Source organism: Colias philodice, chromosome 1 (genome assembly GCF_061535455.1).
Source record: "Colias philodice isolate Cphi_HAF_F1 chromosome 1, ilColPhil1 Martin Lab GWU primary, whole genome shotgun sequence".
NCBI classification, from domain to species: domain Eukaryota; kingdom Metazoa; phylum Arthropoda; class Insecta; order Lepidoptera; family Pieridae; genus Colias; species Colias philodice.
The window spans coordinates 8,620,744-8,909,101 of record NC_143086.1 but is presented as its reverse complement, the minus strand read 5'-3'; the positions used below and the strand labels follow the sequence as shown (position 1 = coordinate 8,909,101).

Sequence of the window (288,358 nt, the reverse complement as noted above, 5' to 3'; positions counted from 1 at the left end):
ATCAAGAAATCATTTTTTAGCCTTAAAAGCTCCCCCCCCTCACACCTATCGAACTCGGATTGACTGTAATTTATTTTTCCTTTAATTTTTATCATATTCCCCTCCTTTTCTAACGGGTTTCATCCTACTGTGATTTTTTTTAGGTTTTTATCATTTTGGATTGGCCCTGGGTCTATCAGGAAATTTAAATTTACTGAACTATTGGGACAATTTAATATGATAAGAAAATAAAAAAGTTTTTGTATTCCTAGTTCAATACCAAGATATTACATTTAGATGTACGTTTTAATAAAACTTTAGTATTAGTTTTAACATAAGACGATCATAAAAACTGTTTTAAAGCAGGTTCGTAAAATTTATTCCCGAACGTAAACTTCTTGGAGAATATGAAATCAGCCGAAGTAAGGTAGAAGTAAATACGGATTTCCTATTTAAATATTTCCTGTGACAATGTATTTTCGCATTAAACTTGAGAGCAGCGAAGTTCTTTATATTATCAATTATGCCTTCATAGTAAACGTTAAACAAGGCATGATACTATGAAATTGAGGAGCTAATTCATGAATACCTATTGGCAGTTATTTGAACATTTTTGTGATCTATTAACATATACAGCGTTTTCTCATAAATATGATTTCTAGGTGGAATATACTATAATCCAGAGTCCACACTATACGCAGACCATATTTAATTAATTGGGTATGCTATCTTATCACGTGTTGCCAGAGTAGACAAATGCCAAGGCTATAATTGATATGACTGCTTCAAATACCCGGTTTCATATTCTAATTGAAAAATACTGATGTAAGTATAAACTATTCAAATTCCCCTTTTACAATATTACGTTTATAGTTTTTGTTTGACATTGAGCTAAACAAGAACTAAGGATACGAGACATTTTATTTAAGGCTAGTTATATTTAATTCAATTGATCAACTCTCAAGCATCGAAAGAAAAAAAAGCGCGAAATTTTGGAAAATCGAACACAATAAGAGTGCCCTTGTCAATTGTCAACTTGGCAGCTTTGCAAGTGACACTTGTTTGCAACAAACAAACATTGGATGTTTTGTTACCTATGATTCGCATCAAATGTCACGGTGCCTCCCAATTGGTCAAGGTTGATCGGTCATGGTGTGGGGAGGGCAGTTAACAAGGCGCGTCGCTTTACGCAATATCACGGCTTGACAAACGATTTTCAACGCGCACTCGCTTCGGGACACAGGAGACGGGAATGCTGATATGCGTTATTCGCTCGGGTGCTATTTATGACGCAGTGCGCATTTAAATGGTTAAACTGCCGAACTATATTTTCATGGCAATAGTTTCTAATATAGTTTAATTTATAATAATAATATTAAACATGCAGTCTTGATATAAATTGTAAACGATTAATTGAAACATCAACATAAATATAATAAATGGTCTTGAATATACGCATTCTCGTATCTATAAATCGCGAATAGTAGTGTCTCCTTCACTACCTCTACAAATAAGACAAGTTATGCAAAAAATAACTATAAAACGTTGTAAGTACCGCCTCCTTAATAAGGTCCTTTGAATCAACGAGAAAGGTGAAGAAATTGTTACTTCTATTTTTACTTTTTTAATTAAGAAATTATTTTAATATTGCAAAGACTAAATACAATAACAATGTTAATAGTTATAGCCTTGTGCCTTAGGAATCTGTGGCACTACAATCTGTGGCACTACAAGAGGCGACAGGTGGATGGTAATAGGGTGACAAGAAATTCATGAGATTGTTTCATATTTTTGAAAGGCAATTTAGAATACATAGACAAATGAGTATATGAAATTTGTTTTCTTATGGATTAAGAATTTGTTTTTCGTGTAAAATATTAAGACTGTCCCACAGCAGTTTTCATATTATTAATATTACATCACAATGCTATCTTGGCTTAAACTCAAACTCAAACATTTATTTATTCAATTAGACTTCTTCTTAAAAGCACTTTTGAAACGTCATTACATATTTTTAACATTTACCACCGATTCGGAAAGCAGTATCTACGGAGAAGAACCGACAAGAAACTCCTAAGTTGCTCTTTTAAATCATGTCAGTTTTACAATTTAATTTTACAAAATACATATTATGTAACATCATATATTATTATAATAATATGCCAAAGAACTGTCCTGTGGTTTTTACGCGACAACCCTCCAGTATATACAACAACCCTACAGTAGGCTCTCTGAACTAGGACATTTTTTATATAAGTTTTAAATTTAGAACTACTAAACTCTTCAATATTATGAGGAATTCTGTTGTAAAAGCGTATACCTTGACCCATAAATGAATTTTTAACTTTAGCTAACCGGAAAAATGGCATTTCAATTTTATTTTTATTCTTATAAATACATATTACATAATACGAAAATAAACTTGCAACAAGTAAAAACTAAGTTGTATTTCCCGTTTTATCTAATAGACAAGCTTTTGTCCGCGACATCGTACATGTCGAGGGTAAAACGTGTACTATGTGCCCAGTGGAGCCTACTATACTATACTACTATTTTACCTAAAATCTCTAGCAGACACTATTAGCTCTTGTGTGAAGTACAAACATAGCGATGAACATAAAACATAATTAAGTTTGCTGGTTACTAACAAAATTTTCTGCCTAGTTATACTTCGAGTCTCGTTTATTCAGAATTTATATTGATTTATACAAACCAAGTTGTCCCACAAAATGAGTGAAGTGTGGCAACCCACAGCACACGTGTATTCCCCTCCAGACGTATAAATTACGACTAGGTATTGTCCTCTGATGCGACGTCCCTCGGCAACATATTGCTGGCAATGCGTACCAACTTTGTGGGGATACCTAAAACAGAAGAATCTCGAAAATGGTTCTTACGGCACACGTTTTTACGGGCTACATTCGAGAGTTTGTCATAATCATAAGATTTGTAACTGAAAAGTTTGAGTGTTTGATGTGATTTGACAGAATATGATCAACTCGCTTTGTACCACAGCTACAGCACCACAAAATAGAGGACTTAACTCTTACTGATATTGAATAGAAATTTAAATAGAAAACTATGGAAAATTCTCATAGATTTGTAATATTTTTTTATTATGTGCCTGAAAACTGCCCTTTCATTTGTTAACATATTCTTCTTTCATTTCATAATACCTGCCATATCCGGAATACCGTACATCCTATAATATTCAAATGCATATGAATATTGTTACATAAAGGAGCAAGTATATTATAATAATTTTGTTAAATATAATCTTATTAATGTATTTTCTAATAAAGTGAAATGCGATGTCCCTCTGTAGGGTAGGAAACAGATGCATTTCACATCTGTTTCCCTGTTCGATTGACGCACAAGTAGGTGAATGGTGATCAGCCTCGCTCTGCCAAAAACCATACTTTTTTCTTAGTATTCATAGATGGGTCCCATGTCTTAGGCCCAAGTCATTGGAATGTGACTGTGCAATATTCACCATATTATCACCAATATTCATCATATTACCAAGGAGGAGACTTTAAAGAGAACATTATAAAAAATAAATAACAAGTGTTATTAATTATATAGACTTTAATTAGCTATTGCTTTTTTGTAAAGTCAAAATAATGTTATTCACTTTGTTTTATTTTATAATTCATATAAGTAGTTATTCATAGAGTAGCAAAAATTCATAAGAAAATGTATAAATTTTCTTTACCTGGAAATTTCTTTCAAACTTTCATTCAAGTTATAGACAAGTTGTCTTAACAGTAACGATATTAAATCGCGAATATTGCATATGAAATTTCAAAGGTATAGCACCAGGTATTAAATTCTAAGAATATATCTACCAAGACAGAGGCCTTAATAAAGATATAGAGAAGCAATATAAATCGTTGAAGTGGTGTACCGCAATATATTGCTGGCCTTTGTATGACGGAGTGCACGCTGCGTTTTCCAATAAGCAAACATTTACCATGTTCATGATATCTACTACAAATTGCAAATAAACCTTTGACGTGGGTACTCTAATACAGTTTCAAATGTCCCCTTTCAGTCTGTATTTGAGTTTCACGCTCGAACAGAACTTATTAATAACAGACCTAACTTGTCCGTGTACACCTATGGTGTACACTGTACACTAATCGTCTAGACCTCCCTTTACTTTTATAAAAAGATATACCCATAACTTTCTACACCGACATTTTTAATTAACCACAGATAAGCAATAGTTTTCTGATGATATAAACTGAACAACGAAATCCCTATTTATTCGGCTTTATCATTGAAGGCTTGGTGACACATAAAGCGCATATCTCATTTAATTTATAGCAAAACCGGCCTTATTCTAATGAAATAAAAATAAGTTTAGCGTGTAGTTATTGCTTGCGTAAGTACAATTGAATGTATGGAAGCTTCGGTATCAACGAGTAGATAGCGCAATTTATCATAGCCATATCATAGCTATCAGCACTCGAGAAATAATCGCGATAAAATCGGTCCAATTGATTTTTTCCGACATTTCTATTTTTTCTCATTGTATTGAACTACGCATTATAATATTCTGCTTAAGTCATTTTAATTACTATATTTTATGTGCCCATACTTTAACTGATTTAAATAATTGGTTAAGAAAATGAATAAGTATTAATTATATAATATACTAGCGGTCCGCCCCGGCTTCGTCCGTGGTACATATTTACGTTTTCTCTACATAAGAACCATCCTCGTACTTCAAGGAATATAATAAAAAAAGAATTATCGAAATCGGTCCACCCGTTCTCGAGTTATGCGCTTACCAACACATTTTGCGATTCATTTTTATATATAAAGAAGATAAGTTCGTCAAAAGAAACAGAAGTAATGTTAACTTCACGCAATATATTTAATATTAAATTATATGAGCATTGAGCTAACGTCTAATTTTCCAAATTTTATTTTACGAATACTTATTTATAAGTGACTTTAAGAACTTTTGTCGTTCGCAATCTTTTAAACTAAATACTTTTATAGCCATTTAACAAACAAATGTTATTAGTTACACACAGGTAAGTCATTTATCTTTTAAAATAAACAACCAGTTTAACTAACACCGTAAAAGTATCGCCATGGGACGTGCGACAAACGATCTAAACGACAGCATTACCGCTGTCCAATAACCCTCTCTGATCTGAACAAATATTCGACGACATGAAAACTAATTAAACTGTCGTCCTGTCAACGTATATTTCGCTAACGTATCAATTTTCAACAGAAATATATGCCTCATGTACCTAACTGTATTAATTGGGTAAACAATGCAAAAAGTCTATTTTAAGGTTATATTATTCCACGTTTTTTGATGCCACTTCTTATATAACCTATATAATGTGATCGTAAGCTCTACCACGAATGTAAATGACTACACAGATTTTAAAAACTGCAGAAAGAAAAATCTTTAAAAGTAAGATCATATACATATTTAAATGGAGTAAAAAATGTAGTTTTGGAACAAGCAATCTCAACTACATATAATTACTATGATACAATGATACCAGAAGTGAAACTTTTTCGGTTCCAAGTTCCTCGATTCCAAGATACCAAAATCGTGCTTTACTTCATGACGTGACGGTATTGCCACGAGACCTTGAAATTTTAACGCGTCTAAAGAAATTTCACTTCAAAATATGAGAAAATATACTCAGTATATTGTATTCTATAAATGTAGTTATTTATTCGTTATGTATTATATGAATGTCGACCAAACTGAAATAAGTTTAAAGATAACACAAAATAGACTGCTATTTTGAATCATTACTCGATCTCATAAAAAAATAACCGCCTGTTGCGTTCAGATTTAAGAAGAACGATAAAAAATCACATTATCATAATGGTAAAGCAATCGATACAAAGTATTCTTCAAAATAACATTAAACGAATTTCAATAGACAAAGACACTTAAACAAAAAGGGGTGTGAAGAAAAACAACAAGAGAAATATAGGTAATGTTTGTGACGAGCTTTTGAGCGCTTTTTGGGGAAATGCTCGACAAGTTTTAGAGAGCTTTATAAATGCTGACGATTTAGCATATCTAAACATTAAGTTGATTATTTTATACTATATTCTCAAGTTGTTTTCTCAACATACATCCAAAAAAAAATTTGGTATGTAAATAAAAACTCATACTTTACTACGATTTTCAATTATATTATTTTTATTGCTCTAACCATTTATGTGGCCATTTATAATCGACCTACACTGTATGAATTAATAAACGAGTTTCAATAAAATCTATATCGATAAACGATAGTAAAATGTCGTTCAGTAAACAGAAAAGATCGGTAATAAATAGTAAGAAAGACGAAACCTCACAGCAATAAAGTCGTAGCCGGGAGCGATAAATAGTGTATCGTTTGCAGAGCGCACGCCCGCCTGTACCGCGCCACCTCTCTTTATTTCTGTACGCAATTTGGTGCCCAATCACGTTTCATCAAGCTTCAGATTAGCTTGTATTAATATTGGCGTGCGCGAGAAACTTTCCGATGTTTGTTCGCAGCTCGCGGCGTTCATGCGGCGGATAAAATTCATCGTCTGTACTCCGTAGTCCGTATGAAAAGTAATATTGTACATACTACGTAGTATTGCATGTTTGTTCCCTCCGTTTAAGTCAACTGAAAGTTATCAAACAATACGCAACACTGAGCTCAATTGCTTAATACTTACTTGTTTAAATAGGAATCGGATAGGTTTCTATTTTAATGTTGATTAATTTTGTTGATTGTCTCCACGTGCAGACATTTTGTTTTATAAAGATACATGAGATTTCTTAAATTTTATATACAAAACGTATAATATATTAATTAAAAGCCTCACGAGACTTTTAAACTATTTACGTAATTTTATGTGAACATTATTTACGCCTACGTAGCTTAGGTACTACGAGCGTAGCAGAACGTGAGCAGAACATTATGTAGAGGGATGACTGTTGATATAATATCTAATATTATAGTAGTCAAAGGTAATAATGAGTTGTTACGGTATAATTTTGGTTGTAAGGTACCTATATATGCGATAGATAAATGATTAAATTTTAATTCTACATAATACACACACCGGCACAATTAGCGGAACACAAACCGATGTGCGAGAATATCGTCTGGGATTTGAACGAATGGCAGCAGGTTCTCTTTACTGATGAGTGCAGAGTTCTTTTAAAACAGATCGATGGGAGACAGCGAATATGGAGACGCAAAGGAGAACGCCACATACAGTCTAATTTTGAACACACAGTGGCTTATGGTGGCGGCTCGATTATGGTTTGGGGAGGGATATGTTTGGGAGCTCGCACGGAGTTAGTGATAGTCACAGGAGGGACCATGACAGCAGATCGATACATCAGAGACATTTTAGAAGAACATGTTGTACCATTTGCCCCATTTATTGGTGACGACTTTATTCTAATGCAAGATAATGCTCGTACTCATAGAGCACAATCGATACAGGCATATCTGAGCCACGTAGGTATACCGGTGATGCAGTGGCCAGCAAATTCCCCCAATATGAATCCAATAGAGCATGTCTGGGACTTGCTAAAAAGAAGGGTTAAATCCAGAATGCCAGCCCCCAACAATCTGAATGAACTTGAAAACGCATTACTTGAGAAGTGGGAGCGGTTGCCTCAAGAAATCATCGATAACATAATCTGTAGCATGCCCAGACGAATGAAAACCGTAATCAGAGCAAGAGGGGGAAACACTCGATATTAATTTTGCTTTAATTTTATTGTTAAATCATTTAATGCATAGGTACTTTTTTTATTTTTTGTGATGGTTCATAATTATATAAAAAATTCACTTATTTCAAATTTCTTTATTTTTTCAATAAAAAATAACGAAGACTTTTCTAAAAGATGTTAATCAATTTGTTAGTTTGTGTCTAATTACATTTTCGTCAAAAATATGCGTTATTATCTCATAGTCTCACTTTTTTTTCTGTTCCGCTAATTGTGCCGGTGTGTATATATTATTAAAGAAAAACACCTTTTCTAAATTTCTTTCTGTTTCTTTCAATCATGTGCAACCTTTTTTATATTTAGCTAAATTCAAAAAATAATGACATAAAAAACTAAGCATGGTGTCATTACCAGAATTTTATCGGTCCGTCAGTTAAAAATTAAAAATGTAAATATGACCAAAAGATTTTTAAAAATACACTAAAAAATGATATTACTTTAGAGTGTTTAAATTTTTTTCATAGAAAAAAAAAGACACTACAAAAATGGCCAGGTAAGAAATCTTAAATTATATTAAAGCATCCCACTCTTAGCTTAAAGAAAAAAGCATAAAAAAGGTGGAAAAAAATGTAGGAAATATGTACCAATTCACACTGACGTAGCAGTTAGCTTCATAGGGCGGATACAGATAACTTGTAAATACCGGTGATAATATCAAATCAATCTTGCTAAATAAACCAATCATTTTAACCAATTTAATAATTTTAACATTTAATTTATCTCCACCCAACAGCGCATAGTACGTCTACTTCTTGTAGTGAACAACTGGACAAGAAGGCGTACAATCCCTCCCAATAATAATAAATCTATAGTATGACAACTATAAACTTTTCAATTTATTGTGTTCGTTTATTTGGTTAAAACCGCTCATCTCAGGAGCTACTGGTTCGAATTTATCGCGGAAGGCTATAAAAGCTACTTATATGTATAAATATCACGCTACGATCACTAGGAGCGTTAATAAAAAACGTTGCAAAAGCGGAAAAAAATCCTTTTAAAAGCTTCCGTTGCATGTGCTGCGTAAACGTTTACGTACTAAATACCTACTAGTTTTTTTCCTGAAAAAAGATTCCCTATTTCTCTTGGTCATAACATCACGCGTGAATAGCTGGACCTGGGGCCTTAGACAAAGTAACAATTAAAAAACGATAACGAAGTTAGAAAAGGCAAAAATGTATGGGATTGACATACGCCGCGTTAGATCACGTGGTCTATCTAATGTCAATCCCATACATTTTTCCTTTTCTAACTTCGTTATCGTTTTTTAATTGTTACTTTGTCTACGGGCCCTGTTTCGATATCTTTATTGTTGTGTTCGTTATAATATTATTATCAACTTCAAGGGTTTGACAGTTTGCGCGAAGACAGGACGACGTCTGTCGAGTCAGCTAGTGTTATACTAAAGGTCCCCATTCCCCAGTTGTTGCGCGTGCACTGGCGCTGCCGGGAGCAGCGCGGCCAAGTCCGGCCTGCCTCTGATCTGCTTGGTGCCACGCGACGACTCGCGCCCCGAGAGCTCGACGAGACCCCGCCCAGCCACCGCGCCCGATTCGGGCTTCCAGCTTCTAGATGAAGACTATATTAAGAAACATTTCAAGCTGCCACAACGGGCCCTGTATCTAGATCCATTCAGGTAAAAGTCATAATAAATAAAGCCTCGTATTCACGGCATCTATAAATTTGTGTAATAGCAAACTTATCAATGTGTAGCTGGTAAGTAACACTGCATGTTGCAGAGTTGATAACATATTTAAAGTTCCCAGAAACATTATCGCCCATTACAAAGTCGATCTATTGTTGTAAACCAAATGTTTACCATAGATCATCAAAATGGAACAGAATTTAATCAAATTGACTTAAACAGGGTAAAAATCGCGAATATGGAATTAAACGACAAATCATTGTATAGGTCTTTAAAAATGAAATAAAGGTTTCTAAATTGGGATATGAAGGATGCTTTGAGTGCATTTAATTCCATTCAATTGCGCTTTGGCAATAATATTTCTTCGATATATCGAGTATTATACTAATAAATTATGCTCATAGCTTACATATTATTTGCCCGCGGCTTGCTCTCGTGGTTTTCGCGTAATAAACGTTTGACAAAACAAAATGCTGACCGTCTAATCTCAATAATAGATATTATGATATAATGGACCTTTCTATTCCCATTTTATTTTCGCTGCAAAAGTTAAGCTGATATCCTAAAATTTTGATAAAGACTTTTAATTAGAGCAAGAAAGTCAAACATGCATTTTTATGAGTTGTGACAATTATTTTATAGTTTATACTATTTTCTTATAAGATTTTCTTGCAAATTATTTCACTAAGTAGGTACCTTATTTTGTTGAAAATTATTTGGAATCATTCAATTTCATTGTTGCTTCGCAGGCGACCTCTGATCACCTTTCCTATGACTCAAGAAGATGTGAAACACTTCAACTTGGCCAGGAAGTACAAAATCAACCAGCAGATACTTGACGGATTTCTGGATCCCGGCGAGGCTATTTCTGCGCCTAGTGTCTTTGTAAGTTTTAAAATTATCTGCTAGTTTCACGCCACGGTTCCGCTTAGGAATTCCTTTTTGACAGCATGAAATCTATTATCTATAATAATTTATCTAAGTAAGTATCTATAATACTAATATAAACGCGAAAATTTGTGAGGATGGATGGATGGATATTATTGTTATTCTTTCACGTAAAAACTACTGAACCGATTACAAGGAAATTTGGTCTTCGGAAATCCCTCAAACGCAACCCGCAAAGTTCATGCGGGTTTTCGCGGGCGAAGCCGCGGGCGGAAATCTAGTTTTCAAATAATTAGGTATTATTGTATAAATGTAAGCGAACAAACTAAAGTCATCAAAAATCATTCAACCATTATTGAGTTATAAGTGGTTTAACAAACACGACTTTTATTTTTATTACGGAGTGGTATTTCTTAAAAATGAAATTGAATTTAACCCCACATATACCTATCTATCGTCCATCTTGCAGTAGATAGATAAAGGTTGATTGGACTAGTCCATATTAGATATATTTTTTATATAGGTAGGTAACAATCAGTCATGTACCGATCTACAAATTTGAAGGATTTTACTATAAGCTTTTCTTTATTTATATATACCTTTATTACATAGTTAGCTTAGCTTTTATGCGCCCACAGTACCTATCTCGTTTCAGTGACTTACACTGTTGTATACTAACGATATATCCTCATTTGTCATTGTTTTAATAGTTCGATTAATAATTATTTAATATTTTTAAATCTTTTAGGGTTCTATCTTGAAGGGTTTATTGGAAAACATATAATTTAAACAACGCTGATCAAAAAGTTGATATACTTTTTGTATTTTAATGATTGGTTATAAATATTAATGGATTGTGTGTTGTAGCCATATGCGAAAACGGAATCAGATAAGAAGAAAGATTCTGAGGAGGAGGAGGAAATCATCTACATTCTACAACTACCAGATTGGGAGTTCAAATGTCCAGTCCATAATCAGACCATAAAGACGCCTAGGTAAATTTATTTTTTAACTAGCCGCTCGGCGCTCCGCGCAGTTTCACCCCCGTGGCTCCTCTCCTGTTGGTCGTAGCGTGAAGATTTATCGCCTATAGCCTTCCTCGATAAATAAGCTATCTAACACCGAAAGAATTTTTCAAATCGGACCAGTAGTTCTCGAGATTAGCGCGTTCAAACAAACAAACAAACAAACAAACAAACTCTTCAGCTTTATAATATTAGTATAGATATATCCCGTAAAAAGTGGCTCATATAATACAACCTCTATTTAGTAATATTGGTCCATGGTAATAAGTAGTAAATTAAAAAAAATACAAATCTAAAATACACGTGAAATAAAAAATAATTCATTATTTAATAAAAAAGTGCCGTACATAAATAGTACCATAGACTGTGCCATAGATAAACTTTTGAAGACTAAAGAAATGTGGAAGCATTTGTGGAAGAAATGATTTGACTTTGATTACAAAATATATAATAGGTATATTCATAATCAATTAAGCAATTTTTGTTAATTAATTATTATTATTGGTTAGTGCTTTTGGCTTTTCATGTAGCAGATCAAGTCAACTTTTCGACCTTTGGCTGTATAAAACGTCCAAAATATATATATGTCGTGGTCATATCGTAGATTTGATCATTTCATGATATGAGTGGCCATTTCACGAAATGGTCGCATATCGTGAAATGGCCAACATAGTTTGATCAGATCGTTAAATCGTCAACGTTTCACGATTTGGTCATCCACATTTGGCCAGATCGTATAAAATATAAAGAGTCCATGAAATATTAAAAAAATTCAGAATAACTATATTCTAAAAACTTGTTTAATGTCATTAAAGTGAATGCCAGAAGCGAATCGTTTTTGCAATAGAAAACAGTTAGGTTAGGTTAGGTTAGACTTTGATAAACAACGCACGAGCCGAGCGAGCAAAGCGAGCGTGCCGCGGCAGCGGCCGGCGAGTGCCAGAAGCGGATCGCTTTTTAAAAAACAAACAATTATAATAATATAGTAGTAGTTTCTTTAATTATTTTATTTAAGTCGCATTTTTTCTTAAATACATATAAGATATCCACATTTTCCATAGTACTCGTACCTCTTCGTCGTAAATTCTTTGCTATGACTTTCTTCATAATATTGTTATTAAACGAATTATGAAGTTTTTAACTGCGAATTATTTAATTTTCGCCAGCCGCCGCCATCTTATCACATAAACACAGAGCTTGCAGCGCCTCTACCAACGATTAATGTAACTATTTTACGATATGATCAAATAATTTTGATCATTTCATGAAAAAACCGTGCGTTAATTGGCCATATCGTGAAACGATTTCTTATCATTGATCTGCCCAAACCACATCATGATGTGGCCAAACTAAATTGGCCATTTCACGATATGCGACCATTTCGTGAAATGGCCACTCATATCATGAAATGATCAAATCTACGATATGACCACGACATATATATCAATTGATCAATGCTACGACAGACGAGTGGCGCCATCTTTTCACAGTAATATCATTCAAGTACCGAATAGTAATGTTACATCATGAATCCGCTAGGAAGCGCTGTAATAAATCATTTTTCATCAATCATCCGTCCGTAGTTTCAACACTGAGCGACAGATGGCACTGTATTAAATTTAAAAACGACGCTGCATATAAACGCTGGCCGTAAAAAATACATAAATAAAAATAATATAAGCTTGCAATATAATAATTGTTTTGTTTTCAGGTTTATTTGGCATTCATGTAAGAAGACACCAAAGGGTAAATCAGCAGAACTGAAACGGGGAGGCGGACCACTCAACAAACCAAAGCCGTGGCTTCTTAGTAGACACACTGACTTCGATCTTTTATCTCAGTGGTAAATTATATGGAAATCAAATTGAACTGTGCATGGAAAGATGTAATAAATTTGTTGATCGAAGCTTATCTAATGTTTTATTCAAATGAGATTATTGCACGTTGGTGTATAGTTACCTACTCAAGTGATAACAATACATTTTCGTAGGAATAATCTGTTTAATAGATGAATTGTTGTAAGTTTAGAAATCTCTAAAATACCTACCACAGAAACTAGATTTAAAACAAATATACATACATAGTTACCTACCTATTTGGGTCTTGGGAACCTTTAAAATATATACTATCAGTAGGTAGGAACCTAACTAACAACAAATGAAAGTTTCATTTATAAAGCTTTCATGTAACTATGTTTATTTATATTCATTAATTATTAAAAACTAATTGTTTATTTTTGCTCCAATACGCAAAAATTCGGCTTTTCTACAACAGAGGTTGTCAACTTTCAATAGATATAACTTTGAACATAAACATAGAAATAAGGTTGATATTAATTGTGTTAGACCGTAGACGTGATAATAAGAATGTTTCGACTGTGTCATTCATTGTTATTTCGATTACTATGGTGACACTCGTAATACTTGTAAATATTCTACGACTTCTTTTGCCTTGTTATTTAGATTTCTATGGGTACTCCATACTTACATTGTTTATTTCATTATTCGACACTATGAACAATTTATTATATTACTAGATTTCCGCCCGCGGCTTCGCCCGCGTTTGCAAAGGAAAACCCGCATAGTTCCCGTTCCCGTGGGATTTCCGGGATAAAACCTATCCTATGTGTTAATCCAAGTTACCCTCTATATGTGTGCTAAATTTCATTGTAATCGGTTCAGTAGTTTTTACGTGAAAGAGTAACAAACATCCATACATCCATACATCCATACCATATTAGATATTAGATGATAGGAGATGATAGGCTAACTAACGAGTAAGGTGTTGTGGTATGGAACATGTTACATGATTCTAATTGGGTAGGTATAATTGCAAAGTTGAAATGAAAAATATAATATGTGTTTTTTTTGAAGTAGGCAAGATCGTTTAAACGAAGGATAAAAAAAATAATATATATTACGGACAATACACCACCGACCATATTCGTAGATTCCTGATGGTGGGACACCGAATATATTCGAGCCTGCCTTGTTCAGTTTGCTCATAGTAACGATGACTCATCGATCAAGACGTCCATGGGGTCCATTTATAAAGATAAATTATTTATTTAAATACACTAGGTACCTCCGACATACGGTCCCTACACAGTCCTTCCCATGTCCTTACCTATATAAACTTAAAAAAATCTCAATTTTGAAAATAAACATTGGTGGCATCTAAAGAAAAAAATTGCTGTCACTACGACATTGTAAAAGTTTGTAAGTACAAAATTCTAAGTTTCTGTATATTTATTTCAAAAACCTATAAAAAAACCTACAATAATGGGTAATGATAAAAATATTTTGTCAAAAGTTGCTAACATGTAAGTTTAATTAATAAGTAGGTAATTATCTATAAATAAATATTTCACGAAACGTACATTGAGCTGATTGAGCTTGTTGAATTGTCATTTTCCAGACCTCTAAAGCAACCAGGATTTGACGCTTTAGATGTTTCTGCACCAGTGTTAGTACAGATGAATCCAAATGGCAAATGGGAAAATTGTAAGCCAGGGGACCTCGATGAAGAGCGGCTCAAGACTATTGTTCAACATTTAGTGAAATCCAAAGCGATTTCCGCAGCACAGAGCTACTGCTGCCAGTGTGCCTCAGAAAACCAAGTAAGATAGCATCCTCTCCTACGTACCTAAATGAAATAGCATAGCAACATAGTGGTAGAAATGATTGTTCCTTCTTGCAGAGAGATTCCGGTGGTAAATCCAATTACGTACCTGTTATTATGATGCCTATATATTCCGCAGACGAATGTCCATTTGATTTGGACTGTGAGATAAAAAAAATGAAAGAAGCGGAAAGTGGTACGAAACCAACAAAGAAAGAAACAGTTCAACAATTAGAAAAAGAATCCGAAAAGGATAAAGATAAGAAAAAAACTAAAAAGCGGGGATTTGTTTTACAACGGTTAACGGACTTCGATTTACTTTCTCAATGGTAGTATAAAAAGTTTTTGAAGACTCGTGATCACTGAAAACCTATTACTGCTGCTCGTAATTGTATAGAGTAAAACTAATGTCAAAAACAACAACTGTAGCATTAAAGTGATGTTGATGAGTAATAAAATAGTGTTGTGGAAGCGTTAAAAATATTAAACAAAATGGTTTTATTAGAAACTAGCTTCCGCCCGCGACTTTGTACGTGCATCCCCGTTTTTCCCCGTTCCCGCAAGAATTTCGAGAAATCCTTTCTTAGCTGATGCCTACGTCCTAACATCTACCTGCATGCCAAATTTCAGCCCGATACGTCCAGTGGTTTGGGCTGTGCGTTGATAGATCACTATATCAGTCACCTTGGAATTTTATATACATATATATACAGGATGGAAGGTTAAGATGGGGCATGAAGGGCAGGTACCTTAACCGTTGTAGCTACATGAAAACGTTCTTAGGAGACTATCCTTAAATCCTTGAGAAATTTTAATCTGCATTCAAAAAATGTACGGTCAGCAAGGAAATCGGCAGTTTTAAAAAAAATTTTTTTTGATGCCAATCGATAAAGTTTCTCATGGGGATCAAAACACTCTAAAAGACCAACTGAGGTATGAGTACTAGAAAAGTCAGAAATCGCGAAAAACTATTTCCACACATTCACTAAGAAAATAAGTGATTCAACAAATGCGCTAATAGAAAACTCCAAAGAGATTTGCAGGCTTCAATATTTTTTGTTTCTGATTATTAAAACACATACTGATAATACCTAAGAAGAAACATTAATTTAATTAAACGGTTGTCAAAGAAAATAAAAAATAACAAAATAATAACAAAAAACAACATTTAAAGTGGTGATAATTCCAGAATTTCTGAAATAATTTACATAAAACTTATGATATGAGATGCTCAAAGTTGTCACCGTTTTGACGTAAACATAGGTTTGTTCGTTTTACTACTGAGCGCGTAGCAGCCGACAACTTATTTGGGTGAATTCCGTAAAGTATTGCAGAAAGTGAATCTTTTAGTTCTTGAGCATTGTTGTATGATCTTTTATAAATTTCATTCTTTACATAACCCCAGATGAAAAAATCTAGAGGTGTCAAGTCGGGGCTACGGGGCGGCCACTCTATGGGACCATGTGTGCCAATCCATTGTGCCCCAAATTGTTCATTTAGGTATGAGCGCGTTTGAAGACTGTTGTGAGGTGGAGCACCATCTTGCTGAAAATAAATTTTTCGCAATTCTGACAGTGGTAAATCGTCTAATACATCCTCAAGATTTGGCAAAATGGTGTTGTTGTAGATTTCGGAGTTCAGGGTGCCTTCGTAAATCTGTACCAATACCACTTGATTGGACCTTACACCACACCAACAATTAAATGAGAATCGGATTTGGTTATGTGTTTCCCTGAATCTCAGGGGATTTTCAGTGGACCAGTAATGATGGTTTCTTCGGACTTGTACATACCGTTATTTGAGAAATTGGATTCATCCGTCCATAAAATGTTATTCATAAAATCACTATCTCTACTAAATTTACCCCGTACCTAACCATCTGCAAAATGCAACTCTGCGTGCATAGTCCCCAGATTGCAATGCTTGGACTAATCGCCCATGGCGGTAGCATTTGTAGCCGTATTTCTTCCATGTTTTTAAAACTATCCAGTGCGAACAACCAACTTCGACGGCAACTTGTCTTGAAGAAATTTCGAGATATGCTTCCACAAGTGCTAAAATTGCTATCACCGTATTCTCATTCAATACGCGTGAACGACGCGGACGTGTCAAGCTTTTCTTAAATGAGCCACTTTCTGCTAGATTTTTACAAGATTCGCAATTACTTTTCACGTCGGTACATGTCGCATTGGGTATTTATTCCTGTACCATTCCAATGCAACTGTTGGGTTTTTATTATTTAAAAAGTAAGCCTCTAAGGCGCGGGTCAAACACAAGCGGCGCGGGCGCGGGCGTGCCATAAGCGCACCTCTTGAATCTGTTTTGCACCACGTCCTTCTTATACATTTTGTATGAAAGAATTTTGGACAGGCGTCGAGACGGCACGCCACGGTTGTGCCACGGTTGCGCCGCCTTTCCAAAATTATTTCATACAAAATGCCAATAGTGCACCCGATGCACGCCCGCAGTGCGCCCGATGCGCGCCGCGCCGCTTGTATAATATGTCCCGCGCCTAACAGATCTAAACGTTCCAAATTATTTAGGCCCTTCGCTCATGGAGCTACTCAAAAATGACTGAACTAATCAGTAATTACGATTACAAACCAGTTACAAATTGTATCTCGCATACAACGCTACTCAAGTTATAAGATTTCAGTCACTTGTCAATGTTTGCTCGTTCATTTTTATCATAAAAAACAAAGAAACTCGGGAAACCAGTAGCGTGGAGACCGACACGACGCGTCGCGCGTGATTTGTTGCTAACGCGTTACTCACCAGTTAGTAACTAGTCGCGTCGTGTGCGAATCTCCATAGAACATGTATGGGCTGTGACGCTCAGGCAACTCGTTAGTAATTTGAGTTTGTGACTAGTTCTTTTTGAGTAGCTCCATGAGCGAAGGGCCTTAAGGACATTTTTAGTGAAGACAGAGTGACTTTTGGTAACTTTTGTTTTCTATGGCCCTTCGCTCATGGAGCTACTCAAAAAGAACTAGTCACAAACTCAAATTACTAACGAGTTGCCTGAGCGTCGCAGCCCATACATGTTCTATGGAGATTCGCACACGACGCGACTAGTTACTAACTGGTAAGTAACGCGTTAGCAACCAATCACGCGCGACGCGTCGTGCCGGTCTCCACGCTACTGGTTTCCCGAGTTTCTTTGTTTTTTATGATAAAAATGAACGAGCAAACATTGACAAGTGACTGAAACCTTATAACTTGAGTAGCGTTGTATGCGAGATACAATTTGTAACTGGTTTGTTATCGTAATTACTGATTAGTTCAATCATTTTTGAGTAGCTCCATGAGCGAAGGGCCTAAGTGTTATTGTTAGGGAATGCAATCCCGATCCCGCGGGATCCCGATCTCGCGAGATCTCGTGTAATTTTTCGGGATCAATCCTGACGCATCATATGACGAGATCCCGTTCGAGATTGACGGGATTGGGTGGCAGTGGTCAGCGACGCACCACACAACCACTCGGGGCGCAATCTTTTCAATTTTTCCTAATTTTTTCTAATTCCCTTGAAATAAGCTTATTGTTTTGATTACCTAATTTACCTACGTTAATTTCCTTACAACCTGATTATTATTTAGTTTGTAAGATTAAAGAATAAAGGTTTTTATTTTCTCTCGAGTAATATGTTATTTTAGTTAACCTCACAAGGAAAATATTATGCAATCCAATCAATACCTTAGGTATATAGCGCAGACATAATATAAAATGCAGATTGCAGAACGACCCAGTTTGCATCAAATATAAAGTCGTTGTTCGCTCTAAAATCAATGACACACTTGGGTGGGTTAAAAAGTGTAAAAAAATAACTATCTATCATAATAAAAATGTTTTTTACGCCCGAAACATTATTTTATCTTCATTTATTCCTGTCCCTTCATCAAAAATTACTTACAAAAACCCTAAGCAAAAACCTAAGGCCCTTCGCTCATGGAGCTACTCAAAAAGAACTAGTCACAAACTCAAATTACTAACGAGTTGCCTGAGCGTCACAGCCCATACATGTTCTATGGAGATTCGCACACGACGCGACTAGTTACTAACTGGTGAGTAACGCGTTAGCAACTAATCACGCGCGACGCGTCGTGCCGGTCTCCACGCTACTGGTTTCCCGAGTTTCTTTGGTTTTTATGATAAAAATGAACGAGCAAACATTGACAAGTGACTGAAACCTTATAACTTGAGTAGCGTTGTATGCGAGATACAATTTGTAACTGGTTTGTAATCGTAATTACTGATTAGTTCAGTCATTTTTGAGTAGCTCCATGAGCGACGGGCCTTATGTAAAAATCGTTAAACTAGTCCTCTATGATCTATCTAAGATATTACAAATTGAAATTACGGCACTATATGACGATAAAGCTGGTACCTACTCCATTATCACATCCTACGCAACATCACATTATAATGAAATATATAAAGCACTTCCATTATTTATTATTTAACTTGAATAAAATGTTAACACCTACCTTACATATTACATTTATTGAAATTTCAAACTTTGCGCACTCCACTTAGTAAACGGTTAACAACGCTGCTACATTCATTTTGGCAAATAAATAAATTTGAATTTATGAATTTGAAAAACTTGGCTTCTCTAACTCTTTCTGGAAGGGATCTTGTTATTCCTATATTAATAAATTAAATAAAAGCCAAATGGAAATGGCAAGGCAAGGCGAGATACTTCATACTACACTATAAAAAAAATAATAATTTAACCAAGCGTTTCATGGTATGGGGCGCCAAAATGCACAATACTGAAGATATTATATCCATGTTTATTGAACTATAACTAAACTTAGCTATGGTCAACACTGAATTAAGCTGAAGGTCATAAAATTAATTAAAAAACTAATAATAATAATATTTTTTTTGTAAGTAAAGAATATTACCTATGAAGACCTATGAATGTGATAAGACGTGATAACGGTATGGACCTAAAAAAAAGAATTCTTTTTTTAGGTCCATGGTCATTATACATATACAGGGTGTCCCACTATTGGTATACTAAGCGCGAAGGAACTTGTAGTTTTGCATACACTGATCACGTAAAAAATACTTTTAAAAAAAATTACGTCCAAAATTTTTTGCTAAATTTTTCCTGAAAATCCATGTTTTCTTCTCTAGCTTCGCGCAGCCGGTATATACCGCTTCTCTAATATGAGCATTTTATCTATGAAAACATAATCTTAAACGATAGATCACGTGCTGGTGGCAATGTTGGGCGGCTCGCTTGTTATGGGTGTACACATAAAGTTTTAAGAATTCATCTATTTGAAAAAAAAATGCGTCTGGAATTTTTTAATTATTTTTTACGTACTCAGCGTATGCAAAACTATAACCTCCTTTGAGCTTAGTATACCAACAGTGGGACACCCTGTATAGTACACTGGAGATTTCAGTATGAACATTAACTTGTAACAAGAAAATATGACCTTGAATTACGCCTGTATGTTTTTTTATCCCTTTCACACCTAACTTGGCAAGTAGGTGTGAAAGGAATAAAAAAACATACAGGCGTCATTCCATGTCATATTTTCTTGTTACAAGTTAATGTTCATACTGAAATCTCCAGTGTATTCGATATAAGCAAGATAATATAAGCTTCTTGCTGCCGTAGATCTGTGGTGCCATGCATATTCGAACACGTCACTGGACATTGTGGGCTCACCAAACCCTGGCCCCCGCAATTTTTTTTTTTTAGTTTTAAATTATTATTATGTTTCTCTGTTCCATAATACTCGGGTACCACCAGAAGGACGGTACCCGGATCTTTGGAAGGCTTACGTGGGGACACGGATCCAACACGCAGAGGCCCTTTCGAGAATTTTAATGTGTTGTGGGACACCAGCCGCAGCCTGCCCATGACTGCACTATAGAGATACAGCCCTAGGCAGTCCGCGGCCGATGTAGGACTATTGCAAGATAAGGGAATAAAATAAACTGGGCTATGGAATGGGATGTTAATGGACCGGAATTAAGGACTATGGAAGACTATGGCACCTGCCTTTCTACTAAGATATAGCAAAAAATTGTTGGCAGGTGGTGACTCGCCCTCTCACTGTATGGGCCCCCGAAATAAGTCGCTGCAATAGTGCGACAAGGGGGCAACATATTGTGAGCAGCTAAGGGTGGAGAGGCGTCCCTGGACTTTAAACTACGATCACGCGCTCCCTGAGGGTCCAGCATCACGTGCCCACTCGCCACTTACGCTTCGCATCCACCCTTCGAGCTAAAAGCTCTCGCGACTCCACTCTGGCCGGCCGGTAAAGGCAAGCCAGAGGCGGGGGTCCTGTCCTCGTCAGGCTTCACTCCGACCGGCCGGTGAAGGCAAGCCGGAGATGAAGACAGGGGCCTCCCCCGGGAGCACTCGGTTCCCGCGGGGTCGCTACTCCCCGACACCCCGCCACAAGGTGTCCTGCGGGTTGACTGATTGCACGGGTGGAATATCTATTGTCACGTAGACAATAGATATTCCAACCGTGGGCGATGGGGTCGTCACATCCCTACGCCCTTATTATTATTATTATTAGTTTATGGTTGGTTCTTAATTGTTTGCTATAAACAATTGTTTGTTCGTAAATTGTTTATTAACATTAAGAGCCGATTTTTCAATGCTTGGATAAGACTTATCCGTCCAATAAAGTATTACACGATAATATCAAAATGTCACGTAAACTGTCAAATACGGGCAATTAGAATACGTTTTTAAAATGGTAGTTTTATACATTATTCGACGAATAAGTTTTATCCAAGCATTGAAAAATCGGCCCTAAATAAAATAAAAATATACTGTTTGGTTGGCCCCCCATTCAAAATTATTAATATTTTTTCCAATATTGAGTAGTTTATTAACATTTAGTATCGTTTGTTCTTCAATAAATAACGTTTGTTCGAACATTTAATTGCGTTTTATTGTTTAATTTGCAATTTTTAAATAATGTGAATGTAGAATTTATATTTTTGGTTTTATGGCATTCAAATGCTAAAAATAAATTTATAAAGAATAGAATAAATTCGATTGCTCTGGCGGGTCACGAGTGGCTGAGTTGGTCAGGCATCCGCCCCGGAATGGCTATGGAATTTATAAATTTATAATTTATAAATTTATAATGTGAATGTACATTTCAAAAAGGGTGTAAAAAATTTGCGGGGGCCAAGTTTGGTGAGCTGTCATTGTGCTGGTTGTGTTATTATAGTATTATGTATATTATCTGTGTCGCCGGTATAGGGCGTATTCAGAAAGAAAGCTTGAAACTTATAAGCGCTTATCGGCGCTTGTCATGTTCATATACAGGGTGTACCAAAAAGTAGTGATGAACGGAAGCTGAGAGGTAGAGGACCTAGAGGGCTATCCGAATCACCCCCATGTATGTCATGCGATTTTTCGTATTTTCGGAGTTATGACGTTTTTTTCAATTTTTCACCTATCGCCGAGTACGATGATATTGTCACTCATGCACACAAATTGTGGCATTCTCTCAAGTAGCCGAGGTCTTTTTAGTATTCCCATTGAAACAAATCAATGGGGTTTAGGTCGAGGGACCGTGGAGGCCAGGCTTTAAGGCAGGCGACAGGCGTCACCGGCGCATGCGCAGGCTGCAACGACCAATCCATCTTTCAGGGTATCTTTGCCCTTTAGCCTGGCCTGCACGGTCCCCGGACATAAAACCCTATTGATTTTTTTCCGTGGGGATACTACAAAGACGAGAGACTGCCACAATTTGGACGAAATAACCCGGAAATTCATAGTAGCAGAAGAAACCATTAAAAATGATAAAAGGGCATTCAGACATTTAAAAGACAACTTTTTACGGTGATGTCGCACTTGCATTGAGCAACAGCGGGGTTATTTTAAAAATTTCTGGTAATTAAATACCTATTTATTGGTTTTAATGATCATCATGTTAATTCAATTTTTGAACTTACCTGTCGGCGCAACGACGATAAACGACTACCCTCAAACTACTAAATAATTATAACTAGCTAAAGTTTACTTTGATCTTTTTAAATAAGTGGTTGATTCATTAATAAACCACTAATGAAATAATTAAATTAACGAAATAATTAATCTTTGTTAAAAATGATAAAAATTCATTGTAAAAATTCAAGTGGCAACACTCAAACTAATTCTTGTGAGTCATAGTTTGCTTTAAATGCGATCGTCCGACGGCACAGAGCCATAGCACAGAGCACATTCACTCGCCGGCCGTTGGAGCGTTCGGAGCTCTCTCTATAATTTAGACGTAGATTAAAAAGGCAGTAAAAATACCCACAGGCGTTTTTCTTCGAGTATGAGCGCCTGCTCTGATGATGGTGACGTCAGAATTGCTGACGTCACTCTGTTTAAAAATAGCCTTTGGGCCCTTCTTCCGTCATACCACATTTAGATTTAAATTTTTCGATTGAGCCTCAGGAAGCCTTCTGAATAATAAAATTAAATTTTCAGGGTAGCTATCTGGTAGATAGAGCAAATTTTTAAAAGTCAAACGGAAAACTTTTTTTATGTGATTTTATTTTTTACGGGCAAAATATTACCCAAAATTACCCAGTATGTTCACCACTTCAAGAGTGGTGAACATACTGGGTAATTTTATCTTTCTTGCCATTTAATTCTTTTTTTTATTCCATTAAAAGATCTAACGATAGTAAATGTTACCATATTGAATTGGCCTATCTTTCAGCTTAGCACACAAAAAAAATCAAGCATCTTCCGCAATTATTGACGTCAGCATGTGTGAAAATATCATCGTACTCGGCGATAGGTGAAAAATTGAAAAAAACGTCATAACTCCGAAAATACGAAAAATCGCATAACATACATGGGGGTGATTCGGATAACCCTCTAGGTCCTCTATAGGTCTACCAGAATCTGATGGCATATTTATATTTATAAAATAAAAGAATTTCATGTGGCAACTTTGACAACTATCAAATTGGTTGTCAAATTATTTGTCTTCTTCGCAGTTGATGAATAATTTTTAGGATTTTGTCTAAAAAATCTTCGAACATGTCGAAAAAGCGGCTGCGATCACAAGCAAGAGGTGTTGTTTACAATGTGTATAGAAAAATATTCGATGAAGAAGGGTCAGAAGTCAGAAATATAACAATTTTCAATTTTGAAGATTTTATTGGTAAATTTGACTTACCCGTTTTGATACTTTTAATTAAAAATATTATAAGTAGGTAACTATAATATTTTTTGTTGATTACAATATAATTTTATGAAAACTTATTACATGAGTTTCCAATACGGCTATTCGTCAAGTCTAAGCTGTCCAAGTCAACTTTATAATGTGTGTATCTGTTAATACTTACGAAAATAAACATAGTTTTATTTTATTTTTGTTTTATTTTAAAAAAAATTATAAGCAATCTAGATTTGATCTGCATTATCATTATATCCATGTCGTGGCCATATCGTAGATTTGCTCATTTCATGAAATGATTGATCATTTCACGAAATGGTCGCATTTCATGAAATGGCCAACATAGTTTGATCAGATCGTTAAATCGTCAATGTTTCACGATTTGGTCATCCACATTTGGCCAGATCGTATAAAATATAGAGAGTCCATAAAATATTTAAAAAATTCAGAATCTTTTAAGAACTTGTTTATTGTCATTTAAGTTAGTGCCGCGGCAGCGGCCGGTGAATGCCAGAAGCGAATGGTTTTTGCAATAGAAAACAGTTAGGTTAGGTTAGGTTAGACTTTAATAAACAACGCACGAGCCGAGCGAGCAAAGCGAGCGTGCCGCGGCAGCAGCCGCGGGCGAGTGCCAGTAGCGAATCGCTTTTTAAAAAAGAAACAATGATAATAATATAGTAGGATATTACGTAAATATAGTTATGTGTAGGATTTTAGACGCATTTTTTCTTCAATATAAGATATCCGCATTTTCCATAGTACTCGAACCTCTTCGTCTAAATTCTTTGCTATGACTTTCTTCATATTGTAATTAAACGAATTATGAAGTTTTTAACTGCAAATAATTAAATTTTCGCCAGCGGCCGCCATCTTATCACATAAACACAGCGCTTGCAGCGCGTCTACCAATAATTAATGTAACTATTTTACGATATGATCAAATAATTTTGATAATTTCATGAAAAAACCTCACGTTTAGTTGGCCATATCGAGAAACGATTTCTTATCATTGATCTGCTCAAACCACATCATGATGTGGCCAATAGACATTCAACCATTTCATGAAATGCGACCATTTCACGAAATGATCGATTATATCATGAAATGATCAAATCTACGATATGGCCACGACATCCATATTTTGACATGGCATAATGATAATGATTTAAACAAATATAGGTATGTGTAAATAATAATATGTCTAAAATACATATAAAACTAATATGTATAATTATTATACATGTAATTATGTAAATGTACCTACATAATATTAGTGGATATCTCATTATTAAGTACAGCATTGTCCACTTATGTAATGTGACTAATGATATTGAGGACAAAATAAAAAATAAGAAGTATCAAGATCGTTCAGTCCATTTTCCCTAGGGTTGCACACTCAAAATTTTGATTTCCCTAATTGCCATCAGATTCTGGTTTACCTATACCTCTCAGCTTCCGTTCATCACTACTTTTTGGTACACCCTGTATTTTCCTGCGCGGGTTACCAGCGCTGACAAGCGCCGATAAGCGCTTATAAGCGCTTATAAGTTTCAAGCTTTCTTTCTGAATACGCCCATACAATCTACTTTTTTAGAGAATTTTTTAGTTTTTTTCCCTTCTATAAAAATTGTTTATGTGGAATCGGTCTTCATTCAATAAAATTTTTGGCATCGTCAGACAAACAATGTGTTTATCTGTGGTGTTTATGGTAAAAAGGTTGCCCTCTCAGAAAATAATAGACAATATCGCAACCGGGCAATTTTAGGTTATGGCAATTAATTCACATGCTTCTATTTATTATGGCTGATGGCCGACCACGGGTGTTTGTCGTAAAAGTAGCTGATAGGTATACTACCTATAATGCTGCACACTGCACCTATTTTATAGGTTTTATTTAACAAGAAAAATGTTGCAATAACAAACACGGTATCCTCCAAATGAAGTAAACTTTGGTCTAAGTTGAGAACAGGTGAGTGATAAGGAAGTATTTGTAGCGGACGTGGTGTTAGTTTCTCATTACACTTTTTATGTTTTTACAATATATTCTTTAATATCCTTGTTATGAGCTTCTAGGGTGGAAATGCTTCTCTGCGCATGCAATGAACCCTAGATTATATAGGCTCAATCGAACGGCTGCACATAAAGGCATAACTTATAACATTTCGCCACGGACTGTTTGTCTATACGACCATACGTTTTTTTTTTGTTAGCACGGATGCATGTGAATTTTGTGTTCAGTTAAAAAAAATATTCTCACGGTCGGAGTCCTTTATCTCGCACTCATTTTTTTTCTCAAATAAGGACACATGGTTAGACTTCCTGTATTGGCGATGGGCAAAATACGCTTTTAAGAAATTGTAGAATGGAACGAAGCTGTTTATGCATTGTTTTAGTTATAAGTGCTTTATTATAAAATAAGTTTGTGTTATAAACAGGGCAGGAATAGTGAACATATGATTAAATTGGCCTTGATTGTGACAGTGGTAGACTATATGCATTGAGTGGTGGCCTTGTGGGACTCTGATTGCGAAGCAATTACGTCGTCGTGATGATTTGTTGTTTATAGTGGTACCCATTTGCACCTTGCTAATAATCATTTAACTTTTGGCTTTTCATAACTATCTTGTAGGTTATTCCTACAAATTAATTACAAATATTATCATTTTATATGTTCTATCACATAATGATATACCTATACTCATTCATTGTATGATGTGATTGATAGCATGAAATAATATTTTTTGCTTAAAATATAAATTATCATCTACAAGACTGATTCTCTGAGTAAAAGTAATTAAAAAGTGTGAATATGATCTAAATACTTTTTGTAATTGTTTGGCTCTAGTTAGTATCTACTTGTTGACTTTCCATATTCCTTTCATAGAAAATGTTTCAAGATAAGGTTTTACTTGCTTCATAAAAATTATATTGTAACTAGCGGCCCGCCCCGGCTTCGCCCGTGGTACATATGAAAAATAGATGTTGGCCGATTCTCAGACTTACCCGATATGCACAGAAAATTTCATGAGAATCGGTCCACCCGTTTCGGAGGAGTATGCAGACTAACATTGTGACACGAGAATTTTATATATAAGATTATTATATTTTTAGCAGTGATTTACGTTAAAGTCAATTCAAAAAGAATAATTAAAGAAATTATTGCTTTAATGATATTATGTTTATATATCTCTTTGATTTATATGTAAAGAGTATTAAAAATTATTTATATAATGTGATAAATTAGTATATTATAGCACTTGGTAATTGATAATTTAACTATTAAGTTCTTGTTCGAGAATGATTTGATGATGAATTATTATAAATTGTGCAGAAAGCATGCTACATAGGCTTGCTTTTATCATTTTTATGTATTGTATACTGCTTAATTTTGGCTTATTTATATCAAAATATAAAATACCAGATGATTCAGTTTCAAAATACTATTTATGTTACATATTTATATTTAACTCTATATCATTATATTTCTTTTGTTTGAATAGGTGGACAAAATAATATAACAACACACATGATTCAGAAGTTACTGTAGTCTCAAATTTTGTAAAAGTTGGACCAATTTGTACTTCATAGGTAACTTTTTTAATCTTTATTAAATTACTTCATGCTTAAAATAATGCCTCATGGCATAAATTTTCATATTATCATTCATTTCCTACATTTAAATTAATAACATAAAACAAGTAAACTTGTGCACATGAGTATTATTAAAGTGTGAGGTTTTGTCTATCATTCAAATAGCAAAGTATTTCGAGCGACTTGTTTTAATTATCTATGCCTCATACAATATGCTGATATTCCTGTTTGATTGTCTTTAGGTGTCATCTTATACATGCAGGGCTAATTGCAGAATCAGCAAATGTAAGTAAACTCAAATATCTGTCAAGTATTTATAATACCATTTTTAGGTACTGATAAATGAATTCTTTACAGAAAACCTCTAGAATGGAACCATCATGTTCGCATTCCAAATGTGACATCTTCGAGAAAAGTTCTTTTGGAAATAATGTAGAGAATAAGACTGATACTGAAGCCAGCGTTGTAGAAAAGTCAAACAACTGTAATGGAAGACAAAAAATTGATGACATAGAGAGAGAAGATTTTGAAGAAGAAAATAGACTATTAAAGCACTGCTCTAGCATGATAGTGGATGAAGAAATGGCAGCCACAGCCCACTATTCTGGGACCCTATCTAGTGCAAACTCAAGCCTAGCGTCTAGTTCTGAAACAATTTCAACTCTCTCAAATCTTATGGCAAATGACTTCAGCTTACCTGGATGTAGTAAAGATGATTGTGAGGGTAGTAATGCAACAATAAAAAATATGATTCATTCTAGGACAACATTATATACTGCAACAAAAGAGACATCGCCAAAAGAAGACTTTATGCAAAAGTTATTGAATAGCGGGACACAAGAAAAGAAAGAATTCCCAAAAGGGAAACTGTATAAAGGTGATTTAGATGGTAATAGTACTGAAACTACAATGGAAATTGATGCCATAAGTGGTCCATCTGGAAGAACTAATTCGAACGCCTCAAGTATTGCAAGTACTAGCCCAGACAGTAAAGAGTTCACAGTGCCTTCAACGTCAAATGCTGAAAAACTATTAGGACTGGATGATAGTAGTAAAAACGGAGAACGGAGTTCCAAATCCTCAGTAAGTTAATCAATTATTTTTTAAATTGACAATTTCCACATTCCACATCAAATGATTACAGCGATTGAACATACAGCTATGCAAAGTATTTATGCCTTACGTGTTAATTTTTACAATTAAAGGTTAAATATCACATTTTGCATACATATCACCCATTATTCTAAAGTTATGATTCACTAGCAAACCGGGCGAACTCCGTTTCGCCTTTTCTTTGCTATAAACCTCACGGAGCCCGAGACCTTTCCAACGAATGCAAAACCGTGGAAATCGTTTCGTGTATTCTGAAGTTATAACGTCAGCATGGAAAACCCGACTTATTTTTATATAGTAGATTTCCAACGAATGCAAAACCGTGGAAATCGGTTCGTGTATTCTGGAGTTATAGCGTCAGGATGGAAAACCCGACTAATTTTTATATAGGAGATATAAAATAAGCTAAGATTTTATCTAGTTGTATTATTATATTATGATTCTTTAAATTATCTGATTAATCATATTGTGAAGGTCTATAACTTAATTAAATATTGTTAATATACAATTCATATATATAACTATCATTTGCTGAACTTGTGTTGCAGATAACATTTTATTTATATAATAATGTGTATTGTCAATTGTTTATCATACATATTCAGAGATTAATGTACACAACTATTTTTCTAAATAATACTACAAAATGGTACGATATAATATGTTGTGATGTGGTTCAATTGCTTCAATAATGAAGAGTTAATAAAACATTGAATTGATATGATCGATCATACATTGCCTTCATGGGTTAATTTTTCGAGATAAAATGTACTCGTTCACGTTTAATTTTTATGAAATTGTTTATGTAATATATATGTTACATGCAAGGTAAAGAGGGAATTGTTTTCATATGAATGAATACTATTTTACTGTGTTAATTTTAGAGCTATCAGTACTGCGATCCAGATGATGATTCTGAAGAGGAAATCAATGAGGAGTCGTGGTGCACTTGCCTGAGCTCCCATGAGGTAACCGCCTTCTATACAAACAACTGTTTATTTCCAAACCTTCAATAGTATCATCATTACTGTGTAACCCTTCTGTACAAAATTATACTTCTCACATGTTTTATTTGCAAGTTTTGTGTATTATATTTTTTTTATTTAAATTAACTTCGCTTTTCATTTACTCATCATTTAGTGTCTTTTGTGAATGTTCTAATATGGATTATTTTTAGGATGATGAGGATGATGATGAACCGGAGCCCGATGACAGACTATGGGTAAGTGAAACATACAATAAATTGCATCTCATATTATAATGTTTTCGTTAGCTTCGTGTTCTATGTGTAAACCGAATCTGTGTCGTATTAGTGATCTTATGACTAGGCTATTTGGAATTATATTCAAGTACCAAGGTGGGCTTTAGTATGTTTATTATTATTTTCTTTAGCAAATTCAGTGTGGCCGTTTCAACTCTATAGCTCCCGTCAATTGTATTCCACACTGTTCTGAGTGCAACGTAATTAAACGACTGTAAATTATATTCATGCATTCATCGAGTTTAGTACTGATAATATATGTAAAGATTTGTATTGAAATCGCCTTAATAGAATTGATAACATGTCGCTTCCTTTTCGCGATACTACACCGATGAGACGGGTTCAAACCAGATTCGATGTATGTGTATCTATTAAAATTGCCATGGCGTTCGATGTAATGATGTATCAATGGTGTGCATTAATTGTATTTGTTTTTGCAGAGGAAAAGACGTCTCGAGCCTCCGCCGCCGCAGTCAGCTAAGAAGTTCTGTCCCGACGGCAGCATGCTGCCCTGTACGGGGGAGTGGAGCCCGGGCCTGCAGGGTCTGCAGCAGAACAGTATGCTCCAAGGACCGCCGGAACTTAAACAGTGGCTCAGTCGGTAAGAAACCGCATTATAGGTACAGACATACAGACATTTTACCAAGATAGAGCGAGTGATAAATTACACATTTTTATATAAATATTAAATATCTATTACGTTTCAATCTACTTAGATTGTTCTTTTCAGCGCGTATGCAAATGTTTTCTGTGAAAATGTATACATAGTGATAAGCGTAGGTCGTTTTCCCGTCATAATATGCGAATCTAGATTCATTCGTTTTATTCACGTAGGTATATGTTTATACATAGTAGTTGCGGGTCCAGACTTCACTCCAGGTAGTTTGCCAAATTTGCTTAAGTATTTATTAGGGTTTATTTTAATCGGTTGAAAGCATTTTTTCTTAATTGAGAACCAATTAATTTCAATACATTTCAATTAATTTCTATGAGCAGTACATTACAATGATGGAAATAATCGATCATGTATCACGCTCCTTGCAATTTTCTTGTTACGAATAGTTGGAATTCCAATAAAAGTTGGCAGAGACGGAGACATAGTCGCGGGGGGTCGCAAATCGAGTTACAAAACGTAAATGTCAGGTGTGCAAATTGTTTAATGTTTGCATATTTAAGACCGCATTAAGACGCCTCCGAGCTTTGTTTATTTTTAGTTAATACTCGTGTTTACTAATTGTGTAAAGTGAGATACTAATTAATCCCTTGAAATTGTATTTCGCTAAAGAAGATAAAAATACTCTTAATACCTACAGCTTGTAATACTCCTACATGTACAGTAACAATGTTTTTGTTTCGAATTCTGATAAGTTAAAATAGCTTTTTTGTTTTATGAAAGACGTATTTCAATTATATAACACTTGGGCAGCAAACATGGAAAAGTTTGTGGCAAATCCCTGTTACGATATGTTTATTATACATTAAAATGGAACGCCAACTTCCCAGAAGTATTTGTTATTTAAATCGATCTGTTTAAATTCGCATTTGGTATTCGAATACATTTGACACGCCGTGCAAATATATGACTCGTCACAAATGAATTGCAAATAATTTTTCTGGTATGGGATCGGACGTATCAATATCTCACAACAATCTCGTATAGGAGCTACCAACGTTGACAAGAGAGGATTTTAGTATAGTTGGTTCTTTGATATACTGTTTCTCTTCCTATTTCGGTTAGAGTCCGGGCTGTCTGGCTGGCCGCAGTGGTTGCGTTTATTAGTGCGCATCTTATCTGCACAGGAAAATATCCGTAATTTAAAGTCATTTATTAACGCGTAATTTTTAATCTTTTGCCTTTAGATAGATCCATCAGAAATAAATTTTTTATTGCAAGACGTTTTTTTCGTTGTTAAATAGGTGCCAGACGCAATTTTTTATTTCAAAATCATTAAAATGTCATCGAAATAAGTGAAATTCCATCAACTTGAGTCCCCGTGAAGGATATACTATGTAAGTATAATATTCATTTTACTATTTACAATTTTTTAGCAACAATCTACCATGGTGCCTCCTTTTCCCAACGAACCTCAAATAGGACGTTAATGTAAACTTGATAAAAACCAAATATCATCAAATTTATATTAATACCCAAAAGTGTAATAAATATGAAACCATCTATTAAAAATATTAGTTTACTAATTATTCAATATAAGTATTAAAAAAGGATAATATAATATAAGTAATAAAGTTATTACTTACCTTTTAAGCGGACTCATGTTGATATAATTTCACTTATTTCGATGACATTTTAATTATTTTGAAATAAAAAATTGCGTATGGCACCTATTTAACAACGAAAAAAACGTCTTGCAATAAAAAATTATGTCTGACGGATCTATCTAAAGGCAATGATTAAAAATTACGCGTTAATAAATGACTTTAAATTACGGATATTTTCCTGTGCGCACTAATAAACGCAACCACGACCGCCAGCCAGACAGCCCGGACTCTAACCGAAATAGCAAGAGAAACAGTATATCAAAAACCCAACTATACTAAAATGACTTTTTTTAAAACGTTAATAGCTCCCGTACCATATACGTATAAACATTATATTGAACACGACTGAAAAACGTATCTATTATTTTGAATTTACCCAAGACATTGTGTTTCTTGCAGTTGTATTCTATCGGGCCACCTTTGGACGTATATAATTGTATAATTTATTGCGCCTCCATTCAAAATCTTGAACGTTCAGCAGTTAAATGTACGGACACAATGGCTTTGGATCTCTTTGTATCATACATAAAAGAGGACCGTTTTCCACATTTCGACTATAGAATGGAATTTAGGTTTAAATAATGGTTTTAAGGCCGTGATTTTTATTTTTATTGCTTAAAAGTGTGCATATTCTTCACATGAATTATGATACGACTTCACGTATTTAACCTTCATTAATTTGAAATAAATTCTGCATTTAAGATGAAACATATGTTATTTGTGCTCATTATTTTTCTATGCAGTCATCTTATATAAAATGACCTTCTGTGACATGCTATTAAAGCATTGCAACATTTTTTTTATTATATTCGTCATTACGAAGTGGTCACCATGTCCTTAAATTAAATAAGAAACTTACTTAGTCTGATCGTATGTTCTTATGATCGTTATTACGCATGATTCGCTGAAGGAATACATTTAAAAAGGATGAATGGACTTTTTATATGATTTTTGTGTGCGTAGAATGAAGCTGTGATATCATAAAATACATATAGACATTTATTCGTATTCGGATCTATATCATTCCAAAACGTAAAATTAGCATAGCAACAGACAATCTAACTATATTGTTGACTATAGGTACTCCAGTTGTTGTATTGTTATACTATCCATGTCCATATAAAGCGTACTATGACACCATGTGTAATTTTGCAACTAATAATAACGCTTAATGTCCCTAAGATTCTATTACCTCCTATTACTGAGCACAGCTAAAAGTCGTTGGTATGATATGCGCAGTAATCATCTAATCTCGTGTTACATTTCTGCTAATATGATAGCTTATATTGAAAACTAGCTGTGCCCTGCGGTGTTACCCGCAGTGCTCCGCTCCTGTTGGTCTTAGCGTGATGATACATAGCCTATAGCCTTCCTCGATAAATGGGCTATCTAACACCTAAAGACTTTTTCAAATCGGACCAGTAGTTCCTGAGATATGCGCGTTCAAACAAACAAACATACAAACAAACAAACTCTTCAGCTTTATAATATTAGTATAGATAAGAGCCGAGCGAATAGTGCGCGGTATATTACGCAGAATAGAGAATAGACAATAATGTAAATCCCGATTGAAAAACGGCCATCTTTATATCTACATATTGTTTGCATCTTATCAACATTGTTTTTATCCTCAATAGTTTGTGTGGATGAGCTATCTTAGAATGAAGTTTTAGGTTAGTTTCAGGAATAGGATATATTAGGGCCTTTTTTCATTTCTAAACCCCGTATTTTCTTAGATTCCAGTCGTGGTCGAACAGCGAAAAGATCCAAGCGATAGACGCTTTGATAAGCCGCTGCGCAGCTGGCCACGTGCGTCACATGATGAAGGCGATCGAGCCGCTGTTCCAAAGGGACTTTATATCGCTGCTGCCCAAGGAGCTGGCCCTCACGGTGCTAGGGTACTTGTCTCCGAAGGACCTTCTGAGGGCCGCGCAGACTTGCCGGTATTGGAGGTAAGTCATGTCGGTGAAATGGTATTGGACTTTGGACGATATGAATGGGGAATCCCGTTGTGATTAGAATATGCAATAAAAAAAATCTTGCTATATGCGTTGTTATTAAAGTTGTTGTGATAAGACCATTTTAGATATCAGCTACTATGCTGAAAAGTAAACACATAATAAATAAATGTATTATATAATATTTGAGTAGCATTCAAAAGTAGAATTACGCGAGATTACATTTTTATTCCAGGAAGAAATATGGATTTTAGTTGGTGAAAAATGAGTATATACTAGACAATGCGTATTTTAGTATTTTCTTTAAATACTCTTAAAACAAATGTATACGGTTCTTTAGCAGTCGTTAATTATGTATTTCTATAAACGTGTTGAATTATTTTATTTAAATAAGTCTAAAGTAAATATCATGAGAGACAATACGTGACTTTGAAATTTGTACTAATTGTACTTTCCACAATATGTATTTATTTACTTGTTACCTACTTTCCACTATCTGTGTGAAACAACAAGCAGAATGATGTCTTATTTTTTCTTATTTAAAAGTTTCGCTTGCTTTACAATTATATGTATTAATGTGATTGTAACAATGTGACCATATCTATTTCCATTTTTAACCAACCCAACCAAAATCCTTTGTTGTGCAAATAACAGAATTCACAAAGAACACCGATTGTGTATCTCAACAGACAAAAGTACCATTACAAAACAAGTATACACTTTAACCTTAAATTTGTTTATCGCAAATTGTGTTCATTCATCGATGAGTCACCATTAAAATCAATGATATTTTATGTATAGATACGTTATATACTCACAATATACCCAAATAAAATGCTCCACATGCAGCGGCAGGCACACACAAATACAAGTTTCATTTTACTTAATTTATTACATTGACAGACTGTATAAGAGAGATGGCTACAATAAAATGATATAAACAAAAAAGACAGAAGATAGTTTGTCTCTCCCGCACAGGTGTAAGCAAGCGTCATAAGAATTCACCAATGAAATAAAAATAAGTAAATAGTTGCCATGGCAATTGGCATAGACTAATGACACAGAAGGTTCATGTATACATGTTTACGTTTCCTGCACTCGTAAACAAATATGTGACAATTTCATTTACTAAATTTAATTATTATTATGAATTTATATTAAAATGATAAAAACTTTTTTGGGGATATAACTATTAAGTATTTATAACTGCTGTGGTGTTCGTTTTTGGTCAGGGAGTAGATGTGATAATCATCATCAAAATTTCACCCGATATGTCTATCACCCACTGCTGAACATAGTCCTCCTTATAGAACTCCATAAGGACCGATCTTACGCTATACGTCTCAAGGCAGTTCCCGGAACCCGTACGAGGTCATCACTCCACCTTGTAGGATATAATAATAGTGGTGCCTAGATGAAAAAAGGAATGAGAAGTCTTTTTTTATCGAAAACACACACAACACAAATAAAATTTATGTTCAATAGAAATTTATGTACAGAAAACATTTACAGAAAAGCAAATAGCATTTTTCGTCAGTAGCGTTAATCTTTTCTTTTTAATGTATATTCATCTTCATTTTTAAAATGGTTACTGCATATCCTACTACTACTTGAAGTTTAAAGGCATCCATGTTCGTCGCAAGTCATGTTCGCACCTTTGTTGACGCACAACTGAGATAAAATATTGTAGATTCACATAAATTGATTCATATCTATGTACTTATTCTTCTCAAGATCTATGAACAGCAGTTTATAGACGGGAACAGACTGATTATAATGATGTTGTAGGATGTGTCTGTATTTATTTAAATGGATTTGTGTTAATTTATCAAAATCTGTATTTTCCTCATGTGTGTCCAAACAGGCTGGAAGACAAACAAACTAACAAATGTTATAAAAATGATTTAAACATGTTCAGGTAACCATAATGAGTCGCCAGGGTTGTTTTATCTTCAATGTACAAACATTTTTGCCTTCAAGATTTCATTGTATATAATAAATAGATATATTTGTTAATTACATGCACTGTGTGGAATTTAAATATAAAAATAGTCGAGTATTTACCCAAATCGATATTAATAAAATAACCGTTCTATTTTCAACAAAGGTATCTACATGAACATAATCTTTGAACACAGTATACGCTAGCTTTGTCACACTAGTGGTTGAAATAATGTTTTATCCCTTTCATCATTTCAATGCAAGTGTCATTCATAAAGAATTGCAAAATGTTATTTTTTCATTTAAACTGTGATTATTTAATATATTTTCCTGTGATATGATATTCCTTTATCCTTTATTTTTTTGCACTCCCTGAAGACACAGGAAGGCATATTCGACAACTTTTATGTTCCTACTATCGACACGTGCGCTCGCTGGGACTGGTTACAATCTGACTGATTGCATTGGTCCCAATCAGGACCAATTCACGGAATCCGTTTTGGTGCGTTGGTGGCGTATCTACCTCTTGTTTGTATATATAATATGATTGATTAAAATGGTCAAATTACAGATTCCTCGCTGACGATAACCTACTATGGAAGGAGCAGTGTCGGCGCATAGGTCTCACGACCCTCAAGAAGATGCCGCGATCTTTGCCCAGATGTGCCAGCCCTTGGAAGGCGGCGTACATGCGACAGTCACTGATACAAGACAATTGGCTCCACAAACCCGTGAACAGTCCCATAGTGATGAGAGGGCACGATGACCACGTGATCACATGCTTGCAGTTCTATGGAAATCGCATATTAAGCGGCAGTGACGATACCACGCTGAAGGTGTGGTCGGCTATTACGGGGAAGGTTAGTATTAAAGGCATTGTATGAAAAAACAAAACAAAAGTTGGTTTTATGCCTTGAAAACATATTGTTTTATGCGTAGTTACATACAGATGAAATTAAACAATATATTTTAATAATTGTTTATTGTTATTAAATGTGTAAAAAATTTTATGACTTTCAAAACTTTCTCGCTAACAAAACATCTCTATTATCATTTCTTATATTTTCGTTATTCATCATTACCTATATAAGTATTTCTGTCTGACGTACACCAAAACCGTTTAGACCATATTATATGAAATGAAATGATTTATTTGTATGAATTGTGGTTACAAAGCAAAGTTATAATAAATTTCACGTCCGCACAGTTCGCCAACAATTGGCATACAAATATTTAAATTTTATAATTTAAACTAATTCACGTAAGTTATTATTTAAGCAATATATTATTTACATTAGTTCATTTTACATTATAAATTATAATATAGCAATATGACAATTTGATTATCACATTCTATTACATTATAATTATACACCTCGATTTTATTCTATTTTTTATGACCACATATCACACACACTCGAATTTATTATATTTTTTTTTTATTTCTAGTGCCTCCGCACGCTGGTCGGTCACTCTGGCGGCGTGTGGTCGTCCCAAATGATCGGCGACCTCGTGATCAGTGGGTCGACAGACCGCACCCTGCGCGTTTGGAACGCGAAGACCGGCCAGTGCCTGAAGGTGCTAGCCGGGCACACGTCCACCGTGCGGTGTATGCACTTGCACCAGAATAGGTATGAATTGATGAATGAGTGAAAATATATTATTTGCACCAGTAACTAAATAATACCAACGTACAATACAAATGGCTTATCGCTAATACAGCGATGTAGGAATGTTATACCAAAGGCATCAGCGAAATGTACCCTATGAAGGTTTCCAGAATAGGGAGGTTTGGTTTAGAAATATTCCAGAATAGGGAGGTATTGTTTGGTGGAGGTCAGCTTCAAATATAGGTAAAATTTGGTTGACGTAGTGGAGTTCTTGCAGAGAAGTTTCGCCAGAATAAATAAACTTTTAGAATATTATGGATACTCCAGACTAGACTAGAATGGGAATAAAGGAGCTTTAATGTGATCTGTGGATTGTATGTATAATATTGCTAAGCGGTTTATTTTATTGAAATAAACCGCTTGAAACTTGTTATTTATTGCATAAAGGCGAGATTATTAGAAAATATAAATGTTATAATTTAGAATATAGAATATATTTGATCATAGAATGTATATTTTTAAACTGCTGTGCGATGTTAATATGCGATTTTGTATATTTAGCTCTGCTGTTTTCAATGTAGCATTGCCAATTTAAAAAATTATGTAAATTTTACATTTTATTAACTTGTCAATAATTCTACGCTATTTTGCTGTGTATTTTTATTATTTTTTTATTATTTAATATAAGAATATATGCAATATCTGCAATTTTCTCCGGATGCAATATCACGCAAACTGATAACCTTTTCTATGAACCAAACATTCTGATTATAACATCACATCATTGAGACATATCAAGGTTCTTTAGTTGTGCATTATTTCTGTTGTATATTTTATGTGTCGTTAGGTCATAATAATATCAAATCAGCTGTTTTTTGTTAAGTATTTTATTGTTATCCCCTTTGTTATGTCTCTTTTAGTAATTTAAATAAACGGGATAGCATCAAAACGGTTATTCTGAAAAAACATCATAAAAATAATGAAGATCCTTTATTGTATTATGCAAAAATAAATACATAAATAATCAATTGCTTTTCGTTTGTCTCGCTAAATTAAATTTTGATTTTGAAATGTTTGTGGTAGTCCAGGGAAGGCTTAAGCGGCGAAAAACATAAAAAGTAACGGGTGATACAAAGTTCACCCGGACCTCTAGTAATTAATAGATGTTATCTGTTTTCTATTGTATAGTTTTAGAACCGAGGGGTTCTGAGTTTGAACACCGGTGGTGACAAACATAAATGAATATCGCAGTCTGGCAGGAGACCTATCAGTGAAATGGATGCACAATGCATCTGCCCCACATCAAAACTGGGACACTTTATATTTTTTGATCGTATATATTGAATAAAGTACTATAGTAGAGCCATTTTAATAGGCAACATTTGACAGTTCAACAAAATTCAACAACGTAACCTAGTAACGACGTCATTGAATAACATGATATTTCGTTTTGTTAGAACTGCACATTTGCTTAACTTTTTTCAATTACGATTACATATTTATAATAATAATGACCGATACAAGTAATTTTAGGATTTGATTTTACTGATAAACCATTCTAAACATAATAAACAATTTATGATTTAAAGAACTGACGTCGCTACAATTTTGTGTCAATAAACCTTTTTTCTTTTTAAATACCAGAGACGTTACTCTAAAAATCGAAATCTGACATCTAGAATCGAATGCATTGATTACTTGGGAATAAAAATCGAAAAAATGATCATAAATTATTGACATGTGTTTCAAGTTCGATTGACAAATGTTTCAAGTCCGTATCGATTGATTCACTTTAATCGATGTTTTTAAGCAGGTTACCACCCTATGAAGATAAAATTGATAGACGTCAAATGTTGCCTATTAAATTGGCTCGACAATAGGACATGTAGGAGTATAGTAAAACTAATATCGGGAGAAATACATATATAAAATTTTAAATCGTACCCTTGGATGCCTTCACTTAAACATTTTAAGTCCTATAATTTATTCTACACTTGATTCAGTTTGAAAACATTGCTTAAAGAATATAGTTTGCTAGACGTCCTTTTAAATAAGACAATGAAAACATTAAGTATTTCCACATGTTTATTGTGTTCTGTGTGTGTTTTTAATTTAAACATAATATATAAACATATATTAGGCGAATGTGTGTTTCACTTTTGCAAACGTTCCGTTTGTAAATAATTGCTGGCGACTTTAGTTTTAGGTATTTTATATAGTTTGTAATAGGTCTAATCTACCTGAATGAAAGATGTACAATTCTGTTGCATTGTTGTATTCAGCAAAATTTTCACAAAATCGAAGCAGTTACAACTGAGTAGCTAGTTCTAAGTTTCAGTAGTTGCCAGTTTCCTCTACATAATATAATGTTTTGTCACCAGGGTGGTATCTGGTTCACGGGACGCTACACTCCGCGTCTGGTCCATACCCGATGGGCGCTGTTTACGCGTGCTCGTCGGCCACTTGGCGGCAGTACGGTGCGTGCAGTACGACGGCAAGGTCGTGGTCTCCGGCGCGTACGATTACTTCGTGAAAGTGTGGAATCCCGAGACCGGGGAGTGCCTGCACACCCTAGCCGGACACACGAATAGGGTGTACAGCTTGCAGGTGAGATTTGGGACTGTTTTCCCGTCCGACTAGGGCCCTTCCGGCCTGCTCCACTCAAGCGACAGCCCAAGCCGAGGTTCGAGATCCCCGTCAAGGGGGGATGCCCTTGTGCATGTCGCTACTAGAGTGAAACTTCAGTACACCCATGCGTCCGCGTTAAGATGTAGAAGCCCTTCTGGCTAACATCGAGAGACAACACACACAAAAAGGGACTATTTAATACGATTTTGCGGGTGTTATCTACTATATAAAAATAAGTCGGGTTTTCCTTCCTGACGCTATAAGGCTGCGTTTCCATCTGCAAGAAAACTTCCGCAAGAAATGTCCGAGAGTCTGTCTGACAGCAGCTTTCAAGTCTACTTGCAGGTGGAAACGGCGGCCTTAGACTTGCAAGCTGCTGTCAGACAGACTGTCGGACATTTCGGCCTAACTCCAGAACGCACGAACCGATTTCCACGGTTTTGCATTCGTTGGAAAGGTCTCTGGCTCCGTGAGGTTTGTAGCAAAGAAAATTCAGGAAACATTTCAACGGAACAGCAGGAAAACCGGGAAAATCATTTTTCACATACAGCGCCTTATGTAACATTTCGTTTGGTATTTAAACTGTTGGGTACTTTTAAAGATATAATCATACATGCATACAGACACGAGACGCGACTTTTTATACTATGTACAGTGATAACTATACATAAATGCTCTAAATTCCAGTTCGACGGTATCCACGTGGTCAGCGGTTCGCTGGACACCTCGATACGCGTGTGGGACGTAGAGTCTGGCCAGCTGAAGCACACGCTCACGGGCCACCAGTCGCTCACGTCGGGCATGGAGCTGCACTCCAACATACTCGTCTCCGGGAACGCTGATTCGACGGTCAAGGTCTGGGATATCACCACGGGCCACTGCTTGCATACTCTGTCTGGTAAGTAATAAATGCAAGCCTACACATTTAGAGCGGCCGTACACGGGCGGCTCGAGCAGTTAACGGCTGAGCGACGTACACAGACTGCTCCAGCGGTCGGTCATTGACTGCTCGAGTTATCGCTACAAACCGCGCAGTTGACGGCTTGAAGCGGTCGCGACTGCTCGAGCAGTCCGTGTACGGCAGTGAATGTCCATAGTTCACCGCGCGGTCGCGGCTTCAAGCCGTCGGTCTCAACTGCGTGAAGCGGGCCGTGTACGGCCGCCCTTATATTGCTAGTTACTTATAGCTAGTTTTAATACTAGATATCAATCCAAAAACTGCAGATTTAGGATTGATAATTTGTTGTACATAGCTTTATTACTTAAATGTGTTAGGACAAGAAAGCAATCATAAGTTCAACGCATTCGAAAAAATCTTCATCTTCATTGCACGTCATTACGGGTAAGACTGATATTGTAACCTAGCTAATTAATTACTTAGTATAGTACTGATTCAGTGTCTATATCAATATATTTAAAATTACTATCTATTTCATTGCTTCTTAGAGCACTTATTGTGTTTGTATATTTGTTTTAATGAATAAGACTATGTATCACAAGATCAGAAATCGTAAAATACACAGGGTGTCTAAAAATATCAAGCTCATAAAGAATATTGAACCGACTTCAAAATAGTAGCAGGTTCTCAATTTGGTGTATTTTTGTAACTTCATAACTTTTTATGAGGTAAATAAGTTTTGATGATGCGTTTTGGTTTCGATTTTATTTGAATTGCCGTTCTCATGATTGTAGTCCTAAAGATCGATCTTGATATAGCATATTGAATTCACTTGTGCGCTTGGGAAGCGCTTGACCACAATCTCACCTGATGGAAAGCTAAGATGTGGTCTAAGATGGTATGCGCTTCCCTAGTAGGTACCGGTTCACTCAAAATATAAATTTGGATATGTTTAGTTAGTGATGTTTTACAATCCCGTAGGTCCAAACAAGCACCAGTCGGCGGTGACGTGCCTGCAGTCGAGCAACCGGTTCGTGATCACGTCGTCGGACGACGGCACGGTGAAGCTGTGGGACGTGCGCACGGGCGAGTTCATCCGCAACCTCGTGGAGCTGAGCTCGGGCGGGTCGGGCGGCGTCGTGTGGCGCATCCGGGCCTCCGCCACCAAGCTCATCTGCGCCGTCGGCTCGCGTAACGGCACCGAGGAGACCAAGCTGCTCGTGCTCGACTTCGACGTGCCCGGCGCCTGCCGCAAGTGCGACGAATAGCATAGACTCAACCGGCGCCTCTTGCGCCGATACGCCAACCTGTACGCGCCCTGGCACTGCTAGTAGCCGACCCGCGCGGGAGTGGACGCGCCTCTACGGTCCCGCGGAATACCCTGAATACTCAGGGTTTTGTATCGTACCCTATATACGCGACTATAGTTTACATTCGTCCACTCCCGTCTTCCAAGGAAACGTACTGACAAAACTGCTATTGTCGATAAAAACGCATCGATTGAGTGATTAATTAGGCCACTATATGAAATTATCAAACGGGCGAAATGACATATTTAAAATTTTAATCGAATAATGTATCAATCTGACCACACAATTAATTTATTTTTGTAATCTATTATTATTATCATGTTTAATTTTAACTGTAACATTTGATATATTGTTCTAAGTAATCACTAGGTCCATATCAAAGCTAGATGTAGTCGGCGAAGTGCCTCCCGGGCCGTGCAGGGCTCGACGTGCTCTGCACGATAATTCTATCTGATTACCTGCATACATTCAATACCAATATGATACCATTACATATTATACTTAGTCCTAAGAATTGAATTTCAGTTGGTTTAAAATGATGGCTGCCATCGTGCATTACCAAATTTAGGTTCTGAGTGGTATGCTTCATTGTTCCAAAGAGTACGAGGATATCGGATTTTAGCTTTAGTTTAGAATAATGAAGTTCGCACTGGTCAGTGTAGCTGATCGATATTTTATTTTACATTGGTTTTTCATTCCGTATGCTTATAGCATTATTCATATCACGTGAACTTTAACGATCGGAGATATAGAAATTTCAATGTGTGCGTTTATTTAAGATTTTAATTTAATTTTTGAATTTTAAAAGTTTCGTTTTAATTTTGTATACATTTTTGTTCATCTGGAAATTTGTCCAGTGAATAATATCATTGTGTCATTTAATTGTAAAATTTTTTACGAAATTTAATTTTAAATTTTGTATGACCCGTTATATATTATAATTGTGAGTGTTATTTATATGCATAATAATTTACCTTGACATGTCAATTAATTTGTTTAAGCAATATGTAAACGTATTTACCAGTGAATATATTATATATAATATTAGTAAGTCCAATGTAATGCGACATTTATGATGTGTTAGAGCGTATACGCACTATGCGGGTAGCCGCATTGCGGGTAGCCGTCCGGCTGACCGCAAGCACAATTATGTACGTAATATTCATTTCTATGCGCACTGTGCGGTCTGCGGTAGCCGCATCGCAGTGCGCATAGAAATGAATATTACGTACATAATTGTGATTGCGGTCAGCCGGACGGCTACCCGCAATGCGGCTACCCGCATAGTGCGTATACGCTCTTAGCGAGTTATTGCAATACTGTCTCACTGGCCATGTGGTTGAATTTTAGGTTAGAATTAGTTTAAACGAATTTGTTAACATTTAATGATTTAGTCTCATTAGTTTAGTTTTTCCATTGTGTATTGTTATTTTTTATGTTTTTTGTTTCCGTGCAATTACTTAATTGATCAATAATCTTAATAGCTGCATAATAATTCAATTGCAATATAATATTATTATATGTTATATATAGCTGCATAATAATTCGATTGCAATGTATGATTATATTCGATAATATTCGACATTTTAATTATTTTCTACTGATCAATTGATTTTTTATTCCTTGAGATCTCTCCAAATGCAAAATATTTATTGTAGTTTTATCGCTTTTAATTTGTCTGACATTATATTTTTTTTATGTTAATACCTTATTTAATCTAATTTGAATCAATTTTAATTCTTGGTTACGATTTTAATTAATTATATGAATGAATGTGTAATTTATTAAAAATCCACATTGTGATGTCCCTTTATATTATGTAGTAATCGATATCGTTCAAAGGCCAGCAAGTTATCTATAATATTCACTATAGTGTAAGTTTTCATTAATGCCTAATCAATATGTTATAAATATTTCAGACTTTTAATAATGAATAACCGAATTAAATTTAACGTATTTGGTGTTTAGCGTAAACCGAATGTAACGAATAACTGTAGTGTAAGTATCTTATATATCGCTTATATATCGAGACGTGCACATAGCAATATAGCTAATAATTTCTAATAATTATGTATATAACAATATGATAACGTAAAGTTAGGGATTCAGTACAGAGATGTGAGCCGAGGCGCGTCATCTGTTATGATATTTTGGCTGCAAGTCAAGCGACGCGGCCGATAGTGTTACTCATTTCTATGGCTGAATATTTTAAACGAAGACTGAGGTATAGGTATAGTGTAATAATTATAGTATTTAGTAATGTCGGCTGTTAAAATGTATCCAACGAGTATTTTTGGCGATCGACACGTTGTAACAGTCGGCCTCGTTCACTCCACGCTACCCACCACCACTCCTGTCTTTGTTTAATTGTAACCATTTCTTTCTTGACTTTTAAATGGTTTGCAACGCGATTGTCGTTAAGTTTCGTTGTAAGTAATGTTTAGGTGGTAAGAGTGGCCCATTGTGGCCCAGTGTGGCCACGGCGAATAATTGGATTATCTTATCGTGTTCATTAGGTGCGTATCTACGACGACGGCGAGTCCCGCATGTGACTGCCGTATAAACTGAAGTGTCATTATATGTAATTCGTGTAATTTTATTCGTCACGGGGTTTAGTTTATGTTTGGATGATTATGTAAATATCGACGCGCGGCGATACTTCCTGTTGAAACTTTTCCTAAACTGTATTTCTTTTGCGCTTTTTATGTAATAATTACCTTTGAATAAAATCAGTTGTTTTTAAGGTTTTGTTTTATTACATCAATAAATGGATCCTAAGTAGATACCTGAATTGATGCATTTCTATTCAGGACATGTATAAGAACAGTTTAAAAATAATTTACTTTGGCCACAGAATACATAATAGCTATAGTAGAGCCATTTTATAGGCAACATTTGACAGTTCAACAAAATTCAAAAACGTAACCTAGTAACGACGACATAGAATAACATGATATTTCGTTTTGTTAGAACTGCACATTTGCTAAACTTTTTTCAATTACGATTATATATTTATAATAATAATGACCGATACAAGTAATTTTAAGATTTCATTTTACTGATAAACCATTCTAAACATAATAAACAGTTTCTGAATTGAAGAACTGACGTCGCTACAATTTTGTGTCAATAAACCTTTTTTCTTTTTAAATACCAGAGACGTTACTCTAAAAATCGAAATCTGAAATCTAGAATCGAATGCATTGATTACTTGTGAATAAAAATCACCATAAATTAATAAATTCGATTGACAAATGTTTGAAACATTTGTCAATCCGTATCGATTAATTCACTTTAATCGATATTTTTAAGCAGGTTACCTCTCCGAAGATAAAATTGATAGACGTCAAATGTTGCCTATTAAATTGGCTCGACTATAAACGCCCAACAACAAGGCTGAAACCTCATACTTATCTAAAAAAATACCAAGTTATGTTCTGTATGAAAATCAGGTGTATTATGATTAACAGTTTCTGTAGTAAAAGTTCTAAGACTAGTATGTTATCTGTGCTAAATATATAGAAAAACAAAGATCTATAGTTTACTCTTAGAAGTTTACATTACGATTTTCCTGTAAAACACGACTTTGGAAATCAGAATATTTACTGTTAGAAAAATACACCTTTACTTACATATACTATAATATTTATTAGATGGATTTTTCATCTATATTATCCTACAATATTTGCTATATACTTTTAAGAAGCATGAAAACTATAGTCAAATTATTATCATATCGTCTCCGAGAGCATTTCTATGGGAATTTGGAAAGCGCTCCCTGCCGTGAGCAATTTGAACTAATTAGTGGATACGATACAACTTTGACGATAGTTTTCACTGTTCGTGCTTGCGCTGCGCTAGCTTAAATTTTTGCAAGAGTAGGTACACAGTAGGTACTTATTGGTTACAAAACGTAGCAATAGATGGCGCTTATAAAAAATAATATAAGCTTGAGATATTCTAATAAAATAAATCTAAAAGAGCAGAACCAGAACAAAAGACCACCACAGCTAGAAAAATCTCATCTCATTTTAATTCGCCATTTATTTATTAACCGCTATCTTTTTTTTTATTATTAATTACTTATTGCTGCTTTGAGCTTTCGGAATTAATTTTTAAACATTGTCCATGTTTAACTATCGTATTAGCTTAACAACTACCGATAAATAAAATCACTTCCCTTTGCTTTCTTAACTAAACATAAATCACAGACATAAATAATAATAACCTAAAAAAGAGCTCAAAAATTCAGTCACTTATAATTTTAAAATAGCACCATCTATGATTAAAGAATACTTTAACGAACTCATGAAACTTACAGGTTAGTAGATTGTTCTGTGGTTTCACAACAGATCGACATGATTCTTTTGAAGTGTCTGATTTCTTGCGACTTTTTTGTGGATAATTATCATAATAAACTTACCTACAATAATATTATCTCAGAGAAGAGAGAGAAAAGCATATCCATGTAATTAGTTTTTTTAGGATGAATATAATTTATAAAAAAGTTTTCCAGTAGTGAGGCTTATATGCATCGACACCTTTTGTGTTTTAATTTTTAACAATAGGTAATATTATTTTAGTGACGTTATAAATAAAAAAGTCTCAAAATGTAAGTTTTAACTATTCCTTTAGTTTGTAAGAAATAAATAGCAACTAATTTAGACTAAATTTAGCTTCCGACGTGCATACAAAAAGTATCTCATGTCGCTTCAGCGTATTTCCAAACTATACATAGCCAGAACGCAACCATAGGAAACTGCTCGTGTATACTTTGTAATGCTGTTTTTAAGTTTGTTACTACAATATATACACGAATTTTGCGTACTGATCGTGTATACTTTGTAACGCGGATGCTTGCTTCTTCGTTCCAAACTATACACGATCAGTACGCAAAATATGTATAACTAAATATAGCTAACACCACTTACGCTTGAGCGAAATAATAAATATAAAGGCAATCAAAGACTTGTACTATCTACTTTTATTCTTCTTGATTGATTCAGTAAAATATGGAATAAAAATATTATTAGGTAAGCTTAGAAAAATAAATAGGTAACAGATATAAGGGTTACCTATGGGTTAGGTTAGGTTCGTGTTTTTTTTAACTACACAAAAATAGGAGCCCCGCGAAGCGGGGCTCCGTCGCCTCGCAACCGTCTTCTTCTGGACTTATTAGATTCTTACATTTTAGCACTATTGTCAGTTATAAGTCGTGCAGTATAGTCGGGAACGAAGACACAAGCATCCTCGATACAAAAAATATACGATCAGTACGCAACATTATATACACAATACACATGCATTTTAATAATAGATTTCAAAACAGCAATACAATAATATAAACGCGAGCAAAGGAAAGACGCCGCGCTTACTCCGAAACATACACGATTAGTCCGCATGCGTACTGGCGCTGTATGTTTTGGAGCGCTATTCTTACTTACTTCACTACAAAGTATACGCGAGTATTTGCAAGTATTTGCGTACTGCTGTTGTATAGATTGGAAGAACTTTGTAAAAAAGTTATTTCCAAACTATACGTGATTAGTTTCACACCGTTGCGTACTGGCCTTGTATAGTTTGGAAAGACGCGTCGCTTCAGCTTCTTCCCCCGTAAGCCGCACTGTTATATCTTTGCTTCCCTCTTATTATTCATTCCATATTACACTTGTATAAACATTATTATTTTATTTACTCTTCTGTCCTTCTTGTGACTGTTAAAACTTTTATATACAGGCATGGACGTATAAAAAAAGACGGACGGTATATCGCCTAAACATTGAGTGAAGCCTAGTAATGGCGGCGAAACATCCATGTGTGTGTGCCATGTTGCCATGGCAACAGCTGTCCTGTTGACAATGGCGGCTGTATTTTTTTTCTATAAATTTTGCCGTAATAATTTTGTCATTAAAACATAAAAGAAATAACTTGCTTCCCTGTGGAATGTAATCCCTTGTGTTTTGTTATTTAAAATTGTACTGTTGCGACACCATTTAACCACGCAAGACGGCATTTCAAATATTTTTTTGTGAAACAGTGACGCAGTTAATCAGTCGGTAGTTCACGACGTAATGGCGGCCTACTAGCTTACTATGGTGAGAGTGTGTGCGTGTTTATTGTCTTCACACGATCGCTAGCTTACTATGGTGGCTTCACGTTGTTTGTTCGTAATACGGCGTCCGTCTTTTTTTATACGTCCATGTATACAGGGTGTCCCACAATTGGTATACTAAGCGCGAAGGGATTTGTAGTTTTGCATACACTGATCACGTAAAAAAAACTTTAACAACAAAATTACGTCAAAAATTTTTTGCTAAATTTTTCCTGAAAATCCATGTTTTCTTCTCTAGCTTCGCGCAACCGGCATATACCGCTTCTCTAATGTGAGCATTTTGTCTAAGCAAACATAATCTTAAACGATAGCTCACGTGCTGGTGGCAAAGTTGAGCGGGTTGCTTGTTAGGGGTGTGCACATAGAGTTTTAAGAATTCATCTATTTGAAAAAAAAATTCTTCTGGAATTTTATAAGTATTTTTTACGTACTCAGCGTATGCAAAATTATAACCTCCTTTGAGCTCAGTATACCAACAGTGGGACACCCTGTATAATATATATGTATATTGTATATGTATGTGTGTTTATATATAAGTACCAACTTTCTTTCATCCTTGCATTTAAATCGTTGTAAATGATAGGTACTATATTAATTAATATTATATTATATCTATTTACATTGCCTATTTAATTATTTTTTATTTATTTCTGGTTAGTGTTTCTTTTTTCCTTTTTTTTTTGGTTCCATCTACCTTCTGGGTTCTGGCAGAATCAACAGCGTCATGAGTCAGCCGACTCATGACAATTGATATATGCTGAGCCAGGACCCTTTCACAGCCATAACACTTATTATAGTCCTTTCCACCTAAGATGATTTCTGTGACACATGGATTTTTGACACGTGTAGAGATGTCTTTACTGAAATCATATCAATTGTTTTCGATAATCGATAATATTTTATATGGAAATTAAATCGATTTGAATAAAGTACCAAAATTAGTTTTTTCGGCATTTCGCCAACAATTAACTAAGGAAACTTAGCAAACAACAGCTACAAAAAGTCAACAATAACAATTAGTAACAATAACAGAATACCACGTAAAGTATCATTATAAAAATGCAACTTATATACAAGGCTGACGCACTCGTACAGACGATTGACTCGATTGACAAACGATCACAAGATGGGCGCCGATTATATGATTTTCCAACTCTATGATTTTTCAACGATCCATTTCATGTACACAAATTGCGTAGGTATTATATTTTTGTGTTATTTTATATTATTTTTCATTATATTAAACCAAACAATACTGTTTTCGATTTATAAGTTTAAGATGTTTTATTTTTATATTTTTGGCAATAATTCCGCCATAAAATAAAAATATTATGCACTAAAATTATTTTGGCGTTTTAAACATAAAATACATATTAGTCAGTTCAATAAAGAAACGAATCTTCAATGGCGGCCAAAGCTGACTTTGACAGATGGTAGGATCAGCAAAAAAGAAAATAAAAATAACGTAAATTGATAATTATTTTATTAATTATTTCAAATTGTTTGTTGACAAACTTTTTTGTTATTGTATTTGTGTATTTATATGAATTATCATATTTACGTATACAGAATGTAATAAAATCCCCATAATACTTGTAATAAGCCCATAAAACTGAACAACTTTTCCCAAAGAACATATTTTGTCAAATTCCAATAAAACATTATTTACTTTCGCAAATGCATAATTGTCATTGTAAATTTATGATAAAAACTATTATAGGGAAAATCAAATACATTTTAGTGATTTTATTTTTCCATTTTTTTTTGCATACCGTACGGCCGTGTGTGAGCGAGAGGGAATGATAAGCGCCGCCATTGAAGATTCGTTTCTTTAAAGAACTAACTAATAATTCGGAACACGATGAAGTGTCACAGGAATCATCATAGGTGAAAAGGACTATAGTTATTAGCAACCTATTTACTTATTTATTTATTATACGTATTAAATTGTCATAACTATGTGTTTAGTGTTTTTTTATTTGTATTTTTTCTATGTTTAGTTATTGTTGATTGTTGTAATCTTGGTTGTAATAATGTGTTATTTTTGTGAATAAATGTTTGTCTATTGTCTATTGTCATAATTTAAAAAATATATAAGGCTGTATAAAATAATATCGTGTAGCTTTTTTAGTTCTTTCTCTCTTAGTCTAGTACCTATAGATATGCTTCCTTAGTTCGTAGTATATTGGCTTCTTAGTGGAGCTTTCAATTAATCGCAACTCTTTTAGCCAAGTTATAGAAATGAAATGCAAAACAGCATCAATATTAAAGTAACTCTACCCATTCGTATCATTTCGTTATATAATTATAAAAAAATATCAGCATCAGAGTTTATCGCTCTTTTTGAAGTTATGCTAATTGCTACAGAAGAAGACTCTAGCATTGTAAGATCGTATTCAGCAGCTAAATTATTGTTTATTTTAGTGATATATTATATACTCAATTTGCTCTATATGATAAAGGTAACTATTATTGTGTAAATCAGTAGGTAATTTTACTTCATATGCAAGTAGAGGATCCAGTGTGATTCAATGTTTAATAAAAAAACATATAATTAGGTACAACTCATCTATAATAAAGGGAATGGACTGAAGGACTCAAATAAAACGACATTATGCTCTATTTTATATATTTATTCAGACAACGGTACACTGTGACAATAACGAACTTAAATTTACTGAACCGTTATACAATACTACATAATAATAATAATTTATCAGGTGAACTGTTTCTAAACGAAATATTTATTTGGGTAGGTACTGTCAACTACTGGTGTCACATTAAAATTAAAAACATTCAAGAATTACATCAAATTTCAAATTGTACTTGATGACAGACGAATGTATAGCAATTTATAAGTTAATACAATATTATTGTCCGAAAAGAAACTGATTAATTATAATAATTATGGATGTAAAAATATTAAAATTAATATAAAGTTACACAATTATAATAAATCATAAATATATTGTGACTGAAGTTGTAGATTATTATTATATGGAAGTAAAGAATATATTTAATTTTATTCGGACATTGATTACAACATCTAAACATCCATATATCAGCGTACCTACATATAGTAACTTAATATCTTTGATCTCGAAAATGTGTCACATTTAGTTAGATTTAGACAAGTATGCACATTAAAATAAAAAAATAATAACAACAATAGTTGAATAAGTATAACATAATTGTTATGACTAATACGCTACACGATGATTTTAACGTATAACTAGTTACATTTATATTATATCTGATTGATGTCTTTGCCTCCTGTTCTGTTGCGTCTCCTAAAAGCACACGTACGCGAATGTAATGCAATATCAACAGTGATAAACGTCATAAACATGCATTATGACTACGAAAATTATAATAAAATAACCACACTTAGTTGAAAATGAAGAACATTAATAGCTTCCTTAAAACATGCATATCAAATGGACACAACAAACAGGAGCGACACATTAAATAATATTGACATTTAAAGAATATGATAAGGAAACAAAAAATAATATATAATTACATATCGTTAGTTGACATCGATTGACACATTGCGCATCACTACTTACAACTAAACAGTCACATTAAATAGGTACAATACAATACATCGACTGAAATAATATTAAAGATTTTTTGGTGAAACTATATGTAAGGTCAATCAATAAAATACTTTGAGCCCATAACGGCGGTAGGAATAATCTTTTAACTAAAAATAAATAACATCATTAAACAGGTATAGCAGTAGGTACAATAAATTGTGTAAGATTTTGTTCTTTACAATTCATCTATTTTTAATAGTAAGTATCACAAAATAATGAAATAATATTTTTAATAAGAATGTTGTCATGCTACAAGCACACCGTTCGTGTGTCAAACATTATTATCTACTTTAAACTCATAAATAAGATGCAGATACGAGTTCTCGGTACCGGTGGCCACAGGGCCTCAGTACACACAAATACAAGTAATCTTTCACTTAACTATCACGAAAGTTAACACATTTCACTTAGGTATATCGTATGCAATCGAATCGTATTTTTCACCCAGAACAATAAATAAGTTTAATTTTTATTAAATATAACTACAAAACACCGAATGTGATGTTAAACGAACAATTCAAGTTCAAACGAATGGCACTTTGCATGTCTGCATTGTAAGACTGATTTAAAATAAATATAGAATTAATTTTGATGCCGAATAGTGATCTAACGCTTGCCAGTCAGGGTATAACCACATCGGCCAAATATATAATTTTTTGTATATTTTTTACTATATAATAGTCATATGTATTTAATTTTATATAATAATTTTGAATTTTCATTATTCTAAAATTTTATAGTAACGTTCAGTACGGTCGAATGGCAGTGAGACGAGCCGCATCTACGAGATTCTTATAAAATCTTCATTTGGATCGTTGCAGATGCGCAGATGGAGGTGATTACCGCAGCGCACTCTGAGCGCACGCACTGCGCGCTCGGCAAGGCGAGTGCGTCCGTTGGCCACCGCGATCCGCGCTCCGCGCACCGGAGACCCGCGGCCCGGCCCACTGCCACGGGCCGCTCCCTTCCGATCATCGCCGCACCCGTTCCAACACTAACTGTGGTCAAAAAATTTGGAAGGCACTTTCTACTTTTTTCAAAAATTTTAATTTAGTTTTTGAACACATTAGCCTAGACTTATACAATAGAAAATATGCGTAGTAACATTTACCAAAATTTACGCAATACACCTGAAACGTATAGGCCATTTATATATAACATTTTTTAATTTAATTTTTTCCCTAGGTTAACCATTTCCAAAAGATAGCCAAAAGTTTCAACACTAAATTTGATTGTGAATGAATTCTTTTCATAACTTGGTCTTTTTTATACCTACAAAATTTTCAAACTTAAACCGAATGAGTTACTCCAAATTCCAAACAATAGTGAGATATCAAGGCCACTTAGAGACTTACTTATACACCGTTTCGAACATTCTGCGACGAGACTCGCGCGGCCGAAGCGCCGAAGCCCGTGAGCGCCGGCGCTTCGCCCCCCCTCCTTTCATTATATATATTGTGTAAACGCCAACGAATACCCGCCAACAATATCTAAATCATGGTATACCCTTGCGGCAAGAAGGTCCGTATACTAATATTTTTTTCCCGCCGAAACTATTAATAAAAATAAATTTGTATCTGTGTATGAAAGGTGCTGATAAAATAAATTTGTACATATACACCTTATTATATGTTTTTAATTTATTTTCACGCTAGCAACACTGAAGGGAATGTGGGAGCCCCGAGCGGTGGACGCAAGCGCCGCGGAGGGCGCGCAGTGTCGCCGGCGCGATGCTACACCTAGTTACACAGCTATTCTAAGGAAATTGAAAATGTATATTCTAGCTACGAGATAGATTAACAGCCGTTCTAGAGATGACATTCAAACGCTCGGCGAGTGTTTAGTGCTTCTAAACCTAACGTGGGCAAGCCGATTTTCCTCCTTACATTAACGAATTATACAACGAATACAATTTTTTTTTGTATTTTTTGTAATATAATATTTTGTGATCTTTCGACATAATGTTATACGTGTAGATACAAATCCGCAGAGTCTTCTAATACGGACAAACTGGAATGGCAATTTTATTGAATAGGGAACATGCAAAGCTGTACGACACACCGAGCTAAAGTTAATGCAGAGAGGTCGGTCGAGCCCCACACATCTAATTTAGCCTAACATTTGGAACAATCACTACTGGCTAAAGATACATCTATAATACATTTGGCAATCACTAATTCTACAAATATGTATGGGTGATTGGCTGCACGACGAGTGACGAGAAGTTGGCTCGGGGGAAGCCGCAAGCAACACTCACTACTACTATAGACATCGACATCCACCTGACGGGCGACGACTGACGACGACATGCAAGTGATATACATTTAATTACGGGTTATATCTAGAGCTAATTTATAATTTTGTCTTAGACATATGGATGCATTCTGCTGAAATATAGGTAATGATTAGGTATACCAAACAGTCTTTTGAATCGGGCCAAATGTTTTAAATTTTGATATCCTTACGTTTATAGATGGATCTAGGTTATATTCTTAAGCTTACACGTACACGATAGATATATTCAATAAGGGCGACGGGCGGGTCGCGAGCGGGCCGCCCGTCGCCCGCGTTGTCTAACAAATAATAATAATATGATCATCCCATTGGGACACTTACATAAATGTCTATGTAAAGTGAAATAATAATTATATATTATAATTAAACTAAAAATAAAGTTCCGTAGTTATACAAAATTTGTAACTAAACAACGAGCAATTTATTGCACAGTGAGTCCACTTTAAACAATTAAATATGAAAGTAATGCTGACAAATTAACGTTAAACATGGAGATAGCGTTCGTACGCTCTAGCGGTACGAGAAGCCATTTAGAAGAAACCGATGGAGTTGCGGTTCGGAACGAAATAAGGGTAAGCGGGCATCGGTGGGGGCAGGCCGACCGGCGTCTGCGACACCACCGGGCCCGCGGCCTGGCTTCAGATGTTCTCCGCGCGAGCCTCCGCTTGCGCCGCCTCCATCTTCACGGGCAGCGGCGACGACATGTCCTTGCCGTTCTTGCCGAGCGACACCGGCGTCTTGGGCGGGCCCATCTCGGTGATCTCGGCGACCACGTCGCGCTCGCCATAGCGGCTGTCCGGGCGCGGCGAGACGAAGGGGCGGAACGGGTCGGTGGGCTTCGGCGGCTCCAGGGCGTGGCCGGGCGGCGGCGGCGAGCACAGTGGCGACTCCAGGCCGGTGGACAGAGGCGACGGCAGGCGCGGCGACTGCAGCTGCAGCGGCGGCAGGCCCAGGTGCGGCGGGTGGTCGGGCGGCCGCTGTGCGGCCACAACCATGTTGCACATCTGGCGGCGCAGGCCGTGCGCCACGGCGGCCACGGCGGCGGCGGCGGCCGCGTTGGGCGACACGCCGCCCTCACGCCCGTTGCCGCAGGGGACCGGATATGGACTTTGCCCCACCGTCATAACGTCCTGAAAACGCACACGCCGACCGTATTATACACTTTTATGTACAAGATGCATTACAAAAAAGCAATTCCTTACCGAAACCCTCGTATAATACAGTAAGAAACTACTCGACATTCATCCGTTGGGCTTATCGACATTTACATTCAGTCGGTGTAGGTACAAAGTATTATTATATTAAACAATAAAAAACAATAACATAATAAAATTATTTCATGCAAACGGTCGAGAGCCGAACGGAATTCCAAGAAATCTTAATTAAATCTAACGCGATGGTAATCGCCAGCCAATTATAATAATTGAAGTTCGCAAAGGCATATTCGCATTAGCAGAGCAAAGGGAGGGTCATTGTGAGCAATGAATCAAACGCATGAACAATAAAAGGTGCAATTCCGTTTCTTTCGGACGTGTGGGTTTTATCGATGAAGAGAAATTGCCCTCATTAGTGGAGTGTGTATACTGACCGTGATCTGTGGATAGACCGGGAGCACCTCCTCCTTGATGTGGTGGGCGGTGTGCGAGGCCTGCGAGTCCCGGAACACGACCGCGCGGATCACGCCACGGATGTGGTCGTCCGGCCACACTCCTAGCAAGATGCGCTGTGGCCGGCCACGACCTTTCGGTCTCAAATCTGCAACGACACACAACAGTAAAGCGTGAACAGGCAACGCACAATTACTGTTTCCCTGGATGGCGGACGATACAACAAATGATATTATGGAAATATCTTTTGTTGATTCGGTCGAAGTTTTCTTGAAAACGTCTGTGCGCTTTTCCATGAGCGACCGCGAACATCTGTCGCGGGAGTGAGATGTGGACCGCCTCTGTCATCGAGGCGATTAGACTTTATAGCAACATTTGCCCGACACATTGAGTAGCATTCGATCACAATTTTCTCTATATACATTGTGCAACATTTAGCGACCCATACCTCAACATGTTGCGGAACAAATGTTGCGGCCACATCCACATAAATTACGGTGAGATTCGCTCTTGGGTGCAAGTGCAGAGAAAGTTTCCAGAAGAAAACTTACATACACCTTAAAATAATACGTAACTAATATATCATGCTTTCAATGAATAAAAAATATTACAGTCGCATTGGTTCGCTCACATTGATCATTTAAATAAATAGTATTTACTGTCTCTCTGAGTCTTACACAACTAGACAATAAAATTGACATGAGAAAAATTCGCAACAAAACAATTCGCAACGCATAACAAATATAGTGTATACGTAATATTGTGTAACTTACAACATCTCATTAGAGCATATTGCGGTTTTATAGCGTATAAATAATACTTGGAAAACTAAAAAACGACATCCACTATGGTAGTAATAAATAATAAAGTAGATAGTAGTGGCAAATAAAAAGTATTCTTCGTTTAAAGCAAAGGTGCCTTTCATAACTATTAAACTTTTATTTTAAAAATATTTTATATGAAGTCCCCTGTCCAGTAGTGGGGCATTATGCATACATCTTTTTGTGACCGTATTTTAAAAACGAAGAACCATTATGAATTTTGCTAATAGTATCTACGTATTTATATACAGAATAAACAGTTTTCTATTGGTCATTATAGTGTGTTCCGTCCACGTATCGCGTTGGTACATAATTTACTGATGCGATATAATATGTAGGTATAGTACATAATATTATGTCACTACATACTACGTGTGATAGAACTCAAATGAGATTCGCTAGATGGGAAGGTCGATGTTTGTCTGTATTGTATTTTTATAATACAAGTAATGATTCAACTACGATAAGTCAATTTCAACCGCGAAGTTGTAAGACACAATAGTAGTAACTTTTGATTTGCCACTCTCATGGAAGTAACATTAGCGGAGGTTCGTCACATACCTGTACCACCGTCGGCGCTGGGCCCTAGCATGTTGTGGACCCGGTTGGCATAGAGAACAAACGTCGGGTATGGTATGTCGTATTTCCGTGCAGCTTGCGACAGAGACAGGCCCTCCTTGAGCACGGAGAATATAGCCTCTGCCATGGTCTCTGGGCGCCAGGACTTGAGCGGTCCACGCTCGCGGAACCGCAGATTGTGCACCAGGCTCTGGTTGGTGTTCCAGCATTTCTGCCACATGGATTGCAGCTGGTACTGGTAGCTATCTACTGAAATTGAATAATTGTTGTATTAATGCATTGGCTTATTCGGTTGCGTTGAAGAAATGAAAAAGGTAAATTATCTAAAGATTGTATTTTATTAATATATCAATAAACTAATATTTAAAAAAGCTATGTATAAATATTGTTGGAAATCATACATTCCAGAACAGTTTGTGATATATTAGATTAAACAATAAAGTATTCTCTTCTAATAATTTTGTTACAAAACATTGGCAATATCCATTAATAAACAGACAGGTGGCAACAGAAGCTTTATTGTTCCAATAGTTATAGCTAATTATTTGTTTTAGAGTCAATGTCAGGATGGCGGAATGCCATTATATTAAAGAAAACCATTAATCTTTTTAATGTGTTTTTCTAGTCTAGACGTTCTAAATACATGCATGTTTTATCAGAATTCTTATTTTTCTTATGTATGGGTCTCAAATCAAAATTTTAGAATACATAGCAGTATAAAATTCATTTTAAAAGCATCGACTGACCTGCCAAAGATGATGTGGATGCTCCAAGCCAGGCGTGGGAGTTTTCAAGTATCTTGGCCTGTGAACAATAGAGCAGAGTTAGTTGCGACGTTTTTAATGTTTACAAGAACTTCATGTCTATTCTATAACAACAAAATGTAATCATAAATAATTGTAATATGGCTCAATATGTTAAAGTCGTTGGTCAAATTACGTCGCGCAATTGCGCTTGCACATGTTTTCAATAATGCGCAGGTACTACTTAAATAACCACAAATTACATTTATTTGTAAAGGTAACTTTTAACTTTTACCGGAAGCTCTTATTATTTCAAATATTACATTTTTACCATGTCAACGATACATACTTTACGGTTATCTATAGAGGTTAATCAAATATTCATACAGGAAATATAATTACAATATTTATAATTTATGCAAATTGTATGGGTGCTGAACGAAATTGTAGTCTCAAGTTAACAACAAAATTGTTTTAAATTACAATAAGTTATAGCAGTATGTTTATAATATTTACTTCTGAGATTTAGTCCAATAAAAGTGCATTCAGCAAACGACGAAACAAAAACGATTCACAAGCATGGCAATAATCCAGAACAATAATCCCATGAGCGGTAAACGGAAAATAAGTTATTTTATTCACATAGGTGAGGATAAAAAATGATGTAACCACTTTTAAAATACGTAATAAACAATAGCAAACGCTCCGAGCGTTCCGCGTCAGACACGTCCACAACAAAACCCGTGGACTTTTTTGAATCAAAGTATTTCACCGTGATTTTCAACGTGTAAAATACCGCAATGTTTTTTTTTTTGACATATTCGGCATGACGTGGGGTGGGTCTATAAACAGTTGTGCTCTAGGCATCGCATTTATTGCAGATGCATGTCACTTCTCCATGTGACTTCGGCTATCTCTTTGTGATTTCAATATGTGTCTTAATTGAATATGTACAAAATGGAGCAACCTCTTTTGATATAAAATTAGACGAATAAAGTAGCCAGCACTGCATGATATATTTTTTATAGTTATCTATCTTGCTTAATTAAAAGTACCTATCGATACTTGCTTTATTTATGAAAGGAGTACGGGTATTGAGGTGTAAAGCGTTGATCATGAAAAAATTTATAAACAAAGATAACACTTTGTTTTTAGGCAATCAATAATTTAGGTACCAGGCTGCTGGTTGCAGTTTGAATGGAAGCATTTTTCAATAAAACAAACCGAGCATTGAAACACGAACAAACACGTGTTCTACGTATACATATGTATAAATTGTTTTTCCGAGTGTACCTAATAATATTATGGGCAAGTCGCTCGCGCGGCGCATTCATAAATCTATTTTATCGTACGCGAGCAATAAATTTTATTTCGGGATCTTTAATTCTTTGTTATTGAATTGGATTTTAGTGTTTTATTTGGGTAAACAAACAATACATCGGAACGTTTGAAACGGTACTTAGGGCACGTGCGCGCAACGTAAATACGACTAGTGAAGCGGTGCGGCGTCGCGCGCTTCATAAAATTTTTATTTGTAAAAACCTTTCTTACTAATTTACAGCTGAACATTACACGGCGCTTTTGTCTGCGTTCACAATTAAAAGTTCGATAAAGTTTTGTAGTTCGCTACAAAGAATGCCGCTCTTTGCCCGAGCGATTACTGGCCCAATGTAAATAAAGTGCAGTGTACGCGCACGGGGCGACTCCGTAGCGACCGGTCGTAAACTTCCTGCTCGAGATCGGTAGGTGTAAATTAAAACATGAATCGATTTTTTTTCATCTGACCGTTACAATTGCTATCGTGAATTAAAATGAAAAACAGTAGGAGCTACAACAAAAGCGAAGAGATTCCTTTGAACTGGACTAACTGTTAAATGTAACAATATATTTTGGACGTTCGGATACGTCAGCCGGATGTGAGAACCTACTAGAAGTAAACTGAATGTAAAAATGAAGGTTCGATCGCGTGGAAAGTTTAGAAGAACGGCTTAATCCGTGTGGTTGTTAGCGGCGATATGAATAGATTGCAGGACATTGACGCGCGCAGTGAAATAAAAGCTATTGAGTAAGGTTAGTGCCGAAGGTTCCGGAGCTTGAAAACTGAACGGTCTTGAACTGCTTTCAACGATCTCTTGCTTGGTGGAGCGCGATCTATTGCTTCGCTTGTCTCTGTCAGCCTCACTGGTACATTTACCTATTAGGTATTATAAAACGAGGAACATGATTATGTAATTAGTTACAAAAGAAAGCTCAGGAATATCGTGCAAGATTTTATAGAAAATAGCCTTAGGCGATGTAGAGCGCGATAGTTTTATTTTATACGAGAATTACATTTTGAATGTCGGAGTTTACAAGTCGGTTACTTAATACAAATATAATAAGATGGAATCGCATAGTTTCTTGTTAATTTTCAGAATAAAAACATTTATTAAAATTATTTTTTATTTAATTTATAATAAAATACAACATTAACATAGCATAGATATATGCAGAGCCTGGAAGATCGGTCTCTTTATACTTTTTATTAGGGTCAAGGGTGAGACGAGTTAGTTCAATTGATCTCAATTAGAATTATTAATATACCTTGATTACCATTAAATTGTGTGTACACTCGACCGACATTTAAATGTTCAATGACTCCTTTTGTATTTTAGGTTGTTCAAATAAATATAACTACTTACCAAGGTTATTATAATTATTTTTGTGAACTCTTACAATCAATTAGAATATTTAATAACGTTAAGCTCCAAAACTTTCTATAGTTATTTATCATTTAGATATCATTGAAATATTGAAATGAAACTAAAACGTTTTCATAAAATAATCATTCTCTATCAAAGTTTGTAATTTTGTTATAAACTTTTTCACTGTCAATCTATAAATGAATATTATATCAATGTTAATGATACAATTTTTAAAAAGATTTTTCTGTATGAATGCACTTACAATTATTTCCATAAAAGTTTTTTTGGTTAACTCCAGGATCCGATCCTGCAGTGGTGAAATGCTTCAAAATGAACTTCAATAACTTCAAAATAAGTCATTATTTCATCGTAATTCTGTCATTGTGGTTTATAGCTCAAGAACACTATAATAAGCTTCCGTATTACGCAATTACGCTGCACATCATGGAGAATGTGCATAATAAGTTACGCCAGCTAAATTACGCTTACATTATTCTATTAAAATAATATTCATATACGAATGGGTACAATACTCTTTCCCACATTCGCGATTGTATGAGAAAAACTCAGCTGCTCCGTAGCGCATAAAATTGTATAACAAGAATTTAATACAATTTCATTATTTTTTCAAATGTATTTTAATATGGAAACATCGCGTATCTACGTGTAGGTATTGTAATGAAAAAATCAGACCTGCTCGTTACGAACATACGACGTGTTTTAAAACTTTGTTCGACATTAAGATATAATTTCCATAAACGCCGGTAACAAAGCCGGTCTGTGTAAAAAAATGTCGCATTTAAAATTCTTATTTTATACTATAACACTCGAAAGCCACACGTTGGTATAATAAGGAGCCATGAATTTGCTTTTATGAATTCAGAACTTTGTTACGTAGTTTTAATACATTGCATTTTTCTATTTAACTTTAAAAGCGAGTTTACGCTCAACTCAAAATTATATGTTTCGAAACTACGAGATGTAAAAAATTAATTAAAACTTTCCTACAATTTGTTAATGAGCGAGTACAAAATGGATCGAAAAAGTTTTCCGAATTGTATAATATCGGTTAGCGGGAAGTGGTTATGTGATAAAATTAAGGAGCTGTTAATGGAGGTCGGATCGTTTGAATCTGAGTGAATTTGTGCGGCTATTGAGCTTTGACGGATAATGCTTGGGATCGAGACAGGGCAAGCGAGGCTCGTCGCGATTGAAGAGGCGCGCACGTGTGCGTCTCGTTACGACAATAATATTGGTTCCTGCTCCATACCGCCTGTCAGATGGATGGGCTGCACATCCGCCATCCGCCGGTCACGCCTGTATGGAATCTTGATAACGTCATTCAGTGGCGTCAGAAACAACGGCCGCCCAATGGCGACGGTTACATGCTTTCACAGGTTTGTCATGTCAATCTAGCCGTGACGATAGCTTCGGCGTTTAAGATAGGTATGCTTTGTTTGGTTTACTACAATATCGCAATATTGTACACGATTACACGATCCTCGTCTTGCTTAATTGAACACAGTGACATAATTTTTATAATTAAAAGAATCCTGCCTAATACATAAGCTTAATTTTCTTTAAATTTTAATGAAATATAATATTTCAATAGCACCTTAACGTATTTATATCCAGCTCTATCAAAATATCTCACACTTAACCTGAACGAAGTCCTCCACTGAAAAGAAAAAGGCTTCTTAAAAATATTCTGCTCGAACGCCCTACTACAGTCGCGAGATTCCCGTGTGTGAGTTAGGTTTCAGTAAATACGTATGATTCATTTGTGATAGGAGAGTTAGCGAAGAATGGGGATGGAATCCGCCGAGAGGCGAAGGATAACTAATCACACATCCTCTCCACGGCGGTACGGGTGCGGTTACATTACTAACAATAATATATATTAACAAAAAAAACCTTCACAAAATTCTATTTTGAATCGCTCATTACAAAGCAATGATACTGTGTTTCTATTTAATATCTCGTATGAATACAGTCGATACACGCGACTAGAAAAGAATAGGAAGAAAACTTGTCAATTTAATTAATAAATATGTAGGCTGCGACATAGATGATAGTGGCATTGTCTCTGTAAGCATTGTTCGCGAGGCAGCGAGGCCCTGACCAGGCGGGCAGCGCCGACGAACGCTCGCCCGCTGCCGCGCCGTGCGCGCTTCTCTCAGGCCGAACCATTATCCATTTTCACATTACTGTCTTTTTGTTCCCCGTTTGATTGTTTAAGCGTGCGTCGATGTGGTATCCAATGGTTATTTTTTTCTATAGAGCTTTCACTTGAAATGGCTTCAGTCAATTGTGGAATATGTTGGTCTTATTGTTTCAGAAGAACAATAACCTTCATTTTATATGTTTACAGCGTCTGAAGGCTTAATAGGCACTTTGCGTCTATTGCACGCATCTGCCGTTGTTGTTATTGTGTCTAGATCTATTCGTGTATTCGAGTTTGTCTCTATTCCATTTTTTATTGTTCTATTTTCTATTGCGGACTAGTCGAGTGATTAGACAACGGGGATTGATCATCCCATGGGAATAGTATACTACTTCACCATACAATGCAGTAATTTAACAGCTCCGCGATATTAAAATATCATGTCGGCAACCGAGTTGCAATGTGGCGATTAATTGTGATTTGCTTCGTATTATTCGTCTTGTTATTGCTTTCAAGCATCCAATGAAATGTAACAGTAAATTAATAAGTTCGTTTCAGTTTGATGATCGGTAATTAAATTGTTACCTATACTTACGTTATTCAGTGTAGCTGGTTTTATTGAATAAATATTTATTGTAGAAATAATCAAAGTAAAGATTTAAGCTGTCTGTGTCAGAATCCTTTAAAGTTCCAACCACAATTAAACGACAAATTGGAAGTATCATAAAAGCTTCTTAATAATGTATAACATCTTTCCCCTTTGACCGCAGTGCAAATTAAAATAAAATGTAATACACAAACGCATCTGACGATGATGGCAAAGCGAAAGAGAATTTAAATGAAATACAAGCGGAACTGTTTAAGTCGGAAGATCACACTCGATTCACAACGTACCGTTTATGACGTTAGTACCGTTTAAAAGCTTTTATTCGTTGTTACTTCAATTACACTGTCTCATTTGTGTATACAATTTTCTGCCATTCGTATTGTCCGAGACCTATTATTTCATGGATATATTATTAAATAATTTCGACACAGCGTGTGTGTTTTCGAAGTTTACGTTTAAATACGTTGTTTTACCCATTCTGAGGTATAGTAAATAACGTGGCAGTAATGATATGGTGAACTAGTGTACTGTATAGAATCATGTTGTTCCTACATTATAATATTGTTAGAACCCTAATAATGTCTTCGTTAGAACAGCAGTGGGTTTACCCAAATATTGTTACCTAATACAAAATATTTATTTATAAATTCTGAAAAAGTTGTCAGAAATTTCTGACTGTTTTAAATTTATCATCCTAAAGCGATTTTAATATTGAGTTAAAATTATTAACGTGGCATGAGTCCTCATTTTAGAGTTACGTATTTAAAGCCGACCGAATGAAAGCTGTCAGGTCGTGAAAATGTTGCAGAATATATTAATTTTCTTCTGTTTACTCTCTTTTTTACTTTTCTTCAATTTACAGACACTTCAAATATTAAAGCGGCAGTAAAGTCGCACACGATTCATGTGAATTAAGAAGTATGCAAACGTCCTCATAACTGTAGTTCAACGCACACATTCGGAAGTTTTAATACATCGCATTAATTACAGGCACTGTCGTATCTGTAAAGTTAAATATTAGTGAGTCGGCACTTATGCAAAACGAGTAAGATTTTATTTGACTTCGGCGTAGTTTCGGCGCTGGCGACGATGTAAGCAAGACAAACATGTTAATTATCACCCCACCCCCACCCCCGGCACCTCTCGCGCCCGCCTCACCCCTCTGTCTCCCAATTACGACGGCGAGCGGGAAGGCGCGATGCCTGAATTATTTAGGGCGAACTTTGACGAACATTTGTTTTTAATTTAAAACGACCTATACATCCGCTGGAATTATAACACTTATATATAATTCAGCGCCGGACGAAACAGGTAACTGGTGTAGATGGTCCTCAGTGAATAAAATACGAGTATAGTTTCGTATTACGAATCGGTTAAAATATTTAATGCGTCCGTGCTTATTTCATCGCGCTTACGAACAAACTCCGCTTAATTTATTATTTACGTCGAGAACCTTCAGTTTCGTGTTTAATTTATTTATATTTATTCATAGTGTAACAAGAAGTTTTCCACGATTCCTGCGTACTTCGTCCTGTGAATATATACAAACTAAATTATAATAACGCTTCCACTAAACTTGGAAACTTAGTAAATCCATTGTTATTTAGACAATAAAAGTTAAATTCGGTATGTGCTTAGTTGTGAATTTTTTGTTTATATGTTTATAGTTAAATTATATAATATAATTATTTATATTAAATAATATGGACAAATTATATCACCAACTTCCTAAAAATAGCTATAAAGGGAATTTATATATGTTTATATACTATGCTATAGAATTGTGAATTTTACTACTCGTACCACATAAACCTATTATTCACAGAAAAATATTTAAGGCAGCTCATTAAAGCACAACTTTATGGAATTTAAACTTAGCAGGAAATCTAACAGATTATTCTTATTCGAGCTTTACGAGGAAAAGTCGAGCCGATAAAAATAAAGCTTTTTTTAAATATTTTAATTCGTGGAAAATTATTATATTTTCATTGATTAAAATGAACCGTGTATAGAATTAGTATAAATCATATTCATAATTTAACTTGTCAAATGTTTTCTTAACGTTTCTTTTTGTGTTCTTGAAAACATCGCGAATGCTAAACTAATTGAAATCAATAACTAATGCATTTCATTCTACTCAATACCCATAACATTATCTTATACATACTATATTTATTTATATTTACTTCAGTATTTAAACAAATCTATACACTCCCAAAACAAGCTTCATAACCAACCCGTGCGTAACATTATCAAACGTACCTACTAAAGAGTAAATCTATACTTACTGTAAAATTTCTTCTCCATAGTGCAGTATTGCAGTGCGTACGGCAACATTAACTCATAATGCATTAGATAGGGTTGTACCAAATCGCACCACCGGTTATACACGATCCCCCTGGGACCTCGGCATTAGTGATTTATGAAAACGGTCAAGTGGATTTATCTCTCTGTATGAGTTTATATATAATTCATAGGGAGAATTGATATTTTTATGACATTAGTCAAAAGTTGTGAGCTTTGACTAAACTTATACCGGTATAGATATTTATTACAGTTTAATGTATTACGTCTTTGTATTATTAAATGAGGCAAATAATTTATTAAAAATATGATAATAAATATAATTGACTGGGCACAAAGTATCAAAAAAGGTCAGTGTTAAAGGAAGTTATGAAGTTGATTTTGTGTTAAACATTTTAGTTTGTGGAAGCTTCCTCGTACCCTAATACTAAAATAAAAAAAGAACGACAATACTTCAATTAGGTAATAAACTCAATACAATACGTTATGTGTTAAATCGAAACCAATAAAGGCATTTCAAGACAATTTATAAATATTATGAATATTATTTGTTTATTCTAAGAGTTAATTTAATAGAATATAACATTAGGGCCCCGGGCCTCACCATTGCTCATGATGTATCTGGTCTCCATTCACACAGACAAGGAAATTTTCGCCCGCATCTGTTTATAATTAATTTAGAACATTAATTCTGTATTGTACAAATGGATGTCTATTGTTATGTTTTCATACAAAGCGCTCGCGTCTCGCTGTGTTATGTTGTTTTAATCTAAAATCGGCGTACATCTCTTGTTTTTCTTAAGAAATGATGATGAAGTGAATATAACACAAACCTAATTAAATATTTAAGTACAATCATAGAATGTATTATGTACAATATTGCCAAATATTATTTTATTTGTTTAACGTAATTGTTTTTAATTAGCATGGTGGGAAATGTTTTTAAAATTTATTTAAATAGGTCTCGAATTATAAGTCAAATAAAACCCCCGTACCTATATTCCAATAAAAAGAAAAATATAAATTCACTCTAGAATAAAATCGTTAAAACTTTTAATGCAGTTAACACTTAATTGAATTTTCAATTGCAGTTCAAAATGTGAGCACCTGGAATGTTTTAAAAACATTTTACAAATAGTAAAATATATTTTTTATAGCAAGCTCACTCGAGGCTTATCGGAAAAGTTCGGGAATACTTCTCAAAGTTTTCGAATGCGGATACGGCACGGATTATTTCGATGCAGTGCACGTAACATGTTCGTTTTTATATTTATATTTTAAAAGTTCACAACGGGATAGAATATTTAATTAAACACTTATCAAATTGTTTTCTAACTTCTCGTCATCAGTGTATAACGCGAGCTGTCCTTCAGAACGTAATTGAAAGGGGTTAAAAATAAAAATAGGATTTAAAAGTGAACAACGGAACGCGAAAAAGTTTAAGCGGCAACTAATTAAAAACAAAATGAAAAAAAGAGGCTCACTTGAGCGCGCGGAAACTGGCTTTCCCGAATTAACTCGTTCTTTTTCGCGCGCTTTCCCTTTCGTCCAGCTAATGAGGGTTAAGGACCTTCGTGTGTACCCGCTGACGCCATATTGTTCTATTTACAAATTTGTCCCCGTAATGTCGCTTTTAAAGGACGTTAAGTCGACGCGAAAAATAATAACACGACACTTGCTCTTTGTAAATTTTTTATTTATATTTTAATGTAATTTGAATTTGCTACGTCTATACGATATGTTATTGTATTCTGATGGCCAGAGTGAGAGAATAGATTCAGATTATTATATCATAAGTTATGAAATTTTGAATTTAAGATCTGAGGTAGAATTGTACATTTACATGTAAAACTATATTTTGTGAAAGCTTCGAATATTTTGTCAGCAGGTGGATAATGTTAAATATATCACAATTTTCTATAATAAACAGTACCTCTTAAGGTCTCGAGATCGGAACGTCTTTATATTCTCAGAAGACTACCATTTCTTAGCGCGCTTTAAATTAATGTTTTAGTTGTAAAAAATGTAGAATGCACATTTGCTTTTTGTCCGTTACTTTATTTTCAAAGTACACAATCGCGCCTCTCGCGTCTCAGCCGACCTAAGGGCTCATTCTCATGGACGCTATTAAAATTCTTAAGACCGCGCTTAATTAATATAAAATTGAAATAATTGAAATTTCTTTGAGAAATAACAAAGTAAATATAACAAATAAAAAGTTTGCAATTAAAACAATAGAAGTAAAATAACATTGTAATAATTTTTTTCATCGATACCCGTTCATTGATTATAATTTGAGCAGCTGGCAGTTTTTATGAGCATATCTTGAGTTATGTGAATCCATTAATTATTATTCCTTTTATTTTTTTTATTTTTCTACTATTCATGTGCAAGTTTAAGAGTAACGACTAAATACACCTATGATAAAATATAATAATCATTATTCATGAGCATTAATTGAGCAAAAATGTGCTCTGTATGTCTCAAATAGGTATAAATAAAATTATAGAGGGTTAAATGAGATGAGAATGATATTTTACTCCGGGTCAAAATGAAAATTATTCTTTAAAATGAAATATTCCAAACAACTCTCAATTGTATTTTAGTTATTCAATAAACAATTAACCTCAGCCAAACATAATTTAAAATTAAATTAGATGCCCTTGTAGAAAAAGCATGAGCTTTGAGAGAGTTTTCCTTAAGTATAGCTCGCAATCGACATTCCTTTACCGTAGATCAAAAGAGCTGATTTAATTGAATAAATAAAATAAATAGATAGCAAGAGGAAAGCAGAGTCCCGTATGAAAGCAGCCGTAGTGTCGGCACAGCACTGCGACCGTCTCGACAATACCCTCTTGTTTATAGTCCGGCCTACTTCCTTTGAACGCGCATGTGGGCCCGAGGAAACGTGCAGTAAACAGAACTTTCTCGTAATGTTTAATTAAATTAATCAGTTGGTTGATTAGTCGATGGTCCACGAGCGATAAACACGTCTCGCTTTGATCTCGCACTCTCGATTGTACCCGCGGCGCCGGCGCGCAACGCCGGACTTGTCAATTGTATTATCTTTTTATTGTTTACATTTAAACTTATTTCATTACCGTTTGAGCGTGGAATGTAGACGTTTAGAGATATTTACTTAAACATTTCGCTTCTACGCTGGAAATGTATGTTGAGTAAAATACAGGTATAGTTGTGAATAATTTTGATTAGATTGATGTACTATGATAAAAGCTCTCCCAATGATGGTTCAATGTCAGTTTGGACGTATGGTATAAAGTTAATTTTAAATATAAACATTCCTTAGCGTGGTTTTATTTAAAGATTCAATTTTTACTGTATCGTGCGAGTATATAATGCAGCAATGTAATCGCATCAGAAGGAGACCGTTACGATTACCTATATTTAGATTTTAGGAGCTTACACCGCAAGAATGTGTAATGAACAGGCCTGACCTGACATAAACATATTGTGCAGCTGAAATTAAAGCAATTATATTTAAAACAACGTTCGAGATAAATCTGAAACATCAACTGAGTGCTGAATAAAATATAATCAGAAGTTATTGGTCAGAAAGAACTTTTTACTGTGAACTTTTTTGTGTGACACATATGAATATTTTTTTTGTTATTACTTTTATTAATTTTCAATTATATTCAGAAGAAAGTAAGACCACATCAATGACAATCATTTAAGTAATTATTAGGTATAATTGAAAAATACATAAACCTATGAAAGCTTCTTGTAACAAAATTATTTTAGCTCTAAAAGATCTAAGCGATCAGGTAATTTAAAACACACGTGAAACTCACAACAACGTAACGAGATAGTCCCATTTATTCCTGTTTGCTACATTTTTGCCAATCTGACAAAGGCGTAAGCGGCTTAAAGCTTATGAACTACTTTGGATGCTCACTTCATTTGCCCTCTGCTTTTAAAATGGACATCGAACAAATTCTCTCAATTTTTGTAAATAACGTTGCAATGATGCAGATAAAGGAATTCCTGACGTATTTTTCCTAGTAAATAAGGTAATTCTTAATTAATGACGCTTTCGACAGCCTAAATAAACTCGACTGTAATTCCTTTCATCGTAACATTGCAACCTTATTAACGAAAATTCAGTTAGTTTACACTTTGACGTGAAATTTCACAACTTTACTTTTAAACTAAACTTTTAAACAGATATACATATAAGGATTTCATTTCGTTTCATATGAAAAAGCTACAGCTAACCAAGTTGGTCAAACAACGTGGGAGGTTTATCCTTGAATGGTCAGTTTTTAAAGAGACAACAGTGTAAAGTGTTACTTAATGTCCACGGGAGCACTCACAAAGTGCAATCCATTTTCTAAGAAAATCCTTTGAAATACGTTGTCACTGGGACTTTTATGCCGTTGTGTGTTGCCACAGCGAACAATAGAATAATGTAATATACGTATAGCGTGATGCGTCGGCGGCCGTCAGACGTGGCGCCTCGGATCTTTAATGTCCGCTAATAATAAATTTTGTTTAACATATTACTGTTAGGCGGCGCAATGAAAATGTGAACACACGGGAAAATTAATTTGAGAACGTCCCACTTGGACGAATCCTTTTAACGTCATATAAACAAGATTTTATTTTTATATTGCTTTCTAATTATAATATAGAATGTTCAGCTTGTAAAATTCTAATCACATTTTGATGAATCAGTTGATTAGTGCGGTCGTTGTTGCGAAGCTCATGTGGCAAGTTTTATTGGAAATTTTAAACATGAAAATATGTTATGGAGGATTTAAAGTTCGGAAACCGTTTTGAACGCAAGCGATGAAAATAATATAATTAACCTTGACCCATTTTATAAAATACATTATTATTTATTCCGTACGCTGTAGAAACATCATGGTAATTATATTGTAGGCATAACCATGTTTGTAACATGTTTACTTTTTTACTTTTCCGTGTAAACAATATCGAAGGTTTAACTACTTAGCATAATAGATGATTACGTTCACTTATTCGTTGTATTAGCCTGTCAATTTGTCTATGAAATTGAAAAATCGATGTGTAATATCAAGAATATTCACCGCCTGTAATCGTAGCGGTGTTCTTTATGTACGATTCGTTTAACCGAACATAAACTAATTTAAATAAATGCATATCTTATTGTCGGCGGGTAGATATAATTCTATGATAAAATACTTGGATCTATTGAAAAGGGAACACTAAACGACTTATGATAACATAGCAACATTAGCATTAGGTTATTACTTTTTTATTAAAAAATGTTGAAACAAAGGCAGGAAGCGCAGAATGAGAACACCAGTTGTTTCCATAGTTTGAAATTCCGCAACGCTCGTATGGGACTGTTGAATGTTAGTTATTGCAGCTGACTTGATTCGCAATATAAGATTTGTAAAAGTATCAAGTACTGGACTTTTTATGCACGAAGTTATTATTGCGGACCATTTGCGGACGTTGTTTTTTGAAAACTACGGATAAAAATGTAAACATATCTATGTAACATTATATCTTTTGTTTAATGGAACATTATTAACTAATAGATTTTATGAATGATGATTTAATAGATGAATTGTTGATAAAAAGACAATTTTAAATTCTAAAAAGTACCGTAGCGTATTTTATATCGTTTCGATACCTACACGTGGCCACGCAAATAAAACAATAGAACATCGTTAGAATCAAAGGCCGGAGTTAGATGCGTATGAAAATAAAATTGCAGTTAGAAAAGCACTTACCTACACCCTTAATACTCAAGCTACTAGAGTCTACCGTACCGTCTAACAACTGCAAAATCCTCATAAATCCCCAATTAAAACAAATATAGACGAGATAACATAAAATATCGACATCGGAATCTATTGTCATAACCACGCTGAAGCTTTCGAGCATGGCCTTTAGAGAGAGAGATACCTCTCTCTCTCTCTCTAAAGGCCAAAAAATTTCTCGTAAGGCTAAAAAAATTTCGTTTATTCAAACCGTTTGAATGGAGCTACCATCCGTGATACACCATTATATCGTGTCTGTTAGTCTGCGTGTGAAATTGCCGTGAACGATCTTATTCAGGGATTATGCATTTCCCTACAGGCTATCGAAAATTATACCATTTCATAATATGAACGTACCTACAGTCATTTCTGAAACAAAAGGTTCAAAGAAAAATGCGTTTGTTACGGTTAGAAAATATTTAAAAGTATTGTTTACTTCTTCCCTTTTTTAATTTATTACATACACAAATGCACTTTTATAATAATATTGTTGTTTTTGATGTATAATGGTATAATATACATATTATAGGCTACATTTTTATCTTGTACTTATCTTGTATTTTTACTATTTTCTATTAAAATCTTATGCACGTAATATTACCTACATGTTACGTTACACACAACACACATTTTATACGTTACACAACACACACGTTATACACAACATTTTAATCAATTTTGTTAAATATAAACCTATAGTCATATTATACATTTTTGTACATATGGGTAGTGTATTCCAACAATATTTGAAGTTTCAAAAGCCTACTACACTATAATAGAGGATAATTACCACCAACTCTAATCCTTCTTAGTCTCCCTAAGCGTGCACATGAATTACCCCTTCACACTTTTCGCGCCGCAATTAGCGCAATATAACAGTATAAAGGCACAGTAATAAAGTAAATGTAGCATAGCCCTTAGAGGCAGAAGTCCCACTTGAGCGTCTTTAGCGGACCTCGTCAAAGGCGGGCGCCGCCGGTCCAATCCTCTCCGGTCGAGCCCGCGAGCTAGACGCATCGAGCATTCTCCACAACAATGACGAGCTTGTAAAATACAGATTAGCTTTTCACTTATAATAATACTTCAGTGTGGCGCCTAACGACGCGCATGTTTGGATCCACTGCTTTACATCTCGAGTTAAAAGAAACTATGTTCTATTTTTATATCGTCGCCGCTTAGATGCGATAGTTTCTTTGTCTTTGGCTATTTTTATATGCTTTACGTTTTACCGGCAAGTCAATTGTTTGTTCCATTTGCATGTTAAGGTGATAGTGAAATAAAATTACTTAATCAATAATAGTAAGTTAAAAAAATGGGACAAGTATAATTTATGCGTAAAATATGCATAAATAAGAAATCATGTACCTATGCACTCAGTAAATATTGTGTTTAAGTAAATAATATTATTCGAAGTAAATATATTTTATGTTGTAAATCATAATAAAGTGTGACGAATTTTCCAATTGAGCATACTACGTAAAAGCCTACGTACTTTTCACAATCTGATCAATCACAAACTTTGTAATTCGACTGGACATTAATGCACTTCAGAAAGTTTTCGGGCCATTGCAATGAGTGTTTTATTTAGATTCCAGAGTTTTTATTCCTACCTTCAATTGACTATAGAGCGTTTGATTTTTATCTTTTAGTTTTACCGTCGCTGCCATCAACTTCGCACGCGCATATTTTTGCTTTTATTCAAGAATAGCATTCTAAATTCACAGAAAATGTGAGCTATAGTTTTAAAAGTTCTGAATAAGTATTTGTATGTCTATCGTTAAGGGGATAAAGACAATATAATCCTCAAATACGGAGTGTTATTTTCAATTTAATCGTTTTTCTCCATCGTATAATCTGATTCGGCACTCATAAATGTACCTATGTTTGCAAACCTAGGGCAATAACGGAACAGTTTTACGAACTTTCATTTGTCGAGGGTAGTTACACAATTGTTAATAAAAATAATGTCAGAGTTCGGCTTGTATTCACTTCGGCGTGGCGTTAGATAGAAACAGTAGTTTTGTAAACAGATTGAATGTTTTACAATTTATTCCAATTCTATTCGTGATGTTTGTGTTTGTTTATTGACACCAGTTTAACTTTATTTGTTAAAACAATTCTCTATGTGAATATAGAGTAAATTTATACATTTTACTGTTAAAATGTTATGTAAATAAGAACATTAGTGTATTGCAGTCATTAAATAGCATTTAAATTTGAACCTCGTCGGCGTGACTAGTAGTACAATAATGGGGAACTATGAGCTAAGAAGGCAAGACAGTGACTCAAAATATTGTAATTGTAGTGGCTCCTGCAAAAGCTTACCTACAGGCTACACGACATGAAACTGCTATTTACGAGTAGGTATTATCTTTACTTTTTTTATGGATACTTTTCTTCAACAGAACTACAAGGATGAATGAAAAATTTTATTTACTTTTTAAAACATATATTTAACCACTTAAAATAGGTCGTCTTTGAAAAATCTCGTATCCAAATAATTTTGTATCGAAAATGATACAGAATATATTATTATATTAAAATTAGTCTAGAAGACTTATAATATTACTAATACTATTAAAATGTGTACAATCAATTTAATTGAAATTGATTAAACATCTTGAAGATTTATCAATTCTGAAGAAAAATATTAAATTAGTTAAGTCTTGAAGCTGATCGAAATAATTTTCCGCTAATAAAATGTGATTGCTTTTAAAATCAATCAGAGCCATGGAAATTCTGTACTTTTTAATAACGTCCTAGCAACAAAAAGATACATAATACAACGCATATTGCAAAATTAATTACTTCAAGAAAAATATCTCTACAATTCTGGAGTATTTTTAAGAGCAATCATCGAAGCCACATAGCATCGATTCCCTATAACAATAGACTCATAACGACCTCCTAATTCGTACCAAATAAACCACATATTAAAATATCGTCCAAAACACGAACGTGGAATCACGTCTACCATGTTACGTACACCGACCACAGACTGTATGAATAAAATAATACAGGCTATAGTGGCCCCTATTTCCTGCAAGTAGATAGCAGATTCGTGTACACGAAGACAGCCCGTTGATACGTACGGATCATTGTACTAATACATCATGAGGAGACGTGAGGAAAACCTGCATTGACCGCACGGAGGTTGTTGTAAACAATTTCAATCCAATGAATGCTACTGAACAATGAACGGCCCGATCACGAAAAAATCATCTACAAGCTGATCGTGCTCCGCTCCTTCACGAATACGGTAGTCGTGTCGCTATCAGGGATGTCAAGGGCTTTCTTTATATTTTAACTGCCTTAATGCTTGTTAATTTCTTTATATTTTATGTGGCTTCCATGATATGGGGCTAATGTACAAAGCACCATTCGTATTTTTTTTAAATGTCTCATTTTGTTTGTTTTTGATAGACGGAATGCTATTGACTCAAATGAGCCAATTTCTTAGTTATCCAAATTGTAATTAGATCGAATAAGGAATACCCCTCGTTTTATATATTAGTCCCAAATACCACGTGATCGGATAATGAAGATGAAGTGCATACAGCATAATTACACGTCTAGGCAGATACTCTTCTAGTAGACTATTCATTACAGCCCTATCGTGTCACTAATTGTTCAAGTGATTGTAGATATTTGTAATTAGGTTTCAGTTAAGGATGCTTATTGGTTACACACGAGAATGTACGTGATTCAGTCGTGTTGGTTAATTATCGGTATCTAAACTAATTCATTGAAAATTAAGTTAAGTTTACGCATCGAAAATTGAAAAAAATACATTAGTGGCAACCTTACAAAGACGGCTGAAAGTTGAAACTCGTTAGTTATACCCGCCCATATCAGCAATAGGTTCTATCTGGGTGCACTAAATCGTTATATAGCTATCATTGGCCGACCAATCATTTAGCGCGAAACTTCCATCACGGGACGGGAGGCTGTCCGTAGAATCAACAGGTAGTTTAATGATTCGCTATTTTTCCCAAAAATTTCCGGTTATATAACTCTAGTGACGCGCGGCAACCAATTGATAGCCGAGCTTCAAACGCTTATTAATTCGCAGTTGACAATATCTGTGAGTGCGATCAGATCATTAAAACTTTATACCACCTCTGGTTCGCATAATGCAACCATTATAAACGACCAATAAAATTAATTGTTCATTTATATATTAATTGGAAATAGTTTGAACTATTAAAAACTCATGTTGTAATTCCCTTTGTTGAAATAAAAATTCTTTCAAATGTAACAATTAAAAGTGTAAAATATTGTATTGTAAGATTAGAATATCTATCTTATTCTTTATCGCAATTCGCAATACATGTAGGTAGCCCTTAAAATGCATTTGTCACAATATTTCATTGTTGTAGCTGCAATAAAACTTTCATATAAGAATAAAATCATTCGCTCGTAATAAGGCAGGCTAAACGTAGCTTTGCGAACGGCATACAACGAAACAAATTATATGGTTGCGTTACATTTCGTACCAAACACAAGGGCTGTAATGTTTTATAAAATATACTACAGTTTAAATGATAATTTATACTCCATTGTTATTCATTGATGTTATTATATGTATATTTTCCCATTGTTTCAAATCAGAGCATATTTTATGCATTTAATGTTTAAGGAACGAACCCAGTGCGAGCGCGGTGCTATGAGCGGGCGCAGTATCTCAGCGGTTGGGACTTTGGAGAACAACGAATATCGCACGCAGCTGGGCACGAGATCGGTCACCACAAGCTCGTCTGCTCCACTTTACACCAATATAATAGTATCGATCTACAGCCATTTCCGCCAGCGTATAATCGATCGAATGTATAAACTATATGATGTAGAATTTACTCTCTGGAATATATTTATATCTAGACATTATTGAAATTTATTGCATTAATTTGAAATTAAAATCGGGACACATCATGCATGGAACGGATGCAGTGACGTTCTGGTTGCAGTGTTTAACATTTCAAATATATTCGATGTATGGGGAAACTGACAGCACTCTCTTTGATAACTGATAGATCAAATAAATAATAGATCACACTTCGCTTTACACGATGCGCCATTGCATCGAGCCATTAGTATGTGTCACACAATAAAGCGTTAAATATTCCTTTGAAAATATATTCGTACCTTGCATTTGCAAAAATTGAAACGGTACGCTTAAATTTAATTTTACGTTATACAGTTTAGATTTCTGAGAAAATATAAATTAAAGCGAAATGTGTTTGCAAAAAATGAATGTGAATAGCGTTTAGGTATTTAATGAATTAATATTTTCTCGATTGATTATATTAGTTCTTTGATGAACGTTTTTATGAAAGGTAATAGGTAGCCGCAAAGCAATTTAAAAACTAATCTGCTGCAAGTCTTTGTGAGCGCAGCAGCAGAATGCCAAAGACACTTTATATATTATTAAATTTAAATATTGAGAATTTCTCGGGCTTCCGATGTCTGCTTGAGACTCCATTGTAGTAAATAGTAATAAGCTTATTTGAAAATGTAAAATTATAGTACGAAACTGCACGGAGTTTTATTACAATATAGTACATTTAAAAATAGTTAAAGGTTCGCTTACAGTGAATGCCCAGATTAATATGTCCGTATTGTTCCTTAGTAGTGTTAGTGCGATTCTTTCATTGTAAACACACAAATCGGACACGCACACACTCACATCACCGTTATTTATATTTAAGACTCAGAGGTCGACCCGTGTCGTCGGCATAATATGAGGACAAATACAAAAAATACTTAACATTCAATAATTAAGTCACTGCACCAACTAAATAATGCTACTAATAACTAGGCCATCTGGCCTGGCTTTGTCCAAAGAAAAGTAGAAACAATACAAATTTGTTTAAAACTTTTGTATCTTCAGTATTTTTCTAATTGAAGGTACTCAATAAAATTACAATCGTAAAAAATGAACTCAAACAAATGAAACGAATGATATCAATTCCATATTTATAAAAATGTTATAACCAGTTATCGAAACTTCGTATGATATCGAATCAAACAGAAAATATAAAAAAGACATTACGATAGATAATTATATAGAAGAAAGTCCACAACCCTAAATGACGTTATTGTAACTGTGGCTATAAATTATTACTGTTTTCATCGAATTTAATAATATATTAAAAAGAATAATGTAAGTTATGAAAGGAATATCTCAATTACATTAAAATCGAATGAATGAAATAATGATTAGTTGAAGACGGCAGGTGGTCGTATGTTCTTTATTAGCTAAAATTAAACTTTTTCGATGGTACTCGCTATAATTATGGTCGGTTCTTTATTTGGAACAAGGAAGTACGAATTGAATAAAATTTTTTATGTAAAAAAAAGAATATACATTTTCATCGGTAAGCAAATATTATAGTATACTAGCTTTCCGCCCGCGGCTTCGCCCGCGTTTTCAAAGAAAAACCCGCATAGTTCCCGTTCCCGAGGGATTTCCGGGATAAAACCTATCCTATCTCTCAAGTTGGATCGAACTGCACATGGTGTGCGAATTTTATTATAATCGGTTAAGTGGTTTAGGAGTCCATTGAGGACAAACATTGTGACACAAGATTTATATTATATACATATTTAGATTGCAAAATGTATTTCAAGAAAGTTTCCTCAGATGCTTTCTTGATACAAAGAGAACTGAGTTATACAGGTAAAGAAATATCTATTAAAAAAAACACTATACTCCGCATAGTGCAGGCATTTATCAATATGTTTGGTTGTACCAAACATTGTAAACATTGTACCCCTGATGCTATAGACATAAAAAGCATTAGGACGATGGAACTTAAAAAGATAATGAGTATTGCTTCTCAAATAATACCCAGATTTTTTTACTACCCACAAGAAAAACAGCACAGGAAACTAACAAGCGAACAAAAGGGAATCTTAACCGTTATAAATTAATACTACTTACAGCAGTAATCGGATCGCGTATTAGCTCACGACTTACAACGAATCAGAGCAGATTGAATTACAGCGAACGATAAATAAAGACTCTAAAATAATGTTTTATATGTAAATACGAGGTATTGTTGCAATAACGAGGCTTGCTAAATCACAATATGAGGTTGATTTATATCTCAACGGTCCGCTTACCGCCTTCATGGGAGGGCCATAAAAATTCAACCAAAAAGCAGCCGGTGTACGAAACTTTACTTCGCATATAATTTATGCGAAATAAGCAAAAACAGCCGTATTTATATCGAAATTGGGAGGAGAATTACGCGAGCGCGGTGCAGCGTCTACGTGGCGGGGTGTCCATTCCTTAATTGGTCACTTACCGGCGTAAAAGAACGCGTAATTCAAGAGATTTCACTGCGTAACGCCGCAACGCGTAATCTGAGACGGAAGAAGGCCGTAAAGCTAAAAACGATTTTGACTCATTACGCATAATCGGTATTAAATCAGTTATTATTCGCGATTTTATTGCTCAGTTAAATTGAGTACGATTTATAAGAACGTGCTGGTATATGCATCGTGTTTTAAATTTATAATGTGTTATTTTTATGATCGACCTCTTTTGTTAGTCGTTCAAATATTGCTTATTTATCCACATTAAAAGTAAATTAAACTGTAATGCACATTCAATATATTTTGTTTCATTCGGGAAAGTTTATAAAGTACGTAGGTAGGTACTCAGTTTGGTTGACGTTAACGATTTGTAAACGCTATTTTACTTTATATTTAAGTTACATTCGGTTTTAAACACCTTTTTAAAATAAGTATGTAATAAACAGTTTTATCATAATGTTATAGGTATATGAATTGATGAGTGATCTTAATGCTGCATATCATATGTGAAACAGAAGATACATAAATTATACATTTTTATCAATTAGAAATTGTTAAGAAACGTGGATGCTTACGTAAGAAAAATAATAAATGAGAATGAATGTGTGCCCATTAGCATGTACGTGCCTCATTAATAACAATATAATATACATGGAAATATATTATGAGTGTGCGCGATACACATTAATTAAATAATTAATAACCGTCTTCAGATTTACGTGCACAATAAGCACATTTTAAGCTGGCCGTTGTCTATCTCAAGCGCAATACTAATTAGTCGCACCCCGTGAGCGCGAAACTAACAAGCTTGTGACAAAATAAGCGAACAAGTTCCATCGCCGCGCGCGCATTACGCAACAATAACGCTTTAGGTTCCGGAGCAGCAAGCTAATCATATTAACGAACTAATCCCGCGCCACTACGCCGAGGAAATTCATTAATATCCTGCCTAGTGGCAAACAGATGAAAAAGTAGTGTGGGGCGGAGCAGGTCAGATAGGCCGGATGGTACGCGCTTTTTATTTCGTGGATCCATAGATTCCTAGAGGAATTCTAAAGGCTATGAAATTTTTGTGTTGCATATCAGTATGCGCTCAAAACGCGAAACGAGAAAATTTCGAGAAATAGAACGGTATTTTAACATCCTACAAGCAACATTCCAGGCGTAAAAGTACTAGAACTATTAAGCCAAAGCCGAAAAGCCTTTAAAGGTCTCACCATCTAAACGTAGGTAATGTCGCGTACAAATCGTAGATATTTGATTGTATTACAATATAATCTTCGTTGTATCCGTAATTCAATAACGGAATGCGATACGAACAATACAATTTATGATATCTATAACACGGACTGCGAATTAAATTCCACTGCACTTAATTTTATTACGTGGTAACACGGACGCCTGTCAAATAACAGACAGCAGATACATCACTCGAATGTAATTATTATACAGTTTCGACGATTGTACACATACAAAAAATTGTAGGTATGTTAAACAATCCGAGGGAACGGATCGTTGAAAATATTTTTACATATTTATGGCACAGTTTTGCATACTTCACTCACTTAATTAGGTTTAATTACATACGAATGGTCTAGATAATATACCAAGATTAGGATAATTGAAATAAAACGAAAGTTGATTGCTATTAGCGGTAACATTACTCGTGACTTATTTTATATATGAGCTAAATATTACTGAACATAATATTTTTAAAAGCACCAAACATTTTGTAAGACGTGAACAAAAAACTGAAGAATAAGAAAAAACAAGTCGTACAATAAAGTATATCGACGTTTAACTTGACCTACATAATTATAGGCGTAATAGATTTATTGCACAATAATTAATTTTAAATTTTCAATATTAACACGTTTTTCGGTATACTTATTAAAGTTAAAATCGAGCACTAGAATTTTATTACCAACATGATTGCATTTTTCGAATGAAACCTAAAATTGTCAGATTCTTATCGTATTTAAATATCATGTCCTAGAATAAACTACAAGACTAGTATAAAATAAAAAATAACAACTATCGCCTAATAAATAATGACATTTCACCTTTGATAAAGAATTTAGAATACCGTAAACAAGTAAATTTTTAAATACTGCACGCGTTGTCAGCTTATTAGTAAAATGCAAGCAAATCGAGTTTGCAGTCGGAATCGGTTGGGGATCGGACGTTCACCAAATCAGGGAAATTACGTTCATTCACATATTTTAAATATCCAACATGTTACGCGTGTATTTGTTAATAATTGTTTTAAATTTGTCAGGTTATTTATGTTATTTCTGTATAGAAATAAAATATGGTCTCACACCACACACCACTACACTAAATACTAAAAATTATTAATGAAATGAATTGTAGAATTATGAAATTTAATACGGAACTATCTACATTGTAAAAAATATCTATACTAAACATCTTTACATTACTAAAGATAAGGACAGTCTAGTTCATGCGATTACGAATGCACACCACGTATCACATTTAATATTCTCCGAATAATTCTCTAATCACTTATATTACTATCAATTAGCCGAAGTCGGTATTGGCTATACATCCTGTAATGAATAATTAGTAAATACAATATATCCATCAGCCGCATACATTAGGGAGTGAATAGTGATTAAACGCCGGAATCCACAACGTTTACATTTGTTGATATTTAACTGATACTCTATTGCGTATTGTTACTTTTTACATGCACTATTTTCTTATGAAACTATATAACTACTTTTTTACTAATTTACTAATAAATTTTTTGTCTAATAACCGCTTACTTGCGCATTAGACCACTAAAAAGTATCATAAGGAAAAAATTCCAACCTAAAGCACGATACGCATTACCTTGAAAAAGTATATTAAAAAAACTGATAATTCAATTATGTACCCATTTTGTTGTAGTTACGAAGCAAATCTTAAAAAAAGGTATAAGCAGTCGTGTGTTCGTACAATAATTGTAAATAATTTTTATTCCATCGCTTATTCCATACGCCATCGACGGCGCCGTTTGCAACATACCTAGCCTCGTTAGATATTCAGGAATTACAAGATATTTAACAACGTATACGCGATAAAACATCGATCGCATTATGTTGCTAATTCCTGGGGTTTTTATGGAGTGTTTGTTTAGCGAATTCTTAGTAGGAATATCGTAATAGTTGGAACACGTTAATCGCAAGTGGTTACATTCTCCAAGTTTGTTTGCCATATATGTAGGGCTGTCTAAAGCTCGGGAATTATCCAGGCTAGAATCAAATACATGCCGGGGGAAACAAAGTATTGCATGACATGTGTAATAAGTTTGGACGGTTGTAAGAATTGATAGGAACGATGTATTTACGTTTGATAGTGGAACACAATGTTTGATGACCACCGGGTTGTTTAAGTGTAGGGATGAATACTTATTATCTTTTATGAAAAAACAGACTAGCGAAATATTCTGTTACAAACACATAAAATAAGAGGTATTTCTATTGACATCATAAGCTACCCTAATTCAACTTCATTCCTCAAATCTTTTGCCGAGAATATTTTTCCTTTCAAGATTCTATATTTAGATGATGATTATCTCAAAGTATTATGCATTAATCGTCTCTTTAAATAAACCGCATAATCTATTTATAACTCGAAATATATATTTTCTGTTTTGTTAATCCCGATGATAAGACACGAGTCTTTAAGTGAAGAAAAGAAATAGAAAAAGTTAAATTGGTTTTATCTCGGAATGAGATGAAAGTCGGCTGGAGGTTCGGGTAACATCAAGATTGGTCGAAATTCGAATAGTGGATACCTACTTTTATTTACATTACCGACGCTTCAACGATATTTATATAATCGCAATAAAATCTTTCTAATGGTATTATGAATAAAATATAAAAACTGTAACCGTGGAAATTTTATCTAAATCATTAATCCAAATACAGAGAATCTCAGTTAATAAATCAATCAATCTGGCTTGCTAATAAATAATAAAGAAGAAAATGAAACAATTACATTTTAATTCATTTCAATATCCAGATCTTAATTAATAGCGTAAAAACAGCGAGTAATGCAAGGACGTATTTTAATCTTCATCTAATCCTCATTATCTGCATTGGAATCGTAAAGAAAAGTATTTTATTTTATTACTATAATATAACCAATGAGTAATCATTCCGACACGCAACTAGATAAAAAGTTTTAAAATAATTAAACCAGATTAAGGTCGCTGCAATATAATTATATTAAAATATTTTATTTTATTGTTGTCTACTAAGATACGTCGTTCCAAATATAATAAATATTATACATAGATATGAATATTAATCACTTCTAATTCGTATAATAATATACGACGCAATTGTGTTAATCATAAAATATAACAAATTTTAATTACGAGAATTTTGTACACGAGCAATTAAGTTGTAATAGCGCTAATCGCGTTGTGTTTATACCAAAATTTATCGTAAAAAACCTTGTACCTCGCTATCGTAAAATATTTATATGATTAATGACCGTTTAAAACGGAACTGGAGGAGCGATTTTTATACAAATAAATTTGATTGTGTAAGCGAAAACGGGCAGCCCTGTGGAGGGGAATAAAAGCCGCTATCGCATACTAGAAGATATTATCATAATGATTATTAACATGTGAGGCCCGTGCCAGGTACGGGCGCGCGCCCTAGATATGTTTGACATCAGTCAGTTATTTTAATACAGGCAATTAAAGGTTCCTACTGGATCGCGTACCATCGCAAACTTTTCGATTAGTCTGTGGTTGTCTTTAAGTGGATTTTAAATTGGTAGCGAATCGAAGCGTAGGGCGGTGGATTCTGAATATGCTGCGGAATGCGCTAGGGTGAGCCGTGAGCGTGTGCACCGGCCGGCTGTTGCTCCATTTTTGTTGGTTAATTGCTTACGTGCTCCCGGCACAGCTTTGTCATGCAGATCTTATCAAAAAATAAGAAGGTCGTCAGCGCTAAATGAACCGGGAACTTCGAATATTTGAAGGATGCTGTTAAATCCAACGGTTTTATCGTTTACTCGCAATGGGATGACATCGAATGAACAGTATTGATTTATTATTCATCCTCTATAATACCGTTAACTATATTTAGAAAATGCAAGTGACGAAGGAAGTAGATGGTACAGTCAATTACGGCGTCCGCGTCCGACCGGCCGCGGCGCTGCGAGATATAGGTAGAATCCTGTTTACATAAAAATGTTATTCAGATTTAATAGAGATTACTTAACTTTAAATCAATGATAGCTAAAAATAATAAAAACTTTATTTACCAAAAAAGCAGAGCATTACAGTAATAGGAGATCCAAACTAGCCTGTTGCCTGTGTCTTGGATCTAAGAAACGATATACAGGTCTCTAAAAAGTCTTCAGTTTAGTTACATAGGAACACTAGACATTAGAATAGAAATTATATTTATTTAACAAAAAGTGTGATTGTGTTATTAGCTATTTTTCAATTTTCAATTTTGGTTTATATTGTTGGTTGTTGAATATTATAAGTGTTTGGTTCATCACACTCATCTTAGCAATTACTTAATCGTCTTTGAAATTCGTTTTCCCCTACACAACTACCTACATATTAATTTATTCTTGATTGACATATATATTTTGTTTTCTCGGCAGATCAGGCGGATAAGCTACGACAGTATATTATTACAATGACGATGAAATAACATTGTAGAAGGTCGCCTGTCTGGTTCGATTTAGTGTAGTATTTATGATGTGAGTAAAGCGAGTCCCGCGGGGTTCCTCGTGTAGAATGAAAGCGTTGTCGACTTGCTTTCTCATATTTTACATTTTTTGCATTTAACAGGCGAATAGTGTTTTAAATAACCGTATCGGAATTTTTATTGTCATTACTGTGGTTCGTGTGCTTTGAATGAATTCTTTAATGTACCTACTACTTCAAATGAATACACAACTGAAAAGGCTTTTTGTTTCCTATTGGTTCGCGGATATCTCGGTTTGTTGTATAAAAGGAGTTTAAACTACTAATATATTTACCTTCTCAAATCTGTATCTCTAAATAATAATATTAGCATTGTTTTCATGTAATAGGTAGGTATATTTATCTTTATCATAATTAGTATTTCACTTTAACTTTCTTTTAATAAAATGGATTTATTCATTGAATTATAATAAACTCGACGATAATTAAAGCTATCGAGAAACGGGCGCGGTGTTATTAACTGTGTCTGCATTGTATTGTATTTCTATTACGTTTTTAAATTAATTCTATAACAAGATAAACTTTGTAATTAATTATTATTATTTAAACGGTATTAGAGCACAATTAATCTGACTTAATGCAAGGTTAAACGTTTTTACACTATTATTTATGACAATATTAAATAAATCTCCTTAATGTTGATGGAAATTATATGAAGGTTTCCAATCAGTTACGGATAATTTTTAATTACTTATTTATGTAGAGGACTTTACTTATGCAAAATAATGAAAAATATTTGTTAGGCGAAATATTTTTACTGCACTAAATAAGAAAAAGAATAATCTTGAGACTAAATAGATATCGATCCGATGGTGGTTCTATTATTAGACGATAGTACATACCTCTGTGCCCTGTGGCGTCACATTACATTGTCCACCCTCATGATATAAAAACACAATCAACAGGGTTATGATCAAACCCACATTCTTCTAAAAATATGAATGCACCTTGAGCCAACAACGCCTAACCAGGGAACTGGCACATTTGCAAAATAATGTTGCCTGACAACCTGGATCATGGAGTATCCATTACCCACTAAGGTGATAACAGCAAAAAACGAAACTGTTAACTTTGACTTGTTTACTTTACATTTTTTTAATCATCGTAATTAATACGGCAATCAAGCAATTATTCCAAAGTTGCACATTTCATTGAAAGTTGTTAAAGAGCGTTGACATATGAATATGTTAATTAAAAAAACTATGATGTACATATTATGAGCCGTGACGAATGTTTAATGCCTTCTCAAACGCGAATTAATGCTTTTGAGAAAGGATGTTTCAATTAAACGTATTTTTTTGCTATCGATCCAGAGTAATTAATGCCTATGAGGCAATTCTAATAGCATTAATTGCTAAATATTCTCATATCTATAATTAATTTGTTTAATTTAAATATTGAACGGGGGCTGCGATGAATATTTCAAATGTTAATGTGCACACAAGACACAAAGGTGTAACCTAAAAGCAGCTGCAACATTGGTGGTTTTTAAGCAGTCGATGTTACACATAGAAGACTAACAGTGGAGCTCTGTGCCGCGCTGCCGATCATGTTTGTGCAGCGTTCTGCCGGTAAGTCACTAACGCTGGGTAAGCATAAGCATGCATTTTTAAATGTCAAAGTCGCCAGCGTGTGTCGCGGGTGTGAATTTAGCTGACGTCACGGCGTTAATATTCATATAGAAAATATTAGGCGGGTGGTTGTGGAGGCGGGGGATATCGGCCCTTCGCGCCGGTGGCCACTCCAACACGCTCACCCGCCTTTAATGAACTTTACGTCGCCGTCCCGAACAGGAGTACACTTCTTTGCCGGCTCTGCTATCGTTAGTCCGAACAAAGCCATGTGTGAAGTCGCTCGGAAAGGGTGAACGCGACTTGCCACTTTGCTTATACTTATTGTTTTCGCTTTTTGCAAAGTCAAATGGGCCGGGTTAATGTTTGACGCGTGAACGCATTTTCTTAGCACTTTTGTAGTGCAATGCTGAAATGGCATACGTAGGTGTATTACACTTTTAGTACCTCCTGCGACTTGCCAGTCTAAATAAAAGTAGTGCGCGTGCCTTTGTGGAGGCTTTATATTTCGATTGAATGCTTGCTTTAGTTTTAGGGCTCGCATATACGTGACACTAATTAAGTAACGTTTATGTGAAATTTAAAAATTCCAAGCAGAAATAACGCCAGTCGAACGAAATTTTTAAAAGAAAACATTGTCAACATTAAGTTTATCCAATAGATACGTGCAAAATTTGTTTCAAACTTTCCATAACAAATAATAGACTAAAAACGGACCACGTATAACCTAGTAATATTATACAGTTTCGTCTTTATGTGTAGGTATTCGAGCTTGAAGCTGCACGAAAAACTAACAAACTAACAGTTTCAAATTTAAAAATTTTTGTTAAAATTTTTAATGGACACAAATTTTTAGACAAAAAGTCTTGTTCGAAGTTGCTGACAGAGGCTACCTTTGTTAACGAAATATCGAGGAGAGGAAAGGTAGGTATAAATGTGAATAAATGAACGGAGAATTTTTAAGTTCACTTCAATAATAGAGGCTGTTACTTACAAAAATGTACGTCACTAAATATAGGGGACATAAATTCGTATAAGGGAGGTCGAGGGAGTCGTTTTGGTTGCAGCACTAAGGCCCCTAATGGAAGTCGCACGGTGTGAGCGTAATTTTTGACCCAAAGGTTTTAATTACTCCAGCCGTGCGCCGTCGCAAATTTTGTTACTCATCGAAGCTTTTCGTAGCTTAGCTAATACAAATTATCGCCATTAATTCAGCACAGGATCAGGTGACCAATGCTCTTTGGAAACACGTGTTCATGCATTATCTTATATTTTCAGTTAAATATGTCGTCCTCTCAATGTATCTCGTCAGCCCGACTCAAGTTAACATAATGTAAGTAACCGAATCAATTACGGTGGTACGTATGTAGTCATCCACGTAATTCGATAATTCGATTAGGTTGTAACAACAGATGCCGGAGCGACGATTATAAGCATACAACTATCAAGCAGCTAACCACATCCTAATCGTGCTGAATTCGAATTTCCGTTTCATAATGAGTTTACTTCGCATATTATTATACTTTGACTAATCCCGGTTGAAGAAGCTTAATGCGAAGATAACAGTGCTAAACTAGTGCCCGAGGTATTAAAAACTTGAAGCGACACTATAACTGCAGCACCCCAGACATCTATTTGTATTCTAAGTGTGAATCATTCCGCGTACAGCGACAATACACGCGCTCACACACACACCGGGGCCAACGCGGGATACCGAAAATCAGTTATGGCGCAGTTGCAAAATGATGAATCAACAATTTTGTTCGCCGTTGCCTTGCACTGCGCCCGCTCGGGGTGGGGGCGCTTGTTAGATCGATTCCTACCACTAATATTATTCTCTAGTAATTAGAAATCCACGTTTGGTTCGACTTATAATTTAATGAATTTCGGCCGTGATTCCTACTCTAGAACGGAATTGTACGCTATTTAGCAATTATATTTAAAGCGAGCGAATGAAAACGATAAGTAATCCTATTTGTCCGTGAAAGATAAACGAAATAGATTGTCAACTAAGCTCTGCAAACAGACAACTATGCAAATATACTCAATTGAATTAAAAAGGATAAATATTTAATGTCCTGTTATCGTCGGGTTTTTCTTAATAGATATTATACAATGAATTAAGTATAATAACATTTTGTGTACAGATGGAACGTCCACGATTTTAACCAAAGTATTGGTTATGATTTTTGGCAAAGAGACTGTCTCTAGGATTACTACATTGGACTGGACTTTTGTATTGAATGAATAAGAAATTATATTTGTAACGCGACCTCAATTTTCTATAGCAAATGCGTTTGTTCGAGCCAGCAGACACTTCGTCAGAAGACTTGGCATTTGTCATCTTCTGTTTTTGACCATTCATGTCGTGGGATGTTCCAATGAATAATAAGCCACTTAACGTAATATGAATGATCAGGTAGTTGGTGCTCTAATACGGGTGTTAAATTAAATTTTGACGCGCGGACGCCGCGACACCAGGTTACACATAAAATTAACCGATATCGTTTAAAAGGGATTGAAAAGCTTAACAACCTGTCGCGCGTGTCAACAGTTTAAACGACTATTTAACATCAAAGCCTTTGAAACTTTATATTATTAATATAAACGGTCAGTTGATTTGATTTTATCATAGCTCATTCGAGAAATGGACGTTACGTGTATTTAGGTAGGAATGTTTGGGATATTATAAAATGATTTTGAATACGCATTGATTGATAATTGATTGAAATATTTTTTCACATATTTCGTTATTTATATGTGTTTACTTATGTAGTTTAATATGGCTTTAAGTGATAATTTATCTGAAAGACAAATATTCTCTACCTCATAGCGTTTTTTTAAATTACATATTATTAAATATTACAGGAACAATATTTTTTCTTAAAATAAAAAAATAAATTAAAGGCAAGACTTCATAGCTATCAATAGAATATCTATTGAATGGCTGTTAATTAAAATAAATTATTATAAAACCATCGTTGAATTTTGTTTCTTTTACTTGTTTATAATTACTAGTTTTTATTCTATAATCGCGTGCTTACATAACATTTTGTTAAATATAAATGTAACGGCTTCATGGTTATTTGATTCTCTAGAATAATATCGAACGAAATATTAAAGTATAATTTTTTACTGTATTGAATTCTAATACAATAAATCAAATGGTTTTAGCAATGGAATACTTACAATTTATTTAAAATTGCTAATTATGAAAATTATAAAAACGCCCGATTAAAGATAATACTGGTTTGCGATGAAATCTTCTTATATATAAAATTCTCGTGTCACAATGTTAGTCTGCATACTCCCCGAAACGGGTGGACCGATAATTCTCATGAAATTTTCTGTGCATATCGGATAAGTCTGAGAATCGGCCAATATCTATTTTTCATATGTACCACGGGCGAAGCCGGGGCGGACCGCTAGTAATATATATAAATCTCGTGTCACAATGTTTGTCTTTAATGGACTCCTAAACCACATTTAACCGATTATAATAAAATTCGCACACCATGTGCAGTTCGATCCAACTTGAGAGATAGGATAGTTTAAACATATAGGTGCCACGGGCGAAGCCGGGGCAGACCGCTAGTATATTATAAAAACGTGTTGAAGTAACGTTATGCGTTTAATTATTATTCTTTCATATGATTTTTTATAAGCCTAATGTATCTCATGAAATGTATGCTTCACAGTATAGAATGGGATAGTGGTATAAAATGGATTTTTTAATTAAATGTCAACAGTGCTAAACTTATGTAAGATTTCAATTGTTTCATGAGAGGTCGAATGATGAAATATCTATGCAAAGATATCTAAATTTTTAGCGATCAAAACTATTCGACATTTTGATTTGAAATTCCGAACCTTCTATGACATCCACTCAAAATTGAGGCTTTTAAGGGATTACCACAGAAAGACAAAGAGATTAGGATATTGCTTCAGTCCTGTCACGTGTGAAACGCGATAGGCCATCATTTAAGGATGATCTCTGTTGAGGACCAGCTAATTAACGCGGGCCAGGTGCAAAATTCAACCAATCAGTCGTACATTGTTTCATTACCTTTAGAGCGGCCGTACACGGGCGGCTCGAGCAGTTAACGGCTGAGCGACGTACACGGACTGCTCGAGCGGTCGGTCGTTGTCTGCTCGAGATGTCGCTACAAACCGCGCAGTTGACGGCTTGAAGCGGTCGCGACTGCTCGAGTAATCCGCGTACGGCAGTGAATGAATATCTATAGATCACGCCTCGGTCGCGGCTTCAAGCCGTCCGTCTCAACTGCTTGAAGCGGTCCGTGTACGGCCGCCCTTAAATTACAAGTGAAGTCTATTGTCTGTACAAGGTGCACAATACCTGACTCTGACGGATTTCAGTTCTATATTGAGGGCAGCATATAGGGCTGTATAATGCTCTTTTTATCAATGAAACTTCCTGAAGCGCTTGTAAATTCATTATATTTATTTTTAATGTAATTTTTATTTGATTAAGATACTAATATATTATCTCAAGTTGATGAATAGTAGGTATGATATAAAATAAAATATATCCATTAATAAAAAAAAATAAAACTGATTGAAATAATTCTTATGTTAAAGATGGAATTTTGAAAACCATATAAATCGGAGAATTTTGGCATACAATATTTTTAATATAATATATATAAATAAACATTACAGTATACATTTGTAAAAAAATATATATATATTACTAGGTTTCCGCCCGCGGCTTCGCCCGCGCAGTCAAAGATTAACCCGCATAGTTCCCGTTCCCGTGGGATTTCCGGAATTTCGTCATTTTCCCGGGATAAAAAGTAGCCTATGTCCTTTCTCAAAATATCTCCATACCAAATTTCATGAAAATTGGTTCAGTAGTTTAGGCGTGATTGAGTAACAGACAGACAGACAGAGTTACTTTCGCATTTATAATATTAGTATGGATTAGATTAAAATATAACGTAACATCACTATAGAAATAAACGATCGCGGCTTACTTTTGAAACAACGCTATTAATTGAAAAAACAGACGGAGAAAATTTTTGTTTCTGCGAACTGGTGTAATCATTAGCACATTGAATAGTTAATTCATTCTTTTTTTACTTTAATTACAGTCATGCAATATTAGAAACTTATAACCCGCACCCGTAATATTATTCGTAACTGTTCATTGTTAATTTGTATTAAAAACTAATACAATTATAATTATGCGTTTGTGGGATATGTTTCCAGTTGGTAAACGTACGAGGAGAATAATATGACTTCTGAAGAATATAAATAAAAGTGATTTGTTAAATTTAATACCTACATAATATTATCAAATGCTTTTTTTGAAGTTCTTGGAATTTTGAAGTTCATATGTTTATATTGGCCTACGATAACGACGAAAGGGTCCGATTGTGGAACATGAGAACTGAAAAATATGCCAATGGTTCATCAATACAATTCGTAAGAGTTCAAATTAGAACAAACGTGATACATTAGGGTGCGTACACAGGGCAATGATTGCGCTACGCTGTGGTCGCGTTAACGCAGTATCACGTTTTGTATAAATTAGTTTACCGTATTAGTTTGCCAATGCAGCTTTAACGCTCATGTACAACCCTTAGTTTCCCAATTTTAACCTCATAATACGAGAACGGTATCGGAAAAAAATTAATATATCGCTGCTTTAGAAAAGTAATACGCTGATCAAAGCGTATGACGTGATACTCGTGACAAACAAGGCAGTAAGCCCGCTTCGCTCTTTCGTGACAAGGAGCCACTTTTGTCTAGGTTAATAATCCACACAAAGAGCGTCCACAAATCCTCGGCAAGACATTTTCCGTGCTGCACCAACTGGTCTCTTTGTACGCGCAATCAGCCGCCGGCGTGCTCGGCAATTATTCAAAATACATCAGGCAATATTAGATAGGTAGGCCGGCCGATGCGTTTTGCATTGTGAATTAGTCGGACTTTGTAGAGCAGCGGCTAGGGAGCCGTGTTTATACGCCCTCACCGGCAGATTGTGCCGGCCTTTTGCTCAACTCTCTGCACTTGGGAATTGCAATGGCCATAACGTTGTAGACACTTCTCTATCTATTCTTTTAAAACTGGGCCATCTCCCGCTGATAATAAGATTCAACTTTAAAGTTGGCTAGATATTCAATTAAGCGTACTCTTCGTATTCTTTCCGGAAAAAACTTCTTAAAAAATCATATCTTTCTGTGGAGCGAGTCTATTCATACAATCCTTTGTGGACGCCTTGAGTAATTATTTTCAGATGTCTGTACCGTATGTAGATTAGAGATAGCGAGGTCTCCGCGAATGCCGAGATAATTAAAGGTTTTTATTTGTTCCCAGTATTGAATAATGGAGCGATAGTGACGAAGAATATCGGTGGAAGTCACGTGAATTATTAGCGCAATAAAACGTAACCGCTAAAATGGAGGGCGTCAAAACGGTCATTACAATACGAACGATTATTGGGCGAATGTTTAAGTTGAGGCCTCTGTTCGCTCGCATTAGTATTCCCTTTGCGCAGTTTGTAGCGGTGCCGTACATTATTTGTATACACTAAGCATGAAATGTTGCCAAGCAAACGTGTACTATTTGCGTGGAGGTTTAGAAAGCAGACGCGGGGGCGCAGGGGAGCGCCCGTGGAGGCTCGCCCCTTTGTGCCTGCCCGCCCCCAATGCGTGAACGGATGAGGAAAACTCACCCACTCTGAGGTTTCAATATTCCATACCGAATTGCATTCAATTGCAACATTTTTAGACAAATGGAAAAGGAACTCGGTCCCCGCTCGTCCCTTTGACAAAAACTTAAAACAGTTCGATTTGTTTCATATTTACCTTTGTGACTGTTTAATTTTCCGTTGAAGAGTGGACCCTGTCCAATATTTCTTCTCGTGATTTTCGAACTAGCGTAGCGCAGAGAAAGTCTAATAAATTGCTCGTCCGCCTACGAAAATATTACTGTCACTTGGATAGGTTTCCCTTCCACGAAACAGCCAATAACTATAACGTTGACCGAGAGCTTTGCAATCATATCTTAAATTCTGTAATCATAAAATGCGAATTTCTTCGAAAATAGTATTCTTCCGATATTTTATTCATTTCGTATTTACATGCCACGGTCTCTCTGGTAAACTTTGACAAGGTAAACTTTTCACGTTAAATAAAAGAAGATGAGTATTTATTTTATAAAAACAGAAGTAAATTTATTAACAGTGTGCATGTTGCCTTACTTTACGTTAATTATTTTTATCTTTCGTATTTGATTAGAAAATTAATAGCAAGCCATTAGTTTATTAATTATTGGGGTGAAAGAATCGGTCTATCGTTAACAATTGTGAATTCAAGCGTATCAATAGAGCACCATCAATAGGACTAGCTCTTTATATTTATGGAAAGAATACTCTAAAGGTAAGTGCGTCTATTTGACGAAGTCCGATGAAATAGGGAGCTGATTGAATACACCGACCAAATATAAGCTGAAAAGAAAGGACCGTTAAGAAAATATCTATCCTGCAATATGATTTTGATTCTTATTTTTAGTGAACAACATGTCTCGATAATAACAAACACATGTTAATTCTCCATATTTTAACTTCTGATATATGTATAATCGATTCGAAATTGTAAGAAAACAGCACTAATTACCTATCATGCGAAGTGTAATTAATCATTTATTTATTAGCAAAAAATTTACCAAGTGTGTACGAAATATTCAAGAAATTTTCGTGCATATGTGTGTATTGGATATATTACATTATCGATTATAGTAATTCTTACATTTTAGGTAATTTTTTAGTAACAGAATTTTTACTTGCGAAATTTTTTTTAAATGTCCACCTATAATTACATAATACTGTTTTCTCAGTTACATATTAATTTCTATAATAAAATAAAAATATTAAAAAAGTAAATTGCAGTTTATTCATCCCTAGGAATATTGTAGTGCATCCAGTGCAATTGTGTACACGCGTTTTTCAAAGCATGGATGACGCGCGCTCAAATCAACCGTGTGATCTCTGCCGTTTGATGCTCATAAAAATCGAATTTACCAGTTCAGTTATAAATTAATACTCGTATCAGTAACTACGTTGTTTGTATGGTGAGAATAATGAATGGTAAATAATTGATTGACGATGTTGTGACTTGTGAGGCATGCGGTCAGTTTGATTGACAGGATCGTCTTTAAGGGGAAGGGTATAACTGGTATCGTGTTTGGCAGAGAGTGGTCGTAGCTTATCCTAACCCTTCCTGTTCCTATCCTGCAATCTTGTACACAATTTCCTTATGGTAGACGACACATCCGCAACTAATTGTGGCGGATTACAGTGGGCGGCGTTTGACGCCAGGTGAGCTCTGTGCGTCTGCCTCCTCCGGCCACCAGATAATAATACAATTATTATCAAAATACCTATGGCTACATTCAAAATTTACACAGCATAATCTCGATACAACAGTTGTGTTCGTAGCATTTGTAGTTGTGGAAATATGTGCTATCACGTATTATTTTCTGAAGTTTAATAGAGCTGAAGGAATTCGTAGAATATTCGTGGTATATTTAGATACGATTATTCGCAACTCCTCGAACGATTAGTTCCGTGAGCTTAGAAAGCTAGTTTCGTTATATTTCGTTATATATTTCGTTAGGTATGTAAATATTGTATTAGATAAGTCAATGCGAGGTTTTACTTCTCTAATGTAACACAAGGCAGATGAATTTCACATTTCTTTCACTGAATATTTTGATTCGGAAGTGATTATCATCATCATTCTTCTCATCACTTTGATAGTCCACTGCTGGACGAAGGCCTGTACTACTACTATACTACTTCTACTTATTTTATTAATTATATGATGACAAATTTTTTAATTTACAAAAACAAAACTAAATCCGCGTGTAATAACTACTAGGTCAGAAGTCAATATAAAACGCATAAATTTCTAAAATCTTCACAGGCTCAACGTTGCTGCGGAATGTTTTCGAAGTGTTTTCAATTTTTGAGGCGCACCGGCTACGCTGACACGCCAGGTAATTGACTGAAAGGCTAAATGTAAAAGCTTCGACTGTCAGCCAATTGTTAGCAATTATTTTGTTTCAGTGTATCTCTTCTTTTGTACATTGCACTAATATCATCGTGTTTGTCGTACAATTATATATTATAGATGGGAAATGGCAGGCGAAATTGAATATAGAAAGAGAATGGCACATTTCAAAGAATTCAGCTTAATATACCCTAGTTATGAACTCATAAGTGTAAAAATACAAGTCAAAAGTAATTACATTACAATTTAAAGCTATATCTTGCCGTAAGCAAATTATTGTTGAATATTCAACGAGAGACAAGTCGCGGATAAGCGCGTATGCATCAAATATTATATTATTAACGCCCCTATTTAAATAGCAATACGGTTTGTTCTCGTCGGAAACAGCCTCATAAAATATGAAACATTCCTCTTAAATAAAACGTATAGAGCGCTACGGATACTCAAAATTAAAAGTGTAATACGTGCAGAGTTACCGACGACAGCCGGCTAAAATTTTAACGAGAAAATGGTCAAAAGTTAATATAAGTTGATATTAAAAGACTAGTTCACGCTCAGTGGCCTGTCAAACGGTAACATCTACGATTTTAATTTGCCGGTTGCTAGTTAAAAATTCATATCTTTTTTTAATATGGCGACCCTAAGTATTTCGGACGAATTATAAAATATTTTATTTTAAGTAAAATATGCAGGTAAGCTTTTGAGCTGTACGAATTCCATTCATTCTGAGTGAAGGGAAAATGGAATTATTAATGATATCAACTTTATTTTGAGAAATATAATACATATGAGTGAGTAGGCCCATGTGGGGATATTTTACGTTTTAGTCGTGCCGGACGTTGTGTATGTTTTATAATGCGGTAGCAATGTATTCCTTCCTTTAAATTGTTGATAATATGGTAATTATAACATAATCATATGCATTACGATTGCCAATTATCAGCAATTAATCTTTATTATGGAAAATATTTTCACAGATTTTTTTAATTTAACATTGGTAATTTTAATGTAAGGTCTGCTGGCTCTTTATAATGCCATAACAAAATTACTCTCTTTCCATATTATACGTTTCAGGAAGGGTGATGAAAATTTTGAATTTCCCGCGTCAAGTGTTTACGCGACCGGTCGTTGACATTTGAATTTTATAATAGAACAAAAGGAACAAACAATGCCTGCCGAGACAGGCAGAGTCGCAAAATAACATAAGCGAGCTTATGTTTGATTGAACGCATAAGAATGTGGGGTTCGGCTGGTAACACCACGCGTTAGAAAGAGAGCCAAGATACGCAAAAGCGAGACGCCAATATCGCAATTACCTCGTGAGATTGTTGAATAAATTTACATTCAGTTGATTGAAATAATAATGAAATTGCTACGGCACACTCCGTAGCTTCGTACGCGATATTTAAATTAATAATAAAATCATAATGTTACACAAATCATGCATGTGATACGCGCCGCCATCTCTATGATAATAAGGTTTTTCTCGAGCCGCATTTTGTTTTGAATAATTTAAAAATGATTCGGAATTTTCTTCATAAATATATTAAAGAGCACATATCTAATGCAATCGTTAAAATGGAATCGTTTTTTCTCAGATCTCAGGACGGAGAGAACGTAGTAGGGCGCGTAAAAGTGTTCGCGGAAAATTGCAAAGTTGTTTGCCGGTTGCCTGGTTTCTTTTATTGGACAGCTGTCGATTAATTACGAAGAAATATTATCAACTAACTGAACTAATTCCACTATTATTTTTCCGCGAATAAGGTATTACATTTCTAGATGCAGTGTCTCATAATGGAAAAAATGATTGAATGTAAAATTATAAATAGAATAAATTAATTAATTATAATTATTATAAATTATATATTATAAACTTTAAATTAGTGGTATTTGTAAATGTGTACATTTCAGTATATTCCGAAGTAGAACACAATTAAATTAAAACAAAATATGTACTTATTATCCAATTGATTAGACCATACAATATATAAGCATGTTTGCTACAATCTTAATGCGACTTAACGTAAACAATTATTTTCCACAAGAAAGTTTAGCTACGACTATATGAAATGTAAAGCAAGTAGCTGTATTGGATTTCTTATGATCTTCGTACACATCTTTGTACGCTATTTTTTGCGATTCGTTCACTTTTACAACTAATCACACAGATCGGTGGCTCGGTATTAAATGCAACAATAGCAATGCTCGATAAAATGCTTGGAAAGGCAGTTTTTTTGTTGTTCTCGCTTTAAACGAACGGAAGAGTGGCTCGGATGCTATTTATTTTGTCTTTGAAATTTTTGAAAACAATTGCGTTGGAAAGAAATGAGGGAAATATTCAGAGATATTTTAATTTTCCACGATGTTGAGGTCAGCCTGTGGTAATCATTTAAAACCTGGGGCGGCCGGGATGAAGTTTTAGTTTTTTTTTTATAATTGAGTTGGATGATTTTGTAGCAATTTATTGACAAATGTCGCTTCATTTGTTAATTATAATTATTGTCTGCATGAAATACATGGAAATAAGACTGACTAAAGAGAAAAATAAAAAACTCAAACAAATAAATTTTACACTTGAAATACTGTATACATAAACTTGCTTTACACATAAAGCTAGTATGTGCAAATCCCGTGTGTGTAAAATAAATAAATAAAGAGACAATTTCGCAAAGGAAACGGAGCTCTCAAAAGCGATGACGGTGCATGTATCACAGATAAAATATGCATGCAATGCACGGCAATTCTCCTTAAATATTTGTCAAGTGTCAAATCTCTCGCAAATAGACCTTGACCTCGTTAAAGGATCAGTAGTAGGCGGACAGATCGGTTACTAGTCGAACGGAAAAATCGCTTGACGTAAGGTTAAATCCGCCCAATAAGTATGGCCCTTGAATTACATTAGACAAATAGATGGGAGAGTTCTTCGTAAGGTGGCATGGAAGCTTCGACCCTGACCTAACCCAAGTGCTGGGCGGGTCACGCGGGGGGAGGCATGCTCAGGGCATTCACCTTGAGACGTACGATAGTATAGCGTTGGATTTGTAGGGTTAACCCGTCCCTCGCAATGTTTTGGGTCTGTCACATTAATAGGCGTCAATACAAACACTTGCTGTTTATATTTTACGTTTCTCTTATGGTCTCGCGGAAACGAAAATGGCTTCTCGTTAAGCTACTTGATGAATTAAATATTCTGTTTAACAATATTTCTTTGTACTTCAATTGTAGTAAAACACATAAATTTTATTTTGTATTTTATTAATCTACCCATTTTAAAGATCTTTCACGGAAAAGTGAGATTCATAAAAGTGTAATCAATTGACATTGCTAGATAGAGTTTATCAATACGCTACGTCATCCGCAAACCACCAAATACTTAACAAATTAGCAACCTCCTTAACCGAATAAAATGAGTTCCTATTTTTCGAGGCAATTGCGAAATTCGTTCATTCTGGCGTAGGTGTTAAATGACCATTTACAAGTTCCAAATGGTACATCAAAGTGGTGACCGGCGCGTATGGATTAAGGCCGGGAAGTTGACAAGTAGGACGTCCTATCTAACATGATAATATCTGCATCCGTCCTTTAAATCGACCTGACGAGTTTGCCTGATCCTTATAATGTATTGCTTATAATAATGTGTGCGAGTCTTAAGAGGTCCTGTTCTTAATAGGAGTTAATAGACTGACTTTTGGATGTTGGTACTCAATGTATTTCTTGATTCTGAGTTTTTTAAACATCGCATTTATTTAGGTTTTTAAACGTATTGTGTTATTACTGGTTACATAATGCTATCATTCACAAACAAGCACAATTTTTATGACACTATTTAGATGTCATACGATTGATAAATGTCTGATCATTATCTTTGATACTAAAAAGTAAATAAATAAGTAAGTATCATTTATTGAATCTTTATGTAAAATACGTGTACAACATATTTTTTTTTAAATCAACAATTGAACCATCGCAAACATGGTTGACTGCGACTTTGTCTTTAATGGGCATTTGCTTTCAACGCCTGAGTAATCGCTACGGTACAAATAGCAACGGCACTCTTTCCTTATCGAGAACATAATGATTGATAAGGAATTTATCTCATGAAAACGTTAACTTGTTATCGATAAAGTTATTTCGGTATTACACGTCCCACGGGGTCTTAAGTCTTCAGGGGCGAATGGAAAATCTGAGGAAAAATTCGGAATAAATTAATTGGCCGCCCAATGTATACCGCGTTCTTTATACCTACCACGTTGTTTTGATTTTCTCTCGCGTCTATTATCTGCTTTGCACGTGGGTTTTCTGTAACGATGATAGCTCGTTATGAAAATAACATAAGCTCTTGAGCTTAATCGCTTTTATGTGGTTTGATGTCTTTCTTTATAATAACTACCTACGAATCGCGCAAATAAATGAATGCTTTGAATCTAAGAAACAATATTGTCCGTTTAAGTTAATGAGAAAATCAAATCTGTGTACTGAGAGCTTAAGCTGAAGACAAAGCGAGGTCGCAATTTACTGAAAAAGCTTGTCTTTAATAGTAGTGTATAAAAACGTTTCATTTTAACTTTTATTTGAACTTTAGACTTTTCAGATAATAATCTTGTCTGTACTAAATAATCACCCGCATCGCTAAACTAATGTTCTCGTTAATATATCCTAATTGTCATGTGATATTCCCTTGGAATTATGTAAAGTATCTGAAATCGTTTAAAAATCGTCCAATTCGTTGCTACTTGCTATCCTCTTGTGGAATATATTGATATTTTTTTTATGCTGTAGTTAAAAAGATTTGTTGTTAGCAACTAATTAATTATAAATGAAATCATGAGTTTTATTAATGTGTTTACTTTGAAAAACATTATTTACGGTCTATTACACGATTTAATGCAACTATAAACAATACGATAAAATATCGTATCGCATGAATGATCGTCCAATTAGTTTTCTAACTCCTTCTTTCGTGGCTTTGATGAGTGAGAGGTCCGAAGCAAAAACATATAGTATGGTGCGTGACTTGATTTTCGCACATATAATAATATGAATGGCCGCTATCGCAACTATTATACGTAAATTTTATTAAAGTAACACACGCGACTGTGATGCTAACAATTTACACTTTAGAGTATAAAATATCATACGAACTCTAAACTATGTAGGCACCGCGTGAGAAATATTTACTATATTGTTTTATGTTAGTAATATGTGAAAGTATGTGAGCAAACTTTGAAAACAAAGAGTTTATTGTTTCGATAATGATTAGATTTATCTTGGCGAATTATGGTGGAAATTAAGCATTCATAAATCTAATTTAATTGTCGTTTTCAAGCGTCATCTGACGCATACATCTAATGTAGCTACGATATAAAGTAGAAAACATTTTTAAATATTTAACATCATCAAGGTAATAAAACTTCGACCAAAATGTTGCGGAATTATAGCTGGTTAAGTTAAAAATGGAAATTGTATTAACTGATGATATTCCAAGCTGGGGTTATGTCACACACGCCCGCAGGACTTATAGACGGTTCGTTCTGGTTAATCCCACCCTCTGAAACTGGCTTTTTAAATCACAACTTTGCATTTTCCTTTATCATACCTATCACGTTGGGAATAGGATGCAATCAATCTTTCAAAGCGTCGTTTTGGATGATGATAATAGTTATTGTTGAAATTTGTATCAAAACAGATTGTTCTGTAGTGGATCGGGAAATAATTGCTTGCGATAAGTGCGAGGTATGAATACAGCGAGTGTCGGCGTGCGAATCTGTGTCTATTCAGCAAACGTAGCGTATAGAATAAGATTAGCGTCTGCCATCTCAATTGCGTTAAACGTTCTGCTCTCAAAGCTAATTCTCGTGGGGTAGGTACATCGTCGTTGACGCTTTCCGTCACCCACCCAAAAAGCACTTTCAGGCGCGTCAAGCGCGCCTCTAGCACGGAAAGGGGAGGGGTTGCCACCCCGACCGAGTTCGAAAAAAGGCGATGCACTTCGAATTGTTCCTTTTATGTCCACGATCGATCGTTTCGGTGAAGGAGCGAGTTTTATCTGTCCGGCGTGAGCGGGCACTGTTACTTCACACGTGGTAGGCTAATTGGGCACCCCCAGCATTTCGATTAGAAAATAGAAAAGAAAACCGAGATTTGCGGAATTGCACGTGAAGAAGAGCCGCCCGTGTATCCGGGACGGGCGCTCATATCGAGATTAGTGTTTGTGAACATCGACAAATGTGAGCGAAATGAAATCGAATAAAAAAAGTATTTGAAAACGTTCCGATGGCTAACACGTCGTGTGATTTATTTTAATTTATTTTTATTCGCCAAGTAGGTACATCATTTTTATTTGTTTTTAATGTCGCCATTTTACTAAACTTTGAGTACAACCACCACTTACTTGAGAATACTTCTTCGCCTGACAGAAACTTTTTCCCAAACAATTCATCTGTAACTGCCAACTTACCTGTAACAAATTGAAATCACAATTAATAGTTGAAAATATAACACAAATACCAATAAGTACTTATAAAATAAGGAGCACGACAAACCCATGCAAGTATGGAACCATGTAGACTGGTCGACACTACAAACTTCCACTAAACTCATCCAACTTATAATTGAAGTGGATCAACGTGTACGCATATTTTACCCATTAGATATAAAGTGACACGAGCAGAAGGAAGTGAGTACTTCCCGGCCGATGAACAGCTTAAATAATCCTCCTTTTATAAATATACAGATTGAAATACATCCCAAATTTCGCCCAATCTCAATTTCATCTCCGCGCAAACATCTGCAGTGGGTGATGGGACTCCGCCAAAAGAATCAAAAACAAAAAATACCCATATTGATATTGGATCTAAACGAATAGTAGTTTGCATCTGAGAATAAAAATCATTTACTTTTACAATTCTTGCCACAACATTCCTCAATCTGTTATAAAGCGATCGGTTCGATGTTTGTTTTGTCATTTGTGGTTTTATACTTGCATTTCAATTATACTTCTGTTTCTTCTATTTTTTATTTTGATTCTAACTCCGAATTTAAACCAAAATTATTTTATAGCGTACTTTGGTCGTCCTTTAGTGCGCTCTATGCTTATTAATTTATTATTGATCGTTACATGTTTGTGATTCAACTGAAATTCCTCTTAACCATTCAAATATACTAATCGAGCACCAATAGAGTGCGTGATTAATATGTTTCAAATTTAATGTTACGTCATGAATTTCCTAGATATTAAATCTAAATTTCTTCTAATACACATAATTTCGAATTATTCATAGAGCGATGCTCCAGTTCAATGCGCAGTGTAAAATTTAATATTGGCTAATACGATCGTTCTATTTGAATAAATATTAATATTGAACGCACATTTTGTAGTCAGGACATTTAATATTTTCTAAGCGACTGGAGAACATAATAAAGACGAGGTGTAAATTTTATATTGATTTTTATGGTTCAATAGAATTTCATTAAAAAATAACTTTTAAAAATTCCTATTTTTATAAACGAACGTAGTCCATGTAAGGCGGTAAAGTGTAAAAAATAATTGGTAATAAAATGTCCCCACAAGAGCTTCCTGTATGAACCCTTAATTACGGACTAGTACAAAAAAGCGAGAATTTCGACGCTGCAAAAACAATGCACGCGTGTTTAATCAGTTAGATCTTTGTAACCATTCAGTCGAAAGTTTGTGCCGAGTCTTGCCTACCGGGAGATTCTGTATTGTAATACATTTCCACAAGCATTGTTTAATACCATCTCGCAACTAATTATAGTAAAACCGTATAACATTATGGAATAGTGAATTTATCTTCGGTATTGTTCTGGCGCATTGGCGGGGAAATCATTTTTAATGTAACCTCTGTGTGGGTTCACATTTCGATCTGTGAATACTTTTTAACTTGAGTGTAATGCGCGAGTCGCTGTTTATAGTTTGTATGAAAGGTTGAAGAAGTCTATACAAAATATACTAAGATTAGCGTTGAATTAAATCAGTTTTATAAAACATACTTATATGCTTCTAATCGTCGCTGCCTTTAGAATTATTTACTTGAATTTGACTTTATTTATTCTGTACTGCTTCGTAAATGCTTCATTATAATTATTCGTAGGAATTGAGGACGTTGGCACGATTTCTTACCAAAGAGAGCAATGTTAAGCAATTTCTTCATGTGTTATTCATTTTCCAAATATCAGCTCATGGCCGAGAAATACGAGGTTGATGTAGTGTTTTGGAATTTTATTATTTCCTATATTATTCAGTAAATTTTATTTATAGTTTGAAATATACTCGTGTTTTAATGAAATTGCCATATTTTGGCATAGGTACTTGTATGAAATTTAAAGTCAAGAAAAGTTTAAATAAACTAGATTGACCCATAAAATATCTTTAAATGTATATAAACATACATTATTTAGTTTATAACCTAAGTTCTTTGTAATAATTATCATTATTCTTAGAAATATACACATATAATTAATATCGGCCAGAACTGCTATATAATTCTTGGAGAAGGCAAGCAGTGATGGACGTAAATAGCCATCCGTGCCATTATTCACTTATGTGTGAGCCAAAGCTCTATTAAATATGAAACCGAACCGCAATTCGGCATGCTGGTCAATATCGGACCGTGTAAAATATAAGTTGGGAGGTATCAAAGTGATAGTTGATGCTCCATTTACGGCTGCTCGCCAACGCCCCGGCCGCGGTTAATTGCCAAAACAATTAAAGCATTTATCAACAATACGAATTTTAAGTGTCCGATTTTATTCGACGCTCGCCGCGTCCACACCCCTAATTATTTTTAGACTGGGGTAGAAGCCTTTGAAAATAATGAAAAGATAAAAAAAATCGCAGTCGGATGAAACCCATTAGAAAAGGAGGGGAATATGATAAAAATGTAAGGAAAAATAAATTACGGTCAATCCGAGTTCGGGAAGCGGGAGGGGGGAGCTTTTAAGAGAAAAAAATGGTTTCTCTCGATTTCCGACAAAACTACAAGTCCTATAGAAAAAAGTTCAATCGCAAAGTTGTAGGTAATTAAAAGTTCTACAACTTTTGTATTCACAATTTTTTCACATAACCTAAAAATTTAGGTGAAAAATTCAAAAAACCAAGTTTTTGGTCTTTTATTTCTATCTACTTCAAAATTTATTTTTTTTCTACGAAATTTGGTGGAAACTTACTTTATTATGTCCCAAATACACTGTAATTTATTTGATTGAAAATATTTATTTTTTCGCCTTATTTTGAATTAATACCAAAAAAACAACCTAATTTTCAATCGAAAAGTCACCCGTCAAAATATCAGCTTTTTTCAAAAACTTGGGGTGCCTTTTATTCATTGAAATCTCTACTTTCATATGGTGTAAAAAAAAATAAACACCACCATAGTAAATGTTCTCAGGAAATGCATACAAACAGTGTGATAATGAGCTTTTACTAAATCAGGCACACTTCTTGAACTCTATATCTTCTCTTGTATGGGCTTTTCGGTAATATTTCAAAAGAAAAATAATTATCTGTTCTAAGTTTAATATTTTACAGCATATTCAAAAGCAAAATGATGTCCATAAAAACATTTCAGGTAGTTCGAGAAGTGTGCCTGATTTAGTAAAAGCTAATTTTCAGACTGTTTGTATGCATTTCCTGAGAACATTTACTATGGTGGTGTTTATTTTTTTTACACCATATGAAAGTAGAGATTTCAATGAATAAAAGGCACCCCAAGTTTTTGAAAAAAGCTGATATTTTGACGGGTGACTTTTCGATTGAAAATTAGGTTGTTTTTTTTGGTATTCATTCAAAATAAGGCGAAAAAATAAATATTTTCAATCAAATAAATTACAGTGTATTTGGGACATAATAAAGTAAGTTTCCACCAAATTTCGTAGAAAAAAAATAAATTTTGAAGTAGATAGAAATAAAAGACCAAAAACTTGGTTTTTTGAATTTTTCACCTAAATTTTTAGGTTATGTGAAAAAATTGTGAATACAAAAGTTGTAGAACTTTTAATTACCTACAACTTTGCCATTGAACTTTTTTCTATAGGACTTGTTGTTTTGTCGGAAATCGAGAGAAACCATTTTTTTCTCTTAAAAGCTCCCCCCTCCCGCTTCCCGAACTCGGATTGACCGTAATTTATTTTTCCTTACATTTTTATCATATTCCCCTCCTTTTCTAATGGGTTTCATCCGACTGCGATTTTTTTTTGTTTCAAAAATTATCTACTCTAGTCTATTTAGCGAGGCACAATTTTCCATTTGTTTTCATCTTCAAATATGCGTTAACATGCCGTGATGAGTGATGGGGCGATAGTTTGGAAGTAATTTGCTAATTTAATGACTACATTCATGGCATAGTAGACGGGGCTAATTTGTTTCATGTTTTCGCGCGAGTGTAGCTATCTACGCGCGTAGCGATGCGCTACGGAGCGGCTGATGCGTGCGAGTGCGACTTGTCATGTAAGTGGACTTTTTATTTCATTAAACACGATATGGATACTTTATTGTTTATGTTTTTCCTTTTTTTTTCTATAGGGAACAAATCTAAGATAATTGCATTGCAAGTTAAGATGTTACGCATATTAATAATGTGAACATTATTGTTTAATTTATAATACACATCTTAAGACTTCGGTACTGCGTATTTAATTTGTTTTGCAGTTTTAAAGCGATCCTTCGAATGGGCCGTCCGCTAGTCAAATATAAGCAAGTTATATTTGATCGATATGAATATGGCAAAAAGGACAAGTTTGGGAGCTGACACGTATCCCGCGATCGTACAATTGTGGCTAAAAACTGGGTTCGGATTAAAGCGACTCACCAGGCACGCGTTAATTGCTCGGAGCAATTATTACGCCAGCATCACTGTTAGTTTACAATGAACCGTGTGCCTTTTTTGGTTCGACCGATATCTGTCCAATGTTTGCCCTTCGATCTATCTATCCAGTTATTAAAACGAAATTCTGAGCGTTTACGTCCGGACCGGCGCGTCCAGAAATATTGGATTTTCAATTGCGGTGTATAAAGAGTTTACGGAAAAAAGAAGTGCCTCAGAAAAGATCTCGGGTGAAATTGAGTGCTTCCAGATGCTCCGTTCCGGCTCTTGAGCGGTATTGTGCTCGCTTAATTCTTTTAAAAGCTTAAACAGTCTGCAATGAAATTCCTTGTAATATTATTATTGTAGACGACGATAATGGGGTTTATTTTGCGTGTCTCAGCGCCGGCCATTGACAGACGTTCTTTATCTTTTAGCTGTGAGTTACAACTAGTTATTATACCGGTCGTGTAGAAGTAATGCCAAGACAACTACATTATATATATTCGTCACTGGTTTAAATAAAAAAAGACGTGTGGCACTCGGGGACTGCCGCGGTAAAAATATTGCATAGCATGCCTTCAAGCCACACCTCCGTGTCCGTCGGAGTGGGGAGCGTGAGGTTTTTTCGTTACGGAATTTCTCGATTCGGTCCCCGCGCTCAAGGCCCGCGATAGAAGCTGTGCTTAAAAAAACAAACAAGATAAAATCTACCCCCTTTAACTATAACGAATATAATGTTGCGATAAACTACTATTATCATTTTAAACGCCAACAACGAAATTAATATTTACGTATAAAAATATAATTCAAAGTTATATATCTCCGAGATCCTTTACGTGAAAACTAAATAAGTTATGACTCTCTTAGCATTTATTTCCATTCCAGCAGTAATAAAACTGAGCTCATAAATATATTTTTTCTTATATTTTTATAACTCACTTCACATTAAAAAGGCAAGTAAAACAGGGCACTTCGTATGTATTTAATAGCAAACAATACGCATAAAAATTCTTGTAATGGCGCTATTTTTGGCAATATCGGCATTGCCGAAAACTTGAACATAAAATATTCAGTCCTTTTATTTGCGATGTTAAGAAATTATGTAACGTATATTTGGAATTATAGATTTATAATGAACTAGCGGTCCGCCCCGGCTTCGCCCGTGGTACATAATATTTACGTTTTCTCTACATAAGAACCATCCTCGTACTTCAAGGAATATAATAAAAAAAGAATTATCGAAATCGGTTCAGCCGTTCTCGAGTTATGCGCTTACCAACACATTTTGCAATTCATTTTTATATATAAACTAGCGGTCCGCCCCGGCTTCGCCCGTGGTACATAATATTTACGTTTTCTCTACATAAGAACCATCCTCGTACTTCAAGGAATATAATAAAAAAAGAATTATCGAAATCGGTTCAGCCGTTCTCGAGTTATGCGCTTACCAACACATTTTGCAATTCATTTTTATATATAAAAGATATACGAAGAATAACAGTAAAGCGATCGTTCAAGTGAATCATCAACGAATTCAATCAAATCAAATCTTAAATCATTAGGTTTTGTAGTCACTGGAAAATTGTAAGTATATTAATACATATTACCTTGAAGACATTTCATTCTGTAAAGTACATATTATTCTGTGCTATGTGTGCGGACCCACAACGGACCTACAACTGAGAGCGCCGTGAATTATATGTCACTTATCTTAAAGAAGCGCCAACGTAGCCACTTCTAAAAGGCAAGCGCAGTTTGACCGCACAATTAACACATTGTTCAAGCGTTCAACAGACGTAACGATCGAGCGATTGAATAAATAGCTTTTATATCACAACTATCGTTCTGTTAACTTTTCGACATTTAAATGATATAATAAATTTACATTATCACCGCCTGCCGACAAAATTGTTTTCGGCCACGCGCGGCTTATTTCATTAACTCGTTGGATATAATATAGGTGTTTTGTATTGCTGTGAATACCGTCTGCTCGCATTTTACGTCAATTTGTTACTGATGCTGTTTCTTTTTTTATGTTTGAAAAATTGTAACTTTCGAGTACGATCTAAATTATCTATAGTGTACAGTTAAGAGTAGGTATATTAATATAAACCATTTAACATCGCCATTACAATTTATTATTATAAAGAAACATGCTAGAACTCGTGATAATATGTGATATTCCACGAATAATACAATAAATACTTGCGTGCTATTGTCTTAATTGGAAGATCCCGTTCGGCGTATTGCATTTGTCTATAAGTCATTAAGCTAATAGGATATGAAGTTTATTTAATACACTACTAATGTTTGAATAGGTTTTTTGTGAACATTCGTGATTAATTTTAACTCTGCGTGTTTTTTACAAATGATCTATTAACGCTCGAGTGTCTTTCTCAAGAAAACAAATGTTTTAAAAATGATAATGTTTGGAACACGGTGCACACTGCACAGTAAGTGACAAAATCAAATTGAAACAATGGTTGGAGAGCGGGCCGGAGTCAAGGCAACATCGGCACCAAATATTGACCGGCGTTCAACACGTTGAATTTCACCGCGAAAAACATTCACAAACAAAATAATTACGCTCCGGTCGAACCGGGACCGAAGCGCAGACAATATAGTTCACAAATTAGTTTGGCAGCGCAAAAATTTCATTGAATGATTCCGATGCCAAGCGCCGTGATGTATTAATATTTATTGCCTTACAAATTAAAGATAACACTGACATCGCCCGCGGCGTTATTTTGCACCGCGAATTTTTTACCCGAACAATATTCGCATTATTAAAACGGCCGCTAATCGGTAGCGAAACTTTTATTAATGGCCGTAGCCTTTTTTAATTTGTAATAAAAACGGTGCGTTTGCGTCCGGTACGCAGCTTGATCGATACGAAATTATTCTCGATAAATTATGCAGCGTCGAGACTTTAATTTATTGTACTTTATTTTCAGCGTATATTTGTTTCAATAAAATAAAGTGGGAATTGTCGAAGATTAACGGCTTTTACGCTTGATATGATTCCAGATATTTTCCAGAGGACGCCGTTTTTGTTACTCGATAATAATTAATTAGGAAAATGAATTGAGTTTCCTTTATAGTGCTTTTATACGAATAATGTTAATTAATGTATTTTTGGAAATATTCGGAAGGTACACTTATCTTTATTGAGTTAACTGTTACTTACTTACATTTGAGTTATCGGTATTTAACCAATAATAAGTGTAGAAAAAAGTTATTTAACTTAAATGGAAATGCTTTTTGTTTAAGATTGACGAAGGCATATAATTATATAATAAAGTTACGTTCTTATTAGCTTTTATCTTATAAGATAATGATCATGCTTATTTTATAATTATAATAATTCATAAGATGCACTTCTTTAGATATCATATACTCGAGGACCATGTTAGCAAATTAATGATGCTACAGTACATCCGAATGAGCCTTTATTAAAAAAAAACAACATACATACATCATTAATGTTAATTACAATGCACACATTGTATATAATTGGACTCATAATTACATTACAATTTAAGGTCGGCTGTACAAACGAAGCAAAGCGATTCGCACGATCTGATAACAAAATATACATGGCACGTGTATTTAACACGGATATTGTGGATAATAATATAATTGTAGTCGTAATTAAATGAGGCGTTTAAAGGACGCTTTAGCTGTCTAATCCTAGATAACCGACAAATGCGATTGCGTGTTCCGCGCTCCTGACCGCACACGTGGCTCCCTTTCCAGCATATTTCCTATTCACATTTGTTAAGCTTGTTTTCGTTTTTAAATTTTTTTTGATGATTTTCTTGTAAGGTTATTGGCGTGATATTTTTCTTATTGTGGAATGTGTGATTTCTTTGATCGTTAACTTTTTAGAGTATAGATACTTCTATACAGCCCAATATATAGTGTATCAAGCCCAAACGATACACGGATCGTAAAACGAAATTTAAATGAGATATATAGCAATTAAAATATATGACAAAGTTTCCACATTCTAATTAGTTTAAATAAACTTGTAGTTCCACACCAACCCGAGCTCAGAACTTACAGCAGACGTGAATCGTAGTTAATTACTATAATATATACTTGAAAACAAACAAATGCCTCTTATATCATAAACATTCGATATATCCCTCATACGATGTAAACAAATTTAAAATAAATTCCAAATCAACACATCCGACATTACTTACGATGATTAATATTCCCAACATGATTATGGAAAGCGTGAACCAATCGTACAATTTACAAACGTTATAAATTACACTTCATAAACATCGATCGGCTACTTGTATGACATCTCAATCTAGAGTCCAGTGAATAGGCGTTTGGCCTGAATTTATGCACGTCAAGTTGAAAAAAAGGCAGTTACCCCCCGATGGAGCCTCGTGTATTTTTTACGTTTGCAACGACGTAACTTTGCTATTGTACGACTTTTGCATTTTTCACAGTTTTGTACTGCAAGCACTACATGTTATGTAATTTATATGTATTCGATGTGCGTTTGAATCGAGCACTATTGTAACGTGACAAATTTTCCGAAGTACTTACCGTTTGGGAGCGCCGTGCTGTGCCGATTGGAGTATACCTATCTACGCTCTGTACCATTTTTTTATATCATAGGTATGAAACAAACTTGTATATGTATAGTATAAAACGTTTTAGCTATTTATTGCTAAGCAATTAGTGGTTGAATACCGTTAGGTTGTAGAAAAGTAAAAAAAAAGTTCAATAATACGTATTCAAACATGTCGTGATATTAATTAGATATGAGAAGCGTCTACTTTATTAGGTAAGTCTATAAATAATTCCGAATAATTCAATTATAGGTGACATATTTTAGATTTATGAATATTAAGGAACACCCTGGATACCTTTAGTAATATATATAATTAAATAATAATTTCCACAAAGTAGGTACGGTCACAATTATATAAGTAACACAAGAGAAAACCACCTTAACAGCCCTCGAATTAAAGACTAAAATTTAGTGAAGTTGATAATTGCGAATTTTACAATAGCACCGAATAGTGAGCACTGAGCACCGTTATTGCAAAATCCATATACCATTGAGCGGGAAAACCGAAACGCAATATAAGGACTGGCTTAAAATCGTCCGCTAGGAAAAAATCTCTGTGTCAAAAGTGAATAACAGCTCTTGTAATAACGAATTTGAAATCCAACTATCGAGTGGTTCGCCTTCCTTTGATAGACATTGGATAATCGGCTTATTTCGATGCCCGTATAGGCCAAACGATATGCCTTCGATACTAAATTTCTGTAAATAATAAACGTTACGCTTACTTGTTAAGAGGATTGTGCGTTTATACTGAAATGTATAGATACATGCTTTAATTACGTCGACATATGTTAGGAATGTTATTTGTTTGGTGAATATTGTAGCTCAAATATATCTGGGTCATTTGACCGATTTTTATTTAAAAGCTCTGCATTTTAATTGTATGTTTGTCTCTCTGGCCATATTTTATCAAGATCTAACTTCAACTATCAAATCTAGTAGTAGTGTAGGATATCTCACTAATTAATTTATATCTGACAGTCAATCATGCATCATGCAAAGTTGAATTTCAAATAACGATAACACAGTACTTTCATACGGCGCTTTGTAGAACGAGTTATATAATGTAGGAAGGAGATGTATCCGGAATCCAGGAGTAAATGTCGTAGATCAATTAAAACAGGTCGGACGCGTACGGGACACGAAATTAAAAGCTAAAGTTCGTTACCGCCGAGTTATCGTTTCAATTGAAAGAAACTTGTTACGTCTATGTCGCTATGATTCCAATTTCGGAGCGGAACCGTCGCCTTGATTGCCTCACAGTGCACCACTTGATAGATACGTGATTCATTTCTTTTGCCGTCTATTATTATCTTTGCGCAAATATTCGAATGCATTTTCACAATACAATTACCTTTATTTATAGAAATGAAATCGCACTCGAGCTGCTGTTGTATCATGTTCCAAATTGGGTTATACAACTTTTCTTGGGTTGAGTGTGACTGTAGCGCATTCGGGGAATTTCGGATGTGGGGTGATTTCGGAAAATTGTGAATACCACTTCAGAGCATCGTTTTATTGGGAGTGTCGTGAAGGTATCGCATGAAAATAAACGGGTTAAATCAATCACTAGTTATTGACCCCGTCATTCGGAATTACCCTAATGCACCTAATTATTTTTTCTGTCCATTCTATGGCGAGCCTGACCGATTTTTGAATACAATGACTGAAAAAATAATATTTATAGTTAGTTACGAAATATGTTCATCTATAATGAATAGCGCTTACAGTTTATAAGCACATTCACAGTAATATCACGTAATATAGGTAAGCCTGGATGTATTTGCTATAGCTGCAGCAGGCTTAAAGCCCATCAAAGTATTATTTACTGGGCTAGTTGTAAGACGAGCTGATCCTATGAAACCGGAAGGTTGCAAATCTAAATCAAGTCTTATGGTTTTTGTTTTAAGGTTTATTATAATTTATATACTTAATTATGTATGTATAATGTATATACTTAATTACTGTGTATGACTTAAATATTTAAAAAATTGTTCTTCAAAATAAAATAGTGATAATTGTATAACCTAAATGTTAAAAACTGTAGTTCGAAAAAAAATATTAATAATTAAAATTTTTGGTGTGTGATAAATAAAATTTTAAAGTCAGGATAAACTGAATAAATAGCAGAGAACATATTAATCCGTGTGAAACTACGAATGAAAACTAGCAAGTTCATTAAAATTTCACAATTTTCATAATATTTTATCCAATGTCCGTTACATGCTCTTCTATTCCGCATTCAGTTGGTATGATATACAAAAACACACACAGTTAAAACATATTGTTTAAAACTGTAATTAATTATTATTAAACAGGTTGCATTTTGAGAAATTTTGTCTTAAAAAGATTCCCTTTTCTAATAACTCATTTAAGAGCATTTATTTATATTTAAACTTTAAATTAGTTCTAGACTATTTATCTTGTTAAAAAGCGTTTTCTTTGCTGAATTGAAATGGTACGTATTTGAATTATTGATCGTGCCAAAGCGATACTATTTAGTAAAGTTTAAAAAAAATATAATATTATCTACATTGCTACATTTGTGTTACATGGCTTGGTAGAACAGCATTGTATTGCGAATATTTCTTATCATAGTTTTCTTAATGTGAAAATGAAAGTTTTTATTTCTACGATTGACGAAGTTATTATTATCTATTATTTTGTAAATTTTTAGACTAGTAAAGGGATTATTGTAATCTCTTTGTTGTTTTCATCAATATTATTTATATTACCGTTTATTAAAAATATATTAGTAGGTACCTAGTAGTTGCTAGAACTATTTGCTTTTATTACATTGCTTTGAAAGAATAATAATCTATGTTATAAAAATTAATTAACAAAACTCGCTAATTCTTTTTTTATGACATTCCTTGAAGTACGAGGATGGTTCTTATGAACGTAAACGTGTACCTCGGACGAAGCCGGGGTGGACCGCTAGTATAATAAAGTGGCAGAAGATTAGTCGGATGTACATAGGACACCTTGAAGCGATTAGATTCAATGGCGGATGTGTCAGCGACCCCAAATGAGATTGCGTTTCTGGATTCAGGGTTTGGCGGTAAGTGAGAGCCCAATATTCTTCGTTCATAAACTATTGTTCAATTATTTTTAAAAGTAGGGTCAGTTCATATAGATCCCCTAAAACATCTTCGTAATATATATCTATAGGTTCCCTCTCTTCCTTAACATAATTATTATGCACTTCAAAATATATCTTACTAATATTTAAACGCGAAAGTTTGTTCGTTTGTTACTCCTTCACGCAAAAACTGCTGAACCGATTTTCATGAAATTTGGCACACACATAGAGGGTAACTTGGATTAACACTTAGGATATTAAAATAACAATAAAACACTGTAACAGGAACAATGCGGGTTTTCTTTTGACTACGGCCTACGCGGGCGAAGCTGCGGGCGAAAAGCTAGTGTTAAAAAAGTTATAATGCATAAGGTTCGTTATTATATCTGAGTTATGCTGATAAACATTGATAAATCCTTACTGTTAATACATTTAGGACCTATGAAACCGCGAAGTGAGGTATAGCGTAAGTGAGGTTCCTGATTCCTATCGTTAAAGGTAAATAGGTAGGTTCTGCCATGACTTCATCAATAAAATTTCTTACTAAGAAATATAGGGGTATATTAACTAAAGTATAATATGAACAATTTATTAAAGTTTTTTGTTTGTTCTTCAATTTTATTGAAAAGATATTAACGGAAATTCTTAATACAAAATTGTTAACGAGAACATTATTAAATTTTACTTTGAACTTTATATTTAAAAGTTATAGCTATATTAAAGTCTGTTCCTGTAAAAAGAAATTGCGGTATTCAACAAGAAAAGGGGAACTTAATAATATGAAACTTTATTAAAAATGCATGTTTTAATTTGCGAAAATATAATATATTGAATTGATATTACACATTTTAAACGTATATTGTAGAGACAATTTCTTATCGTAGGGGAAATTTTTAACAAGGTTGAATAATGAAGAAGAATTATCTAGTTTATTAGGTTTTTTGCTGCTCAAACGACATTTAAATATAGGTTATTCATTTTATGACAGGTATTACGTATGTAGGTATATATCGAGCAATTTTTATTGTTCATTGGAAGTAAACAAGTATAGGTCTACCAGAATCTGATGGCATATTTATATTTACGAAATAAAAGATTTTCATATGGCAATTTTATTTGACAACTATCAAATTGGTTGTCAAATTATTTGTCTTCTTTGCAATTGATGAATAATTTTTAGGATTTTGTCTAAAAAGTCTTCGAAAATGTCGAAAAAGCCGCTGCGATCACAAGCAAGAGGTGTTGTTTATAATGTGTATAGAAAAACATTCGATGAAGAAGGGTCAAACACATCACAATTTTCAATTTTGAATATTTTATTGGTAAATTGGACTTACCCGTTTTGATACTTAAAATAAAAAATATTATAATAAGTAGGTAACTATAATATTGTTTGTTGATTACAATATAATTTTATGAAAATTTATTACAGGAGTTTCCAATACGGCTATTCGTCAAGTCCAAGCTGTCCAAGTCAATTTTATAATGTGTGTATCTTTAATACTTACGAAAATAAACATAGTTTTATTTTATTTTTATTTTATTTTATAAAAAATTATTAGCAATCTAGTTTTGATCTGCATTATCATTACATCCATATTTTTATATGGCATAATGATAATGAATATACAAATATAGGTATGTGTAAATAATAATATGTATTATAGTATAGTAATTTATGTATTATGTATATTATACATATAAGTATGTACCTACATAATATTAAGTGGATATCTCATTATTAAGTACAGTATTGTTCACTTATGTAATGTGACTAATGATGTTGAGGACAAAATAAAAAATAAGCAGTATCAAGATCGTTCAGTCCATTTTCCCGAGGGTTGCACACTCAAAATTTTGATTTCCCAATTTGCCATCAGATTCTGGTTTACCTATAATTCAAAACAAGGTGGATACTTGACATTCATAGTTTTTGTAGGCGTGCATGTAATAATCGTTATTTCAATGTTATATTTTATTTTATGATAAATATAATTGTTATTGAAGGTTACAAAGGGTGAAGATTCTACGTGGGTTTTAAGCCCAATTAAAATGGACTGAAATGGAATAATTAATGGATGAATCTATTATTTTGTAAATGTTTAGACTAGCGAAGGGATTATTGTAATATTTTTGTTGTTGTCTACCTACGCTGTATCCAACACCCGAACATCACTTATGAATGTAAATTTCTTCTATTTTGTTGAAAACGCCTTTTCAATTAAATTTATTTTGATGTTAGAACGATGAGCACCTTTATTAGATGCTTATTAGATGTTCGTTACCTTATCACGCTACAGAACTAAAGATTTCCATGAAACGTTACCTCCCATATAGTCTTACTCTTGATTATACATCCGTATATACGAAGACGGGGCGAGCGGTAATATATAAAATATAGTTAGTTTAGTCGGCGGACGCCTAGAGGTGGGCAAGTTACATAAAACCTATGCATATTTTAGTTTACGCGCCATGTCTAATGATTTATTCAGATTTACATTGCGAAGTCTCGGCTAGAGGTATTGAGTGTACATAATGTATATAAGGCCATGTAGGTAGCACTATGGTATTCATATACCTAAAGCTGGAATTTTGGTTAATATTTTCGACCCATTTTGAGGTGAGAATGACATGTATACTTTATAGACAAAAGTGATTTTGACTGGCTTTGAGTTTTGACTATAACGTACAGTTATCTACTTAAAAGTGCTATTCCATTTCTATGATAAAATTAAAGGAAAAATAGAATCAAAATGTTTAGATCAAAGTTTAAAAATCGAATACCAGTGAGCAAATTTGTTAATTTGCTCACTGGTATTCGATTTTTAACTTGTTACTGTTGTAACAGATTTACCATATCAATATAGCAATGAATAAAAATAAATAAATTTCAATAAAAATCACAATTCTTCCACATGGCACTTAATTAAATATTTCATTCACATGTCACATTGTTATTACAATTTTAATTAACATTTAACCTTTATGGATTTCTTTATAATGAAATATGAATTCAATTTAAAATCAAATACTTGTAGGTACTCTGTTATCGCTTTGATATTTACAATGCAGCTTGCGGTAATAATATTATTGATAAAAATAAACAGGTGTCAATGAACAAAGAAAAGACGTTTATTGAAGTGGAGCAAATTACACTGGTGCACATTTAATATCAATTTAAAGTTTAAATAATTTTATGTTTATAAATTATTTTATGAATAGTTACTTTACAAAAGTCATCTGTGTGAATTTTTACAACATTTTTTTTTAGATTTCCAATGACAATATTTAGTGCCTTAGCCAAGTCTAAATTTGATTAACTAAACTCAATCGCTTTTTAGTTATTTTTCCCTTCAGATAACATCAAAATTGAAGAGATTACATACGCAATACACAAACCATTCAAAATTATTTTAAAAAGAAGACCTACCTACAAACATCAGTTTTATCTTTATATAATTAACTTTTTAAAAATTTGTTGAGAGTTCAAAACTATGCAATGCTCTCCCGATCCAATTTATTACTTTGCACATTTAACTCAAGTAAATGACATTTTTATACAGGCATGATTATTATAGACTTCGTCCTAAATAATATTAATTGGCATTTATAATATTAATGTAAGTTTTTAAATCCAGTACGGAACACGTTCTGCGTACATTGTACGGAATGACCTTTACGTTATCGTATAATTTATTGATGCGAGCAACTTCCTTCGTAATAAATATTGAACGAAATGTACAAATTGTATTTCAATATATCTACCAACTTGAATTTTTAAGGTCTTTATTGTGTTTTTGTGATAAAAATAATACTTAACTAAATGCATATATATATATACCTATATGAGCAAAACATACAGTTAAACGTTACCGTTATAATGGATTCATTACACGATGTAACAATGGCGCTGATAAAAACAATTAATTACATGTTATGATAAACAATTAAAACTATACATTATAAAAACTAAAAAGTTGTACAACATTCGCGTTAACCTCTCGCAGTAACCTCGTTCCATTTTAAATTCATAAAACACACCTAAGGCATTTCAGATTAGCGTTCTACGTAAAAAGTGGTCACCCATATAATATTTTCACATAGTTCAAAGGCGAGGAGGACAGAAAGGAGGCCGTTTAGAGATCGCTCCATAATGCAAGCGCTGCGTCAAAGAGACAGAAATTAGTTCTGGAGGCTCCTCTCAGGGCTCAATCCGGGCGGGCTCGATCGCAGATTCGGCGGATCTGCGGCCGATACGTCCGATAACGACAAGGGTATTATCTTGAGAGTGAAGGAGTGTTAGTCGTGATGGCGTGCATTTTGTATGAGCCCACGCCGGTGAGCGAGAGAGAGCGCCCGAGAGGGACGCCTTGTGGATCTACATTTAAAGCGCATTGTAAGCAAGCGCATTATTAATGTATCTATTTTAGTTGTTGGGGAGTACCGGCGCGCCGGGCTGCCAGGAGCGAACCGACTTATTCATGCTTCATGCATACACCATTCATATTTGATTCCTTTTAATTCCAGCCGTCTTTCGTCTGGGTACTCGTTGGTGACGTTTCATTTAGCGAACACGTGTAGGGCACGTCGCTCTTATGAATACGTTAATGCTCCAAACTCTTTGACTTTTATGTAGTTTAAATTTCGACTACCTTTCGCTCTTTGTCTATTAGCTATTGCTTTATTCATTCGTGACGTGCCGTGAATTAAGGCCTTTAATTTTTTACAATTTTCATTCTCTATTGTGATTATATAAGCTTAACAATTCTTTTATATACGTTAAAATGTATTTTAAGGCTGATCTAATTTTTTTTCATATTTCCATTTTACCAGAGTTAACGATTTTCTTTTTGTCACAAACATTACTCATAGCTTAAAGTATTTAGCTGAAATTCGACTCATGAACTCGTCATGAATATTTATTGACAACTTCTCTAAAAGCGCCAGTCCGATGATACGCGCTAAACAGATACAGAAGCGATATGAAAGCAAAACATTTAACAAACGCACAAGTCAAGGCGGCAAAGTCCTCGTTCACAAAGGCTCGTACTACACATTTCTCTAAAAAAAACCGCGCGCGAGCGCAAACTGCACCCCGAGAGCAATTCAAATGGCTCGACCCGCACCTACGTACATAAGTTATTAAAAAAAGTGTGCCTTTGCCGTAGGTTTTAATAAAAATAGTCGTCTCGCGCAACCCTTTGTCAGAACATCAGAGGAGCTTGTATCATACCTCTATTAATATGAGGCCTGCCTCCAAGACGTGCAGGGACGTACTCACGCCTATTATTAACTAGCTTTCCTCCAGTGCAATTCATTATCATAAATATTCCTGATCTGTGCGGAGGTAACAGTTTAATTGGCGCGCATATTGAGCCAGATCACTTATTGTGTTTGATATGCTGCTGGTAGCCAGGAATGGGCACTGTTCCTATATTTTGCGGATACATATAAATTGGGGGTGCTGCAAGTTTTTGTTTTATTTTATTTCATATTTATAAAGGTTTTGTTTGAAATAAAATGTACCTAAATATTTTTGTTTACAAGTCCAGTATACAGTATAATAAAAGTGTAAAACAAAAATCAAACAATAAAAAAAAAACTAATATCCTAAATCCTGTAAAGTTGCAACTTCAATTGACCGAACATTTGCACAATTGGCAACAAACTCAAGCGTAACAGAAAGTTAAAACCTAAGCAATAAAAAAGGAACTGCAAAAAGTTTTTATTTAAAATTTCGGCTCTGTGCGAACGCGTCGAGCGCACCTCGTCACTATTTCTGTGTGACACGAATGAATGGACCCAACACACACCTAAGATCCTTTCGTGGAGCCAAAGCATCGCGAATATTGCGACATTTGCACTCTCGCCTTGCGAATATTATACTCAGCCTCCAACTATTATGACAAAAATTTTCTAGATAAACAATTTTTTTTGTATCGTGTTAATTTTTGGATTGATGGCGGAAAGATTTTTTTGTTAATTCGGTCATTATAATTTAAAAAGGTTCCCTGTTTTTTCTCCCATTTTTTTGGCTACTAAACAACACATAATCATCACATAATAAATAATCTATCAAATTTTTAAGTAAGTACCTACGTATAAACTACGCAGATTTTTATAAACTTCTTAGCAAACATATTTCTTGAATGAAAACCAACAGAATTTTCTTTCATTCATACGCACTAGAATTAATACGGTGTCATTGGCAAAGACATTTTTTTATCTCACAGAGTTCATTCATGTAACTACGACTTGTTTTATACAAATTTACCGCGCCATTTTTATGAATAGATTGTTTTTAAGGTCAAATCGTTTTTTATAGTAATATGTCACCGTTTTTTTAGCAGGTCTAGGAAAGAAATAACTAGGTATGCAAAATATTACGAAATATTTACAGTTTTTTTATCAATATTAGCACGAAATTGTAAAGCAATTTAGAATGAAGAAAAAATACTTAACACGAAAAATAAATATGTTTGATTATTTATCGATTCGCTGGTAACAATTAAAATTCCTTGTGTTACAAGTGAATGTAAATGATTTCTCCCGAACAATAATTAATTAAAAATTTCTTTGCAATTAACACGTTCTATATTCAAATAGATTCATTTCGTTTTTCTATTAACGTTGAGAACAATTATTATTATTTATGAGAGCACTTTCCTAGACGGAATAGCGTGTAACAAAACTAGTCGTTAATTGCGTAGTATCTGAGGGCTGGAGCGAAGCGTCCTCAAGATTTACATGCAAAACGATATCACGGATATGTAACGATAATGTTTTTTCATGGAAGGGTCATACAATTTGCAGCATTTTTCATCTACCATCTTAACCTGCGCTTTGTGAGGGAGCTCGCCACTAACGCCCCTAATGTAAACGGCGTAAAGTAGAAAATCGCGGAGTTCGTCACTACACACATCACTTAAGATATTAATGAGTGCATCCGTAATAGGCGAAACATTGATATGAAATTCAAATTTGTATCGCGGGTCGGAGCCAGCTCTTCTCCATATTTTAGTAGGCAGCAGAGTGTGAATTAGAGTCTTTTGTTAGCATTTAGAGCGTCAGTGTTGGAAAACAATGTTAAATCAGATCTTAATGTATGTTATTGTCTATGTGCGTATTTGTCCTATTGTCTCACATATTATGAGTGAAATAGACGAAATCTGACGAAATGTTCACACTGATAAATCGATGTCAGCTGTTGTGTCGGGATACAATGAAAGTTGTACTTTAACTTAGATTTAGAACTGTTTCCTGTAAAGTCTCATTTGAATATAACTGCGTGTGGAGATAGTGATACATTTTAATTGCAAAGGAATACAGGGCTTGATTCATAATAAAACGAAGGAGATAGTTTGTAGTTTTGGTTTGTAAATTTGAGTTTGTAAATATGGTATTTGACATGTTAATTTTAATACTTCACCAACTTTTATTTGCATATAATAATATGTAAGTAATAATTGTGTCGCGTGGCTCATATGTCTAGATATTTTAAATATGTTATGTTATGCATTATAATATGTATATTCAAAATCAAGATATATCTAGAATATCAATATCAAGACCTATAAGTAGGCTATCCAAATATATATAGGTAATATGTAATGAATCTAAAAATCAAATCATTATTATTAATATACAAATTGATGAAGGATTTATTACTGTCTTATGTAATTGTTCCCAGACATAGGGGATGGAAATAGGATCACAGTAGATATGAGCTTAACGCCTTGTCTAATTTTAGCACTACTAAGTTTCGGAGCCTAACCACCTTGTGTCAACTATACCTACAGTTTTGGATGCCTGAACTTCGACAATACCTATATTGTAGGTGCATTGTTAATAACTTTCTATGCAAAATTAAGCCGGTTAATTTATAGCAGGGACCTATACTAAAAGATGATGTGTGATTTTAATGAACTTCTTTTATTCAATATTACAACAGGTAAATTTAATAAGATCTGACGCTAGAAGACGATTATTGAACCACATAGTAGAAAAGAGCTTTAATTAAAATGAACCTAACACATTTGTAGTCATAACATCTTCTATAATTACCTGTAAGTGCAAAGTTCTAATCAGAATCATTTAATTAACAAATCGATAAGTTTTAGCCCGAAAAGATTTATAGTTAGTTGGTAGAGAAAGTAATTAGCGAAAGCGAAAGAAAGCCGGGCGTCGGAAAAGTCATTGGACATAATTCATAACAAACAGAAATAACGGGAAGTTGGTTCGGCGCGGGTAGGCAATGAATAATTCTCTAACTGCTAACACCCTGCGCCCCCTAACGCCCCAGTTGGGGCACCGCGAAAAAAGTACACGACCCGCTCGAGTTTTATAGTCCGGGGAAAAATAGGAGGTAGCCAAAAATATCTATATACGGCGTATGCAAAAAGTATAAAAAACTACAATCCCGCTCGCATGAATAAGTGAGTGGACCTTCATATAGAAAAATAAGGCAACAAAAATAAAAACGGGGCGTGTGGGGATGCAAGGGGCCGGCGGGATGCACCTCAGCCGCCCGAGCCAAATCCTGCGGTGCCTCTCTAATAACTAGCGCAAATCTATTCCATGCGACGATCTTATCCACGCTCGCACATTTTTAACTAGACGCCCGCCGCCACGGCATTCATTCACATTCAACCACCGAAACTATAACTGCTCGCAAGTTCCTACTTGTATTCACTAAATAGTTTTCAGTTTAATCAAATGCATCTTCCAAATTAAAATAAGATTCAAATTTCAACTAAGAATAAATATTCATTTGCACACTATTCGACTACAACATGTTTCAAAGTTTTGCCAATATTGGAAAGAATGAAAAAGTTATACACCATCGTAAAGAAACGCCATAGTCAATTTCCATTGTCATTTTGGCAGCGTTTCATAAATGACGTCTACTGAGAAAAAACACAACTCGACGGCGGCCGTTTTTCAACGCCCGACTGTATATAAATCAAACTTCAACCAATACAAGTGGAACAAAGTAAACGCAAACACTAGCGCTCACTACATATGCATATGCATGCCTCTAAAATTTCGTAACATCGAAATACCAATCAACTTCAGAAATCTGAAAGACTAGCGTGTTTTGGTCAAAAAATAGTCAAAATCAGTGTGTCTGTTCTAAACAATACCTCTTTGATTTGTGCGGCCGCTTCTATGAATAAACTAACTAAAGCTTAATTACACGAATTCATTCCCACAAATAGAAGGAAAGCACAGATCAAAATAACAATACACAAAAAACGGCGCTGGCGTAATTCAAATGCAGATAAATAAAGCGATAAAATTGATAGGGAAACTGCGGACAGGATGGAAAACATTAAAAAAGTGTTAACGTGGCTTAGGTATACTAAACAAGTCTATTAAGGTTGTTAGGTTTAAAAAAGGCTGTCGGCGACGCTAATGCACTTAATGTTGTCCTACACGGATCGCGTGAGGCAGGCGCGAAGAGGGAAGTATACTGTGACCTAAGGGTTCGGCTCGGCTGAGAGGCGGGGCGGGGCGCGCTGGCGTGGACGGACGACGTGCTCAGACAATTACGCTCATAATATTAGCAACTGCAGTCAAAGCTGAATCAATAAGTAATATCGATTTATTTACATGTGTAATTTTCAAGACAATTATCGATGGAAACCATCACAATACGTTACAAGAATGAAGGAACACCTAAACTAAAAAGTATGAATAAAACCAATAATCAAATTTAATCTAAAAATAAAATTATATAATTATTATCATACTGAACTTCCCCCTTGTACGAATGTTATTAAGTTCTCAAGGAGAAACGATATCAAAGCGTAATATCCTTAAGCGCATTAGGTTCCTACGCTCGCGCTGCCACAACAAACGCGTTGTTAAGGCGCGAAGGAGCAAGCGTGGGTATACTTTGGATAATTTTCCGCTCCCGCTGCGGCCCACAATGTAGGCGACTCCTACACTTGTTGGCTCGAGCATTTCACGGTCTCACCGACGCCCTTTAATACTCCTCACCGGTTGTGTAATTTCCATGAAGATTACCTTTTCTCTTTAACAGACTTATACGTAAGAAAAAGCTCAACAGAAAATTGTGTGAAAAGGTAATCTGGCTCCGGAAACAATGGCTGATTAAACACTATTTTGTATAGAGTTTCTTCGTTCAATTTATAATAGATATACTCAAAATTTTGCCGAATTTTATTCCTGATCGAAACGTTTATAGAATGAAACGAAAAAGCTTTTATCTGTTATTTTTAAACACAAGAATACTATCCGTGAAATTATTGCAGAGCTGTTCAGTCTATTATATTTCTGAATGTTTTCTATTTTTTAAAGTTTAGTAAGAATCTAAGTGTAATTCCATTTTTTTAAACTGTATTTTTTGAATTCCTTTTCTTCGATTAATAAGTGAAATATTATCATATTTATCTCATATAATATCATATTTACCTTTAAATTCTTCAATATTCACATCGTAAATGATAAACACATGTATCATTAATTCAAAAGCCATCCTTCCAAAAAATAACGCTTAAAATAATGCAGAAATCTAAAAGTAAATACGGAATATTAATCCGATAGGCGCTGTTTGAATAAATCCGACAATATGGGACAGTCATATATTGCAAGCTTCAATTTTCAACAGCGAGTAATATCGCTTAAATCTATGTACGTTCATCAAAGGACATCAAAAGAATTGCAATTCTAATATTCAACAAGGGTACGGGTACTGAATGAGACGACGCGAGATAAAAATACAGCTTTAGTTTTTTCTTTACTACATACTCGCTGCAGTTTGTCGTGGGCGAAATTTATTTGGTTCTGCTAGCTCCAAAGACCAAGCGATAGCTCGTTACGCAATAGATGGTCTTTGAAACAACAACGTTTCGTACAAAACAAATAAAGTTATTATTTTAGTGCAGAGCGCAATTGTTGAGCGAACTCTTTTACGTATTTTTAATTAAACGAAAAATATTTCTGTGCAGCGAATACAAATATCAATCATTTTTTTTCCAATAAGACTTACTTTTCAGCGATAGATATAAATCTGTACGAAAATAGAAAATATTTTCGATGTGAATACATCCACGCAAACTCGTGGATTGAAGCAAACATTAATTTCGTAAGTGCAACTAAGGACTTATTTAATACAAAAATGAATCCGAACACGTTAATGTTCACATAGCCTTCGCTAAACTTCAATAAAAGTTTTAATTAAGTATTGTGCTTTGGTGTGTCGGAATCAGTCGTCTCTTCGCATTAATTGTATCAGGGATAAGATTTGTTTTCCTTCAATCGCATGTGGCCCATTGTTCTGGTCGGTATGGGTTGCCCGCTTTATGGGTTTAATAAAGTGATTAAATATCATGGCGTAACGCCAGCGGGTCGCAGCCTGAGTTAATTCCGAAATAGTCGCGTTCCTTTTTGGTATCGCGTAAGGCAATTTATGACTGGTTCGATGACTTCTATCGTATTAGCCATGAAGGAAAAAAACTGTTACGTCGGATCAATTTTGCGCAAAATTACTAGAGTCTGGTGAAAATATTCCTCGATATTTTCAGTATGTAAAATGTCGGTACAAATTTCTAAGAAACAGGATTTTAGAAGTTGATATACCTGTAAATACATTAAAAATACGTTTTTATGGTAACAGATACATAAAGTTAAAACTTAGTTCACGTTTCCGCCGTGCCTGTTTTGTTTTCATATTGAATAAAATAAGTAGTACATTTGTATGTTCGTTAATATTTGCCAAGCAACGTTGCGTGTTTCGGGATTCCCTAAAACCTTCAACAAACTCCGACCCTTTTAATTTTTCTATTGAAAGGCCTTGATAGTTTATATTACAATTTGACAGAACACGATTTGTATAGCAAACTTTTAGACGGCCAAACTTGTCTATTGTAAAAGGTGAAAACATACATTTGGTTGCACTTTTATTCATATTAGTATATTATTTTCTTAAAATGTATTGCGATTTACTATAATACTTAAGTACCTACGTACTAACATAAAAAATGTGTTACTTACAACTAAAAGTTTCACAAGTTTCTCTAATACAATTTCTTTCATTAAGTCAAAATATAATATCAAATGATAAAATATATTTTTTTATCTTGAAGTAATTTTAATGATTATAATATATTCGTTGAATGGGTGCCGAGAAAGTTGGACAAAACATGATGTATAAGTAATTAAAATTAGCGTGCTAAGACGTGATGGTTTTTTAATATACCTCTTAAGTAATCATTTCTTGCAGAATAATATTAACGGTCACACAATTATAATATTCATTAAGAACGTTATAGATAATTACATATAATCTTATTTGCATTTAAGAATAGCATGCCTTTTTCTTATCATGCATTTTAATAAATAACTTGTGTTATTACTTCAAGATAACAATGGTATCGTTACTTTTGACTCAAATCTATTTATTGATTTATTATCTATTGTGAATATAGAAATGGATTTTTTTTATTAAGTTCTTATGAATTTATGAGACAGTTTGTATAAATTCATCTAAGATAAAAAAAATTGTATTTTACGATATTATTTTAAAAACATGTTAATAGCAGAAACGAGCAAGCGTATCAGCCGCAGCCGATAATACACAAACATCGTTAGTCGTTACATCACTTTTTACCGGGCATGTAGCGGACCAAGGATATTAGATTACGATTAGGGGGTGTAGCAATAATCCCTGAAATACACGTTAAAATACACGAACATAGTTCTCAACATCACACCAACACATTTTGTGAATCTACCCCGCTGCAAACAAAATCAACGGCCAGCCACGGCCCACGTGACATACATTACTCGCTTAGCTCAAATTGCTTACAGGGACGAGTGTAGGTAATCTTATTCCCAGCTTATTGGACTGTCATAAAATAACCAGTGTCACTGGATGCTGCACAACTTTGAATTACTTTTCAAGATATTGAATGCGAACAACAGATAACATTTTAATCCAACTTTCGCAATGTTATTTTCAGCGAGTTTGTAAATAAATAAGACTTGTGATATTTTATTTAAAGCTCAATAAATGAAAAGTTTGTGTGAATAGCTCTTGTTAATGTTTTTATATGCATTTATTTTATATAGTGATGTGTAAATTTCATCTCTTATTAAATTTACAATTTATCTTCATAAATTTTTCGAAAAAATTAAAAAAAAGCTTTTATATTTTGAAATATTCATAGGTATGATTCTTACAGAAAATTGTTATATGCAACTTTCTGTTAAATAATATTTATATTGTAATTTACGATATTTAACAGTTCAATAATAAATACCTAATAAAGAAAAATAAAAATAAAATACCTAAACAAATAAGCCATGAAACTGAATTACAGCAGACCCCTTGTAAAACGCAAGCTTGCGCCTTGCAAGAAAGCAATAATGAATGATCGAACGTATCGTTGTACCGGAAAGTATGCCATTGAGTGCGGAACGAAATCGAAAAGTAACAACGCCCCACGTCATTAAATCCGCCGCGACGGCAGACACCTCTAAAGAATGCGCTCTTAATAAGTCATCAGCTAAGTAAAAACCCCCGCTAGGTGCAGGGAGGCTAGGGTGGAGACAAAAATGACACAAAGTATAATCTGCATACACTAATGGGGGTAGTAGCCTCTCAGAGGCTTGCGGCGTGTAGGGATCAAAGGTGCTGGCGCGTTTTACACGCTCGCAACTTTGCTACTGTAATCTTTCGTTTGATATTGTAACGTGTCTGTTTGTTTTAATCTCTAAATAACGTTTCTGTGCGTTGTTTTAATGCACTTTTGTGATTAGGCTATTTATAATTACATGATTTTTATTGAAGTGAAACTTCTTTATCGGGGTTGGAAACAAATTTAGTGTAACATTTTTTCGTTACGCGCCATCTTTTTCTTATCCCTACCACGCGTGATTCGACGTATTTCTGTAAAGTAAGGTCATAAAGAAGTTTCACTTCTTACGTGTGTACACTAGTACACGCACACATTTTTTTTATATATATTGGATAGTTATCAAATTCTAATTTTATTGATCGTGTTGAATTAGATATGTTTTTTTTTTGCAGCAATATTCATTCTACAGAAAAGTTGAACTTATTTGACATTTTTAGATACTTCTATTTTTCAGACACCTTTGCAAGGAATGAAGGATACAATTTATCCTTTAGCAAGTTAAATTGAATTGAAAAGGATGAATTTGATTTGCAAAAGGGTGAATGTAATTTACCAATATTGTATATTGAAGAAAAATTATGCTCTTTTAATAAAATAACTATGTAAATTATATTTTAGAATATAGGAAGCAAAATGTTGCATTTTTCCGTAATGGTGATTAGAAAATATAACTTCACTAGATTTCCGCCCGCGGCTTCGCCCGCGTTTTCAAAGGAAAACCCGCATAGTTCCCGTTCCCGTGGGATTTCCGGGATAAAACCTATCCTATGTGTTAATCCAAGTTACCCTCTATATGTGTGCTAAATTTTATTGTAATCGGTTCAGTAGTTTTTACGTGAAAGAGTAACAAACATCAATACATCCATACATCCATACATCCATACAAACTTTCGCCTTTATAATAGTATTAAGATTTATTATGATAATTGTATTCTTATGCTTTGCTAAATAACTTATATCACAATTATTAACTATATTTATTTCAACTGATTTAGTCCCTAGACTATGCAATTAAAACCAACGCTACACGCTTACTCAAATCAAACTTTACAGGTAGTTAAAACAGAGCACACAGAGCATGCTTGAATGGAACGTTTATAACCTTTTTATATATTCGTAGACTGGCGCGTGCTTTCACCCCCGATTCTATATACATCAGTACCTTAGTTGTGATAAGGTATTGTTCACGTTACACGGAATTATGTTCCCCTCCCATACTGAGCTCCCTGCCACTTGGAGACAAAACCCGTGCCTGAGTCGCACTCATCACATCATGATACGAAATCAAGCATTTAATATGGGAAATGATTTTCTGTTTATGCTGGCTATGCGTTCTGTTGGATAGAATTTGTTGTTGTAATTATGTATCTTAACAATATCGAACTCTCTTCGGTTTTACGATTGGTCCATTGGAGAGGACCAAGTGTGATCTAAACACGCAACATTTAATTCTGATATGGACGACATTCGCAAATCTCCGTTATATGAAGTAAAAGGCTAAACATGAACATTGAACAACCTGCTTTTCTATCTCTTTCTTGCTTCTTTTTCTAGTAATCTACTCTTAGAAAACTAGTAATTTACTAAAAGTTCTCTTTAGTTTCTATGTATATTGCACTAGCTGCTCCGCGCGGTTTCACCCCCGTGGCTCCACTCCTGCAGTTGGTCGTAGCGTGATGAAATATACCCTATAGCCTTCCTCGATAAATGAGCTATCTAAAACCGAATAATATTTCAAATCGGACCAGTAGTTCCTGAGATTAGCGCGTTCAAACAAACAAACTTTTCAGCTTTATAATAGATATATAATATATATTATATAGTAATATAGTATAGATGTATACAATAAAGATCATTCAATGATTCGTTCAGGAGTTGTTTCGGATTATACCAAAAAAAAATCCAAACTATGATCTAAAAATAATATACACGAATACGAGGCTGGGGTAATTAGGAGCGAATCCACAAATCATTTTCCAATTGCCCCTAGTTCCCACTCGAGACAAGATCGCGATAATTAACTTTAGCTCATTGACTATTTCGTTTGAAGCACTTATTAAGCCCGGTAAAGGAGATAAATATATGCGCTGTCGATTTGCGACTGAGAGGCCTTGTTGGGTCAATTTGGATTATAAAAAAAAAATATTTTTGGATGATACTGCAATATGCTTTCTGAGATCTTCTTGATAAATGAGTGATAAATTTAATAATATAGTCGTATTTTTAGTTTTTCAATACATATTGCTGATTTTAGGTAAGACAATGTCACCGTCTTATCGTCACAAAAAAACGCGACTTTCCCATTGTTTTTCCCATTATTACAATTATTAGATATTCGATCAAACGTTTTTTTTAATCATTGCATACATGCAGATTTTACTCACAAAATACATCCAAATCAAATTGTCATACACTTTGCGCATTGGCAAGCGTATTTGTATCGACCGAATCACGGCGTCTAAACTAGTTTAAAATCCGTAACAAACTTGAGATTGCATCTCTAACAGCACGTCCCGCTAATTGCTAGCAGACGGTTAAAGCAAATAAATTAATTGGCTAAGCCGATAGTATGATTCTTTGACGTCAATTGATTACCAATTCTGAATCGAGGAAGCGATTGAGTCGGGACTCATTAGAAAAAAACTCATTGATCCTGGTTTTGAGATTAAGCACTACACTTGTAGTCCATTCATTTTTGACTTGTGACGTGTAAACTATTTTGTATTCATATATACCAAATGATAGTCTCAGTGGATCTATTTATCAACTGTAGTGCGGTATCGAGTGGGTTTTTATGAGGGAACTTCAAGATTTGTTCCTTGTTATTGCTTTGCGCCTGAATAAATTGAATCTGGAAGTACGTACGAGCTTGCAATACAAAAACCTTTAGATAAAATACAAAGAGATTAAACTGAATACATTATCATACGTTATACTTTAATAACAATGAAATTATATTGAATTATAAATCACTAGAGGTCCGCCCCGGCTTCGCCCGTGGAACATATTTCGCAATAAAAGGTAGCCTATGTCCTTTCTCGGGTATCAAAATAACCTCAATACCAAATTTCATGCAAATTGGTTCAGTAGTTTAGGCGTAATTGAGTAACAGACAGACATAGTTACTTTCGCATTTATAATATTAGTATGGATTACAATTTCCGATAATTAACGCATCATTTATTTGTGGTCCTAATATGGTATAGACGTAATTATTATTTTTTAATTTATAATCTACTTTTACAATACATACCTACTTATTAAAAACACTGTCTATCAAATCTTTCAGGTTCTCAACTGTAAGGCAAACAGTGATTTGAAATTATTAAAAATAAAAGATTATAACGTGTAGGTATATAATAAGGTGGAGAGATCTCAATGGACGAGAGGGTGAGTGTGACCGTATCCATTGCGCCTGTTATGGGAATGTGGGTAATCGTGGCAACGAACATTTTCGGAGATAATTTGAAGAACAAACAATTTTAAAATATCAAACACTAATCGGACTAAGGCTACCGTTTTAATTGGTCACGTTCAAGTATCGATTTTGTGAAATCACCCCTCTGTAGCTCTCGCCCTGGCCGGCCATAAAAAAAATAAACGACTTTATATTTTGGACGTTCGGCAGTGAAGCGTTTGTCGCTCCCTCTCGCTTAACTTTCTTCGTCCTTTTCTTTTTAATTCGGCGTATTTTTATTTGCTATGATAAATTGTAGCTGAGGTGGGTGGTGGGGCCCGCCCGGTCCCCTTTTGTTTCGGTAATTTTTTATGTCTGCTGTTTCGCTTAATTGCGTGGTGGTTTGCGGAAACTTATTGTGGCTATATGGGTCAGACGCCTAGACGACAGGCGTGACCCGCTTACCTTGCAACCTGCAGCTCATCATAGTCACTAACAGACAGTTACAATTAATGAATGTGGAAATACTGACCCATTTCGTAATAAGGTTAACGTCGCGGAAATTGCTATATGATAGATTCTATGCTTCATTTGTCAACACGAAGTTAGTGCGCCGCTTCGTTAACGTCAGGTACCTAGTTAATGTATGAACGTCTTCATCTCGACTCGGGTGCGACTAGTGCCTGCTGCAAGCTACCGAGACTTGCCCTTTCACTATCCCATCTAACGTGTGTAAGACAAATGTACCTAGCTCAAAGCGTAATGATGATTGAGAATGTAGATATCGGACATTTAACGTTCAACGTTTAACGTTTATAACTATTAGGGTGCACTCACACACATCAGTCACCGTCAAGTCACCGATGACTGATCGGTGACGGTTTGTGTACGTATCCACAAACACCAGTCACCGTCATGTTGTCCGTCAGTCACGTCGCCGGTTTGACTGAATCATTGAACACATACATCAGGTTAGTGAGTGATTAGACGTGTGTCACGCTAGAGAACATGTAGCAATTGACGGTAGCACGACGCTGACTGAACTGAGACGTGACGGCACCGGGTGAGTGGGGATAAAAGTATGATACATGTATGGAAAGATTATTTGACGTGCCTGACCGGGGACGTCACTGATAGATTTCGTGCCGGCGACTGTCGTGTGGGAACAGAGTCATACTAGAACTATTGATACATATTTTTTTTTAATCCTGTCCGGTGACGTGCCGTGACGGTGACTGATGTGTGTGAGTGCACCCTTAGGCCGAGACGAACGTCAAAACGCCAAGGAATAGAATACGCTATCGACAGAAATTGACATAAGCGTATGATGTTTTGCCTAAGGATTCGGTCACCCTACCAACGACAAAGACGACCACGAAAAAAATTTTCATCCATTCGCAATTAAATAAAATTGTGCAAGACACAATTAAAAATGAAATTTAAGAATTTCCTGTCGTATTGGTGTTTTGTAAAAAAATTTTTGAGATCAATGGATAAACAAACAGGTTTTTCATAGAAACGGTGGCTCCTAGAAAAAAATGTATTTAACCTTTTTTATAGATAATTAGATGATCTACAATTTTGGTTCAGGTGATTGTATGATAAACTTACCGTCTCGGCGAAAATCGCAAAAAACCTATTTTTTTTTATTAATTGACCTCGAAATTTTTTATTTCCGAGTACTAGAATGACGGGAGATTTTAATTTTGATTTTGAACAAATTTCGGCAAGATTGGAATTTTGGTCGTGGTCGTTGTCGTCTTTGGTAGTGTGACCGAACCATTACCAAAATCTCATGAGCTTATGTCAATAATTAGCGTTAGCAGTTTCTATTCCATGGCGTTAGGTACGTTTGTCTAAAGGCCCTAATCGATGTTTATCTTAAAAATTGGAAGAATGAAGGTAATTGATCTGTCAACCAAAGCGCATCCACAACGCTACGTTACATACCCAGTACCCAATATGCCAATAAAGAACCAACGAAGCCCGAACAAACTTTTTACTTACTAATATGTAGTTCAAAATAAATCACATAAATATTAAACAACACTCCAAGCACCGCTCAAGTTACGGTTAATATACACAAAATCGAGAACACCTATTTAAAGATCGAAACTGATCAATATTATTATGAAATTAGATGTTTATTAGCTATTATTACAGAAATGTTTACATTATGCCACAGCTCAACTGTACCCGATGTTATTGTAAGTGCAACCTAACCCTGAATCGCATACAAATTGACGGAACAAGTAGCATTATGTTGTGTTTTCACTTAAAAGAAAACATAATACCAGGATATTGCGATCGCGTATCAAAACTATTTGCAGTGAATGGGACAGGCAATGTGAGACCAATAGATTGCTCGAGCTGTCTTCGTTCCGAGCAATCGCGATCGCGACAATCATATTGTTATTTTAATTTTAACGAACTTCCAATGAATGGAAGCCAAGCACTAAGCCTTTAGTATCATCAAACCTATTTAGTAAATAGCACATCTAAATAATATGTAGTAATTAATAATATCAAATCTTTTTTATTTCTTACTTTTTCGTTTTTGAAGTCGGTTGTTTTTAACGTAGTTATTTTTATTTTAATTGATTCCCCTTACTCAAATCAATATGCACATAAAATGATAACAATATTTCTAAACGTAAATACGCAATTAAAACGCCACCCCATTTATATTAAACAATGCACATTTTATTATAACGTTAATAAGAAACTCGTCTTCATTAATCTACTGCCATTTTTGGAGTTCGTGTGTGCGTGTGCGTGTTCCTTGAAGTACGAGGATGGTTCTTATGTAGAGAAAACATAAATATGTACCAAGGGCGAAGCCGGGGCGGACCGCTAGTTATGTATAAATAATGTAATATATTTTAAATAATTAACACGTTTTTAACCGTATTAATGAACAGCGAACGTACGCACATATTGTTATTTTATAGTAAAACGACATATCGAACGGGTTGGTAAAATCCGCTGCTAGTTTAGCAGTTTTTATGTTTTGCTTTGATGTCGCTATTACAGAGTGACGTCAAAGGAGCATGGAACGCTACCTGGGCTTCCGAACCTGGCTGAACTATTTTAAGTTTAACAAAGCGATGGTACAAGAACTTGACCTTTCACGGTTCACCGATCTTTTTTTATGCGCAAACCATGTTGTTTTGAGTTACATTCTACAATGTTGCAAAGCGTGGTTTGATACAATACAATTTGAATAAATAAATTATGCTTATGCGTTCATTGTATGAAACACATAAATATGTATGTATCATAAGCCGATACAGATATTTTTAATGTCTTGTTGTGCAGAATTAATATAATTCAATATATGTTTTGTGATGAACATAGGTAGGTAGATGTAGCAGAACAATATTCATCTAATAGGTTTATTATTCTTACAAATAGGTTCTATGATAATAACTATTCGACTTCCATAAATTAACTTATTGTTTAGTAACATTGTTGGAGTTTTGAGATCATCAATAGAAGTGACGTATGAATTTATGTTTATTTAGCGTAAAAAATGTAAATAAATTACTGTAAAGCAGCGTCATACCGCGCCTTACGCAAACCGGAGCGGTCATGCTTTGTGACATGTGTTGCGCTGTCATGCGTGCATGATCGTCTAACTCTAACTAAGTAGGTACATAATATATAAATTGACGTAAATAGCATACAAATTCCATGCTTATTATTATGTTATTATTATGGTGATTGTGATGAAAATTTATTCACAAAATGCACGTCCGTTTTGGGCCTGTTTAATAGACCCGGCAGTGGAAGTTTCAATTAATTAATTTATTATTATTTATTAGGTAAAGATAGTTTGAATAGAAAATATTGAAAAGGATTATTATGGTTGAATGAGGCTAAAAGCTTTATAAAATTATATTGTCTGAAATAACCAAAGTTAACATGTAAATACAATACACTTGTTGCTCAGTAAACAAAGATTTTAACTAAACTAAACTACCTACTAACATTTATTTATTTATTTATTTATTTATTTACTTATATATTTTTTATTTATATATTACAGTATAACCTAAAACGTCCTTAAAAAAAACAAAGGTAATCAATTTCATAAGAACAGTTTTATTGATTTTCGTTTCAAATATAATACTATTGACAAGCTTAAAACATTATCTACCTACAATCATCTGTATCATGAATCAACGTACTTGTCCCCTATGACGTAGCCTATTTTTCTTTAGGTTTCAAGCCTTTCAAGTTTCAATAAGGTTACGTTTTTGCGTATTTGATTAACATAGATACACAAATACAAACAAAAGCTTTAATAGTCTCAGTAAAAAGGTAGAGAACATGTAAGAAAACAAAGAAACTCAATTAATGGTCCATTTATCTACTGGATGAATATATCAAAGACAGACTTGTCACGGTTTAACGCATTACCTATAATACATATCTAATGAGTTTTTTGATAGTATAATGAATAAACTTTATCCGTAGTACAGATAATATATTGCCTGAAATATTGTACGTTTACGGGGAATAGTCCTGTGAAGTTTGTAACTACACTTCAATATCATCTGCTGCTCCAACTTGACATAAACAAATCCCTTGTTATATCTCTAATAGAGATCGAGATCGAGTTAGAATATTAATTAATTAGTACATAATGCACGCCTGAATCTTCTGGACGTTTACAATCTTTAAATTACATTTAATAAGATTAATATTTGCATGTTTCAACTTAATTACGTGAGCGATTTCAAATGAATTAATAAAATTTAATTATATGTACTTTATTAACTGTAGTAAAATATAATGTTTGCTATTTTTCATTCTAGTTTAGGTAATTGTGGTGTTTAATCTAAATTTATATCATGACCTGAAATGTAAAACTGCGAGTTGATATGTATTTTACTGTATTAGGAATAGGAATCAGAAACTGTGTTTTTGTAAAATACGATGCATAATAGACACTAGACAGCCATGTATTTGCTACTAACAAATTGAGTTTTAAGAAATTTTATATTTATTTGAGAAGGTTCCGCATCAAAGTACCTACCTGCCACGCATAATATCCTAACTTTTTGCAAGAAATCGCATAGACGTTAACATTAATTATATTGATACACGTTTTTTTTTCCAATATAATAAAGTTTTTATATCCCCAAGTTTGACGAATGGTCTTCTCGCATTGCTAAGTATAACTTCCTATTGCAGAACGGTGTTCTCGAAAAACATACACAGGTATAAAAAGCGTTGATTAAAAAAGTTGAAACGACTTATTGAAGTCTGAATTTTCATTTCAATTTCAAGTCGTGAGTTTTTAGCAATTAAAATGTTCAACCTATAATGGTTCTGAATCGAAATTGTAATATTTAGTCGTACAAATGTTTTGTTTACTTCTGCAACTGGGTCATTCATTTAAACACTTATGTTTCATAAGGTTAACCGTCGAAATATACGGGCAAGTAATATTGTGCCAAATACAGTTAAAATGTACAATTCAATAAAAAAAACAACGAGAAGCAAGCTAAATAACAGTTATTAATTAATACTAGGTATTTATATTTTCATTTCATAATAAAAATAGTCTTAGGAATATTTTAAAGTACATAAATAAAAATAAGTTATTAATATGAATACATAATTGAAATTTAACGTAGTTAAATAACCGACCGTGGTTAAACGTGACACCAAACCTAAATAAAATATTTAATTCAACACGCTTTTCGAATTCACAACATTTATAAATCAACAGATATTGGTACAACTAAAAAGCCTCAATACGAAGTTATTATAACATGAATATCGAACCCGAGTACAAGTATCGCGTGGCGTGTCAATGTGATTAAAGTTTTTCCATAGAAATATATTCAATCAAGTCAAGTAGTGTGCTATATCAGACGTCTGTTCCGATGAACATAAAAGGATGAAAATAAGCATGAGACTGATAAGCGGAGCGAGAGCGGGCGCGGGCGCGGAAGCGGGCGCGGGCGCGGAAGCGGGCGCGGGCGCAGGAGCGTGTGACGGAATAGAACGTCGTAACCCCATTAAAGCAGCTTCGGGCCCACCGCCCATCCCTCTTCATGAAATATTAAAAATTCAATTGCGCTTCTCTTTATTTTAACTCCCTCGCCTCCTCCGCGACACCCGCCAACCCCGTACAATATAAAATGAAAAATGTATTCGAAAAATAACGTTCGCCTATTATTTATAATTTGTGCTGAAACCCCTCCCTTCCTCGGCCCGTCCCCCGACCTTCTGTCAAAGTTATTTTACAAAGCGCAGGTTTGAAACATTCAAACAATATATTCGTTTGTACGTAGCTCAAGCCGGGAAAGTTAGTGAAAAATTCACACAACTATGGCAAATTGTCTCGCGCTTTAAAAATACAATCCCCATTTTTATAAAGTTTTGGAGGAAGTGCTAACACAAAAATGTTTATGTGTCAACGAATCACACGTTCAAAAATGCGCGAAGCTAATCTTCAAAATACAGCTGAAATGGAATAAAACCAACTTGTTTGTAACGCTATGGCGATCGCTATCAACTTTTGATGTTTTTCTACGAGCGAGATTTAACCTTCTGTCTAATCGAAACGAAAAAAAAAGGATTTTGAAATATTTCATGAACGTGTTGAACATACAGGGTGATGCAATATTTATTTATTTTGTAATTATTAAATTAAATATTTCTGTACTGAAATCTTTCAGTAAGCTTATCTTTCAAATATAAAGCTAAGAATATGACATTCGATAAAATGTTCTCAACTCCGCAAAATAAAAAAAACGCTTGCATGTAAGGATCTTCCGTGCTAACAATTAATCTGATACCGATTGGCAGCGGCATCGTTTCCTTTCGCTTCACACCGTCTAAGGACTCCCGGTATAAATAATAAAACATCTCCCCGCGCTAATACTCAACATATTAATTTTCCATTCGCATAATTTCGAAATGCAAAACCAATGCAAGAGTACCATTTCCAGCATTGGATATTGTAAGGCTTATCTCGTTAATTAATTGCGGCTCTCAGATATCTTTTCTAAGTAATTTTCTCCACACTTTTTCTTGTTTTATTCTGTTCAACTGAACGCCTGATCGTACAAATCGGTCTCAATACGTTCGCTTAATCCGATCCGCTGGTTCCGTACGACAGCCATTTTAACGTATTTTAAGGTACTGTAAATAATAGTTCTTAACTATTTTATTATTGTGTTTGTAACGTAGGTAATGTAATTTATTGAGCCATATTTAGTACTAGCTGTGCTTCGCGGTTTCACCCGCATTACTCCGCTCCTGTTGGTCTTAGCGTGATGATATATAGCCTAAGTCTTCATCGATAAATGGCCTATCTAACACTGAAATAATTTTTCTTATCGGACCAGTAGTTCCTGAGATTAGCGCGTTCAAACAATGAAACTCTTAAGCTTTATAATATTAGTATAGATCTTAATTAATAAACAGTTTATTCAACTAATTTATCACACCGCTGAAGCTTCAAGTTTTTACTAAGAAGACACTAAGACAATATTATGTACCTACAATATCAACAACAACGGATTTCGTCTCGACTCATTGCGCGCGCTCTTTCCTACAAAACAACCACTAGCTGTGCAGTGTGAAAAGCAATTGCCACGAATTTTATGTAGAAACATTTCCAATTACAGAACTGTAGATGACAGAGGGTTAGACGTGAGAATCATTTATCCCGCACGTTGCCACTCGGAGCGACAAAGGCCCGCTTCCCTCGCTACTCGCAAGGCAGAGCCCTCTCTCGTCTCATGTACATTAGCGCCTTTCGCGCCTAAATAATAACTGCCAACTTTTTAACTGATTTAATGAGAACTAAATTATGCTAAACTTTTTGAAGCTAGTTAGAATTACTCTTTTAAAGCATTGTTTTATTCTAGACTTCCTGATTATCATACTTTTGTTCGTTAAATCAAATCTAATCTAATATTGTTTGCATTATTAACAAAAATTTCGTAAATCCCTAAGTTTTAATTAAATTAATCCACCACTTCAACAAATGTACCATATAATTAAAAATAAATTATCGGCATAAAAATAGAACTTTATTGTAGAATTTAGTGCTAAATCATTAAGGTCTATTTTTTCTTTGACAATGTGTTTAATTGTAAGCCTTTGTGATATAATTAAAATGTGAGAACTATTTGGAAGAAAGCAGCTGCTGCAATCATTTAATGCAATTTACTCATTACTTTTTGATTATAAATGTAGTTGCAAATAATTTATACCTTTAATATATATCAGTTGAAACAAATGTTTGTTGACATGCTAAATGTAAGTAGAATAAATTGCATTTCTACAATGCCTTGAAAAAAGGCACAAAACCTACCTTTTTATGGGCGCGTACAGCAACGTGTTATAACTTACCTGTAACCTGTAGTCCAGCGTACCTCCAAATTAATTTAATGTAAACTTACCTGAAACAATAAAGAAATCATTAATAATAATCAGACGAAAAATTAAAACAAGCATCGCTAACATCTCGTGAGTAAATGTTGCATAAACTACTTGTTGTACTTACGGAAAGCAAAATCAATGAAGCTCTTAATTAAAGTAATAAATCTCCATGAGATCTTCCGTGTTTATATTTTCACGAAAGTTAAAGTAATTAAGAATTAAAGTGGATGCAACATGAAAAGATATCTTTCCCGCGCTCAAAAGCGAGGAATGTCATCGGGCAACGCACGACGCTTAGGGGAGTCGCACGGATCCATTTTGCTAAATACCTTATCGCATATTCCGATTCTCGTGCGATCTGTGGCGGAATTTTCGAGATTTTACAGCTCTCGACAGCCCGAGGTCTTGTTAAGAATCCCACTGGCCAATATGAATTTGAATTTCCGTCGGTTATCTCCGAGCGCGAGGTATGCGAGCATCGGCGATCATTTGTGATACTTCATTAACTGTACCTATTCGTTTGTAGAGCGCTTTCAACTTGTCCGTTATCAATTTAGTTGGATACGGTTTCACGGCGCATACTTAATCTAACCGTCTGAATCCGATAGGTGTGGGCGGTGTTCGCAAAATGTATATGTGCGAAATGTTCAGAAATAACAATTTGACATTCCGTTGCAAACGGCGTCGATAAAAGTGCGCTCGAAATCAAAGTATGGATTAATACCGCACGCGCGAATAAAAACAGCGGACAAAAAAACTCGCATTCTTCCCTATATTCCATAACAAAAGTGGTTCGCTTTTATATCTGTACAATGGGGCGGCGGTAACTTCAGTGTGCTGATGATGTAGACCTGTTGTACGGAAATAACGTGTCTGTCACGATCTTCAGTCACAGAGAAAGCAGACGAAATGGATCGTTTTGATGCGCTCAATTCATGAATTTGCTTTCAGTTGACGGACTCATCCTATAAAGGACAAACGTAAGTACGTCTCACACAGTGCTTCGAATACACTTCAAAAACCCTTAAATGATATTTGAAAATAGCTTGGCCATATCGTGTATGATTTTTGTATAAAATGTTTTACTTTAAACTTGTACAGCGCTAACCTCAATGCAGACGATTAAAATTTATTAAATCGACTTGCATTTCAATAGCCAATAGAAGTATGTGGGTAATATTTTTGAGTCCAGCCAAATGCCATAAACAAGGTGCGGTAACAGAGGCCGTTCATGCGATATGACCCCCGTGCATTATTTTGCAATATGTGATACTAAAATTGTCTAAGCACGGCACCCCTACCTAAACTAATGCACACATTGACTGAGCTCACGCACACTAAAACACAATACTTGCACCCCATATCGCTTGTAAACACAGCGTGTTCTTCTTTTCCAGTTTTATTATATTTTTTTTAATTTAAAATAAGAATATGTAAAAGATGAAATGGCATAATTAATTGTTTTCGTTGACATGTTTAGGATTTTGTATTTGTGGTATGTTTTTTATTTGATAGTAATTTCTTATTCCCGAATGCAACGCGCATCTATTCAATATCCCATAGCGCTGTGGTAAAGCTAGTATAACACCCAAGATTTACGTTTAGTACCCGAGCTTGAGCACAGTTGTGGTTGCAATTTAATTGCACATAGGTTCGATTTGTGTGCTATTATGGTGCCAATTGAAAAGCATATTTCATCAGGACTTAGTTTTAAGGACGCAAAAATAACCATCCATAATGTAACAACTATATTTTGCTTTGTCAGCAATATAAGATAAGTACCATATAAAAAAGATGCATAATATGACCGCAATAAATGGTTATACTGTGTTGAACAAGGAAAGAGACATAGAAAATTTTCGAAGAACCGCTTGAAATTTTCGAAGCACTCGTAAATTAGCAATTCGTAAACACACTATATATCGGGGAGGCGCGGCATGCATCTATTTGTTTAGCCATAGCTTTGTCGAGCGAGGGACATGGAGGTCATTAATTGTTGTAAACGCCAGCTCCTAATCGATAGCGCAACGTTCGATTCTAGTTTATATTAATGCTATTTGTGCTAACCGTGGGCACTATCACTCTATGCTCCTCACGTTCATGCCCCGTTTTCCTTTTTCGTTCGACTTTAATTATTGTCCTATTTTCGACTGGGTTTGCGTTGATTCATTGAACAGGTAATGCGTTTTTGAACGGTCGATCTTTTAAAGGACTTTTCAGGCGTTCTAGATTATTTACTCTTATATAAAAACCTTTTTGAATATCACCTATAAAAAAATTCAACGATATGTACATTTAGTATTATTTATAAACGTTTACAATAATTACGTACTAATTTAAATGACAATGATAAGCCGCAAATGTCACAAAGTTATGTTAATTAACGCTAATATAAGTAAATAACTAGCACGTACCCATATCATAAATGGCGTTAATTTCGTGTGCATTACGTTCCGCTCTTAATATCGCAAATATATTAATGAGAGCTGTAACGTTCGATGTCTAATTGACAATATAATTCGCGCATTTTGAACTTGGCAGAAATTCGCGTTTAAATTCTGCATGCCATTCGACTCGTGTATGGAGGTGTTGGACCGTTTTAGTTTATAGACAATGGAGGCACGCCAGTATGAATGGAACATTTCGCGTACCGTCGGTTTTTTTCACACTATCCCGCGAGAGAAGCCCTCCAGCCAATCAACCGATACGGTGCTCCAGTGATACTATTTATTGTATTTTAGATAACGTTTTGCTATAAGGCAACGCGTTCAAGTGGGGCGTTTGATTGCGTGTTGACTAACGCCGATGTAGTCATTGATTTGATGTGTGATGTTATTGTAACTTTTCTTATTTGATATTAAATAAGTCTTTTTTTTAAGTTATTTTGTAAATTTATGAACGGCTAAAAGAATACATAATACGCCTAAGATCTAAATTAGTGCGAGATTCAATCAACATAAAGCAATGCAAGCAGCTGTAAACAGCGTTCGCAAAACCACAGCTGTTTAACAGTTTTACGGTTCATTTGAAGTGATCAACTCAAGGGCCAGAATAACGAAATGAAGAGCCCAACCGCGAGCTCCAATTACTCCAATCAGACGTGAAGGCTCAATATTTCCTCACGGCTCGACATAAAACGATCCGTGAGCAATTACGCATAAAAACTGAATCCATCCGTCCGAGGTGTGAAACGGTGCAGGATTAAAACTAATGCATTTACACGCGCACGTTTGTCCTGTAACTGTGTCGTGAGAAAACCTTTCAGGTTCTCTTTCAATATTGGACAAAGCTCGTATATTGATGCATATTCATATTACAAATGCATTTTACGACACCCAGATTTTTTTACATCCACGATACGATAGGCCGCTGCCTATCGTATCGTGGATGTAAAATATCGTGGATGTAATCGTATAGCATACGAATTCATACAAAATAGCCGTGGATATGTTGTCAATCAAAGAATTAGGGTGCGATATGGTTAAGTCGGCACCCTCGCTCGCTGCATAAAAACCGATAACACATCGTTTAAACTAGCAATCCTCAATGACTTCCTTCCAATGCTTGACTTCTGTTCTATGTTATTAGCATGAATTATTATGAGCTAGATAATGGCTATAACATCGGCGTCGGTCATATCGCATAAATGTCCTCACGACGCACGAATTATTTATGATTTAATTTGTGTAAATACGTTTCAATGAAATGGTAATAAGTGATTAATATATTCAAACAATAATATTGGTGAATACGGCCCACAAATGTGACTGTTTAATGTTTATTTTGCAAACGTTTTCTCTGTAGCAAGTTATTAACAACTTTTACAGCGATTTACGTAGAAACAAGTGAGTGCTACAAAACAATTGTGTTCGCGTTACAGAAAATCAACAACAGAGAACAAAGAGAGTTTATACGTTTTATCAGAAAATGTCATTACATATACAACTTCGAAATCTTACAACAAACAATTTGATTTTAAAAACAACAGAGTCGCAAGTTATGTTCTCTAAATAACATTGCGTTATATTGCAAACAATCCACAGAAATTACTAGAATTCTTATATAAAATATTTTTAGATTACTTATAATACCTGAGCAATAAACGAATGTAGTACACGGGTAATCATAAATAGAATATATTTTTAAAACAAGCTTGTAGCTACAACCAAATTTAATTAACATTTCTCATACTTCTTAATTAAAAACTGCGTTAGAAATATAAAAATGTAAAGTCAGGGCATATTTACGTTAAACAGTGTAAAATTCAATTTCTTTCCGTAGTACGGTAAAAGTTTAATAATCTACACGGAACTCGTATTTATCGAACAGTTGGTTGAAAATATATAAATAAATACTTTACTATATTAAATATTTTTGAATAAATCATAGTTTAAAATATTAAAAGATTTATACGCTTGTTGATGTGTTAAGTTAATAGGTACTATTTTCCTTAAAATTTATATATAAAGGTACTATTATCTTCTTGATTCTCAGTTTTTATTTGACCATTTGGTAATTTGGTTTATGAAGGAAGGTTAGGAATATTTCCTCACTTCAGTTTTTTGTCAGGTTTTATACATACAACGGTAGTTAGAATCAATTAGGTACCTATACCTATACCACTATATAGATGAATAAACAGAATAGTGTTAATGTTCAAAAACAATAAACTCCCGCCAGTTTTAAGGTGCTTGTACCACAATGCTATTAAATTTTCGTGCAGACACGCATCGTTTAGTATGTCTGTCATGATATCAGTCAACGCGGATCGTGATTATATTATACCGAATACATGAAGCCCTCAGGAACTTTATATACAGACTGTGTAAAATGCCACATACAAAGTTTTATATATCTATGACACGAATATGTTTGAAATATAAATGCGGATGAGTGCATATCGATTTATGATTATATTAGAGGTTAAGGTTAAGTTTTCAAGAATTGTTAACGTTTTAAATAAAATTTTGTATATAGTACTTACTGTTCATTATAGTATAGTCGTATATTTAAGGATGCGGGAGGAATTATAATTTATGGTCGTAAGTAATAGTAAATATTTAATTAATTTTTCCAATTTTTAAGAAAGCAAAATGCTCAATACAATACTTTACTTGTATTATTTACCAAATATATGAACTGTAGAAATGTCAATGAACTCTCAATCCGCGTTTATTTAAGGGTTGCAGCCCTTCGTATAAAGTAAAATTCTAACTTATGATCTAGCCCAGAGTATAAGCTTTCTTTCTTAAGCATAAAATATTTGTATCGTGTAATAAAATCATATAAATATATAGAAACTATTATTAGCTTAAAACATCTTATTAATTTTGTGTTATACAGTAATGTTGTAACCGAGGATTACAGTTACTCGGTGCGCTCTATACATAGACAAGACAGATGATAGACATATGGACATATCCCTTTCATTGTTCCTCACCCGTGTACAGTATCGGTGTGTATTACAGAATATCGACACATGTTACAATACGTGCAGGTGGAGTACGACGGCGATCCAAGTATTCGTACTTAGGAATAATATCTCTTAAGCCGTGACCCTCGCTCCGAGCGCGTATTTGGACCACAAATAAACGCGATTCAATTTTCGTCCCGACCACTATCGGGCGGAAATTGTTGAAAGCTCTTGGGCCTGAGGATAGGCCCATGAGTTGCATACATTGTGCTGACACGTTGGATACACTTTATTCATCTGTCACAAAATCGACACGCTTTGAATGCGAATGTTTAAATGGTCTTCATTATGACGTGTTTATCGTTATTTCATTTAATCATAGTTGTACAACTTTTGTTATTCACGCTCGAATCTGTTTGTGAAAGTTGAAAACTATTGAGATTACAGTTCGAGAAAGAAGTTCTCAAATCTCAATAGTACTAAAAAATATTTTATAGATACTATTGCTAATAATGAAATGAAATGCGACTGTAACTATAACTTATAATCCAATAATCCTAACATTGGAAATTTAGTAAAACCCTCAATGCGATACAGTTAATATTATTGGTGATTAATATCGTGAAATAAATTACGAAACCATTTAGATTTTGGTGTTACAGTTATTGGCAGGCAATCATGAATAAATACCTTAACAGCATTCACGGATGTGAAGCTAATACTAGGGATATTATGTAGGAAGTCTGTTATTAACCTGGGCCTACGTAACACGAGTTTAAGCCGTAAATTGCTGGTGAATTTGTTAATTATTCACATCTCCAGCTAAAATAACCGTTCACCCAATTAATATAATATGTACTTTCAATAGCGAAACAATAATTATTCTAATCACTGGGAATTAACGTCGTTATGAATTGATTTCAAACGGTGCGCTGTAATATCACCGATTTCAATATGGGAATTTTTTATAATAGCTCTAAACGATAAGTAACTAACTATCCAATTTGTAAATACGTTTTATTGTAAGAAAAGGAAATTCTGTAGAATTGTACAAGTCGACTGATGTATTAATTCAGTTGCTCGGACGTTCATTCAATGATTCAAGGTTTCTTTTTCAATTATCAGCCCTATTCAGATGGAAAGATGACAATTGGAGATAAGCTGTGCTTCAATAAGACTACACTGCAATATTTTAAAAACTATAGATACTATTCTGTCTAAAAATTATTAAATGAGTATATCGAACTCCAGATTTATTTCTTTTTAATATCTGTTTATTTAAATTTAGGTGGTTAAAATCATTCTATTTTTTTTAAATAAGTTTATAACAATGTTCAAAGAATCACCGTTAATTCTCTCAACGGCTTGTCTACGCGTACCTCTACGGAATTGTCACCCGTCTCCGGCGTAGCATGCAGCTACGACTCTCTTTTAAGTTCAAATCAGTGTACTATAAGCATGTTCTAATAAACCGTAAATAGTATAGACAAAGTTTCATAACACTTAGTTGTTATTTTGCTATAAACCTAATCCGTTTACAATGATTAAATGCTATGACGAAATATAGTTGATATAATTCAAAATTTGATCAAAATTTATTAACAACGCATTATAGCTTTGCCACCATTCTAATAATGGTTCAATGATATTCATTACTCACTGTTGTTTGCAAGAATCATTGTATAATGTTCAAAGGTAAGCGCAAAGCTTTGAATCCTGAATTATCATTTCCAGAATCCGTGTAAATGTTTTAAGCGAATCATATTAACGTCCACTAACGTCGATGTACAATAGCTCCTATATCATTGGAAATGGTGCTTCAACCCTTTGTCTAAAATACAAGTGTCTTTATTTAGTACATTTCGAGATTCGAATATGCGACACGGTTATTATTGTTTTTCTATGTTGAAATCTTTGTTGCTTTTCGTGGAAAGAAACTGAGCCAGTGGTTTCATACAATTATTTTCTCTGCCAATTATAATGAACGAGCAAAAGGCTAATTTATGTCATAAATGTCAGCAGCTAATAACCTCTCGCACTAGTGAACTTTGATCTTCACTATAGGTAAATATGTTGTACAAAAAAGTGTGAACTTTTTGTTTTCCATAAAATCTGATGGACATTTATATTAAGCGTACTTATTGCAAAATAAATTACTTACTAGCTATCAGCTGTGTATCTACTTTTAAGAGTAAAATATTACTTGACTGTCAGCTTATTTAATTTAAATATAGGATGATATAATATTTAAATTTAGGATGATCGTTGGTACCTAAAATTTTTATTACGAAACCGTTAAAATAATCCTTCGTACCTATTTAAGTGAGGTATAATTCTGTTAAACCCAGAACATTAGACTAGTTTATATGTTATGTAAATTCTGCGAAATTCACTTAATTAATTATAAGTTAATTGTTGCTATATGAAATAGGGCTCTGTCGACACCTGATAGTGACAGGTCGACGATACAATTATACCCTCACTATGGTGTTATATGTGGTGATATATAACAAAAACTACAATACAATAGTCACAGACGGGTGGCTCGTTTATAAAGGAATAGGTGATTGAAATGGAGACGTTTTTAATTTAATAAAAGGGTATATTGTTTGCATACAATTGTGGGAGCGAATTATATTCAAATTGTGTTTAATACTAAGTATATTATATAATATATTGGGTTCAATAATTTCATTCAATGTTATTATTATATTAGTTGTAATTACCGTTATTGCATACAAATATAAATCACGTTAACATAAATTATAAACGAATATTTTACAGCTCGAATTCGTGATTAATTTAATTCTAACTTTCCACGCGTCGGAAACGTCGGTAATTTCTCTACTTTATGAATATATAAGCTACAATACATTAAGAATTAAAACATTGTATTCGAACTCTATTAGAAAGAGCGTGAAACATCAACAATTTTAAAACTAGATTATGATTCTAGGGTTTAAACCACTTATTCATTTATTATTTAAACTGACTTCACCATGAGGGTAAATGATAATTGCAGGTGTGAAAGAAGTAAGTAATAAGTACTTTGCCTAGATCTAGAACCCTATGCTGGCATATTTGTATGTAAATTTTACAACCATATGTGAAATGTTAGTTCATCAAATAATTTCTTAACTAACTATTAATGTGGCTGCCTCAATTCAAAGCATTCATACTAAATGTGAAACCATAACATATTGGTTGGATGTAAACGTCCGTCAAATTAGTGCTCATGCCGTAATTGTGTAATAATCTAAATAACAATATTATATTAGATACACATTAATTTATCTGCCTGTTTATACAAAATTATTCGTTTGTTTGCTCATAGCAATATATCCTGTGTAATTAATAAGCGTTTATTTATACTGTATATCGAATACCAAGTGATAGCAAAAGAAAAAAAGGGTGTGTGTGCCGACACACGTGTCAGAAGTGAAACTTATTTGGCAAGATTCAAAGACACCAAAATCGTCGCCTTACTCCATAAGGTGACGATATTGCCATGACGCGGCCTTGAAATTATAAATTTATTAAAAAATTGAAATTATAAATTAGAATTAATTCTCAAAGCGCTTCAGGAAATTACAAATCAATAACAGCTGTAAGCATTGGGCTCAATTCTTTTAACAACGGTCAATGTCAATCGATTGTATGATGTATATAAGCCTCCACTTAAGCTTCTTTTGATATAAAAGAATGGAAAATGCAATACGCAAATTGAAAGCAATTATGTTCACCGATATACTATTTGTATAGCACTTAAAGTTTATTAAATGTCTTGCATGTAATAGTGGAGCATCGTTCATGTGATTGAAATTAGTGCTACTGTCCCCTAAATGGTTATTCAATATAGACTACTAGTGTTAATTAAACATTGATCAACTCGACCGGCTATTGCTCGACGCGATGGACCATATGTCTTGCTAGAATTTTCAAGGCGCTTCCGATGTATGTCGAAATTAAACATGCTCTTCTATATAAAGTGATTTAATTAACTTTTTAAAATAAAGATGTTTTATTTAAAAAAAACGTTTATGAATCATTTTGTAAAGGTGTTAATTTCAAAGAAATTATTAAATGCAAATTTATCTTCAATATTTATATAAAAGTATCATCATAACCTACTCTGCAACAATACATAAACAATTGCTACAATTTGACATTTCACACGCACAATTCAACATTGAATCATATTATAATTTGCCGCACAAATGAATTGTTTATTATATAGATAAGTTTTCTCAAATATTACTTTAGCGGTTTTATTAAAAAAATTAATGAAATCAATCAATGTTTTAGAAATTATAATTTATTCATGAAAAGTTCAAAATTCATCGTTCAAAAATCATAAACATCTACGTCGCTCCACCTAAAGCTACCTATAGTTACTAAGATATTACGTTCGAATGATACTATTGAAACCCTTTAGTATTCAAACATTCAAATAAAACTCCGCTATAGTCTATAGCGGTGATTGGTAAAATTTCCCGCGCTTTCCAATTAACGGTCACCGAGTCTAAGCACAGACGAAATATCGCAAACAAACAGTGATGTGAACGTTATCGTGAACTCATCGATATCGATGCCCACATGCGATTGCGTTGTATGGCCGACTAAAAGTGAATTAGGAGCAAGTCAGGTGGCCTGCCCGCACCTGCTGGGGAACAATGGCGCCGCATCCGATAGCAATGATGCAGCGGTTTTGTATAGCTCGCCTTTGGTTTCGTCTGACTTAATGTGCGATTTATTTAATGGCGACCTTGCTTTTCATGTGCATTGGACTCGACCGAACTTTAGATAATACTGTGTACCTAATAATGAATTGCTATCAAGGTTTAAATTCATAGATATAGAGGTTGTACGAGCCCTGTCTTCACTTTTATATTTGTTTACTTGCTTCTTAATATCACTATCTTAGTTCATGTTACACTAGAACACATTTAACTACCAATTCATACAGACATCCGATACTAAGGTAAGTCAACTTCAAATCGAATCGATACACCTTCACAAAAGCAACAATACAATTTCTTTATAGAGCAAAGATCTAGAAATTGGTATCGATAGGGCTAAGGCAGTTTCACAAAGCAAGGCTAATCAGCTGCATTTGTTCGACAAACGCGCTCCTCCCACCCGCCTCCCTGACGTCCCGTTGATGCGGATAATTAACAGATACCGCTGTGGCCTCTTGCTAAAGGCTATACTAACTTTAAAGTCTTCTTATTTTGTCCAATATTCGCCCTTTGAAAGCTTTCAAGTCGTACTGCAGGTCGACTCGTCAACGCCTATTAAAAATGTTTTTAATTTCTACACTAACAGTCGCAAATGAGCATCTATAAGGCATATTTGCATTGTTCCTAAACGTTATACTTTTTAAACTCACGTTCACGATTCTCCATCTTAATATCCGAGAAAATAAGAGTGGTGGGAAGTTTTCTAAGAAATCTAAGGCATTACTTGTTTAAGGAGAGCTCGAGAGACGTAACATAAAATCCGCATAAATAATTGAGCGGCACCATTACGCATCTCGTCCGGATCGGGTGAGAAACAAGGTGCGCTCCGACACATGCGAGCTCCTCATCTCTTGTTTGATTAATACTAAGACTATTTACTTACCTAATCCTCGTATTCCGAATTAACGTTGAATGGAATTCCAGCGATAAACCCGTAGCTTTGTAATGCTTATTAGGTCTGCACAGGTCTGACACTATAGCGTCAGCATTACCGAATGCCCCGGCCGACGGAACCCGTGTTGTTGATTTATTACAAAAGGCACTTTGAGTTCCAGAAAGCGTGCAAGCATGTTGGCAGTCAGACGCCATATCCTTTGAGATTACACGGATGCATTTCGTGAGACGAAATTGGACCTGTATTTGCTCGGATGTTAGCAATGGCCGCGACGTGGTAAATGATTTCGCAATCACTTGAGTCTAAATTAATATTGCGTTTGCGGGGATCCCAACCTGGCCGTAAATATTTGATCGTGGGCGTTATATGTATTGTAATTTTCATTAATGATTAACGAATTCAGGTTCGGACAAACTTTCATACATAAGTTACGTCACCGGAGCCTCTACGGCTAATCTGGGGGGATGGGGGTTGTCGGTACGTATTGTACACGGCGGGCAGACGTTTATTGGCCTTTTACATTATGTATGATCTTCAAGGATAATACAATAGCAATTTCGCTACAATAAGAAATAAGAAATGTACCATATATCAAGCGTTCTTCCGAGCTGTTCCGATATACGTTTACACATATATTTTTGAGGAGCTTACGAGATATGCTGCCAATGCAAATTGCATTTACTTTCATAAGATCGAACGCTCAACTTATAGTTGAAGGGAGGGTGAATTTAATTCTATATTCAATGAAAAAATAAATAACAAAGCGTCTATTTATACACACATTCACATATGTATCACATAACAAACAGAGTTTTCATTGAATTAGAAAAGTCATAGAACAAAGCGATGGGTCAGACGCTCATTAAAACAAAAGCCTTGTGGTTCCGCACAATATCATTATCCATCAACGGCCATTCAAAGGTAGCGTTTTGAGGCACACATCAGATAGATGCCTTTTTACAATAGCCTCAACGAGCATTGTAGTCATTTAAGCGAAGTTCGCCATTGTGGTTTGTAAAGTTGGAGGTATCGACAGGTTGATAAAGGCAGGTTTGTTCAAAGGACCTCTATGACGATTGTATTTAATAGACGGGCCGAGTCTCGAAACGGTTGACCACGTGATAGATTGCCGTGCTACCTGTCTACACGCACAAGCTTTACTTTAGCTTGCAAATCTATACCTATTCAACATAGCTATTCGTCAGTTGAACGTTTTGCGAAATTATAAATTTTACCTTTATTTCCTACACAATCTCTCACATCCGACAGTTTTATCTATTTGCTACATAAATAAAACATTAACGTGATCGAAACGCGAGGCACGCGTGTTATGACGTCATCATAAATTCTCCAGGACCATAAAGTGAGAAGGAATTTGTGTTCAATCGTAACATTAATTTGTACCGAATATTTGTATCTAATCGAGAGTAGGATCTTCATGAAGTGCAGGACAATGCGCTACATTCGGTCGACGGTCGGATGGGGCACGCGTGGTATCACACCACCGTGACTCAAAGCCCCGGGGGGATACCCCACCTCCGAATACCACCACACTCATTTACAAAATCAAATCGACTAAATGTAAAAACGCGGCAATAAAATTGAATTTAGTTTACGTGAACCAAAGCACGCTTTAAACTGCAAATGCAAAACGCTTCTTAGAAAATTGACCGGGCGAAATTAATATAAATTGGTGATTATGATAGTTCAATATGACCTTTAATGTTTTTTTTATTAGTGCTATTCGTAGCTTTTACCTACAAACAAATCGATACGATACACGTAAGGTTTTTACCTACCTTTTAACTGGATTGTTTCTTTTAAAGACAATATAATATGTTATACTAATACATTTAAAACAAATTATATATGATATAGGTATCTTATAACTTATTACTATTTAATTTCGCGAAAAATAAGATGTGTGTTCGGTCGATTATTTTTTGTTTTTTTTTTTATTCGCTTTTCACCCTCAATTATCTTCTATCAAGACCAAGACTAATGCGATACAAATACAAAGCGTTTGAATTAAATCAATCCTTGTTACGTTTTCATTAACCAATTTCAAATTAGGACCGTATACACACTGGCGCACGTACGGCATCACACTCATAGAGAAGTGGACGAAAATCGGGCCGTAACTAATGTGTACTTTCGTCGGCGTACAATATCTCGCACGGGATTTCTAATCCACGCATACGTCGATCAATGGTGATGGGCGCATTGCACATCAGGGGGACCTTCATTCGTGAATCCGTGGTACATGACACCGCTTCACCATCTTGGTATACCTATCGGTGTCATACATTCCGCTATGGACATACAATTTGTCTTGTTTACTTTAATACACGTGTAATAACTAATTGATTCCGCTTATTGTTATTGTAAAAAAATATAGATTTGCTATTAAAATAAATAACTAATGACGTGTATAGTTGTTGAAATGACGCGAGCTAAGATAATTATCTTGCTACCGTTATAGCACGTGGTGTCTTTAGTGAGGTACAAAAAATAAGTACAGCTTGCATTGACTGTGGTTTTGAGTTACAAAAGGGTAAGTTAAGAACAAAGTTCGCGAGCATCCATTCAATGCGACACCGGCCCAGCGCACTCTAAACAACGGACATAGGAAGTATTATGTATATGGACACGTAAACAAAGCGGGGTGCGTTTTGCAATTCTGATCCATTATGTAGCTGCGGGCGCGGCGCACGTTGCATCTTCTGCATTTCGATTATCTCCTTATTATCGACTATTGTGATGTTTTAACTCGATTAATGAGGCGTGTTTGGTGTCGTGTTTCGGTAATGCGTTTGCTTCGGCGAATCTTTGGTGTATACTATCTACGTATTAGTTTCATATTAATGGAATATAATGGTTGAGTTGACTTAAATGTAAAAAATATGTTAATATTTAAACTATTGCATAGCTTCTATCGCAGGCCTTGAGCGCGGGGACCGAATCCAGAAATTGAGTAACGAAAAACCTCACGCTCCCCACTCCGACGGGCGCGTGGCAGGCCGGCTGAGAGATGGCTAGACGAAATTCTGAAACTAGCTGGAGAAAATTGGATGAAAAAAGCAAATGACAGACTAGAATGGAGAAAACAGGAGGAGGCCTTTACTCTTAAGAGGTCCTTAATAAAGATTAATTAGTTAAGCATTTCAATAAGAATTTAATAATAATATAAAAAAACTATGTATTTACTGTTTAACTTAGAATAATTTACTTGAACACTATAAATGTAAAACTATGTAAAACTGTATATTTATTTAAGGAAATAAAAAGGCTTTTTTATTTTATTTATTTTATGAATACATACTTAGAAAATAACCTACAATTGAACAATTCCCTTCTAGAATCCATTCTCAGATATTTTATAATCCAGTAACTCTTTTGACAGCAACTATGAAATAATAAAAACAAAGCATAGCAACATTGTTGCTAAACATCTCATCTTGATATTTCTAACATACAAAAGCGCATATAGGTGCAAGACTTACATATAAGTAACATATAAGTAATATCATTCCACGTGAAATAAAAAATGTACCAATATATCATGTGCAATATTGTGCGTAAACTATCTTCATACTAAAGCAGCGTACACAAGCCTGTGTCACGTCATAACGCTATAATCTAAATACTTCATATTACCTACTAATTCCAGCGTAGATTTTGATGTTCAGGCTTGACAACGCGTAATCAAATTTCGATGTAAGCTTGCCTGATCGTGTACTGAATTTCACGAATACCCCATACCTATTTAGAGTACACACTCCCAATTAAGAATCTGTTGTACCTCCGCTTTGCACTTAATCATGACATGATTGGAAGCATATTTACAGCTTTTGTGTCAGATTGCACGGAATCAATACCGGCGATTTGATTAGCAATGGAGAATGTATGGAACACAAAATTAAGAAGTGTTTTGGAATGTTTTCTGTAAATTTTGATCGAATTTTGAATTTAATGTCGAGGTTGTTTAAACATTGTATTGTGACGTCTTTTTATTAAGAATTATGTTTTTTTTTTCTTTCAAGAAGAGCGCGGTGTAATAAATTCGTCTGTTATACATATATTTCCTTGGATTTAAAAGACAAACACGGCACATGGGAAGGCACATGAAATAGGATATTAATCGGCAGCTCTTCACGGACTGTGATCACTTTTTACAGACGTAATATTACAAGCTAAAGCAAAGCTGCACCAGGTTTGTTTATTGGAGGGTTAATATCGTCATTGCAAGCACAGTTGAATATGTGTTTTAATTACAATATTGCTGGCTGCGTAACATCAAACTCACAGATCAAATAAACAGAAACATGATTGCATATCGTATTTGAATGTTCCAAAATTTTCTCTAAACTTGTGTGCATCGGACTTTAATAAAGTGTATCAGGAATTCATAATCCTGCTATAAAATTTATTTTCTAGTTATTATGATTATTTTTTTTTAAATTTATTCATCATCGCAATCTATCACTTTTCAGATATTCAGCGATATTTTAAGAATTTAAAGGTTGTTTTGTACGGAAGTCGTCCAGTGACTACTCCGTTTATTGGTATTACATATTATACAGGGTGTCTCAGCGCCGATTTTAAACTTTGAAAATTTGTATAAAAAAAACAAATTGTATTCATAATATTTTTACTGTAGTAAATTAAAGTATGATTGCCATCACAAAGGACACATTTGACACTGTCTGATCTTGTTTTCCTTAGACAATCGCTGGATAGGTGGTCACCAGCGCATTTAATACATTTAGGGCTACGGCGACAGTAGGTTTTGCTGTGTCCGTATTGTTGGCATTTTGCGCATTGAGGAAGCTCACGTTTCGACCGGGGAGGTTCAAAAGATACGATGCAGTTCATTAGGGTTTTTACTTCATAGATGTGCTTGTTGTTTGGTTTAGTCTTTAGTTCAATTATGAACAGTGGTAATTGTTTCTTTGTCCCTTTTTGCTTGATTTTATTTTATTCCATATGTTTGTGCTGGTGTGCCCTATGTCTTCGAGAGCCTCTTTAATATCCTCTGGGTCTGCTGAAGGATGCATCTTCTTAAGTACCACTTTAAAACCCCATTCGTTCTTAGGTTTGTATGTAAAAAAACTCTGTATTTCTAAGTTCTAATTGGTGAACAATAGTTCTATAAGTCTCAGAGTCTTTGGGTTGTATTTTAACTTGATTGTTAGTGAGAACTTTTAGGGTGAACATATCGTGCACATGTTCATTAAGGGTCTTTAAAAGGGGTTGAATATTTTCAACTTTGTCAACAAATATTGGTGGTGGTTTATTGGTCTTATTAGTAGTAGTATTATTATTTTCTGCCTGCTCGTTATCAACTTCTAAGCTAGAGAATCTGTTTGTTGTAGGTGTTTGATAGCTATGAGATAGCCAAAATGAGTCTGATTTGGTTTGCTTTTGGACTCCCTTGTTTTCGGGACTTGAGTTTGGCCTCTTTTTTCTTGTAACTTCTTTCCAGTTGTCATGTTCACTTCCATCACTTGGTTCAGTAAGTATATGATTTGCGAACTTTGATTAGGATCCGTGTTTGGATAGTCTCCAAGAGATAATGTTCTGGATCTAGTTTCAAACATACCTTTGTGGAATATTGGGTTGGCTTTAGTTAACTGCCGCACGAATTTGTTGGAAATATTTATATTTTTAGTTAGCTAGGTAATGTAAGATTGTAATTCCAAAATATTATCGTTAGGAAACTTGTAGTTTTTTAGTTATTAATTTTTAAAGTTAATAATTTTTTGTGCGAGAAAAGTGCATTTATCCGTTTTGTTGTGCAAAAAAAAGCGGACCAAGACGTTCCATTTCACTGTACTGTGACTTTACGCTGCGGCCGGCGAGTGCCAAAAGCGACTTTAGGGCGATTCCTACTCAAACAAAAAAAAAATCTACGTAGGTAGGTTAAAAAACTATTCAACTTTTATTTTTAATATCCGATTAGGTAGCGAGGAGCGAAGCGACGAGCGTGTTAGGTTAACATTTGAACTGCCGCACGAGCCAGAAGCGACTTTAGGGCGATTCCCACTCAAATAAAAAAAAACTACGTAGGTTTTCACAACTTGTTTGTATTTTATTTATGTATCGTAAAATTTTTGTTACTATCGTCTAATGCTTAGTTAAAATGATTTTACATCAATTCCATACATTTTGAGGTTAGAATAGGAAAATTGATTTTTCTCCTAAACTATTGGTTTCCTAACTTTCCCCTTTTGGTGGGAGGGTCCCCCCCTCCTCCCCCCCATCCCCCCCACAAAGAACCTATAATACGTGCGGCAGTTCTCTAAAGAAACCCCGGAATATTTGTTGTGTTAGGGTCTTACTGTTAGTATCGTTCATCATATCTTTTTGGTTAGCAACTATGCATGGTCTCTGAATAAAAAGGCTCGGATGGAAAGCCTGCTGCACGAGTTTCTTGTTACCAGTAGCATTTGCTGTCGCAGGAACTAGTTATTATTAGTGTTATTAATTTAGAATCCTAAATCCTTAAGAAAAAGATGTTCAAAATATATCTACTAGCTTTCATGTTATTTACTTATGTATATTAATATATTTAACACAATGTTATACAAAATGAAGCGACCAATCTACACCACAAACAAACGGCTTCACTTTGCTCAGAGTTTTGTTCAACTTCCATATTATTGTATAGAAGTTTAACACAACTCTAGTTTATAGTTACTGAATACACTTTAGATTTTTGTTGAATATCATATGAAAATAAACGCCTAATTATTAAAACTTTTATTGAATAGTAAGTAGCTTAGTAGTCGGTCTTGACACAAATACTTTTGAAACCGAAATCTACGCAACAAGGCTAAATATGCAAAATCGTGTCAGTAGCGTTAGCTACTATTAGGTATTGTGGTGTAAGTGTATTTATAAAGTACGTTTTCTTACTGGAGAAACTAAAGAAGTGAAGAGATTCGTTTATTTTCCGATCGCTTTGGGGGTGCGTTGCTCATCTGCTTCCCTGATCGATTTTGTTTACAAGCAAATAAGATATTCTTTACTTTAATAAATTAAATAAATGCAATAGTCTCCAAGGTAGGTTTAAAACCACAGTTTAAACAGTATTTTCGATGTTACACTATTTTCTAATTTAAAACAAATATGTTTAGAAATAATCTCAAGAGAGAAAGAAGAAAAAAATAGCTCTTTCCAATAGCAATATTGGAAGTAATAAAGTATATTAAATGGCTTTTCATTTTATTCGTAATACACGTGTAACGTAAAGCAATGTATCTAAATTATAATTATTAATCTTAATAAATAATACGGTTGAGATCGAAGGCCAGGACATATTTATGTTGAGGGTAATCACAATTAAGTATAATAATAATACAATAAGAATTCTTATTATAATTCTAGTTTATAAGCAACATTGTAATACTCGTATTGCAATTGCATTCATACATTATTATATATACAAGTATTTATATTATTGTATAAAATGTAATGTATTAAACTTATAAATATGTATTTATTTAATAGTCGTGTGCATTAGATATCTATATTAAATCAATTTCAATTATATAATTATCATTGGACTTCGAAAGGAATGAACAGTTTTATAAATCGATTTTGTTTGCCTTTAGAACATTACCTATGCCTTAAAGATTACACAGAAAGAAGATTCTCGAATAATTAATATTTTAATACATAAACGATAAAACAAATAACTAACGACAAGAATATACAAAAAACCTATTTCTCAAACAGACAATCATCATCATCATCATCATCAATACATATAATAAAATTGTAGAAAAGTAGTGTCTGTACAATTGAAATATGTAAAAAAAAATTAGCAGGTGTTATTATTTAATCGTGTCCGAATCCAAAACTGTTGTTAAAAAAATTTTTGTCTGTTTGTCTGTATGTTTGAACACGCTAATCTCAGAAACGGCTTATCCGATTTAGATGCGGTTTTCACAAATATATTGTGGTAAGCTTCATTTAACATTTAGTGTTTATTTGGTGGTTTAATAGGGTTAAAAGTGGGAATTTAAAAAAACGAATGTTGTCAAATATACCCAAGTGCCATATCAAATGAAAGTGCATAACGTGTGAAAGTACAATTAGTCATATTTTTATCCAATTCGGTTTATCCATTTATTGGATTATAGCAGTAAAATTAGTGGGAATGAATAATCGAATGTGGTCAAATAATACACTCAAGCGGCATATCAAATGAAAGGGCAGGACGTGTGAATTACAATTGGTCTGGTTTTATCAAAATCGGTTCATCCGTTTATTACATATAGTGCACCTAAGGGGTGATAGTGGAAATAAATAATCCAAATGAAGCATCAAAGGATATGACGTGTACATAATATAGGTACAATTAGACATGGTTTACATCAAAATCAGTTCTGCCATTTACTAGGGGTGAAAGGGAAAAGTTGAAAGTCTGTGAAAGTAGAAGGATATGGGAGCGGGAGGATAGCCATACCCTGGAAATTTTGAACTCTTTTGTACCTAAGTTTTTTGCTCAGTTTAGAAATAAATTTTACTAACAGTTCTTTTGTGTTATTATTTATTTTATTTCTTAACTGTAAAATAATCTGCAAGTGCTTATTATTTAATTGTTTATGGTAGTACGTGTTTACTCAATAATTGTGTGTTAAGTAGTTTACTATGCAGTCACTATTCCACGCGGACGAAGTCGCGGGCACAGCTAGTTATTAATAAAAAACCCTCCAAATTGTTTATTTGTCAAGTATATAAGGCAAAGAATAATAGATTTATAAGTCAGTGTAATTACCGACAAATTATTGGAATGTGCCGTGGGCGGGAATATCAAATTACTTGCTTGCATATTACTTAATTAATTATATTATTAACGAAGAATGTTCAGCATATTGATTATTATACAACTTCAGGAAATTAGTTTGACCTAGACAGATAGTTGAGTTCAAGGAGCGTTAGTTTCTCGATATTATTTTATTATTTAGTTAGTTTTGAGTTTGTTTCAGTGTAAGTAATTATTGATAGAATTTAAGAATAATTAAAGTCGGCCATTAAAATTGATGTTTAAAAACTGGATAGTCGAGAATATGAATTAGGAATATTTATTGGTTAGTAGAATACTTAGTAGTAAAAATATCAAGATCTTATATGAAATTACTGTTTACGAAAGTAATAAACCTCAATGAAAGCAATAACAATACTAGCTTTAACCTGGACATTAGAACCAATAAGGGCAAAGTTGTAATATTAAAACTTTCCGACTACTGTATTGTCTTACAAGTCGGAGCTCGCTTCGATTGTTCCACATAGATTTAATCAATTACCAATAATAGTGTTTACTGCAGGGCGAGAGACAATTTAGACGGAATACCTTTGTGGGACAAGTTGAACACAATCAACAGGAAGGCCGGTTCCTGAACGTTTCTATATATTAGTGTCTCTCTGAGGTCACCGTTGCTCTATTGAAGTTGGCTTTACGTCGACTCTACGTAAATCGAAATCGAGTTCTATGTGGTATGTAATCGATTAGTCAGTCGCCAGTTGAAATGTAATGCTACAGCGATATATCGTGTAGGGAATTACTGAGTGGCTAGGCTGAAATAGAGAAATGGTTTTCGAATTCGTCCCTGCGTGCGGGATACCCTAAGATACTGATACAAAATCTGGCAACGATTTCATCAATGCGAGACTAGTATTGCCATAATGGAATTGGACGGAGACTGAAGCTTGAATCGTACATGATGTAATTCATTTTAAACGGTGAAGTCGGGATGAGAACATTTATTTTTATTTAATTAAGGATTTTTTTAACTTAAAAAGTTTATCGGTAACAAATGGTCGACAAGAGTCACTAAGATTGTCTTTTGTTCATAAGGACACACTATTGTGAGGGCCACACTACAAAAATTATATTCAAAATTTTATTGAAGTTGCTCTTAATGAATACAATTAATTTATAGAAAACCATGCGGAAGAGATACAAAAACTTATGCAAACACATCCCTCATCAGTTCAACGTACTGTACACCGTAAATAACGTACACCTCCCCACATCTACATCGCGAAAGTCTTCTGCAAAGCCATTACACCCTCATATCCGATATTTTGATTTTATTAACTAGCCGACGCGATTTCCGATAGCAATAAATAGGGAATTATTAGAATGGAACCACCATAGACGGATATAGTAATATGTGTCTCGTTCGCAGGCGGTGCGCTTGCGTGAGCAAATCAAGTTTACTGCGGTGCATCCCTTGATAATTTGTTCTAATTGAAATTCGAGTCATTGACATGGTCAACCGACTTAATCGAATATTCTGCGACAGGCTTTGTAGACAAGCGACCCGTGTTCTTATGATATGTAGGTGCGTGATGTGTTTTCTATATTTCATAATCATAAATCAATTTTAGATATTAAAAAAAAAGGTAAAGAGTAGGTACGTTTTTACATAGGAACATGATTTTAAAATATATTGAAATGTAATTAAACACTAAACATAACAATATTGCAACGTATAAATACACTAATACATATAAAAGTTTTTTCAATCCACCTGATCAATAAAAGATAAGAACGTGATTAGGAATCCCAATCGCAGTGCTAACCGAGCAATAATAGCGCGAAATTTTCCCAAAGCAATCCATCATTTCTGATTAATTAATGAAAGTTAAAAACTAAAAAGTGGGACCGCGCAAACCGCGCCGCGTGAACGCATTATGCCATTCAGATGTGCGGCCGCGTAAAAACCGTTTAATTGCCTCACCACGGATCATCGCAATCACTGACGCTCGACAGCTAGTGTTGTGACGCTTCCACGATGACTCCGATGACGTATTACATTTTAAAATGTATGCTCTTATACTATATGCGTACCTGATGAGCTTCCGATGAGCGTGTCAATCAGAGATAATGGCTCACTGAGTAAATACGTTAACGTCAATGTCAGGGTCATCGATGTTATTGAGGTTATTATTGGGATAATCAACAAATACAGGCGAAGGTTTTCCAAATAGTGAAAATTTAAAGTACTTAGTAGACCGTATCTGACAACTTGACAAGTGACATTCATATTATACATCTTCTGTTTACTTGGATCTTACTCCAAAATTGCCCGTCACGTCGTGGACCATATAGGACAACACTACAATGCAATGGATCAAAAGGCTTTTTTTTAATTCGACAAACAACAGGTGTTCTATCACATCACTGCTTTGGATCGCGCGGGACACGTAAAAATAGTGCAGCATTTGGCAACCTGTTAGTGCGAGCCGATGACGGGCCGGCCACGGCCGCAACTTTAGCGGACAAACTTTATTCCTACCTCACACTGAATTGTTAACACCGATCCGACTTTGCGCGCCCCATCAAAGGGTGATCCGCGTCAATATTACCCCTATTTTGCACTAGCCCGCTATTGTATGTTTCTGTCAAATTTTTCCATGCGATAGCGGCTGATTGATCTTTAGTGTAACATTTGCGTTCGCGGCATTTTGTTGCGATTTATTTAAATCAATGTAGGGATAACAGAGGGGTTACTTTTTTTAATTAACGGTATTGATATTTTTTTATCATTTAAAATATTGTACTGTTATAAATGACAGTGGTATGAGAAGAAATCAAGAGAAGCGATGTTCTTTGGTATAAACTTGAGCATTAGCAATGTAGCTATTCATATATACAGGTAAGGTAATAACCACGTCGTCGTGCACCGCTCTAAACATTCTGAACACCGGAGCAGGCGACACCTCTGGAACACCGTCAATCAAAATTAAGTTAGGCAATTGGAATTTCATTAAGTCGGAAATCATGTCCGGCTGACACTTGACGTCATACGCCCACGTTACTGGATTGTCCACCAAGGAGCCATGTTACATGATCGGAACTTCAAAATGTGGATCGTATTCGATATTCCGATTGATTTTCAACTAAGGGGTATTTACAATTTTCTGTATAACCGCTTTCGATGTATTCTCTGTTTAAAGTACAAACTGTTTTTATTTAAAGATTTAGTTAGTTGAGTACGTAATTTATTTGTTTTACATATTGATTGCTGAAAGCTTGATTAGTTGTGTGTTTTGATCTTTTTTTATTTGTATGTTATATTATACTTCACTGACAGACGATAAGGATCAGGCGAAACAAACATGTCCAATAATTCTGCGTACTTATCTTGATAGAGTGATTTGTCAACAAGGACAAAAAGAGAAAGAAGCTTCATATAAAATTGAGTGTTAAACGAAGGCGGAGTAACAATTATAATATCAGCTGTTGATCGCAAGTGATCGAACGAGGCACGCAACCCCAGGCCGGCGTCGCAAGGCGACAGGCTTATAGCGAATTCACATTTCACAGCACATTCAATATAAATGCTTTCAAGTGCTTAATAATACCATACAATGATACCAATTGTTACAGTTTCATAGCTTCAGAAAGCTTTATTAAATTATTTCTAACAAATTGTATGGAACTTTTTCGATAGTTTTTAGTTTCAGGTTGGATATTAAATAAATTACGTACAACCCTGCCATGTGTCGTAAGTAAAACATATTTACAAAGCGAACAGTTCAAAACCGAAAGTTAATTCAAAAACAGTCATTAATAGCACGCAAAGCCAACACGGAGGGGTAAATCGTCGTGCTATGTAATTCCACGGACGTAATCCCAAAAAATAATCGATCGAGCGCCCTACTGCATTAGCTCGACCTGCATGAGGGATTCATCGACCAAATTTTGATTATGCATATTTTTAATTCTATTTTGTCGAACCCCCGCGCGTGGCGACTGTATGCCTGTATTAAATCAATACCGGCGAGCTGTTCCGTTTCTCTCTTTGGGAGCATGGGGCGAGCGGCTTCACCTTAGTACCACAGTACGTATGACTCTAATGGAAGCCGCGTTATGCAATCAGCTCGTTGCGCTCCACGTCGTCATTTTGCACTCATTTTTTAACTCGCGTTAGGTGTCTGGATTATGACACTAGACTTTTAAGGTATTAATAATCCGCTTTGAGCGTTGCTTTGACAACAGAGGTCCGAAGCTTTTTAAAAGTCGCGGCGCTCAAAAATTCGCGCTCCATTCATTCAATTACAGTATTAATTTTGGAGGCTAGCTTCGCTAGAAAAACCTTTTACTCTGCGATTCATCCGAAAATGTCATATGAAAGATTTTTAAACCGGCAATTTTATTACTCGAAATTGATTTCTATCGACGAAAGCAACAAAATAGAATAGAAGGTTTGGATATCCACATGTCAGGGTATCGTTGCGGTCACAGTGAACTTTCCGATAAAAGCTCGGCTCTAATACGTTAAATGCCTTCTCAATTAGTAAATGTTGCTTGCGAAATCTAGCAATTGTGAAGTGAGGTAATGATCGCGAGTTCCGCACCTATATATTCAAGAATTAAGTAAGTGCCGTCAATGGTTACATCCTCTTTCCCGTCACGAATGTGTTTATAAACCTTTGTTCCCATTACAATAATCAAGGTTATCATTAAATAATACGACATCATTAGATTATTTAAAACGATAATTATTTTAATACCTATTCCCCCATTCATTTCGCTTGATCCATTACTGAGGCGTTTATAACGCTCAACATACACAAGTGCTGTATTAGAAAACAACACACTTCAATGAGATGTGAAGCAGAATTAAAGTACTTATACACCGAATTTTACTTCTGTGTTCTTATTTAGTCGGATCCATATTTTTTTGTTAATAATTTGTATTTATACAAACAATTCATACGAACAAATCAATGTAAATAGGTACTTCCATTAAACTCAAATTCTATAACAGCACAAGCTACCCTTACTATTAAAGTACCTATTGTTACACAAAATCCACTTAAATACATATATTAATACTTCATTTAAAAGCATAACTATTTTACCGATAGTTTTAAAATATCGCAGTGGCATGTTATTTACGGCTCATCATAAATAAATTCTTATTAGTGTAATGTCCGATGAAGTGAAATAAATAAGAGCATCAGATAAGCCGCCAATGTTATAAAACAAGTAATATCGCAAGCTTATTATTTATTAATGAGCACTTTAGTAATAAACAGATGGAACAAGGCGAAATGTTTACGCGAAATATCATTTTATAGTAAATTATGAAATCGACGAGCGAGATTCATTTCATTTCTGTAATGCGATCCGATTGATTCGTTTAAATTAATCCCATGGGAATGTCAAGAATTTCACAAAATATGTTTACGAACGGGAAGTTTTTTCGAATTAGCTTCGTTTGTGCTCTTATAAGAATTTAAATGAGGCGAGAATTTTAATAGATCGTTTGCATTTGTGTCTGGGGTTCCAATAATTTGTTGTTGTCGTTTCGTAGTAATCGTTTAAAAAAATGGAATGGAGTATTTAAAAATCAATACGGCTCGTTGCGATTGGCTGTTTTATTTGCTAAACTAGGAAATATCACTATTATTGCAACAATACGATTACGGTATAAATAACGAAAACGGACTAGTATTCATAAATCACCGATATCGACGCTTCCCACGTCCGTGCCTAAGGTAAACTTGGCGGGCTATTAAGGGCAATTTTATAAAGATAATCACGTATGCGACTTCAAAGTCCGCTCGGTTATAAATCAATGGTGATCGTATAATGTAAATAGCGTTGCAATAATCGAAATTGCCACATGCGTTTGTTTTAGGTCCGTGAAACAAAGTTTGTTGAAACTGGGTAAAATGTCTAAACGTGGTACAAAATAAGTGAACATGGAAGATGAATTTAATATTCTAACTAGCGACCCGCCCCGGCTTTGCAGTTCGCACCGGTTCAATGGCGGCCGGCCGGTACCGCTAAACGCTACGTCCCGCAATTTTTAAATCTGTAATATCTTCGAAAATATTCACTTAAATCATACGGTGTAAAGGGCCATATAGATCTATATTAAATGAACAATGTATTCAAGGTATTAAATTGGTTAAGGATTAATGCTGTATTGGTTAAAATCGCTTCGAAAATTAGCCATTATTTGTCGTAAAAAGTAAATGATAAAAAAAAGTTATTGTGGGTTATCCATAAGAGATAGACATATACCATCACGGACTTTTCTGTAGACCTTTTCAATGTGTACAATACTTAGTACATTATTTTGATAAAACTCGTAGGGTTCAGCCTGCGTTTGCAATGTAAGCGGAAAAAAATGTAATTACATATTTACGACATCACATTAAAAACCTCAAAAATAACAGTACTTCTCCACTATTTAATGGATGTTATTATACATATAAACCTTCCTCTTGAATCACTCTATCTATTTAAAAAAAACCGCATCAATATCCGTTGCGTAGTTTCAAAGATTTAAGCGTACAAAGGGACATAGGGACATAGGGACATAGGGGACAGAGAAAGCGACTTTGTTTTATATGTACTATGTAGTGATAACTATCTACTTATACATCAACAACATGCGAGTTTTAAACGTATTATACATATATTTTTACTCTTAAGCAAAACTAAAAATGGCGAGGAACATTAAGAAACATAATTAATAACTTTTAAACGCAATTCAACGTACAAAAATGTGCCATTATGTTGCCTCTGTTAGTTAACTAGTAACAATTTACGACATCATAAGCCCCCACCTTTGAGTTCTAAATTGCATTTTACTCAGCTTCATTAAATAACATTATTATACTTTTCACATAATGTTAAAGCAATTTCGCAACAATCTCTCGACTACGTAGACGCTATGTTGTTACACTCTGCAGAGAGTGGTCAAGCCACGATTCAATTTTCTATAGTAATAGAATGGCTCAAATTTTAATGCTTCGCTACATCCGACCTAAACTCTACTGAAATATACTAAAGCCCCTAGACCGACGCGGACGCCCGGAAAATACATTAAATTACACCTTGAACCCTTCAAAAATATAGTCATACCTAAATATACTGTTCGCATTAATAACTATATGGAAAACAAAATATGGAGCTTTATTTTCATCGCTGCGATGCACTTGTTCGTGAAACTAGGTTTCATACAAGGAAATAAATAAAATTTACTATGAAAGGAAACGGTTACTTGCCAAAATTTCCACAACAGAGATCCCGATATAACATCAAAGGATTAAGTCGACGTAAATTTTGAAATATCACTGCTTTGTCCGTTTGCGTCGTATTTTTAAGTTTTTGTTTTAAACTACAAATGCGAATGAAAAAAACATAAAGCTGTAGCGTCGGAATTGTTAATCTATTAAAAGTCAGTCAATAATCGGTGTCTCTGTAGCGACGCTTCTATATTTTTATTGCTACAGTTCTAAAATATGCTAATTTTTACTATTTGCGTGTTTAGGCGGGGACATCTATTTATAACTGCACGATCGCTTATCACGTTCCGCCCTCTTCGCGATAAACTACGATAGAAAAATATGAATATAATTACATATAACATGATCCTGTTTTTATTATTGTACATTTACTTATGTATACAGTCCAGACTTTAACCTACAAGCCATAATTCTTACTGCTCATTCATAATTACATGTTTAATGTCTCATGCTGTGCTATGAATGGGTAGGAATTATCAAATGGGAATACGTGTAAAGAACATGACAAGGTTACATTTCAAAGAATAAGCAAAGCCATTAATTATGAATGTAGCTGGTTCATACATTATACATTTCCAAATAAAGTTGAAACTTTATGGTATATTTAAATGTCGCGAAATAAAAAATATCTCGTATTAAATATCTTTCTGTCTTGAATTGAATTGAATTTTGGCAACTGAGAAAGTACTATCGATTGTGGTGGTTACAAAATATGTATTATCATGAGACCATAGAAATCTAAATAACAAGACACATAGAAGTGCTATAATGTCATAATTCGTATGAAAACCGCTGTCGCCAAAATCAACACATTCAAACCGAAAGCTAAACAGTACACACAAGTAAACTATGCCTTTTATTGGCCAGCTTGATTTTAGTGAAAACTAACTTAACTATTAAATTAAGCTTTTGAATATGTATCCTAACGCACGAATTTACGGTTTATTTTAGAATAACATCCCTAAGTATATGAGACTTTTTGCTCCAATACGAACAAACGTGATAATAAGAATGGTCGACTGTGTCATTCATTGTTATTTCGATTACTATGGTGACACGAGCAACTTTGTCTCCGCAACTATTTTGTCTCTCCCATCAATTTGTATGGGGAGTTGTGTCGCTACGTGCGCGCACTTTCATACTAGCCCATGGGTGGGAGAGACAAAATAGTTGCGGAGACAAAAAAGTTGCGGAGACAAAGTTGCTCGTGCGCGCTGGCTCCACTCGTAATACTTGTAAATATTCTATAAATTTAAGGAAAAACGGCATTATTTCTAAAAAAAATATTTACCGATGAAATATGTAATTATACCTTTATAAGTATAATTACAACTTGTGGAAGAATTTCCGCAATGGGAATTGCTGAAACACACCATGTATACACTCATACGTCTCCAGAGCAACTGAACAGTGACGAATGCACTGGTGATGTGAAAATCACCTGAGTGGCGACAAGGTCACGCACGCTTACGACTTCTAGTGTCTTGTTATTTAGATTTCTATGCATGAGACATATTCCTATTGGGCTACTCTACTATTGGCATAAGTACTTTTTTTTCTTAATAATACCAATATATTTTCAACATTTATCTGTCCATATTCTGCCGCAAAATACTTCTTCAAGCAATAAATAAGTTGCTTCTAACGACAACAATTTTATATTTAATGCAGTTCTCTTTAACTGTCTAAAAAGTACTGGATTGGATTCGGGACACCGACAGCCATAAATAAAATATTAGGTTTTAAAGTGTGAAGTAAAAATAGTCTGACTTCTCACTCCTGACTGCATTTTGTTCAACTCAGTTTCACGATATAAATTGTGTGTGTATTTTCTTTTCCGCCAGTGAAAACTTCGATTAAGTACGATTACGATTACGATTACTACGATTTAAGTATAATTGATTCAAGAATTTTTATTCTAAAGCTATAATTATGGTACCGAAGACGTTCAACATGATTACCGATTATTACATAAAATATTCACGTAAATATCGCAAATCAAACCAATTACAAAACAGCATTTCCACTTGTCATCGCCGCGTCTAAAAAATAACCGGGGTTTGAAATGACGACTTACTTAACTGGCCGAGTATAATGACAAAGTAGATTAAAAAACTCGATTAGTCAGCAATCGATACCGAAGCTTTGATGCCGTGCTTGTTATGGTAAGATAATTTATTCACAACGACAATTTATATAATAGTTTACAATCGATGTTTTCTGCAAAGTGTGTGTCAAAGCGCTGTAAGGTTAACGTAATTATCTGTACCTATATATTTTTAAAAATACATTGCATTCGAACGAGCGAAGCGTACCCTATTCTTAATTCTATTCCGCAGATCAAATAGCAAGGTCAGTCGATGTATTGTTGAGTTAAATTACTTCTCACATTGAACCGTCCTTTGCCACGCGAAGCCACTCAATCGATACTTAAAAAAATAACCCCAAAATTGTCAGCTGTGAGTTGCAGATCGGCAGAAGTCGAGGCTTGCGCAGTGCCACAAAACCTACACTCTGCGCACCCGGGTCTCTTTTAACCAAGGGACCCCCTAAAACTATATTTCACATTCCACACCCCATTGTTCATTCGCACCCATTATTATAATTTGGAACGCGATAAAAACAAGTGATATGCAGATGCACCCAATATGTTTATAAGTACAGCTATATTTGAATTTACCATTCGCTGCATTTTGATTTACAAAAATAAAATGTTACCGTACTACGGGAGGTATTTTTGTTTCAAACATAATTTGATCAGAATAATATTGAATAAACTATGTCGGTGCACAGGTTACGTAGCTGGAGTGCCGTTAATAACTTATTTAAGCGTCGCATGAAAATGGCATAGTTTTCCGACCGGTGTTAAATATTAAGGCGTTCTTAACTGCACTGTGTCAATTTGTTAGAGTTATAAACATTAATTAACAACTAAGTTCATATCAGAAAGCTATCGACTCATAAATTATATTAAAGTGCATAGATGAAGCTAATTCGCAATTTATATTTGCAGTGCACATTAAACGACGTTTATTTTTTGGAATAATAAAAACAGTTTGAATTGAGCGTTGTAGTTGAATTTCAGGATATTATATAAATATTTATTAATTTAATGACATTATGCTGGTCTACCTCCTGTAGAAACAGGTTTAATTCACTTTGGTCAGTAAGTTTCCGCAAAGAGTTTATTTAGCTTTCCGCCCGCGGCTTCGCCCGCGTTTTCTAAGAAAAACCTGTTCCCGTAGGATTTCCGGGATAAAACCTATCCTATGTTCCTTCTCGGGTATCAAAATATCTCTATACCAAATTTCATGCAAATTGGTTCAGTAGTTAAGGCGTGATTGAGTAACAGACAGACAGACAGAGTTACTTTCGCATTTATAATATTAGTATGGATTATTGTGAAGTTGTTTTGCTTTTCCAAGAAAACCACTGCATGGATTTGGCTGAAATTCTATTTTGAAGCAGAAAGTATCAGAAAAAAATTACATTTATTCGTTATTTTCGCGAACGAATCCCTGTAAACTAAACCTATTTAAACAATAAACAAACATGATATACTGGAGACTAGATCTTCTCATCTATACATCTACACGAAGTTGTTTACCAATATCATATGAGTACTACATAAGTTTAAAAATGAATTTATAGCGTTAAAAGTAAAATTAGGTTTTTAACCGTGAAAATATTAGCACTCTTAGCATTTCTTTTATAGACGCATTATTAATCTATGACCCCACTTTTGAACTTTAACGCACGTGTGCCAGCAGAAAGCGGCAAAAATTAGCCACTGTAAAAAATACTAACAGTCTTCATTACCCCCATAGAAAGTATTCAGGTAGTGTTTCGCTAATTCATAGAAGGGGTTGAGAGCGCGAGTTTCACACTTACGTGAATCAGTGCGTGAACTAAGTAAATTCATAGTGCTCCAACCGCCGGACTAATTTAATGAGAGGGCCTTTTCACCGGGCCGCGCCTCGAGAGCACCATACACTGCATTAAAATGAGATTTAACACTGAAATGTCATAATTAAGGCACTACACCCTGCCGCCATCGTTGCCGATGAAAAGCCGTTGTGAACACCGCCTAATTATTGTCACCTTTTTAAACTGCGATGTAATGAGGGAATTTAGTAAATTACGAACCTTTTTCACTTCATCATTTGTTTTAACGTTGGAAATACTGTACTATGACTACATGCCAGATTAATTTATTATACTTCTCAATTTCTAGTTTTTGTTCATTTTCGCGACATCGTGTAGCTTCAGCTTGCAGCGTTGGTGATTTTAAAAGCGTTTCACGTCGCACATAATTGTATGCAAATGTAAAAATCGGTTTGGAGCACACATCTTTGTGGATGTATCATAGCGCGTCGTTAAAGCAACATTTCCGAACAAATTATCAACATCTACCGCGACACGTCTGCGTCACATCTTCAAAGGGCCATTATCCGTTAAAAATTGAAACGCAAAGCTTTGCCGCCCTCAATCATCCACTAACATGCGACTGACGCTGCAATAGTGAAAACACGAATTAACGGACAATTCACACTGCTTCGTGAGCGTGTAATTTTTACGCTCGCGTACCGGAGTGTACATTGTCGCGCGGTGAAAGGGTTGACGCCGCCTCTATTAAACATACTGCGAATATAAAAAAGTATCGTAGAAGCTGCTGGATAAAATAAAAGCCTTCTCACACGATGTAAATGAAAGGGGTAATTGCGGCTGCGGACACAAAAAAGCCAGTGCTGTAAACTAAAAGAAGCTGTTAGGTTTAAGTCGTGAAACAATTTGAGAGGCTTCGAGCGAAGGGAGGGATGTATTTATTCAAAGAGGGAACTGTCCACGGTGTGCGGAGGAAATTTCTCGTTCATATTTTAAAGTCTGTGTTTGCATTTTCAAAACGGTTGTCTATATATTTACAGCAGTGAGAAACAACGTAGTGTTGATTTTAGCTGCCTTATAGAATAGCCAAAAATTTTGAAGCTGGAGATTTTTTTATGCTTGATCACTCGAATACCTGATCCTTATCCATAGCCATATCACAAATCACCATCCATCCACCTTTAATTAAATAAAAACGGTGTATGGTACCTACCAGGAAATTTCAGTCATTACTTTTAAAACAAGTTACTTACCTTTGCTGTGTCGCGCTGGCCCGGCTTGCTCAAAAGCATTTAAAACTACTTACCTGAAAAGAAAACAAAATTTATTAAAAACTTGAATCAAAGTTTATAAATCAAACACTAAATTCATAACATATCATACACGTGCAGGGAATGCTTAATTTAAATAGATTCCTATTCACGGTTAAACGTTTTGTTTGTCACTCAGTATTCTATTAGATTTTCTCCAAAATAAAGAAAACCTAAACCATAAAAAGCATTTTAATCCGCACGAGCTTCAAATTTTAATCAACGTTTGTATATTTGGCCGCGATGATCACCGCGATACAATCTCGCTGGCATCATTTTATTAGAATGACATAAATAAACCGCAATTATTATAAATCATGCGTGATAATAATGGGCTGCCAGTCACTGACCTTTTTCGTAATTTTATAAATATTATAACTCACTAAATTAAAAATATATCGTATTACTTTGTATATTCAAAGACTCGCCTGCTGGAAGATGGGCCGGGCTCTATGTAATTAGACCAATTTAAATCTTAATTAATATTAATTGTCCGACGTCGGAACGAATCTGTAAAAAGACAATCGCGTAAAAAAGTACTAATGGACTCGCAACATTATATTAAGTTAACAGAATTAAACGGCTGGCGAAAATTCGTGAACGTTGAATTTGGAACGGTTGACTCTCGACGAGCGGCGCCTTTGCGAACCCGAAGCGTTCTCGAGTGCACACACAACGCTCGAGCGAAAAAAACTTTTCTTCTCAAGACTTTTTCACGCGAGTGTACGGTGATATAATACGTGCCTCTGTACTTGCCGGGCCCATTGTTGTCGCTACAATATAAAATGATGCCCCGTAAGTTCTCTTAATACGGATGTTATCATTTATTATTCTATTACATTACTTAGTCATTTTAATGTACCGCTTATCCTTATACCACCGCCAGTATTTGTCTGTAATATAATATAATATATGAGACGTATATTGAGTGCTTCGACGAAATGAAATCTTCCGCACTCGTTTAATAAAATTGGCCTACTTTTCTAGTAGCTATTACTCGATATCTCACTTTGGGCGAATGGAAAAAGCTCTAATATTGATACGGCTAGTAATTAAATAAATATTCTAAATATGAAATCATCGATAGTTCATTTACCTACTTGCAATATTGAATAAGGACACCTGCATATTATTGATCTTTATATAAAAACAAGAGGTTTATGTATGCAACAAAGCATATACTACGAAAATTCATAAGACAAATTAGAAGATGCGATTATAATACCAACCGTGATAAAAATAAAGATTTTTTTTGTTTGAAAGTTAAGCAGGTGTCGTTCACTTGCACGACGGACGGTATACACGAGGATAATTTATTTTTATTTCGTCATAAATATTAATGAGATTATTCCGCATAATGTAAATGTCCGCAGTGTCGGCAAACGAATATTATTTATTGTAAACTTTTCGATACTATTTTATTTTTCATAAAAAGTTAACTAATTTTTTTGTTAAATACGGATAAATGCTGATCCATAAGTATGTCAATATTGCGAAGTGAGTCCGTTCGATGTACTCAAGTTTTTATTCTTATGGTTATATTTATTGATGGCAATGTGAATTTTAGAATATTTTGCATTATTTATTATTTGCTCATTGATAATTTATGTGCATGAAATTATAGTCTATTGTATCGATTAGAATTTATTTACGGGTTAGTTACTTTTAGTAAAATTTGTGATATATGACAAAATAGGTCACGACGTGTGTTATGAATATGATTTGAATATTCATTAATTTGGCGTTAAATCGCAAACATACCTACAATACAGTTTACGTCTCTCGATAAATTTCCGCTAAGAATAATACAATAATAAACCTCAATACGGATCCCTAAAATCGAAAGAATAAAAATGCTATTGAGTTTATTTTTACAGTAATAAATGAACGAAGTAATACCGCCATACAATGTATTAAAATAGTATCCTCTTAATTGCTTTGTTATTGTGGACAGCATTCTTTGTAGGCCAACGGGTGTGTTATTATGTTCATAAATGTTATTCAAAACCCATCAACTATTTATATAATAATTTTCACCATATTTTTATGGCGTATTAAATGAGCTGATCGGCCGATCCCATCAACCTGCATCAGTTGTCAACTCATTGTAAATTCAGGCCGTATTGTATTACAATTATTGTAATATGTAGGTACTAAGTTTCAAATCTTTAAACTTATACGCCGTAGTAGGGTAGTAGTATTGCTCGCTTATTGTGGATATAGCCGATATAGGTTAATATCACACGGTCAAACTGGGTGGATTGAATCCCCTAATGTCTATCTACTATACATTGCTAAACCTATGGGTTATATGGGTCACTCTATGAAACTCAAAATACTTTGTTCGTCGTTTTTTTTTATATTGTATTCAAAATGCTTCAAATAAATAAATAACGTTATCGTAAAAAAGTGTCACGCCAGCACAAAAAATATCAATATTTTTTATTGTAGCCTAAGAATACGTTCCTTATTTATAGAATTGTAAATAAAAGTGGATAAGTATACAGATATGAAAGCCCAGATAAAAGTTAAACGAAAACAAAATTTAAAATTTAAATCTAAGCTGTATTAAAAAAAAATTGTCGGACCTAGGACACAAAGAGCTTTTTCGTAAATCGCAACCAACGCTAACACACAGAAAAAATACTAAGACCAATCTGTTGTAAGCAAGGTTTTACGTAAAAAATTAAGTCAGTTTAAACCCGAACCCCGGATTAACAGAATATACGTGTGCAATATGTAAAAATTGAAATATCTACACGTTTTCATCTGTATTTGTAGTTCTTCATAAAACTAGAGAGATTATCCTCCACCCTCTATCTAGGCTCCATCACAAAGTTCCTATATTGAAAATAAAATCCGTAGATACTGCAACAATGCTTTGATCCACGGTCCCACGGAGCTAGTAAATGTTTTTGAAGAATGAAGTGTATTTAAAATTGTGTTCACATGCGAATACGATGAAATTAATGTGACATTTTTCATATTCCATTTTAATTTTATTTCTCGTGCCGTAAATTATTGCATTTAACTTAATTATGAACAAATTGTTTAAAGAATACGCCTCCAAATTTAGTATAAAGTAAAATTGTGCAAATTCTTAAAAATATTTACGCACATGTCATCGTAAATTAGTTACAAGCAACATTTTGCAACAGAAATGGACATAAACGTCGAAATGTAAAATTCTCTACGAAGCAGGTGTTATAAATAGTATTGAAATATATAAAAAAATCTAGGTAGATTATGTATGGAGCTTAATTAGTCCAAGTAAAGACTAACAGCGTTCGTAAAAACTTGTTGTAAACGTCTTGTCGTAGGATGACCATAAAGATTATACCAGCGAAAGTGTATTACCTTAAACTGCCTTTTTAAGGAATAACATTGGAATAAATACATAGATACTTATTGATTTAATTTTGGCTATTAAATTATGCAGTCTCTAGCTCAACAATATGTTTGCAATGTTTTACTTATTTCTCTTAAATCACTGTACAGTTTAGTAATAGTAAATGATATAATAGAAAAATATGCCGTCAAGATATTAGAAAAACATGTTACAAATTATTTCCAGATAATAGTAGCATAACCATGTAATTTAAAAGTAGCTGTATTAATACATTTATTTATATAAAAAGTTCCTCAATAGATGACAGATGTCGTTTTCATCACAACAGCACAACATAAGCAACGAGGACAATGCACGCACACATACCCACACACACGGCGGCTCAATTAAGGGTATCCGACTCGTGTTTAAGTAAAAATATAGAAACAGCGCTCACACCAGCCACCGACACGCGAGCTTTTACAAAAAAAACTTTTATTATACCTACTTAATTATTAGAAATAGTTATTTCAATTACTTTTTACATCAATACCGAGTATTAACAGCCCCAGCTTTTCAGCGACAATTAAATGTAACGTTTTGGTCCTACAAAAAGTAAAAAAATGCTATAACTATTTGCGCTTTAATTGTATAAGAGCCCTAACGGCGCGGCATTCACACGGCACACAGGGAAAGCTTTAATTATAATAATTAAAAAAGTAGTCGAGAATAAAATGTTGCAGTTAAATACGAAAGACGGGCGAAGTGGCACGCGTTCGATACGCCGTAACGAGCCGAGAAAATAGTCCGGCAGGGGAAATCAGAGAAACAGACATTATAATATTATACCGGCCTGCATCCTGACAAATATTTACACATCTCGTCGTGGCTGTTCAGTAAATTGGCCATTCTGCCAACAATCCGGTTAAGACATCCAAAGTAATTAGTGATTACTAACCCACACTGATATTGTAAATGCTTAGTATACTCGTTTGTTTGCGTCAACCAATGTCAGATTTAAAGGAATTTTCTTATTGCACATGCACCTTGTAGTGCTAAACTTCCATTTGAATTCTTACTTTATTAGAAAATAATATCATTTTGTAGTAACGTATGTTTTAAATAAAAAGTAGTCGATTATATATTCCTGAATTACTCAAACGAAGGGACAACTAAAAACCTATCCATGTACAGGAGTTTGATTCGTATCTTTAATCGTAAAAAGCTCAAGTTCGCACAGCACGTACAGTCCCCGAACATCAATCATACGTTTAAAAACTGACATCTTAAAATTGCCTGCAATAGAAGCCTAAGGGCGTTTGTCCACTACAAGGAATTTTACGGTCCGGCATTCCGATTTTTTACGGTCCGGTATGGCACGCCATTAATCTATATACTAGCTTGTGCACTAGACGTAATTTTACTGTCCGACATTTTACTTTTCCCTATTCCGGATGGTTATTTGTGTCTACACTCTACGAGTCGGTGTAGGTATAATTGTTTTCGAATGCCCACTTGCTTGGATTTTACTGTTTTTACTGCATATGCCAATTGAAAGCAAGCTCTTGTTTTTATACTTTCTTTTAGTTGGCAATGAGATTTGAGAAGTCAGTATTGTTATTTTATATACATTGACCAAGCAGTGACCTATAATTATTATCTAAGTAAGTGTTGGTAAGTTAAAGTTCAAGTGGGAATAGCTTTAGCTCCTCGTCACCGATTAAAATAAATAAGTGAAACACGCATTTTAAATCTCTTACGGAACTTTACTTTTTATTATAACGAAATAATATAATATTTCACCTTCTATATTTTTTACTCGTTTCTTGTAAAATGCAAAAACAATCATTTATGATAGCATTATACCGCCAAACTTCCATGAACTGTACCGCACTGATCCGAGTAAAGACGGACAGGTGCACAAGCAATTCATCGGTTTTTTCATGCCACACCGGACCGTAAAAAATCGGAATGCCGGACAGTAAAATTCCTTGTAGTGCACAAGCGCCCTAAACAGTACGTTTGTTGAAATTTAAAAAGTCATGGGTTTTCACATTCATCATTTCTTATCCGGTGCGAATAGTGCTATAACTTTATATTACAAAAGCATTTAAAACAATAACATACTTTAACATTTAATAACTTCGTAATAAGTTTTAAAATCGTTTGCGCGCAAAAGTAAGTTTTGATGAGTGTACCGGGTGGTACGAAGCTGATCGAGCGTGAACCATTGTGGCCTTAGTATAAGTTATTGTTGTATTATTTATTAATGAAAATATAAAATCGCTTAATAATATGTAAAATAATGCACCTGGTATATCCGGTTCGATGCAGTTAGTATTTAAATATTTTTAGGTCGTCTTGATTTGCTTTTATTGGAAGTTTATTATTTTTCAATTCGATAATGTCCGTTTGTAATAATTTACATTTTAAATGACTATGAATATAAACGGAAGCTATAAACTCTTAATTACAAAGTGCATATTTGTTGATTATAAATTATAATGCAACAGTAATTAGTTAATACAATAAGAACTTATTTCAAACACTATAAATTATATACTGCTTCTATAATATTATGATCACTTCTCAATACAAAATTTTCTGCTTAAAGCTTCTATTACGTGTTAAAACAATCAAATAAATTAGGGATGTAACGATACATGATTTTGCCGATACGATACCGATACCGATATTTGTAATAAAATATCGGCGATACCGATACCGATACCGATATCGATGGCTAGGTAGAAAAATAAATAGTGAATTATGCATAAAAGTTACCAACATTTAACAGAGACTAAACTGTAAATCGTATTCTTTTAAATAACAATGCCAAATCAAAAAACAAGAAAACCATTTATTTTAGTATTATTATTTTGCAAAGTCAGTTAAACTTTAAGTTATACACATACAATCAGTTCCTTATAAAAGTTTACTATTGGTAGAGTTTTTTCAGAAAACAAAGTGCGCACGCGCGGGCGGCCTCCCGCATCGTTCATGTGGCGCGGTTTTTTGAATTGTTTGATATCGGTATCGGTATCGGTATCGTTACATCCCTAAAATAAATCATAACAAGAAAGTTAGAGAGCGCGAGACGCATTCAAGTTTACAACACAATAAAAATATACAGATAAATAATTATAACAACACGCTATATTAGATACCTTTGATGTTAATTAGTCTATTGTTCGCGATGAATAGATATCGAGTTTTAATATAAAACACGTGACAAAAAACGAGCATAGTCTTGCGTAAAGGGAAACTCGTATCGGTGAAACAATGTAACGTGCCGCTATTAATATTATAGAATAGATAAAATAATAATAATTGTTTATTAGTGGGGGCGAGAGCTGGCGGCGTATCGATGGTATAAGTGAGGGGAACAATAAAATATACTTTAATTAGAAACGGTCGGTGTTCGGCGGGACGTTGACCCCTATTGTACATTAGGATACCATCTATCGATCATTTTTCGCGTAATACGCAGTGGTGATACTTTGAAATTATTTTAAGCCACGCTCCGCTTTTAAATACTTAAATTTGAACGTTATAATTTTTGTGAACACCAAGCTCGTGTGAATTTACAAAATTCTTGTAAAATAAAATAGGAGGCGGATGATATTTTAATTCTGCGTATCGGTTTTATTAATGGAAAATATAGAGAAAAGTATTTATGCGATAAATGTTAAAATGATGATATTGTTAATAATTCATCACTATAATATTGTATAAAAAGTTGTATCGAAATAACGACCTATTATATTATGATAAAAACTTATTATCGAAATCTATGGAGGAAAGCTCTTAAAATTTATGCCTAGTCACTTCGTCGAAAATATAATGTACCTACAGAGTCATTGTCGTTGTTAAAAAGATATTGGATCATATACAATAATATAAATTGTATATCATGATACTAATTATAGCGAAACAAGCTGATACTATAATATAAATGAAAATATATACTTAGTACGATGAAATATATTATTCGTGGATGTTTATTTCTAATCTTGTTATTTTAACAATGTATAAGGTACAGTTTTGTTATGCAAATGTTTAACTATCAAACTAGGGTTTATGTTTCATACAGCTTATATCATCAAGGAATAATGTAGCTTTCTGCTGGTGTAAGATATTTTCAAATCGGTTTAGTAATTCAGGAGCCTATTATTTTCAAACAAGTTACCAAATTATCCTCTTTACAATAAGATGTGTAGTGTAACCACACCCCGGACACTCCATACAAAACTCCCGTTTTGACAGTCACACTGTAGAGACTGCAAATGTGTGTGTTAACGCTTTATGGTTGGCACATTTGTGACTAGCGTAAAAAAAATTCGCGTTTTTCTGATGAAATACATCCGTAAACAGCACAATATCTAACCATTTTCTACGAAAAACGATAATCACAAATCCAAAATAATAAAATTACTTTAAGTCAATTTGATTAATGTTGTCAATCTTCGTTGCGTATCGTCCTTGCAGAAAAATGTGGCCCATTTTAATCACGATCGCGCGGGGTGAGGTAAGTGTTTAATTTTGGCGGGAGGCGGAGAGTGTCCGTTCTGTAGCGTTTAGCTACTATTATGTATTCTGTGGTGTAACTTTAGGTACATAAAATTCCTTAGAAGAAAGGTACGAAGTCGGTATTCTGATGTAAAAAGCTTTTATCAGTCAGTAACTCCGTCCACGCTCTCAAAAAGCTGGCAACATCTCTAAGAGCGCTATACATTGCGCTATATGAAGCGAAACTCTCTTGTGATATGTCCAATTATGAAGCGATGTATATCGCAGTCCCAGCATTAATTAATAAATTAACTAGTTTATTGAATAAGCATCGGTGTTTCTCTTGTATGCATATAATTTTCTCATATTATCTATATTTAAAAACAGTACAAATAAAAAATATTGAAGAGACATTTTTTACTTAAATAAGTGGTTGGAAAGGAATTTTAATCAACAATAAACGTGATGCGTAGGCAGGTATTACAAAATGTGGTAAGATGAACAAAAAGGGTTGAAACAAAACCGGCAATGTTATGTTGTGATAAAAACTCAATTTGAATGGAACGTTAAATAATAACAGGAATTACGCATACATTTTAAAAAATAATTAATGTATACTGGCGACCGCCCGTGACTTTGTTCCCGTGAAACCGGCCTATAGTCCAGTCTGTAGGTATTTATGCTCTACAAAAGGTGGCGCAGAAAATGTTTTGAAACGATATTGTTTAGGTATGAAAGGTTAATAAAAATCCAAGTTTTCGACCTTGACGGACCCAGGCGCTAGCCGCCATCTTGAATTAAAGGTGCTAAAATTAGGTATATTTTAAATAACTTCTCAATTGTTTACTAAATCACAAAAGTGTCTATGAGGGATTCAAAGAAGACAAAATTACCTACATTTTTTGCATACATGATTATTCTGTAAGTCTTATAGGTAAAAAGTTACAAGCGACGGAAATAATAATATTTACAGAAATCATATAATTTTAATTTTGTTTAAAAATTGTACAGCTATCATTTTTTAATTCTCTTTGATGGCCCGGGCTGGTTAATGGTGGCTTCTTCATTATCGTCGCTGAAATTTTCTGTTTCATTGTCTGTATTTTTAGTTTCCAACCATGAAATTTCGTCGTCATGACCAGAAGAAATCGAAGACGCTGGAGCACGCTTTCTAGTAACTTTGTACAGAGGGGACATGGATAAGGAATCCTTAGTTATCAATAAAAAGTAAATTTAAACTTGCTTCTTTGCCGCCAACAAAGGACGCTGCATGGTATCATGCGTTTAGGACATACCACCAAGTCCAAAAATGGTATGGAATTGAAAAAAATCCAGAAGACTGGGGCTGGAGATATGACACCAATAGGCTCACTCCAATAACAACGACAGAGAAAGCAGCACCTCAGATGCTTTTAAGTGTAATTTCTTGCCACTGTAAAAAAGGATGCAGCAAAGCATGTAGTTGCAGAAAAGCTGGATTAAAATGCTCTATTGTTTGTGGATTCTGTAGTGGTCAGCTGTGTGAAAATGCAGTAGAGATTCAGATAGATAACGAAGACTGTGATGACGACGAAATTTCATGGTTGGAAACTAAAAATACAGACAATGAAACAGAAAATTTCAGCGACGATAATGAAGAAGCCACCATTAACCAGCCCAGGCCATCAAAAAGAATTAAAAAATGATAGCTGCACAATTTTTAAACAAAATTAAAATTATATAATTTCTGTAAATATCATTATTTCCGTCGCTTGTAACTTTTTATCTTTAAGACTTACAGAATAATCATGTATGAAAAAAATGTAGGTAATTTTGTCTTCTTTGAACCCCTCATAGACACTTTTGTCATTTAGTAAACAATTGAGAAGTTATTTAAAATATACCTAATTTTAGCACCTTTAATTCAAGATGGCGGCTAGCGCCTGGGTCCGTCAAGGTCGAAAACTTGGATTTTTATTAACCTTTCATACCTAAACAATATTGTTTCAAAACATTTTCTACGCCACCTTTTGTAGAGCAGAGGCTTTTACATTTCCCCACAGAGTGGACTACTATAGAATCCAATATTTTCCGAAAAAATTGATACTAAATTACCAGTATTTAAACAAGTATGAGTACTGATAGCAAAACAAGGAACAATCGTCCCGACATCGCCTCTGAAAAATAACACCCGAAGTTTCGAAGCCATATAGAAAAGTTTATAAAGTATCAGAGAGTTATATAATTAAAATTATCGGATTTGGTTTATTAGAATTTATTTTCATAATTTTTTTCAATCCTTGACATACTTACTAATAAGTAGATATATATATTACCTACAGATTTTGCTAGTAGTTTTGTAGTGAGGAGTTTTCTTTATTTAAGCTATAGATGCGTTTTTATAAATATTAGACCAAAATGTGTGTTAAGGCAAAAAAATACTAAGTTAAAAATACTAGCTAATATTTCAAGTTCGTCGCAATGCTACGTCTAAATGTATCTACAGACGCTCCGATTTGGTTGGTGCCAACCATATCGGAACCGACAAGGCAACCATTCCAACATTGCTACAGATTGTCCGACGGTTGGCCTTCCAGCTGTCAGTTGACCATAGAGTAATATGTCAGTTGACCATAGTACGAAGAGAATGGGCTAAATTCTACTATAGAAATAGAGAAAATTACAGTCATATGCGGCTCTTACAACTTATTTTTTAAGGTTTTTAATGTAGCCGCACTGTCAATTTTTTTTAATACTTCTAACATAATAAAATACGCTTGATTTCTGGCATCTCTATTTGCGTAATCTTTGTTACTTAAGTCCCACAAACAGGGAAAGTCTTTATATAGTTCCAGCAATTTTATTAATATGTCACGTTCGGTGACCGTAACTCCCTCGGCGTTCATGTTGACGTCCTACACCGGCGGCGTTGCGAATGTGAATGAGCCAACTACCTATATTACTCTATGGAATGAGCCGATTTGGTCGGAACAAAGCTTCCAGACGTTCCAATTTGGTTGGATCGGATAGGAAGTTGGTTTGGTCGGTATCGCCGGCGCATCCGACCACGTCAAACCAATATTAATAATAATTATGTCGGACCGACCGCTCTCTACACTTTCCGATTTGGTCGTGGTCGGATGGTTGGCACCAACCAAATCGGAGCGTCTGTAGATGCTATAAGACAGAACGCTCTTCCAAATATTCCAAGACAAAACAGTCCAACCGACGTCAAAAAACTTCATGAAATAAGTTAACAATATCAAAGTATGGAGCTATTATTCGAATACGGAAAATGGCCTATGTTATAATCGTACCGATTATACGCTTGCCATAATATTGTTTTCAATTACATTATAACACTCAGTTGTTTATTTTAACATTAAAGTATGTTAATCATATTAAAAAATATTCCTAAGTTCAAAACGACACACATTTTGTACTGTTTATGCGCCACTGAGTATTTATAAATGCGAAATTATTTACGGTACAATATAATTCAAAATAACATATAAATATTACAAATAAGTGCCATAGTGTTTTTAGTTGAACTCGGCCCCGGTGCAGCGCAGCAAACTCGTTTCTGAATTAACAATTTAAAATATTATGTTCATTATGTTAAAAAACTACAAGCGAATACGTACATCGATAATTATCAGAAAATATCAAGTATATTAATATTGGATAATTTATTTTCATTGACCTTACAATGTTTAATAAAATGTTATTCTTCATTACGACACCTGACAGCGCTGACACTTCCATATTTATAAATAATTATTTATCACCACTGTAATGAACCAATTTTGGAAAATTGCATTTATAAGTGTTATGGTACAAGTACAGTCAGCAACGATATGTATTTATGTTACGAATATTATCGTAATAATATTTGTTATTTTATTTTAATTACAGCTATTATTTATAACCTACTATAAATAATGGAATGCGTTTATAAATTGCTTATTTACAACAATGTTGATCACAATTTATACCATGGAATTATGCATAATATTATATGGATTATTATATAAAATGCAATGTTTGTACATTTATATAGAACATTCGGAGTGGCTTTTAAATATTTGCGGTTTGCTTATGGAATTTTTATAACATTATGTATAATTTTTACAACTATTATTAATTCAAAGCCTATAAGTGTATTCTGATTAAATTTTGACCTTACTATATACCTAATCCACTACAATCATAGAATATTATATTATATAACAAAATATAATGTTACATTGCATCGCAACTCAGAAATATATTTTATTAAATATTTTTTGCCATCGGTACGCGCATCCGAATACCCTAAATGACACGACCTAAGAAGCATTACAAATGAAATTATTTTTTTGCGTTTTAAATTAAGGTTTTGATTAAATCAAAATTATTATAGTTTAAAAATAAAATACCTTTATCCGCCTTTCATATTTAAATACCTATACAATAATGTAGGTTAATTTATTATACAGGTTTCTTGATTCATAAAAAGTAAATAATTTTAATTGTAAATATGCGAAAAAATATTTGCGTACGTATAAGTCTTTAGTACAAATACTTTTGTAGTTCTAATTTGATATAATATGGGCGTTGCAAAGAAAATGATAAATCTATAAAAAAATATAATAAAAATGAAAGTAAAGCCTATTATTTTATTACAAATCATAATCTTATAATTGTACACAAAAATTCAAAATGGGGTCATTTACGTTTGCGCGTTGAAACAAAAGATACTTATAGATGTACTTTTACTGAAAATAAGTATAGTATTTAGCAGGTGCATGAGTTCAATCAAAAAACATCGAATAAAAAAATGTTCGCAATGAGCTTTCGTATTATGTATTTACGAAGTTGAACGTGAAACTTTCCAAACTAATAAAGAGAAAATTCGAAAACAATTTAACGTTAAAAATCCCCTCCGTCCGACGAGCTTTAACTATGCGATACTACGTTTATAAATATATCTACCTACTGCGAAGGTAGATACAATAATTATTCATCATATTATCTACTTATAAATAAATGTAGACAATAAATATATATAAATTACTTAATGATGTTATTAAAAAGCGATTTGTTTCATAAATTATTCACCCCACGTATCGTCTAATATTTATAGCTGAAACTATTCTATTCCTTGACTCGATAACTGTTTATAGGAAATAGACGGAGGTACATAGAAACTCTACTCCTTAAATTAAGGAATAAGGAAAAAGAATAAGAGCAATTAATGTAGTGACATTTTTCTGACCATTGTAACTGTTAACGTAATAAATGTGTAATTTTTAGATTATCATCCTAAGTCGCTATAGACATAGACTTGAACAGTTTCCTCAGCTGATTATGATTATAGCGATTTATACGTTCGCACTACTTCGATCAATAATAAACCCTATGTCAAACGGTTAGAGTACAATTTTGAACAATGTGCAATTCGCGATATTATTCATACAATGATACGCGCAATCGACAACGAAATTCAAAAAAGTTTAAACGGATTCTGTGGATGCAGGCAATAAAATACTTTAAACGTTTGCAAGAAAGTGCATTATCTGTTTCTTTTGTTCAGCAGTTCTAACCTTTCTCGACGAGAAGCAGTGCCTAAGGATGTTAATTTTCGAATGGAATCGGGACACATTAGGCATGTATTTTATATTATTTTATGGGAATGCGATATTTTTATACTTTTTAAAACTAATCTGGACGAATCAGTGAAAAAGAGAATATTAAAGAAAATGTGTGTTGCTGGCATAATGGATTGGTTTCGAATGTATATTGTTATTATAAAATGTATAAGTTATTTTCCATTCACACCGATTAAATAATAAATTCATACATAAACAATTTTATTTGAATATACCTACTGCCGGAGTATCGCTGACCAATTACAAATTATTATAACCATAGTGTTGTAATTACGATCGAAAATTTACACTATTATTATGATAACGTAATGATGGAAATTTACTGGCGTTAATTTATTACTGGTGATTAAAATATTATTGGATTAACTTAATAATTCGGTGGCTATTTGCATTATTCGAGAATTTCTTGCTCGGGCAAGTTTATTTTCACCTCAATCTTATTCAATCCTGTGGTCAGCCACACTCAATGAACCAAAAATAGAATTCGAGACAATCTGAGCAGTAACCATCTAATAGGTATCTCCTTAATATAGAAGAAATCGATCGGTTATAAACTATGTAGTTGAATTACCGCTACATTCTATATTTTTGGATCTAGCATTGTCATTCCTATTTTTTAGATTAAATATAGGGCATAGGCACACAAAGATATATAAAGAGTCCGCGAATAGGACAATTACCTAAAAGAAGATTCAAATTCATAAAGAAACAAAAGAAAAACTCTATTATGTAGAATAATTTTGGCATTATGTGCTACAGTATTGTAATCTTTATATACTAAAAAAGCAAATTGTGAAAGATCCCAGAACTGTATAATAATGAGTAAATATCTAAACGCAAACCACCCGTGTAGAACGACCGCCACCCACATAACTCATTTATTATAAGCTACATTATAATCACGCATTGTAGACGATAATAAATAGAAAAAGCGACAATAAAAATAACTAGTCACAAATAGATGTCTAATAACGAAATTGTATTGTGTATAATAAATATACGTTTGTGCGTTGTACGCTTCGCGGTTCGCCGGACCGTTTAATCGTTGGCTTGGCTAATTTAATATGGTTCCTTCCGCGTACACTCCCGCTGACCTGACTATTGTCGTTTAAAGTAATCTTGGCCTGAGAGCAAATGAAATGCACACGTTTTTCCTATTCATTCGACAAAATGAAGCAAAACAACCTGTATAGCGTGCACGCTTAAGCATCTTTACATCGTTTATAGGGGATTGAGGATAAAGAAACGATGGAAATAAAGAGAATAAGCCGATATGTATGGCAATATGTTAATTATATTTATTATTGGTATGGCGTTATTGAAATTATACCATGGGAAGAGACCTTGATGCGTTAAAATATTTATTTAGTCGCACTTCATAACACGAAATTACAAAATGCGTCATTTTTTAATTTCTATTAGTGATATTATAGTATGAAGTCCTTTACCGAACCTCTAACATACTTCAAAAGTACTAGTCTTAAAAAACATCACCCAAAATGGCACAACATCGACCGTACATACAAAACTCGAAAACCACAAATCGCGAGTAAACGCTTCAGGAAGCGATTATAACGCTTAAAACTCGGCCGGATTTTCGGATCAATAGTTTTGGTACAAACAAACTTGGTTACCATGCAGACGGTGCAAAGTGCTCTGGCCTCTTGTATTTTTAATATCCCCCCGCTCACCCCAGTTTTAACATAATATAAAATTATAAGCGGCATGAATCACGATAATGCGAGCGGGCTGCGCGGCCAATTCACAACTTTGCCGAGGTAGGGTCTACCCCCGCCCCCGCCAGCCTACCCCTGCACAGACTACTCAAACTTGGAGCGACTCGATTCAGATGTGGGAACTGGGAACCGTGCATTCTGTTTTCACGTATATTTTTATAACTCAACCCACAAATCGACTTATTTATTAACAGTCACACGAAGCATTCGAAGCTCTAGTTCCACAATTACATTTTTTACTGAACCGATAAGTCTGCCGATTAATGATGTAACAGAGAGCTACAAAAACGATTAAGTTAATAAAAGTCAAGATATGCATCGCTGCTTATTATTTGTCGGTTAAAAAATGGATAGCTCTGTTATCAGTTAGTCTGTAGTCGCCCCGCGCGGCACGGGCAAAAAGAAAACTTTTATTTTTATAAGACAAGAAATTTATTATAGCTGATGCCCGTGTCGGTTTCGCGATTCTTCGGAAATAGAATGTAAACGCGCCTCGCAATAAATTTATTAAATTACAAAAATTCATTTGTTTGCGCCGCTTTTGTTGTTCCAGCGGAACGTTACATAAATATTTTATGTTTTAGTTCTAAATTAACGAGTCTATGGACTATGAGGAACGGTCGGTTATTCGATTCAACGACATTGACGAATTCAAAAGTTTTGAGAGCATTTGTTTGTACCTATGGTATTTCGTTATAATAGACTATGGGTATAGGTTTTGTTGTTTCATACTAATTTTGCCTATTGAGTAGGTAACCGTAAACCGTGGTATATAGGTACATCGACTATCCAATCAAGAAAATGCTTTGAATGAGTATTAAGTTATATAACTTTTTTTGTTATATATCTCAGCAATATTACAGGCGTCATACCTAATTATATCCAAAATTGTCGTTTCCCTCATTTACTTTACCAAACTAAGACTATAAATTATGTAAACATATCTCCAAGTGTATTGAAATACATACTGCCAAATGAAAAAGTAGCTTTTCCATTCTGTGAGAGCGCGTTCTGACTACATTCCGGCAAACTTGCATAATATTATATACTCTTAATATTCAAGATAATATAAGCCTTGTTTGAATGTATTAGCGATACAAAACGGGAAAATATTATGCACGCCGTATGCTCATAATATAATATGATATTTATGTTTTTATTAGTGTTGCATCTAATTACCGATAAAGTAATTATCGAACGGTATGTGTGTAAGTTCGTTTGTTTACACTACAGGGTGTCCCCAGAAATCGTCGCGGAATCGAGTATCGACAGCCGATTGTAATGTCATTATACCCTCATTACGTTGACATAACGCTCCGACCGGTTCGAATGGTCACCGCCATATGTTATTATACAATTATCACTCTTATTTTCAGCGCATAAGTCTGTTTTTAGATTGATGAATGCGTGTCTCCGTGTTTTATGAAATACCCCTACAATAATTTAATCTTGCCGAAAATTTGAAAAGTTCTTAAAAAAGCGTTTTAAGAGCGGAGCGCATATTTTACGGCAACTTTTTATAGAAAAATAAACGGTTACTTATAACAATGTTCGCTACCGGTCTTTCTTGAGATGACCGAAGAAGTGCATTTAGAAACAAATTATGTCTTAATTATGTGTGCTTAAGGAACGTAGGTTTTTGTAGCACACAATGCATTTAAAACTAAAAGGTCACCATCGGTATTTCATAAATTAAATAAACAATAAAGTCCAACAAGCGACCTTATGATTAAAACAATTAAAACAATTTTTATATAAGCGGGCGCCTGCACTGCACAAGAAGTCGTGAAATTTAAAGAAAAATATATTTCATTCGAAAGCGGCAGCATTGAATTGAAATGCCAAGAATTACATAAAGTCAAAAAACATTGTCCGTCTGTAATTACAAATGCCGTGCTTAATTACAACTAAACAGCGTAGTCGCGCCGTTTGAAATATTCATTATTAATATTAATACGAAATAAAAACAGGTTTCGGCGATACTCTGGTGTTCGGGCCAAGTCCACACCCTGTTTAAATTGCATTGCTTTACAATATATGCATCAGGATGCATGTCATATTGCGTATGCAATGTGCCAATACTACAACACGGTTTTTATCTATAACTGCCAAAACAATAACCTTGGAAGGTCACTTCTACACAATCATACACATTCTAGAATTATTCCAAAGAAATAATACAATAGACATCGAGATAATGACTATAGACATCAGTATAAAATACGAACTCTCACTTTTTATTTTTAATCAGCAAATATTCATGTCATGTAGTTTATTAATTTCATGAAACTTTCGACAGCGAACAGGCTAAAGACAAAAGAAACAATGCAAAATATACACTCCTATAGCTAGCGATACTCATAGTAATTCTACCTCACATTTATTACTTCGAAATTAATACGTTTATATCAGTACTAGCTGTTGCCCGCGACTTCGTCCGCGATTCGGTCGTTTTTCGTCATTCGTCGTTTAAAAAAAATACGTGACACTTTATTTTTGAATGTTCTTAATTGTCTCTTATAAAATTTCACTACATTAAAATTGAATACTCTGATAAGAAAATCTTAAAATCATCGAAAATCATAGACATCGAATATCTGAGGAAAACATGAATGAATGTGATTTAAATTCTACATTTCTTAGTAATTAAAATAATAATCTAAATTAAATGTAGATTAACAGTTTGAGCGCACCATTATAGAATATGTACCTAAGTAATAAATTACGTTAGTTTAGATAGTAACTTTACTAAAAACACGATGACTTTCTTTCGCGCTCGGTACCACAAACTAAACATGTTTGTGGTACGTGGCCCGCGTCACTTTACCCCCCACGAGTTCCCCTCCGTTGCTATGCGAAAATACATTCGTCGCCCTACTGTAGGAAAAATTGTAATACTGTGGCCTGGGCGTTATAACACGCTCAGGGAATTCCTGAGTGCTGATAGACTTCCGTCTATCGGCATTTATACCAATTTTATATTAATATCACCATCTTGAGGAAAAGCTTCTAATGTCGATTTAAAACGCATTTATACGGATTAACCTGATGAATTAACATGTTCTAAAAATGTGAAATGAGTTCAGTTTTAAATTCGAGAAATATTGATTTCTTGTATTCGATTATTCGTCGTAGTCGAATACAAAATAATATATTTAAAGAAACTTAGGTTGGCCTTCAGGCAAAAGGGATCCTATCAAATGATAAACTTGACCTTGTATCTTAAAAGTAAGAATGAAAGGAGCATCTGATAATTGTTGAGCACCAAAGGATCATTTAAAACGCAATACTATAAGAGCTAATATTGTCTAAGAACTGTTTAGATTGCACATGTTCCTCTAAAACTTAAAAGTAGTGATTTCAAAGGTTCTGGCGTATCTTCAAACGAAAGCCGACTCCTTACTCCACTTTAAAGCATTACAAAAAGAACATACTACGTTAATATCGCCTATACAGAAGATGATCTGTAATCAATTGTGAGGTTATAAGCAAACCCACTTTTATATTATTTTGTCGGACCACACCACCGAATTTGTAGATTGATCTTCTATGTTTACCTCTAAGTCATTAAGACTATGTCGAAATCTGTCTGCAGTAAGACGGGCCTCTCGCTATTCGTCCGTTTCAAGAGACCAATAGTTTCAATTCTTAATCTTTCATTAAACAAACTTATTAATCGTTCTTGTCTCAAATAATGGTAATATTCGCGTCCCTACTCTAGTCATTGCTTATGCTCATGTTCATCTTCGAGAGATCGAATAATATTATGGTGCATCCTATTATTTGTCAAACGGTCTTCATATTGAGTAAAAGTTTCAGAATTCTCGAGATAAAATATGACGATCGTGATCAGCTGTGAGACGTAATTCCCTCTCAGTGAGGGTTTCGGTCTCACGGGATAGTACAATATGCCATTTGCGATCAGCTGTGAGACGTTATATATACCCTCAGTGAAGGTTTCGGTCTCACAGGATAGTACATGCCGTTCGCGGTCAGCTGTGAGCCGCAATTCTCGTTGTGAAGCGGTTTCAGGTTCGGCATAACACATGTTGTTTTCGGTCAATAGTAAGCCTCTTATCTCTAACGATCCTTGAGAACTCTTATTTCTCATTTTCTTAACTTTGCTCGAATTTCGATATATAAAGATTTTTTAGGTGGCACTGATGCGGGTGAATAAAAATTAAAACGGACTAAGAGTGTTATAATCTCAATCATCATCATCAATACATATAATAAAATTGTGGAAAAGTGATGTCTGTACAATTAAAATATGTAGAAAAAAATTAGCAGGTGTTATTATTATCGAGAAATCGAGAGAAACCATTTTTTTCTCTTAAAAGCTCCCCCCATCGCACTTCCCGAACTCCGATTGACCGTAATTTATTTTTCCTTACATTTTTATCATATCCTTTTCTAATGGGTTTCATCCTACTGCGATTTTTTTTTGTTTCAAAAATTATCTACCCTGGTGTATAGGTAAATTTTCCACATAAAATGTCCTTTAAATTATGTCGTATTATATTTTTAACCCCCGACGCAAAAAGACTGGTGTTATGTGTTTGACCGCTATGTATTTCTGTGTGTGTGTGTGTGTCTGTCTATGGCACCGTAGCTGGCTAACAGGTAAACCGAATTAGATGCGGTTTTTTTTGTTAGAATATTTTCCGACGCTGGTTCTTAGATAAAGTGTATCAAAATTGGTTCATCCACTTATTATACCTACATAGGGGTAAAAGTGGGAATGAAAAAAATGAAAGTTATAATTTATTTTTAAAGATCGTCGGGAAGTTTATGAAATTATTTATTCCTTTATCTATACACTTTTCTTCGTCTCAACGGTTTAGTTACGTGCTCTCTCTCTCTTCAGCCTTTAGTTACGTACGTGAGACAGGAAAGATCTAATTTGGATTTGTTTCTGGATTTGATAAAAACTGAGTATCGATTAAGCTGATCAGTGGCTACTGGCTACACCATAGATTATTAAAAACATCCGTTTAAGAAAGGAAGGAAATAGAATTTGCTCCTCTCCCCCCCCCCCCCTGGTTCCTAAAAAATAATATGACATAATTTAAAAGAAATTTTACGTAGAATTAGTTATAGTTAGGCATTTTTGATTTTCGATATTATATACTAACCATAATTTTTAATTACAATAATATGTAGTAACTATTTGGTATAGGTTAGGCATTTCATTTCTTGATTTTCTTTAATAATTTGGTACGTAAGTTTTTTAGCTCAGTTTAGTAAGAAATTTTGATAACAATTCTTTTAATTATTTATGGTAGTACAACAGTACAGTATGGTTGTACGTATTTACTCAATAATTGTATGTTAAGTAGTAATTCAGCATGGGCGTAGCCACGGTGGGGCTGGGTGGGGCGCTTACCCTGGCTTTGATCTGGTAGGTACTAATTGTGAAGGGGAGTGGGCGTGGGCGTGGGATTAGGACTGAACGTGGCATATGGCGTGGGAGTGCGAGTGGGCGCGGGAGTGGGAGCATGAAAATAAAAATGATTTTTTATTGTTGCCCCACCCTGAGCCCATGGTCATAGGTCCCATAGTCACTATTCCACGCGAACGAAGTCGCGGGGACAGCTAGTAGACAAATATAATCAGAAAGCTTTGAACTCCTAAGCTCAACCATAAAAGATAGACATTTATGATGTCGGGAGATATTTTTTATATAATATGGAGAACATTTCTTTCATACTTGATTTCTGTGTAGCTTTAACCATTAAGATACACGCATTAAGAACGCACACGCGACGAAAGCTTAAAAATGGAGTTGCTGCTCTGCTCACGAATATGAAAAATAATTGTACCAAGTTTCGTTTAAATCCGTCGAGTAGTTTTTGTTTCTATAACGGTTATACAGACAGACAGACGGACAAACATTTTTGACGTCGATGTCGATCTCTAATCACCTCGTGATAGTTATTTAGGAAATATATTTCATGTGCAGAATTGACCTCTACAGATTTAATATAAGTAGGTATACATATATTTAGATTCCAATTTCCATGTAACGTTAAATTCGACTATACAATAACTAACAGACAACGCAGGTTACTCTCGTTTCCGTAAGTTGAGGCGGCTACATATTCGGTCCTAATAACATGACTTTTTGTGAACGAAACGACAGCGCGGTTTAATTCGATGGCAACACCATCAGAAAAAAGGAAATATTTTTAACTTTGAAAAAATATTATGATTTACACTATTAATACTATTTTAACATTAACACAAAATATAAGACTGTGAGTGTGTAAAAATAAATCCAGCTAGTTTCACATCACACTTATGTTTATAATTAGGTATACGACATGAAAATATATTAATTACCAAGCAATAATCATACAGATAAATACTGAACAAAAGTATTAACAGTCAAAGTATATTTTTACTAACAACATGTAAATGATGAAGGAATAATAATTATCAACGAACTAACCTTTTTGTATTAGAGTCCCGCCTCGTGATCGAATTATTAAAACACGAAGATTTTTAAAAATGTAACCAATGAACACAATCAATATTAGATTAACTGTAATGGTGTCTAGTTTGAATTAAAATAATATACATCTACCCTCACTTTTAAAAATGTAGTATATTCACACGAATTATATAAGCGCACCTTATAGGGAAGGGAAGATTTATTATGGGTTAAAGAGTTAAATAAATAAATAACATAATTATATTTAAATTATTAATTTTTAACATTGTGTTCAGTAGTGATAACATGTAAATTGATTTGATTTTTACGAAATCTCATAGATGGCGCTGAATCAAATTTGTCTTTATAGTACTAAGATTCATTAAACAGTTTCTCTGCCCAAATTACGTAAATGACGTAGTTTTTATAGTGTAAAGCTAGATAATAGCATGGCTTACTCAAAAACAACATTTAAACATGAGTCTTTAGATTGTACGCTGTCGTAGTACACGGAATACGTAAGAAAAGTAAAGGTTCACAGCTCCTCCCCCGGAGGTGATAGCATGATAATATGTTTAAAAAAACCTCACACGACCTGTTAGTAATATTCATGCAAAATTTGAAGTCAATCTATGCAGTACTTTTCGAGATTAGCTCGGACAAACATACAGACAAACAGACAAACAGACAAACAGACAAACAGACAAACAGACAAACAGACAAAAATTCTAAAAACTATATTTTTGGCTTCTATATCGATTATAGATCATGGATTATGTATTCTTTTAAAAAAATATTCAATGTACAGTTTTGACTTTCCTACGATTTTATTATATGTATAGATTTTACCATTTATGTGTCCAGATGTGATTTATATGAGACAAATGCGCATGGCACGGCACGTAAAAATACTGTACAGTACTCCAAAATTAATAATGCGCATGCAGATCTTCGCTAATTATCGTATTTCCAGAAACACCCAATTCACCCCGAATCATTGAATCGTAAGTGCCCTAAACAATGCACTTGCATCTTGCACCTTGTTCGAAAGAAATAGGAGTCAATTCAGAGTCATACACAATCGAAAACAATTCGGGCGATAGGTGACGGTAGCCTGTCAGTCAAAAAATTCAGAAATCCGTCAGTCGTCTTTATATATTGGTGGTAACCGCACGGATTATCTCTGTATGGAATTATATAGAGCTGCTGTTAATACATACCCTTCTTAGTTTTGTTTCAAAGTTAAATTTTCCGGTAAAATGATTATTTACACAGGTAGCAGATAGTAGTGGGAAAAGTGAAAATTAATAGGGGCATAATGATAATTCTGATCATTCTACGATATCAGATATAGAGATAATCCCTGATTCTGTAAATCCTTTGGACTGAGATTTTAATGATTAGATTTCACAATTTAAATGTAAACCAGTGTTTGAAAATCATTTTTTTAAATATAAACTTTGTCTTATTTTAACCTTCCATACATCCATCATTACGCCAGGTTCAGTAAGACACTTTAATAGTTCTAAGTATAGAATTTTCCAAGTAAATCAATACAACAAATATATATATTCGCAATCGTGTGGCTTATCCTCGCTATTAACTTACATTGAATTATCGAAACAAATTTCGTTACTTATCTCTTTTACCATAAAATCACAATAAAACTCATAATTATTCTAATAAACTATGCACGAAGAAAATAGGTACATTTAACCACTCTATATACATATCGTCTTCGGAGGCTCGGGGAATATGACAGTTGCCGAACAGTGACGAATTTTTCTATGCGCATTATCAGTTTGGGAGTACTGTATATTGATTTGAAAATACATACTTCGTGCAGTGAGTAAGCAGACTAAGTTTAACGTCGATGCAATGTCTCCGACAATATAACTAGTAATTAATAACAATGAGGCATAACAGATGCGGCCGTTCCACACACCCATTTTTATGCCATACAAAACGAATGAGTGCGTTTATAACAGTACATATTATAGTTTATACTTTATAGTAGTATGAGTATACGTACGATTAAAATTTAAAAGTAACTGAAGACTATTTGACCTAATATCAAATAATCGCAGATTACATCCAAACACGGATTTATTACTCAATTTATCTATTCTGCTATTTATCTTTGACTCCGAGGAGGAAGAAATATTAGATTAATACATGACAAGAAGGGAGAGCGGAAAACTCGGAGCCCTCCAATGCAACCACATAAATATAATATGTAATCTTTATAAATATTAGCTCGTTATAATCCTGAAAACCAAATTTATTTTATAGCTCACGTCTTGAAGTTGAAAGCGTAATCTAAGCTGCGCAATAAACATTTCGACGCATGAAACAAGACAGCTAAAATCATTTATGATTATTAACCAAACGATACTAATTGACTTTTAATCAGCTGATTCGAACGCTTCAAACAAATTACATCCGTCGCACACCCACACCTAAACCGTGACAAACAAATGTAATTTGTTAATACAACACAAGCGAACGTACGCAACGAGCGTGATAAAAAATACGTACACTAAATAAAAAATTTCATACGGCAAATTTTTATTATTACAACCTTTTATATATCATCTAAATCGGCGTTTACGACGGAGAACAATGCCGGGCTCCGGACCGAACAAAAGTGGGACGCAAATAAAGAAAACAATAAAATTAGATTATATAAACACATAAAATATATCCAGATCGTTCGCTGCGGCGGCGACGCATGCGTCTCGCAGCCACCGCGCATTACATCTAATAAATTAACAGCGCCCGGCGCAACGCCGCGCGACCTTTCGTGCGCTCGCCGCGCGGCCGCCCAGCGCGCCGCTTGCTTCCCTCTACTCGCCGAAATCACATGCAAATCTACTCATTAACCATCAATAACTATCGCTCAAATTTATTAGAGCACGTTCAAAATAAAACTACGTGCACTGAACATCTATTTCTTAATATCATAATATTGATTGCAATTTGCACCTGTCTACGCAATGCATACAATTTTATACTAATTAGTTAACACGACAAAAGGAAAACGAATATATTACGCTCAGTTCATGTTACATCGTAAATAATTTAATATAAAATATCACCGTTCACTTTATTATTGGTGGAGACTGGAGAGTGATAAGAAAATTGTTTCAATTTAAAATATTGTATCGTATGAATAATTCGGCTCACTACTTGAAGACTATAAAGGTCACAGTTTGATTTCACAGCATGTCTAAAGTAGGTATATTTTTGTAGGTCAGATAACAGATTGGGTCGGCTGTATTCGCTTTATGACGCATTAATTGACATCATTCGTAAAATTGATGTAAATTATGGTGGTTTGGAATTGAGTTGGGTCTAACTAGCTATGAATCTTCGTTTGTCATAGTTGGCAGATAAACTTCCATTGGCTTTAAATATAAGAAATCTAATAAGAATTCCGAGTTGCCTTCCAAAAGCAATAAACTCAAGATATGTTAAAAATATTAAATAACTTCTCATATTTAGATGTTTTACATTACTACATCAATTCTTGTTTTTTTTTTCTCTAAGATATCCACAAATATACAAAGAAATCGCGGTTAATTCCTATATAAATATACTACTGTTTGCATATTAATACTCCAAAAAAGCCCAAATGACCACACCACTGCGATCTGTTACACACATGCGTAAGTCTTATAATAAAACAGTAATAAATTATGTACACACATCGAGGTACAAAACGGACACGCGAAACACAATAAAACCTGAGTACAGTTCTCAAGGTCTCCATCTATTGTAACAGTTAAATTTTTTAATCCATCTCAACTAAATGGCGACTGAGACCATTACGATCGTAACGACGTTATGTTATTCAATACTGATCTCTCTCACGGTGGAACAAAGTTGTAAATTGTTATCGAAATGGGAAATCGCGATTTTCTGATACCTTGTACAGGTTTGAAGAAAATGCCGTTTTGTTATAATGCAATTTGGAAAAGTGCAATAGTGCTTACATTGCAATGCACTTTTGTGGATCTTTATTTGTATTTTTTAAAAAGGACGATAGAAAGACTTTGCTACCGTTCTTCATTAATCAATGAATGGAAAGCGACTAAATTGTTTGTAAAAATAGCTCATAACACGATTAAATTTCAAATAAATAGTTCACTTAAATTAGAGAGCTATAAAATCTGTAGCAAAATTGCTCAAAGAGACGAGCTTTAACGAGGTAGGTGGAGTACGTAAAAGAAAAGGCGAAATACCTTCAATAATCCATACTAATATTATAAATGCGAAAGTAACTCTGTCTGTCTGTCTGTTACTCAATCACGCCTTAACTACTGAACCAATTTGCATGAAATTTGGTATACAGATATTTTGATACCCGAGAAAGGACATAGGCTACTTTTTACCCCGGGAAATAGGATAGGTTTTATCCCGGAAATCCTACGGGAACGGGAACTATGCGGGTTTTTCTTTGACTGCGCGGGCGAAGCTGCGGGTGGAAAGCTAGTTAGGAATAAAATACATCCGTCGGTTATAAATAAGCTTACATTTTTATTCTCAGCATCGAAATAATAGATTTTATATGTTAAATTTGAAAAATTGTTGGAAGGGAAAACGTTTCGCGATCGAGGTAATAAGCATAATAATCACTACATAGTATAAAACAAAGTCGCTTTCCCTGTCCCTATGTCCCTATGTCCCTATGTCCCTTTGTACGCTTAAATCTTTGAAACTACGCAACGGATTTTGATGCGGTTTTTTTTAATAGATAGAGTGATTCAAGAGGAAGGTTTATATGTATAATAACATCCATTAAATAGTGAAGAAGTACTGTTATTTTTGAGGTTTCTAATGTGATGTCGTAAAAAATTACATTTTTTCCGCTTACATTGCAAACGCAGGCTGAACCCTACGAGTTTTATCAAAATAATGTACTAAGTATTATACACATTGAAAAGGTCTACAGAAAAGTCCGCGATGGTATATGTCTATCTCTTATGGATAACCCACAATAACTTTTTTTTGTCATTTACTTTTTACGACAAATAATGGTTAATTTTCGAAGCGATTTTAACCAATACAGCATTAATCCTTAACCAATTAAATACCTTGAATACATTGTTCATTTAATATAGATCTATACGGCCCTTTACACCGTATGATTTAAGTGAATATTTTCGAAGATATTACAGATTTAAAAATTGCGGGACGTAGCGTTTGCGGCGGTACCGGGCGGCCGCGTGCGAAGCCGGAGCGGGCCGCTATGTTTTTATATAAAACGTTCACAGTTTTTCTGTAGTGTATTTAGTATCAGCATTGCACCCGTGCGAAGCCGGGGCTAGTATATTATAATGTATTATTCAAAATGTCTACTGGCTGCGAGCGTACGCATCCCCGCACGGTATACTTGTATCAGATAAAATTATTCAAATGATACTATCTATGTATTGTGTTTGTAAAACAATGATAAATAATAACATTGCTTTATATTATATATCTATATGGTAAACATTTCTGGTGCTGGCCATATAATAGCGGTAAAACATTGTTTGCTTTACAACTTGAAATAACACGTTGTCATCTAGCTTAGCCTAATGTTTGGGGAAAATATAATATTTTGGCACACGCTCTGTGGACCTACCGCAACCGTAATAATGAATAGGTACTTGAAATAAAATAATGATAATATATATTCAATATTAAAATATAACAATTAATTTAAAATAAAAGTGAATTCATTTTATTTGCGCGTTTTCCTTGTACGGTTAACATTTTTTAGTGAATGAAAAAAATGGTGATTATATTAGCTACTTTGGTCTGCTTAAATTTATGTTACCTTTATTATAATTGTTTGAGACATTTAAGATTTGAAGTAATAATAATCCCGGAACACTTCGTAAACTTTTCATTAAAGTTTATGATTGCCCATCAAGCTTTAGAAAGTCCGCTGGTTTCGGTTTCCGAAAAAATTAACATTATTCAATGCAAGCTGAACGCAGGCCTTCCATTGTCCATTATTGCATATTATATTACATAGAGGAGACTATTATTTCAGAAGCATTTATTCGATAGTATTAAATATACGCCATTTTAATGAATAGTAATTAATCTTAAAATACCGTAGGTATATTTTAAGGTACTTTTTAAACTAACGTTTTATTAATTGCAACAATTTCTTAACACCATAAAAATTATGTAAGTATTTATGTATTCTGGATCGATTTCGATTATTTTTTCAGTATTACATCTTTATCGATTAGGACGACACTTTTTACAGAATTAACAAGCTTTCATAACCAGCTCATCAATTTTAATTTTTCAAAAAATCACAAAAGAGCATGTGATTGAAAATGTACCTCTCCTTCAATATTCGTTAAACTTCTGATACCTACTTAAGATAAAACATCGCAAGTTTTCTATAGCACCGTAGGCAAAAGTTTTAAGGTTAGAATAAATTATATATTTAAAGAAAGGAAATGAAATATAATGAAATCTTACCAATATTTCTGGTTTTCATTAATATTATTCGTCTCTCAATCAAATGTTGACAACTGCACTGTATAATTTACTTTCTTGAAAACAAGCTTTAATATATTTTCATTTGTACAATGTTAATAATGAGCGAGGCAATTTATTAAACGATATTTCCAGCGATGAATATAAAAGCAATCAAAATCGAAGTGCTTTTATTATTTAAGTTGCTGGACGCTGCGCCACAACTTAAGAAAACAGGAAACTATTTAAATGTTGATAAGGAAAAGGCATATAAAAAATAGAATAACAGGCATTCGTCTCAATAAAACAATACTATGTTGCATGCGACTATTTATACTTGATAAAAAAGTTAGTTATTACTACGTAGCGGTGCACGGGCATGTAGTGGTAAATGAGTCGCCAATCGCATTGATATCGGCGCTACTCACTGCTACTCACGGCTACTCACACACAAGCAAACGTGTAAACGTGTGATAAAATTTTAACGAAGTCGTCTGTCTCGTTCCGGACTCGCGAGGAAAAAAACTCAAGTGAAGTGTGATGATTTTTCACATTTTGTTTATAATATATTCATCGCGCGTTAGATACGCAATTGCGGCACTCGATCATGCGTAGAGACACACTTGATTAAGTTTGTGGATCAATAACTTTATTGTTATTTACTCTTAGCGTTATCAATTCGTGAACTTGTTTATTTTGGAAATTATTTAAATAAATAATAGGAAACAAGTTTTATGCAGTAACGGAAATACGTGACCGGCGATCGATCGTATTGTTTAACAGGAGGTAATTATTATACGATTTTATAAAATTACTTATATTTGCATAAACCGAATTCGTAAGAAAATGTGTCAAGCGTGAAGTAAACAGTTGCTGAATTAGTCGATCATCATAATACGAATTCATAGACATGTGCTTGTATGTTTTCTAGACGTGTTCCATTTAATTAATTTGCAATAATTATGTATGCGTTATACGGGCCCCGTATCTTTTAAAGTACAAAAGTTATGCAAATATTAATAATCCCGTGTATGGCAATTGGCAACCATGTTACAAAACATAAGTATTAAGACCTTTTGTCGGTTTTTTCTTTGCTTGGCTTTTAGTTTTTACTGCAAGGGCTTAGTTTTTCCTGACAATTCCTTGTTCATATTGTATCATGTGTATACCTAAGGTGTAAATTTAAAACTATTCACACAATTAATTACAAATTTGAGGCATATAAAATTTCTAAATAGGTACTTAATAAGTTTATAATTATATGTAAATTTATAAATATTACTATTGCGACACCGATTGAATACAATATAACAAAGAAAATAAATTTAAATCAATTATAGAATATCTTACAGCATAATATTTTAATAATATTATGTTTGCTACCGTAATGTAAGGAAATTCTTATTATTAAACTCTGTTTAAAGTCACAAGTCATCTATAGGTACAATAGTCTATTGGATGTTACTTTGGGGTTGCAATTTTTTCGTTTGATTGTAGGGGTTATTAAAAGCTTAAATTCAAATTTAAGGGTCTTCTTAAGTCTTAGACAATTCGATTTGCTATAAATGATTCCTTGTAATTTTTTTTGTAGGAAATCCAGTTTAAGAGATAAAGTGAAACCTTAGAAGCCCTTTTTAAAGTTACCCCACAAACTTTGAGTGTACTAAATCTACTAAACCCTGTGCATCCATCAAATCTAATTGCGTCCTCTGAAGAAGGCACGTGAACGCCAATAAATAAAAACATTTCAATGGACTAATAAGAAGAGACAACATGTTATTTTTTTTTTTTCAAATTTGTTTGATAATAAGTGTTTATAACAGGTAAATTGTTGAAAGTTGTCCGTCCTTCGATTTGTTATTAATTTGGTTCAATTAAATATCTACTAACATTATCCGGATAAAAACATTCTATAAATTAGTTATAAATTCCCTTTTCCAGAAAAATAAGAATCTATTTAGTTTATATTTAGATAGTGTACGTAAAAGCTCTACAACCTACGATACAGATATCGTCAAATAGATTCATATAAATACAAAGAGATTCATTGACACAACCCCTTTAAAAAAAAATTTATAATTAATATATAACCCTAGATATATTAAGTTTAACAATGTAATTAATTTCATACTTTCACGAATAAAAATATAAGTATGTAAGACAATGGTTGCGGTTAATTAAAAAAGATCGTCAAGACAATTTCGGGACTCGAATGCGGTTTCACGTTGAAAATACCTACAAGTGTTCAATAAATTATGAAAAGATATTGTACGTTCAATATTAAAAATATACATTCGTATTGCTTTTAAGTACAATCCCAGAACTTAAATATTTATCTACCTACTTCATATTTTAAATTAGATTTAAATTCTAATGAGAGATAAATCTTATAATTGTATGAAAAATATATCACTGTTACAATGTCAGAAGCAATGAATAGTGATAACAAAATATACGCGAAATGATAATATTGCCAATAAAAAAATTTCACGGTCTGGTGCTTCTGTTGTAAGACTTTCTCATAGATTCTTCGATCGATTATTTATTGATTTAATTATGTGTACTTCTTTGTTTGCTTTTTATTAATATACGCTAATTATAACTTTAAGTTTTAATTCGAATAAATTGTTTTCATACATCTATTTAACCCATTGACCACCGTAAGGCCCGATCGGGGCGCGACACAATAGATTTTCTATTGTGTCTGTGATTCCGAGGACTGATGGATTAAAAGCAAATTGCAATAAAAATATTTAAGTGTAAGATAATTAATATATTTTCTTTATTGAGTTGCATAGACCCCTTTTGCACTACACGCTCTATGCTATCCCCTTCTACATTTCAAAGACATTGGTTAATTAGTGTTACTCAATTAAGTAATAAACATCCCCACATCCTCAGTAATGAATGCATATTAGTAGGATATTATTTGAATATAACAAGACAAGAAATCGCGTTTCGTATTACAATTGTTATGAATTTTAAATAGTACCTACTACCTACAGACTACAATAAAGATGTATAGGTAGACTATTATAATTATATTGCTTTTTGAAAACAATATTAAAGTTTAAGATGACACTTACAAGTTATAAATAAACTATAGCGAATAGGTAAATGCGAACGAAATGCATTAATTGTCATTCACATTTTCCTCCGGATAAAAAGCTTTGTTCCTAATTTGTCCATTCACAGATAAAAGTATCAACGCTTTCCTCAAAGCGAGGTTAAATTGAAATTAATCTGTGCTCAGTACATTTTAATACAAACGTTAAAGAAGCTCCAAGTACACGAAGAAAAGTCATACATTTAATAAAACTGAGTGCAACAGACGACTGCGAATAGATATTAATATGTATGAGTGCATTGACATTTTGAGAATAAAAACTTCATATTTTTAACCTTATACCAATAACAATAAGGAGCATATCACGTTCGTAACAATAGGTATTATAAATATTGACAAAGGTAATAATCTTCAATCAACACCAGTGATGTGAAATGATTCATGGCTAATAGACGCTTTTAAATCTATGGGAGGCATGTTTAGAATGGAATTGGAATGGAACTAAGGGAAAGAAAATGCGAGACTTGTTTTGCGATTTATCGTGAGACCGGTTCATCAACTGATCGCTTACTATTGGACGGTTTAATAATAATAATCAATTTACTCGAAAATTATATTGCGTCGTGTTATAGGTAGGTAATGTTAGACTGACTTGTTAATATTTGTCTATTATAAGCTTATAAGTATTTAAGATATAGGTAGAATATGCATACAATTAAAATAATGAATAAGTCAATTATAAAACTAACAATTTCCTTTGCAATGAAGCGAATAATATATTGTCTCCCCTTAAAAGTTTAAAACGTATAGCAGATAATGTGGTAATTTATTCATTGCCTACGCATATATGCGTGCTTAACAAAGATTAAAGTATCAGAACTCAAATGAATATTATATTCTTCTTTTTGCTGTTTAACTTATAGAATATTCATAATACATGTTTTACACACTGGTTTGTTGTAATAAAGATAAATAGTGGCTCGATTTATTTTATAAAATTATATACTTGGGCATAGTGATTGGCCGGTTATATTTTATAAAATTGCGTTTCTAAATAAATGATCAGTAGCGTTTTCGTGTTTTATATACACAGTTGGCTCGACCTTAATTCATACGGTAAATTATATAGAACCGACTCTTCACTGCAACTTGAATATAAATTGACTAATTAATGTTAAACGCTAGAATATTAACCAAATAGAGCCGCGGGAAACAACATTGTAACTAGTTTATATTATATATTATAATGAAACGCTAATTTCATTATTATATTATAATATTATAACATTTTATTGTAATTTGTATCTAAGTATTAAATTATTATAACAAAATAAAACATTGATAAAACCTGTGTTAATTAATGCATGCTTAGATAAATTTAATATGAAATATTATAACCTCACGAAAATAAATTAGTTTTTCTACATTTGGTTTAAAAATGTTACAACTACTTATTTATAAATATACTTACAATGCATTTAAAACTATGATAATAATTTCAACAAAAAAAAATAACTTCAACATCCAAATATTTATTTCATTTAACATACCCATGCCGCATTTAAATTATAATAACTGACGGAACATGAAAAGAACATTTTTATAGAAATATAATAATCTTACGTAAACGTTTGAGTCTCACAGTGAAATTCGTGGTCCCTAAAAGCCTAAAAAAGACAACACCAACGTTAAAAACTTTTATGAAAGCTGAGAGTGAAACCGGTGGAACTACATATAGCCTTCTATCTCGGAGTCACTAAAACTATTACGAAATATAGGCTTAGAACTTTCAACATTTTTTTATTCTCTTTTGCGATAGATATTGACGCTTCCGTAGTTAGAGGAGCCGAAGGTAATACGAACCACTTGAGGAAAAATCTATGTTACAATAATAACTTTATCCTTCTTTCTTTGTTATTATATAATTGAGCGTTTATTCATTACGTTCCCATTACATGATCACGAGAATAGCCTATAAATTACCAAGTAGATTTTTATATTATTTAAATTGTAATAAAAATTAAAAATTAATGTTCACGTTATTGGACTAAATAAATAGTTTTAGAAACATTAAACACAGGTAAGATTAATGTTTGATTGGAGGAATGATGTCTTATGCCTTAAGGTATTTCTAACAGGAATCCGATCTGAATGAATCTGACTATGTTTAATCATTCGATCTACGCATTATATGCAAAATTTTCCGAACACACACCGCTGACCGCACTTACCGCCCACACTTTGTTATCATATTTAATTACTACTACAATGTAAAGAAATACTTACACGATAAGTCGATAGTATTATGCATCCATACTAATATTATAAATGCGAAAGTAACTCTGTCTGTCTGTCTGTTACTCAATCACGCCTAAACTACTGAACCAATTTTCATGAAATTTGGTATGGAGATATTTTGATACCCGAGAAAGGACATAGGCTACTTTTTATCCCGGGAAAATGACGCAATCCCACGGGAACGGGATGCGGGTTTTTCTTTGACTGCGCGGGCGAAGCCGCGGGCGGAAACCTAGTCCATACTAATATTATAAATGCGAAAGTAACTCTGTCTGTCTGTCTGTTACTCAATCACGCCTAAACTACTGAACCAATTTTCATGAAATTTGGTATGGAGATATTTTGATACCCGAGAAAGGACATAGGCTACTTTTTATCCCGGGAAAATGACGCAATCCCACGGGAACGGGATGCGGGTTTTTCTTTGACTGCGCGGGCGAAGCCGCGGGCGGAAACCTAGTTTACAATAAAATCAGTACAATTCAGAATATACATTCAAAAAATCCGTCAAAATAATCATTCGCATAACAATTGAGCGCATCACACACGGTGAAGATACTATAATATTTTGTTAAGATTCTCTAATATACAATATTACAGTATCTTAAGGTATCCGGTATCAGCGTTCTGACCATCATTTTTCTTTTTGTCATTGCGTACTAAGACTCCTGTAGAACCGCCATTCTGTTACAAATGACCCGAAATTTTGTGTCAGTGTTTCGGGGACCGCTGATACCGGATACCTTAAGATACTGTAATATTTTATATTAGAGAATCTTAACATAAAATATTATAGTATCTTCACCATGTGTGATGCGCTTTAGCCACTGACGTGATTTCAATTAACAACGCAGTGGAGTTCCATAATAGGAATAGTATAGAGATCCTATAAATAACGAAATAGACTACAAGCCCGCATAGGACAAAAATATGGGTCAAATGAACCACCAGGGGACATATCTAGAACGATAGCAGAGCAAAAAATAATAAGATTCATCACTATGCCGTCACTTGTAAGCTGTCCAACTGAGTGCAGATGAGAATTGAAAAGTACAGGTAGACTCGGTAAATTTTGGTCATATATTTTTGTACGGCATTCTTAACCATCGATAGATCCATTAAAAATAATAAGAAACCGCTCAGTGCCGTACAAAAATGGTGGTCCACCAAGTCGGAATTTTTATTTAATTTCCGAGAGTTACCGGGGGTAAATTTGGTCATTTGACCATGTACGGCATCTGTGTCATACTATTGCTATACTGCTTTTAATCCATTATTCCGCAACGCCGTACAAAAATCATGGGGACAAGGGGAAAAAATCGAGAGATGCAATCCCCTCTCTTTCCCCACTCCAGGGGGTCATTTGACTAAGTACGGCTTCGGTTCCAAAACATTATCTAGCACTCAAAAGTACTATTAAAAGCAATGCCGTCAAAAAATAATTGTTCTTTTAAATGTATACCAATAATCATCTTAATTTCATCGAATTCTTGATATAAAGAGCTGTAAGGTCATTTGACCCTGTACGGGAACTTTTTTTTTAACATGATATTGTAAAATTCAATTGTTGTATAGTATTGCCGTTCAAAAGAAACCGTTCTAAAAAAAGTTATAGAGAAATGCAAAACCAGAAATTTTGTTAAAGTTTAAACATCGTAGATTAATGAAATATAATAGTTTTCTACACTTTATCCGTTGTTTTAAATAGTATTAACATAGATAAATTAGGAAAAAATGATGCCGTACATTTTTGTGCAGACCACATCTTTTAGGCTGATGAAAGCGACGAAAGCTACAATTTTAAGAGTGCTTTATGGCCATTTGATACAGTACGGCATTAACATATTTTTACCCAACTACGGCAAAGCAAAAGGAGGGTTATGGTTGTTTACAGGTCATGTATGTATGTTCATCTATTCCCTCGTAACTTCTAAACTACTTATCAGAATTCGACAAATGACATATCATTAGAGGCGTCTGAATTGTTCACTGGATAACCAACGACCAGCTAGCTAAATGCTATATGGGGTCTCACAAAATCTAATGTGGCGCCCTCTAGCGGACAAAACATACAGAGTAAAAAAATAAAGTTAAGATAAATATGCCGTGTTTGGTATCATTTGAAAGCGCTTTACTTGTACATTTTGAATATGTATATATTACTAGCATTTGCTTGTGACTTTACCTGTATTCATGGACTGATTGCATATAATTCACATCTTTTCGTTCATAGCTTTTTTATTAGTTCATCAATTTAACGGAGTCCATTCCACCTGACTCCGACTTTCCAAGGTGATAATTAACCACTTCGAGCTTCTTAATATTAATGTATATTTATATTTTATTATAAAAATATAAAGCAAACATTTCGTTATATGGATTTTTTTCTTTTTCAGATTTTTCCCCTTTGAACCAACGAAAATGTACGGCACATGAAAAAATATTATCTATGCATAAAATACTTTAAAAATAAATTTATTTCGTGTTGTGTCAAATGACCCCCTGGAGTGGGGAAAGAGAGGGGATTACAACTCTCGATTTTTTCCCCTTGTCCCCATGATTTTTGTACGGCGTTGCGGAATAATGGATTAAAAGCAGTATAGCAATAGTATGACACAGATGCCGTACATGGTCAAATGACCAAATTTACCCCCGGTAACTCTCGGAAATTAAATAAAAATTCCGACTTGGTGGACCACCATTTTTGTACGGCACTGAGCGGTTTCTTATTATTTTTAATGGAACTATCGATGGTTAAGAATGCCGTACAAAAATATATGACCAAAATTTACCGAGTCTACCTGTACTTTTCAATTCTCATCTGCACTCAGTTGGACAGCTTACAAGTGACGGCATAGTGATGAATCTTATTATTTTTTGCTCTGCTATCGTTCTAGATATGTCCCCTGGTGGTTCATTTGACCCATATTTTTGTCCTATGCGGGCTTGTAGTCTAAAATGTACTGTCCAACTTGATGATAAATGTATTTATTAAACCTATGTAAGTACTCATCGAATATCCCCATATTATTATTTACATAACGTGCTGTCGCAGCTGATAAATATTTATTTTTTTATAACACCATAAATTGCATCATTGTCGATTGGAATCGAATAATTGACATATTAGTACATGTTAACTGATAATTTAACGAAGTAACTCGTAAAAAGAAGCAAACTATCTTTACTTTTTACCTGTGCATGTTTTCAAACGACGCAGGAAGGAATTTATTTACAAATATCTACGCGTGTTAATATTGTAGGACAGATGCATTAGTTGCGTATAAGTTGCATACATATAATATTGAAAAAGCGTCCATAGGAACGTCGTTAAGTTAATTTATGTATATTAATTTAGTGGCACATAACAATTATTTCTATTTCAGCATTCCGGCAATCGCATGTGGGATCGCGCGCTAATATGTCATTAATGGCACGAAATCATTACACTCGAATGCCAGCACGGGTGTATCCTTCTGCGGACAACTCATCTACATTGTCAGTACTCGACAACCTCACAATGTAAAATCCGCTTTATTTGTCCGCCGACTGACACAATGCTCTCAATGAGTCACAATAGCGAATTAAGTATTATTTTAAATTGACGTAATTGAAAAATATGCAGTCGCTCGCGCTCACTGCTCGAATAAATTGATTCATGTATAATATTATCAGAGAACAGGGACCGCAGATGCGATACATTTTACCAGTTTCTGTTCTGTCTGGTCGCGTGCCTCACAAATGAATACAACAAATGCATAGAAATCTTCTGATAATGAAACTTGTGTGGGAATTGAACAATACATTAACGGTGGATAAAATCTGTTTTAAATCTAGTAAAAAAAATGGAACATACAATCAGAATTGTTTATTATAAACCCCAAAAGCAAAAGTAATTTCATGTGATAAAAAATGTAAAAGTTATGTACGAAATTCCATTTCAGATTAAATTATTGAAACAGATAATTCAACTAAAATCAAGTTTTATCCATTATAATTTATTGATCATACTCTTTGGTCCACACAGGGCCAATGTACTGACCGACAGACGCAATAACAAATAAAATATTATTAACAAATTGTTGCAAATTGTGCTATAAATACGATCAAGAGCTTTTTATTTCTTCTTATTGTCAGCTTATTACAATAAACTTCATTATATTGCGTTTCGAAGAAATGAAAGGATGATGGAAGTGTTTAACATCCGGTAGCTTTAAGAAAGATTTTTCATATGGTTTTTGGAAATTTATGTATTTCTAATTTGCACATTGTATAAATCATTACTAGGAACTGTGTAGTTTATAATGAAGTACATAATATTATGTTGGTAATAAAATGCAGTATGTAAATGTTTGTGAGCTTATTTTAAAATATTTTCTTTTAATTTTTACGACAAAAAATATAAAAAAGAAAGCCTTTAAAGAAGGCCAACTACAGTTAAAAAAAAATTTGGAAAATCCAAAAGTGCACGCCTCATAATTTTTTTTTAATAAATATTTATTACCTAATTATTATTTTTGTTTATTTAATAACAATTAAACCACATCGAATCAGACCCTGAAAAATGAAAGGGTTCTATTCCTGAGCATACTCAAGCGTAAGAGAAAAAAAAAGACTCGATTAGTAAAGTATTTCGGTCGCTATCGTGTTAACAAGAAAAAGGATCCGCACATACAGACACACGGACGTCCAAGACAGAACTTTTTTAAACTGTTTTTTAACTAGTTTAAATAACAAAAATGACATCAAAAATATCATGAACGTTAAAAATAGTGTTTTTTCTTAATATGTGTGTGTATGTATTATCTTACAAGTGCAATGTATGATACATAAAGACATTTTAAGTTTGAAAAATCAGATGTTTTGCGCGAAGTGACAGTAGTAGGTACCCACCTCAACGCTTCGCTTATGAGGCGTGCAAAAGAAAGAACTTCAATTTATGAATATTTATTAAAGACAACTAATAAAAAGTATAGCACACTACTTAAAATGCACATTGGTAACGCACAGTATTAATTATTGTTCTATATCAGGTCATGTTCTTTTTATAATAAATATACATACATATATATATTCTTATTGTATCAACAATCCAATCTAAATCATAAATAAGAAGAATTTATTGCAAAGAATTACATATATATTATAACAGATAGCTACAAGCAACTTATTAGGTGATTCTTCGAATCCATACTAATATTATAAATGCGAAAGTAACTCTGTCTGTCTGTTACTCAATCACGCCTAAACTACTGAACCAATTTTCATGAAATTTGGTATGGAGATATTTTGATACCCGAGAAAGGACATAGGCTACTTTTATCCCGGGAAAATGACGCAATCCCGGAAATCCCACGGGAACGGGAACTATGCAGGTTTTTCTTTGACTGAAGGCGGAAACCTAGTTCCTAATAAAGGATCCTGGTCTTTTATACATATTATACATATTATACAATCAAAAATGTACAATTTGTGCATGTTTATGTTATTTGGTATAACAAAAATATAAGTTCAATTCTATTATCTGTAACAAAGATTGTTTTTTAATATTGAAAGTGAGGTTAGTTTTGGCGCGAACGGACATCAAAACAACAGACGTATACCCCCTCAATGAACCCCGAAACCATCGAAGCGGAGACAAAATACTGTAATTATGATCGATATAAGCCTTTTTTGGGTGTTATTAACATATTTTTGTACTCACAAAAAAATAATAAACTTAATAACAATACGAATGTATCATTGAGGACGTGACTAGAATTGTATTATGAATTATTATGATATAAGTGTATACCTATGAGTTATAACTGACCGTATCGTAATGCGATGCGGTGTTTTTTATTATTTAAATTATATTGAAAAAAATTATAATTGCTCTCCTTTTCTTGTTGTGTCTTACCTAAAATGTGTTACAAAAAGGTTAGGTACAAGCAAACCATATTCAAGTATTTGATCATATTTGAATATTTGATTAAGTATGATGGTATTATAAAACCTTTTTTAGTTGACAATTTCGTAAATGTGTCAAGGTAGTTAACTTTATAGGAGCTTTCAGCTTTCTCTCCTAGGTAGTTTAGGAATAGGTTAAAATAGGTTTTTTTTTGAATTGGCTTTATATCTTATTTCTTAAATAAAATATCTGTATAATGGTCCGGGAGCCAGCAGCAGATTTTATGACCAAGTTCCTCTCAAGCGGTAATTAGTAAAATGCATCAAAGTATAGTATTATGAAGCCTCGTGAACGTCAGCTGGAGCTCGGTTGGGGGGAAGAGCGGTTGTAGCCTCCCGTATCAGCTGACGGTTTTTCCACCAAGATACAGCCAGCTGACATATATATTTATCCACAGTTACATATAAGCTATCATCAGGTAAATTTTTGTTTGAGAGGAAATAACGGAAAATAAATTTTTCTTTAAATTTAACTTTCATGTTCGAGACACCAGCTGACGTATAATACACCATGTTGTAACCAGCTGACTATTTTTTTTCGTTGAGATATTGGGTTAGCTACAATTTGACAAATTTTTAGCTGAGAGGAAATGAATGAATGAATGTATTTTTTTTCCTATGTGCGTGGGAGGCTACAACCGCTCACCCCCCCAACCGAGCGCCAGCTGACGTTCACGAGGCTTTATAATACTATACTCTCATGCGTCTGACGAATTATCTCTTGAGAGGAAATAGTTAACCAAATTTGCACCTGGCTCCCTAACCATAACTGGAATTTGTTTGAAACACTTATTATTTGTACATAGTTAAAAGACAAACTCCTTACTACAAACTACTTAAAATCGTTCCGCCATATCCAGACGGATAAGGCGTTATTTATATAAAAATATAAGAAATAAAAATGAGCACAGAAATAATACGGTTAGTTATAGCAATAACACGATGACTGCGAGCATTACAAACATATTATTTAGCCATGATACACGCAACCAAATTACATATATCTAAATCATGGATTGTCAACATTATTTTGTGTTCCAATTTATCATATAAGACGTTGTTTGTAAATTGTAATGTATTCATATGCAAAATATTATTATCTATATTGTAAAGAGAAATGTTACCAATTTGACACTTATGAAAACATTTGTATGAAAAAATAATTAGGTATTGTTAGGTATGTAATTACTTTCCAAAGGCAGATAATACAATATAAGCATACCTCTTTAGTTAAAAAATTTCTAACTTGTCTTATTAGACTATTATATTTTAATAAAATTCAATAAGAAAGTATTCGTTTTCCTATTTTTTTTTTAAATTATCAACTCCTCTTTGTATGTTCTGTGATCAACTCTATAATTTAATTTCCGTCCATTATACGTTTTCAAGAAATCAGTTTAAAAACCAAACTATTATTGGTAAAAATTATTGAAGCAATAAGTTGAGAACCCCTGCTCTAAATGATACCATGGTATTATAGATATTTCTCATACTTACCTGAATCAAAATACCACATTATTATATATGTACAATATGATTATAATATTAAATTATTTAAAGTATACGTTAAGGAATTTGAAATCCCACGAATTGATTTGCGAGAATTGTAACGATGAATAATATTTAGATACGTTGATTTAAATTGTAATATAGAAAATTAAGGTAATTATTTAATGTCTATAGCTATAGACATTAAATAATTACCTTAATTTTCTAGTTTATTTTAATTTATCTAATCAACAGATGTACCAATGTTCTTTTCCTAATAAAAGATTGGTATTCAATTTTTTTTCCTTTAGTGATATGACGTCATAGTGAATTCAATATGGCGGACAATGTAATAAACTATTAGTGATCACCGCGAGTCTTAAACACTATAATTTAATTTCAAAGAGAATTGTGACGAAACATATGGCGCGCGCTTTGAAGTAGTTTTAAAATACTTTCAACAAATAAAGTTATAACATCGTGAGGCGTGTAATTTATTTGTCGTAAATGATAAATTGCATATGTAAGTACAGTCTGCAAAGACGTTAAACTAAGCAAATACCATGCAGATAATGTTACGGCGCGGCCACTTTTGAGACCACAAAATAAAAACAAACTGCAAAATGCTGATGCACACAACGATATAAAAAAAATACGTAGGTAGAGATAAACTACGATAACATGGCGTGACATCCTTACGAAGGAGTTTGTATGTAGTTGTACGTATTCGTCTTTAGTACTTTACGTCCAGATTTGTTGGTCAACTAATCATAAGTTGCCGAGCGCCCAAGACAACGCACGTGTCGTTTTCATAGAATACGTCAGTGCAGCGCGCCATTACTAATAATAATGAGCGATTAGAGCGTGACTAGTCGAGCAACAAATCCGTGGATTTGTTTTTGTTTGACGGCCGTCTCATTACGCACACATGCGTTGTGAATCTTGGTGGTGCATTGTAAATACTTTCACAAATACTTTCAAACGTTTTGAATTTTGGAGGGGCGCGCCATGTTATCGTAGTTTATCTCTACCTAAATTTCTATAAGTATTTTTGGTCACGTAAACTTTATTAATGAACTGTACGTCTTGTACTAAAGATGAAATATATACTTACAGCGTGATATTTTCGTAACAATTTTTTTTTTTTTCATTAAATATTCATACAAAACTACAATAATTTATCAAACACGAGATAAAAATATATCGGCCACAAAAATATAGCACACAATCGCGGCTCTTTCCCGGCCATACTCGTAAAAACTGGCGTCGCTTGTATAATGTCTAGAAACGTCAAAAACATTTTATATGTATGTTTGTACGTTTGTATAAATTTAGCTGAGACATTCTGCTGGTAAATTTTTTAGTTCCCAACTAAACAAACATACGGACAGTTCAAACACGAGAATGTTATTCTGAACAGATTTTTCATTTCGTCCTCTATTGTGTCCGATGCGTATGCGCAGTGCTATTCCATAATAGCCGCTATTGTGAAGGTAATAAATGACATATTTGATTGAGCGCGATTTGTGACATTGAAATATGATTGATACGTTTTAATCATAATTTAAATGTAATATACCTAATTTAAGTAAGAACATTGATTTTTTGTAATTTGCAGCGTTATGAGTACAAAACATGAATTCATGAGTATTTTAATTAATATTTACTTACTGAATTTCAGTTATAAAATAGCCATTCAATCAGCGTTACGCAGCGTGGATGAAATAATTAAATGAATATAATCTACCTCTGATTTACGCTAACCAATCCAAAGTTATTAATTAGGAATCTCAAATGATTTGAGCACGATATTCGATTTTGCTAGTCGTCCCATTACAGGGCGTACAAATTCAATTTTCCTACCTATTTGGCAGCGACCTGTTTGATTTAAATCAAATAAACAACATCCAGCAAGACAATGTTTCCCTTGCACAAAAGATAATTCAATACAATACAAATAAGAAATATAGTATTATCGCTTTACGTCAGTAAACAAACACAACACACTACACAATACACTACCCACATAATTTGTAGAGCACAACACATAGGCCATTACAGCACAATGTTACTATTGATACACAAAGATTAGTAAGCTTATTACAAGCGCATTGTATGCAAAACTTTTCGAGTGTATACGCGAATATCGTTCTTATAGACTCCGTACGGCTCTTCAAACGTGTCCGTTTTCCAACATTTTATTTTTCGAATCGCCCCATAAAATGACCCTAATACTCAATACTCGGAAAGTATATTAGCGTTACTCTGAACACTTAAGACCTTTCCGCACGGACTACGAGTGCGTAACAAAAGTGTTTATTTTTCTTGTATCAAAGGAAAGGTCTTTGATACACCTACAAAATCTTACAGCTTTACACTCACGGAAAACATTCCTTGAGTAGATAATAAAACATATGACAAGAAATGAGTACGATGTGTTTGTGTAAAAACTTTGGCATTTTAACAAAACAGTTAATTGTACAGTGTACACCCTTGTACGGCAAAAAAAACATAAGAGTTTACTTTTTTATTTAACTTAAGAAATCATTAAAATTTCTTTAGGAATTAGAACCATACAATAAAGGGAAGATTCTAGTGTCACGTGATTTACTTGCATAAAAAACGAAATATGGAGTAAGTAGTTTTTAGCAAAAACAGAATCTCCTGACACGGTAGCATACTGGAATATTTACGTGGCATCCTCGCATTAAAATATGCTAAAGTGTCTTAAAACAGGTAATATTGTGATCTGCGAGAGCCCTGCCGTTTACAAGAAGGCGCATATATTAGGGCGTGAGGGCCCTCATCTCCGTCGCGGTCGCTGTCATTATATAGGATCCATTACCCACTCAATAACGACCCTTAAATCGTTGCATCTTCACTTATCTGATTAGCTAAATCAAACAGACAACTATAGGACCCTAGTCCCTGGATTATGGGGAGGACGTTATACGCATATTCGCAAACAAAAACCTTAAGGATCCATATTCAACAAAAAGTAAGCAAATCTAAAAGGAGAACATTTTATAAATGTAAAGGTATTTTTCACTATTTTATAATAAACATGTATGTACCAAAGATAATAAGTTCTATCAGAAGTCCTGTGCAGTGAAGCACGACTCGTTTTTCGAATTAAATCTTGTGTTTTTGTTATAATTGTATTTCCTATGTTACGCACAGCTTACTTGTTAAGATATTTTTATTAAATATTTATAAGTTATAAGAAGTTTTGTTACGCTATATATTAATTAATTTTATTCCAATTGTTTCAATAATCAACAGCATCTATAATTAAGGAATATTTTATTGTAACTGTTTTCTTCTGTTTATTTTTTTAGTTTTATAAGTTTTGCTGGAATTGATTTTGAAATAATTTTTTCGTGTTTTTGAATATGTAAAATTTTGAGCTCGAGCGGCGCTCGCCGCGTACCCCATAACAATAATCCGCGAGCGAAAGGGACGGCAACATTAGTAAACGAAACGTTGCCATTACGTCGAATAAAAAGAAAAGTTATTATATTTTTTATTGGGGAGGGCCGCCACCCTCACCGCCAAGAGGGTTATTTTTATTTTATTCGAAAAGTTTATTTTCCATTTGTTTTAACTTCTATATTCGCGATGTGAGGGCTGAAAGTTGTATGGCAGGGCGCACGCACGCACTCAATGACTCACTAATGCGTGTCGCATCATTATATTTTTATATTTAAACTTTGCCAGGGAACAACATTAAAATGAGAAAAGTTGTGCCGGTATTATTATACGCCGTCGACTTCCGATCTCGATTTAATATCCCTACACTTAATGCTTTGTTACGATGCGCCTTACAGCTAACTCGATATTACTTTTCATATTAAAAACAACATCTAATTTTGTACCCGAGCTTTCCACTTCGCCCCGTAACAGAAATATGAAACATCTACGGGTAATATTTTTAAAGTATTGTTTTTGTTTTTAATAAAACGCCTCATAATGCCAGAAGAACCATGGTTTTGCACTCGGTATCTTTTGATATAAGAACAAACACGATTATGTACGGCCCGACTCGCTAATAAACAGCCGAGAACGTAAAAGGAAGCCAAAATGAAAGCGCTTAGTTAGAAGCGTGCTCTAACCCGCGCTAATGCGGCCCTTTTGGGTGTCACCGGTCACACCCGGGCTGATCAGCATCGACTTAGGACGGTAATAACAAACAAATTAGGTGTCAAACACGACCACCGCGACTGCCCACCGCAGGCATAACGTGTTAGCATTACTTCTTAACTTGAGGTAGTCTATTTGCCCCCCAAAATAAAGTAGTCCACCAAGATTTTTAACGAGTAAACCCGAAACGTAACACAATAGGAACAGACGCGCATCAATGCTCAAGATACATACAATAAGGGTTAAAACGTATCTAATTGCATTGAAAACATTCGAGCGTCGAACACAGTACGATTTAAAAGTGATATTCTCAAACCATAAAGCAGTTTCACATGGGTCTGTGAAATATTTATCTTAATATTATAAGTAAACTTAAAGGCTGGCCGGCCCTTCGCCGTGTACTGCGATCCACTGCTTTTGATGCTTTATTGATTTATAAAAGCTCACATCTATCTATATTATCATTTTATACAATATACATACATATAAAATCAATCAATAATATTTTTATTGGCTTACGCTTATGCTTTGCTTTATTTATTTGTAATTTCTTAAATACATATATTTTTCTTTATTCCTAGAAATAATAATTATCTATTCAAATGACGCAGTACAACTTAAAAAATGTCAAAGCTTTATTACGACATCAACTTAAAAAATGTATTAATAATATAATATTTAAACAACTAACAAACAAAAATCAGTGGTCCATTTACCTTCAATAAAAACATACGCACACCATTGTAATAAATAAGAATTTAAACGCAGATTAAGAAACTCGGAAACTTCACAATATCAAGAATAACCCACGAAACGGGTGAAATAGTTGGAGAAACAAAGTATCAAGTAGAAGCGTTCAAAGTAAAGTTGGTTTCAATTAGGTACATAGTAGTGAGTGAGCTCCCTTGAGCGGGTCCTGCTCGCCCTTTGTTTGTGAATACATTTAAATACTACGCCGTAGGTTCGATGCGTCCGGTTTTAAAAAATAAACACACCAACACCAATATTTGGACACACGTAATAATTTATGAGTACTGTCCTTTTTAGTTTTTGTTGCCACCCTGAAACGGCTCTAGGATATTACCACGTGGATTCGTTTCAAATGTAATCTGCATCGCATTTGCATTGTTATAAAGTTCATATGATATATGTATAGTCGGTCCGATATCTAATATTAGGACATGAGACGATTCCATTCCTGCATCTGTTTCACTAATCCAATTTGCATGTACCGAGACCTAATGTTCTATGTTTAAAATTACTTTCAAATATTCTCAACTAGGTTTCCGCCCGCGGCTTCGCCCGCGCAGTCAAAGAAAAACCCGCATAGTTCCCGTTCCCGTGGGATTTCCGGGATTGCGTCATTTTCCCGGGATAAAAAGTAGCCTATGTCCTTTCTCGGGTATCAAAATATCTCCATACCAAATTTCATAAAAATTGGTTCAGTAGTTTAGGCGTGATTGAGTAACAGACAGACAGACAGAGTTACTTTCGCATTTATAATATTAGTATGGATTATTTTCTCTTCAATGCCTTTGTATGTATAAAACATCGAGCCAAATGAGCGCAACTTTTCATGCCTAAATTGTATCATATTAAAATAACCAAGCATTATTCATACAACGAAACAGCAAAAGATTTTATATATAGGTATTAATGTTTTTGTTTGAGCGAACACAGCTATTAGCTGACGAAACAAAAAACATAAGAATATGTTTATCGTGATTGAAGGACAGAACGCCGTCGGGTCTTTTCAATGCCTCCTTTTGTTAACTTTATTTAACAAGTAGCTTGTAAAATGGACTGGTATACATGCAACAAAAGGTTAAATATTGCTCTTATTATTGTTGGGAATCGAACTCGTGATCCTTCCTTACTGCAGACGGAGTTGGTGCTCATTAAACTGGACAGGAGAGACTAAAAGAGACTACTAGAGATTCTAACAATGACGATTGTTGTTGATTTTGTTTAGTTAAATTATAAATAAGAAGAACTGCAAAATAACCATAATAGACAGTGTAAGACGATTTAGTACCTATAGAGTAAGAAATAAGCACTTAATTTGTACCTTCAGTGAGCGTGATAACTTTACCGCTTGTGGTATGTTTAGGTGTGAGCGTGAACCAATTCGTGACGAAGTTCGTCGAACACTTTTAAAGTTAATTTTCTAACTTTTAGATTCCGCCAGGGTATAAGACTTTCATCGTGGTATAACAGTTGCATGATCTAGTATATATAAGATTTAGTTTGCCTTTACTTAATTTGAAAACGTGATTGATAATAGAGTATTAGCATCAGGCAACCCTTTAAAAACTTACTCATAAGGCAATTAATTTTTTATCAGTTTAATAATACTAAATCCCTAGATAAGGACAAAGGAAAAAATTTACGCAGTATAACCTAACAAAAACAATGTTATTGTAACATAGCTAATGTGCACTCAACGAATGCAACGAATGACTAGATGAGTAAAAGTCACTACAATCCCCCTTTTACATATACATATGTACAAAATCACTAAAGCTAATGAAAATGCTATTAAGACTAATGAAACAAAGTTAGGAGCCGATTAGCCACTCTTTAAGCTTAGTACCCTTCCAAATTGATTCTGCACGATTAGCAATAACGGACAGATAGACTAGACAGGCAAAGGCACCGAAATTAAAAACAGCCCTCTTTTTTCCGCAGGGCCTAAAAACAAATAGCCTAGATGATGAAACATCAATTAAATATAAACTAAGGGCATTCTATAACCTCACGATCTAACGGCACCCTCTGTTATCCTTAAATTATGGGGCAACTTGCATCAGATTCGCTATTATATCCACATCGACGACTCGCTAGTTTAAATTAAGGACTTATTGAGTCTGTAATTCAGTTTCGGTTGAGAGCTCGACATGCGAACGTAAACAATAAAGTGTTCATCCATAATATTGTAACGCCATAACATCATCTCCGAGCAGATAACTGAATAGAACAGTCTGATTCGATTTCTATAAGTTATTGCGGGGAAAATTTACCAAATAACGTACGCAAAAAGCATGACACGCTAAAGAAAATTCGTCAAAACGTTACTTTAAAACGTCGGCATAGAAATGTTAAAACGTCACAAACAATACGGCCACTGTTATTCACAAGTTGAATGGACGTCTTGTACACAAAAATATTTTTGGGAGAATGGAACCGAAATGTGTGAATGTAAATTTAAAGAATTGTCTAAATTTGTACACAGATGCGATGCAAAACAAACGCGACATAAACAGGAAACACGATTGAACAATTATCTCGTAGTTACTTTTTAATTTATTCCAATTAATAAAACAATCATAATAAAGCAATTCCTAGCCCGCTCAATATAGGTTTCAATTACCTAACAATCGCTCATTTGTCGCGTTAAAGTGATCAGTTATTTATTAGCTCCAAGATCAGCGCCAGTCCGAACGAAACCTAAGTTCTTTTGTTCGGTCAAAGTCAAACAGCAAACATAGCATAAATTGTTCGTAGACAAAACATTTACCTGTATTGAAATTTTATGAAACTTATTAGGTTTGCTTAGTTCCGTGTCAAATTCTAAACATATAATTGTTTAGAAATAAAATAAATAGCATTCCAGTTATATACGTACATACTAATAGTTAGTAGAATACTTAAAATATGTATGAACGAGTGCGCAAACAAAATTTGTATCATTTCTCAATTTAATATTCAATGCATTTACAGTATAATTTAAAGTTCCCTGCAACGTAGCTCGATTTTACTCTTCAGTCAATACGATCTCGTCGCTGATTTAATAAATTACGTCTTGAAATTCAATAAATTATCTCTCGGGTGTAGTTTTGAAATAGTTCTTATTTTATAGCGATGTCTGCGATTGTTTGATGGATTGTAATCTAATGTGGTGTGAAGGTCGCGACGCTTTGCCAAAATATTTTAAACTTTTTGTTGTAATGAATTGCGAAAACAATGTAATTTATGTTTTCGTGACTTCGGGTTTGTACATTTTTGGTACGTTGGTACGGGTATAATTTAACTGGATTTTTCATTTTTAAGTTAACATAAAATTTTTAGATTGAAAGTTTAAATTTATAATTACTTCAGTACATGTTTTAATGTATAGTATATGTATATCAAAGAAGTATATATATATTTATGGTGTAACTGTATATGATATATTTCACTATATCAAATATATTTTAAGTTTTAACGAGGAGAGGTACCGATTTCTTAAAGCAAAATTTCAATTTCTAATTCATGCCTGTGTCTTAGTTATACCTATGCGTAAACATTGTACACTGTAATACCTTTGAATTGTTTGTCTTATTAGTCCATCAACAAAATAAAGAGGATATCGGCAGTTAGTCGATTGAGGCGTTCTCATGTAATTCAAACTCTGTTTAACTAGACCTATCATTTATCAATGTAGACTAAACCGACTGTATGCATTATCACCATACATACACACACTCCTTCTTACATGCTTAATATATCTAGTATTTCTTTTTTCGTACAACTAACTATCTATTCTACACAACTATTGGATTCTGAAACTTTTCTTTAAAATATTGCTCTCTTTTATACGATAATTTTGCTTTAATTTAATAAAAGATAATACGAGACAATCACAAAAATTAAAACGCAAGAAATTTTGAGGCATAATACAAAATGTACAGTTAATACCCTTGAAAGAGCATTGTTACACGGTTTTTATTTAATTAGGTTTCCTTTGAAGCAAGAACTGTTTACCAAAAAAGATAAAAAGTCTAAGCCTTTGTTAGAAGTAACCGCAACAGAGTGATTATATTGTCCATAAGATAATTAGTTATGCATAAATGCATGTTAGGAGGTTAAATTATACCATTTTTAGTAACATTTGAACAAAAGGGCATGAGTATAATATACGAATGACATAATATAGCATAGAAAGTGCATTATAATGCCTTCAATGTCTACTCGTAATATATTATATGACGGGGATATTGTATGGCATTATTAATACGAAATTTATGAGCTGGTCTCGAGGTATAGAGGAATAAATAAATAGAATAAGACATGTATAAATAATTATGCTATTTTAAATAAGAAATAGAACGCATCGATTTTTCATTTAGGTATAACATACTTTGCTGTTTTTTTTTTAATTGATATCTACAAACACTAATCCATGGAGAGTCAAGTTATTTATTTGTATTAACGGACTCCTAGGAACTTGTATTACTTATACTTATCATATGTATGACCTTGAAAAGTATAAAAACTTATGTAGGTGAATCATAATTTTCATATGCAATTATTTCATTAATCCGTTTAAGATTCGTACATCAGAAATCAGAATGCTTTAACCTTCCTATGAAACTCGAGGCACTTACAATCAAAGTGCAATTAAAGTTATTTAGAAATACGACTAAGAATAATTAGCGGTCATACAAAACTTATTAACAAAAACAGTACGAAGCAGACGAAGCGTTAAATTTCAGTACATTTATAGCTACACGTACTAACTATTTCATATTTACATCAGACAACGTCAATAAAAATATAATGCATATTATTTAAGAAACAGAGCGTTCCATATTTTTTATTATCGCACGCTCATTTAACTGTTATAATTAATTCGGGCCGTAATAAACAAGACGAAATTAATATATTCGTATAGACGGCCGTTAAGTTTTATGTTTTCTGTTTTAAGTGATGTGCTGACAACACAATAGTGCTATCTCTTTTGTATCTGTGACACCGAACTACGCTGCCGTGGAAGGTACAAGATACAAAGCAATACTGAAACCATAGGGCACTGAATAGGTTTCTAGACTTTATTTCTCTAAATTTCAGTTTTTTTTTCTAAACATAACATCGTATACAATAAGAAGAAAACAATAAATAATTTTCTGTTTAAATACAAAATAAATGGCCTGACAGTGACAGGGCTGTACCTAATTCTAATTTATTGTATAATTTTGCATGCATCAAACAATATTGAAATCGAACGCAAAAAAACACTAAAACATATTGTAAATCATAATCAACATAAATATGAATAATACATATACATACTAAAAAGGCTACATCTACATTTATAAAAATAGAAACAATAAAAATACAATGTCCCCTCCGTAACAGTTAAGTCCGTGACGTTACCGTTTTGTTAAATATGTTTGATCCGTCCACAGATAACAGTTATTACAAGATATTCGCCGTGTTCCGACACATACATGAATAATAACATCAGATTATACATTTTTAATGTAATTTTTTAAATAACAGTAGTAGATATAACATTATTATAAAACTCTCGAGGCGTTCTGGGGAAAACCGAATTTACATTACTTGTAAGTGAATTAAACTTAGTAATTACTCAATGAGACTAGTAATTAAGGCGCTCAATATAGAATAACAGAGGCGAATTTGCCGTAAATAATTTTCGAGTAGAAAACTTATGCCGTGTGCACTGTAACGAGATAAGGAGAACAACAAAATAAATATTAATTAGAGAACATACGTGCCGAATTAAAATGATAGATGAATATAATATGTTGGACGCGGAACAAAGTTTTTGTGCACCGCAAAAAGCGTTCATTTAAATAATTTATATTCGTATATTGTTATTTCTAGAACAATATAAATAAGTAAATTTAGAGATAAAACTTGTTACAGGATCCAGTGCTTTAATGTTTGACGAACTAGTTTTTTGGTGAAATTGAGGCACTGACCTTAGTTCTTAATTAAGTTTTTACACTGAAATAGTCAGTCCGAAAGCTAATAAAACAAAAACGTTTATATCCTGTTCAATAACATAAACAGTTTGATCTATACGAGTTATACGAAAACTTCGATAGGAAATTATTTTAATTCGAAATTTTTAAAGGAAGTACCCTATTTGGGAGTAATAGATTGATCGAACGAACTGGGCGTGTAGTGAAATTGATGACAAATCGAAAAGGAAATTTATATCGCTTTTTATTTCCTGTAAAGTGGTGTGTGTTTTATTACAAAATATTTTTCAGTGATATATTTTAATTGGCTTGTAATAAATCAACTTTTATATGCTAATTGTTATTACCGTTTTCTTGTTGCAGCAAAATATCAAGGGTTCTAAATTATATTCCGGGTACAGACAAATAAAAAAATAATAATCTGGAATAGAAGATTGATGAGATGCTTTTAGTTTCTCCCAAAGAAATTCCTAGACCCTATGCTATATTATAACAGCAAAGTTAGATTTAAAGATGCCATAAGGGCACATAATTTTTGGATGTATGTATGCGATGTATAAATTATTATTTTTATTTATAGCTGTTGCATCATAAGCGTAGATAGTATGATTATTGCTCATAACTTACAAACGATAAGCTAAATTGTTACAATTAGACACGGATGTGTTACCTACTCACCTTTAGGAATTGAACAGAGAGATGGAATTTAAATAATAATATTATATTAATATGCAAGGTACTTCAATATTATGGAGGACATTATATATAATGTCCTCCATATATCCTTAAGTAATATATCCATAAGGATATATCCTTCGCATAGTTCAACGACGCCTTCTAATTACTTACCATATGTTGAAGAATTTAAATAATTAGATACGTACCTGTAACAAAAAATACATTTTTAATTAATATCATACAAGAAAAAACTCCACCACTTCGTTAATAACTAACATTTTCATACCAAATGTAAGACAATAAAACACCTATAGGCATACCTAAGTATAATTATTGTCAATAAATAATTATAATGCGAAAAGATAATTGAATATTAAGAAGCCCCGATGAAACGCTTAAATGTTTCGCTTGAATGAAGAGTAAAATAACTTATTTCAAGATAATTACATTAAAAAACTAGAACGAGCAGACAATACAGAATTATTCTCGTAATGAATACAGGCAGATTTCGTAAAAATCTAACAAACAAAGAATAGTGTTATTTTTAGATCAAATTAACGCACATTATGAGAGCGCGCGCATCTCCCGAGCGTGACTCACCGCGGGCCGCGGCGCCGCGATCGGCTTTTTGGGAAGCTGAGTGGATCGTATCAAAACGATTCCTTGTATGTACGTTCAATACTATTCTTAACAGAATATTCCACGTCGTTACACGAATTTGTTGCCATGTAAGTCGTATACATTTAGTATAAATCGCGCAGTGAAATCGGCTAAAAGGTATAATTTATACGTCACGGTCATAAATCGCTCATCGCCCCGCTCGTTGCTCCGTCGCACCGCTCGTTGCTCCGTCGCACCGCATCTTGTGAGCCACGTCATCGTATGTACATTTTCCACTACTCCGACTGTATTTTGTTGGTTTTTCCTATTAAACTTAAATTCTTTTAGCCTACTTAGCTTAAGCCCGCGACTAACGACCGATTTAATTTATGGATATAAGCAAAGTAACCAGTAATTTAACTGCACTCAGCTCCGGCGGAATACATTCTAGTGTAATTACATCGATATTGTAATTATATTATTATAAATAATAAATAAATTGCGCGTGCGACTATTACGTGGTTGATTTAAGCTTCGATAGCGGGAGCTCGGACTTTCTTCATAAAATATACAGGGTGTAATCGTTAAGTGTGCACAGGCGATTATTCCGTAACTATTACAGATATCAAAAAAAATTAAACTAATATCGAAAGTACTTAACCTAATGAGTAAAATGGCCATAATAAATTTTTAAAAATAAAACGAGAAATATCTAAAAAATTAACTTGAAACCCTCCCATACATTTAGTATGAGATACGAATATCCCAGGTACATTTAATATGAAAGATTTTAGCTTTTTCTTTCTTTTTTTGGTTTTCTGCTTTAATTACTTCGCAAATTTGAAGGGAAGTTCATTTAGAAACTGTAAATAGAGCTCCTCATTGTATTGCACAATGAGGACATCACTTCGAAAATCTGCTATGAATACAAAATGTATATGGGAAATAAAATGTATGGGAGCGTTTAATGTAACTTTTTTGGATATTTCTCGTTTTATTTTTAAAAATTTATTATGGCGATTTTACTTATTAGGTTAAGTACTTTCGATATCAGTTTAAAGTTTTTTGATATCTGCAATAGTTACGGAATAATCGCTTGTGCACACTTAACGATTACACCCTGTATAGAATCACCGTTGTGGCCTTATGATACTGCCTTTATTATTGTCTGAGATTCGAGTCATCGCTAATTGCTGTACATCTAGAATAAAACTTATTTCATCCTATATAAGTATAACATCTATTACGTTTGTCTTTTCTATATAGTCTAGTGACAGTGAGTATACAGATATCTATACTATATAGTATAGATATCTGTAGAAATCATGAATGAAAGCTTATTTAACCCGGCGTCATTGTGGTAGAAAACAGATACGCGAACGTTGAGGTGGGTCAATATTACCCATATATTTTATAGTTGTTATTTTTAAACTTTTTAAGAAAATTAGTATTCTGTGTTATTATTATAGTTAATAGGTATTCTGGTTTGGATAATATAAAATAAAAATAATAATTAACCAACGTTTTAAATCAATTTTGACATAAACTCATAAAAATAGGAACAAAATATAGACCTCTTACGTTTTCATGTCATTCCTACGCTAATAACCAGTAATTTTGGTTACAAATAGCATTTTTATAAACTTAAGTCTAATATATTAGAAAAAAACTTTAACAAAGCTAATTAGAATCTTCTTTGTAAATGAAATCAATACAGAAAGCCATGATGCGTTCAGGACAAATAAATTTAGGGCAAGCTTGACAAAAATGTTTTGTTTTACTATTTTTATTTCCGGACACACTTAACATCTTTTCGGGAATTGCAGGTGGATCCTCTGATGATCCACCAATAAATTCTCCGCCCATTTGTCATTGCTATCGATCAATTTCTGGCGAATTTTCAAATGTTCTATGACCAGAGCAAGACCTAAGTTTTTCAAAAAATAACGTCACTTATCGTTTGGTTTGTTTTTAATTATGCGACGTATTATAAGCGCATTAATTCCTGTGTGTCCAACATGGCATAAAAATTGTCAGGGGCCACCTTTTGGAGTTACGACTCACATCATATGAGGCGCAGCGTTCATCAGCGACGCCAACCCCATATTTAGTTTTATTGTAAAAGGTATTGAATTCGGGTTTTCACTTTTCTCCGCTTGAAACACACTCTGCACTCTAACATGATCCTCTTCTTCTACTTCATCATCATAATAAGGTAAGTCTGAGTCAGACAAGAGTCTAAACCCGCCATGATACGTGATATTTTCTATTCTATCCATTTATAGTACCTATTTTATAATAAGTACCTGTTGGATAAACAAAAACATTAAATTCACAGAAACAAGCAAAAAAAATGTTTGCAGACACCAAGAAATCATACACAAGAGTAAAAATCGATAACTTAGCCATGGCGCGAAATTGTTACATCAATTGTGAGGATGGGTCAAATTTACCTTTTTCGAAAATACACGCGTGTAGCTCCCAGTACACTCGACGTCGAAAGGATTTCACTTCCAAAACGTTTAATGTACATTATTAGCTCCAGCTACTACAAAGAACAGCACAATCGTGCACGTAATTACAAAGATATTGTAAATTATAAACAAGCCGGGTCATTTTGACCCAACCTCAATGACGCCGGGTTAAATATGCTCTGCAGCTGTTCCTTAAAGCAGCTTAAAGCTCCAACCACCAACCGACTAACCCTCCCTTCCTCACACCGAATTAAATATAATCGTGTTAATATATCGTAAAGCATTAAACACCAAGTTTGTTCATAACTGGAATTATAGACTCGATAGTTCACCTTACGAACGAGCGAGTTGCAATCGAAAGAACAAAGTGCCATTAACGTCATTAAAAAGGTGCAAAATTATACACGTACACACAGAAACAACAACAAAAAGAGTTTTCGAAGCTATATTTTATTCCGTTAATGTTATAAAATATATGGCGGATGCGGCCATTATTTATACTTTAATACATACCTTCGAGACACGTTTGGTAGGGAATTATTTCACTACGCAACCGTACCTATACGTATAAGTCAAGTTCGCTCGGAACACTTAATTACTAAAAGGGATAAACTAAACTATAAAAATAAATGGTTATTGCCTAACTACAATGTTAAGTTTTTCATGGTTTACATATAAGTGAAACAATTATGGCTACTCAAGTAATTTTATGAAATTATTATTCAAACGGTACATGTGAACCGCATTGGCATAATAATGAAGGAGCGGATTAAACTCGCCACACTGTACTTTCCAGAGCTGAAACACTCCGTGTGCTAATGTCGTAAAAACGTCTTAATTTCTAGTTTTACAAAAAGCTCTATTAAGGCGGTGTAACGGCTGGATTCGTCGAGACTTACGAAAAACAATTAACTTTGGATTTAAATATGAAGAAATAACAGGAAACTACGTCTTTGTGCCGCTTGTCGGATGAAAGAAATTTTATTATTACAATAAGAACAAGCGACGGAAATTTTCAAGGATGCGTGTTAATTAATAAATAGTCGGCCATATACACCAACTATTGTTTGTGTACTACTTAACTACATTAGAGAATGTTACACGAAAGTTGTACATGTTTACGGTATTTTATCACTGAGTTGGGAGATTGGCTGAGATTTAGAAGCAATCTGACCATATAAAGGTTGTTGATTCTTTGTCCTATTATCAATGTTCCTCATCATCATCCAGTGGTTTTGCATTACAATTTTCTATACTAATATTATAAAGAGGAAAAGTTTGTAAGTATGTATGTATTATGTAAGTATGTATGTATGTATGGTTTTCACGCAAAAACTACTGGACCGATTTCAAAAATTCTTTCACCATTAGAAAGCTGCATCTTTACTGAGCAACATAGGCTATATTGCATTTTCAAAAAAATTAGAGATCCTTACCAAAAATGCAATAATGTAACCCAAGGTGTAAAAAAATCCTCAATAAAACTTCTGTCATCGCGTGCGCTGCGGAATCTATTGAAGATAGAACAAAAAAATGTTCTACAGTATTATAGAATGGATCAATATCTACAAGAAAGTCCGCGATACCATATGTCTATCTTCAGTAGTTATGTTACTACAACAACTTTTTTACGTTTTCAAAGTAAATAGAAGTGCCGACAGTAATCAAACCATGTTATCCATACACATATATTAATCCTTATCCCATTAAATGATGTTTTATTATAGACTGTTTCAATACCAGCAAAATACTTTTTAAATGAAAAGAATTGGATATTCCATTCAAAAGATATAACGAATTTTAAAGTGTCAATCTACAGAAAATAGTAGGTATACTGTTCGAGCAGGCCGTAGTGCGGGGGTCACGGAGGAATTCTACCAATATGCGTCTTGACGGAACACAGTGGGGTTTTGGTCGGTAGGAATCCGACATAACCCACGGCCCCTCCCCTGGAGGCCGTGGGTATCTATGAAAGATTTCCCCACTAAAACAAAAAAAAAAAAGGCCGTAGTGCGGGACGGGGTAAAGGTGATTTTCATGTCCGACCTATAGTAGACTTTTCACTGTAAAGATATCGCTATCTATGCGGGTGAAACCGCAGGGCATTGCTAGTATTATATATAATACTAGCGGTCCGCCCCGGCTTCGCCCGTGGTACATATGAAAAATAGATGTTGGCCGATTCTCAGACTTACCCGATATGCACAGAAAATTTCATGAGAATCGGTCCACCCGTTTCGGAGGAGTATGCAGACTAACATTGTGACACGAGAATTTTATATATAAGATAAGAAGAGGATGTCAAGAAAAGGTTTCCGTTTTTTATGATAAAAAGGGCTGCTTGCATATCCTATTAATTGGGTGCTAGTAACGTATATCGACGATGAAGTATCAATACCTCCTAACTAACATTTTAGCGATTTTCGTTTTATTGCATTTTCGTACTTAAAATAGAGTAATACATAGGCCCATAAAGGTCATTTCTCTGTAAACAGTCAATTTGAGCAAATATTAAAGTGTAGCAATACCTTATAACAAAAGTTGCGTCATTTTTGCTGGCAATATATTCTAAGTACACCCTGACGCGTCCGCTCTATGTTTTTAAGCACGCTTTCCTTGGGCTCATTTACAGTTTATTCCTGGGTTAAAAGTGGTGAGTTTGGCATGCTTTCAAACCAAGAAGAAAGTATCCTAACACGTGCTTCTCCATCAAACTCAACAAACCATCGAAAAATTGCCATTCTTGATGAGTTTTTTGATGCTTTTCCAAAACTACCATCGCATTATGCGCGTAAAGATACCAACAAATTGTTCGTAGAGTCAATTAAATTACTAAGCATTGTACATGTTACTGGTTTGACGAAACAGCTGCTGACCTGACGTCTAGCACTTTTGTTTCGTTTGTAATTAATTATCTGGTAAAGCATTGTGTTAGCCAACAGCTGCCTATTATTATATTTTCTGACGGATGCACTTACCAAAATCGCAACGCAGTTATGTCGAACGCACTATTATATTTTAGTTAAAAGTATAATATTACCATAACTCAAAAGTTTTTAGAACCCGGTCACACACAAATGGAATGCGATTCAGCTCATAGCACCATTGAACGCCAACTTATAATAATATACGGGCATTTCTCCGTACCTCGAGGTCAACCGCCTATTTTGCGTGAGAGAGGGAGGTGGGGGAAACCAGCTAAAACTGAAACCACCCGAGCACATGAAGCCAAGCAGCTTGGAAGGGCTGCCGAAGGCTTCAGGGAGGGACCCGGGAGACCCCAGGTGTCTTGCCCTGTACTCCGCAACCCCCGTACATTCCATGATGACGTGGGCTGCCTTTTCCTCGGACGCCATGCATGCTCTGCATAGCGGACTGTCTGTGATCCCTAAATTAAAGAGATGTTTGTCGAAGGGGCCGTGCCCTGTGAGGGTCCCTGTTATTACACGTAGTTGCACTCTGCGTAGGTTGAGAATCTGACGTGCAAGTCTAGAATCAATGTTTGTTAGGGCTTCTCTGGCATGCTTGCAATCAGATCTGCTTGAACATTCTGCTTTTTGTGCAGTGCTAGTGAGCTGGATAATCATCCGCCGGATCCAGCTTGCAGGTAGCGGTATAATGGGAAAAGGTCCCATGACCGGTGTTTCAGATGCCCTTCTGGCTAATATGTCAGCAGTATCGTTTCCTCGTGAGTTACTGTGTCCTTTTATTCATTGTAGTACATACTAGGGAATTTCCCAGATCACATACCCTAGTTAGGGCTAGGTGACACTCTAGAATTAACCCTGCAGTGATTTCATGGGTTTTGATTGCCATGAGTGCTGCTTTGCTATCCGATAGGATCCGAATCGAAAAATTGTTACATTCCTTTTGATTATGGCTGAAGCTGCAAGTAGAAGTCCTAGGCATTCAGCCTGAAAGACTGTATTATGGGGTCAGACACCGTATTACTCAGAGAAGACCCCAGCACCCGTGCCATTTTCAGTCTTGGACCCGTCCGTGAAGATGAGTAAATTTTCGACGCTGTTGTGCTCTGATGTGTGTTCATCTAGCTGTATCTTATATTTCTTGACTTGAACGCCAACTTAAGAACAAAGAAATTTACGTTCCAAGTGATTATGCTACTACATATAACCAAAGCAGCAAGAACATCTCGTCCATAATATGAAGTTGAACAAATTGAAATAATGTTTTATATTCAAATCACTATCTTCGAGCATAATCACGTGTAGTGACAGGATTTTAAATCAACATTTTACTATAGTATTGATACAAAAACCTAATATTAAAATAAAAAAATGTTGTAATCTTTAGAACAATTTCTTCTAAGTATATTGGCAATAAATTGTATCTAAAAAATACGGCTTCCTGTTTAAATACAATTACAAGCAATATCTAATATCTCCATGTTTTTTTAAAAAGCTGTGAAGTTACATTTAATAAATGATTCCATGATATCTAATATCCTTTTATAATGAACGTTAGCTAAAATAAGAATTAAAAACAGTAACGAAAAAGAAATAAAACGTTTTTTTCGTCTACTGAAAAATGTAGTTTTTGTAGTTAGCATATATTGATACTTCATCGTCGATATGCTGCACTCTGTGACTGCAGGCCCGAGGCATGGGAAGTGCCGATGTTCCAGGTACTACGCTTTTAGGAACACGATACAAAACTCTAACAACACTCGCTAATGACTAATCCCTCACCTAGAACTACCATTTGATACGCTAGTGAATTCAGTCAAATATTGTACTTGTTTTGTATTACTGACTATTCTGTGTTACATTTTCTCCGAATATCAAATACGAAAAGAATTGTTTAATTTATGATGATAGAAATGCAAGTAATACGTTGGATGTGATAAAATATACGTCTAGCATTAATTACGTATTATATTGCATAAACCTTTTCAACAATGGCAATTAAGAAAAACAATAAGAAATAAAAGTGATTTTTCTATTCTTTATAAACTTATATTCATAATAAAAGTGATGTTTAAATGCGAGTTAATTTAATCAATTTACGTAATTCCTTCATAAATCCGTTCCACTTTTTCCCATCAAGTAGTATCTTTTACTGCGGCGATGTATAAAAAGCGAGTATAGAACATGCAAGAGCAAGTTAACAATTTTATTATATTTATATTCCATTCGTTGGTTCGTCACGCACCGGCGCATCCCACATAATTGGCCAATAATTATGTCACTAAGCGAAGCCCTAGATATGCTATTAGTCTATATAACTAGATCTCTATTACATTTAATTATTTTGTGTCACAATAATCACAGGCCACGGTGGGTCGTACTGCGTTTGTTATGGTCCAGTTATCGTTAGGCTCGAAATATCATTCATCATATAAAACAATGCAAGTACAATTTATATTTTCTAACTAGCTTTGTTTGTAGCTGATTTTGTTTCGTGGATAAAGTAGAGAACGCAAAGATAAAAACAATTCAAATTGAATTTTACTGTTTTTCGTGGACATCTGTTTATAATATTTTTATAAAATGTTTCTCGGTCATTTGTAATCCTCATAATAAATTTGGAATGAGGAAGAATACTATAAAACTATTACTTGCTTACCTAAGGATTTCTATAAAAAATTTGAAGAAATCGCGAGTGTTTTTCATCTGAATAAAAATTTTATTGATAATCGATCCGTAAACTGATTTAATCAGTAGGTAAGTAGCAAAATGTTGCGTAAAAAATATCGCAACAAAATATCGATTTAAAACAATATAAAGACAATTGAAGACAATTCAATGAGTGTTGATTATTATTATATAGAACAACAAACATCTCACGCTATTTTCATTTGAATATATAATAACAATAATAATTGTAGGTACGATTCGATACTGCAAATTCTTGGAAAACTAAAAATCATTTTATTGTTGAAATAGTTGTAGGTATTCTTTCCTTTCAATATCGGTGAAGTACCTACACGTTTCTTTTTATTTAACCAAATTATAACAATCCAGTTTTTACAGAATAGAAAAATGGATTGTTTGCGAACTGTTGAAAATAATTTTCATTGTAAACTATTGAATTTTATTTTTAAAGGGCAAGTTTTTATTACTGCTTTCCAATAGGGTAAAACTTTTAAATATCAACTTTTATACAGAAGGGTTTGAAAGTTTTCACAATAATTATTATTACTTACGGTGCAATAGTTTGATACTCGAATATTGTTTGTTTTCTTTATAAGGGCTTCATTATGGTCTGCTATTCTATCATAATTTCACATTTTATATCATGTTTGTATATGACGTGGGTATTTAAAGCGATAGCTATAGTGTGTATCTATTATCATATCTACATTTATAAGTACTTCTATAACGTACGATCGTTATCATAATTAAGTATTAGCAATAAAATATTAAAAAATCTAAAGATTAAAAATCTCCCGTTTGCAAGTTCATAGTTCGTACGAGTTGCGTAGAGCGAACAGAGCGTTTCGTGCGTCGGGTTGCGTGCCGGCGGCGCTGGCGTTCTAGCCATGATTCTATTGTAGATCTTATCAAAACACGTGTAACTTGTCTCAACTTTTTATGTAAAGCGCTTTACAGACTCGCTACCTTACTTTACTTTAATAGCGACGCCACGCTCGTACTGCGCCGAATACAACCTTAATGCGGCGTAACCGTTGAAGGCTCGATTCGATTTTATATCTGTGATAACAACTTTATTAGATGTCTTGTCATCACACAATTATGTGATAACGCTCCTAAAATAATACGCATTATCTGCAGTGAAAACGTGATCGTTTTATATTTGCATCTCCGCAAAAAATATTGTTGAATGAATGTAGACTGTGAATAAATTAATATTTACATTGCAAGTAATGTAAATAAGAATTCCCGCGCAATTAATTTTAGCATTTTATAGCTTAAATTATCGTCGACTTAACATTTAAACATAAGATGCATTTTCAATAAAAATGGCAAGGCTAAGGGTGAACCTCTTTCACGCTACAATTGTTCCGTACATTATAAATTTAAAATGTGTAATACCTACTCGTTAAATGGTGTTTCATCAAATCAAATTAAAAAAGTGAATCAAATATTTACAAAAGAGGTACTAATTATAAAATAGTATGTTATACATATGCGAGTTGCATTGAGATATACCTACTTAGGTATGTGTTTTAAATCATTCCATTTAGAATAAAAAATGCAAAATGTATGTAGGTACAACAATAAATACGTGGATTTTGTTAATTCGATACGTAACCATAAAAGCTAAAGCTTAAATTGTAAGTCTCGCTATAATAACAATAAATTAATACGCGATATTTTAATTACAATAACTGGATTGGAAACATAATCCAACAAACTTCGTCCTTTTTCTCTTTTCATGTGCATAATATAATAATTAAGTTCTCTAACTGATAACTTTCTCATTAATTGTTCTGTATTGAATATATTTATATGCGTTCTTTCTATGATATGTTTATCGGAGTTAAGATCTTATTATATTAGCTGTTGTTTTTTTGTGGTTATTTTGTATTGTTTCATCTGTAACCAGTATGGTTAAAGATGGGGCGATAGTTGGTGGCCTGCCTTAGATCAACAGGTGGAGTCAGATTGGTGTAAGCTTCTCCAGCTATGCCGTTATATACCTATACAACAATTATCGTCCTTCCTGGTTGACACTTCTGTTTCAATTTACAAAGACGGTGTATTGTTAGTACAATAATAGTTACAAATATCGGGATAACCAAAATCCAAGTTTTAGATAAGTGTATCCCTGAATTGTTTATGAAGAATTCATTAGAAGTATACTTGATGAATTTCTTATTTTGTTCCTCAAATTTAAAATAAGATTCACTCTTAATAAGACAATAAATAATCTTCATTCACTTTATAGAAGAAAAATAGGCATTCCTATTTAGTTTCTACACGAAGGACGACGATTCTACACGAGTTTACAGGCAAATTTTCTTCAAAACTCACCATGTTTTGCTAAGAATTTAAGATAACAATTAAAGACATAAGAACCTGATACACTGAAAGTCTACGATAAATATGACCCAATAAAGTTCGGGTAACACCTATCAAATGATGATATCAATCAATGATGATGATGACTAGCTAGCATCAAAAATGATATGATTGGCAAGTTGTGCACTCAAAACACGTATGGCCATTATGAATAGTGCATTTCAATTTGATCGCGATGATTATTTGTGATCGGCCGCACTTACCTACAATACTTTGCGGTCGATGTAACAACAACTTTGCGGATCAGCCAATTATATCGCTTTGTTGGCCGTATCGCTATTTGAATATTGGAGTTAGCGCATTAGAGGCAAATTCGGAATCGGTTAATGGGTGCCACTCAATGACTGATCGTGTATTACGTTATTTTAATAAAACCACGCGTTAATGATGTGATGCTTCCAGTTAATTACATGTACGGAACGAGAGCTTGATTTAGATTGTGTTGTATTTATTCAATTGTTAGTGTAGACCCGTTTCGAGTATGGATGACAGAATTGGTGAACTAAATACTTTCGTGACTTTCGTATTAGAGAAACTATATAGATTTTGGTTACCGGCTTAAATAAATTTATTATTTATTTATATTAGGTATTAATTTTAAAATGTTTATAGTGAATGCCAGTAATCTAATGGAGTTCTCTTAACGATTCAAAAGAATTGGCAGCAGACTAAATATTTTATCGACGCCCATGCATTGATTTATAAATTTGTTTATTTTTATTTAACAAGTTTTCGGTAGATTAATAGGATATAAACAAACATGAACACACTTTGAAATACTAGTTGAGTAAGGTTCGATGGAGTAGGAATATGATATATATCTTATATATATCTTATATATATTTTGGCAAATTACATTCTTATGTAAAGCAAAAGGTCTTTAAAAGTTATAAATTTTAAGATTGTGGAGGTAAATCGCTATCACATATGATTGGTCAACCATTTGGCAATTAAGTGGTAGAATTTAGAAAGCCCTTAATATTCTCAGTGTTATCATATTCAGCACAACATCTAAAATAAATAGGAATTTACGGATCTGATAGTTGAGACAAATGCATTTAAGAACTTTTTTATTTGTACACTCTGCATACACTAAGTATAAGATTTCCTCAGATATTTAAATTGCAACGATATAGTCTCTTGATATTTTACAATTTGATGGCCAGAATTTCCAGTATTTTTTAACAAATATACTACACCTATCTACAGTAAATAAGTAAATAACAACGTTTTGCGCAGGATATTATCTAAATCGTTAAGAAGGCGTGATCTAATTTATTTCTGCCTGCAATATGTATGTAAATAATACAATCTCATTTCATTAGTTTATTATATTTTTAAAGGCGGCGATGCGCACAAAGCGTTAAGATAAGATTAAACACCAAAATGATAATTATCTTATGTTTAACAATGATAATTCTATGCTTAATTACGCTAGCCTTGGTATTCAAACAATACGGAAAATTTCAAAAGGAAATATTATTTATATGTTACAGAAGAGCATTATTTAGTTGTAATGAAATAATTGTTTCCGCTGTGGTTATTTATTTGAAATTAAAGCTTTATAGTAATTGCCTCACGTCTAATTATATCATGTAGAGATTGTCTAATCTAAAAATGAACGCCCCTCCACTAAACTTAATTGTTTCAATGTGTGAGGACAAATAATTATTGAACCACTTTATATGTGTGCGCGCGTCAATTCTACTGCAAACTTTGACACTCGCGCACTGATTTGTCAACTAATCGGGCGATCAGTTCAGGTGCCTAGCATTGAATGGCGGGGAGAGCGCGCTATGTACGGAATGACACGTCCGTTCTGTCGTGCATCGCGTCATTTATGCACTAGTTGGCCAACTGGTCCTGTCGTTCGGGCATGGACGGGACTGGAGGACTGAACGACCAATGAGGCAGACCAATTTGTGTGTATTGCGTCTATACACGTACTTTGAATGTGAGCGTAAACACAGTGGAGGGGCGTTCATTTTTAGATTAGACAATCTATACCTAGTGAAGTTTATTTCCAGTATATTCCCTATTGTTCGGATTGGACCTGCACCAGGCAATGTACCACACATTTTAGCAGCAAACAACAATAGCATATTATGACTGCTGCTGTTTGCCGTCCGAAGAGTTACAAGAAAAACGCAAACGTAGATACAGAAGTAACTCCACAAGACCAAAAAACTAGGTGACGTAAATCAAAGATTCAATTATTATGGTGCGATAAAAAATATTAATGCTTTATTTAAATGCGGTCGATATTTTCGATAATTCATAAATTTGTCTCGAATCAAATTGAACACTTAAGTAAAAATTGTACTGAAAGCACAACTCTCACATTTTAAAACTGAATCAATCGAAAGTTCTTCCTTGATTCGATTCCGTAAACATCAAATAAAAAAAAAAATATAAATGGAACTATTTGCATAGAAAAAGCTTTTATTTATACACTCTTGAACTAAACAAGAAGTATTTGCCATCTTCCCTTCAATAGGTATAAAATTCTTCCTTTGTAAAGTATATTAAACTTATAAAACTCGGTATGTTTTCTATTCTTTCGAATAAACAATAAATAATGTTATTCTGTCGGTTCTTTCACTGTTTATGTAAACAGATCCCTTGCAAAGAATGATTATATTCTCAGTGAACCGTAGTTAAATATATTATAATGTTGATTTAGTTGCGGGTTAATTATGATATCATTTATTTGTAGTCGGTAATAGAAGTATGCAATAAGCTTTGCTGGTTTTTATTTAATTGCACTGCATTCAATTAGATAACATATCCTTTGATAAACATAGAGGATTATGCTGCATTCTCATATTATTTTAAATTTACCTTATAGAAATTGAGACGTTTACAAAATACTTGTAGGAGGATACGTTTGTAACTTAGTTCAGCTTAAAGCTTTTGAAATTTTGGGGCCTCATTTGTCCATATTAAATCCACATTGGCGAAGCAGGAATTAATTTTATGAGCAGTCACACAGAATTAACATTTGAGTGTGGGAACACGGGCTACTTGGTACCGGCCCTACGCCGTATGAAGTGCCGATTGTTGACACTGCAGCGGCCAAGAATTGACGTTCAAACAACACAGCCTTAATTCATACGAAATAGCACTATCTTGTTATCTCTGTTGTTTTAAATTAAAACTATAAAGAAGATAACTTGTGTACATAAGCTTAATAACACGAAAAGCCGGTGTTTGTAATGGACAAATTGTGAAAGGCGTTAGATAACGGGCGTATCATTGTATTGTGTAATATTGACTTTGCTTCAAGCTTTTTTTTTCATTTCACACACGTTTTGTTATTTTCTCTTAATTTCTTAATTGTGTCACTAGGTTTATTTTAACAATACCGGACATTGAAAGTTACTAGCGATACCTACTTATGTATTATGTGTGTGTCTTTCCAAACTTGATATTTACGATGATAACAATATAAAAATTGCATAGGTATCTAGTATTAATGCGTAATACATGCGTACATAATCTTATATATTAAAATTCTCGTGTCACAATGTTAGTCTGCATACTCCTCCGAAACGGGTGGACTGATTCTCATGAAATTTTCTGTGCATATCGGGTAAGTCTGAGAATCGGCCGACATCTATTTTTCATATGTACCACGGGCGAAGCCGGGGCGGGCCGCTAGTATATGTATATTACTTTGTTTTATATCCCTCTAAATTGCAAATATACGTCTGGATTAGATGAAAAATCACACTGAATCTAATACGACGTTCCGGTTCAACACATGCATGTGATGCGCTCCACATAATCATATATCTTGAGGATTCCTTCTTGAATACAGTTCATCTAAGTTTGCCATGGAAAAATGCGAGAATTCTGAGAACGAGTGCAACGAAGCATAATACGGTACAGTTATAATGGCGTATTAAATAAGTGGACAATTTATATATTTTCAATCCGTTAACGGCATTTTATATCTATTAGATGAGATACCCGGTATTAGTTCGAAGCAACCGCGACAGCTCATTGCTACTGGGTGAACTGGGTCTACTTCATCTCGCGAACGAATACCTTTGAACTTGAGATCAGGTAATATTCAGAGTTCCATGTTTGGTTTCACCATCAGACTTTAAATACATTAATATTGATCGAAGCAGCGCGAGTGATCATTGACCGACGGTGACACTACGGATCTAAATTTTCGAGCTCACAGATCCACCGCATTACTTACCCATTCATGCAACGCTTGCTAAAAAGTCATCATTCGTCCAATTCTTCCAATTAGCCAGAACGACAGAATTTCAGGAGTCGCAACTCGAATCTTTAGAATTCATTAAATATGACTGAGGTAATTGTTCAAACGTTTGTATTCGTGAAAACTGAATATAGTGGAACGCGATGTCAATCAGATTTTCTGTTTTGGATTTGATTTGGTAGATAGCGTGATGCATATTGAGGTCAATTATTTATATTAGTAAACTTGAAGTAATAAACATTCTCAATATGTCATATTAAATTAAACTTAATTAAATAAGTGGGTTAATTTTATTATAGAAGAGGTTTTTTTTAAAAGTACCAACGCGTCCACTTTTCGCCCGCTCGAAACTTTGTTATATTATTTTACCTACCTACTTATCATTGTTCCTGTCTTTCCTTATCTCGCTTAAAAAATCGGATCATCAAGAGTCTGGAATAAGAATATATTATCTATATATAATATATTATCTAATCTGTGAGATAACTTCATGTTAAAATTGGAGTGTTCTTGAAGTATAGCAATGAAAATACTAGGTATAGAAATGGCATCGACTATAAGTGACTATAATAATTATTATTACTAGACATATACCAGACGTTTAGAACATTGACCATGTTACATCACATTTTGCCAATGATCTCTTTGGGCTCCGATATAGTAAGGGAACCCTTAACTCCTGTCAGACCACTGAAAATAAACAATATTTATTACCGTACTTATAAATTCTTTTTTTCGAAAAATAATTAACGAAATAAAAACACCTTTCATCACATGCCTATGTACAAAATAACTATTTGCATGCATTAAAAAATTAACTATTATTCCCATTATATTTTTCATTCATCTGAATCCAAAGAAAGCAATAAGATAGCCAATCATCTTATTTATTTATTTATTTATTTATTTATTTATTTATTTATTTATTTATTTATGACACTTCATTGTACATATAACAGGAATTTAAAATAAATGAATACATAAAATTGGAAAGTGTACAATAGGCGGGCCTTATTGCTTAAAAGCAATACCTAAGGCCAAAGCAATAAGTCTTGTTACCAAACAGCGAAATAAATGTCTAGATATATTCAGGCATATTTCGTAGATTTAAATAAAAAATGTATTTTCCAGCCGTTTATAATATTAATATACGTACGTTGTAGAAATATGTAAATATATCGAGCGTGAACAATATTAATCTCCACATAAATTAAGTTTCTCAAGCAGCGTGAATTTAATAACACCTCGTTCCAACATATATTTTTTAATTTCATGCGCAAATAAATATTAATTGGCGAATATAATAAATTTTATGAAACAGATGCAAAACGGCGTACACATGGGTGTATTTATTAAGCGAACTTTTTACTGAGTCAACAATCAACTTTAAAATTACAATCTAAAGGTTAAATCAATTAGATAACTAATTATGTTTATTTTTTGCAAATTAGGTTATGGTTTTTTATTAAAATACGATTTTACATTATAGGTACCTAATTGAAACTTTTTATTCATGTACTTAATTCTGGAAAATCCTAAAGCATAGGTAATTCATAATATTATGGTTTCAACTAATTTCAAACATTCATAAGGTGTAGGTATAAATAATTTACAAATCACAACGAAATGACGTTGATTTAATAATGCATATATCTAAATGAAAGAAATAAACATGCAACTCAAAATGTACCGACCTATTTAAAATTATCGAGTGTTTATATTTATGACGTCATAAGTTAGGTCATTAGGGCTTATTCACGAAATCGAAAAATGAATCACAGCGTAACAAATGTTATTAACGTTATCTTTACGAGCAATGAAATTCTATTGTTTAAAACAAACTTCTGTTTGTTCAGCCGATAGCAGTAAGCAGGCCGCCTAGGAACCTAATTACAATTAGTATTTGTATTATGTATTACCTCTATCTGTAATTTCAATTACAATTTTCGCTACCTACTTTCAAACATGGGTATTGAACGAATGAAATGAAACCATAATAATATGTCCATAAGTTAAACCTTCTCCACTTCAAAGAGCCTTTTTAATTAAGTATGTATCATTTTCAATGTCATATTTTTATTTATAAATTGAGTCGGTAGGTAGTAGGTACCCACACAAAGTTAATTGATTTATTAAATCAATATTTGCCCTCAATATATTTTTGATAGCTTTGTGTTATTTTTTGATAGATGAGCAAAACGTAGGTTACATAAGAATTGCCCAAATATAAAATAATATTTTGGAAATTATACTCGAGCGCGAAACCATATTTGAATTTCAACAATTCACTTGTTGAATCCAAATTATGAGTTTTTTTACTAGGTATTGTCAAGATTGGTTACTTCACACTTCGTTCACTTCACAATACGAGCATACAGGAAAAGTGGCGGAAAGTATTGCGCATTTTCAATACAAATTTCATCAAATTGTATAAGATTGCCGGAGATCCAACTTCATTTCGTATCCTGCAGTCCCATCTTGTTATTTAATACTTTCAGAGGTTTCCACGTCTACCGTGCACTGAACAGGATTTAATATCTAATAATAATATATTGACCTATGATCTATCTTAATATATATAAATCTTGTGTCACAATGTTTGTCCTCAATGGACTCCTAAACCACTTAACCGATTATAATAAAATTCGCACACCATGTGCAGTTCGATCCAACTTGAGAGATAGGATTTAAACATGTAGGTACCACGGGCGAAGCCGGGGCGGACCGCTTGTAATCTATATTATGAAGTTTTTAAGGTCATACGGAACTACTGCATTTGAAATGACGATACCTACAATCTGAAGAAAATTACGTAGCTATGATCTAGAATATAATATAGAGTTCCATATAAATGTCATCATGTTTATCTGTACTATCTTTAACATTATTGGTACATGGAATTATAGAACAGTTTAGTATGACCGTAATGATATAAGTACCTAAAAACAAACATTCGCTTAACTACAAAACTATAATTGAGTTGGTAGAAACAAGCAAGCAAACCATCATATTCCAACTATTATAATATCTACTACTATGATTCTGTCTAAGAGCTAACGCCAGTAAGTACATAAATAAAAACAACTCTCAAGGGGATCTGTGATCTCAGCAAGGATTTGTTTAGTTTTCTAAGAAATTTATATTATTACGAATAAACCGTTTATAGCTCTTAGACATTGTATAATGTTATTTATTACGAATTTCTTAAACATTACAAGCTAAAATGTGTAGCAATGTATTATTGCTAAACGAATAAAGCTTAATTCAAATGAAGACTTGGCATACACGTTTAATTCGAGAGAACGTTTTCCAGGCAAAGTTTTCTGAGGATATCATAAGTCGTAAATAACAAAACTTAAATTGCATATGCCTAGGGTTTCCATCACAATCTAAGACTAAACGCTGCGTCAAACGTTGTAAACGAAGCTTCCAAACTCGTGTCACCTCACTACGGTATCTTTTATTTTCTATGACACTTCCCTTACTCATAACATGACATATACAGGGTGTCCCACTATTGGTATACTAAGCGCGAAGGGCCTTGTAGTTTTGAATACACTGATCACGTAAAAAATACTTAAAACAACAAAATTACGTCAAAAATATTTTTGTAAATTTTTCCTAAAATCCATGTTTTCTTCTCTGACTTCGCGCAACCGGCATATACCGCTTCTTTAATGTAAGAATTTGTCTTTGAAAACATAAATTTAAACGGTAGGTCACGTGCTGGTGCTAAAGTTGGGCGGGTTGCTTGTTATGGGAGTACACATAGAGTTTTAAGAATTCATTTATTTGAAAAAAATGCGTCTGGAATTTTATAATTATTTTTTACGTACTCAGCGTATGCAAAACTATAACCTCCTTTGAGCTTAGTATACCAACAGTGGGACACCCTGTAGGTATATAACAAATTAACATGATATATCATTTATTCTTTGGCATATCTCGATCTTTCTACACCGTGTTCTAGAAAAGTTAGTCTATAGATAAAAATATTAGACATTGGTTACTAAAAATTCAAAAACATCTCAGCGCGTATAGATATGAATAATTGAATTATTCAATCGCATTACGCACGCGTTCGGAAGACTTAATGTAGGTGCTCTAATTCCACCAAACAATTTCACTATTTTCTTACGTCAATACTTTTAATATAAGAGCCAGCGCTGGAATGATGAGATCTTTTTGATTTTATAAGTTTTCACACTCTTAAATGTGCAAGCGAAAGTTCCACTTTGTTACTTCTTTTATAATTTCTTCTGTGAATAAATTCATGAAAGAATTTTATTACGACTGATCAGTCTATATAAATTAAAATTAAATATAATAATTAAAAAACATTTATCACTAGTCGTCATTACCACTGTCAATATGACTTACCTACAAAGACATAGAGAAAATAAATTAGATACAATTTTAATCCTAGTCAAAAACAATAAATGTATCCAAGCCATATCATAGAAAATTAAAAATTTTATAAAGGTATTCGAAGGTATAAAAATCACAAGATATTTGTTTCTTAATGAGTTTCATCATTCAATAAATGACTATAAGTAGGTAGTAAGTAGGTACTTATATAGTAGGTAGGTACCTACTTTAATATAACGTGTGCACTCTTTCATAGGTTTTATCAAACACGCTTTGTAAAAAAGAGTTCCCGCTTTTAATATCGTAAATGGAGTCCTAACATATGCTATAAACGTAAGATTAGTGACCTAATGAGAATTTCAACGTGCAAAATCCGTATAATCTGCCATCAAATGCTTGATATGCTTGCTAATAAACGTTAACATTGTTTATATTTATTTGTCTACAATTCCTCAAAAAGTTACGCTTAAATTATAAAATTATACTAGTTTATAATAATAAAAGTACCTAGGTATTAAGAATCAAGTAAGATGCGATCTGGATTACAACTTCGACTCTAGCTAAGCTACTTTGGCTCTTATGGTGAAAATACTTAAAGATAAAAATCGCTTGTTATTCCTAACTCAGCCTCCAAATCGCAATCCCTATAATAGTTACTTCCAAGTGAAGCAATATCTTGACAGACCTACCTATAGACTCTTGATTTAACTCAAGAATTACAATAGTGGTAAATGTTAAAAATATGTAATGACGATTCAAGTGTTTCTAGAAGAAGTCTAATTGAATAAATAAATGTTTGAGTTTGATATTAAATAATTGAAACAAGTAACTCTGCACATGCCAATACAACTTAACCTCATTTTAATGCCTACAGATTTGAGGTAGCTATATATATGTATGTATGTAAATCACGAGGTAAAACAACACCCTTCTCGAACCAAAAGTTCCATAATAAATCGCTCCACTCAAAATAATATTTTAGTAAAAAACAATAGTTCATTAGCAAAGATTTTATATCCGTGACGCAACACGTGCGTTTCCATTAACGCGGTTAATTAAAATTGTAAGTAAAATAAAGTATTAGCTTAGATTAATTTATGCTTATCAATCTCAGTATTTAATACCGTTCTTGTACGATTAATTCTCTCAGTTAACCCGTTACTGATAAGGTTCTTATGTTTTATTGAAAGTACAATGGAAATACAATTGTATTTATTTTAATAGATTCTATTGAAATGTTGGATTTAGGGCCGATTTTTCATTGCTTGGATAAAACTTATCCGTCCAATAAAGTATTACACGATAATATTAAAATGTCACGTAAACTGTCAAATACGGGCAATTAGAATACGTTTTTAAAATGGTAGTTTTATACATTATTCGTCGAATAATTTTTATCCAAGCATTGAAAAATCGGCCCTTAGTTAATGAATGCGTTGTAATATTATAGTGAGGTACTGTTCTTCGTTGGTTGGTAAAAATCATATTTTAATCCAATATAAATATTTTAATCCATTCTCGAATCTCCGACCTTTACATAGACATTTCAATAAGTGACTTATTGTTCTTCGAAATATTAGTTAAAAGTATTAAATACTATTACAATTAAATAAAAAACACTATTTCACGTACAAAAATGTATTAACAGAAACTGTATAAAAAAATGTTTAATTGATTTAGTTCTTTTCTTAGTATGTATTGCTCATTTGTGCGTAACAAGTTATTTTTACCGATTGCAGTAGTAGTTTTTATTGATTTCAATTTTTTTCAATTAAATTAAGACTTTGTTATTATTTAGCTATTATTCATTATTTTTGTTCTAAATACATTTTTATACACGCACCTACTAATTTAAAAATATAATCAAGAATTCAATATTAAATTTATTCAAAATTTAATTCTTCGTTTCCTATTATTTGCTTTCTTATTCTATGTTTGTTAAAAAACTTATATTTGAAAGAAATTTTGATTTTACAAATGTTTTTTTCAACCATTTATCTCTAAATTCAATCTTTATTCACCCCTGAAAACTAATTTATAGACCCAGTTTAAAAAAATATTAAAATCACGTCACTATTTTTACGCATAGGTCTGATATGGGTCTGATTACTGATAGTCTGATTACACTATTTAATTATTTATAATTAATAACGTTTATAATATAAGTATAAAAAATTCATAGAATTTGTTTACAACTATGGTCTGGTTCAATCCAGATAGATTTGGATAACTCACTGCTTTTGTCTGGTAATCACTAACCCACTTAATTAAAATTTACCTAATATCAAACTATTTAAAAAATCTAAATATAATTTGATGGCGGACCCTGACCTATGACTATATTAATCCATATAATACTAATATTATAAATGCGAAAGTAACTCAGTCTGTCTGTCTGTTACTCAATCACGCCGTAACTACTGAACCAATTTGCATGAAATTTGGTATAGAGATTTTTTGGTATTTTTATATCTGGTATAGAATAAATTTTAATTTCAAATCACAATTATTATTTCGAATCAAATATTAAAAGTGATCCTAAAAATGTCTACACACACCTAATAGTCCGGGATACATCGCCCATTTTTGCAAGTGATTACTATCAAGCTAATTTTTCGTGAGTAGCTTTATTTTGATGAGATGCCCAATAATTTCATGTACGAAACTCTCGATTGTGGTAGCTTACAGAGGTAAAAAGGATAAAATATTTTGATTTGATGGTTCTCAAATATTAATTACCTACTAACTGAATGTTTTTTTTTTGTTCAATCTCAAGATAATTATCTAAATTATTCGAAAAAATATTTGTCCTACAAAATCTATAGTTTGATCAAAGAGTCCCCCTTTCCAATGTGTATCGATAACGAAGTCATCATAAATGATTACTAACCAGCTGATTTTTTTATTTTCACTTATTTAATACTTATATAATTCAACAGACATATTGTCCTACAAATTGCGTAATAAATATTTGAGAACCGTCAAATCAAAAATTTTTATCCTTGTTACCTCTGTAAGCTACCACAATCGAGAGTTTCGTACATGAAATTATTGGGCATCTCATCAAAATAAAGCTACTCACGAAAAATTAGCTTGATAGTAATCACTTGCAAAAATGGGCGATGTATCCCGGACTATAATCAGAATTCCGTATGAAATTTTTTCATCACCTAATATGTATGCATACAACTCTTACCAATATTTGTAGAATACAATGACGTTTTTACATGACATTATAAAACGCGAACAAATAAGTGATTTAAATGTAAGTAAATTAATTATTGCAAACAACATTCAACGGTAATTAATAATTAATTTATCATGAAATCCGAATAGATTTGCGTCGTGCGTGATGAAATGATATAAAATATTTACATTTGTCTCAGTGCGTTCGGTTCGTCAACCCGTACGAATTAACTTGAGACCTGAGCCGATGACGTTAATTTCAATGTAATATTATAGGTACCTTTCCAAAATAAATAAAATAATGGAATGTAATGCAAACTAAGTAACAGTTTTACTTACTATGGGTAGTAATATTTTTATAGAAAAACTAATATATCGCATAATATGTCGCACTCCAGCCGAGTATCAAATTTACTCGTACGGGTTATACATTCTGTTACACGAAACATCAGTAAGGGACCACACAAACTTTGTACACCTGTTCAAATAAACTCAAACGATTAACAGCGCCTACCTACTGAACTTACGATTTATATACAATAATGCATAATGCATATCGATTAATTACCGACTTGCATTCAATAATGTAATGATATTTTTGACGGGTAATCAGTCAATAATATCCGAAAATAACTAGAATACCTACATAACATTATTAAATTTATGCATTCTTTAATAATGTCTTCATATTATATTTTTGCATTCATTCTGAACCTATTCGCAACATTCCATAATGCTCAAACCCGCAACTCCAATTACATGGTAAAAAAAGGTTTACCACTAAATAGTAAGTTGTATTATTGATACATTTCCGCCATTTTGAATGCCAGTTATAATTATGCAATTAATTTATTTAATTGGCGCGACGACATTATCCTGTCTAATCATTTTAATATAATAGCATAGTTCGATGCAATCAGAACACAAAACAAATGCATTTAACGGGTACCTTCATAAATTGAACGCCCTAAAATTAAGTGTAGTAACAAAAGCACATTGTTCGCTACAATTAGCAATACAATCAGCATAGATAAGTTAGTGTTCGATGTACTTGCGAGTTGCGTACTAAGGATTCGTTCACACTGCTTTTAAATGTTACGTGCCTTTTACTAGGAATTGAAAGAAATTGCCAACATACCTAAATCATAAATGCAACTATGTACTATTGTATTATTCAAATACAAGTCTATAAGTATAAAAGAACCGTTTCAATCTGACATCAATAAAAAGGTATTATATTTGATTAAATTCTTATGATTTGATAATTATTAATTTCTCATAAGCGGCAAGCTTCACAAAATGCAGTAGTTGATAAAAATAGAGATCACAAGTCAATACTCTGTTAAAACAATTCGAAGGAAGTTTCAAAGAATCGTTAGCCCCAGTTCTTAAATGTTGATTCAATGCAGAGGGCCGATTCTAAACAAATAAACGTTCAAACACAAAGATGTGTCTTTGTCACACCTGGCCGTAGCCAGGTATGCGTAAAAGTGACAGCAAATATGTGTAAGGCAAGCAGCATTCTTCAAGTTTTTTTAATATTGTTTGAATTGATATTTGAATAGTATAAAAACGTGGCATATTTAATTCGACGGAATTATTTTAAAATTATTATCTACCAATTTATATTGAATTTCGTAACTTTTTTTTAATAGAAATGTTAAATAATATCTAATTATAAACATGGGATAGATTTAAATTGGCTGTATATTTAATATTATATGTGCCAGTATAAACTAATCTTTATTAAAAGTTTTTAGAACAATGGAATACATTTTTAATAATTATCGTTAAAAGGAAATTGCCTGTTTCTACTTATTTTACATGCGTATTATCCTAATTTGCAAATGCATACAATAGAAATATGCAATAGACATACATACCTACTTGTGTTATCATAAATGTTTCTAAGAAAAAATTACAATATGTACCTAATCTAAAAAGCTCGTACATATCTATAGAAATGTATTATAATATGTTAATTTTTAATTTCATAATTTAAAATATTATTGTTAAAATAACTTTAAGGTATTTCCTTGTATTTTATAATAAATACAATTTATTTATTTTAATAATTTAAAATTTGTGTGTTTGAATCTATCTACCTAGATCTATAAGAATAACTACTACCTTATGTTAATAAATAAATCCATATTATTTTATTCCAATTTTTAAATAATTTCATCACATTTTTACTTTTATTGTAAAAAATATTACTTACACTACAAATGCATAATTATTTTATTTAGATAATTCTTATTAGATTTTGATCCCTTTTAATAGAACACCGACTCATGTGATTCTCGTGTCTTTCATTAACCTCTGTGCCGAAGAGGAAATCATTTCTCCCCGAGATTAAAAAAAAACTTTAGAAAGAAATGAATTAGACGTAGGTATTTTGTTTAAATGTAATTAGTTTGTTTGTAAGAAGTTTTAAGATACCTACACCAATATCTATTAGTTAGTACCTACCGACATTTAAATAAAAGATAGGAATAAAAATAGTTAATCACATAAAAAAATATAAAACCTATCAATCGCCTAAACTACCAGTCCATTTTGTACCAAACAGTATTAAACAAACATGCCAGTAATAATTAATAACAAATTTTCTCTAGATTTCATTTTATTGGTCATAATTAAACATCAATTGTTTCATATAAGGTAAAAATATTGGAAGTAATAAACAAAACTAATAATCAATCTGTAATAAAGAATACGATAATTGCTTACATGTATTTACATATAATTAAGACAATTTTAAATATACCTAACTTAAAAAATAACGTAATTGGTTCGAAAAAGGAAATCTATAAAAAATGTAGTGGAAATAAAAATGTGCTCTTTAACATAAAGTAGCGCAACAAAGTTGAGACCCGCGGAGCTGCGAATGCCGCTCTTGTTATGGATGCGGTTAACCTAATACGGCCCGCCTGTTTTTATACGGAAACTGAAAAATTACACGCGTTTGGGACACAAGTTTAAATATTACATATATTCGTACAATTTTATTTATTTCTGTTATTTGTACCGTTTTCTTCTGGTATCGTCGCCGGTGTATATGTATGTTATTTAGGTAATATTATATTACATATTACAAGTTTTTTTTTTTTTATTTAATATCCAAATTTTTCTTTAATTTTTAGTCAGATTAAAGTTTTTATGTGAAATGTAGATCCACGCATCAGACGAAACTGAATGAAGTAAACATTGCGTAGAATATTAACTCGCTACTGAAAACAGCAGCGCCTCCATAAAAATACGAGCGAACTTCATTTAACAGTTCCTTGACACTCAGGCCGAGACGATCCCCAGTCTTGCAACAGCTGAACTCTTCGGCACGATTTTATAACCGATATTGGACTGTATTACTTGTGACATAAGATCCAATATGCGATAAAGTTGTTATACAATAAATATGCAAACTGAAGTAGCAGTTGCAACAATTAAACTAAGTTAACAAGTTATTACTTGCAACTTAATTTGTATTATTACGTTTACACGCGAACGAAAATAACAGATGATTGTTTTATTAATTATAAATAAATATAACGGGAACAATACATTGTAACGGTTACGAAAGCAAATTATTTATTGCAAAAAAGCAATACATGCGTAATTATAAACTAATATCATAATTACTGATCTTTTGCGTAACTATTATTAATAATACCGATATAAATAAAAACGGGAAAGACAAACGTGCGGGGGCAGCGAAAAAAAAATTTAAATCGGAAGCGAACAAGAAAAATCGGAAAAGTTTTCAGGGGTGTGTCGCGGCGGGGCGGAGCGAAAACGGCGGGAAAAAGTTGGAGTTGGAAAGCGGCACTCACCCTCTCTTCCTCGCGGATCATCTCGGCGATGCCGGGGCGGATGTCGGCGTCGTCGCCGTGGATGGGCAGCGGCACGGTGACGTCGGGCGGCGGCAGCAGGTCGGCCGGCGTGGCAGGCGAGGCGCGCGGGCTGCGCTCACCGTCCGAGCCGCGCCGCCGCACCTTGGGCGCCGGCGCCGCGCCGTCCTCCTCCGAGCCGCGCTTCGGCGGGCCCGGCTCCTCGCGGCTCTCGCGCCCGCTCTCCGCGCGCAGCACGGCCTGCTCGCCGTTCACGTCCGTCAGCCCGCGCACCTTCAGCGTCTCGGCCACCTTCAGCAGCCCCGTGATCTGCGCCTGCGACACGTTGATCTCGCCGCGGTACATGAACTCGACCACGGCCTTCAGGTCGCTGTACATTATGTCCCGCAGGATCACGATCGGGTGCTCGCTCGGGTTGTCCATGAACAGGCTCTGGAAGTACGGGCTGCACGCCGACAGCACCACCTTGTGAGCCTTCAGCTTCCTCCCGTCGCAGGCGAGCGTGACGTCCACGAGCGTCTCAGTTTGGAACAGCTGGTCGAAACAACTCGTCAAGTTCGATTGGTAATTGTTCCAGCGCAGGCAGAACTGTTGGGGCGAGCCGGGTGGGTCCCGTGTGTCCATAGCCACGGGTTCTTCCTCGGCCGGCATCGCTTCAGTTGTAACAGACTCGCATCTGCAACGGAACGCGAACGATAAGAACGTGCACTACGCAAGCGGCACCGACGACGGCTCGCGAAGCACTGAGCGGCGCGTGTTTGCGGGACGCGCGGGCGGGGGGCGGGGGCGGGGCGGCCGGCAAGCGAATGGCCGCCGCGTGCCGCCTCTCGCCACGCCCCCGCGCCCCGCTCGCCTGCCCCGCGAGCGCCCGCATCGATCGCGAGGCGCCCGCGCAACACGACCGCCGCGCCAACCGCGACCGCCGTGACCGCCGCGACCGCCGCGACCGCCGCACAACCGCCGCAGGACCGCGCAGTGCTTTCACTGATTACATTTTATTATTTCATCTACACTTACCATACCTACGTCTATTCTAACGCTTCAAAATATTAAAAAATATACCAATAATTGTATAAACTTCATATTGCACCACTATAATAATATCATAAGGTAGCCTAGCGTTCACGCTCATTTACCATGAATAGTACCTTCACGTGTATATTTTTAATAGTAAAATTGAGGTAATTGGATAATAATTCTGATTGTAACAATGCAAATTATACTCATTATTAGCATTAACACGAAAAGTAGGTTCAACCTAGTCGAATATGCCTTGAATTCTTTTCTATTTATTATTTTCGAAAAATTATGCTGACTTTCTAGTTTCTAGATTTATTAACTTATAAATAAAACTTCATAGGTACATATTTCTAAGCTATTTGTACCTACCTAATTCTGAATCACTTTAGAGATTTATTTTATACAATTTTATTATAATATATTAGGTAATCAGTTTAATATAGGTAATTAATTAGGTATAGCAAAAATATATGATTTTTATTTTTCTTCCCAGGGATTTTATATTTCTACATTTTTAATGAGTCGTACTTATTATGTTGAAAGTATTATTTGGGTAGATTATTTCTAGGTAAGTATTTTCAGCCATATATCTAGATAATAAATTATCAAGAAACATACAAATTAAAAAACTTTCATAACTTTATAGTTTATTACAAAAACTTTTGACTTGTTAATGCTAACATCAGTAGATTACAAATTATTCTAATTAATTATGTTACCAAGTAATCACTTAAAGATATACTGGTTCAAAACAATCAAAAAGGCCTGTGCTTTCTATATCTAATACCTACTTGTATTTACAAAAGACTTTCTTCTATTGTCACGAGTGTAATATTAATATTTTTTGTGTTTTTACTAAAAAGGTTTTTATGTAGAATTTTTACAATAATTATTGTTAGATACTTATTTCAAAGACAGTTGTTGTTTTCATTCTGTAGAAATTTCTAGTGAATAAGTATTAAACCCTGGAAAGCATAGCGTACCTACATAGGCAGAATGTTTAGTCATTTTACTCGTGATAAAAGGTAGTTCTTTGTATTATTTATTACCTAGGTCCTAGGTAATTGAATCTAATTGGTAGCTTTTTTTAAAGAATTCTTTTAAACTTTTGCCAACATATTTGCACAGTTAGTCAACACTTATATATGTATGTCAATTAGTGTTAATAATATATTTGTAGGTACAGTTTTTTAAATATAGTTTTCTAGCTTATATTTTTATTCACATACGAATAAATTGAAAGAACTCTATAAATTGGTAATAAGGAAAATATTAACGATATCATTTACACCTGTAGATATAAGAGAACAATCACTCAATCTCATAGAGAAAATCTCATGCGATTAATTTTAAAAAGTGTATGAAAAAGAAATTTAAAGGCAATAAAGTATGAAAAATTTTCTTACTAGGTTTTCTTAATAGGGAAATATTACCTGGATATTGTCTGTCATTCATACTTGAGTTTACAAGTTGTCCTGAGTGAATGCACAGTAAAAATACATATATACCTACTAACACTATACCTATTGTAACTTTTCGAAGTAAAGGTACCTATTGTAACTTTTCGAAGTGAAGGTACCTATTGTAACTTTTCGAAGTAAAGGTACCTATTGTAACTTTTCGAAGTGAAGGTACCTATTGTAACTTTTCGAAGTGAAGGTACCTATTGTAACTTTTCGAAGTGAAGGTACCTATTGTAACTTTTCGAAGTGAAGGTACCTATGTATATGCAAACTTTAAAGCTAGCTACTAGTTATTATTCTGTGGCATGAGTAGATTGTTATAGAAAACAAAACGAAGGTAGATAGATTTTAATTAAAAATGTTTATTAACGTCAGATATTAAAACATCATAATATTTTCGTCTTAGTTGGCGTAATTAACTATCCACGTTGAAAATAAGTAGGTAGATATTAATATCACGAAAATTCACTACCTAGTATAAATACTATTTGTGTAAACGAAGTAAGTAATTTCAAGTACCTATCACTGTGTAGGAAGATGTATTTTTAAATTGCTATTGAGGAAGAAAATATTGATTTGGTGCCTCAACGTCCTCAACGTCCACTCCTTTTATAACACGCTTTTATTAGCTTCAGTCTTCACCTACGTATGTTTGTATGTAACCCACAGGCCACATGTTTGTATGTTTACTCGATTTCGATCCACTTTAAAAGAGCAGATTTAATTAAAACATTGTACACTTATAAAGGGTCGGTATTATAAAATTATCTTATAAGTTTAAGCGTGTTGTTTTAGTTTTTTTAAATCTATTAATATATTTTTATCTAACTTGAAGTAATTGTAACAAAAATAAATCATACTAGGTACATGCGTTTAGTAGTTCCCCATTGAATTGATAAACATATATAGATCTACATAGGTAGACTAGATATTACTTATTAGTGATAGATAGGTAGTAGGTAGGTACGTACTTACTTGACGGCTGGTGCAGAATCTATGTTTTTATCTAATAATAGCGAATCTATCAAAACTGGAGATTCTTTTGACTGACCGGTTGGCTTGGTTGGTAGACTGGTAGTGGCCCTGCCTTCCAAGGCAGCGGTCGTGGGTTCGATTCCCACCCGGGGCAAATACCTATTTGTGTGTTGAACATAGATGTTTGCTCTGTGTCTGGGTGTTAACTATCTATATAAGTATTTATTTAAAATTATTTATGTAGGTATGTTTAGATATCAGCCATCTGGTTTCCATAACACAAGCGAAACCTTGTGTAGTATGGGATCAGATCGTGCCGTGTGTGAAAATTGTCCTGAAATATTTACTTATTTATTTATACAACTAGTTATGTAACTTAGTAGGAGTGCTGATAACATGTGTAAGAATGTTCATATACCTACCTAAATAATAATTCTACAGAATACGCCAGTTGCCGCCGTAAGTTGTTTACCTTAAATTAGGTACTATCTTGATTAACGTAATAATATTAATTGTTTATTATTAATGTGCAAGTGTCTATTTACTATTCTTTTTTTTATTGATTCATAAAAAAATACATACAAGATATAGGTATAATTAATTTAATTATTGTATCATACCCTCATTGTATTATTTTTTATAAACCACGTTTAATCCGTCAGTCCTCGGATCACAGACACAATAGAAAATCTATTGTGTCTCGGCCCGATCGGGCCGCTCGGTGGTCAATGGGTTAAAGGATAATAAATTCACTTCTATAAAAACTCTAAAACTATTGCACTAAGAATGATGAAATCATAAAGTGTTCCTTTTAATTAATATTTTATGGAAGAAACCTTCGGAACATTCAATAAGCGGTTTAAAAACTAAGTATACCTACTATCTCAACGAAGTCCGACGACGTTAATAAATTGAATTTTAATTGAGTAGCAATAAGTTATCATAATTCCTCAGAGAACAAAGCTTTACTCTGTTAATTAATAACTATAATTTAGCAAGTTTAATTATTTTAAATTGTAACATTGCTCTCTTAGGAATCGAGTCAATTTCGCAAAGCGCGAATCTACTTATTAGCAAAACGTCCCTCATATGAGTCAAACGAATAAGGAGTGCTGGCTGCCTGTACCGTTCGTTTCGAGTGATCCATGCATTATTAATTAATATTACCTTGTTGATGATATAGGTAATAAAAATGACTTCATTGGTTGGCATACGGGGGATGCGATACCTGATGGCAAACAGAATAAACACAATAGTCGTGAATGTGTTGCAAAAAATACCAGCCATAAGCTAAAGTCTGCAGGCTCTAAAATTGATTAATGGAAAAATAAGAATAGAAGGTCGCGGCCTCTCCCATCGTCATAGGTAAGTAAAGTTTGTTTCTGCCAACAGATGTGAAAACTATGAAATAACACGTTGCGCTCGTAGGTGCTCGTAGCTGGAAAAATCAAAGCAATAAAAAGTTTTCATTTCAAACATTTTGAAGTACCCTACCTACCTACAATATACGTATATCTTTCATTAGCTTATTTTATACTTATATATTATACTTATAGCTTACCTACTACAAATCTATTCTGCACTAATTGGTACCAAAATCTTTCAACTCGGTTAAGTAGGTATGTACTATGTAGGTATGTAGGTACTTATTTATATGTCTAATTGACATTACCAGATAATAATATAAACTTTTTTGAACTAGAGTTTGATACAATTATTATACAATGTTACATCCACATGTCCATATTACGCGGTAACTTTTGCGTTTATTTTCCAATTAGTTCAATTTATTTCGCATCAACAATCGTCACAATGAAGATTTCATTCAACATTGTAGTCGGTTAAAAATTAGTCAGCTAGTAAATTCACTACGTAAAGGTAATATCTTAAAAATGTACATAATATCTGAAAGTAATTTTATAAATTCAAGACTGTTACATATAAATATTGTGAATTTTCCATTTTCCCCATTTCATTTCTTTATTACCTAATACATATATGAATTCTGCAGAAATAGCCCGATGCAGTGGGCGTTTGCACACACAATTATAGATATTTGCGTAGGAAGGATATTGGATACAGCTTAACCTGGTTTCTACTTTCAGAAACATCCCTTTGTACCTTTTAAGGTGGGAGTCACTATTTCTGTCCCTTTAATGTACGTGGTTACATTTTTAAAGGAAATGTGCGCTACTTTCAATAGACTTCTTATGTCATAGGAAAATGTGACGATGTTGAAAGTTGATACCTTCATTGTATTCTATAGGAGTTCCTAGCTATTTTTATACCTTCAATGTATACCTAACTTGGTTGCAACTTCAAAGGAATAGACATGCACCATTTTGAATAGAAATCTCACTGCTATAAAATTAGATATTTATAGAAAAATGTGTTTTACAATGTTGCTGATACCTTGAATGAATGATATAACGCAATGGTTAGGAAAATAATGTTAAGAAATAAATTTTATAAACTGTTGGTAACTTGATAGGTACCTACAAATTAACGACGTGAAATGGTTGTTGAGTTGTGAACATGACTGACATCAGATTATAGTAGTTAAGTTTGTTAAGAGTCAGGCAATATGTGAATAATTTTACTGTTTTTATGTTATGCGCTGACAACGGCACGTGTTTTAATTGTGATGTTTCTTTAAAAGTGTTTATGTTGTTAGAATCTTGTGGAAACGTGTTGGTTATGATTTGCTTCTTTTGAGCAACGGCCCTAAAGGCGGAAAGTTACTTATTCGTTGCGTTTATTTTTATGTTTTCTTACATTGAGCTATTTTGATTATTTTCGTATCGATTGGTACTCGTTTGCCTTGAAGTGAATACCACGACGGACGACCCCTTGTGGGGTATGGGGCGGAGGCATATTATGTATCTGTTTTACAGCTCGATTTTCTTACATACAAGTTGATGATTAGTCTTCTGCGTCCTGCCATACCGAGATTTTTGAAGTGAAAACTTCTTTAGCGGCGTTGGGTATAAAATCTTAAACTCGCGTCAGGACACGTGGCCTGATCGAAAAAGCGTAAGGCGCGGGACATATACAAGCGGCGCGGCGCGCATCGGGCGCACTGCGGGCGCGCATCGGGCGCGCCTCGGGCGCGCTGCCGGCGTGCATCGGGTGCGCTATTAGCATTTTGTATGAAATAATTTTGGAAAGGCACAACCGTGGCGTGCCGTCTCGACGCCTGTCCAAAATTCTTTCATACAAAATGTATAAGAAGGACGTGGTGCAAAACAGATTCAAGAGGTGCGCTTATGGCACGCCCGCGCCCGCGCCGCTTGTGTTTGACCCGCGCCTAAGACGGGTGTTTTTTTTTTTTAGCCCTTATATTCCATGCGTAAGACGGATACCATTCCAAAATATTATCAAACATGCTGAACGTTAATAATCAAGTTTTCACTTCTGCCGGCACTCCCGGAGTGCAACCCGTCTTTTTTTTCTTCTTGTTAGTCCGCACCGGGAGTTGAACCAAGGACCCCTCCGTTATACACTCTCGCATTAACCACTTTACTAAGGACAATCAACTCGTAGTAATCGATCCTTGGAAAGTCTAAAAGCAACATTTTTGTTTAGAATTTTAAGTCGTTCTAAATGCTCTCTCGGAACTTTTGAAGCCTTCTAGTTTCTAGTCATTTTTTTATATATAATAAAACGCTGGGTGTAGTCTCCCTGGAACATACAAGCTGACGGATTATCAAACCTACAGTCAGACTGTAGATATTACATTCTCATTTATAAGTAGGTAATGTTACTACGGAATTTATGAACGTAACATTATACAACTTAATTATTCCAACAAAATCCCATAGCCGAGGAGGACTGTATTTGTAACAAATTTCTTGGTATCCAGTTGTGTGTGTTTGTGTAGGGTTATATAAAATACACAAGGGTGCTGAACAGCCGGCGATAGGCGCGTGCCTTATAATCGTGCCTGTTTTAGAATGAACGGGTCAATTCATACATAGTTGAATGCAATCGGTTTGACGAGTTTTTTATTAAGACGAGACAGGTGATCTTAATTCAGGTTCTTCATATGGGCAGTTGTTTTGATGGATGAAATCTTACGAGGGATCTCTGTGTTCGGTTCTTGGCGTAGTATAGTGGCTATTATATTATTTTATCTCTGGCGTAGTAAAGTACCTGCCTAAATAGTGTGGCGGGATTATGTTGTAGATAAACTCGTAGTGTAGGTAGGTACCTACTGTAACATCTACTATACAAGGCATATCAAGGTGGGTATATCAATTAAGCATGACAATATTATATTAGACATACCTTTAAAACAACCTATTTTTTTTTTAAATGTATCAGTCGGCAAACGAGCTTGCGCGTCACCGTACAGAAATCTGAGATGATTGGCGCCGCCCATGAACAACCACAGACTCTGAAGTATTGTGGTTGCGTTGCCGGCCTTTGAGGGAGGAGTACGCTCTCTTCTTAAAGTGTTCCAAATTGTAGTCCTTGGGAAATGCCGAATTTGGATTCAAATGTAAACAGTAACTAATAACTATAAACATTCTAATTTCCATTAAACAAATGTTACATCATACATGTGTATCACGCAAGATACAAATCCAATGATTACAATGCCATACACAACACCATAAACACCTAAATCAAACCTGCCGCATAAAATAGTTCGTTTGGTATTTTTCATTATTTTACATCAGTCATAAAAGTATGTGACGACATGCCAGCTCACGCGAGGGTCATCAAATTAAATTGTAGCATACCTATAAAAAGCTTTAAATCGTAACATTGTACCCACTCGCCATACGTTATTAATTAAGTTATAAAAAAGTCGTCACTGAATTAACGTGTTTATGAAACTGCACAATTTGCCTTGATTAGTTTTGTTAACAGCGCCATCTAGCGATTGACGCGCTTATAAAGTTTGCTTTTGTTTTTTAGGTTTTAAATATTTTTAATTATTTCGTCATTTAATATTCTTAATTTTTAACAGAGAGAGTACCAAATTGTTGGTTATTAAAATTCATGCAAGTTACGTTCATGTACCAGTTGCCAAATACAGATTTACTTATAATATAAAATACTTCTTAGATACCCACCAGATTCAAAAAATAATATGTTCATCTGAACATAGAAATAAAAGTCAAATAGGTACCTATATGCCCTTAGTTTTTCAGAAAAATAACCCATCCAAAGAGCAATAACCTTTACTTACCACATAATTATAATAATCAACTTTTCTAGGTAAAGGAATTTTCATAAAGAGCAAGTAAACTTTTATAAATTATACGTACAGTTAACATGCAAAACTAATATTTGTGGAGAGCATAAAGGAGTTTTTAATTGCTCGGCCGAGTTGTTTCCTAGTATCGCGGGTAGGTACATACCCACATAAAGTGTGCCGCTAACGGACACGCTTTGAAAAATAAACATCCCACCACTTTGTCTTCGAAATCATCTTATTTAAAGAATTTTTAAGTTTCTGAAACGGAAACTGCGTTCTAGTGTCAAGGAAACATAATATATAGACAAACGTACATATACGTATGACGGTATGTGTAAATAAAGAATATACAGTACTCCAAAAGTAATAATGCGCATAGAAATCTTCGTCACTGTTCGGCAATTGTCATACCTATTCCCGGAGCGTCCGAAGATGATATGTATATTGAGTGGTTAAATTCATTTTCTTCATGCATAATTTAGTCAAATTATGTGTTTTGTGCTAAAAGAGATTAATATTTATTTTAAGTAACAATATTGTTTCGATAATTCCTTGTAAGTAAATAGCGCGGATAACCCCACGATTGCGAATATATCTTTGTTGGATTGATTTACTTAGAAAATTTTATAGTACCTACTTTTAAAGTGTCTTACTCAAGCTGGTGTAATGAATAATGATGGAAGAAAAGAAGGTTAAAATAACACAAAATTTTAATTTAAATTATTTATTTTATTTTTAAAATTGTTCAAAAGTATTTACAGTACTGATCATTCTTCAATATTATGACAATTACAAAAAAATAAATAAAAATAAAAACAATCAAAATCAGGGATTATCTTTATTTCTGACATTTTAGATACATCGGTACTTTCATTATGCTCTTCTTCATTTTCACTTTCCCTACTGCCATCACCTGTGTAAATCATTTCATTGATTAAATCAATTCACCTTTAAAAACAAAACCAAGAAGGGTATGTAATAGCAGCTCTGTATAATTCCACATAGAGAGAACACGTGCAGTCACCACCAATATTTAAAGACGACTGGCGGATTTTTGTGTTTTTTGACTGACAGGCTACCGTCACCTACCGCCCGATTTGTTTTTGATTGTGTATGACCGTGAATTGACTTCTATTTCTTTTGAACAAGGTGTAAAATGCAATTGCATTGTTTAGGGCTCTTACGATTCAATGATTCGAGTATTTTCGGAAATACGACAATAAGCGAAGATTTGCATGCGCATTATTAATTTTGGAGTACTGTACCTACTTGAAAAACATGAAAATTTTTGAAGTGAAACTTCTTTATCGGGGTTTGAAAAAAATTTAGTGTAACATTTTTTCGTTACGCGTGACATTTTTCCGTTACGCGCCATCTTTTTCTTATTCCTACCACGCGTGATTCGACGTATTTCTGTAAAGTTGCATATAGTATTTTTTTTTAAATAAGGTCATAAAGAAGTTTCACTTCTTACGTGTGTACACTAGTACAAGCACACATTTTTTTTCTACACAACAAGAATGTTAGTGAAGCTTTGAGCCTGATATTGTCAAATTGATATTACCTATTGAATTGTTCTCCAATCACACCGTTAGGTAGGTACCTATTTCTTGAAGCGAGAAAAGCACCCACATTAGCTTGGCCATTATGACATACTAAGTTCTCAAGAATGTATTCCTTATTTTTTGTAAGTAGGTACTAACAAGACTGGTTATCAGAATAGATTCTGTCAAATATTCTTCCCTAAAACTTAATCTATAATTAAATAAAGAGCTCTATCTTATTACTTAATTTTACTAGGTACCTACTAGGTAGAATCGCCGCTAACACCTAACAAAACAACTAATCTAAACGAAATTACTTACAAAAACAAGGAAAAATACATATTAACGTACCATAAACTTGAAATTGCAGTTCAAAAATATGACGGCCCCGTGTAATAAATTAAATACACAGATAATGTTCATTGTTCGTGAGTCACCTGTAAAGGGATTGCCACATTTGGCTTGAACATAAAACATTGTAACCGAACAAGCCACGAACGCTGTGAGAACTATGTTATAACTTTTAATTTTTTTAGATCGTACCGAATCGTGTTTTGTATGAATTTGCAAAGCACTATACTGTAATTTTGAAAGCTTGAATTATTGAATAAATGTTAAAGCTCCAATTCAAGAAAAATAAAAATGAAATATGCCAGTATAGAGACAATGTACCGTGTACGTAAATAACCTATAGAAGTACCTATTTAAACATAATCGTAATAAGGAAATAGTGTTTCCAATATTCTAAAAGCATTAGTCTCATTAGAAATAAAGAATATTTTTTTAACATACACAGATACACACAACGTATAATAATAAATACTGATGTAAATATGATAGTTACAATTACATATTACAGTTTGGAATTGTGCAAACGTTTGATATTTTATAGGCAAGACGGTGAACGTTACAGTGTGTCCAAACCCTAATAGCATGTCCTAAATACATAATTGTGTGATGCGGTTGTGTTAACTATTATTTTACTTGTACGAATTAAATTTTATTTCTATTACTTCTTTTCATTATTTAACACGAATCCATGATAGCTTTTAGAGAAACATGAGTATTTTTCTATGTTTTAACGACAAATTTGCTAAAGCTGGCATAGCGAGAGAATGTACCTACCTACTGACCTACTGCGTAGGTAATAATTTTTGCTTTAAAATAGAAAATCTACAATTTTTTAAAAATTTCAATCCAATATACCTGAAGCAACAATCTTATTTCTATTTGTGGAATAGCAGCCAGACGGTGGTATAAATATTATATTCGTGTTATTTGTGCACTCTTCCAATGAGCCATTAAGTGAATAGCTATTCTAATAATAATTAATCATAAACTACAGAAATACACTTCTTTTTTCATTTTGTAATGTAATTGAAAGCATGTTTAATATAAATGTATATTATAGGTACCCATCTGCCAAAAAATACAAAAATATTCCCCGTTTCCTCGGCACTTACCCCGTTACGGGAATATTTTTGATACGCAATGCATGTGCAATATAGTGAAACCGCGCGCTTTTAAATTTGAAACCATACTGAAAATTGATTTTCAATCACGCATTTGATTCAGTATAGACAAAAAGAGAAGAACTGGATTCTTTCCAAAACCTGTACAAACTGAGCTAGTATAGAGCTTTGTATATTTCATACCTACCGATTTGTGCAAGTGTCGATCTGACATGTAGTTAATTGGAAAGGGCGATGGACAGACTCGATGACGTATACACTCATCAACTATTATAAATCGTGGTCAAAAACGAGGACGGAAATATGAGCTCTAGAGTCGCGGCCGAAACGCTAAATTTGCACGCGCCAGATTTGTCGTTTGTTAGTAAGTGGTGGGTGGAATGTTGTCAATTCACTTTTCACTTCTATCTGCGTAAGACGGCGCCAAAATTGGTTGTTATTCCTGGATTTTCTTTTTTTATCGTTTTCTGATTTTAAAATCTGATTTCGTCACCATTAATTGTCCACTCTAGAATGCTTGGATAGAGCCCACTGCAAGTCTCTCTGGCTTTTCTTCATAAGAAAATTTTCTGATAAATTTTTATTGGTATTATATTTTTCCAACAAAAACCATTTCTTTTGATATAAGTATGCTTTGTCATCGTCCTTTCTATTTTCTTCACCATTATAGTTGATACTAAGAAAATTCTTTATTGAAGGCACTGCATTGTTCTTTTGCCGCTCCATCAACTAAAAAATCTTCAATATAAAGTAGAAATTATTAAAGAAACAAGCACGACATTTACCATTTACTTACCTGCTCCGACTTTAACTTCACCCGAGAGGCATTAATAGGCACTTTTCCTTTAAAAATAATTTCTGGGGCATTTAATGTCATGAGCCCATGACACTAAATGCCCCAGAAAACGAGCATCGTGTATCTTACTTAGCTAACTATTTTTGAATCTCATAAATCGATATTGGATCGATTGGGCTCAATGGCGTGCCATGACTGAGGTCTATGTCCAGCAGTGGACAAACATGGGCTGCTAATGATGATGATGATGAAATCGATATTGCAACAATATAATCACTATCACCAAACCTTGTTGTTGTTTTTAAATTCATTTCAAACTTCAAACTACGTTATACTTTTATAAACCCGTCTATAATTGGTGTTCTGCAAACAGTTAATTGTATAGTCTGGGGCGAGTTTAATTAAAGTTCTATCGAACTAAAAACAGTATCTAATAAAAATATGATAACCTAAAAGTTAGGGCATAAACGCTATTTGCAATCTATCAGTTTGTCATGCGCTGGACACTAGCATGCGCCGCCACACTGAAAGCGTTTTAATTGAGTTATTTCAAATTATTGTACTCTTTCGATCCGAGCCAAACTAGGCCGTGACCTAGTACTTCAAGCTATTCGAGATACAAAGAAAATATGGGCATATTTTACAGAAGCTTATAATGATTAAACCTAGTCAGATTCCCTATGTTACCTATCCCTCTAATTTCTAAAAGTTCTTATCGAAAAAGCAATTTTTCAAAGAAAGCACTAAGGAAAAGTTCTAAAGAATATCCACGTCTCTAAAACTAAGGATTTCGGATTTCCTAATAAAACGATTTCCCACTGTTTCTATTCTCGCCTTTCTTATTCACTGTTGATTAGTTAAACACGCTTACTTAAAGAAATTTATTTGTTAACATTAAGTAATTAAAGACATTTAATTCGTAATTTTAATTGTATCACCGTGGTCACTAGCACTGCACCATCCGCAGTCGCTCCACCTCGACTTAAACATTTCATTCCATAAAGCATTTTAATGGAAAATCGATGATATAATTCAATTACTTGGCGGCACGGGAGCGCTACAAATCCATTCCTTTTTCTTTTAAACACAAAACAATGTCGTTTTCTTGGGAAATAAAGAAGCACGGTAATCATATTTCAACGAGTCATTTGCTAAAGAGGTTAACTAATATTCTTCTGTAGCCTTTTACTAAGAAAATCTTATTGATCTTGCGAAGGTAATTAAACAACTTTAATCCCTTTTTAATAATATTTCTTCTTGGATGGTTCTTGCTCGATAATTAATTAATCTGCTGCGCTAAGTCTTTCAATATAGCTTAGAAGTTAGAACGCTATAACCTATCAACTATTATTGAAAATTTCTTTTATTATCATCCACTTTCTCAGAGAGATTCATTATATGAACTTATTCCATGCCGTGTCTTACAGTCTCTTATTTCAAAGTTGTAGATAAACATAAGAAAATTGCATCTTAATAATTATACCTCCTGGTGTAAGAAGATATTTTTTCTAGAACCCCTTTCATTGCCTTCTGTACGGCAACGACGTTATTTATTTAATTCAATTTATTAACCTATACCTAACTGTAATTGCAGTTTTATTTATACATATAATTTATTTAATTAAATTAACTATTAACTGCAATTACAGTTAGGTAGGTTACGAATAATTATGTACTAAAGTAAATTTACTTCATTAGTCTAAAAGCTGGCATAAAGCCATATAAATGGACAAATTCTAATGCAATATTGAAAGCATACCTCTATGGCAATAACTCTGAAAGTATAACTATGATGCTATTTTCATAATAATTCTACCAAAGCTGCAGTCATTGTGAAGCAAGCTTTGACGAATTACGTAGATATTGGACTTTAATTGTTTGGCATTTGTTACTGATCATATCAGATTCGTGGGTCAAATAGTTCCGATACCTACTCATAGGTATTCATTTCATGACTCTAATTTGATTCATGGCTTATGCAATAGATTAGTAAACAAACGTATAGTTCATAACCAAACCAATAACCAACACATCGCAATATTAGTGACTGATTTGTACTTGCAGTAGTAGCAGAAAAGCCAATACACTTTGCACATTATAGTTTAAAAAAATATCAATGCATGATATAACGATACAAATAAACTTCACAAAACTAAATGCTACTGAATCAGGAATTGAATCGTCTGGCAATATCGTAAAAAAGATTAATGTATTATAATTATTACAACATTGAATATTATAAAACTATTCACTCTTAAGCACTAAGATAGAAAGCTCCCACAATCTGCCATTCCATCGGTAGGTACTTATCGCTACTCCACAGGTAGATACTATCGTTACTTTTAAATGTTGAAACCACTCCTGGGACTTCCAACCTGTTGCTGATGACAACAATTTTCATAATAATAGCTGGTTGGTTATATTTTTACTTTATGTGGATTGTGCTTTTTAAAAAGTATACATCTCTATTATATCCTATCCTAAATTAAATTTATATGTTATAGGCATTGAGATAATATTACTACGTATGGATGAGACACCACGAACAAAATTTGTGCGCCATTTTTTGCTCTAACTAAGTTTTAAAAATTATTATCTAGTTAGGTACTTACCGATGAAAGTTATTCCTTTGCACTTTTCCGTATTATTTGTATTATTTGTGCAATATCGTAACACACACGAAGGCATATTTGATGCGTTTCACTTTAAAACAAATAAAAAATGAGCGTGCAGTTACGCCACATGGCGTATGTTGAGCGGAAGATAAGTGATGTAGGCGGTGTCGTCTCCATATTATGTATATCTCAATGGTTATAGGATTAAATGTGTACCTTCTCCATGGTTTTAAACTGTTAATGTACCTATTATTAATTGTGTATTTTAATAAATATTTTTTCAGATTTTTATAGTCTGAAGAAGATCATAGAGATAGTATGTACTACGTAGTACATATTATCTCGATGAAGAAGATAGTTTTGTTGGGAAGTATTCTAGACTCATAATTATAGTGTACGTTTGTTAAATGTCAATTACATATTGTAATTAATCGTTTATAATATTTAATTAACTGTGATATTTAAAACGATATAATAACTTACGATAATTATGTTTCTATTTCTTTATACAACTTTTCTTTTTCATATAAGTCTTGAATATATGAATATCTAATAATTTCGCAACCTTTAAAACCTGCAATTATAAGTGCATATGCGATGCGTATAAATTCATAGAAAGCATTTTATATTTTTTAGTCTAAAGTTTTCTATAAATTATTTCTTGCATATCGTTTTTTTTTTCATTGTATTCATATAATTATCTATATCTAACTTTTATAGACCTCACATGTTCTTTTGTTACCTACCATAAATTAAAATACCTACTATTTATTGCACGCCTCATAAGCGAAGCGTTGAGGTGGGTACTACTGTCACTTCGCGCAAAACATCTGATTTTTCAAACTTAAAATGTCTTTATGTATCATACATTGCACTTGTAAGATAATACATACACACACATATTAAGAAAAAACACTATTTTTAACGTTCATGATATTTTTGATGTCATTTTTGTTATTTAAACTAGTTAAAAAACAGTTTAAAAAAGTTCTGTCTTGGACGTCCGTGTGTCTGTATGTGCGGATCCTTTTTCTTGTTAACACGATAGCGACCGAAATACTTTACTAATCGAGTCTTTTTTTTTCTCTTACGCTTGAGTATGCTCAGGAATAGAACCCTTTCATTTTTCAGGGTCTGATTCGATGTGGTTTAATTGTTATTAAATAAACAAAAATAATAATTAATAAATATTTATTAAAAAAAATTATGAGGCGTGCACTTTTGGATTTTCCAAATTATTTTTAAATTTTAATTAAAAAAAATGAAAAGGAATGCACGTTTTCACCTTACACGAGGTGAAAACCACAACCAATTTCCATAGCAATTCCATACTAAGAAAAAATTGTACGTCGAATTAGAATTCAGTAGATATTGGGTTCTTTCAACTAAACAAAAACTTCTAATTTATAAATTTCTCGTGTAACAATGTTTGAAGTTAAACTCCTCCCAATCGGCTTGACCGTTTTTTCATGAAATTTTGTGTGCATATCGGGTAGCTCTGAAAATCGGACATCATCAATCATCATACCTCTGATAATGAGTTAAGCAGAACGTTTCCCGGAACAGCTAGTATATTTATTATTTATACAATATTGTAAATACGCTCAAAGCCAAAATATATGAGAGGGAGAAACGCTTTGACACATAAGTAAATACTAATACAGTTTGAGTTTAACCGGAAATCATTACAAGTGCGAATTGTGTTTGCATTCACCTCAAAATACATACAGCCATGTGTCCACAGAACAGATAAATGTAATCAGAGCAACGTTTCGTACTAATATCGAATACGTAATTACGTAGGCTACGTAATAGGTCAGTAATATTTGGTTATGTAAAGACCAGAGGGCTATCGCATCCATATGTTGGAATAACCTTGACTTGCACTGTACAAATGAACTAATTCGCCTTAATATGATGTTACCCACAACACAAAACCTTAACTTCTGTTTTTAAAACTAAGCTCCATTTACGAAAATAAATTCGAATCTACAATAATGCCATTCTCATATCTCTATCTCTCTCATAAAAAGGAAAGTCTATCGACATGCTATCTAAAATAAATAATAATATATATAAATATAACATTCGTTTAAATATTGTAATTATACTTAGGCAAATACTAATTTATAATTATTAAATAAGTGCGATGTTTAACAATTAGAAATCAAATGAGAAGTTTGTATTCCTTGCGATTAACCTAACTCTTATAAAAACCTCTAATTAAATAAATATTAAATAAATACAATTTCACTTTGAAAAATTGATCTGAATAATTAATGTTGTTATCAGGTTATTAATTTTCTGCACAGCACAAAACCGGGCTAATAATAATAAAAATTTAGCCGTATGATGAAGTCTGCATAGAGTAAAGCGAGATTAAAAGGGAATATCTTATTTATTCAAGATGCAGAAAAGCGATCACCTTTATTGTTTAAATAAACACTCTGAGACGCTCAGAAGAGTTCAATTATATTAAAAGTTTGGAAAATCCAAAAGTGCACGAATCATAATGCTCATTTAATTATGAAATATATAAAATATATATATATATATATATATATATATATATATATATATATATATATATATATATATATATATATATATATATATATATATATATATATATAGATATATATATAGATATACAGTCTTGTAGTTTTCGTTTTTTATTAATTGCAATTAAACGACACTGAATTAATTAATCATTCGCATTCAGTGACCTACAATCGTCGATTAGAATATTTAAAAAAAAAATTTAACTCAAATGATGGATTTTTTCACAAGTTATAGTGTTTTCAGGTTTCACACATGACGGACAGGAAAATTTTTTGACCTATTTCGGTGTTTTTTTCCAATTCTATTGAAGTAAATCAATTTTTAAAAAGTATGGGATTAAATTAAATTATCTCGACATTCGACAATAGTATGCAAAATATCTTGATTCCGTGAACTAACAAGGCTATAATAATAAGAATAGCTGCAAAAATGAGGCGAAAAAAATTTTTCGATCGTAAAGCACTCTCTGATGCTTCGCATCATGAGTCGTGCAATATATTGACCAAGAAATGTAAGTAAAAAGTGAATGAAATAAAAGGAATGTGTGGAAAGGAAATTGTCAATTGTCTCCTTTGCGTTCTCTAATCGTTCTGAGCGCTTGCGCTTTTTCGTTTTTATTAGATTTCGGTTTTATGCATATTAAAAGGTTAATAATGAGTATGATAGAACTTAGATTGTGTAAAAATTTTGTGGTATTGTTTTTTATGTTTATTTGTTACAAAAATTACATACCATTTGCCTGACATACGTATTAAGAAAACTAGGCGAGATAAGGCCAGATAGAATAAAAAAAATAAAGTGCCTAATTATAAGATGACTACTAATTATTTAAATACGAATACAATATTCGACCAAGATTATCATGCTTGATTTAAATTATTTCAATGATCTCACATCGCTATATTATATTCAATTTTGTACATAAAACACCCATATGTCCGTATTATATAACACTAGCTGCGCCCCGCGGTTTCACCCGCGTGGCTCCGTTCCTATTGGTCTTAGCGTGATGACTGATGGTATATAGCCTTCCTCGATAAATGGGCTACCTAACACCGAAAAATTTTTCAAATCGGAACAGTTGTTCTTGAGATTAGCACGTTCAAACAAATAAACAAACTTTTCAGCTTTATAATATTAGTATAGACTAAAATAAAAACTATATTAGTGACAATACAATCAATCAATATTTTTGTAAGCTAAAGTTCGAATAGTCTTTCATCACATAACAATGTTCTAATGAAAAAGCTCTCTCGCTTTTCAATTTTTCACAATCATAAGCCTCATCATAAGCAAAGAGAGAATCGAAAATACCGCTGCAAACTTTTCGGCTTTTTATTTATAGCTAGCTATTATAATTTGTATTGGAAATAAGTTTTTCAATTCGTCTAATTTTCAATTTTAATTAAAATTCAATTCTAGTGTCCATATTGTATTAAATTTTTCAATCAAGACAATCAAAATTAACTTTGACATTATAATGGTGACGTCATCGTTCTGAAACGCATCTCTCCGTGCCACGCGGAAATAGCTCTTGTTCTATGAACATAGGGTCTATGGTGTTCAGTTATTTGAAAGTGGTAAAGTGCGGCGTACAAATGTTAATATTGCGACCACGGACCGCTCCAGTGGGACTTCGAGCAGGTGCCACGTCGATCTGCGAACTTGCTATATTTGATTGGATATGGCAATTAGCAAACAGATGTTATGGTTCTTCTGTATGGAAATTCTAGCCATCACCTATATTTTAAGTATTGTGGAAACAGCGTTAGCGCATATTACAATATTTCATTTCTAAATATAGCATATTATGCGAAAGTGTCAACCATTTTATCTTGACTACAGAATAATAACAAGTAGCTAGTCTTGACGTAATTTATTATAATTACTTACTTATAACTATCCATAGAACAAATTTTAAAGGTATATTTTATATTTTTGGGTTTTATTATTTTGCAATGTAATTTTTTATCATAAACACTTTTCCTAATCATAAGAAAAAATACAGAATATACCCTGATTACATACACATCATTCGTAATTTTGATATTAAAGCAAAAAATTATCCTACTCCTATGAGTACCTATGTACTTATTGCACAGCTAACCCTGTTACTATTAGGTTATCAAAAAATCTCCCTATAGAGTGAGAATAGGTTGCCACTGCTTGATGCCTGGAACCTTTTTCCAATTCAATCAACTTATGGATAATTTCTATAATACCAGGCAATCCCATTGAATTTTCTAACACTTGGCCACGTATGACATTATAATAATATGTCCTTCCATCCATCCATCTGCAATCTGCCGCTATCCAGTGCCGCATCCAAGGCACGGGCCGCGGCCCTAATCCCGGACATCCGCGCTCCGTTCCAACGTAGACTTTTGTTCTCTTTGTGACGGCTTCACGTTATTATTAAAAACAATAAATCGCTGAGGGCGCCACCTACCACTATTGCTTCGCTTTCACTTCCCAGCCCACACCGCCACCCTCCCCGTTTGTTATTAAAGTGAAACAATTTTAAAACAGCAAATCGATGGGTCACGAGAGATTAGTTTCATACTTCAATAAACTCGCGCTTGTCTATAACAAGAATATGCTTTGTGCAACCAACGGATACGAAGTTTGGATGACTGTGTCAAAGGTCACTTGGGATATTGGATACCTTTAAATTGGGAAATATTCGGTGCGGTGCCAGTTCCTGATTTGTTATTGACTATTCAGAAGAAGGTATATTCAATGATAGATCCTTTTTACAAACAATTATTTTGCAGGCTTTATTCCTTTTAAACTTTTGTAAGGCGTTGTTGATTTTTCTCGTATTGACGTCATTTACTACATATTCAATCGATTCTTATAAACTTAAACTAGAAATTTCAATAAAAGTCTAGTCGTGTATCGGCGCTTTAGATTCGTTTATTCAGAAAATTGAGTAATATATTAATTAAAACGCAAATTAAAATTTAAGTTTATAAGAATCGATTGAAAATGTAGTAAATGTATTGTTGTTTACGTGCAATTAAGAATTGTGGTCAACAATTGAATTGTAATTAATTTCTAATTACACACATTGTTTGCACGCACGTAAGGATTACAGGTTTCATGTGTGGATGGACATCATTTGTAAGAACTCAATGAAAGTGTAATGAAACGATTTTATTATGTGGTTTGATGAACTGTAGCCATATTTGAGCTCAAAGCATTGGTGATACGGATACCATGCCACCATGGCCCCGTTAATTAAAGTATATGAACGTAATCTATGGCTATATTTTTCCTATGGAAATTCAACTATTGTCTATATTGATAGTTTTCTTTTGCTTATCTCTGTAAAATAAAGATCTTGGCATTTTGTGCACGCTTCGCACAAATTTTTCTACATCGTAAAAAATGAAGAAATAACTCGAGAAGTTTAAGAATAGAAGAAATAGCTACTAAAGCAATAAGGCCGCCATTTGTGCATTTCTCTCTTTTGTATTTGTATGTCTTTTTAATTTGTGTATAATAAATACTACTGCGTTATCATTCTTTATACTTATGAACTGGGAAGTTTTCTCATGTTCTACGAAATGCCCTAAAAGTAGCAACAGTATTCCTAGTATTAATATCGATTCCGCTAATTAAATGTAATCACTAGTTATGGCACCTCTGCCTGTAATTCCTCCTTAGACCTCGCTGTTTAACTTAGTGTCTGCTTTATGTGACAGTGATGCGGTACCTGCATTTAGACAATAGATTACATCCAGAACGGTCATCAGTCAAAACTAATTAACAGAGTAGCTCCTAGAATTTCCTATCAAAGTTTATGCATGGTAATACGTGGATAATGTACATCAACTATCAATATACGGTATGGTTGACTGGTTATGTGCTGCACTAATTCAAAGATTATACGTGGTAAGAACTTTGAATATATGGGAACATTTCAAAGGTCTACTCCTGACAGATGTAGGTAACTGGTAAGTGAAAACAAGGCAGACAATCGTTCAATTGCAGTCTTCTTATTTAACTTGAGATGTCACCTAATTAATTTTTAATGTAAGTCATAATTGATATACATATTTTCAAAATCCCCAAAAAAAGAAGTCACATTTATAGTTATGTTGGCAACTTGTTGGCAATACAATATAGGGAGGGTTAAATAAAACACTATAATAAACTTATAATGAATATCAAAATATTAAATTAATTACAAGCTTCAAAGTTCCTACAATTAGCATCGCAAAGGATGGGTTACCTAATCTCTTGATGGTCAAACAATCAATGTAGGCAGGATATGGGAAGGGTTCCGAAACGGGCTAATACTTTTAGCCTCTAACATGATACGGAAAATTCTCTGTTTATTAACTTGTTAAAGTGAAACTTTTATTACATCGTCTCAAACTTTTTGGTCTGTGTAGCGCATGTCGCGTGTATCGCGGCTACCGAGTAGCTATACCTACTCGGCAGCCGACCGTCACGCGACATGCGCTACACAAAGCAGTGTTCGGAACCGTTCGAACAGTTTCACTTTTACCGTGGTTTCATAAAACCACACACAATTATTGTTTGTATGAATTTTTAATCTAATTTAATTTTTAATCTGTATTATGTTTATGTATTAAATTTAAATCTGAATTTTAAATATTTATCATAACATAATCGCCGCTCTGTTTATAAAATTCTAATGTTAAACATTTCACGGTCCTGCAGGACAGGCATTGCCTAGTGCGGGAACCAATGATTTTATTTCCTGTATTTTAACGTTTTTCTTTAAGAAACTGTATTAAGCACTATGTAATAATGTATGTATTATGACTGATGTACGTGTCTTAAAGAATAAATAATTTTTTACTTTTTACTTTTTACTTTTACATTTTTTTATTCAATCGAAACGGTATTAATATCGTAAAGAAGTAACTTTTGTAAAAAATAATATAGTATAATCTTTATAGTGTACCTACCTATAATTGATTATATTATGATTTATGAACTAATAAGATAGAACCTCTTATAATAAGCTAACTTGGGCTTATAATATTATTTACGTAAGTTTACTAGACGCATTGAAAATTGTAGTGTACAAATAGACAGCCATTTCACAATAAAAATGGAAAAAGTATTTAATTTAAAGTATTGGAAAATGTCAAAGCAACTGAGAGGTTTTATAAAAGACGCTCTGTAATAGACACCTTTGAAATATAAAAACAATTCATTGAAGAATGAATTGAAGACTGAATCTTATTAGATCTACCAGTTAATAGGCATTTTAGATCTGTACTTAAAGGAATACTTCATCTTCCTATCATATGATGTACTAGCTGATTAAGGAAAGCTGGCATCTTCACAGTACTCACACATATGCAATTGTGCTATACAGTATGTTCAAAAATAAATGCGACTCTAGTTTAATTATTGTAGACTTGAATTGTAAAATGAGTGCGTTGTTGATAAATATAATTATGAAAGCTCTCATAATTTATATGTAAAATTACAATTTAAAAGTAACTCAATCGATGAACTTAATTATTTATCCTCATAATCAATTGTAATATTATAGTATTGATAATCATTCAATTATTAAATAATAATTAAATTTCATGGCATATTCAAAATAACGATATAAACAATACAAATAAGACGTGCGTCCACTCATAAGAAACAATACAAGCGAAACCCTATAGCACGTAAGAGATAAGGCTACATTACCATAAAAGCTGTATTGTTCAGCTATGTATGAAAATTTTAACTTACGGCGTTTACATTTTGTTTACAAAACTTATTAAAATGATTACATAATTAATTAACCTAGGTAAAGTAAAAAAATATTCTTATCCGCATCCCGCGAAGTATCTCGTCGAATATAGTTAGTAGTAGATATACCTAACGTCTTTGTTTAAATGACATCACCCTGTATTTATAAACAATTGCAACATAAAAACAATAATTGTCCCCTTCACCCTCATAAGCTAGTCTGCGCGCGAGAGAGACAGACAGACTTTTCATGATGCGTATGCACTATGACGTCACGCCGCGCGCGTCTTCACAGACACTACACATGTGCAATGTTTAAATGTGTTGACGTTCCAGCTCTTCTTAATCGGCCAATATATGATAGGAAGATGAAGTATTTATTTAAGTACTTCTGAAAATTGGTAACGTAGACCGTGGTAATTGGAAAGCTACCTACTTAATATTATGGATTATGATCTAGGATAAACCCTTATCAACTGACATCTTATAAAATTAAAACAACGAAATTCATCTTATATATAAAATTCTCGTGTCACAATGTTAGTCTGCATACTCCTCCGAAACGGGTGGACCGATTCTCATGAAATTTTCTGTGCATATCGGGTAAGTCTGAGAATCGGCCAACATCTATTTTTCATATGTATCACGGGCGAAGCCGGGGCGGACCGCTAGTAAATATATAAAAGTTCTCCCACCGTCGTGTCGGTGTAGGTACTAAGTCCGTAAAAACTTTTAGTTTTGCATATATGCTGATTACTTACAACAAAACGACATCAAATTTTTTTATAAAGTTTTTCCTAAATTCTATCATCCCTAGCTTTGCGCAGCCGGATCATATCGCTTCGCTTGTGGGCAACATGTCTATGAAAACAATATTATATAGGTAATTTGCATTATTAATCTTTATAGTATTAAGGAATATTTAAATGATCGTGACATGAATATAATATGAATCTTAATTTAATTTAATTGTAATTTTAGGTGTAATTTTTGTAATTGTATTTTGTGTATAATTTTGTAATTGTCTATTAATGTATTTTATAATTTGACTATATTAATTTGTAAATTTTTGCACGCCATTTAAAATGGCAGTATATGCGATAAAAAATTTTTGTGTAACACCCTTATGAACCATATACGAGCAAATAAATATATTTGAATTTGAATTTGAATTTGCAGCAAGCAAAGGTGGCAAATGCAGGTCGCCAGTTAGGGGTGTACACAAAGAGTTTTAAGAAAATAAAAAAGTTAAAAGAAATAAATCGAAAATAAATCGAAAAAGATAAAAGAAATATCCGCACAAACCTATCACTACAGAACATGAACCTGTCAAGTGTCTGTCTGTCCTTAAATTTAAACCTATACGTAAGTAGTGCATTACTGTGATATATATACAGGATGTTTCGTTTCAGCTACCTACATGCTGGTAATCTAACCTCAAGCGCCTTACGTGTTCTGTTTTTGCCATCAAAACACACCAAATTTAGCGGCGAATGTAACGTCCTCATGCAAATGTATAATCAATGACATCAATTATGAGCCGCCACGACTGACGGCCAATCTGAAATCTCTCGTTCAAATGCGAGAGACGGAGTACGGAACAGAATTAATTATAGGCCGTTTGTGTAATATTTGTGCATCGGTCTGATTCCCGCCCAGCAAGAATCGTCGTTGCATGCGCTGTATGGAATTTGCTAGATCATTGCCCGCGGCCACGTCGTGTAATAAATCGCAGCATTATATTTCAGATGTTGGCTCTGCCTCTGTAGTTTCGATTTCAGATGTATGACGTATCTTACACCTGAATAAATGTGAAAAATAGACAGAGTGAAGGATGAATATGCAGAATAATTGACTTAACTGTGTCCTGTGTTAGCCAAACCGCTATAGATCTAGCACTCTGATCTTCAATATTGGATTATTGTCCTGTTACTAGAACCAAGTGCATTGGTGTAAGGCTATTAATGTTATGAATACAACCGAACTACTCTGTAACTTTGTAAGCGCAACTCTATACCATTGTATTATTTCTTCAAGCTTTGTAGACGAAACTTGCATACCTACGTCTTATTTAATTTTATTTCAGATTATTACTCAGGTCATGCTCAGGTCAATAAAACTTGTACCTATAAATTCTTTATGATTAAGATTAAGATATTCCATTGAAATAGTTTTTATTTTTTGCAAACCATTACAACAATTACAAAGAGGGAATAGTTATTAGGTACTAGTTGCACTAGTAAGCCCACAATTCGATTCAATTATTCACTCATATTACTCGTACTAATTTACACATATAGGTACTTACAGTGCCATCCCTGACCATTCATGAGTCTAATATTATATGCAAGTGAACACATTGAAAGTATTTTTAATAGACATAATATAGCAATATATTCTGGTTTGTCTGTGGTCACGTCAGGCTCAAATCTAGCGGACATCAGGACTAGGCGGAAGGTGGCCACTCCAATTATTCTCCGCTTAATCGAATTCCCATGTCTATGGAGCAAGATGGACGCCTTTAGACGGCATGCTGTCAATCCAGTGCACATGAAGCAATCCCATTAAAAGTACCTCTTTGTAGTACTAATATGGTTGAATTAAGCTAACCCATTCAAGAAGCCACAAATAGATTGGGTACAACCACCGCCACTTAGAGCCTTATAGTAGGTAGGTACCTACCTATCCACCTGTAAATTTTCATCATTGTATGTACGTGTTTTCATCATTGAAAACCTTTGGTTGTTTTCTAAGGAGAATCCTGCGAAATGTGCCAAAGAAGTTTCAAAACGAGTTCTCGAAAATATTGAACAATATACAATTGTTTAACTTGTGGTCAAGCAACAATTAGCAACTGCCGAGAAACAATTAGATTCTTTTTTTCCTTCAAATATTGTAAGATAGGTGTTTTCGCTTTAGTTATACTTTTTTATTACTTTATATAACCAGAAAAAAAGTTTACCTATTATCTCGTCAACGGCGCATGCTCGGAAAACTTTAAGAGAACCACCAACATTATGCTTTGAATTAAACATTTTGTATAGTAGGTACAATATTTATTATTCTATTTCTATTGGTTGTTGATTATATTTTAATTATATAACTTAAAGTTTCTTACTTTCAACATAGACTTTTCGCGTATACGATATCGAAAGCAACAGTAAATAACATTATAATTGAAGTCATGTGTCCCCAACTCCCCAAGTGGGGTAAGGGGCAGATGCATTATGTAGGTATACATCTGTTTCACTGATCGAGTTTCTTTAGGGACAAGTAGGTGATCTGCCTTCTTTGTCTTGCCAGACCGAGACATTTTGTTCTTCGTCTCCACCGGGGATCGAACCCGGGACACCTCGGTTCTACGCTAACGCGCCAACCACTGCACCAAGGAGGCGGTCAAAATACAACGAAAAAACTTCATATTCTACTGGCGAAGTTTGAGTTTAGTTATTTGTAAGAGCAGATGTTCAATATGATAAAAGAAACAGTAATAATATCGTTTGCAATGCGTGCATATAATCTAGCCGATCGGAACCCCATCGCGTGGCCTACTTCGGTCTAGACTCGCAGGGGTGGCTATCGATGGAACATACGGCCACAATGTAGCAGCTCATTATTGTATTCGGTCTTTGCTGGAATTTCTATTCTTTTCCTAGTTCATATGGTTTTTGTTGATATTTAAAGAAATTATAATACCTATTTACGGTCATGAATGAAGCCAATTGATGCGTGGTTAATGACTAAATTAGCATATTCAATTGTTGGTTGAATAACTACCACATTCAAGTACTATATTTTGTAATAATGAGTAAAAATATCTATGAGTTATTAAGTATTATAATAAAATACATCCATACTAATATTATAAATGCGAAAGTAAACATAAACTCTGTCTGTCTGTCTGTTACTCAATCACGCCTAAACTACTGAACAAATTTTTATGAAATTTGGTATGGAGATATTTTGATACCCGAGAAAGGACATAGGCTACTATTTATCCCGGAAAAATGACGCAATCCCGGAAATCCCACGGGAACGGGAACTATGCGGGTTTTTCTTTGACTGCGCTGGCGAAGCCGCGGGCGGAAACCTAGTATTTGATAAATCTTAATGTGATGTCTAGTCAATTTCACGCTAATGTGGCCAATGTCACTGGACATTAACGCAAATTAATTATTAACCAGGCGCAAGGGATAGTAACTACTAACTACCTATAGATAAGTATTTATTTGTGTTTATTAGTTGTTTCATATTATGATGACAGATATTTTGATCTATTTTTACTGCAGTACCTACCTACTTATAAAAGTTAAAACCTACACCTGATTTTTATGACTAATATTTTCTTAGGTATTGTTAATTTTTACTACTTTATTTTATTAAGAAAAATCAACTAACATTTTTAAAACTAGACATTTCTGTATATCCCGATTTATGATTTAGCCGTAACAGGAGCATAGAGTTATTTCCATTGATAGTTTATTAGATACTTACCTATGAGGTGGATAAATATTGGAACAAATGGACGTGAAGAAGCTACCTATATCGCAATAATGAAAAAATAAAATCTCATTACATCTACCTATAGGTAGATAGGCTATATTAGAACGAGATATTTTAGAACAATGTGATGTAGTAGTTCTAATCAAATTAAATAAAAAATTGTTAAAAACTACCTACTACTTACTAGATTGCAAGACTATCTTATCTATCAGGACTACAATAATTTATATTGAAAATAAATAAGTATTTATGTACACTAGTACCACGAAATGTAGTACAATATAATAAAGTAGGTAATACGTATAATATAGTAAACCAGATTGTAATAAAGTAATCTACCATTATACGAAATGTTATCATAATCAGTTCAGTTCTATTTCAACGCAAGATCAACAAACATCTTCACATCCATCCACACACCGACCCTAATAACTAGATATATAATTATAAATTAAAACCTACGGAGTCATATTGTACTCTTATTTAAATTGTCGGTTAATTATTAATTCCGGTAATGTAATATGGTCGTGTCCCTCCAGTGTCCCACATAACATGTCCATCGACCACGACTCACAGGCGTGATGTCCGAACCGACATTGCAATTCAATTATTTATTGTTACACTTACATTATTTACATTTCGTAAACAATAGCTTCATTTACGATGAATAAATAGCTATATAATGAATAAATAAAATAGCTTCATTTATTAGTGAAAATGATAAAGAAAACACGGCATCATGATCAAGCAACGCTTGATCAAAAATTGTACTGAATTTTTATTCGGAAGTCTATTGCTTTTGTCTTTTAAATATGTACTTACCTTGTATTCAAAACAGTAATTTATTTTATTGAAATATCCTTATTGTGCTAGTAAATAAATGGTTTCATACAATCGTATATTTTATTGCCTTTTTACCCGTTCCAATTTTTTGCTTTAGGCCTCGTGGATTAGTATATAAACGTCCCCCAACTCATAAGTGCATACCTATAAATAATAGCCTAAATAGGCAAACATACCATTTGTGTAGATAATTTACCACCGTGGCGAACAAATGTCGTAACATCGAGATAGAATGTACTACGTAATAACTTTTTAACATATAAGTCGAACGTCGATGTGTCTATGAGAAGCACAGCAGAGGCGCGCCCATGACGCACGGACTCACAAACATACTATAAAGTATAACTTTATTATGGCACCACCCTCTAAGGTCATTAGGCATCGACAAACATACAACTTTACCTTTATTTACTACTAACTATAACGTTTCTTAGCCGTCGTGAATGAAATGTTATCGTTCTATCAAATGTACACTCTATACCTGTATAATAGTAGTGGCAAATTTTTAACCATTAAGTTTAAAAAGACGAATATATCTTGTTATGGCGAACATTTTATATTCTGTTCTATTCTATATTCAATAGTTTTTTATCTAGGTAATTGAAAACAAAACACCGATTCTTATAGACACGCTTAAACACCTATTATTTGAAGATCAGTAGCTTCCATATTCTTAACCACCATCAACTCTAGGTCCCCACAGGATATAAATAAAGTATTCATACATAAAATAAAAGCAAAATATTGAACAGCAATCCACAACAAGACCGCCAGATAAAATAAAAGTAAAATAGTGAACAACAAGACCGCCAGATTTATTTAAATGTTAAATACCTACCGTCTTAGTTCACAGTTCAATAACAGACTCAAGCAACGCCTGAATCTTGTAAAAGCCTAAGCCGGAACTGCAAACGACAAGAGGATATTATAATAGAATTTCAAAGGAAATCGAAAACGCCATGCTTCAATGGTAGACGTTGGGTGTGTCCATAAAGACGATATCTGTATAGTAGTATAGTACCTAGGTAGCAAATCCCGACGTTAATTTACCTAGACTGAGCTCATAAGTGACAAATTTTGATTTTAGGAAAATGTATCGTATTTTGAGTAGAATATTAATATTTTTTTACACATATGGAAACTTAAACATTTGTTTTTTTCTAAAGAAGTGATTATTGATTTGCCTTGCAAGGAAAAGTTGGTAAACTTCTGATATAAATGTAACAAATATATAAGATATTATCTTCAAGATCCTTCTGTACTTTACTTAGAATTCAGAATGCTTCAACATATATTTTTGCTTACAATGTTAGATCAGAACCATATGAAAATTGAATAGGTACTATTTTCTTAGTATTGAAATATCAACATGATAAGCTTGAATTCGCTTGTAAGTACCCGTCATGCTCGGAATTCGTAAACGATATCTTCGTATGAAAGATGCTGATTTTACAGGCGAACACTTGATTCCCGACGAATGCGATGTAACAACGTCAGATTTAACCAAAATATTTGAATATGAAATACCGTAGAAGCAGAAGCGAGGCATACGGCTCGATACAGCCGTTTCTCCCCATTGACTAACGATTTGATTTGCCCCAAGGCTCAGCGATAGCTCTAAAATGTTACCAAAACGTAAAATTTCAAATCCGAATACGGTGAAATGATTGGTCGCATGTGTCGCGTTCGGATTAGAAAAATCTCTTCTATTGGTCGTTTATAAATTGATATAATTCAAATATTACCATCCCCGAGACGGTAACCTTACGGCAATTTATTTTCATGGGGAGCATTATTCAATTTTCTCTCACCTTGCCGTTTAATAATAAATTATATATATTGAGGGTTTACAGTTTAGGGACATCGAGCGTACGCAATTGAATCTTCCGTCGCGCCGCGCCGCGGCCGTGCACCGCGCGCCGCTCCCTCACCGAATATTATTCCACTAAAAACCCTTCACGTTTGGAGCAATAACATTATTCTTACTAGCTACACTACTAAAACTTGCTTCTTTTCTATTCATGAAATAATGGTCTAAGAATATGGTCTACTGGTTTTTTTATAAAACAAGTTCTAAATATGAGTAGAGGCTAACAACCATTGTCGAATTCTGTTTTTTTATATTGGAATAATTCTACCAAAATGTTTCGTTCTTGATAATCAATTCGCAAATTAGATAAAAAAATAAATTATGATGGCATTTGAAACATTTTCAAGCTAATTCGAATAAGTTGGCAGCAAATCTGTGAACAGGTAATCTAAGATGTTAACGAGTCGGTCAGGTTTCCGCGCGGAAATCACGGTCTGGCCTCTCGTTTCCGTCGAAAGGGAAAGACTATATAATGACAGAAGGAGCTTGTTAGTCTATATCTGACTCAAACATGAGAGATAGTGTAAGCCCCGCCCAACGAGGATCACGTTCCTCGAAAAGAGGGTTTATATTTTTCTAAAATATATTCAACAGTATTGATTGATGGATTAAACCAGTACAATTTCCTGGATGAAGTTTTAACAATCTTCGAAAGCCGGAACGGGTAGGCAATAATTATAAGCTTGTGAAATGATGGGTATCCGTATCAAGTGCCATATAAAAACTGTGGAAACGGTTTAATCTGCGCTTCAGAGTTCCTAACAGTCGTTTAACGATACTTGGTAGAAAGTAAGAGCAGAGATTAAGAGATAGTGAAAATATTTCTTAGGTATACCTATACCCAGTTGTTGATCGATCGAACTTATTAATCGTGCATTTTTGTTGACTCATGTTAGTTTCATTAGCGGGGAAGTTTTCTAAACAATAATTGCAAGGGAGAAATAATAAAGTCTGTGCAGCGCGGTCCGTATCCGCTAGCAATAAAAATGTAAAACGCCCCGATAAGCGGCAGCGCTAAGGGCTCGAATGTTAAACCGTAGTGGTGGCTGAATTTTATCGACTATCGATAATTTGTATTGTTAAACTTTATTATATACACTCGCACTACTACTGAGTTAACTTTTGCAGGTAATACGTTCAATAATACACATAGATAAATTCATTGGGTCAACTTTTGGAAGATGCATTATGTCATTTAAAATTGTAGGTACGTGCGTTATTTAAATTGTGTAAGATACTTGGTCGAACAGCTTTAAAAAAATATTTAAGTATGTTAGCTATTCGTCTAAAATAATTCACACACATACTCATCCACAGCAAACTCCCTTTAATCCTTTAAGTAATTATAGGGTACCTAAATTCATCGTGAAACAAATTGACATTGAATTAGATCTTTAATTATTGTGCACAGGCTCGGAAAAAGCTATCGACAAGAGCGAACAGCACTACACTGCTCCGCCTCAGTTTTTACGTCCGGATCAAACGGCGGGCTATTTTGTCACACAAAATATAAATGTGGCTGGCTTCCTTCCTTCATTGGCCGAGTTTATCTATGTGATTAATTATGCCTTGTACAACCGTGCTTGCTTTCAACGGACACTGCGTTATATGCCGCAATGTTCGTATTATAATTTGCAATTTGTTAACTAGTTTTCATATGGGACTTCTTTGAATAATTGTTGGTGGTTTCCCCGCTTTCCGTTCGTTGTACGATTGTCTTTTGGATTTTTGTTAATGTGAGCTTTTCATGCTAAATTGTGGTGTGATCGAGCATTATGATGTTAGTTGAAATGTTAAAGAAAATAATACTTGAAATTGATATTTTTGGTTTTATGACATTCAAATGCTTTATAAATATAAATTTATAAAGAATAGAAAAAATACGATCACGAGGCGGGACTTGAACCCGCATCCTTTCGCGCCATTCCGGGGCGGATGCCTGACCAATTTAGCCACTCGTGACCCGCCAGAGCAATCGAATTTATTCTATTCTTTCAGTTTTATGTGTCTTAGGGACACATCGCGCGCCATCTATGGAGGTGATAAACAACCATCTCAACCAATATGAAACACTTTTCAGTGAATACAATATTGTAACGATGGAACGCGACCTTTTTTGTTGAAATTGATATTTTTGGTTTTATGGCATTCAAATGCTTTATAAATATAAAAAATAATACTTATTCATTTTCGGCCATTCGTTGAGAGAAATCGATTGGATCTATTTCGTTAGTGCTGTTGTTTTAAACATCTAAATATTTCGTTAGTGACAGTTGATTTTTAGGTATATTTAATATATATGTATCTATCTACTTCAACAGAAAAATCTGGAAATACAATGTGCCAAAAGCTGTGAAATTGAAATGTCCTTTATTAAACAAACACTTTATGTATGTACCTATACAGTATACATCTGTCTACTTTTAAATAAATACGTATTATATTGGAATGTTTATTTATATTGGAAAAGGAAATTCGTTTTGGAATATAACCTTGACCGGTCAATCGTTGACCCTTTATGATTAGTGAAGTCTTTGTGATCGGTATTTGGTAATATAAACCTATCCCAACAAAATATTGGGCGACCCTTTACTTGTGAAAAATGGCGAACACAATAACAATAAATAGGTTCAAGGTAAGATGTTGAACGCAAATCGATTAAATCATTAGGTACTGATACTTACTGCTTTACAAGATTTGTATACGGAGGCACGCAGCAGCCGATACTAAACATTCCATAAGTTAATTTATTCGCAACTATAATGTAAAAATCGTAGCTATTCAAGATCGTGAGAAAGTCATAATAAATACATCAATTTGAACATCGATCAGCTTTCTCGTGATTCTGAACTGTTTATTAGTAGGAATATAAGGGATAGCGGAGAGCACGGCGTCCATATTTATTGAAATTACTTTTGATTGTAGACAGTAATGAGTGGCTGCAAGCCGGTAGCTCCCCTTACCTTAAAATTAAGCCAGGTTTTTGTTTGAAACGGTTAGATTAGACGGTTTACATGTAGATTCGCTGACCACAGAACATTGTTTCGTGCTTTATACCCTACTACTACCTGGGGTTTGTTCTAAGGTGGAGATAAAAGATTTATTTCAATGTATTAATCATTAAATATTCACTAAAAAAGAACCTCAATCAAAATAATTTTCAGACCAAATAAATTAATTTCAATATGACCCGAAAAGCTTTCTATTATCTAATAAAAGATTCCCAGTTCAGTGAGGTTAATGAAAAGAGATGATTATTTCTTCTTATTGAAACCCGAAAAGTTATTGAATGACATTAATGAAATATTTTATACTAGCGGTCCGCCCCGGCTTCGCCCGTGGTACATATTTCGCAATAAAAGGTAACCTATGTTCTTTCTCAGGGTCTAAAGATTATCTGTGCCAAATTTCATCAAAATTGGTCCAGTAGTTTATGCGTGAAAACTGAAAACCATACATACATACATACAAACCTTTCCTCTTTATAATATTAGTATAGATTTACAGTACAAAGGGCAAATCACAGTTCTTATTTTATTGATATAATTAAGTATACTTCATAAGTACATATTAAAATCATGACATAGGTAGGTACATAATATAAATTTAATATCTAAGTATTAATAATTATCTATGTAATAGTGGTAGGTACATACTAGGTTACATTTTCATCAATGATAATAATATAAAGTAAAACTTTGCAAGCGAACAATCAATTCGTTTAAAAAGGTTTAAAACCATGAGAAAGTTCAAATTAGCTATTCAACATAAGTATCTCTTATAGGTATGCTAAAATGCTTTTGATAAAATATCGAAACATATTAATTTTCGATGCAAATAAGCCGCATTTAGCCGATCAGTAAAATGCAGAACGCAAAAAGACAAAGAAAAAATCTCATACAGTAGCACTTGAAAAGCCTATATTGGCTATCCCTTTTGCTTGCGAGATGGAGGCGTAGGTATTTATAGCGGGGAATTTTAATTTTTGATACGAACTGAGGTTACTTATTCAGTTAGCAGAATGAATTGAAATTACGTGTTTGCTATATTATGGTAGTGCAAATGTATTTTTAAAATAGTATATTTTTTATTAAGTTAAACAATCTCAGTTTTTAATTAAATACTTTCATAACATTTTTTACTAGCGTACCTATGTAAAGATACTTATTAATATATAATTTATATATGAATATCGAAGACATTTCAAAGAATAAAAATAGCAACAATTAAATATGATAACAAAACCTTTACATCATTTTCAATTATGAATGTTCTAGATCGCGAATTTTTTAAATTTATGTTTGAGGTTAAAAATTAGAATATCGTTCACTGGGCCATTGTCAACGAACAAAAAATTAAGAAATTAGCAAGTAGGCTTGAATGATTATTTTGCCGCGATGTGTGGAAAGTATAATATAATGATTAATGTCCATAATATTTTCTTAGACTCTCTCACTGGCTCCATACAATAATCTTAACTTGAAGCGCATTGCCTCGCTTAAGACCACGAAAGAGGTTATTTATTATATTTTTATAATTTCTAATGACTGACTGCGGGCTACTCGCTCGCCTATAATACCCGTACGCCTTCATTATCCTTACATTGTTTATTTTAATAAACAATGTAAGGATAATGCACATGCTAATGCAGAGAAATCGATCTATTAAAAAGCCTCATTAAGTCATTAGCAATAATGTCGTGTATTTTCCAATTACATTTACAAATATATAATTATAATTACTTATTTCACACGTAAAATTCACTGGTTCAAAAGAACATGCAAAATGATAAGCCGGTGCCCTTACAGGTAGGTACCTCTAGCCACAACGCTTGGCATGTACCTAATTGATGAACCTTTCAGTTTGTAAAGCTTTTTTAACTATTTTTTTGTAGTAAAACTTCTTTAGGCGCGCTGAGAGTAAAATTTCAAGGTCGCGTCATGACAATACCGTCACATCATGGGTTAAGGCGACGATTTAGGTAGGTATTTTTGAAACTCGCCAACGAAGTTTAACTTCTGACACGTGTGGTCTACGCATACGCTGTTTTTTACACTTACTAAAATACAAAGTTAACTGTCCTATGACATGTCTGTCTGTGATGTCATTGTCCCAATTATTGATCGATTTTCGATCGGTCAAACGATCGAAAATAATCAATATAGTTCTACATTTCATGAACGAATTTAAAACTACCAAAATATCTTGCCGCGAAGATAAGTTGGTAGACATTCAACATTTGAACTTATTATTCGTGTCTTTTTTCCTCGGCGAAACTGGCTAACATCATACATTGTCCTCGTTTAATTATATCAAGCCGTTAGCGCAAGCCGCGAACTTTCTATTTGAACATTCTACTCGAAATAAAGCCAGGCGGAGAGCTAAATTAAGTATCGTGTATCTTCACAGGATTTAACTGTCATTAATAACATTTAAAAGCAACAATTACATTTTAACATATACCCTATAATTTCGCGCTAAAAACAGCAACTATAAACTTCGGAGATAATTGAGAGAAAATTATATAAAAATCATCCAATCTTAATAAATATTCACAACAAACGCACGACTGTCTGTTCGTATAGGTACGTAATTGTATGTTGGTTGTACCTCTATATATACTGAGGGAATGCGGTTCGAGTCCCGAACGTATAATTCTAACTCATAAATTTCTGCCTCAAATAATACATATATTCTCTGGGTATCGCATTCTGATTGATGTCAAGTCGTAGGTTATGCTTATAAGACTAGCCGTGTTTCGTGTTTTTGGCGAAACGTTTCAGAAATATAGACTAACATTTTACGTGGGGCAATGAGAGTTTGTTATTACATCGCTTCGAATGTTGTTCCGGTATTTTTTAATAATGGTAGGAAGTGTATAAAAAAGAAAATATTGCGAAGGTCAGCCGTTAGGCACAATGTACCTAATCTACCTACTGGTCCGTACTCCGTAGGTAGGTGTATAAAATTGATGAGATTTAAAAATAGTTTATAATCTCTTCAAATTATTTATAGACAGAACTTTCAGTATAGGTAATATTAAGAAGGTACCGCATCGGCCAAATACTTTTCGAACTTAATTTTTTGAGTGAATAATAATAATAATCAGTTACTTTACCATAGAGACCGAGAACATAGGTAATATTATAGATAATACATAATATTTACGTAACGTTACGTACGTAATAAGGTTTTTGTGACAATACAGGGCAAAGAATTACTAAGTGAGTGACTGACTGCGATTGACTAGAAACCAGTATAGAATAGCAACAGCTTACAAACATTAATTTGAGTTACAATACAAAATAATAATATTTAGTTAAAAAAAACTAAAAAACACGCTTTTTATAGAAAACCGAACTAAAAAATAAAAAATTTTATCAAATTAGTGTATTGTCATCGGTCCTCAATAAATCTACAAAGTTTGAACGAAATCTGGCCGTTTAAAGTGGGTCAAAATAGCGCCCAAAGAAGTCGGTTACAAACAAACATACAGGTGAAGCGTGTAATAAAGCGTGTAATGAGAAGCATCATAATATTTGAGCGACCTCATAATATTTGAATGTCCTGTATTCTTTTCCATATATTTATACCATATTTATACTGAGCAGTATTTTATCTTAAAGGAAGTGTTTAGAATAGAAAAACTTTTCCAGTTCAAAATTTTTCAAAAATTGTATGA

The 288,358-nt window shown here is 33.9% G+C and overlaps 4 protein-coding genes across 6 annotated transcripts; 3 read left to right on the top strand and 1 right to left on the bottom strand.

Annotated features, from left to right (window-relative positions):
- Positions 1–7,094: 7,094 nt before the first annotated feature.
- On the top strand, positions 7,095–13,149 carry LOC149491271 (uncharacterized). Its single transcript, XM_089700233.1, has 5 exons — positions 7,095–7,618; positions 9,168–9,380; positions 10,139–10,274; positions 11,145–11,272; positions 13,014–13,149. The coding sequence occupies exons 1-5, from the start codon at positions 7,095–7,097 to the stop codon at positions 13,147–13,149; spliced, it is 1,137 nt and encodes a 378-aa protein (XP_089556359.1).
- Positions 13,150–14,583: 1,434 nt separating this feature from the next.
- Positions 14,584–15,256, top strand: LOC149491270 (uncharacterized). The gene is made up of 3 exons (XM_089699300.1): positions 14,584–14,624; positions 14,720–14,921; positions 15,002–15,256. The coding sequence occupies exons 1-3, from the start codon at positions 14,584–14,586 to the stop codon at positions 15,254–15,256; spliced, it is 498 nt and encodes a 165-aa protein (XP_089555426.1).
- Positions 15,257–25,891: 10,635 nt separating this feature from the next.
- Positions 25,892–43,771, top strand: ago (F-box and WD-40 domain protein 7). Of its 2 annotated transcripts, none has more exons than XM_089714885.1 (12): positions 25,892–26,057; positions 27,922–27,964; positions 28,037–28,762; positions 29,677–29,760; positions 29,970–30,014; positions 30,494–30,654; positions 34,070–34,285; positions 36,804–37,092; positions 37,682–37,863; positions 40,224–40,449; positions 41,158–41,368; positions 42,350–43,771. In XM_089714885.1, the coding sequence occupies exons 3-12, from the start codon at positions 28,049–28,051 to the stop codon at positions 42,634–42,636; spliced, it is 2,415 nt and encodes an 804-aa protein (XP_089571011.1). In that variant the 5' UTR covers positions 25,892–26,057; positions 27,922–27,964; positions 28,037–28,048; the 3' UTR covers positions 42,637–43,771. The 2 variants fall into 2 exon arrangements, with proteins under 2 accessions (XP_089571011.1, XP_089571019.1); XM_089714893.1 differs by lacking the exon at positions 25,892–26,057 and adding an exon at positions 27,582–27,676.
- Positions 43,772–51,402: 7,631 nt separating this feature from the next.
- Positions 51,403–251,837, bottom strand: LOC149491268 (protein bric-a-brac 1-like). 2 transcript variants are annotated; one of them, XM_089714809.1, is made up of 5 exons: positions 251,057–251,837; positions 58,438–58,495; positions 57,674–57,940; positions 56,273–56,439; positions 51,403–55,814 (listed from the first exon to the last, which is right to left on the bottom strand). In XM_089714809.1, the coding sequence occupies exons 1-5, from the start codon at positions 251,723–251,725 to the stop codon at positions 55,323–55,325; spliced, it is 1,653 nt and encodes a 550-aa protein (XP_089570935.1). In that variant the 5' UTR covers positions 251,726–251,837; the 3' UTR covers positions 51,403–55,322. The 2 variants fall into 2 exon arrangements, with proteins under 2 accessions (XP_089570935.1, XP_089570940.1); XM_089714814.1 differs by having other exon boundaries at positions 57,674–57,937.
- Positions 251,838–288,358: the final 36,521 nt, after the last annotated feature.

Coding starts and splice junctions, on each gene's coding strand:
- LOC149491271 (XM_089700233.1), top strand. CDS start 7,095: ATGTGCGAGAATATCGTCTGGGATTTGAACGAATGGCAGCAGGTTCTC. Junction 7,619..9,167: donor GAAAACGCATTACTTGAGAA/GTGGGAGCGGTT, acceptor CCCATTCCCCAG/TTGTTGCGCGTGCACTGGCG. Junction 9,381..10,138: donor CTGTATCTAGATCCATTCAG/GTAAAAGTCATA, acceptor GTTGCTTCGCAG/GCGACCTCTGATCACCTTTC.
- LOC149491270 (XM_089699300.1), top strand. CDS start 14,584: ATGGGTAATGATAAAAATATTTTGTCAAAAGTTGCTAACAT. Junction 14,625..14,719: donor TTGTCAAAAGTTGCTAACAT/GTAAGTTTAATT, acceptor GTCATTTTCCAG/ACCTCTAAAGCAACCAGGAT. Junction 14,922..15,001: donor AGTGTGCCTCAGAAAACCAA/GTAAGATAGCAT, acceptor TCCTTCTTGCAG/AGAGATTCCGGTGGTAAATC.
- ago (XM_089714885.1), top strand. CDS start 28,049: ATGGAACCATCATGTTCGCATTCCAAATGTGACATCTTCGAGAAAAGT. Junction 30,015..30,493: donor AGCCCGATGACAGACTATGG/GTAAGTGAAACA, acceptor TTGTTTTTGCAG/AGGAAAAGACGTCTCGAGCC. Junction 34,286..36,803: donor CAGACTTGCCGGTATTGGAG/GTAAGTCATGTC, acceptor GTCAAATTACAG/ATTCCTCGCTGACGATAACC.
- LOC149491268 (XM_089714809.1), bottom strand. CDS start 251,725: ATGCCGGCCGAGGAAGAACCCGTGGCTATGGACACACGGGACCCACCC. Junction 58,496..251,056: donor TGATCCGCGAGGAAGAGAGG/GTGAGTGCCGCT, acceptor TATTGTTCACAG/GCCAAGATACTTGAAAACTC. Junction 55,815..56,272: donor CGGTCTATCCACAGATCACG/GTCAGTATACAC, acceptor GTGCGTTTTCAG/GACGTTATGACGGTGGGGCA.